Source organism: Hylobates moloch, unplaced genomic scaffold (assembly GCF_009828535.3).
Source record: "Hylobates moloch isolate HMO894 unplaced genomic scaffold, HMol_V3 SCAFFOLD_12, whole genome shotgun sequence".
Taxonomy (NCBI): domain Eukaryota; kingdom Metazoa; phylum Chordata; class Mammalia; order Primates; family Hylobatidae; genus Hylobates; species Hylobates moloch.
Window position 1 is genome coordinate 7704933 of NW_026652287.1, and position 219303 is coordinate 7924235.

General features: G+C 51.0%; 1 protein-coding gene across 6 annotated transcripts; it reads left to right on the top strand.

Moving 5' to 3' along the window:
• Positions 1-1787: 1787 nt before the first annotated feature.
• On the top strand, positions 1788-123539 carry SCARB1 (scavenger receptor class B member 1). Of its 6 annotated transcripts, none has more exons than XM_058424925.1 (15): positions 1788-1900; positions 23343-23529; positions 31263-31411; positions 82555-82712; positions 85125-85266; positions 85835-86038; positions 88264-88359; positions 89940-90055; positions 92291-92457; positions 100893-101011; positions 105826-105899; positions 113197-113248; positions 114159-114305; positions 117855-117983; positions 121785-121925. In XM_058424925.1, the coding sequence occupies exons 4-14, from the start codon at positions 82591-82593 to the stop codon at positions 117981-117983; spliced, it is 1368 nt and encodes a 455-aa protein (XP_058280908.1). In that variant the 5' UTR covers positions 1788-1900; positions 23343-23529; positions 31263-31411; positions 82555-82590; the 3' UTR covers positions 121785-121925. The 6 variants fall into 6 exon arrangements, with proteins under 6 accessions (XP_058280908.1, XP_032024199.1, XP_032024192.1 ...); XM_032168308.2 differs by lacking the exon at positions 1788-1900 and adding an exon at positions 21890-22122; XM_032168304.2 differs by lacking the exons at positions 1788-1900; positions 23343-23529; positions 31263-31411 and adding an exon at positions 34621-34890.
• The last annotated feature ends 95764 nt before the right edge of the window (positions 123540-219303 follow it).

Consider the following 219303-nt stretch of genomic DNA (forward strand, 5'->3'; position numbering starts at 1 on the left):
GTGGCTGATGTACTGATTTTCTCCTGGAATCTAAGATTCATGCAGCCACAGAGGGACAACCCTGGTGACTTAGCTGAAGCGTGTAACATTGAAAATAATTATAGCTGGGTGCGGTGGCTCACACCTGTAATCCCAGCACTTTGGGAGGCCGAGGTGGGTGGATCACGAGGTCAGGAGTTTGAGACCAGTCTGCCCAACGTGGTGAAACCCCGTCGCTACTAAAAATACAAAAATTAGCTGGGCATGGTGGTGTGCATGGTGGTGGGCAAGAGAATCGCTTGAACCCGGGAGGCGGAGGTTGCAGTGAGCTGAGATCGCACCACTGCACTCCAGTCTGAGCGACAGAGCATGACTCTGTCACCAAAACGAAAAAAGAAAAAAAAGAAAAAAAAAAGAATTATGGTGTGCCCATGCTCACAGCCGAAATCAGAAAACAACCCTAAAAAACAACCCTAAAAGTCCACCAGTGTAGGCCAGGCACAGTGGCTCACGCCTGTAATCCCAGCTCTTTGCTCTGTCACCCAGGCTGGAGTTCAGTGGCATGATCTCGGCTCACTGCAACTTCCACCTCCCGGTTCAAGCGATTCTCCTGCCTTAGCCTCCCGAGTAGCTGGGATTACAGGCGCCTGCCACCACACCTGGCTAATTTTTGTATTTTTAGTAGAGACAGGGTTTCACCATGTTGGTCAGGCTGGTCTTGAACTCCTGACCTCAAGCAATCCACCAGCCTCAGGCTCCCAAAGTGCTGGGATTACAAGTATGAGCCACTGCGCCCAGCCAAGAACAGTTTTTATATTTTATTTTCACGTTGAAAATCAGTCACATTTGCTTCAGCCTCAAAGAGCGTGTTTATGTAAAATTAAATGAGTGCTGGCAGCAAACTGCACTTTTTTTTTTCTAAACAAGAAATGGGTTAATGGGTATGGAGTTGTAGTTTTGCAGGATGAAAATGGGGACCGGGTTTCAGTGTGGGAAGATGAAATCGTTCTGAAAGATGAATGGTGGCAATGGCTGCACAGCAATGTGAATGCCCTTAGTGTCACACATACAAATGGATAAAATGGTTAAAAACTATGTGCATGGTGGTAAGACATGGAAAAATGTTTAGAAAGCAGGCAGAAACAGGAAACAATTGTTGAGTCTTCCATTTGGGGGGCTTCTAAAATGTTCCCAGAAGGTGGAGCAGTGCCCCCTCCCAGCGTGGAGAGGTTTCTGTGCGTGCTCACGGGCACCACACTGAGTTAGGGGCTGGCAAGGGCCCTGGTGAAATGTTACTGAACGTAAATTGAGAGTCCATGGCCCAAAAGCCAGAGCATCTCTCAAGCGTATGCAGGCTGTCTTGGCACCCCAGTTCTCTCTAAGGCCGCCACAAAAAACACAAGGCAGCCACAAGGGGGAGTGGGGAGGTGACTCACTCCTAGCCGGGTGCTGGCGTCACCTAAGGGAAGTGGGCACGAAGCGTGGTACCCACAGGCGGCGCCACTGTTCCCCACTCCCTCCCTGCACCGCTCCATCTCCTCCGTCCTTTAAAAATTGTGGTAAAATACCCATAACATAGAACTCGCCATTAAAAAAAAATTCACCATTTTAACCATTTTGAAGTGTACACTTCAGTGACATTTAGGACATTCACAATGTTATGCAACCACCTCCTCCATCTAGTTCCAGAACATTCCTTCACCCCCAAAGGAAACCCCTGTACCCATTAGTAGTCACCTCCTATTTCCCCCTCTCCCCAGTCCCTGGTGAATACCAACCTCTTTTTCTTTTTTTTTCAGACAGGGTCTTGATCTGCCATCTGGGCTGGAGCGTAGTGGTGCAATCATAGCTCACTGCAGCCTCAAATTCCTGGCCTCAAATGATCCTCCTGCGTCAGCCTCCCAAAGCGCTGAGATAACAGGTGTGAGCCCCTCTGTGTTCTGTCTATGGATGTGCTTACTCTGGAGATTTCCTATAAATGGAATCTTGCACTGTGTGGCCTTTTATATCTGGCTTCTCTCACTTTTTTTTTTTTTTGAGACAGAGTCTTGCTCTGTCGTCCAGGCTGGAGTGCAGTGGTGTGATCTCAGCTCACTGCAGCCTCCGCCTCTTGGGTTCAAGTGATTCTCCTGCCTCAGCCTCCCGGGTAGCTGGGACTACAGGCGCCTGCCACCATGCCCAGTTAATTTTTTTGTATTTTTAGTAGAGACGGGGTTTCACCATGTTGGCCAGGATGGTCTCGAACTCCTGACCCCAGGTGATCTGCCCACCTCAGCCTCCCAAAGTGCTGGGATTACAGGCGTGAGCCATTGTGCCTGGCCCTGACTTCTCTCACTTAGGATCATGTTTTCAAGGTTCATCCATGGTGTAGTATGCATCAGTGTTTAAAAAAATTTTTTTTTGAGATGGGGGGGTCTCTCTATGTTGGCCAGGCTGGTCTTGAACTCTTGACCTCAAGTGATCCTCCTGCCTCAGACTCCCAAAGTGCTGAGATTAGAGGTGTAAGCCACCATGGCCAGCCAATATTTCATTTCTTTTTATGGCTGAATCATATTCCATGGTATGGACAGGCCACATTTTGTCATCCATTGATGGGTATTTGAGTTGTCTCCCAAATAGTTTTTTAAATGGTTAAAAATGAATGAGTATTATGTGATGTGTATTTTTGCTTTTTGCTGTTGTGAATACTGCTGCTTGAACATGCATAGACAGGTGTTTGTTTGAGGGCCTGTCTTCAGTTCTCTTGGATGTATGCCTAGGAGTGGAATTGCTGGGTCATATAGTGATGCTATGTATAACTTGATTCTTTTTCTTTTCGTTTTTTTGTTTCAATCAAGCAGACCCTGAACCAGAATAGGTTCAGAGAGACTCCCTGTATGTTTAACTTGTTGATGAACTGTCAAACTGTTTTCTTCCCCTTCCTTTCTGATTATGATGAGCAAAACTTCTCAATATGAGACTTTCAGCTCATCCTTGAATCTCTCTGCAAAGCAGCCAGGGATTCCCTTAAAACTTGCACACGACTCCTGCCCCATCCCTGCTTAAACCCCATCAACTGCTTCTTCCCAACGCACGCACGAAAAATGCAACTTCCTCTGCGAAGGCTACAAGGCCCTACAGGACCAGGGCCTCCCGATCCTTGCCCCCCTGACCACTCAGGTCTGAGGTCAAAGTCAGTTCTTTGGAGAGACTCCAAGATTGTCCTATCTGTTTTTCCTCCCACACCGTCTCTGTCTTCTACATGACCCTGGTTTTGTTTTTCATCACACTCATCACAGCCTGAGCAGAAGGAAGGATGATACCTCACTACAGACCACAAGGTCTAGCTGCCCTGGGCCCATCCCTGGTGCCACTCTCTGTCTCACGGTCTGTGCTCCAACTGCCAAACCAGCTCCTGCCACAGGCCCTTTGCACTTGCTGCCCACTCCTACCCAGAATGCTCTGCTCTCATGGGTGGTTTTTTCTCAATCATTTGGTTTTGATTCGGATTTTACCCATCAAAGAGGCCCTCTGTGGTAGGCTGAACAATGGCTCCTCCAAAGATGTCTGCACCCTAATTTTCTGGGACCTGTGACTGTGTTACTTTGGGATTAAATTAAAAGTGCCAAGATGGGGAGATGATCTGGGGCTTATCTGGTGGGTTGATGTAACCACAAGGGTCCTTATGAGAGGGACACAGGAGTCAGTCTTGGGGAAGAAGGTGACGTGGACACAGAGGCAGCAGCTGGAGTGATGCGCTTTGCGGGTGGAGGAGGGGCCATGAGCCAAGGAGTGCAGGCGACCTCTAGAAGCTGAAAAAGGTGAGGAAACGGATTGTCCCCTAGAGCTTCCAGAAGGGATGCAGCCCTGCAGACTCCTTGACTTTAGCCAGGTAAAACCGTTTTGGACTTCTGGCCTCCAGAAACGAAAGATAATGAGAAGATAATCAATTTGTGTTGTTTTAAGTCACTATGTTCATGATTTGTTACAGTGGCTAACAGAAAGCTCCTTGACCAACCCAGGCCCCACCCCAGGCAGAGTCTAAGCCACTCTTTTCTTTTTTTTTTTTTTTTTTTTTTTGAGACGGAGTCTTGCTCTGGTGCCCAGGCTGCAGGGCAGTGGCGCCATCTCAGCTTACTACAAGCTCTGCCTCCCGGGTTCATGCCATTCTCCTGCCTCAGCCTCCCAAGTAGCTGGGACTACAGGCATCCGCCACCACGCCCGGCTAATTTTTTGTATTTTTAGTAGAGACGGGGTTTCACCGTGTTAGCCAGGATGGTCTTGATCTCCTGACCTTGTGATCCGCCCGCCTTGGCCTCCCAAAGTGCTGGGATTGCAGGCGTGAGCAACCGCGCCCGGCCCTTAAGCGGCTTCTTTCTAAGCCGTTCCCTTATTGTCCTAATTTTATTGTCGCTTGAGTATCCTACAAATGGAAGCTCTAGTTCAGAGCATGTACATTTTTTTTTTTTTTTGAGATGGGGTCCCACTCTGTCACCCAGGCTGGAGTGCAGTGGTGCGATCACAGCTCACTGCAGCCTCGACCTCCCTGGGCTAAAGTGACTCTCCAGCCTCAGCCTCCCCAGTGGCTGGGACCACAAGCATGCACCATCACACCTGGCTAATTTTTAAATATTTTGTAGAAATGAGGGTCTCACCATGTTGCCCAGGCTGGTCTCAAACTCGTGGGCTCAAGCAATTCACCCACACATTAGCCTCCCAAAGTGTTGGGATTACAGGCGTGAGCCACTACACCCAGCAGTTTGCAAATTTTAAAGCTTTCTGACTCTGTTGCCAATCTGTCCTCCAGAAACATGTTGCCAATTCCCAGCCTTACCCACAGCAAGGGAGAGGTTGCTTCCCTCTGCTGTTGGCGTTGTGGCTACAGAAAACTGCTGCCTTCCCTGAGGGCACCGTTCCCTCCCTCCCCTTCCCTTGACCACCAGTTAAAGGATGTGCAGCCTCAGTCTCCAGGCTGGAGTGCTGGAGTGCAGTGGTGCGATCTCAGCTCACTGCAAGCTCCACCTCCCGGGTTCACGCCCATTCTCCTGCCTCAGCCTCTCCGAGTAGCTGGGATTACAGGCGCCCGCCACCACGCCTGGCTAATTTTTTATATTTTTAGTAGAGATGGCGTTTCACCGTGGTCTCGATCTCCTGACCTCGTGATCTGCCCGCCTCAGCCTCCCAAAGTGCTGGGATTACAAGCGTGAGCCACCACGCCCAGCCAACGTTTTCACGTACCGTTCCCTCTGCCTGCAAATCTTTTCCCAGCTTTGAGTGGCAGGCCTATTTTGTCATTTCCAGGTTAGTTTAACTCAGAGAGGCCTTCCCTGACCTCCCAACCTAAGGTTGCCATGCCTGATCCCATCTGTTTTACTTCTTTACTTAGCACTTTTGGCTCCCTGGTATTTACTTAAGTCTCCAGCATTCTCCACGAGCAGGGGCCTCGTCTGTCTCACTGCTGTATCCCGGTGCCCAGAACAGGGCTTGACAATAGTAGATGCTCAATAAATACGTGTAGACTAAATAATGAATAGATAATAATTTTTTTCTATCTTGGTGAGCTGTTTCTGTTACAGTTTTGAGTCTTGTTATCTTCCCAAAGCATCCTTCCTAACTTCAAACAATTCTTAATTAGTTCTCAAGATGGAGTAATAGGAATGGCATTTGGGTAGGAACATAAACAAGTTTTCAAATGTTAACAATAGCTGATTTTTTAAATACAAGAAGAGACAAAAAGGCCACATATTGTATGACTCCTTTTATGGGAAATATCCAGAACAGGCGGATGCACAGAGACAGAAAGCAGATGAGTGGCTGCCAGAGGCTGGAGGAGGGGGAATGAGGTGGGAGTGTTTCATGGGTACAGGGTTTTATTTTGGGGTGATAAAAATGTCTGGAACTAGGTAGAGGTGGTGGTTATACAACACTGTGAATGTAGTAAATGCCACTTTTTAATTAATTTTTTTGTTTTTGAGATGGAGTCTTGCTCTGTTGCCCAGGCTGGAGTGCAGTGACATGATCTGGGCTCACTGCAGCCTCTGCCTCCCAGGTGCAAGTGATTCTCCTGCCTCAGCCCTCCGAGTAGCTGGGACTACAGGCACCCGCCACCACGCCCAGCTAACTTTTGTATTTTTAGTACAGGTGGGTTTCACCATGTTGGCCAGGCTGGTGTCGAACTCCTGGGCTCAAGTGATCCTCCCACCTTGGCTTCCCAAAGTGCTAGGTGTGAGCCATTGTGCTCGGCTACTTTTTAATGTAATTTAATATATATATATATTTTTTTATTTTCTTGAGACAGGGTCTTGCTCTGTTGCACAGGCTGGAGTGCAGTGATGCCATCTCGGTTCACCGCAGTTTCAACCTGCTGGGCTCAAGTGAACCTCCTGCCTCAGCCTCACGAGTAGCTGGGACTACAGGTGCATACCACCATGCCTGGCTAATTTTTATATTTTTTTGGTACAGAGGGCATCTTGCTATGCTGCCCAGGCTGGTCTCAAACTCTTGGCCTCAAGTGATCCTCCCACCTTAGCCTCCCAAAGTGCTGGGATTACAGGCATGAACCACTGCACTCGGCCTACTTTTTTTTTTTTTGGAAGCAGCCCTCTGGATGGGTGAGGTGATATCTCACTGTGGTTTCAATTTGCATTTTTCTGGTTATGAGTGATGTTCATCTTTTCATTCGCTTATTGGCCATTTGTATATCATCTTTGGAGAAACGACTGTTCAAGTCTTTTGCCCCCTCCTGCTTTTTCTTTTTCTTTCTTTTTTTTTTTTTTTAATGAGTCAGGGTCTTGCTCTGTTGCCCAGGCTAGAGTGCAGTGGTGTGATCTTGGCTCACTGCAACTTCCATCTCAGCCTCCTGGGTAGCTGGGACCACAGGCACATGCCACCACACCCAGCTAATTTTCTTTGTATTTTTATAGCGATGGGGCTTTCACTATGTTGGCCAGGCTGGTCTCGAACTCCTGAGCTCAAGCGCTTCTCCCACCTCAGCCTCCCAAAGTGCTGGGATTAGAGGCGTGAGCCACCAGCCTGCCCCCAACACTTTGCTTTTTTTTTTTTTTTTTTTTGAGACAGGGCCTTGCTTTGTCATCTAGGCTGGGGTGCAGTGGTGTGATCACGGCTCATTGCAACTTCAGTCTCCCGGGCTCAAGCGATCCTCCTGCCTCAGCCTGTAGCTGGGACTATAGCACTCATCACCACATCTGGCTAATTTTTCCATTTTTTGGAAAGATGGATTCTTGCTATGATGCCCAGGCTGGTCTTGAACTCATATCAAGTGCTATGTCTACCTTGGCCTCCCAAAGTGCTGGGACTGTAGGCATGAACCATCACAATAAACTTTTTGCCCATTTTAAAAATTGGGTTATTTGTTGATGAGTTTTAGCATATTCATCCTTTGTTAGATACATGATTTGCAAATAATTTCTCCCATTGTGTGGAAGGAACTCTGTTGATTATGTTCTTTGATGCATAGTGGGGCTCTGCCTTTTTATGGAGAAATGTTAAAGAATTCACAACTTTTTTTTTTTTTTTGAAACAGAGTCTTGCTCTGTTGCCCAGGCTGGAGGGCAGTGGTGTGATCTTGGCTCACTGCAGCCTCTGCCTCCCAGGTTCGAGCAATTCTCCTGCCTCAGCCTCCCAAGTAGCTGAGACTACAGGTGTGTGCCACCACCCCCGGCTGATTTTTTGTAGTTTTGGTAGAGACAGGGTTTCGCCACGTTGGCCAGGCTGGTCTAGAACTCCTGACCTCGGTGATCCACCCACCTCAGTTTCCCAAAGTGCTGGGATTACAGAATTCATAAATGCTTTAAAACCATCCCTGACCAGGCGCGGTGGCTAATGCCTGTAATCCCAATACTTTGGGAGGCTGAAGCAGGAGGATCACTTGAGTCCAGGAGTTTGAATCTAGCCTGGGCAACATGGCAAGACTCTGTCTCTATAAAAAATTAAAAAAAAATAAGCCGGGTGTGCTAGCAAACACCTGTGGTCCCAGCTACCTGGGAGGCTGAGGTGGGAGGATCTCTTGAACCCAGGAGGCAGAGGTTGCATTGACACCCAAGATCACACCACTGCACTCCAGCCTGTGCAACAGAGCCAGACCCTATCTCAAGAGAGGGAGAGAGGGCTGGGCACGGTGGCTCATGCCTGTAATCTCAGCATTTTGGGAGGCTGAGGCGGGTGGATCACGAGGTCAGGAGTTCGAGACCAGCCTCGCCAACATAGTGAAACCCCGTCTCTACTAAAAATACAAAAAATTGGCCGGGCGTGGTGGCATATGCCTGTAGTCTCAGCTACTCAGGAGGCTGAGGCAGGAGAATTGCTTGAACCCGGGAGGCAGAGGTTGCAGTGAGCTGAGATCATGCCACTGCACTCCAGCCCAGGAGACAGAGCAAGACTCCACTTCAAAAAAATAAAAATAAAATAAAAATAAAAATAAAAAAAGAGGGAGAGAGTGGATCATGAGGTCAGGAGATTGAGACCATTCTGGCTAACACGGTGAAACTCTGTCTCTACTAAAAATACAAAAACTTAGCCAGGCGTGGTGGCGGGCGCCTGTAGTCCCAGCTACTTGGGAGGCTGAGGCAGGAGAATTGCTTGAACCCAGGAGGCGGAGCTTGCAGTGAGCCGAGATCGCGCCACTGCACTCCAGCCTGGGTGACAGAGCAAAACTCCTTCTCAAAAAAAAAATAGGGAGAGAGAGAGAGAGAGAGACAGAGAGAGAAAAGAAAGCCATCACTGTATATAAAAGGGGTTTTGGCAAAAAGTAAGTCTTGCTCTGCCTTGACGGCCCTCCCCAGAGGCAACCTCTATTATCAGTTTCTTGTATAGCTTTCCGGAGATTTTCTTTGAGTTTTCTAATGTAACATTTCCATAGACAATTGTGCAGTTTGTTTTTATGCAAAATGAACCTTGGCTATGAGTGGTCTCTCGGAGCCTCAGTATCCCCATGGTTAGACAAGGAAGTTGGAGTGGATAATTCCTAAAGACTGCCGGGAGGAACACAGCCCACATGCCAGGAAGAGCTCAGCCACACTTCCTGGCCCTCCTTTCATGAAGGTTTATGAAGGCTCTGTCTTGAATTTTTTTTTTTTTTGAGATGGAGTTTTGCTCTTTGTTGCCCAGGCTGGAGTGCGATGGCGTGATCTTGGCTCACCGCAACCTCTGCCTACCGGCTTCAAGTGATTCTCCTGCCTCAGCCTCCCAGGTAGCTGGGATTACAGGCATGCACCACCACGCCTGGCTAATTTTGTATTTTTAGTGGCGGTGCGGTTTCTCCATATTGGCCAGGCTGGTCTTGAACTCCTGACCTCAGGTGATCTGCCCACCTCAGCCTCCCAAAGTGCTGGGATTACAGGTGTGAGCCACTGCGGCCAGCTCCATCTTGATTCGAGAGGTTATTTCTTTTTGTTATTGTTATTCTTTTGATAGAGGGTCTTGCTCTGTCGCCCAGGCTGGATTGCAGTGATGTGATCATAGCTCACTGCAACCTCTACCTCCCGGGCTCAAGTGATCCTCCCACCTCAGCCTCCTGAGTAGCTGGGACTACAGGCATGCACCACCACACCCAGCTTATTTTTGTATTTTGTATTTTTTGTAGAGAAGGGGTCTCACTGTGTTGCCTAGGCTGGTCTCAAACTCCTGGGTTCAAGTGATCCTCCCGCCTCGACCTCCCAAAGTGCTGGGATTACAGGCATGCGCCACCATAACTGGCCGCAAAGAGGTTATTTTTTAAGGGAGAAAGCCATTTTCTCTGAACAGCATCAACGTCTGTTCTGTGGGAATACAAGAGTTCTTGTTTTGTTCCACTTAATAAGAACTCAGTTCCTCTTGTCAGCTTGATGCTGGGAAAAACTCTAATTTCAGTTCTTCATTTTTCAGAAATTCCAAAGAACATGGAAATGAGACCACAGGAAGAATCCAGAACTGCTGCCCATCATAAAAATTTTCTTTCTGCAATTTGTATCTACAGTGTGCCAGTTATTGATGAGGGTGAGGCTGAAGGTGGGACAGTGTGGGGGAGATTTTTTAATTGCTCCCCAATTACCATATTCCCCTTTTCTTTTCTTTTTTCTTTTTGAGACAGAGTCTCGCTCTGTCACCCAGGCTGGAGTGCAGTGGCATGATCTCTGCTCACTGCAACCTCCGCCTCCTGGGTTCAAGCAATTCTCTGCCTCAGCCCCCTGAGTAGCTGGGATTACGGGCACCCGCCACCACGCCCAGCTAATTTTTGTATTTTTTTTTTTTTGAGACAGAGTCTCGCTCTGTTGCCCAGGCTGGAGTGCAGTGGCGCCATCTCCGCTCACTGCAAACTCTGCCTCCCGAGTTCACGCCATTCTCCTGCCTCAGCCTCCTGAGTAGCTGGGACTACAGGCGCCCGCCACCTCACCTGGCTAATTTTTTTGTATTTTTAGTAGAGACAGGGTTTCACCGTGTTAGCCAGGATGGTCTCGATCTCCTGACCTCGTGATCCACCCACCTCGGCCTCCCAAAGTGCTGGGATTACAGGCGTCAGCCACCGCGCTTGGCTAATTTTTGTATTTTTAGTAGAGATGGGGTTTCACCATCTTGGCCAGGCTGGTCTCGAACTCCTGACCTTGTGATTCACCCGCCTTGGCCTCCCAAAGTGCTGGGATTACAGGAGTGATGCCCGGCCCACATTCCTCTTTTCTTTTTAGTTTTAGAGTCCCTAAAATTCCAGATGGGCATACATCACCCAGCTAGAGGTGATGTTTTCCAGCTTCCACTGAAGCTAGGTGTGACCTCGAGATTATGTTCTGGCCTATAAGATACAGGTGGATGATGTGATGGGAACACTTCCAGGCCACATGGTTAGAAGGGAAGCTGGTTGTCCACCTCTATTTCCCACTCCCTTTGAGCTGGAACGTGGACAGGGTTCGAGAAGCCAGCTCTGTCCCTGGGGATGGTGGAAAAGCAGGAGGCTGGGTCCCTGGGTCCCTGGGTGACCACATGGAGCCGAATCTCCTGCCTTCTTGGACTAGCAGCTACTCAGCAATGTTAAGGGAGACAGGAATACGTTTCTAATGTGTTAGAGCCACTGTATTTTGGGGTCTCTTAGCAGCTTAATGTATAACCTAACACAGGTGGCTTTCACCTTTTTATACAACTTTGTTTTTTTTTTTGAGACAGAGTCTTGCTCTGTCACCCAGGCTGGAATGTAGTAGTGTGATCTCGGCTTGCTGCAACCTCCACCTCCCAGGTTCAAGTGATTCTCCTGTCTCAGCCTCCCAAGTAGCTGGGACTACAGGTGCCCACCACCATGCCCAGCTAATTTTTGTATTTTTAGTAGAGATGGGGTTTCACCATGTTGGCCAGGCTGGTCTCGAACTCTTGACCTCAGGTGATTTGCCCGCCTTGGCCTCTTGAAGTGCTGGGATTACAGGTGTGAGCCACCATGCCTGGCCGATTTTTACTTTTTTAAACAGTGGTTTGCACTGAAATAGAAGTTCTTTGAGAATAGGAACTGTGCCTTTTTGTCTCCCATGATATTCCAGCCCCTGTCAGACAGTAGTAGGTAGTGAGAATGGTTCTTGGACATTAGTGTGCCTTAGGATTAGCTGGGGCATGGATTAGTTGAAAATGCAGCTTTCTCAGGGGCTCATCCCAAATCTGTGGAATCAATCTTTGGACTCGACTTTACAAATCTAACTTTATTATTTATTTGAGACAGAGTCTTGCTCTGTCGCCAGGCTGGAGTGCAGTGGTGCTTGGAGTGGAGTGCGATGTCGGCTCACTACAACCTTGATCTCTTGACCTCGTGATCCGCTTGCCTTTGCCTCCCAAAGTGCTGGGATTATAGGCGTGAGCCACCGCGCCTGGCCCTTTTTATACAACTTTGATTTTTACTTTTTTTTTTTTTTTTTTTTTTGAGACTGAGTCTTGTTCTGTTGCCCAGGCTGCAGGGCAGAGGCACGATCTCAGCTCACCGCAACCTCTGCCTCCCGAGTTCAAGTGATTCTCCTGTCTCAGCCTCCAAGTAGTTGGGATAACAGGTGTGCACCACCGCACCCAGCTAATTTTTGTATTTTTAGTAGAGATGGGGTTTCGCCATGTTGGCCAGGATGGTCTCGATCTCTTGACCTCGTGATCTGCTCACCTTGGCCTCCCAAAGTGCTAGGATTACAGGCATGAGCCAGCACACCTAGCCACTTTACTTCTAATGAAAGAAAAGGTCTCGTTTACAATCGCAACTGTAATGATGAAATATTTAACAGAAAACTTCCCAAGAAATGTGGAGGATACAAACATAAAAAGCTTTAAAAAAATTCTACTATTGTTGTAATATAAAAAGAGACTTGCATTCATGGGAAGACAATCTTTGTTCTTTGAGAGGAAGAATCAGCTTTGGAAAGATGCCATGAGCTTGCTAAATTTAACTAGAAATCCATACAGTCCCAATTAAAATACTAACACAAAATTTTGGGAGATTTGAGAAAATGGTGCCAAAGTTCATCAAAGGATGTGAATGAAGGAAAATTGCCAGGAAAATTCTAGAAATAAAAAATAACAAGGGGGCCAGGCACTGTGGCTCACACCAGTAATCCCAGCACTTTGGCAGGCTGAGGTGGGAGGATTGCTTGAGGCCAGGAATTCAAGAACAGCCTGGTAAACACAGCAAGATCCCATCTCAACAAAAATTTTTTAAAAATCAGAGCAGGCATGATAGCTCACACCTGTAATCTCAGCGCTTTGGGAGGCCAAGGTAGGTAGATCACTTGAGGCCAGGCGTTTGAGATCAGCCTGGCCAACATGGCGAAACCCTGTCTCTAAGAATACAAAGAAATATTAGCCGATGTGGTAGCAGGCACCTGTAATCCCAGCTATGTGGGAGATTGAGGCACGAGGATTGCTTGAACCCAGGAGGCGGAGGTTGCAGTGAACACAGATCGCTCCACTTCACTCCAGCCTGGGTGACAGAGCAAGACTCTGTCTTAAAAAAAAAAAAAATCAGTCAGGCATTTGGCATGCACCTGTAGTCCTGTCCTAGCTACTCTGAAGGCCGAAGTGAGAGGATCGCTTGAGCCCAGGATGTAGAGTCTGCAGTGAGCTATGATCGCACCATTGCACTCCAGCCTGGGTGGCAGAGCGAGGCCCCATCTCTAAAAAAAAATTATATATATATATATACACACACACACATACTATATATATATATATATATTTCAATTTTTTACTTGGTTTTATTTATTTTGAGACAGAGTCTCACTCTGTTGCCCAGGCTGGAGTGCAGTGGCATGATCTCAGTTCACTGTAATTTCTGCCTCCTGGGTTCAAGCTATTCATGTGTCACTAAGCCCAGCTAATTTTTGTATTTTTAGTAGAGACAGGGTTTTGCTATGTTGGCCAGGCTGGTCTTGAACTCCTGGCCTCAAGTGATCTGCCTGCCTTGGCCTCCAAAAGTGTTGGGATTACAGGCGTGGAGGGGGAAGGGAAGAGGCGAGAGAGTTCCGGCCAATTAGGGGATTGGAGCTGTCATCCAGGCAGGAGATGGTGTGATCTGGATCAGCAGTTCTCAAAGTGTGGTCCCCAGACCAGCAGCACCAGCGTGTTCGGGAAACTTGCTGAAAATGCAGTTATCAGGCCCACCCAGACCTACTGAATCAGGCACTCCAGGGGCGGGGCCCGCCATCTGGGTTTCACTAAACCTCCTGGTGGTTCTGCTGTTTGCTCAAGCGCAAGAACGCTCGCTGGGCTAAAGGAAGAGGGTGGAGAGTCAGTACCTTGGCGCTGTGGGACAACGTGCCACCAACTGGGTGGCTTAGAACAACAGAAACGTATTTCTTACCTTTCTGGAGGGTAGAAATCAGAAATGAAGGCAACCTCCGCCTCCCAGGTTCTAATGATTCTCCTGCCTCAGTCTCCTGATCAGCTGGGACTACAGGCGCCCGCCACCACGCCCAGCTAATTTGTTGTATTTTTAGTAGAGACGGGGTTTCACCACGTTGGGCAGGCTGGTCTCGAACTCCTGACCTCAGGTGATCCGCCCACCTCGGTCTCTCAAAGTGCTGGGATTATAGACATAAGCCACTGTGCCCGGCCCGATGTCCCTCTTCTTATAAGGACTCCTGTCCTATTGGATTAGGGCCCACCCGAATCCCGCAGGCCCTCCTCTTGATTTAATTGCATCTGCAAAGACCCTGTTTCCAAATAAGGCTGCAATCACAGGGACCAGAGGCCTAGGACTTGGACATATCTTTTTTTGGAGGGACATAATTCTACCCACCTCAGATGGGGAGAATGAAAGGATGCAACAGACATCAAAACAAGAGAAATGTTAGTGATTAGATGTGGGGAGTGGAAGTAGGATGAAAAGAGAAAGAACTCAAATGCCCTGCTATTGTTACATAAATAACAAAGCTGGGGTAACCGCGGTGTCCTTTTTCCCTTTTTCTCGAAGAGGGACATCCTCAGGCTAGTATTTCAGAAATTTTATCCTAAGTTCTTGGGACTCATAAACACATTGCTGAAACAAACTCCGTCTCACCTGATGACCTCTCTCTGTTCCCCATGGGGCAGGGCTGGGAAAGAAGGAGCGAGCAAGGCCTCTGTCCACCCACTCATGGAGCCAGGGTCCAATTGCGCTGACTCTCACTGAGGGCGACACTTTAGAGCCAAGTTCAAGTTGAAGTTCAAGGTCCCAGGATCTGGAGGCATCTGAAGCTGCTCCAGCTCTCAGCTGCCTCAAGGGAAAAGATAGTCTCAGAGATAGTCTAGCACCTGTCTTGGTGAGGAGCCAGGCAGCCCATAAGTGTGGGACCTCCTGCCTCTGACACCAGACATGGCTGAAAGCATTTGTCCTTCTGGAAGATTCTGCTCTGCCCATCACTCCAGAGTGAGACAGAAGCCCCTGGAGGGTTTGTGAAAATGCAGATTCCTGGGCCTTACTCCCCAGCGTCTGAGTCACAGGTTTGGGGTGAGAACTCAGAATCTGCTTTCCTTCTTTCCTTCCTGCCTTCCTTTCTTTCTCTCTCTCTGAATCTCTCTTTCTTTCTTCTTTCTTTCTTTCTTCTTTCTTTCTTTCCTTCTTTCTTTCTCTCTTTCCTTCCTTCCTTCCTTCTTTCCTTCCTTCCTTTCTTTCTTTCTTTCTTTCTCTTTCTTTCTTTCTTCTTTCTTTCTCCTTCCTTCCTTCCTTCCTTCCTTTCCTTCTTTTTTTGAGATAGGCTCTTGCTCTGTTGCTCAGGCTGGAGTGCAGTGGTGTGAACATGGCTCACTGCAGCCTTGACCTCCCAGGTTCAAGAGATCCTCCCACCGGCCCGATGTCCCTCTTCTTATAAGGACCCCTGTCCTATTGGATTAGGGCCCGCCCGAATCCCGCAGGCCCTCCTCTTGATTTAGTTGCATCTTCTAAGACCCTATTTCCAAATAAGGCTGCAATCACAGGGACCAGGGGCCTAGGACTTGGACATACTTTTTTGGAAGGACATAGTTCTACCCAGCTACCTGAGTAGCTGGGGCTAGAGGCACTTGCCACCATGCCTGGCTAATTAAAAAAATTTTTTTTGCAGAGATGGGATCTCACTATGTTGCCCAGGCTGGTCTCAAACTCCTGGGCTCAAGTTATCTTCCAGCTTTGGCCTCCCAAAGTGCTGGGATTACAGGCGTGAGCCACCACACCCGGCCTGAGAACCTGCATTTCTATCACATTTCCAGGTGGCCTGGTGCTGCTGCTCTGGAGAACACCTGGAGGAGAACCAAGGCCTACGATGAACGGCTCTCAGCCTAGTGTGCATATGAGAATCACACAGGGAGTTTAAACACACACCAACCCCTGTGCCCGACCCAGACCCTGGGAGACCGCTGAGGGCGGGGTACAAGCACTGGCCCCCAGGGAGTTCTAATCATTGGCCAAAGTCAGGGTGCACAGCCCAACTCCTTCTCACCCGTCAATGCCACTTCAGATACCACTTCTTCAGCAAGCCTTTCCTGACCTTCCTCCAGTGGGGTTAGGTCCCTCATTCATTCATTCATTCCACGAACCATCATGCCCCTTGTATGCACCGGGCCCTGTGCTGGTGCTGGGGATTCAGCTGTGAGGCCAGGTAAGTTTTTTGCCCTCGTGGTGTTTCTTTACAGAAACATGGAGGAAACAAGTGGTGAAAAGTCAGGACAGACGATGTCAGGGTGTGATGAAAATAAAACAGGACGATGACATAAAGACCATTAATTAATTAGAGACAGGGTATCACTCTGTTGGCCAGACTGGAGTACAGTGGTACAATCATGGTTCACTGCAGCCTTGAACTCCCAGGCTCAAGCAATCCTCCCGCCTCAGCCTCCAGAGCAGCTGGAACTACAGAAACACCTATCATGCCCAGTTAATTTTTTCTTTCTTTCTTTTTTTTTTTGAGACAGAGTCCCACTCTGTCGTCCAGGCTGGAGTGCAATGGTGCAACCTCGGCTCACTGCAACCTCTGCCTCCCGTGTTCAGGTGATTCTCTTGCCTCAGCCTCCCAAGTAGCTGGGATTACAGGTGCACACCGCACCTGGCTAATTTTTGTATTTTTAGTAGAGATGGGGTTTCACCATGTTGGCCAGGAGGGTCTCGAACTCCTGAACTTAAGTGATCAGCCCGCCTCAGCCTCGTAAAGTGCTGGGATTACAGGTGTGAGCCACTGTGCCAGAGAAGAAGGTTATTTTAGATGGGCTGGTTGAGGAAGGCCTCTTTGAGGAGGTGACACTGGAGCTGCCCCTCGAAAAAGCCTCCGTGGAGCCCTTTTAAACAAGAGGAGCATTTGAAGCGGGGCTCAGAGCCTGTGCTGAGGTCCTGCAGTGGGCACGGGCTGACCGCATAGGAAGAACCTGAAGGAAGCCAGGGTGGCTGCATCCCAGAAAGCGGAGAGGGAGGCAGAGGAGGGCCGCCCGGGGAGGACCCGGAGTTTATGCAACAGGAAACCAACAGAGTTCAAGAAGGAAGTAACACAATCCCACTCGCTTTGAAAAAGGTCCACTCTGTGCCCCTGGAATGCGCCCTCACCGAGGCGGATTCCTCTCCCTGAGAGCGTTTTTCTCAGGTGTCACGGCAGACTCATTGGTGTGAGAGGAATCTCTTTGTCCCACTGGTGTGTGATCTTTATGAGAAGGTGATTAATGTGCCCCCTTGCCCATAGGAAGTGCTCAGTCGGCACAGTCTGACAGAGCTGGGTGTGGTGGCTGGTGCCTGTTGTCTCCGCTACTAGGGAGGATCACCTGAGCCCAGGAGTTTGAGGCTGCAGTGAGCTGTGATCACCCTACTGCGCTCCAGCCTGGGTGACAGAGCAAAACCTTGTCTCTGAAAAGAAGTTTGACAAATGACCCTGTGAGTGTGTATCCAGTGGTCCTCCTTGGCACTGCCCATCCCTGCCCAAACAGGAGCCTCAGCTACCACCAGGTGTGCCCAGAAAGGTATTTCTGCCCATTGTTTTCCAAAGGATATTTTTGTTTTTGTTTTTGTTTTTTCTTTTTTTTTTGAGGCTGAGTTTTGCTCTGTTACCCAGGCTGGACTGCAGTGGCATGATCATGACTCATTACAGCCTTAACCTCCTGGGCTCAAGCAATCCTCCCGCATCAGCCTCTGGAGTAGCTGGGACTACAGGTGCGTTTGCCACCACACCTAGCTAATTTTTGTTTTTTGTAGAGATGGGGTTTCGCCAAGTGGCCCAACCTGGTCTTGAACTCCTGAGCTCAAGCAATCCTCCCGCCTCGGCCTCCCAAAGTGTTGGGATTACAGGCGTGAGCTACTGCGCCCAGCCCAAAGAATATTTTTGGAACCAGCTTCTCCGTGGGCTCCAGCCATCCCTGGCAGATGCCTCGGCCTGCAGCCTAAGAACAGTTCCCCCTCAGGAAAGAAACTGACAGCTTTGCGGTTCTACGTTGAAGGGTAAGGGCATCTTCTAAGCTCCAGTGTTCTTGGTGCCCACGCTGGTTTCAGGGAGGCACCTCCTGCCTGGCTCCATGGCAGCTGGCCTCTCTGATGCTGTGGACGGTATCCCTGGGCCCTGGGCAGAGCGGGTGGGTGTTGGAGACAAGGGGCCGGTGGCGAGAGCTGCAGTTTTCTGGGCAGGAAGGAAAATGTTGGTCCAGTAGGAAAACAGGGAAAACACATGGGGACTTGCTGCACATGGAGCTGTTTGGTTAGGCTGAAACGTGAAACTTCGGCTTTCATTTTAAAAGCCTGTGTTCGGCCGGGCATGGTGGCTCACGCCTGTAATCCCAGCACTTCGGGTGGCCGAGATGGGCGGATCATGAGGTCAGGAGTTTGAGACCAGCCTGGCCAACATGGTGAAACCCTGTCTCTACTAATAATACAAAAGTTAGCCAGATATGGTGGCAGGCGCCTGTAATCCCAGCTACTTGGGAGGCTGAGGCAGGAGAATCGCTTGAACCTGGGGGGTGGAGGTTGCAGTGAGCAAGATTGTGCCACTGCACTCCAGCCTGGTGACAGAGCAAGACTCTGTCTCAAAAGAAAAAAAAAAAAGAGTCTGTGTGCTTCAGGCCCATGCATGGTGAGAGGTAAGGTGGTTCTCTTGAGTTAGAAAGTGAACCTCAAAAACTCGTCTCCGATTCCAACATAGCAGAGCCCTTAAACGCTGGGCCTGGGAGCAAAAGCCCAAAGAAAAGGGGAGAAGGCTGGGCGCAGTGGCTCATGCCTGTAATCCCAGCACTTTGGGAGGACGAAGCAGGCGGATCCCTTGAGCCAAGGAATCTGAAACCAGCCTGGGCAACACAGTGAGACCCTCATCTCTACAAAAAAAATACAAAAACTAGCCAGGCATGGTGGCAGGTGCCTGTAGTCCCAGCTACTCTGGAGGCTGGTGTGGGAAGATTGCCTGAGCCCAGGAGTTTGAGGCTGCAGTGAGCCAAGTTTGCACTACTGCACTCCAGTCTGGGCAACAGAGAAAAAAAAAATTAAAAAAAAGGGAGGCGAGAAATTCGGACTGTGAATTTTGTTCTTTATACTACTTGAAACTGCCCACGATTGTGATTCTCTCTGGGTCTTCCCACAGTTGGCTCTTCATCCAGTTCTCCGTTAGATGTCACCTTTCCAGAGAGCCCACACCCTCCCTCACTCTCTCAAACTGCTGGGTTTTGTTTCTTGCCAGCATTGAACATTATCTGAAGCTGTTTTGGTGCCTTATTCCTGGACTTGCTTTGGTGTCTGTCTGCAGCCTCTGGAGTGCGCCTCTAGGAAAGAAACCCATTTTCATGAGCTGCAGTGCCCAGTCCTGGTGCATTGAGGGCACTCGTGAATACTCACTGAAGGACAAAGTCAATAAAGCTGTTGATTGTGGCTGCTGGCTACTTGCCAGCCGGGTTTATATCTGTAGCCATTGAGACTGCTTTTGGCTGAAAGTCCTAGAAAGCACCCAAGAAGTTTAACAATAAAGATATTTATTATTTCCATATAAGGGGAAGTCCTGAGACAGGGCAGCTTTGGGGTTCTTTTTTTTTGAGACAGAGTCTCGCTCTGTCGCCCAGGCTGGAGTTCAGTGGCGCAATCTGGGCTCACTGCAAGCTCCGCCTCCCGGGTTCACGCCATTCTCCTGCCTCAGCTGCTCCGAGTAGCTGGGACTACAGGCGCCCGCCACCTTGATTTCATTTTTTTTTTTGAGATGGGGTCTCACTCTGTCGCCCAGGCTGCAGTGCAATGGTGTGATCTTGGCTCACTGCAACCTCCACCTCCCTGGTTCAAGCGATTCTCCTGTCTCAGCCTCCCGAGTAGCTGGGATTACAGATATGTGCCACCATGCCTGGCTAATGTTTGTATTTTTAGTAGAGATGGGGTTTAGCTATGTTGGCTAGACTGGTCTTGAACTCCTGACCTCGGGTGATCCACCTGCCTTGGCCTCCCAAAGTGCTAAGATTACAGGCGTGAGACACTGTGCCCAGGCTTTTTATTTTTAAAATAGAGACAGGGTCTCACTATATTGGCCAGACCGGACTTGAACTACTGGCCTCAAGCAATATTTCCACCTTGGCCTCCCAAAGTGCTGGGATTACATGCATGAGCCACGGGGCCTGGCGTTCTCAATTTCTTTTTAAATTTTATTTATTTATATTTTTATTTTAGAAATACAGACAGGGTCTTACTATGTTGGCCAGGTTGGTCTTGAGCTACTGGCCTCAAGCAATCCTTCCGCCTTGGCCTCCCAAAGTGCTGGGGTTACATGCATGAGCCACTGCGCCCAGCCGGCTCTCAGTTTCAATGTCAAGGGGAGCCCTGAAGAGCCAGGTTCTCTGCATCTCTCTGCTCTGGCATTTTCTGCAGGGCACAGTGGCTGCCTCTGTCTGGGTATCTCATCCAACAGGACACATGCAGGAAGCATCTCTTCCTTGGTCCATTTTTATCAGCAATGAAACCTTTCCAAGAATTCCCCCAGCTCACCCCTTCTTGTGTTTTTGACCAGCATTTGCTCGCATGTCCACCCCTAAGCCAATCGTAGTGAGAGGAACTGTATTACCAAGATGGCTGAGAATAATCAGGATTTCTTCCAGATGGGGGAATGAGGTCCCCCTCTTTGAGCATCTGTGGCTGCCGGGAAGCAGATAGACCCTCTGCCATCAAGAAAGAAGGGGTGAGAAAGAATGAATTTCGGAAAGGCAACCAATGGTATCTATCATCACACTTGTTTAATTTCATCCTCACAAAAGCCTCCGAGGTATTACTTGTCCCCATCGGCATGTATCTCGTATTTGACCTCTGAGTGGATCATCTTTTTAATTTTTAAAATTTTTGTGGGTACACGGTAGGTGTATCTATTTATGGGATACATGTTTTGATATGGGCAAGCAAATGGTAATAATCATGTGATGGAGAATGGGGTGTTCATCCCCTCAAGCATTCATCCTTTGTGTTACAAACAATCCAATTCTACTCCTTTTTTTTTTTGAGATGGAGTTTTGCTCTTGTTGCCCAGGCTGGAGTGCAATGGTGCGATCTCGGCTCACCGCAACCTCCGCCACTCAGACTCAAGTGATTCTCCTGCCTCAGCCTCCTGCTAGCTGGGAATACAGGCGCCCGCCACCATGCCTAGCTAATTTTTGTATTTTTAGTAGAGACAGGATTTCACCATGTTGGCCAGGCTGGTCTCAAATTCCTGACCTTGTGATCTGCCCGCCTCGGCCTCCCAAAGTGCTGGGATTACAGGCGTGAGCCACCGCACCTGGCCTCCAAGTCTACTCTTTTAGTTATTTTACTATGTACAATTAAGTTATTATTGACTCTAGTCACCCCGTTGTGCAAACAGTAGGTCTTAGTCATTCTTTTAAATGATTTTTTTGTACCCATGAACCACCCCCCACTTCTCCTTTCTTTTAAGTTAGAAAAAGTTATTTTTGAAATAGGGTCTCACTGTGTCGCCAGGGTTGGTCTTGAACTCCTGAGCTCAAGTTATCCTCCTGCTTCAGCCTCCCAAAGTGCTGAGATTACAGGCGTGAGCCACCGTGACCAGCCTGATATTTATTCTTATATCCCTGTTGGGTAGAAATAAAGAAAAAAAGAGATATTTATTCAAATTCAGTAAAATGTTGTGTGTGTGGCTGTGTGTGTTGTGTGCATCTCTACATGTGTTTGTGTGTCTGTGTGTGTCAATGTGTGTGTCTGTGTGTGTGTGTCTGTGTGTGTGTCATTGTGTGTCTGTGTTGTGTCTCTGCATGTGTTTGTGTCTGAGTGTGTTAATGTGTGTGTCTGTGTGTCAGTGTCTGTGTGTGTTTGTGTGTCTCTGCATGTGTTTGTGTGTCTGTGTGTGTCAATGTGTGTGTCTGTGTGTGTCAATGTGTGTGTTTGTGTGTGTCTGCATGAGTTTGTGTGTGTGTGTCAATGTGTGTGTCTGTGTGTGTGTTTGTGTGTGTCTCTGCATGTGTTTGTGTGTCTGTGTGTGTCAGTGTGTGTGTCTGTGTGTGTAGGGGCATGTGGAGTTCTCTGAACTAAACTCCATGAGGAATACAATATTTATTAAAAGGAAAGTAATATGATTGTACTAATCTGAAACTCACGTATGTGTTATTAAAACTGAACCACAGCAATTGTTTAGTCCAAGGATTGGCAAACTCTTTCTGTAAAGCAACAGATAATAACTATTTTAACTTTTTGCACTACAGGGCCTCTGCTAAAATTACTCAACTCTGCCACTGTAGCCTGGACACAGCCATAAACTATATGAATAGGTATGTCTGGGTTCCAATAAAACTTTATTTACAAAAAACAGGCTGGGGGTCAGGTTTGGCCTTTGGGCTATAGTTTGCCAACTCCCAGTTCAGACTTAGACCAATAAAAGATTGTTTCAGGAGGAATGTTTTATCGCTGACATTTTTTAGAGTTACTGGCGCACAGTGATAAGAAATAGCAACCTGAGTTTGAATAGGCTGGGGGCTGTATCCACTGTTCCACCCTTGGTACACCTCTCATTCCCACTGCACAGAGGGGGCCCAGGGCTCAGAGGGGCACCCAAGGCTCAGAGGGGATACCGTGGCCTGAGAAGGGCAGCTGGGGCTCAGAGGGAATACCTGGGGCTCAGAGGAGCAGCCAGGGCCTGAAGGAGGTGAGCCACTTGCCTAGAAATCCAGTCTGTGTCGCCCAGAGTGTGAATATCCTGAATACCCTCTTGGGCGGCTCGGATCCCTCCTCCCTGTGTGGTGGGGACTCCTTTCTGGGACAGACCCTGGGTCTGAGTCCGTGTTGCTCAGGGAAGCTGACACGGGCTCCTGTCACACTCGCCAGCACTTTTCTCTCTGGCTCAGGACAGGGTGGAAAAGTTAGGAAGTCTGCAGGAGTGGGCTTGGGGACAGTTTGGGGGCCCTGAGTCCCCTCATTTCCCTGTCTGGAGGCGCAGAGAACACTCCGGAGGGCCCGGTGGACCTGCTGTCCTCCCTGAGCCCGCCCCACTCACGTCTTCTCTCTGCCTCCCTCGTTCTCAATCAAAGACAGATCGAAGCTGCTCCTCATTGCTGAGGTCCCCTCAAGTCTCCTAACCGACTTCTTGACCCCAAACTTGCACTTTGTGGGAGGCTCCTATCCTCTCTCTGGCTCAGCCTTTGGATTGTGTAGTTTGTTTGTTTTTACCATCTTAACCATTTCTAAGTGTACACTTCAGTGGCATTAAGGACATCCACATTGTTGTGTAACCATCACCACCATCCCTCCTGGCACTTTCTCATCTTGCAAAATAGAAACTGCATATGCATTGATCAATAATTCCCCTTTCCCTCTCCCGCCAGCCCCTGGCACCCACCATTCTCCTTTCTGTCTCTGTGGATCTGGCTACTCTAGGGAGCTCATGCAAAGGGAATCGTACGGTATTTGTCCTGTTGTGGCTTATTTCACTCGCATAACTTCCTCAAGGCCTGTGCATGTCGCAGCATGCGTCAGAACGTCCTTTCTTTTCCAGGCTGAATCCTATTCCAACGTGTGGATGGGCCCCAGCTTATTACCCACCACCCGTCAGCGGACACTCGGGTTGCTCCCACCATTGGGCCATCGTGAACAGCGCTGCAATGAACGTGGTGGCCAGATTCCTGTTCAAGTCCCCAGTTTCATTTCTTTTATATCCAGAAGTGAGACTGATGCATCACATGGTAATTCTATGTTAATTTCTTTTTGTTGTTTTTTGTTGAGACAGAGTCTTGCTGTCACCCAGGCTGGAGTGCAGTGCCATGATCTCAGCTCACTGCAACCTCCACCTCCCAGGTTCAAGCGATTCACTTATTCCACACCTCTGAGGTGGGTCTTATTAGCCCCACTTTACAGATGGGGCAATCAAGGCCCAGACAGTTAAGTAACGTGTCCATAGGAGAGCAGGGCTTTGAACCTGGACTGTCTGGCTCCAGACTTGCTGTTTTAAACTATTAGTCAGTTAAAACTAGTAGCCTTCTTCTTCTTCTTTTTTTTTCTTTCTAAAGACAGTCTACTTTATTTTTTTCTTCATTTTTGAGTCAGGGTTTCACTCTTGGTGCCCAGGCTGGAGTGCAGCGGCACGATCATGTCTCACTGCAGCCTCCACTTCCTGGGCTCAAGCAATGCTCCCGCCTCAGCTCCCGAGTAGCTGGGACTACAGGCATGCGCCACCATGCCCAGCTAATTCTGTGTATTTTTAGTAGAGATGGGGTTTCACCATGTTGCTCAGGCTGGTCTTGAACTTGCTGGCCTCAAGCCATCCTCCCGCCTCGGCCTCCCAAAGTGCTGGGATTACAGGTGTGAGCCACTGTGCCGGCCGTTACCTCCAGGCTTCTACCGCAGCTGTTGGACACTGCCTCTGAGCCTCTCTTTCTCTCCTCTAATTCCTTTCCCACCACAGAATCAGTTCCTGTAGTAGTCTGAGCAGGAAGTGGAGAGAACACTCAAAATTGGAGACTTCGAGGATATATACAAAGGCGCAGGGAAAACAAAAGGGAGAGTGAAGCTGCTCCCCACCCTGGGGCTGAGGGGAGGAGGGCAGGGAGTGTCACCTGGAACCCAGGAGGAGAGAGGAGTCAACAGAAGGCTGCCTTCCAGGGACCGTGACCTCTGCTCAAGAGCTGCAGCCAGCCTGTGTGTTTCAGCTCAGTGCAGTTGGGGTATCACAGACCACCCCACATGCAGTGACTTGGAGGTGCTATTAATGATACTATTGGGGCAAGAGGTATAAACTGGGGTGACTGCACCGTCTAAGGCACAGTGGTCCCTGATTATCTGTTCCTTGGGCACACTGAGCACCTCCCTGACACAGGGCCTTTGCACTTGCTGGTTCATTTGCCAGAATGGCCCTCCCCAGCTCTCACCCTTCCGGTCTCCCCCCTCCAGCCCCCATCTCCCTGTGGCATTACCTTTTTATTTCTCTCATTAGCACTTAGCACCATCTATAATCCTTATCTATTTATTTGCTTATAAATATATTTATAGATAAATAAAAAAATATATTTTAGTATCTCTCTCTCTTTCCCTTACTAAAAAGGCCAGGGCAGACCAGACATGGTGGTTCAAACCTATAATCCCAGCACTTTGGGAGATCGAGGTGGGAGGATCGCCTGACTCCAGGAGTTCGAGACCAGCCTGGGCAACATAGTGGGATGCCCATCTCTATTAAAAAAAATAAAAATTAAAAAAATATTAGGTTGGCTGGGTGCAGGGTCTCACACCTGTAATCCTAGCACTTTGGGAAGCCGAGGTGGGTGGATCATTTGAGGTAAGGAGTTTGAGATCAGCCTGGCCAACATGGTGAAACCCCATTTCTACTAAAAAATACAAAAATTAGCTGGGAGTGGTGGCAGGCGCCTGTAGTCCCAGCTACTTGGGAGGGAGGCTGAGGCAGGAGAATCGCTGGAACCCGGGAGGCAGAGGCTGCAGTGAGCTGACATCACACCACTGCACTCCAGCCTGGGCAACAGAGCAAGACTCGTATCTCAAAAAAAAAAAAAATTAGTTGGTGTGGTGGCACATGTCTATAGGAGGCTCAGGTGGGAGGATTGCTTGAGCCCAGGGGGTGGAGGCTGCAGTGAGTTTTGCACTCCAGCTTGGGTGACAGAACCAGACCCTGTCTCAAAAAAAGTAAGGCCAGGGCAGAGAGGACCTGCCTGCTTTCTTCCCCATCTCCCCCCAGGCCCTAGCACACAGTAGGCCTGATACATAGTGAGTGCTCAGCAAATATTTGCCACATAAATGAATGAATGAGCATGTCCATCCCTTCTCTGGTAGGTAGGACAGGACCAGGTGGTCTCAGAGGAATCTTCTGGGTCCTGGGATAGGAATCATCCTCCTTTCTCCAGCTGCTGTTGAGAGTGGCAGCTGGCAGAAACTTCTGTCTTCTGGTGACCTGGCCCACGGAGCAGCGTATTAGCTCGCGGCTGCCAGCTGGGTCCTCCCCACGTGCTTGCACCTTTGTCCTGGGAAGCACGTCTGTGTTGGAGGGTTAGCCCTTGCCAGAGAGGACATATCAGAGTCCCCAAAGGCCAGGGACAAAAGTGAGGACTGATCGCCAGCCCTGAGTCAGAGAGGAAAGACTCCCGGAGGGAAGTCAGTGATCAGGGACTCAGAAAGGCATGATTCTGAAGGAAGACAGGATTTACAGGGCATCTCAGTCTGTTCAGGCTTCTAAAACAGAGTACCATAGACTGGGAGAACTTACAGACAACGGACATCTATTTCTCACATTTCTGGAGGTTGGGAAGTCCAAGATCAAGGCGCCAGCAGATTTGGTGGCGGTGAGGCCCTGCGTCCTGGTTCACAGACGGCAGCTTCTCTCTGTGTCCTTGCCTGGTGGAAGGGGAGATGCAGCTCTCTAGAGCCTCGTGTGTCAGGACCCTCATCCCATCGGTGAGGCCTCTGCCCCCATGACCTCGTCACTTCCCAAAAGCCCTACCTCCTAATACCATCACATGGTAATTAGGTTTCAACGTACAAATTTCAGGGGACACATTCAGATTCTAGCACAGGGGCTAAAAAGTCCAGGGGCAGAGGCTAAGTTTCTGGAGGGGCTGTTTGGGAGCTCTGGAGACCTTCTCTGATATTCACAATATTGCAGGGGGCATTTTGACCTACTGAAGAGAAACAGCTCCTAAAAAGTCACTCGCAGCAACATGAGAGATTCGCATTCTGATTAAAATCTATGCAGGCACCTCCTGCTTCAGAATCGTTGCCCTGGCTGTTCCCTCTGCCTGGAATGTTCTTCCCTGGATCTCAACACGTTCCTGCACTTCCTGCAGGTCTTTGCCCAAATGTCACCTTCTCACTGAGGCTGTCTCCAAACACCCCATTTAAATGGCAACCCCTCTCCCCCAGTAGCATTTACACTGTTCTCTTTTTCCCCTAAAGCATGCATCGTCCTCTAACTGCCTGTCCCGTGGAAATGCAGCATGCACAAACCACACACACAATTTTAAAAATTTTATGACAGAGGAACCTGTTCTGAAAAAAGAAAAAAAGATAAAAGAATTTTAGGGGTCATATTTTAAAAAGTAAAAAGAAACAGGTGAAATTAATTTAACTTGTAATATTATTCAGCCCTGGGTCAGTGTGTGTGGATGAACCACATCTACCAGAGTCCAAGGTAAAAGCTTGCCTCTGCCGCTGGGCCACGCAGCTGCCTGGCATGGTGGCCTGGGGCAAGTTGCTCAGCCTCTCTGTGCCCCGGCTCCCTTATCGGTGATGTTCAAATAGTGTCATTTCAGGCCGGGCGCGGTGGCTCACGCTTGTAATCCCAGCACTTTGGGAGGCCGAGGTGGGTGGATCACGAGGTCAGGAGATCGAGACCATGATGAAACCCCGTCTCTACTAAAAATACAAAAAATTAGCCGGGCGTGGTGGTGGGCACCTGTAGTCCCAGCTACTCGGAGAGGCTGAGACAGGAGAATGGCGTGAACCCGGGAGGCGGAGCTTGCAGTGAGCCGAGATTGCGCCACTGCACTCCAGCCTGGGCGACAGAGCGAGACTCCGTCTCAAAAAAAAAAAAAAAAAGTGTCATTTCAATGTGTAATCAATATAATATTGAGATATTTTATGCTCTTTTCATATGAAGGCTTTGAAATCCGGGATGTATATGACATAACATATCTCACCTCAGACTAGCCCCGTGTCAAGTGTCCCATAGCCACATAGGGCCAGTGGCTACTGTATTGGATAGCACAGCTCTAGTATCTTTTTGTTTTGTTTTTTGAGATGGGGTCTTGCTCTGTCATCCAGGCTGGAGTGCAGTGATGTCATCTTGGATCACTGCAACCTCTGCCTCCTGAGCTTAAGTGATCCTCCCACCTCAGCCTCCTGAGTGTCTGGGACCACAGGTACGTGCCACCATGCCCAGCGAATTTTTTTTTTTAACTTATTGTAGCAACAGGGTTTTGCTATGTTGACCAGGCTGGTCTCAAACTCCTGAGCTCAAGCAAAGTGCCTGCCTCGGCCTCCTAAAGTGCTGGGATTACAGGTGTGAGCCACTGTGCCCACAGCTCTAACATTTTATAAAATCCACCAATGATGATGTTTATCACTAATTGTTATTGCTTGTCTATTAACATACAGGACCCGCAAGGCTGGGGGCTTGCTTATGGTCCCTGCTGGGTCCCCAAACGCCCAACACAGTGCCCAGCACAGAGTAGGAGCTCAATGTGAACTGAATGAATCCAGCAGGCACACGTGAGCTCTCTTTCCTCCCTCACCAGCAGCGATCCAGGCGGCAGATGTGGCTACAATGCTTTCCTGGCTGTGCGTGGTGGCTCATGCCTGTAATCCCAGCACTTTGGAAGGCCGCGGCGAGTGGATCACTTGAGCCCAGGAGTTGGAGACCAGCCTGGCCACATAGTAAAACCGCATCTCCATTAAAAATACAAAAATTGGCCGGGTACAGTGGCTCACACCTGTAATCCCAGAACTTTGGGAGGCCGAGGTGGGCGGACCACCTGAGGTCAGGAGTTCAAGACAAGCCTGGCCAACATGGTGAAATCCCATCTCTACAAAAATATAAAAATTAGCCAGGCATGATGGCAGGTGCCTGTAATCCCAGCTACTCAGGAGGCTGAGGCAGGAGAACCGCTTGAACCCGGGAGGAGAAGGTTGCAGTGAGGCGAGATCACACCATTGCACTCTAGCCTGGGCAACAGAGTAAGACTCCTTCAAAAAAAAAAAAAAAAAAAAAAAAATAGCAGGGTGTGTGGCATGCACCTGTAATCCCAGCTGCTCAGGAGGCTGAGACAGGGAGAATTGCTTAAATCTGGGAGGCGGAGGTTGCAGTGAGCTGAGATCACACCATTGCACTCCAGCCTGGGCCACAGAGTGAGTCTCCATCTCAAAAGAAAAAAAAATAAGGTTTCCTCTTCCTTTGCTTTTTATTTCGTCCTTTCTTGCGCCCGTCTCTTCACTTTCCTTCACTTTCTTCCTCTTTTTCCTTTCCCTCAGCAAACAGCGTAGTGGTCATGTTTGTGGCAAGTGACTGGTTCACATCTCTGCTCGCTGCTCGCCAGGAGCCAGCTGTGCCTCCTTTAAGGAAGCCCTTTAGCTTCCATGCACTGTGTTCTGTTGCCGCTGGGGATGAGTGTGATTCTTCCCACGCTGGGGTGGGGCACAGGGCATGCGGCTGCCTGCAGGAGGTGTTGGCTTCGCCTCACACAGGCACCTTGCTAAGCATATGACCAAGATGAGCCCATGTAATCCTCATGACCACCCCAGGGTGCAGGCATGACTCAGACCGATCCCAAGGCACCGATAAGGGAGCCGGGGCATAGAGAGGCTGAGCAACTTGCCCCAGGCCACCATGCCAGGCAGCTGCGTGGCCCGGCAGCAGAGGCAAGCTTTTACCTTGGACTCTGGTAGACGTGGTTCATCCACACACACACTGACCAAGGGCCTACTGTGGGCCACGTGCTGTTCAGGAGCTGGGGGCACAGCAATGGACGAAACAGGCAGATTCCTGCCCCGTGGAGCTTTTTTTATCCTAGAAGAGGAAGGAAGCCAGTCAAACAAGCGAACACCTCCCTGGAGGGCGGTCGGTGCACAGAGAGAAATGAAGCAGCCAAGGGGGATAGGGAGGGTCCTGTGGGTAGTTTGTAACTTTCAAAGGGTGGGCAGGAAGGAAGTCATTGCTGAGAAGATGACACTGGAGTAAGGACCTAAGGAAGGGAGGGTGCGCCTCCTGGGTGTTAGGGAGAGGAGCATTCCAGGAGGGGACCAGGGAGTGCAAAGGTTCTGGGGCACGAGCCGGGCAGCAGGTGGAGGAGCTCCGGGGAGGAGGGTGTGGCTGGAGCAGAGTGGGCAAGGGGAGGGAGGGGGATGAGGTTAGGGAGATGTGACGATCTGGGTGTGTTTTGACTTTCTCTCTCGTATGAGATGTGGTGATCTTGTGGGCCATGGTGAGGGCTTTGGCTTTTACGCTGAATGAGGTGGGAGCCACGGAAAGGTTTCTTTCTTTTTGTTTTCTTGAGAGACAGGGTCTCACTATGTTGCCCAGGCTGGAGTGCAGTGACACAATCATAGCTCACTCACTGCAGCCTCGACTTCTGGGCTCACATGATTCTCCCACCTCAGCCTTCTCAGTAGCTGAAACTAGAGGTGTGTGCCACCTTACCTGGCTAACTTTTTATTTTTTGTAGAGATGGTGTCTGGCTGTGTTGCCCAGGCTGATCTCGAACTCCTGGCCTCAAGGGATCCTCCTGCCTCGGCCTCCAAAAGCACTGGGATTATAGGCATGAGCCACCACGCCTGGCCATTTCTTTAAAATAACAGTTTTTATTGAGATATAATTTGCATATCATGCATTCACCCATTTAAAGTATATAATTTGGCCAGGCATGATGGCTCACACTTGTAATCCCAGCACTTTGGGAGGCCAGGGTGGGAGGATGACCAGAATTTTGAGAGCAGCCTGGGCAACAAAGTGAGACCCTGTCTCAATAAAAATGAAAACATGAGGTGTGCATGGTGGCATATACTTGTCGTCCAAGCTAGTCAGGAGGCTGAGGCGGGAGGATGGTTTGAACCCAAGACTTCAAGGCTGTAGGGAGATGATACCACTGCACTCCAGCCTGGGTGACAGAGTGAGACCCTGTCTCTTGAAAAAAAAAAAAAAGTAAATAAAGTGTGCAATTTGATGGCTTTTTGTATATTCACAGAGTTGTGCAACCATCATTACCATCACTGGTACTGTCACTTTTTGAACATTTTCACCACTCCAAAATGAAACCCCAAACCTGTAACAGTCACTCCTCATTCTCCCCAGCCCCTGGCAACCACTGGTCTACTTTTTGTCTCCATAGATCTGCCTACTATGGACATTTTATGTAGGCAGAATCATACATGTGGCCTTTGTGTCTGGCTTCTTTCACTTATCAATGTTTTCAAGGTTCATCCATGGTGTAGCATGCGTCAGCCCTTCATTCCTTTTTATGATGAGTCATATTCCAGTGTGTGGTTATGCCACATTTTATTTACCTATTCACCAGCTGATGGGGGCATGGGTTATTTTCACTGCTTGGCTGCTGTGAACATTTGTGTCCAGGCGTCTGTGTGGACATGCTCTTTCCTTTCTCCTGGGCATACACCCAGGAGTGGAACTGCTGGGTCTTAGGGGACCCCTATGTTTACCTTTTGAGGCTGCACCATTTTCCAATCCCACAAGCGCCTCACAAGGCTTCCAACTCCTCCAGGTCTTTGCCTGCAGTGGTTCTCCGTCTTTGATCACTAAAGGACTCTGAGGAGAGGAGGAAAAGCATCTGACTTGATTTTCCAGGAGCCCCGTGACACCATGTTGATCGTATTTTGTTATCAGCACTCTTTCTTTTCTTCTGTATCTTTGACTTTCCCCAGGGCAAGACCTCTCAAACATGACGAAGTCTTTTTTTCCCTTCTTAAGCTGCTCTCCCTGCCACCGGAAGTGACTCCTCTCAGCAAGGCCAAGGTGGCTCACGTGTCCCAGCACCCTTTCATCTCTGCCCTTCTCTCTCAAGTGACAGCATGGTGTGACATGAGGGCTCTCCAGCCATGGCCTTGTAGCCCTCTTGGGTAAGCATCACGTACATTTGGACCTTGAAAACTTGGTCATGAATCAGAGTTAGATTGGGTGAGATGGTCAAGGCAGGTCAGTATCAAGGAAGTGGAGGAGGGTGTCAGGGCCAGGCAGACCGCGGATTTTAGTTAACCGGCTAATTTCAGAGAACTACAAAAGTCATTAAAAAAAAGGCAACTGCATAGCTGAAGGCTATTGAAGGCCTTAAGGAATTCAATGAAATGATATTAATTAATTAATCAATTGATCAGTTACTTGATTGATTAATGAGTTAATTAGCTGATTGAGTAAAGTATTTATTGAGTACCTGCTATGTGCCAGGCATTTTTCCAGGTGCTGGAGATACATCGATAAGCAAAACAGGGTCAGCTTCTGTCTTTCGGGAGCTGGAGGAGATGAACAAGGAAACAGATGAGACTATTTCACACAAAGCAAGGTGGCCTGACAGAGTGGGCTGGGACTCCTGTTTTCGACAGATGCAACAGCAAAGGCTTCTCTGAGGAGTGGGTTTCAGCTGAGCCCAGAAGAGTGGGGAGCCCCAGGAGCCTGAAGTGGGTTTCAGCTGAGCCCAGGAGAGTGGGGAGCCATGGAAGGATCTAGGGGAAGCGTATCCTAGACAGAGGAACAGGAAGTGCAAAGGTCCTGACACAAGAAAAAGCTGGGGACGCTCAATGAACAGAAACAATGGGGGAGAGGGCAGAAGATGGAGGCAGAGAGATGGGCAGGCACCAGGTCACGTGGGTCCGGAAAATAACGACGACAGTCCCCAGCTCAGTTGCACTGACACATTCCAGGGACTGTTCTAAGCACTGGCACGTTTTTTGACTTGTTTAATCCTCACAGTAGCCCTTGGAAAGGGGCTGTTCTAATCCCTGTTTCATAGATGAGGAGACTGAGGCACAGAAAGGCCCAAACCACTTGCCCCAGGACTCCAATGTGGGAAACCCCGGAGCCTGCATTTCTCTGAACCTGTCTCCCTGGGCTACCACAGTCTCACCCCAGCCACTCTGACCTCCCTCAGGAGTTGGGCCCTGCCCCTTGGGGCACTGGACCATATTCGGCCTCCTTAGAGGAAGGCAGTGCCAGGCAAAGCTGTCTAACCAGAACATAGCAGGTGCTCTGTAAATATTGGTTCAGGCGAAGACATATTGCTTAAGGATGGCCCTGGGAGAAGGCTGCTTTCTTCTGGAGTTAAATAAGAGGTTTAGAAAGCCCCCTCAGAGCACTCAAGGACTGAGCCTGCCTTACCCAGGTGCTGGGGACACCACCCTCCTGTCCCTGTGTAACCCAGGAGTCTCTTGTCCTCTCAGTAACTTCATTCAGAAAATGAGGGGACTGGCCAACATGAGGGGCCCAAAACTCAAGGTGGGGCCAGCGGTTCAGGGACCAGAAGGCAGGCCAGGTGGGGTGTGGTGGAGAACTTCAGGGGGGCGTGGAGGGCTTCAGGGACACACTCACCCATCTAAGGGCAACTGCCACTTAGTGCCAGCCCACTGCTGTGCACCCTATTCTGTTTTCTTTTCCTCTCTCTCTCTCCTTTTTTTTCTTTTTTTTTCCCCCCCAGGGTCTTGCTATCACCCAGGCTGGAGTGCGGTGGTAAGATCAGGGCTCACTGCAGCCTTGAACTCTGGGACTCAAGGGATCCTTCTGCCTCAGCCTCCTGAGTAGCTGGGACCACAAGCGCATGCCACTGTGGCTGGCTAATCTTTTCATTTTCTGTAGAGACTGGTCTCACTATGTTGCCCAGGCTGGTCTCCAACTAGTGGCCTCAAGTGATCCCTCACCTGGACCTTCCAAAGTGCTGGGATTACAGTTGTGGGCCACCATGCACCGGGCCTGCTCTGTTTTCTTGGAGCACTTGCCTGCAATTATCCTTCATTCATTTGCTCAAGTGCTCATCATTGGTTTCCCTCTTCATTAGAAAGTGGGGACTTGGTTTGGGTTAACTAAGCTTCCCTTGCATCAGTTTTCATTTCTTTCTTTCTTTTTCTTTTCTTTTTTTTTTGAGATGGAGTTTCGCTCTTGTTGCCCAGGCTGGAGTGCAATGGCGCTATCTCGGCTCACCACAACGTCCGCCTCCCGGGTTCAAGCGATTCTCCTGCCTCAGTCTCCTGAGTAGCTGAGTTTACAGGCATGCGCCAGCCACTACGCCCGGCTAATTTTGTATTGTTAGTAGAGACGGGGTTTTGCCATGTTGGTCAGGCTGGTCTCCAACTCCCGACCTCAGGTGATCCACCCACCTAGGCCTCCCGAAGTGCTGGGATTACAGGCGTGAGCCACCGCCCAGTTTTCTTATTGTAAAATGGAGCCATTGTGTGCAAAGCACTCAGGACAGGGGCCAGCACCTAGAAGGCTCCTCAGTCATTCATTCTAGAATATTTACTGTGAGCAGGCATTCCCCACCAGGCCACGTTCTAGAGCTGAGAACGCGTGGGGGGGGCCCCGCCTCAAGGGCTGGCATCCCAGTTGGAGCACATGGTCAGAATGCAAGGACGCAAATGAACGTGAACCTGCCAGGGGGTCCTCGGTCATAGGGTGATGGTGGCACCAACGTTACGAAGGGCCAGGCGGATACCTGGGAGAACAGAATTGCCTGTGCAGGGTGTATGAAGGCCCTGGGGCTGGAGCCTGCGGCCCTTCTTCCAGGGACAGTGAGGCTGGAGATGGACTGGGGAGATGAGGGTCTAGAAGGTGGTGGCGGGGCATGTGGACCGTTGTAAGGGCTCTGGGGTTCCTGGGTGGGCTGGAGTCCTACTCACTGTGACCAACCATGATGATGGTCCCGATAGAGGAGGAGGGGGAAGAGGAGGGAAAGGGAAGGGTGAGGGGCTCAGAGGGGAGAGCTGGGAGGAGGGGAGACATAGGTGGGGGAAGGGGTAGGAGAAAGGGAAAGGGAGCAAGAGGGTGAGGGGCACCAGGCCCCATAGGCGTTTTGGCTCAGCGGTCACGAGGCCTCCTCAGCTCCCGCCCCAAAACGGAAGCGAGGCCGTGGGGGCAGCGGCAGCGTGCGGGGCGTGTCTTGGCGGCCACGGCCCCGCCCCCTGCCCGTCCGATCAGCGCCCCTCCCCGTCCCCGCCCCGCTCCCGCCCCCGGCCCGCTCAGGCCCCGCCCCTGCCGCCGGAATCCTGGAGCCCAAGGCTGCCCGGGGGCGGTCCGGCGGCGCCGGCGATGGGGCATAAAACCACTGGCCACCTGCCGGGCTGCTCCTGCGTGCGCTGCCGTCCCGGATCCACCGTGTCTCTGCGGCCTGCCTGCCCGGAGTCGCCACCTGTGTCGTCTCTGTCGCCGTCCCCGTCTCCTGCCAGGCGCGGAGCCCTGCGAGCCGCGGGTGGGCCCCAGGCGCGCAGACATGGGCTGCTCCGCCAAAGCGCGCTGGGCTGCCGGGGCGCTGGGCGTCGCGGGGCTACTGTGCGCGGTGCTGGGCGCTGTCATGATCGTGATGGTGCCGTCGCTCATCAAGCAGCAGGTCCTCAAGGTGGGTGAGGGAGCCCCCAGGGGGTCCGCGCACGGACCCGGGCTGTTGGGCGCTGGGCGCCTGGAGGACCCGCGCGTTGCGGTAGGTGGGCGACCGCCCCGGAATCGGCGCCCGGGCCCGGCGCAGCAGAGCACGAGGGAGGCCAGGCGCTTCGGGAGGAGCTGCTGCCAGCCTCCCCACCACCCTCACCGCTCCAGACTGAGGCTAGGGGGGAACCCAGGGGCTTTGCTGGAGGCGCAGGCCAGGGTTCGGGAGGCCTGGATGGGAGACCACCCGGGCGCCTGACCCTCCCTAAGGGGTCTGGGCGCCCACGACGGATCAGGAGTGTGGACAGGTTGCTTCCGTTGTGCGGCCCGAAGGAGCCCAGGAGTGTGTGAACGTCTGCTTTCACAGCAGCCGGTAGCAGAGTCCGGTAAAATTAGAGCTGCACTTTGCTTGTATCCTGAGAGCCCAGGAGGACAGGAACCTTCTGTGAAGCCCACGTGGGTGCCCAGCTCACATGGTAGGTGCTCAGCTGAGCATCCTCCACTGCCCAGAATCTCCCCATAGGAACCCTTTCCCAGAGGCAGAATGCGCGACTCTGTTCTCCCTGCTCACTGCCTCCATGATTCAGTCTGGAAACTATAAGCCGCTTTTCTTCCCAGATTCCTGCAGAGGCAGGCACCAGCCCAAGGTCCTCTGAGTGCACGCAGCCTGAGGTCTTTCCTCTGATCCTAACCTTGCATACCATTGCCCTTTCAACCAGGGAGGCAGATTAGGCGGTCAGCTGGTCTGCAGACGGACAGACTCTGCCCTGGGTGCCTGGGTGGCCTGTTTGAATGAGCCTGGAGTTAGGAAAGGGCTGGGAGATTGCAGAGTATCACATTTGAACTAAAAGCCATTTAGAGTTTTGAAGCCCTGCAACCCACACATGCAGTGGCGGGGAGGGGAAACTGGGGCTTACTCTTATCAAAGTTCTAGCCAGATGCAGAGCTGGGGTGAAGATGTGGACATTGTCACTCTAATGGACATCTTTCCCCCTTGGCCTGCCTCTTTGGACTGGGTTTCTTAAGAATGGTTCCTTGTCCACATTTCATGTCTGTTCCCTCATTCACAGAGTGAATGAATGAGTGATTGAATGAAGGATCTGCTTAGATCTGGCTGCCACACTTCTTGGGACCCAGCTAGCTGGCTTTAAAGATGGAGCAACATGTGGCCCCTCTCAAGGTCTCAGGGTGAGCAGTTGTCTAGGGCATCTTGGCCATGTTGTGTCTATTTTTGATTTTTCAAATCTTGTCCCGCCAAAGCCTGTAATCTGATTGCAAAGAGGTCCCGGTGGATGGTGACACTGTCTCTGGGGATGGCAGGAAAAGCAACAGAATGGCCTCTTCCCCCCCGTTACAGCTCAGAGGCTTTCTCTGTTACACTGCGGGAGCTTTATTTTTCTGTGGCCTACTCATACTGAAACGTGTGTGTCAGTGACAGCCTTGTGGCTGCCGCAGTGCCAGGACCTCACTGTGTGTATGCAGGGTCCCTAGAGGGGCTGTCACTCAGGCGGTTCAAGCATGTGACCCTGTGCTGTGAGTGAGCACCTAGTCTCTTGCTTTGGGAGTGTGGGGGTGGTGGGACTTATGCCAGGTAAAGAGTCTTGCCAACTCAGTTATTCGGGGGCTTATTTCAAGGTGTTTTCTTTCTCAGGATGTCATCAGGTTAAGTATGTCAGTAGGGTATGTGTGTGTGTGTGTGTGTGTGCACCACACATGCGTGCACCACCAAATTTCCCCACTCCTCTCCCGGGCTTCTAAAGAGGAAAACCACATTGTCCTCAATTGTCCTGGAGCTAGGAGCATCTGGCTTAAAGTTGAACGGGAGCCTCCCAGCATCCCTCTGTGGATATCCCAAAGGCGATTGGTTTGGGGCCGAGTGGCGTGAAGGCAGGAAGACACGCCCAGCCCAAGACGGCCACTTCTGGAACCACCCAGGCTGGAGCAGCGGCCAAGTGCCTTAGCATGGAAAAAGAGAGCCTGTGTTCAGGGGACCAGGCGGGTGAGACACGCGCATAAGCAGGGACTGCCCGCTGGTGTTTTCTTTGGCTACATGAGTCTGTGTGCAACTTGAATGGGAGGCCTTGTGCTTTGATTTTTTTTTTTAATATGCTTTTTGGTTAACGACAAGTCCCTACAGTTGGCGCTCTGTGTCTGCAGGTTCTGCATCTGTGGATTCAATCAACTGTAGATTGAAAGTTTTCAGAAAAAATCCTCCCAAAATAACAATACAACTAAAAAAAAGACATAAAAACAATACTGTATAACAACTATTGACATACCATTTACATCGTATTAGGTATTATAAGTAACCTAGAGATGATTTAAAGAATATGGGAGGATGCGTGTAGGTGATATGCAAATACCGCAGCATTTTATGCAAATACCACAGCATTTTATGTCGGGGACTTGAGCATCTGCAGATCTTGGTATCTATGGGGGTCCTGAAACCAATTCCCCTCTGACATTGAGGGACGACTTTATATAAAATATATGAATACTTGCTCATAAAAAAAAGTTCAAATGGAGGAAAAGAGAGAAAGTTTCCCCCATTTTATTCCCCTCCTGAGCTATTATCACCATCATTGGTGTGGCTCTTTCTAGACCCTTTTCTGTGTACCAAGAGCCTGTATGTATACATATTAATATATATATTTTACATAACTTGAACTAACTGTAAGTGAACTTGAACATGTATAATTATTTTGCAATTTGCTTTTCAATTCAAAGATACCATCTGAAAAATTTTCCATGTCTCAGCAATAAATCTACCCCGCATTTTCCTTCATCACTGCTGGTATTCCTTTGACTGGTTATAGATTTGTTTACCTGTTTCTCCACTGACTGATCATTTTCTCTGTCACAAATGACAGCGATATCCCGACACATCCCTCTTCGTGTGGTTCATGAACATTTCCATAGGGTGGATTTCTAGAAGTGGGGCCTTGGGAGCAGGTGTGCTCAGTTTGAGTTTTGATGATTATGGCCAAATTGCCCTTCTGCACAGCTCTGTTGCTACATCCACCCACAAGGTATGGGACTGTGCCACTTCCCCTATCTCTGCCATCACTGGTGATTACTGATTTATCATTATCATTTTTTGGTAGCCAAGTTCCCGTGTGTCTCTGGTCCTCCAAGGAAGGCCCAGCTGGTGGACATGGGGGAGCGGCCCCTCACTGCAGCTGGGCTGCAAAAAAGGGATGCTCATCTTCCAAGGCTGCCATCTTCAATGATGAGCTGGGGTGAAGATGTGGATATTGTCACACTAGTTGACATCTTTTTCCCCTTGGCCTGCTTCTTTAGACTGAATTTCTTAAGAATGGCTTCTTGTCCACATTTCATGTTTACGTCCTTTTCACAGAACTTGGATGTGTGCCCCCAGGGATCTGAACCATGTCTTCATTATTCACTGGATCACCTGAGGTCAGGAGTTTGAGACCAGCCTGGCCAACATGGCTAAACCCCATCTCTACTACAAAATACAAAAACTAGCTGGACATGGTGGTGCATGCCTGTAATCCCAGCTACTCGGGACGCTGAAGCAGGAGAATAGCTTGAACCTGGGAGGCTGAGGTTGCAGTGAACTGAGATCGCGACACTGCCCTCCAGCCTGGGTGATAGAGTGAGACTCTGTCTCAAAAAAGAAAGAAGGAACTTAGATATATGTCTCAGCATAGGTAGGCCATAAAAACACATTACTAATTGAAAAAAGCTCTGGTGCTATTTATGTTAAAAAAAAACCCACCAAACAATATTTTATATTTTCTTTCCATTTTTATTTTTATTTTCGTAGAGACAAGGTCTCACTATGTTACCCGGGCTGGTCACGAACTCTTGGCCTTAAGTGATCCTTCTGCCTTGGCTTTCCAAAGCACTGGGATTATAGGTGTGAACCACCGTGCCCTGCCATTATTTTCAATGCCTTAATATTAGAATATGTTAAAGTTTGGGAAAAGGTGAGACTAACAGAAGTGGATACTCTAATGAGAGAAGGCAGGACACTGGGGGTGTGGCCAAAGGAAACCTAATACTTTATCTGTAATGCTCCTATTTATTTATTTATTTTTTGAGACGGAGTCTCGCTCTGTCGCCCAGGCTGGAGTGCAGTGGTGCAATCTCGGCTCACTGCAGCCTCCGCCTCCTGGGTTCACGCCATTCTCCTGCCTCAGCCTCCTGAGTAGCTGGGACTACAGGTGCCTGCCACCACACCCAGATAATTTTTTTTTGTATTTTTGTAGAGACGGGGTTTCACTGTGTTAGCCGGATGGTCTCGATCTCCTGACCTTGTGATCTTCCCCTCTCAGCCTCCCAAAGTGCTGGGATTACAAGCGTGAGCCACCGAGCCCGGCCATTATTTTTTGTTTTAACCAAGAAAATGTATCCACATGCTACATGTTTGATTAAAAATTACAAGGCCAAGCATGGTAGCTCAAACTTGCAATTCCAGCACTTTATGGGAGCAGGTGTGCTCAGCAGGTGTGCTGAGCAGGTGTGCTCAGCAGAGATAGGGGAAGTGGCACAGTCCCATACCTTGTGGGTGGATGTAGCAACAGAGCTGTGCAGAAGGGCAATTTGGCCATAATCATCAAAACTCAAACTGAGCACACCTGCTCCCAAGGCCCCACTTCTAGAAATCCACCCTATGGAAATGTTCATGAACCACACGAAGAGGGATGTGTCGGGATATCGCTGTCATTTGTGACAGAGAAAATGATCAGTCAGTGGAGAAACAGGTAAACAAATCTATAACCAGTCAAAGGAATACCAGCCATGAATTCAAGACTAGCCTGGGCAGCATAGTGAGACCCCCATCTCTACAAAAAAAAAAAAAAAAAAAAAAAAAAAAAAAACTAAGCTGGAGCATGGTAGCATGCACCTATAGTCCTAGCTACTCGAGAGGCTGAGGTGGGAGGATCTCTTGAGCCCAGAAGCTTGAGGCTGCAGTGAGCTGTGTTTGTGCCACTGTACTCCAACCTGGACAACAGAGTGAAATCCCATCTCTTTTTTTTTTTTTTTTTGAGACGGAATCTTGCTCTGTCGCCCAGGCTGGAGTGCAGTGGCGCGATCTCGGCTAACTGCAAGCTCCACCTCCTGGGTTCATGCCATTCTCCTGCCTCAGCCTCTCCGAGTAGCTGGGACTACAGGTGCCCGCCACCACACCCACCTTATTTTTTGTATTTTTAGTAGAGATGGGGTTTCACTGTTTTAGCCAGGATGGTGTCGATCTCCTGACCTAGTGATCCGCCCACCTTGGCCTCCCAAAGTGCTGGGATTACAGGCGTGAGCCACCGTGCCCAGCCAAAATCCCATCTCTTAAAAAAAAAAAATTACAAATGAACAGACACATAGCTTTCCTCAAAGACTGGCCAGATGAATGCGCCACACAGACCGAGGAGGCACACTGCAAAGGGGCCCTGTGGTCGAGGTTGCTTGGAGAGGCTTTGGGGAAGCACAACTCATTTCTTTTCCCTTCTGCCAGCGGGTAGGATTGGAGAGAGGTGTTTGGACAGACACACTAAGGGCCGCGATTATGAACTTCATGGCATCCACTCATGGGCAGCTTACTGTGCACCAGGCAGGGTTCAAAGCACCTTTGTGAAAATCGTCTCGTTTAGTCCCTGCAGAGGGCTGTGACATACGACTTATTGTCGTCAGTGTCCGTTAAGGAGACAAGCTGAAGAGAGTAATTTGCCCCAGGTGACCTCGCTAGTGTATGTGTGTGTGTGCATGCGTGTGTGTGTGTGTGTGTGTGTGTGTGTGTGTGAAGGTGTCTGTCTTTCCCAGAGGCAGATGCCATGAGAATGAGGACTCTTGCTCCCATTCCCTGGATCTGAGCCTGGCATGCAGCTGTGCTCAGGTATGTGGGTGAGTAACAAAGGCCTGGTTCAGGTCCTGGGGGCACACATCCAAGTTCCCGTGTGTTTCTGGTCCTCCAAGGAAGGCCCAGCTGGTGGACGTGGGGAGAGGCCCTTCACTACAGCTGGGCTGCAGGGAAGGGGTCATCTTCCAAGACCACCATCTTCAGTGATAGGCCTCATGGCCTTCCATGTCCAGGAGAGAACCTGAGTCCCCTCTGCTGTCTTTAAGTTGGTTTTCTAGATGGACTCAACCTCAGTTGCCTTATCCTGCTGCTGGGCTTCCCCCACCTATGGTCCCTGTCTCAATAAACGGCACCTCCATTTGTTTCCCCAGGGGTAGAGGCGAAAACCTTCAGTCATCTTTGCCTGCATGCTTTTTTCCTGATACCCCTGTATCTGCTGAGGCAGGGGCTTTCCCATCACTGTCACTGCAGCGTCCCCGAGGGCCACAGCAGCACCTGAGCTCCTTGCCAACCCTTCAACACCAGTCGGGTTACAGAATGAATGAGGCGGGCGACCCCCAGCCCTGGCCTCAGGCTCTTTATGTCACCCCTGCCTCCCTCAGCCAGAGCCACACAGTGAGCCTTGGGGAGCCCAGGCACCAGGGCCAGCCGGGGACGTCACCGGCTGTCCCTGAGTTTGTGCCTTTTGGGAAATCTTTGTCAATCAGTTAAAAGGTGGGGATTGATGGGAGATAACAATCAACGGGCACTCGTTGTGGCTGGATACTGTTCCAAGTGTTTACGTGCATTATTCATTTTAGAATCTAAAATAGGTACTATTGTGTCTTGTTTTATTGAGGGAAATGGATGCACAGAGGCGGAAAGTAACTCGCCCCATGTCACATAGCTCCAAGTGGTTGAATCAGGATTTCAAGTCTGGGGGCAGACTCCATAGCCGGTCCCGGCGGCCTCTGTGCACTGTGTCCTCCCGGTTCTCCGCACGTCTGAGCAGGTCGACTGCATGCTTAAGGCGGGTGGTGGAGGGGGGGCCTTATATTCTCTTCCTGGGCTGCCCCTTCCTTTCTGTGCATCACCAGGGAACAGCAGGATCCCTTCGAGTCTTTGTCCTAATAATCACCCCGCCAAACATTGCTGGTGCAGAGTGCACCCTGGCCTCTCCCTTCTGGGGGTGGTCTAAGACCAGGGACATGTTCTTCAATCAAAGGCACCAAGTGAGGCTCCCAGGGAGGCCACCTCTTCCTAGCCCAGGGCTCCCAGTGACCCTGGGGGCTGGACTCCCACCCATCCTGCAGGGGCCGCCCGCTCTGCGCCTTTATCAGCCCCACTCTGTGCCTTTATTAGCCCTGCGCTGCGCCTTTATCAGCCCCCCTGTGGAACCTGGGAGGGAGGCCCAGTGTCTCCAGCTACCAGGCGTTTCCTGTAGGACCCCCATGTTTGGACATGTGGGGCAAAGCCCTAGAACTGATCACTGGTCACAGGTGGGGAGGGGGCTCCTCGAGGACGGCTTGGATCACAGGTGTGTGCCAATTCTGTTTTGTTTTTCTTCCTCTTTCCTGCCATTGAACTTCCTACTCCTTCTGGCATGTGAGAGACAACTTCAACTTACTCCCTGGCGACGGCTGAAAAACATGGGCTATTTTTAGTTTGCCTGAGTCGAGTTTATTTGCTCCTGGTAGATTTGCCTCTCCCTGTCTTCATGAATGTGTGTGTGTTTGCACACACGTGTGTTGGTGTGTGTACACACGTGCTGATGGTGAAAACAGTGACACACACACCTGTGTAGGCATGCACACACCTGCCTTGATGTGTGACGACATGATAATGTGTATGCAGACACCTGTGTTGATGTGTGCCCACATATGTTGACACAGGCACACATGGTGTGTCTGTACACACAAATGGACACACATGAACACACATGTTTATGCATGTCCTTGTGTGTTGATGTGTCTGCACATACATGTTGATGTGTCCCGCTGTTGTTGGCCTTTCTGGGGCCAGGCCCAGCACCTGGGGTTTCCAGGAAACATTCCCTGTCCCTTCCTGGAATGGCTGGTACTTGCTGTGCCTCCACCAGGAGATGCACCCTGATTAACTAGAACGTGGCGAAGCTCAGCCACCTAGAATCGCCTTACCCTGGCCTTTGGTTTCTAGCAAATGCGATGGAAGTGAGTCCCCATGGAGGGATTGCTCCATGAAAGTGTTTTTCCTGGATGAGTCTTGGTCCCAGTGGCGATTTGCTGCAGGCTTGTTGGCATTGTCATACGTGGGTCCTGCATGGAGGTTCCTTAGTGTCCAGAGGGTGATTCCATGTCTGTGGTCAGCAAAAGAGAGGCCCCTGGGGCCATAAGCCACTCCCCTCAAGGCTGAGCCCAGAGAGTTTGTGGTTTAAATCTTGGGCCTGGAGGATTCTGTGGAGGAGTGTTTGGTCCAGGCCTTCTGCTCCGGGAGGCGCTAGCAGCACCGACACCACAGACACATTAATTGTGTAGAGAATTCAACGCTAGGGCTCGGTCAAAAATCAAAAACGCAAAATAAAAAGAGAATCCCTTTTATTTACCTCGTCTGCCTCCCCCTGCTTGGACATGACCTTGGGCTCTGCTGGCCCACGAGTGGCCAGGCTGGAGCTGTCATGCAAAGAGAAACAAAAACAACACAAAAAGCTGCGTTCTTGACTTCGAAGCCTTAAAGGGCCCAGGGGCTGGCTCCCTGCGGGTGTCGGGGGCGATTTTCCTCCCAAAGCCTGGGTGAGATATGGAGACACTCCGCCTGCTCAGAAGCTCCCCAGGTCCCGGGTTCCAGGAAGCCTCGTGGCCCAAGGCATGGCCGTCTTAATTTTCTTGTTTTCTTTCCCTCCACTCCACTGTTTCTTCCTGTTCACTGATTGCCTGTGCTGGGGAGAGGGAAGGAACGGGAGGGGCCTGACCTTGTTCACTTCCTGGCATTTTGGGTGAAGTTCCTTCCACCTTCTCTGGAAGCTTCTAGAAGGACCCTTGAGGAGCTTTAAATCTCCATTCTCTGAGTTTTCCTCCCACCTTCCTGGCTGCTCTCTAGTCTTGCCTGCTGATGCCTGCTCATCTCCCTGGCCTCCCGCCTCCTGCTGGTGGAGCTCCAGGCATCCTTTCTGTGCGTCCTCATCCCTCAACCCTAGGGTGGGCTCCTCCAGCCTCGCACCTGAATGGCATCTCTGTCCTGACCACTCCCAAATTGGTATCCATGGACCCAGACCTTTCCCCTGAACCCCACCCCTGAGCGTGCAACAGCAGAGTCCATATCTCGACTCGGGGTCAAAGGCAGCTCACGATCGCCCCAGCTGGCTCCTCATCACCCCCGGCCACACCTGTGGCTCCCACCAGCTTCCCACTCCATCATAGCTCCCCCATCTTCCAGTTGCCCCGGCCAACATCTTGCACTCAGCCTTGACTCTGTTCTCTCCACTTCCCAGAAAGAACCCGTCAGAAAGTTTTATGGCTTCATCATCTAAATATACCCAGATTCCAACTACTTCTCACCACACCCGAGGTGCCATCACCTCTGGTCCAAGGCGCCATCACCTCTCCCCCGGATTCCTGCATCCGCCTCCTCACTGGCCTCCCTGTGCTCACCTTTGCTCCCCAGTGGGGTTTCTCAATAAGCAGCCATAGGAGCCCATCAAAATTGCACTTAGCACCTCCTCCCCTCAAAGCCCTGACGTGGCCAGACCCATCCCCTAGGAGTCACAGCCAGGTCCTAACCTGGCCCAGGGCCTGTGCCATCCACCCCTGCCACTTTTCTGGCGACATCCCCATTCCCTTTTCTCTTGCACAATGGCCTCCTGGCCATTCCTCGGCCCCACGGGCCCAATTGCCTTAGCTCTCCCGTGACACAAGCCCTCTCATCTCCCGTAGGTCTCTGTTCAGCCCTCACTTGCTCACAGAGACCCTCCCCTGACTCCGTTTGTGCATCATGCAGGTTCCCCCTTGTCCCCCTGTGCTCCCAGCCCTCCTTACCCGCTCTGCTTAGCCCTGTCAGCCACTGTAGATACCCTGGAACTTCCCTGTGTATCATGTTGATTGTTTATTGTCTATTTCTCCCCATGAGAATGTCGGACCGTGAGGGCAGGGACCTTTGTGGTGTTTGTTGCTGTGACCCAAGCCCCTGGAACAATGCCTAGCACATAATCGCAGGTTCTCAAATATTTATTGAAAGGATGTTTAAAAGACAAGGGTTATTTCACAGGATGGTTCGTGACCAGTGGCAGGTTGTGGTCCTGTGCAGGGCGACGGGGCCTACTCCTCCACCTGCCGCGGCCGTCACCCCAGACCGAGCTGCCACCGTCATTTCCCAGTGGGTGCTGGAGTGTCCTCGTGGGGCTGTTTGCTCTGCTGATTCATACCACACTGTTGTCACTTCTCCCCATCAAAGCCAGGATGCTCTTTAAAACATGCAAATTGGGCCGGGCACAGTGGCTCATGCCTGTAATCCCAGCACTTTGGGAGGCCGAAGTGGGTGGATCACCTGAGGTCAGGAGTTCAAGACCAGCCTGGCCAAAATGGTGAAACCTCGTCTCTACTAAAAATACAAAAATTAGCCAGGCGTGGTGGCATGTGCCTGTAATTCCATCTACTCGGGAGGTTGAGGCAGGAGAATTGTTTGAACCCGGGAGGCGGAGGTTGCAGTGAGCCGAGATTGCACCATTGCACTCTAGCCTGGGTGACAGAGCGAGACTCCATCTCCCAAAAAAACAAACAAACAAAAAAAAAACCTATGCACATTGGATCATTTCACGAAGCTGAATAAAATCTTCCTGCATTTGGTATCAAAGCTGTGAGCCTCATTTTCAGGGGCCCCGCCCATCTCAGCTCAGCATTCGCACCCCCCACTGCAACCTCACAGGCCTTACTTCTCCTCCGACAGGTCACACACGCTGTCCGGCCTCAGGGCCTTTGGACGTGCTTTTCTTTCTGCCTGGACTGTCTTTTTGTCTCCCTGGCTCTTATGCTTCGTTCCTCTTTTATGTTTAAATGTAACCTTTTGAAGCTTAAATGTAACTTTTCGAAGAAGACACCCCCTGATTGCCCACCCCACCCAATGGACAGTTGCCCCCCATGTCCACTGTCTGTGCCATCTGTGTGGTTTTTTGGCTGGAGGGCAATGGCCCCATCTCGGCTCACTGCAACCTCCTCCTCCCCGGTTCAAGCGACTCTCCAGCCTTGCCTCTTGAGTAGCTGGGATTATAGGCATGCACCACCATGCCCAGCTAATTTGGTATTTTTAGTAGAGATGGGGTCTCACCATGTTAGCCAGGCTGGTCTCGAACTCCTGACCTCAGGTGATCCACCTGTCTCAGCTTCCCAAAGTGCTTGGATTACAGGCATGAGCAACCGCGCCTGGCTTGCGCCATCTTGTGTTATAACCACACCATGCTATTCCCTTCTGAGCCCTTAACAGTCTCTGAAATTATCTCGTCCACTTGTGTGAGTTCCATGAGGACAGAGACTTTATCTGTCTCATTCATGGCTGCTCCATAGTTGGAGACCCTTGTCCAGGGCAGAGAGAACCGCTTAGGGTAGGACCTTGGGCTAAGGCAGAGAGGCCCCAGTGGGGGTCCTCCACAGCGTGGACTTTGGAACTAGACTCCCTGAGTTCAGCAGTGGCTCTTGCACTTCCTATCTCTGTGGCTGTGGGTGAATTGCATAACCCTGCCGGGCTTGTTTCTCTGGGCCTCCCTCCTCGGGCTGTAGCGAGGGGTAAGTGAGGTCATACGCCCTGGGGAGCACCCCGAAGCCTGGGTCCTTGGGATGCATCCACAGACTGTAGGCCTGAGTCTTAACACACTCCATCTGGATTTCGATCACTTCTGCCTGGTTCCAGTGCTGGGGTGTTTCCCTGTCTGAGCTTTGGTGGCTTCTGATTGACCCCTTTCCTGACCCAGCATGAAGGTGGAGTGGCCAGAAGGAAGGGATACGGGTGTATAAAGATGTCATCAGGGCTGTCTGTGGATGGTAGGTAAAGAGACAGCACCTGTCCTGGTGGAGGGGCCACAGGAAGCGTGGAGGCTGTTTCTGGGGCCACCTCCTGCCTCCAGGAGGAAGCAAGGATCCTCCTGTTGGCATCTTGGTCCCATCAGGTGTCTTGGATGGGGCTGGGGCTGGGAGTGTTTCTCTCCCTGAGCATTTAAGCCGAGGTTCATTATTTAGAATGGAACCATTTATGGGCCGGGCGCCATTATTACATTATTCCTAAAGTGCTAGGATTACAGGTGTCATGCCTGTAATCCTAGCACTTTAGGAGGCTGAGATGGGTGGATCACTTGAGGTCAGGAGTTCGAGACCAGCCTGGCCAACATGGTGAAACCCCATCTCTACTAAAAACACAAAAATTAGCTGGGTATGGTGGCACACACCTGTAGTCCCAGCTACTTGGGAGGCTGAGGTGGAGGACTGCTTGAACTCGGGAGGTGGAGGCTGCAGTGAGCTGAGATCGCGCCACTACACCTCAGCCTGGTTGACGGTGAGACTCCATGTCAAAAAAAGAAAAAAAAAAAAAAGAATGGAATCCTTTATGTTTCACTTTGTTCTCATTAGCAGGACTGTGGGAGGCTGAGTCAGGAGACCGAGGTCCATTCTGCTTGTGATTTTGCTCCGTGCAGGAATGTGGAGGTGTGGCCCATAAGCATGTCATTTATGCAAAATCATCTACATGCACTCAATTAGAAAAAAAAGGAAAACAGCAGTGACCCTCGTAAATAGACTTGGTTAGTGTCAATGTAGGGAGTGAGTTTCTTGTGACCCTGCTGTTCTTCCTGGGTCCCGTGACAGGGCATCTGGACAGGCTGAATGTGATTCTAGAATAAGATTCCTATGTTTTTATATGTACGCCTCAGTCTCACTTGCCAGTGGCTTCCTCTGACTCTTAGAAAATAAATAAATGGTATCTGCACCACGTCAGGGAGAAACTGACTGCTTTGGAATTCCCAGAAGCTCTTGGAAGGGAACCTTCCTGAGGGATATTGAAGGAGAATTAAAAAATTTTCTCAGTGGCTGGGACAACTTATGGAGTCAATGCTCATTGGCTGTGATTGGCTGAGCTGGGATCACATGTGCATCCTTGGACCAATTGCCGGGGCTCGAGTAATGGACTGCTGTGATTGGTCAGCCTTGGGTCGCCTGCCCATTTGGAGCCAGGGAGGGAAGTAGTTCTTGCCCACAGAGACTCAGGTAGGAGTGGGGTGGTTCCCAAAAGGCAAAAAGGAGGGGCTGTTGTCAGGGAGACGAGAAGGCCATAGGCAGCAAAAATGGGGCTGGGCCCCTTTGCCCCCAGGTAGCTTCCCACTTCATCCCCGCATTGTCTTTCACTGTCTCTGGCTGTTACAGTATTAGAGATTATTTTGTTTGGCTGATTATTCTGTTTACCAAGGCCTCTTGAGGAGGTAGTAGCTTATCAGCTGTTTATTATTTATTTATTTACTTATATTTACTTACCTATTTATTTTGAGACGGAGTTTCTCTCTTGTTGCCCAGGCTGGAGTGCAATGGTGTGATCTCGGCTCACCGCAACCTTTGCCTCCCAGGTTCAAGCGATTCTCCTGCCTCAGCCTCCCAAGTAGCTGGGATTGCAGGCTGTGCCACTATGCCCAGCTAATTTTGTATTTTTAGTAGAGACAGGGGTTCTCCATGTTGGCCAGGCTGGTCTCGAACTCCTGACCTCGGGTGATCTGCCCGCCTTGACCTCCCAAAGTGCTGGGATTACAGGTGTGAGCCACCAAGCTCGGCCTATTTATTTATTTTTTTGAGACATGGTCTCAGTCTGTCGCCCGGGCTGGAGTGCAGTGGCATGATCTTGGCTCACTGCAACCTCCGCCTCCCGGGTTCAAGCGATTCTCCTGCCTCAGCCTCCTGAGTAGTTGGGATTACAGGTGCCTGCCACCACACCCGGCTAATTTTTGTATTTTTAGTAGAGGCGAGGTTTCACCAGGTTGGCCAGGCTAGTCTGGAACTCCTGACCTCAAATGATCCACCCACCTCGGCCTCCCAAAGTGCTGGGATTATAAGCATATGCCACAGTGCCCAGCCTTTATTATTTATTTATTTAGATTTTTTGAGACAGGGTCTCACTCTGTCACCCAAGCTGGAGTGCAGTGGCATGATTACGGCTCACTGCAGCTTCAACCACTCAGGCTCAATCGATCCTCTTACCTTGGCCTCCTGAATAACTGGGACTACAGGTGTGCACCACCATGCCCAGCTAATTTTTAGATTTTTTATAAAGACAGGGGTCTTGCTATGTTGCCCAGGCTGGTCTTGAACTCCTGGCCTCAAGCAATCCTCCCACCTCGGTCTTCCAAAGTGCTGGGATTACACTCATGAATCACTGTATCTGGCCTAATTGCTTTAATGGGGAAAGTTTCATAGCTGTCAGATTGTTAGATCTGGACTCACTTGGGTTCCGAAGCTCAGTTCTGTCTTTTATTTTTCCTTTGGAAACCAAATTCTGTAGGTAACAGAGGTGTACTCAAGGCCACAGAGATAGTTAGCAGCGAGTGCTGGGTGGGGCCGACTGTCCCAGGCTAGCTGGATGGAGGCCAGGAGGGCCCGGGCAGCAAGGGTGGAAGGGGCCTGGGTGGGTGCAGGAGGAAGTCATTAATGAATGTCCTTCAGGCAGAAAGTTCCCAGGGTCCCACTGATACCCCTGCCTGTTCACATCCTGGCGGCAGGACTGGAACGAGGCGTTTTTTAAAAGGTGGGGGAGATGTCAGGGCTGGTGTGCCAAAGTTCAGGCTTTTTCCACCCAAGGTGAGAGGCTGCAGGGGTGTGCCGTGGGCAGAGAGAGGATGAGGTAGGGGTGGGAGGGATGAGCTGCCCAGATGCAGCCGTGGAGGAGTTGATCTGGAATCCTAGCCACTGGGTTTATCCTGCAGTGTGTCCCAGCAGCATCCCAGGCTTCTCTCCAGCCTTTGGCAGGGCTTTAGCTTCTCCAGCTCAGGTGGACCCCAGCATATGGACTTTGGAGGCAGGCAGCCCAGGTTCAAATCCTGGCTTGGCCACTTCCCAGTTGGGTGCCTTCAGGCAAGTGACTTACCCTCTCTGTGCCTTTCTTACTTTTCTGTAAAATGAAGTTAATAAAAGTGTCTCCTACATAGGGCTTTTAAGGTGGCAGAATTGGCGCATGTCAGACACTTCGAATAGCAGCTCGGCAAGTGTCAAGTAAGGGCTGGCTGTTTCCAACATCTTAACCTGATAGACACAGACATAGAGAGGGATCCATCTGTCAGCAGTTTGCTGAAATGGGACCATACTATGCACGCTTTGCTGCGCCGTGGGTTTCTCACACTGTCATCGCTTGTCCATGTCTTCCTCAGTCAGCCGGGATTTTCTGGTGATGATCACGCTCTGATTCTCTAGATGCCTGGAAACGCTCCATGGTGCGGATGTACCACGGCTTGTTCTGCCGTTCTCACGAGGGAGGCATCCAGCTTGTAAAATAAAGCAGCCCAGTGTGTTCTTCCACCGCATCACCCAAGGTTCTATTTTCAAAAATTTTATTTTGTAAAAATGGCAAGAAAAGTACAAGTTGCTACATGTGCACTCTCTCTCTCTCTCTCTCTCTCTCTCGTTGCTGAGCCTTTTGGGTGCATCCTAAGGACAAGGACGTCCTTCTCCTTGACCGTGGACCATGGCCCCACTCAGGAAGCCCACAAGGAGCCACACCTTTAATCTGACACTCAGTCTGCGTTGAGATTCCCTTACGGTCCCAATAACACTTTTTGTTGTAGTTGTTCATTAAAAAATGTTGAATTGGCCGGGCGTGGTGGCTTACGCTTATAATCCCAGCACTTTGGGAGGCCGAGGCGGGTGGATCACGAGGTCAAGAGATTGAGCCCATCCTGGCCAGCGTGGTGAAACCCTGTCTCTACTAAAAATAAAAAAATTAGCCAGGTGTGGTGGTGCGCACCTTTACTCCCGGCTACTCGGGAGGCTGAGACAGGAGAATCGCTTGAACCCAGGAGGCGGAGGTTGCAGTGAGCCGAGATCGCGCCACTGCACTCCAGCCTGGGTGACAGAGTGAGTTTTGAAAAAATTAAAAAAATTTTTTTTTGAATCCAAGGTTGCATTCTGTGTCTGGTTGCCTCATGTGTGTTTCCTCTTTAATCCAGACCTGTTCTCCAGCCCTTTTCTTTTTGCTGGGTCTTTCAGGACACTGGCATCTGTAAAGGGGCCAGGCGGGTGCTTTTGGCAGGACGGCCCTTGATTTGGATTTGTCTCATTGCTTTCTCAGGAGTGCACGTGTTCTTCCCACAGACTCCCACACAAAAGCCTCATTGTGTGAATCAGATTGGAGCAGAGTGTTTCTGATGAGCCGGGGTTGGGTACCTGGATCCTCCCCAGCTCCCAGCCTGGCAGTCACAGTGCAAGTTTGAACCTCTTGGGTTGAAGAAGCCTGAGATTCCTCCTGGCCCCTTCCTCCACCTGCTTTCTAAAATTCCTGGCTCTCATTCCTTGCCTTTGAGCAGTGATGCGTCCATCCTTCAGCGGCCCTCAGCCAGCCTCTGCCCATCCCGGTGGCATCACATGGGAAGAGATGGTGGATCTGATCCCTGCCTCATCCCCTGGGCCAGAAAGATTGTGGAAACCCTGAGGTCTCAGGGCTGGTCGGGTGGAATTGGGAGGCTGGATGGAGTGGCAGGTGGGGGCTTTTCCTGTTTTGCCTCTCCCTACCTGGGCCTCCCGGCAGCCACTAGCCCAGATGCCCAGGCCTCAGAGCCTTGTGGAAATTCTTGTGCCAGATCATCTTAGCCCTGTCTGGCCTCCTGGCAGGCAGGTGGAGGTCAGGCTGATCTTACTTGGCTGAGAGCCCATTGCAGCCAGGATCCCTTGGCAGCTCTGGGAACATCCAAGTCTCCCCTGTCCTTGGGATTTCCTTCTACTGTCTGTTCCCAGGCTCCTGGACTCCACCTGCTGCAACCCCTCACTTTGCACTTTCCACCCAGAGTCTTTGATTTCTGATTTTTTGTGAAATTTGCTCACTTTGGGGAAAGGGTAAGACACATGCAATCAAATATGTAACTAAGATGAACATGTGTGCGATCACCCCACGTGAAGAAGAGTGAAAGCTCATCTGCCCCAAAGCCCCTGCAGAAGAAACTGTGCTTGGTCCCAGCTTGCTCTGCTTTTGATAGTAGCACTCCCTCACAGCCATCCCTAAACACCGGGATTAGTCTGGTCCGGTTTTGGACTTAACTTGGATGCAGACATACTCTCTGTATTTTTGTTTGGTTTGGTCTTGCTGGTGTTACTTCATATTATATTTGTGGGATCCATCCACATTGTTGCGATAAGCTGCACTCTATTTTCATGGCCGTGTCATATCACAGTTCATGATGCTAATCAGAAGAAGCTGAGTGTCACAGTTCATCTGTCTTTTTTTTTTTTTTTTTGAGACAGGGTCTTGCTCTGTGGCCAGGCTGGAGTGCAGTGGCGCAATCTCAGCTCACTGCAACTTCTGCCCCCCGGGTTCAAGCAATTCTCCTGCCTCAGCCTCCCAAGTGCACCACCATGCCCAGCTAACTTTTGTGTTTTTAGTAGAGATGGGGCTTCACTATGTTGGCCAGGATGGTCTTGACCTTTTGACCTCATGATCCGCCTGCCTCAGCCTCCCAAAGTGCTGGGATTATAGGCGTGAGCCACCGCACCCGGCCAGTTCATCTGTTTTAACCCTGATGCTGGTGACTGTGTTCACTTCTGGGTTATGACACACTCGTGTCCCTGCCTGCAAGGGACATGTGCCTGAATCCCTCTAGGGCCCAACAGTCAGAGTAGGGGGGCTGGTCATGGTGTGTGTGTCTTCACCTGCATGGAGAAGGGCCAAGCTGTTGTCCAAAGTGGTTGCAGCAGTTTCCAATCCTATCATTTGTTTTTCATTTAATAATTTATTGAGGTGAAATTCACATAACATATAATTAAGCCTGGTAAATCGACCAATTCAGTGATACCACCACTTCTACCTACTTTCAAAACATTTCCATCCCGCCCAAGTAGAATTGCCCATTCTCTGCTCCTTGCAGCTCCCCAGCCACTGGCAACCACTCATTTTCTTTCTGTCTCTACAGATGCACCTGTTATGGACCTTTCTTTCTTTCTTTCTTTCTTTCTTTCTTTCTTTTTTTTTTTTTTGAGACAGAGTCCTGCTCTGTCGCCCAGACTGGAGTGCAGTGGTGCGATCTCGGCTCACTGCAACCTCCGCCTCCCGGGTTCAGACGATTCTCCTGCCTCAGCCTCCTAAGTAGCTGGGACTACAGGTGCCTGCCACCACACCTGGCTAATTTTTTTTTGTATTTTTAGTAGAGACAGGGTTTTCACCATGTTGGCCAGGCTGGTCTCAAACTCCTGACGTCAGGTCATCCACCTGCCTTGGTCCCAATGTGTTGAGATGACAGGCCTGAGCCACCGTGCCCGGCCCTGGACATTTCTTATAAATGAAATCATGTGATGTGTGGCCTTAAGTGCCTGGCTTCTTCCGCTTAGCGTCATGTTTTTGGGGTTCATCCGTGGTGTGGCATGTGGAGTGCTGCGTTCCTTTTTGTGGCTGAGCAGGGCCCCACGGTGCGGATGGACTGCGTGTTGTTTTTCCGCGCCTCTGTGGATGGGCGTCTGGGCTGGTGGCTGCTGGGAGCGGTGCTGCTGGGAGCACGCATGTTCGGGAACTCGCTTGGCCTCTGCTTTCAGTGGTTTCCTTTTATCCCCTCCTTCCCCTCACTCCTCTCGCTCTTCAGCCCTCCCTGCCCCTGCGCCCACCCTCTGTGTGGCTGCGTTTGTAAAGCTGAGTGTATCCTTGGACTTCGTGCAGTCCTGGGCGATTGCACAGATTCCGGAGCCTGCAGGGGTGGGTCCAGATCCCGGCCCTGCCTCCTGATGCTGTGTGACCATGGACAGGCTCCTGGAGTCTCTGGTCTCTGGTGGGTGTCTGAGTCTGCCTGGGAGGCAGAGGTTGCAGTGAGCCAAGATCGTGCCACCGCACTCCAGTCTGGGCAACACAGCAGGACTCTGTCTCAAAAAAAAAAAAAAAAAAAAAAGAAAGAAAAAAATGTCCATAACAGGTGCATGGGAGAAAGACCATGTATTCCCGTACAGTTCTGGAGGCCGGAAGTCTAAGATCAGGATGTCGGCAGGGCTGGCTTCTCCGGAGACCCCTCTCCCGGCCTCATAGACGCCACCTTCTCCCTGTGTGCGCACATGCCCGGTGGCTCTCTGCGTGTCCTAATCTCCTCTTCTAAGGGCGTCAGTCAGATTGGATTAGGGCTCACCCCACTGGCCTCATTTTAACGTAATCACCGATTTAAAGGCCCTGCCTCCCCAGTACAGTCACATTCTGACGCACCGAGGGTTAGGGCTGCAACATGGGAATTTTGGGAGGACACTGTTCACCTTATAATAGTAGGGTACCTATAAAATGGGCTAAAACCATGCCTTCCTATAGGATTCTGTGAGGACTGAGGGAGCTAGAGGTGGACGTGCTTTGAGCTGGGGGTGGCACAGGGAGGCCCCCTTCACGTGGCCGGTCACGTCTGAGGAGAGGGCAGCTTCTCCACGCCACGCACGGTAACTCGCGTCAACATTCCTCATGCTGCCCTGTTTAAAATCTGTCCGTGTTCCTGTGTGTGTATCGGGGTCATTGCTTCCCGCTGCTGCCTGGACCCCCTAATTAATGTTCATCCCGTTGTATTTATTCCCTTAGCGATGGGGGTACCTTGGTTACATCTGACTCCTGCCTCCACAAACAGCAAATATGCTGGACCCTGCTGCCTTGTACTTCTCCAGAATTTCCTGGGGATGTGCAGGAGTGGAACTGCTGTAGGGCAGAGGGGGAGCCAGTTTCACCCAACATGCCTTCCAGAAGGGCCACTGCTGTTCACCCTCCCGGCTCTCACATCCTCTCCAGCACCTGAGACGATTTAGCCTTCGAGAATGTCTGGGGTCCCAGTGAGTGTATGTGGTGCAGCATTGTTCTCATGTGCTTTTCTGAGGTGTGAATTTGAGTCTTCTTCCTTTCATAAGTCCTCAGGCGGGGGTCTGAGGCTCAGCGATTTTGAGGGCCATGTTGGAGGGTCACAGAACAAACTGGGGCTAGACCCCACCAGCTTGGGCTTGGAGGGCCTCCAGCTTGGATGTAGGGCCCTCCATAAATCCAGGATGATCTCATCTTGGGATCCTTAACTTGGTAACATCTGTAGAGACCCTATTTTTAAGTAAGGCCACATTCTGAGGTTCTAGCTGGGCATGAATTTGGCAGGGGACGTGCTTCAGACCAGCACTGTGTGTGCGGGTGCCCAATCCTCAGATCTGCAGAGCTCTGGGTTCAAATCCAGATCCCACTACTTGGGTCCTGTGGAAACTCACTTTTTTCCTAAAAGCCGACTTCCACCTCTGCACATGGGGCCAATTTTCTTCCATCTCACAAACCAGAAGTCAAGGCCAGGCGCAGTGGCTCATGCCTGTAATCCCAGCACTTAGCGAGGCAGAGGTGGGAGGATCGCCTGAGGCCAGGAGTTCAAGACCAGCCTGGGCAACATAGTAAGACCCCCCATCTCCACAGAAAGTAAGAAACAAAAACAAAACAAACTGGAGGCCAAGGAGAGCAGCTGTGGATGGTCACATGCCTCTCCCTGGGTGTGCCCAGCTCTTACCCAGAAAGCCCTGGCTGGCATTAAAAATAAGGAAGGTAAAATAGGGATATGATCAAACGAATTGAAAGTGTACGAAAAAAGAGTCAGGCTTCTGGAAAGATCACAGCATGACACTGCTCGCCTGGCCCCAGCTGGTCTTTGCTCCAGAGGTGACTTGGGTTAATAGTTCCTTGTTTTTCCTTCCTGCAATAAACATGTTTGCGTCCACAGAGGGGGACCCACACCCGTATCCTTCCCGTCCCTGGCACATGTCCCACAAGGGCGCACGGTTCCCATGCTTTTCTGCCTCTTGGCTGGGGCACCTAGATGGATCTTGGCATCTCTCGTTCCCGCACAGAACCCACCCTCATCCCAGCCCTGGGCCTCTGTCTCCCAGCGGGCTTTGCAAATAGGACCCTGCAAAGGACAGGGCTGTGTTTCCCAAAGGCCAGAGCAGTGAAGAGGGGCACGTGGGGTCGTGGGGCACACCTCTAGGACATTTGGGTCCGGGGGTCCTTTCCAGTAAGACCTTGCTGTGCTGGAAACACCCTCGTGTCTTTCAGGGCTTTTTTCGGGGTGGATGAGCTTCCTGGGCTGCTGTAACAGATGACCATTAACTTGGTGGCTTCAACTATCAGGCATGGGTTCTCCCGCAGTCCCGGAGGCCAGCAGTCTGGAATTAAGGCGTCATCCGGGCCACGCTGCCTCCGAAGGGTGTAGGGGAGGCTCTTTCCTTGCCTCCTCCAGCTTCTGTGGCTCCAGCCGTTTCGTGGTTTGTGGCTGTATCACTCCAAATTCTGCCTCCATCATCACCTGGCCTTCTCCTCTGTGTCTTCTCTCTCTCTCTTTTGTTTTATTTTTTTAGAGAGGAGGATCTCGCTCTGTTGCCCAGGCTGGAGTGCAGTGGCGTGATCATAGCTCACTGCAGCCTCGATCCCCTGGGCTCAAGTGATCCTTCCACTTCCGCTTCCTGAGTAGCTGTGTGTCATCTCTTATAAGGACATTTTCGTCATTGGATTTAGGACCTGCACTACTCCAGGACAGCCTGATCTCTAGACCTTTAACTTAGTTATAACATCTGCAGAAAAGCCCCTTTTTTTGGTTACATTCGCAGATTCCAAGCAGTCATATCTTTGGGGACCACCATTCAACCCCTTACAGGAAGGATGGTGTTAACAATAGCTGGTGTTGATCAAGTGCTTGCTGTGTGCCAGACACCACACAGGCTCACAGAGGTTGAGATACCTGCCCAAGGTCACACAGCAGGTGGTGGAGGGAAACTATATCTTCACCAGAGTCTGTGTTCACCGCTACCATCCAGAGACTGTACCCTGGCTGCCCATGGTCCCAGGCCTGGCTGGCAATGTGTTTTGTTTGCTCACGCTGCTACTAAGAAAACCTAAATTGTTTGCCAGCATTAAAGATTGGCAGATTTTGGCAGGGTGGGGTCGCTCACGCCTGTAATCCCAGCTCTTTGGGAGGCCGAGGCGGGTGGATCACGAGGTCAGGAGATCGAGACCATCCTGGCTAACACAGTGAAACCCCATCTCTACTAAAAATACAAAAAAAAAAAAAATTAGCCGGGTGTGGTGGTGGGCGCCTGTAGTCCCAGCTACTCGGGAGGCTGAGGCAGGAGAATGGCGTGAACCCGGGAGGCGGAGCTTGCAGTGAGTGGAGATTGCACCACCGCACTCCAGCCTGGGTGACATGGTGAAACCCCTGTCTCTACTAAAAAATTCAAAAATTAGCCAGGCATGGTGGCGAGCACCTGTAATTGCAGCTACTCGGGAGGCTGAGGCAGGAGAATTGCTTGAACCTGGTAGGCAGAGGTTGCGGTGAGCCAAGGTCACGCCACTACACTGCAGCCTGGGCGACAGAGCCATACTCTGTCTCAAAAAAACAATCAAACAAAACAAAACAAAACAAAACAAAACAAACAAACAAAAAACAACAAAAAAAAACCAGAGGGGCAGGTTTTACATCCAAATCTAGATGTTGAGGCTCTGGTGACAGTTGGGAGAGCTGTGCGGCAGCTGTCGGTGGGGCCGTCCTTGGGCTGAGCTCATCCTCCTCTGCTTGGTGCTCTCCAGCTGTGTGGCTGTGGGCAAGTGAGTGGGCTTCTCTGTGCCTTGGCTCCCTCCTTGTAAAATGGGGCTAGCGGTGGCCCTTGCTTCAAGAGCTGCTGCTGCAGGGGCAGGTGGGTTGGTGGATGGGATGTGCGCCGATGCTGCCTGGGGCAGACTCAGCTGCCGTCATGGGCGGTGAGTTGGCCGTGTTAGGGGCATCAGTGATGTTCATTGCTAGCCTTTGTGTGTGTGTAAATTTGGAGTCAGTTCCTAGAGGCCATCTGAGGTCCTGGGCGATGGAGGAGTTCACACAGGGTATCTGGGTCATCAGGCGTCCCGTGGGGTTCAGAGGCCGCATAAGGCCTTAGGCCTGTTACAAACCTCTTGCCTCAGTTTCCTCACCTGTCACAGCACCTGGGCTTTCTACCTTGTCAAGTGAGGTAATAATGACAAGAATGAAAAATACCACTTATTACTGTGATTATTATCTCAGTGTACACGGCGGTATAGAGTGGGGGCTAAGAAAACAGGCCCAGTCTGGGCGTGGTGGCTCACACCTGTAATCCCAGCACTTTGGGAGGCTGAGGCAGGTGGATCGCTTGAGGTCAGGAGTTTGAGACCAGCCTGGCCAACATGGTGAAACCCCGTCCCTAATAAAAACACAAAAGCCAGTTGGGCAATTACAGGTGGCACACACCTGTAATCCCAGCTACTTGGGAAGCTGAGGCAGGAGAATCACTTGAACCTGAGAGGCAGAGGTTGTAGTGAGCTGAGATCGGGCCACTGTACTCCAGCCTGGGTGACAGAGCGAGACTCTGTCTCAAAAAAAAAGAAAATAGGTCCAGATTCTAGCCATTGTCTCTGGCAGTGCCCTAGCCACATTGAGCCTCAGTTTCTCCATCTGTAAGGTAGGATTAGTGTTCACAGATGTTCATGACCCCAGGCAATAGCTTAACCTATTAAGCCATTGTGATGCTGGCCGGAGTTGATATCAAGGGACCGCTGGTGAGGGGACCACTTTGGATAGGCTGGTCAGGAGGGCATCTTCAAGGGGTTCAGATTTGAAGAAATTGAGGCTCTTCTCTGAGCCTCAATTTCTCCATCTGTAATGTTGATGATGTTAGTGTCGACCTCACAGATTGTCGTGGGTTCGGGCAGTGCCCTAGCCTTCCCAAGCCTCAGTTTCCCCATCTGTAAGGTGGGCTAGCATTAGCATCTACTTCGCTGAGCTGTCATGAGGGTTCAGGGAGTGGTATTGGTAGAGAGAGCCGTGCGGCGTTGGTGGTGGTGATGATGGTGGTGGGTCGTGTGTCCAGGGAGCCTTGAACCAGAGGGGACAATCATGCTGACCTGGGGAGGTGAGAGGCAGGAGGCGGCTGTGCTGGGACAGGCAGACGATGCTGGTGGGAGCTGTGGCTGTGGGGCAGAGTCTGTCCTTGGGGCAGACAACCCTCACCCCCTTCTCCTGCAAGACACCAGAGTCAGGGTTGATGTGACCTCCACGATCCCTCTGGCCCTGGCAGCTGTGATCTGTGGCTTGGGAGTGCAGATAAGTGTGATGAAGCTGCCAGCAGACCTGGGCATCTGTGTCCTTGGTGGGGGCAGGGAGAAGAGGCAGGGACTGGGATGCTGGGGCCAGGGACAGAGCCCCGCTGAAATACGAGGTCCCCTTCCACCCTGGGAGGTGTTTGGGGAGGAGCTTCCTTGAACCCCGTTAGCTGGGACGAAAGGAAGAATGAGCAGCTTTGCATTTCTGGCAGTGTCTCCAGCTTTCCTGGGGCTTTCTCGGCTTGTGTTGTTGATGAACCCCAGTGCGTGAGGCCATTGGAACCTTAGAGGCCTGTTTCCCCTGGACAGGTGACTGCCTGGGCCAGAGGCAGCGCTGGCTTGGTGCCCTCTTGCTCCTGGCTGGGAGTGACACGGGGCATGGGGCACTTTGCATTCATCCTCGGCTGTTTGGGCACATTTACAACCCTCATTTTACAGATGGGACAAACCCCAGTGGAGAATCTGCTCCGGGCAGCTGTTTATGAACCAGCCGAATGGGGCACACAGGACTGTGGGAGGAGGAGGAGGGACCCCCAGGGCTGAAGTGGCAGGGAAGGTTACTCATCCTTTCGGCCCATGTTTACTGCTCACCAATTGTGGGCCAGGCCTCATGCCGTGTTGGAGCTACAGCCGTGGACAAGAGAGACCTGCTCACAGCAGCTACTCTTTAGCAGGAGGGATGGGCCATGGAGAAGCACATGGAAGAGCTAGGGTGGTGAGAAGAGCTAGGAAGGGGACAAGGCAGGTGAGCTGACATGGAGCAACTGCTGGGAAGGGGACTCCTTCTGATGTGGGAGTCAGGAGGGCCTCTCGGAGGAGGGGCCATATGAGCTGGGGAGCAGCCGGCAAAGAGCACAGCAGGTGCAAAGGCCGGAGGTGCGAGGGAACCTGCTGTGTTGGAGGAAGAGGGAGCAGGTCAGTGGGGTTGGGAGAAGTGACTGGAGCGGGTGAGAGGGGACAGGCATGCGGGGGCCTTGCAGGACACCTGAGGAGTTCAGATTTGGTTTTCGATTCCGTGGAGGGTTCTGAGCAGGGAAGAGCCATGATCTGACTCAGTATTTACTTTTTTTTTTTTTTTTTTGAGACAGAGTCTTTCTCTGTTGCCCAGGCTGGAGTGCAGTGGTGTGGTATCAGCTCACTGCAACCTCTGCCTCCTGAGTTCAAGCAGTTCTCTTGCCTCAGCCTCCCAAGTAGCTGGGATTACAGGTGCGTGCCACTACACTCGGCTAATTTTTGTATTTTTAGTAGGGATGGTGTTTCACCATGTTGGGCAGGCTGATCTTAAACCCGTGACCTCAGCTGATCCACCCACCTTGGCCTCCCAAAGGGCTGGGATTACAGGTGTGAGCCACCGCGCCCAGCCTGACTCAGTCTTGAAAAGCTCTCTGGCTGCTGTCAGGAGAAAGGAGTGTTGGGGGCCAGGCTGGAAGTGGGGAGGCAGAGAGGACGGTGATTTGAGCCAGGGTGGGGGTAGTTTTTGAAATGGAAAGAAGGGAACAGATTCGTGTTTTTTTTCAGGGAGAGTCAACAAGATAGGTCAGTGGATTGGGGTGCGAGGGAAGGAGAGGAATCAAGGGTGGTTCCTCATGGTTTGAGGAGTTTGGTAGATGGTGGAGCCGTTTTCCGAGATGAGAAGATTGGGGGAGGGAGGTTGAGAGCACACGGAGTGTGGGTCTTAACTCTGGTCCTAAAATCATGCGAGGACAACTCAACAACAAGAGTCAGACAACCCCATTAAAACACGGGCCAAGCACCTGCAAAGAAGACATGCAGGCAGCCAGGCACGGTGGCTCACGCCTGTAATCCCAGCACTTTGGGAGGCCGAGGCGGGCGGATCACAAGGTCAGGAGTTCGAGGCCAGCCTGGCCAAGATGGTGAAACCCCATCTCTACTAAAAATACAAAAATGAGCTGAGTGTGGTGGCAGGTGCCTGTAGTCCCAGCTACTCAGGAGGCTGAGGCAGGAGAATCGTTTGAATCTGGGAGGTGGAAGTTGCAGTGAGCCAAGACTGCACTCCAGCCTGGGCGACAGAGCAAGACTCTGTCTTTAAAAAAAAAAAAAAAAAAAAAAAAGGCTAAGTTGGTAAATTTTATGTTTACCCCAATTAAAATTAAAAAAGAACTGTGGCAGGGTTTAACCTGAATGGAGAAATGGTACCGGCCCCTCCTGCTTGAATGGATTGAGCTGTTGGTTTGTAGATGGTAGACCAGACGGCCCAGCCTGCTGGCCAGGGTCGAATTCCAACATGGTGAGCCTGTTGCAGAAGACTTAGCCTTTGAAGCAGGCAGCCCTGAGCTTCTGGTTCCTCCAGGCCCAAACCACCATTGCCCTATTTCACAAGACCTTGGCTGGCTTCATGACGTGTTCTTGAACTGGAGCCAGCGGTGAGCTCAGGCAGGCTCCTGTAACAATAGTTCCCCGAGGCATGTTTATACCCGGGTGCCCTCTTCACAACAGACACATGTCCTGGGTCATCTCATTCTCTCTGCACTGCCACAGGGAGGATGGGGAGGCACTCACGTCTCCATGTGGCACTATCAGGGGACCGGGGTGGGAGGGGCTGACTGAGCAGAGGCCAGAACTAGGTCTGCAGCCCTGGCCCTCTCCCTAATGGCCAGATCCGGCCTCACCCGTGAAGCTGGCCTGGCAGGGGACGTCCCTTCCTGAATTTCTGTGTGGTCTAGGCTGGGGTTGGCATGCTTTTCTGTACAGAGACAGATAGTCAATATGCTCAGTTCTGTAGGCGGCACGGGTTGTGTCTCAGCCACTCAGCCCCGCTGCTATAATGCTGAGGCTGCCATTGACGATACAGAAATAAGTCGAGGTGGCCACTGTGGGCCAGTGCCACTGCATTTATGAACACTGAAATGTGAATTTCATATAACTTTCACATGTCATGAAATGGCGTTTTTCTTTCAATTATTTATTTATTTATTTTTAATATATTTTTTGGAGACAGGGTCTCACTGTGTCACCCAGGCTGGGGTGCAGGGGCACCATCATAGCTCACTGCAGCCTACACCTCCTGGGCTCTTTCTCCTCCCACCTTACTCTCCTGAGTAGCTGGGACAACAGGCATGTGCCACCACTCCTGGCTCATTTTTTTTTTTTTTTATAGGTTGGTGGGTGTGTGTGTGTGGGGGTCCTCACTATGTTGCCCAGGCTCGTCTTGAACTCCTGGCCTTAAGTGATCCTCCCATCTTGATCTCCCAAAGTGTTGAGATTACAGGCGTGCAGCACTGCACCCAGCTGGCTGACTTACTTTTTCCTTCCTTCCTTTCTTTTTCTTTCTTTTCTTTCTTCCTTTCTTCCCCTCTTTCCCTTCTTTCCATTTGAAAATGTAAAATGATTGTTAGCTTGTGGGGTGAGTAGAAATAGGCATCAGGCTGGATTTGGTCCACAGGCCGTAGCTTGTTGAAACCTTTCTAAAATAGAGAGGAATAATGTTTTTGCTTGAAAACAGCCAGGTTTATTGAGGTTGGGGTGTTTGAAAGAAGGCATATTCACTGTCTGACTTGTGTGGAAACAAGGGATCAGCCCTGGTGGAAATTGTTCTTGTCCAAAAAAGCAAGTAGAGGTGGGCTGCCTGGAGTTCCCATCATGGAGGTGCAACTGGGGAGCAGGATGAGGCCCTGATTTGGCGGGGAAGGAGAGGTTATGCTTGATTCATCTCTGCGCCCAGGGACCAGGACCGTGTGCACCTTCTAGCGTTCTCTTCGCTGGTCTGAGCTCCTTACTTGCCACGCCTGCGCTGGGCCTTTACCAAGGCAGTGCCCAGACTTTGGTGTCAGACCCAAGGTCAAGATTCTGTGCTACCATTGGGTTTGTGCTCTTGGGCAAGCAAGTGGTTTAATCTCCCTATACTTCACTTTCTTTTTTTTTTCTTTTTTTTTTTTTTTTTGAGACGGAGTCTCGCTCTCACCCAGGCTGGAGTGCAGTGGCGTGATCTCGGCTCACTGCAGGCTCCGCCCCCTGGGGTTCACGCCATTCTCCTGCCTCAGCCTCCCGCGTAGCTGGGACTACAGGCGCCCGCCACCTCACCCGGCTAATTTTTTGTGTGTTAGCCAGGATGGTCTCGATCTCCTGACCTCGTGATCCGCCCGCCTCGGCCTCCCAAAGTGCTGGGATTACAGGCGTGAGCCACCACGCCCGGCCACTTCACTTTCTTCATCAGTAAAATGGAGAGGAATTGTTAGCTTTATTCTATTTTATTTTATTTTATTTTGACACAGGGTCTTGCTCTGTCACCCAGGCTGGAGTACAGTGGCATGATCATGGCTCATTGCAGCCTCGATCTCCTGGGCTCAAGGGATCCTCCTGCCTCAGCCTTCCACGTACCTGGGTCTACAGGCATACACCACCACACTTGGGAAATTTTTAAACATTTTTTGTAGAGATGGGGCTCACTATGTTGCTCAGGCTGGTCTCGAACTCCTGGGCTCAAGTGATCCTCCTGTCCTGGCCTCTCAAAGTGCTGGGATTACAGGTGTGAGCCACCACACCCAGTCTAATTGTTAGGTTTAAGTAAATGAAAGCATTGTTTTAAGTGGGATGCTTTGAGCTGGAAACAACATAATAAAACTTGTCTCCAGTGGCTTCTCTAATGCAAACGTTTACTGTCGTGCTTCCTGAGAGATGGGAGGGTGGTTTCCAGATGCATTCAGCAGTTCAGAACATCGTGCTCTGCCTCAGTAGATTTTGCCCAGTGGCTGAGGTGGTTGTACTGATGAACACTCTGGCCGGTGACGCGTGCGCGAGAACTCTGGTGCTTGCCAGTGCGTGCCAGTGAATACGTGTGATGTCCCTGAGTTCTTCCTACTATGTCCCTGAGTCACTTGTGAATTGCATGTCCTCTTCCCCACTTCCTGCTTAGTCCACGAGGGCAGGAATCCTGTTGGATTAACTTTACCCCTGTAGCACTGATCGCCCGCTTTAGGTGCTCAGGCAGGGTTGAAATGAATGAATGACTGAGTGAATGAGTGAATGAATGAATGCCACGTTCTCATTGTGTGTTACTATAGGACAGGGATTGCAAACCGTGCAGGAACATACATGGGGGAAGGGCCCTGGCATGAGGTGATAGGGAGTGGTGGGGCCTGTTGCAAGCTGGAAGGCACACCCCAACTGTGAAGCGGCTCCTGCTTTGCTCCAGCAGGCTGGGCCACACGGCGTGCAGGCCCAGAGCTGGACATCACCCGGGTTCCCAAAAGAAGCCAGAAGGCTGGAATTTTCCTGCTGGTTTAAGATACTGTCAAAAGATTCAAGTATTTTGAAATATCATGTGATTCAAAACCCATCTACTGGCCAGATCTGGCCCATGGGCCCAGTTTGTGGCATCTGGTTCAGGAAGAGACAAGACCTAGTTTGTGTTTCTTTTAGTAGGGGCGGGGACGATGGGGTGTATAAGACATTTTGAGTGAATTAAAAAAAACTTATGAAAAATTTCAAGGGCTGGGTGCAGTGTCTCACGTTTGTAATCCAGCTCTTTGGGAGGTTGAAGCAGGAGAATTGCTTGAGGCCAGGAGTTTCAGACCAGCCTGGGCAACATAGCGAGACCCTTACAAGAAAATAAAATCTACAAAAAATGAAACAATTAGCTGGGTATGGTGACTGAAGCTGCTGTGGTCCCAGCTACAAGAAGGCTGAGGCAGGAGGATGGTTTGAGCCCAGGAGTTCAAGGCTACAGTGAGCCTAGGACTGCGCCAGTACACTCCAGCCAGGGCGACAGAGCGAGACCCTGTCTCTTAAAAAAAAAATTCAAACATACGTAAAAATAGACCGGTGTGATGGTCATGTGCCCTGTAACTTGCTGAGGTGATATCAAGTCTTGCCTTCTGCACATGCCTCCATACACTTTCCCCTTTTCCACATTGTTCTGGGGCTCATGTCAGACATTGCCTCATCCGTCAGTGTCTCTAATACAGCCACGGCACTTCATGGTGCACTGGAGTCCGCACGCTGGAGGGCTCGCTAAAACACACATCACTAGGCCCCAGCCCCTGAGTGTCTGAGTCGGCAGACCTGGCACGGAGCCTGAGAATCTGCTTTTTTATCGAGTTCCCAAGTGATGCTGATGCTGCTGGTTCGGAGACCGCCATTTTTTTGGGGGGGGGGGTGGAGAGGGTCTTGCTCTGTTGTGCAGCCTGGAGTATAGTGGTGCGATCACAGCTAACTGCAGCCTCGACCTCCTGGGCCCAAGCAATCCTCCTGCCTCAGCCTCCCAAGTAGCTGGGACTGCAAGTACATGCCACCATGCCTGGCTATTGTAAAAAAATTTTGTTGTAGAGACAAGATTTTGCTATGTTGCCCAGGCTGTTGAACTCCTGGGCTCAAGTGATCCTCCCATCTTCGCCTTCCAAAGTGCTGGGATTACAGGTGTGAGCCACCACGCTCAGCCAGGGACCACACTTCAAGAACCACTGCCGGAACAGGTACCTGGTAAACACCACCACTACGATAAAGCAAAAGAAAATCCCCAAACGTGACCATGCTCACACCAAAAGTCGTTGTGTAGGGCAGTAATGAGGTTTGAAAGGTGGGCCTGCTCCAAAGTTCAGAAATTGCTCGAGGCCTCATGCCTGGAGCGGGAGGCTCTGCCTGGACCCTCAGCCCCTTGTTGGTTCGGCCCCTTTTGGGGGCCTCAGGGGGTGTGGCTCAGGGACCAGCACAAGGGACCGGCACCAGTGACGTCTGTTTCTGGTCCCGGCCCAGCCTGGAAGTTTCTGGGAACCTGAGGACCCTGGAGTGGCTCTGACCTCTGGCTGCCTCCCTGTCCCCCCCCCGTGTGCCCGTGGGAGCTCACTGGCTTTGGAGGCCTGCTTTTGACAAGACCCCTGGCTCTGGCCTTGCAGGGCCCCTCAGGCCCCTGCTGGCTGTTGCCTGCATTCTTCCTCTCGTGTGGCTGAGGATGAAGCTGGCTTAGCCCTTTTCAGGGCGGGCGTCGGTTCGTGTTTCTGGACACCCTCGTGTCACTGGCAGGCGGTCTCATGAGTCACGAGGAGGCAGTGCAGGCAGCACGGGCACGTCCGCAGCCCAGAAGGGCTTGCTTTTCAGATCCCAGTTGCAAGAACAAAGTGCCCCTGCTGAGCTGCTTGAAAGCAGCCGCGGGAGAGTGTCCTGCTCTGCAGATCATTCCCCGGCCCGGGTTTCTCTTAGGACAGCTGAGGCCGAAACACAGCAAGGTTCAAAAGCGGGGGGCGTGTGAGCATCCTGGGCGTGGAGCTTCCCATTAAAGAGGCCACTGGGCTTCCTGCCGGGTCCACCTTGTCTCTAGCGAAGCCTGCCTTCTGGCCAAGATAGGGCTGTGAGAGGAAGGGGTGCACGGGGCAAATGTCACACTCCCTGGTGCAGGGGTGTTCCCTGGAGTAGAGGGGGCTGTGTGGGAGGATGCTCTGGGGTCTCTGGGTGAGTGTGGCAGGCTGAACAATGTCCCCAAAAGGTGCTGGCATCCTAATCCCCAGGACCTGTGAATATGTGACCTTCCTCGGCAAAAGTGGCTTTGTAGGTGTGATTAAGTTAAGGATCTTATACCAGGCATGATGGCTCACACCTGTAATCCCAGCACTCTGGGAGGCCAAGGTGGGAGATTTTTGAGCCCAGGAGTTTAAGACCAGCTTGGACAACATAGTGAGACCCCATATCTACAAAAAATTTAAAAATTAGCCAGGCGTGGTGGTGTGTGCCTGTGGTCCCAGTTATGTGGGAGGCTGAGGAAGGAGAATTGCTTGAGCCCGGGAGTTCGAGGCTGCAGTAAGCCGTGATCACACCACTGCATTCCAGCCTGGCAACAGAGTGAGACCCTGTCTCAAAACAAACAAACAAAAGTTAAGGATCTTGAGATGGGAGATGAACTTGGATTGTCCCAGGGCCCACGATGCTTTCACAAGGATCTTTGTCAGAGGGAGGCAGGAGGGTCAGAGTAGGAGATGTGACTGCAGAAGCAGGGGTTGGAGTGATGAGGGAACAGGAGCCAAGGAATGCGGAGGCCTCTTAGAAGCTGGGAAACGGAAGGAAATGGATTCCCCCTGAGCTCCGGAAGGAAGCACCCTGCCTGCACCGTGACTTTCATCCCATCTCAGGGGGAGTCCCAGTTTGGACTTCTCCCCACCAGAACTGTAAGATAATAACTTTGTATTGATCTGAGCCAGTGTCAATTGTTAATTCTTACAGCAGCAGTGGGAAGCTAATACAATGAAAATGCTTCCATTAAAGCCAGGTCATTAACATGATAGTATAGTCTGGTTTGGGTGGGCTTAAGTAAAATATTTAAACTTAAAATAATGTTGTGTCAATATGTGAACTTTTGAAATTGTCAGTGTTTTTACAAAAAGACTTTAATGTTCTGGAGAAAGTATAAATATGGGGTGCACATTTTTTCCTTTTGCTTGAAGCTGTAATATGATGTGGTGAGGCACTGATTTGGCCCTCCCTGTATTGCCGCGACAGAGCCTGCTTGTTTTAAAATAACTTCCTGTTTTAGAACAGTTTTTTTTTTTTTTTTTTTGAGACCAAGTCTCACTCTGTCACCCAGGCTGGAGTGCAGTGGCGCAATCTTGGTTCACTGGGAACTCCGCCTCCCAGATTAAAATGAGTCTCCTTCCTCAGCCTCCCAAGTAGCTGGGACCACAGGTGCCTGACACCACACCTGGCTAATTTTTGTATTTTTAGTAGAGACGGGATTTCACTATGTTGGCCAGGCTAATCTCCAACTCCTGACCTCAAGTGATCCACCTGCCTTGGCCTCCCAAAGTGCTGGGATTCCACAGGTGTGAGCCACCGTGCCCTGGCCTAGAACAGTTTGACTTTCAGAAAAATTGGGAAGATAGTGCTGAGTTCCCACATCTCCCACAGCCAGTGTCCCCTGCTGTTAACATCTTAAAGGAATGGGATACGTTTGTTGCTATGAATGAACCAGTGTTGATACATTAGTAATAACTAACATCCAGACAGGATTCGGGTTTCCTTCGTTTCTCATTCATATCCTTTTCTGTCCCAGGACCCCACCCAGGGCCCCACATTACGTTTGTCCCTCACGTTGCCTTAGGATCCTCTGGTCTCTATGGGTTCTCAGACTTTCCTGGCTTTGGATGACCTGGATTGCGTTCCTGAGCACCGGCTAGGGATTTTGCAGGACGCCCCTCTGCTGGGATTTGTCTGTTGTTGTTCTATTGATTAGGCCCCAGTTCCGAGTTTTGGAAGGAAGATCGCAGTGGCGAAGGGCTGTTCTCAGCACATTATGTCAACATGACCTGTCCCTGCTGCATGGGTCCTATTCTTTATTCCTTGTGACAGGTAAAGAAACAGGTACAGGAAGTTGTATCAGGCGCCTGCTGGTAGGTGGAGGATGGGCAGGGGGTTGAGGGGACAGGGAGTGGACAGAGCCCCTTTGCTGGTAAAGAGGGGACCCCAGACCTCTCACGTCTCTCCAGGGCCCCTGGCAGTCTCCTGGCTGGCCTCGCTGCTCTGCTTCAGAAATCAGATTTGACAGGGCACTGGGACCCTGATTGGGCCTTGGTGGCTGTACGCGCCCACTTGACACCACTTGAGGGTGTATTGAACATCTGAAGAGTACCCACCTCTGGATCAAGAATTTTTTGCTTCAGGCCAGGCGCAGTGGCTCATGTCTGTAATCCCAGCACTTTGGGAGGCCGAGGTGGGCCGATCACCTGAGGTCAGGAGTTGGAGATCTCAGCCTGGCCGACATGGTAAAACCCCATCTCTGTCAAAAATACAAAAATCAAGCCAGGCATGGTGGCTCATGCCTGTAATCCCAGCACTTTGGGAGGCTGAGGCAGGCAGATCACCTGAGGTCAGGAGTTTGAGACCAGCCTGGCCAACTTGGCTAAATCCCGTCTCTACTAAAAAAAATACAAAAATTAGCCAGGTGTGGTGGCATGCACCTGTAATCCTAGCTACTCAGGAGGCTGAGGCAGGAGAATTGCTTGAACCCAGGAGGCAGAGGTTGCAGTGAGCCGAGATCGCGCCACTGCACTCCAGCCTGGGCGACAGAGTGAGACTGTCTGAAAAAAGAAAATTTTTTTTTGCTTTAATTTTTTTCTTTTTAAAAACTGAAGTATCAAATACATAAAGAAAAGTGCACAATTTCGGTTAGAGGTGGATGGATTTTTACCTAGGTATGCACGCTTGTAGTGATCCCCTGTACCAAGTGTAAACAGCTCGTCTGCGCCCCTCCCTGTCAGTATCCACCCCGAGGTCCTGCTGCCCCCACCTCTATCCCCATGGATTGGTTTTGCCATCCCCCAGGACGTCACCTACATGGACTCATGCACGTGGTCCCTGTGTGTGATTTACCCTGTCATTGTGTGTCTCAGTTGGTCATTCCCTTTTGTCGCTGGATAGCATTCCATGGTATGAGTGTGTCCCCATTTGTCATGCATTCACTTGCTTGTAGACATTTGTGTTGTTTGGGGCTGTTATGGGTATGGCTGCTATGAGCATTTGTGGATAATCTTTGTATGGGTGCATGCTTTCATTTCTCTGGGACAAATACTGGGGGTGGGATTGCTATATTGTAGGATGAACGTCTAGCTTTGGTAGAAAAAGTATATTCCACAGTGATTGCACCAATGCACTTCCACCAGCAATGTGTGAGCACTCTGGCTGCTCCACATCCTCACCAGCACTTGTTATTGTCAGTCTTTTTCATTTTAGCCATTCTGGTGTATGGCATGGGATCTCACTGTGAGTCCAGTGGACATTTCTCTGATGACTAAGGCACCCAGGGCTGGTGGGTGGCTCCAGGAAGTCACAGGAATCCTTTCTCCTATCTCCTATTCTGCTCCGCCCTTCTTCATGTGTGGCTTTCATTCTTAAGGGTGCCTCATGATCCAAGATGGCTGCTCTAGCTCCATCCATTGTGACTGAATTCCAGGCAGCAGGAAGGGGGACTTATCAACAAATACATAGGAATTTCAGATATTGATAATGTCAGGGAGATAAAACACGGTGATGAATACAATGTGATGGGGGAAGGGCTGCTTTAGGAAGAATGGTCTTTTTGTCCATTTTGTTCACTATTGAAGTGCCTAGGCCTAGAGCAGAGCCTGCCATACAGTGGGGCTCAATAGAGATGGTTGAGGGATTGAAGAGTGCTCAGGGAAGGTCTCATGGAGAAGGTGACTTTAGACTTGAGAAGCGAGGGGCTCACTTTTGTGGGCATCAGGGGAAAGATTGCCCCTGGAGGAGCAAAGAGTCAGAGCAAAGGCCCTCTGGCAGAAACTTGCCTGCTGGCTCAGGAGCACAGCAAGGCCAGTGTGGCTGGAGCAGAGTGAGCGAGACAGTTAGGAACGGGGGAGGAGACTGGAGCGACTACAGGGAGCTGGGTTGTGCAAGACCTCATAGGTCGCTGTCAGGAATTTAAATTCTATTCTGAGATAAATAGGGAGGCATGGGGGAGGTTTGAACAGAAGAATGACATGCTCTGACTTTAATCTTAAAAGGATAACTCGGATTCTGTGGGGAGAATGGGGCGGGGTTGGGGGGGCAAGAGCAGAGGCAGGACAACAGCAGGGAAACTACGGCACCCATCCACACAGGCCAGGATGGGGGCCAGGATGGTGCCGGAGACAAGTGGATGGATTTGAGGCATGCTTTAAAGTGAGAGCAGCCTAGCCTTGCTGACGGAGGGTGCTAGGTGGGAGGAAAATGGAGGACTCAGGAATGACTCAACCTCTTTGCTTAAGCAACTTACACGCGTGGGTTTCTTGTAAAAACCTTTTATTTTAGTCTTCTTACCTTAGTCCTTTAAAAATCAAAAGAAGTTGGAACATGAGCCAAGGGTGTGGTGTTCCCAAGTCCCAGATTGGATTAGCCTGTGTCCTAGTCGTTCCCGCATTCGAAGGCCCCAGGGGGCTGGGGATGCCTGAAGCCCTGGGATTGAGGGTGTAGTCAGCGACTGACTGCTGGTCCAGAGTGGGCAGGGCCTGGCCTTGTCCCAGAACTAGGCTTCGTCTGGGCAAATTGGCTTCTTGGCTCATTTGGTCAGAGGTGTGTTTCTTGGAAGCCTGTTTTCTCTTCTCATAGTAGGAGGAATTAGACCTTGCAATTAAGTGGCCAGGTCAAGTTAATGATTCATTTGTGAAGCTCCCGTGCAAGGAGCCCAGTGGGGATGGCCTAGGAGAGAAGCGTGAGGGCACAGGCCTAGACATGGATACGGAGCCTGGGGCTTTGTCTCTCCCTGCTCCTGTGACCTCGGTCAGGCATTTGGCTTTGGAGCCTCAGTGTCTGCTTCGGTGAGATGAGCCATTGAGAATTTAAGAGATGAAGTAGGTGGAAGTGCTTTGCTACCTGAACAGTGCCGGACAGATTGTCCATACGGTTCTGCTCCCCTGGTGTCTCAGGGCAGGGGCCCCATTGTGTTCATCCTTGTGTCTTTAAATTCCTAGCATAGCATCTAGCATGGGGCAGGTGACTGTGCAGGGGCTGAACTGCAATCCCAATGAGGTCAGAGCAGCCTCACTGTAGACCAAGGTCGTTCCAGCGTGCTTCATGGAGGAGGCGGCACCTGGGCAAGTGGGGTTTTAGGTTTGGAGGTCAGGGGCCTCTCCAGGTGCAGGGGAGAGTGCTGTGGGTGGTAGGAAGAGAATGCTAAATATTAATGTCTATGAAATCTTCATCTCATCCATCACACATTTACCGAGTTGTTGCCACGGCCTAAACAGGCGGTACTCTCTGTGTATTTAAAAAAAAAATCCCTTCTTAAGTATGAGCTCTTTAAAACACACAAAGAAGGACTAGCATTACCACCCGGTAGACATTTCCACGTCGATTATATGGTTTCAGGTCTCACTTTTGCTCATTCACCCAGAAAATATTTGCAGAGCTCCTGCAAGGTGCCAAGAGCTGTCCCAGGCCCTGAGGACACATCGCCAAACAAAGCAGCTGAGGATCTTGCCCTTGTGGGTTTATGGCCAGGCAGGCGATACAGATAGAGAGCAATAAACCTGATAAGCTAATTATACCGTGTGCTCGAAGGCCACAAGCAGCATGGAAACCACACGGCAGGTCGGGAGGTCAGGAGTTTTAGGGGCAGGTTGGATGGGCCTTCTGAGGAAGGGGCATGTAAGCAGAGATTCGAAGGGGTGAGAGATTTGACCACATGTTTAGGAGGGAGCAGCGGGTGCAAAAGCCCTGGGGCAGGAGCGTGGCTGCTTAGACAGGACAGCAAGGAGGCTGTGAGGCTGGGCTGAGTAACAGACAGTGGTTGTGGAATGAGACCACTGCTTCTCCCCAACCTCCCCTTTTCCCTAGTTTATAAGACAGGAGAAAAGGGAGAAAGCAAAAAGTTGGAAAGAAACAGAAGTAAGATAAATAGCTAGACGACCTTGGCGCCACCACCTGGCCCTGGTGGTGAAAATAATAATAATAATATTATTAACCCCTGACCAAAACTACTGGTGTTATCTGTAAATTCCAGGCATTGTATGAGAAAGCACTGTAAAACTTTTTGTTCTGTTAGCTGATGTATGTAGCCCCCCGTCACGTTCCTCATGCTTATTTGATCTCTTATGACCCTTAGAGTTGTAAGCCCTTAAAAAGGGCTGGGAATTTCTTTTTCGGGGAGCTCGGCTCTTAAGACGCGAGTCTGCCCACGCTCCCGGCCGAATAAAAACCTCTTCCTTCTTTAATCCGGTGTCTGAGGAGTTTTGTCTGCGACTCGTCCTGCTACAGTTGGATGTGGGGCCAGAGAGAACACAGGGGCCAGACTAGGCAGAAGGGCTTGTAGGCCAATGTTCGGACGGTGGCTCGTATGTTATTTTCAAGAAATAACGTGTTCACAATGACAGTTAAAGCTTTCCCCACATCCCCAGCCCCCAGCCCTCTCCTGAGATTGTTTGCAGGTATCATTTCCCTGAATGTTTTTCTACATTTCCACATGGGTTTGTCTTCAGAAAGAATACAGAGTATTAGTTCGTGTGTTTGGAAAATTCGCATCAAGAGGCCCATGGCAATTGTTTGTTTCTTTAGCCTTTTCTTCACTCAAGATTTTTTTTTTTTCTTTAAAAATAAAAATTGGCTGGGCGCGGTGGCTCACGCCTGTAATCCCAGCACTTTAGGAGGCCGAGGCGGGCGGATCACGAGGTCAGGAGGTCGAGACCATCCTTGTTAACATGGTGAAACCCCGTCTCTACTAAAAATACAAAAAAATTAGCCAGGCGTGGTGGCGGGCGCCTGTAGTCCCAGCTACTCGGGAGACTGAGGCAGGAGAATGGCGTGAACCCGAGAGGCGGAGCTTGCAGTGAGCCGAGATTGCTGCCACTGCACTCCAGCCTGGGTGACAGAGCGAGACTCCGTCTCAAAAAAAAAAAAAAAAAAAAAATTGAGGCCAGATGCAGTGGCTGATGCCTATAACCCCAGCACTTTGGGAGGCTGAAGCGAGTGAATCACTTGAGCTCAGGAGTTCAAGACCAGCCTGGGCAACATAGTGAGACCTTGTCTCTACTAAAAGCAAAAAAAATAAAAATAAAAAAAAATAGCCGGGCGTGGTGGTGCGTGCCTTGTAGTCCCAGCTACTCAGGAGGCTGAGGTGAGAGGATTGCTTGGTCCAGGGAGATCGGGAGGTCAAGGCTCTCCAGCCTGGGCAACTGAGCGAGACTCTGTCTCAAAATAAATAAATAATAAAAATTATGTATATTTAAGGCATCCAACATGCTGTTTTGCTATGTACACACACATAGTGAAATGATTGCTACAGTTAAGCAGATTAACATATGTATCTCCTCATATAGTCACCTTTTTTTTTTTTTTTTTTTGAGACAGGGTCTCACTCTGTCACCCAGGCTAGAGTGCAGTGGGTGATCACGGTTCACTGCAGCCTTGAACTCTCAGGCTCAAGTGATCCTCCCACTTAAGCCTCCTGAGTAGCTGGGACCACAGGTGCGCACCACTGTGCCTGGCTAATTTTTGTACTTTTTATAGAGACGGGCTACCTATGTTGCCCAGGTTGTTCTCAAACTCCTGACCTCAAGCAATCCTCCCACCTCGGCCTCCCAAAGTACTGGGATTACAGGCATGAGGCCCAGCCACCTCTTTGTTTTTAGTGGTGAGAGCACCTGAAATCTACTTCCAGTATACAGTACAGTATTAATTACAGTCCTCGTGCTGTGCATCCGACCTCCAGATCACCCATCCCACATGACTGCAGCTTTGCGCCCTGTGACCTGCATCTCCCCACCTCCCCAGCCTCCTCCCCGTAAGCACCATTCAACTCTCTGTGTATTCAATGTCTTCAGATTCCCCACCTCTAAAAGACAAATCTGAAAGTATTTGTCCTGCAGTATTTGTCTTTCTGTCAAGATTCTGCTGTTGAGATATCTCCAAGTCAATGGTGTTTACTCACCGTGCAGCCACTGTGTGTGCAGAAGCCCAACTTATCTTTGACTGAGAACCTGGCTGGGCTCTCTGTTGTTTTTCAAGGCAGGGTCTCGCTCCAGGCTGGAGTGCAATGGTGTGATCTCAGCTCCCTGCAACCTCCACCTCCCGGGCTCAAGCGATTCTCCCACCTCAGCCTCCCGAGTAGCTGGGACTACAGGTGCATGCCACCTTGCTTGGGTAATTTTTGTAGTTTTAGTAGAGACGGGGTTTCACCATGTTGGCCAGGCTGGTCTGGAACTCCTGACCTCAAGTGATCCACCTGCCTCGGCCTCCCAAAGTGTTGAGATCACAGGCGTGAGCCATTGTGCCTGGCCTTCTGTTCTTTTTCTGAGGTCTAACAATTCTTCTGGCGCTCTCTTGCACACTTATGAGAATCTTTCTAGGGCAGAGTTTTCAAACTGTCAGATGTGATCAGATTGTGGGTTGTGAAATAAGTGGGGTGGGTGGGGATCAGCTTTTTTTTTTTTTCTTTTTTTTTTTGAGATGGAGTCTCGCTCTGTCGCCCAGGCTGGAGTGCAGTGGTGCAATTTTGGCTTGCTGTAACCTCCGCCTCCTGGGTTCAAGCGATTCTCCTGCCTCAGCCACCCAAGTAGCTGGGACTACAGGCATGTGCCACCACGCCCGGCTAATTTTTTTGTATTTTTAGTAGAGACAGGGTTTCACTGTGTTAGCCAGGATGGTCTTGATCTCCTGACCTCATGATTCACCCGCCCTGGCCTCCCAAAGTGCTGGGATTACAGGCGTGAGCCACTGCGCCTGGCCTGGGATCAGCATTTTAAAAACAGAATGGAATAGGATAGAATATGAGAGGGGTGAATAATGGAGTCATAACGTAAGTTGCATCGTGCTGGGAAGGTGAGTGTTCCCTCGTGAAGCTTCTGGTGGGTGTGCAGGTCGTGGCCCTAGCGTGGCAGGACCTGGGAAGCTGGTGCTCTGCACCGTGTCCGAACAGGGAACCACAGACCATGGGGCTTTGCTCACACCTGACCTGGTTAGAAACTGTCCCCGACTCCGAGGTGGCCTGACCCCCGCTGTGCACAGCCGTCCTGTTTCCAAACATCTTTGCCGGTAGTTGTTTTCTTCCATGTCCTAATTTTTGCTCATCCACTGGGAAATTATATCTCATTTTAATTTGGAGTTACTCTTTCTTTTTGAAGTTGTGATTAAGATCCAGTTAACATAAAATTCACCAAAACCATTTACAAATGTACAGTTTAGTGGCATTTAGTGCATTTGCAAGGTTGCGTAACCATTACCACGATCTAGTTCCAAAGCATTCTCACTACCTTGTACCCATTAAGCAGTCACCCACCATTCCTTTCTCCCCCAGCCCCTGGCAACCACCAATCTGCTGTCTCTGGATTTGCCTATTCTGGGCATTTCATAGCTGTGGTCAGACACTATGTGTGGCCTTTTGACTGGCTTCTTTCACTCCGTGTCATGTTTTTGAGGTTTGTCCATGTGGTGGCATGTGTCAGTGTTGCATTCCTTTGTTTTTCTTTCTTTCTCTTTTTTTTTTTTTTTTTTTTGAGATAAAATCTCAGTCTGTTACCCAGGCTGGAGTGCAGTGGCATGATCTCGGCTCTCACTGCAACCTCCGCCTCCCAGGTTCAAGCGATTCTCCTGCCTCAGCCTCCCGAGTAGCTGGGATTACAGGTGGCTGCCACCATGCCCAGCTAATTTTTGTATTTTTTTTTTTATTTTTAGTGGAGGTGGGGGTTTCACCATGTTGGCCAGGCTGGTCTTGAACTCCGGACCTCAGGAGATCCACTTGCCTCAGCCTCCCAAAGTGCTGGGATTACAGGCGTGAGCCACCACGCCTGGCTGCATTCCTTTCTTTAAAATTATTATTTTTTGGCTCTTTAAATACATTTCTTTTTTATGCAGTAGTAAACAGCCAACCCATGCATTCCTTTTTCTGAATGAGTCCACACTGTGTTCAGCCATTCATCTGTTGACGGACACTTGGGTCGTTTTTGCCCATTGCGAACGGTGCTGCGGTGCACATTCTTGTACATGTTTTTTTTTACACCCATTTTCAGTTCTTCTTGGGTCTGTTCTGGGGAGTGGAGTTGCAGGGTCATACGGTAACTTTGCGTTTGATCGTTTGAGGAACGGTCAGACTGGTTTCCACGGTGGCTGTTCCACGTTGCACTTCCGCCAGCAATGCACAAAGGTTCCAGTTCCCACACCCTTGCCAACACTTGTTATTTTCCATGAAAAACAAATTCTAGCCATCCTGGTGGGTGAGAAGTGGTGGCCCATTGTGACTTTGATTTGCATTTCCATGATGATGTTAAGCACTTTTTCATGAGCTTGTTGGCTATTTGTGTCTTTTCTTTGGAGAAAGGTCTTTTCAAGTCTTTTGCCCATTTGCAGTTAATCTTTTACTTTTAAAATTTCACATTATAGTTTCAAAAGGGTTTTAGTGAAGTGTAGCACACGTATAGAAAAGCCCACATATGAAGGGAATAACACCATACATTTTTCAGTGATCATAGTCCGGGGTAACCAGCAATCAGATCAGGAAACAGAATTTTCACCCCCTTTATGCCCCATCCTCCCAGGTGACCCCTGTTCTGGCTTCTGTTGACACGTTAGTCTTGCCTGTTCTAGAATGTCACATAAATGGGATTATATGTGTATGCACAGATCTGCCTTATTTTAAAGGTAGTAATAGTATTCATTTTTTATTTTTATTTTTTATTTAAAATATTCAGGAGGTTGTTCCATAGTGGTAAATATAGCATGTCATGGTTGTTGTTGTTGCTGTTGTTTTTTTCAGACAGGGTCTTGCTTTGTAGCCCAGACTGGAGTGCAGGGGCACGATCATGGCTTGAACTCCTGGGCTCCAGTGATCCTCCCGGCTCAGTCTCCTGAGTAGCTGGGACCACAGGTGTGCGCCACCATGCCCGGCTAACATTTTTTGTATTTTTAGTAGAGACACGGTTTCACCATGTTGCCCAGGCTGGTGTTGAACTCCTGGCTTCAAGAAATTCTCCTGGCTTGGCCTCCCAAAGTCCTTGGATTACAGGTGTGAGCCACAATGCCTGGCCTAATTTGATGAGTTGTATCAGATATATACACTTCACCTATATGGCAACCAAAATCAAGATAGCTGGGCCAGTTCACATCAGTCCCCTCCCTCCATCCCGGTCCCTGGCAGCCACTGGTCTGGCTTCTCTCTCTCGAGTTTTCCCTTTCCCCGATGTCGTGGAAATGGTGTTGTATAGTATGATTCTTCTTTTCTTTTTTTTACTTGGGGTAGTGCCTCGGAGGCTCACCCGCATTGTGGCGTTTATCCATGGTTGGTTCTTTTTGATTGACAGGTAGCATTCCATTGTGTGGATATGTGGCAATTCATTTATCTGTTGATAGATATTTGAGTTGTTTCCATCTATCAAATACGGACATATCATTCCATATTTGTTTTTGGTGAACATTCAGGCAAGTCATGCTCTTAAAGGCTTCTCAGCCTTTGCACAGGCTGTGTCCTCTGCCAGGCACTCCTCCACCATCTTCTTTTCCTAGCAAAGCCCAGCTCATTTTAAAATTCCCAGCTCAGATGTCCTCTCCTCCAGGCAGCCTTCCTGGGCTCAAAGGGTCTATTTCGCCGGATGGGAGGGAGTGGCGTCCAACAAGGGCTCACCTTGGCATTCTACCCCAACTTTGTGTTCCAGGGCCATGGTCTTTGACCTTGGGGGTGGTGGGGACAGAATCACAGAATCAGCCATGTTAGGCAAAAGGCCACAGTGTCCCCACCACTGTTATCTAATCAGCTGCCTGGTCTAGTGTGGTGGAAAAAAGTCATCCTGCTGATCAAAAGCAGGGCAAAGTCCATCCCTTAACCCGGGTGGAGGTGGGGCAGAGGAGGAAGGGTCACTTGATGACTGCAGGGCTGACCCTCCAGTGCCCGGGGTCTTCAGACCTTGTTCTAAGCACTTTACCTCCATGGACTCATTCAAACCTCACAGCAGCCCACGAGGCGACACTCTCCTTACACCCATTGTAGGATTGAGGAAACTGAGACTCGGAGAAGGTCAGTGACCCATCCCTGATCACCCAGTTGGACGGGGCTGTGCTGAGTCTCTGAAGATTCCCTTTGGGCAAGTGCTGAATGAATGGGCTGAAACCAGGGCCTGAAAGCCTCTTCTGTTGGGGAGAGAGAGAGAGAGAGACAGAGACCCAGAGAGAGGGAGACAGAGACCCAGAGACAGAGGGAGACAGAGACCCAGAGACAGAGGGAGACAGAGACCCAGAGAGAGGGAGACAGAGACCCAGAGACAGAGGGAGATGGAGACCCAGAGAGAGAGAGAGAGAGACATGGACATGCGGCCGGATCCCATGACTTCTTGGTTTAGCCCTGATTCATCTTCAGAACCAGGCCAAGCAGCCAGGGGAGGAGGAAAGCATGGTGAGATTCCAAAGGAGAAAGGTATCTCCAGCCCAGCAGCCTCTGCTGAGAAACCGGGTGGGAGAGGGAGGCTGCAAAGGGAAATTGAGGCTATGTGTGTGTGTGTGTGTGAGAGAGAGACAGAGAGAGAGAGAGAGAGAGATGGAGTCTCGCTCTGTCGCCCAGGCTGGAGTGCAGTGGTGTGATCACAGATTGCTGCAACCTCTGCTTCCTGGGTTCAAGTCATCCTCCCACCTCAGCCTCCCAAGCAGCTGGGACTATAGGCACCTGCCACCATGGATGGCTAATTTTTGTATTTTTTGTAGAGATGGGGTGGTCCATGCTCAGGCTGGTCCTGAACTCCTGGGCTCAAGTGATCCGCCTGCCTCGGCCCCTCAAAGTGCTGGGATTACAGGTGTGAGCCACTGCACTGGGCCTTGTTTTGCTTTTTTAAAAAAGCAGCTTTATTAAGGTGTGATTGATATAAAACAATGGCACATATTTAATGTATGCAGTTTGATGGGCTGGTGTGTGCACACTGGGAATCCCGCCCCTGAGATCCACGTGCTGAACATAGCTGTCACCTCTACGGTTCCCTCCTGCCCCCCACTGTTTTCTGTGGTGAGAACATGTAGTTCTTGCTCTACTCCCTGAAGACATTTTCCAGGGTTCTGGGTTTTGATGCTGTGTTTTCTATGAGGGGAGCACCAGCAGCTGGATGTGTCCCCCAGGCTGGAGAAGGGGCCTGGCCTGTGGTGAGCAGGGTCCCCAGGGCTGCAGGGTCTGTCCCAGACAGAGGCACCTGCAGTGCACGGGCTTTGAGGCTGGGTGAAGGCCAGGACCGAAGGAAGGGCTGGGCGATCCGGGCCTGAGAGCTGGGAGTGGCTGGAGCTGGTGCCTGTGGGCTGTGGTCGCATGGGGTGGCGGGAGCCGCCATGGGGTGGGGAGGGCGTTACTGAGGGGGCAGGACTGTTCTTTGATCCAGCTCACATACCACCTCCCCCAGGAAGACCTCCTGGACTCCTCGGTGCCCTCCAACTATTGGTTGAATCTCTCTCCAGCCTTAGTTGTGGCTCAGTTTCCTAATCAGTAACATGGGGGTAATAATAGTGGAGGTGGCTGCCTCAAAGAGTCATGGTGCTGTTCAGAGGATGAGAACACAGTGAACAGCATCACCAGGCTCATGGTGCACCCCGGAAATGCTTGCTTCTGTTACCTCATTAATATTGAATTTATGCGCCTTCGTTTGCACCTATGGGCTGCTCAGACCATAAGATGCTCCTTCTGGTGCTGGCAGCTAGGTAGGAAGACACGTTTATCAATAAACAATTATGGCACTTGAAGGCAAGTCTCAGATCTCCTGATTTTTCCAAGAGAACTCTGAAATCCAGATTTTACATTACATCTTCCAGTTTCTTGACAATGAATTCAGCTTCTTCATTTACATACCACGTAGGTCAAACTAGACACAGCTGTAGCTACAGTGTCACCAGCTCCTTCGTACAGATAAGAAACTTGAGGTTCACAGGGGCTGACTTGCCCAAGTGGCCCCGTGGAGTGCGACCCAGAGTCTGGCTGCCTCCAAATCTGCTCCTTCCGGGGGACGTGGGGCTGGCCCTGACTGGCCAACTCAGCTGTCTGCCTCCTGTAGAGCCTCTGCCTATTGGTTCTGGCTGTCTGGGGACAATGGGGGCGGCTGTCCTTGTCTTAGAAGGCCATGTTCAAAAGAGGGTGGAAGGTGACGCAGCCACCTGGCTTTGCAACGTCAGCTCTAATCTGATGGGCTGGGTCACTCCTCCCGGGCTCTGATGTGGTGTGGGCACTGAGGGGCCTGAGATATATCCCGGCTGAGTTGAGGGTGGGGGGTCAGGTGGACTGGAGGGACCTCCCTGTGACACTGGGGCTGCGAATTATAGATCTATAGATCTAGAGGAGGAAAGCTGGTAGAGGAGTCCAAGTGGACCCCAGGCGTGTTTCCTTTAGTCCCTTTAAGAAAATCATGTTTCTGCAAAATTTTTAAATCAGGAGATTTCATATACATTTCTGTATTTCTGGTTTTCATGGAAAACTTCTGTGTTCTCATCTTCCTCTGACTCCTCCCCAAATGGCTCACTCAGCCGCACAGGGAGGCTCTCTCCCAGTGTCTCCCTACCACAGGGCCTTTGCACAGGCTGTGGCTGCTGTGGAATGCCCCCTGCCCCCCACCTTCTAGATTTGTGAGCTCCCTTCCTCACTGCCTTCTATTTTGGTTTTGGGTCTAGGTTGTGTTTGTGTGTGTTCTTTTTCTGTCTTTCTTTTCTTCTTTTTTTTTTTTTTTTTTGAGACAGGGTATTGCTTGGACACCCAGGCTGGAGTACAGTAGCACCATTACAGCTCACTGCAGCCTCGACCTCCTTGGCTCAAGTGACCCTCCCACCTCAGCCTCCCAAGTAGCTGGGACTACAGGTGTGCAGCACCATGCCCAGCTACTTTTTTTAAAATTAATTTTATAGGCCGGGCACAGTGGCTCATGCCTGTAATCCTAGCACTTTGGGAGGCCAAGGCAGACGGATCACTTGAGGTCAGGAGACCAGCCTGGCCAACATGGTGAAACCCTACTTCTACTAAAAAAAAAACAAAAACAAAAATTAGCCAAGTATGGTGGTGGGTGCCTGTAGTCCCAGCTACTCGGGTGGCTGAGGGAGGAGAACTGCTTGAACCTGGGATATAGAGGTTTCACTGAGCCAAGATCACGCCACTGCAGTCCAACCTGGGCCACAGAGCAAGACTCCCTCTCAAAATAAATAAATAAATAAATACATAAATAAATAAATAAATAATAAAATGAAATAAAAATAAATAAAAATACAAAAATTAGCCAGGTGTGGTGGTGGGGGCCTGTAATCCCAGCTACTCAGGAGGCTGAGGCGGGAGAATCGCTTGAACACAGAAGCAGAGGTTGCAGTGAGCCAAGATCGTGCCACTGCACTCCAGCCTGGGCAACAGAGCGAGACTCCATCTCAAAAAAATAAATAAATAAATAAAAGTATTCTTTAGAGACAGGGTCTTGCTCTGTTGCCCAGGCTGGTCTCAAACTCCTGGGCTCCAGTGATCCTCCTACCTCGGCCTCCCAAAGTTCTGGGATTACAGGCATGAGCCACGGCGCCTGACCTATATTTCACTTACGTGATGACTGTGTCTCAAATCCCAGTCTTTCCCCGATCCTTGCTGTGTTTTCTCTGTGCTCTGTCACGTGGCATGCGTTTTACCTGAGTTATTTGGTGCCTGCCTTTCCCCCCGCTGTGGTAAAGCTCCACATAGCTGGGCTTTTGGTCTGTCCTGGTCATTCTCCCATCCCCAGCTCTTAGAACCTGCCTGGCACGTGGTAGTGCTCAGTGCGTGCTTGTGGAATGAATGAATGATCCACCTGGCCACACGGAGCCCACGTTCCTGCATGAGGCTATCCCTGCCCTGAGCCCATCCGCTACCCTGAGCTCCGGCGCTCCCTTTAGATGGTGCATGGGCCCCTGTTTACCACAGTCCCTTGACTGGTGTCACCTGTTGCTGTCAGGATGTATTTTAAGAAGCATTACCACAGCATGGATAGGTTGCCTGTTTAATTCCATAAGCTCCAGGTGCGACAGCCTCATGTGCGAAGGGCTTTCCCACCACCTCCTATCCCAAGCCCCCGCCGAGGAGCCCCTTCCCTGGCCGGGCTCCGGCAGCTGTTCCGGAGCCGGTGGAGGGGTGTGGAGCCCTCATCACTCTCCCCACAAGCGTACTTGTCCCTTCCCCTGCAGAACGTGCGCATCGACCCCAGTAGCCTGTCCTTCAACATGTGGAAGGAGATCCCCATCCCCTTCTATCTCTCCGTCTACTTCTTTGACGTCACGAACCCCGACGAGATCCTGAAGGGCGAGAAGCCGCAGGTGCGGGAGCGCGGGCCCTACGTGTACAGGTGAGGCTGTGTCCAGGTGAGGGCGGAGGGACTGGCTGAGGCTGGGCAGGGGAGGGGTCTCAGAGTGGACGGGATGGGGAGGCTGCTGACGGAGCCCCAGAGATTGTTCCGGAAGCAGGCAAGGCATAGTCGGGGTAAGTGCTAGTCCCAGAGAAGTTTTTGTTTTAGGTTTTTTTTTTTTTTTTTTTTTAGAGATGGGATCTTGCTGTGTTGCCCAGGCTGGTTTTGAAGTCCTGGGCTCAAGCGATCCTCCGCCTCAGGCTCTCAAAGTGCTGGGATTACAGGTGTGAATCACCAGACCTTGCCTAGAGAGGTTCTTTATGGAGCAGGGAAGGACCAATGGTGTGGGTCTGGGTGGAGGGTGCATGTGTGAGTTACACACATACATACACACACATACACATACACACACACATACATACATACACACATACACACACACACACATACACACACACACACACACACATGCATGACCAGGAGCAGGGATCTACCCCCCAAACCCTATCTGGGCCAGAGGACCGGGTGGGTCAGCACGGGAAGGGGTCAGCTGTTTGTGGAACATGCTGGCCCAGGGACCAGAGTGATGCCTTTGCTTTCTGCTTGCCCTGTACCTGGCTGTGGCCTAGGGGAAGTGACTTCATCACTCTGAGCCTCAGTTTGCCTGTCTGCAGACTGGAGAGACACAAGACCCCCTTTATGGGGTCATCGGGACACTCAGGATGCACTCAGAGCTCTGAGACGGCTGGCGGGTGTGCCTGTTACAACGCCCTTACCTCCTGGAGTCTTCACAGCACCTCCCCTCCTCCACACCCCTGCTTCCCAGTTCACAGGCGGAGGAGTAGGGGCTCAGAGAGGAGAGCTGACTTGCCCCAGGCACACAGTGTTCCAGGGATGGGGCAGGCAGAGGGTGTTCCCGCGGTTGGAGACCCACAGTCTGGTTCTGGGAAAGCCAAGATGAAAACCCAGCAAATGTGCCTGAGGTTTGGGAGTGGGAAACACGAGTCAGATGCTGTATTCCGTTCACTCATTCGCTCGTTCATTTAACAAATGTTTATTGAGCACCTACTAGGTGTTGGCTGCCGTTCTATGCACAGGGGACCCAGCAGTGGACAGAATGGGCAAAAATGCCAAAGCTCTCTATACTCCTTCATTCTGTGAGCACTGATTAAGCACCTCCTGTGTGCTGGGGGCACAGGCAGACCAAGGCCCTGCCTCACCAAGCTGATGTTCTGATGGGGAGAGAGTAAAGAAGTGGACAAATAAGGGGAAATCAGGCAGCCAGCCATCAGTGTTGTGCAGACAAAACAGTGTGAAGCCGGAGTGCAGGAGGGAGGGTGGCCTTGGGGCTCGGTCTGACTGGAGGGTCGGGAGCACCTCTGCAAAGGGACACTCACTGGACCCGCATGGTGGGAAGAGGCCCTGGGGAGAGAGAGTCCCGGGCAGAGCATGTGCAAAGGTCTGAAGGCTGGGAACAGAGGCCTGTGCGGCTGGGGTTACGAGGGAGAGAGACAGTGGAGAGACGAGGCCTGAGCCTTGCTGAGGGCCTCAGAGGTCATGTTAGGATCCTGATTTTAACCTGCATGCAAAGTGGGGTTGTGGTCCAGAGCATAGCATGATCTGATTTCCACTTTTTTTTTTTTTTGAGACGGGAGTCTCTCTCTCACCCAGGTTGGAGTGCAGTGGCGCATCTCGGCTCACTGCAACCTCCGCCTCCCAGGTTCAAGCGATTCTCCTGCCTCAGCCTCCCAAGTAGCTGGGATTACAGGCATCTGCCACCATGCCCAGCTAATTTTTGTATTTTTAGTAGAGACGGCATTTTACCACGTTGGGCAGGATGGTCTTGAACTCCTGACATCAGGTGATCTGCCCACCTCGGCCTCCCAAAGTGCTGGGATTACAGGCATGAGCCACCGCTCCCAACCTGATTTCCACTTTTCAAAGATTCTTCTGAATGGTGGAGAATGGCTTGGAGAGATGAGAGACCATAATGACAGCAGCAGCAACAGTCATGGCAGCCGATGTTTACCTCGTGCTTTCTCTGCACCCGGCAGCTGTGTTGATTGCTTTCCGGGTATCTGATTGCTTTACTGTGGGGAATTGTTTAATCCCCACAGCTGCCCCCTGAAGTAGGGCTTGTGATTACTTCCTTTTGTAGGTGGAGAGGCAATGGCTGTGTTGGGCGAGGGAGAGCAGAATGAGGCCGGGTGGGTGGCGACACCGTGTCCTGCAGTGGGGAGGCATGGGGAGGGACAGACTTGGCGGAGGGGCTGAGCTCAGCTTTGGCTGTGGGGCCGGAGGTGTGCACAGACGTCCAGGGCCCCTGGTTCCCAGGCAGGCACTGCAGGCGAGTGGAAGGGAAATGTCCCATGCAGTGGGGTGGGGCGTCTGACCCGCTGGCTTCCCCCACAGGGAGTTCAGGCACAAGACCAACATCACTTTCAACAACAACGACACCGTGTCCTTCCTCGAGTACCGCACCTTCCAGTTCCAGCCCTCCAAGTCCCACGGCTCAGAGAGCGACTACATCGTCATGCCCAACATCCTGGTCTTGGTGAGGCTGCCCTGTGGCCCACGCTGCCTCGCACCCTGGCCTCGTCCCCTGTCTCTCCTCCCGCCTGCCCCTTGTGCAGAGAGCAGTCCCTGAGGTGGTCAGAGCGTGAGGACTCACGCCTGGTGGGTGGCTTTCGGCCCTGTGCTGTCTCTGCTCACCCCTGGTGGGTTCTGAGTTTCCCAGGTGGGTCCACCTGTCTTGGTTTGGAAGTCCTGGCCAAAGTACTTTTTTTTCCCTTTTCAATTTACATTTCTGAGATCTCCAAAAGGGGCTGTCGTGTTGAGGGCTGAGCCACAGGCCCACGTCTGGGACTGGGGCTGGAGTTCACTTAGCCTGAGTCCAGTGGGGTGCAAGGGGGAGAATGGGTTCTCGGGAGCACATGTGGCCTTGGCACTGGAGGAGCAGAGGGTGGTTCTGGTGTCCCAGACGCCCCACATGGCCACTCCAGGGGCCTCCTGCACCCCAGCATTTACCTTCATGGGCTCTTTGCTGTGAGGCCCAGCTGGGGCCGAGGGAGGATGGGCCAGCCACGTCCAGCCTCTGACGCTAGTGTCCCTTCGCCTTGCAGGCTGCGGCAGTGATGATGGAGAATAAGCCCATGACCCTGAAGCTCATCATGACCTTGGCATTCACCACCCTCGGCGAACGTGCCTTCATGAACCGCACTGTGGGCGAGATCATGTGGGGCTACAAGGACCCTCTTGTGAACCTCATCAACAAGTACTTTCCAGGCATGTTCCCCTTCAAGGACGAGTTCGGATTATTTGCTGAGGTACGTGTGGCCTGGTGAGAAGCCAAAGATTCAGGCCTGTGTCCTGTCTTCCCCTCACACAGCCTGGACACTGGTCACCGGCTTGCTTTGTAGCTGGCTGGGGATCTAGTGGCTGTGGGTTGTAAGTGGCTGAGAACCTGACTCAAACCGGCTTAAATGGGGAATGTTGGGGCTTATAGAACTGAAAATGCTAGGGTTGGATTCAGGTACAGCTTGATCCAGGCTCAAATGATGTGACTGGGCCTTAGCAAATGGGAGGCTTTGCTGGTTGAAGGGGGCATGGCTGCTGGGGAGTAAGATCACAAGCTGACTCTTAATCTCGACTCCTGGCAACCTGGTAGGGTCACTGACTGGGCTTTGGAGCCAACATCTCGTCCATGGAGGGTCTGACTCCCTCACCTCAGCTTTCAATGAGTCCTTGGGACTGCTCCAGCCTCAGCCATCTCTTTGGTCTCTGCTGATCAGGGTAGAGTGCTGGGGGGGGATATCGTGGTGCTGCACGTGATAGATACTCAGTGCATTTTTGTCAAGGGTGACGGGCTCCTGTCGTGTGGGTCAATTAGCAAGTTTGGGCTAAGTGGCACGATGCTGTAAAAGCATCTTGTAAATCCTGAAGTGCTTTGCAAATGAAAGTTATTACAAAGTCCCTAGTTTAGTATAATCTACGTTTGACCGCATAGAATGAAAACCTCACAGGAACAGTCTAGCGGTAGGCTGTTCAGTGTTGGTGTGGCAGCTTCACGGTCTTAAGTGATCTGGAAGCCTTCTACTGCTCTGCTCTGCCATCCTTGGCGTGTGGTTTTCATCCTCAAGATAACCTCATTGTCCAAGTTGGCTGCTAGAGTGTCAGCAATCACATCACATTCCAGGCAGCACAGCAGGAAAGAAGAAGTGGTGGGGCTTTAGGGAGCAGATGGAGGAATTGGGGGTAAAACAGCATGTCCCAGTTTCCTCCCTCTTAGGGAGGAAGAAAACCAATGTCCACTTCCTTTCTATTGGCCAGAACTGAGTCATGTGGCCACACCTGGCTCCAGGGGAAGCTGGAAAGGTAGCCTTTTAGCTGTGTGTGCTGATGCCCTGAGTACGGTTTGCGTTTTGTTATGAAGAAGTAAGGAGAGAGTGGGCTTTGGTAGTAACTGGCAGTTTCTGATGCTCTCTGTCCATTAGAATGATCATTTAAGGACCCTGTTGGGTGAGCATTTATTAATAATAACAATAATAATGAAAATAAAGACTAGCATTTTGAGCTCTTACTGTGTCCGGGGCACCGTACCTGGCCCTTTTTGCACATGAGCCCCTTTAATGCTCCCCTTGGTAGTGGCTCCAGTTATTCTTGGCTCCACATGGGCAGGTGACAGACACACATGGGAGGCTGGGCCAGGGCTTTGTGCTGGGTCCTGCTCTGGAGGTCTGTGATGGGTGCAGCCTCTCAGTCGGGCAACCTTGGAGCTCCTCAGTGTGCTCCACCCTGCAAAGCACTTCTAGATATTTCCTTCAGTCACTCATACCACTTTGTGCTTTGCATGTCTTTGGGATTGCAAACCAGCTTCTGGGAAATGCTCTCGGAGCACCAAAGCCTGGGCCCCACTATCAAGAACCCATCAAGAACCTTGATGGGTTAGGACAGGCCAGGTTTTGCTGCTGTGACAAGCAGCCCCGGAATCTCCATGGCTTAGAACAACCAAGACTTTTTCCTTTGCTTGCACTCCACGTCCAGTGTGGGTGACTGGGGCACCTGCGCTTGTGGTAGTCACTCGGGGACCCAGGCCGAGGGAGGCTCTGTCTTGACACACACCTCCTTGGCTGCTATAGCAGTGTCAGAGAGCCTGGTGAAAGGTGTGTGCACAGTCCTTAAAGCATCCCCCAAGTGACATGCCACTTCTCCTTTTTCATTGCTCAGGGAGCTGACCTGGCCATGCTTTATTTTATGCTGGAGTAGGGTGTGGTGGGGGTGATCTGCCATTCACCTGAGAGGAAAGCCAGACTTTCCCGGAGTTAGGAAGGGAGGGTGGAACACTGCAGCCATGGAACCCGGGACCGTTCCTCCTAGAAAGCTCCCAAGCCTCTCGTCGGTCCCCAGACACTGGGCATGTGGCAGTGAACCAGATGCCAGGGGCCCTGTCCTTCTGGTGGAGGGGGAGGAGGGCTCAGCCCAGAATGTTCAGACCAGGCCGGCTCAATGGGAGGTCCGAGCCTTACGATGCTCTTCCCTGCTGTGTCTGTAGCTCAACAACTCCGACTCTGGGCTCTTCACGGTGTTCACGGGGGTCCAGAACATCAGCAGGATCCACCTCGTGGACAAGTGGAACGGGCTGAGCAAGGTGAGGGGCGAGAGGCGGCGAGGGCCCCCATCGCCAGGGAGAGGGGAAGGCGGGCCGGGCCGTGACTGCTCGGGAATGGCAGGGACCACAGGGCTCCTTCCTTTGTCGTGTAGAGGGTGCTGGGAGGATGAACACTCTTGGAGGTGGAGGAGGGATTTTACCTCTGGTTAAAGCTTGACCAGCCAGAGGGGTAGGTGGGGTTAGTGACTGCTTACTGAGCTCACTGAGCACCTGGCGTCTTCTGGGAACTGAGTGCTTCCTTCCTTTTGATTCTTTACTCACAAAAATGTTTTGAAGGCCGGGCATGGTGGCTCATGACTGTAATCCCAGCACTTTGGGAGGCTGAGGTGGGGGGGGGGGGCGGGGGATCACCTGAGGTCAGGAGTTCGAGACCAGCCAGGCCAACATGGCAAAACCCCGTCTCTACTAAAATACAAAAAATTAGCTGGGCGTGGTGGTGCATGCCTGTAATCCCAGCTACTCATGAGCTGAGGCAGGAGAATCGCTTGAACCCGGGAGGTGAAGGTTGCAGTGAGCCAAGATCACACCATTGCACTTCAGCCTGGGTGAGAAGAGTGAAACTCAGTCTCCAAGGAAAAGAGAAGAGATTTGCATTACAAAATAAAACAAGAGAGAAAGATAAGTGCCCTTAGTATCACCTCCCACCCCTACCCCTCGCCCCAGAGGACACCCACATTACCAGTTTGGGATATATTCTTCCTGTCCATTTTTACCCATGTGCACGCCTGTATGTACGCAGAGAAATATGGAATTGTTTCTTCTTTGAATATCATGAAATCATACTACGTGCATTGTTTTGCAACTTGCTTTTTTCACCTTCGTGACCTTTTTTCAATATGCGTGAAAATGACTGTGTGACTTCCCACTCCCCACTCCCCATGGTAGTTACCGCAAAGACCCTGAGGGCTGGGGACAAATCGTACCCCAACCAGTGCCCAGAGTGGCAAAAATCACCATCGGCAACCGGCACTAGCCATTCACGATAGCTGGAGTTCACATTCATCGTGGCTTGTATATTCCAATATACTATACACGTGCACGTGATTTTTAAACATCCTTATCATACAGAAGATTGGAAAGTGAGCAGTTGGTTTTGTCGAGTCTGGGTCTCGCTCCCCAGAGTCAGTTAACCTGATAGGTTCTGTTTTGGGGTTGCCCGGTGGTGGCCACCGTTATGATTTTAAGTAGTTTGCCTGCGTGCCGATTGTTTTCAGGAGGTGCCTGTTGACGTCCGCTCTGAGGGCGTGCCCCACCTCTCACCTCACCTGCTCACCGCACTTCTTTTCCAGATTCAGGCTGGAAATGTGGGTGATAGGCCCATTTTGCAGATGAAAGAACTGAGTCCCTAGTGAAGTTGCACGTTCAGGGGTCTGGGAGTGGGAAGCTGTGGTGGGTATTCTCTCTGTGTGTCTACACAGCCTGCCCTCTTCCCACCATGCCAGTATTGGGAATTGAGTGGCCATGTGTGCACCAGGGCAAGTTAGGTGTGCGGCACCTCAGAGGGCTTATTAAGGGGCCTTGGCCCTACTGAGGGGTCTAGTCTGGATGCTTCCCCCCAGGTTGACTTCTGGCATTCTGATCAATGCAACATGATCAATGGAACTTCTGGGCAAATGTGGCCGCCCTTCATGACTCCTGAGTCCTCGCTGGAGTTCTACAGTCCTGAGGCCTGCCGGTAATCACTGGGACGTGGGGCCTCCTGGGTTTCCTGGGTAGCTCATGGCCAAATTCTGTGGTGTTGGCTGTGCACTTGGAAAGCATTTTGACTCATCGTGGGTTTGACTCAGTAGCCCTTGGCACCAGCTTGAATTCTCTTTGGCCACACCACCAAGAGCCAAACTCCAGCTGCCAATGCCTCTACACGGCCCAAAGAGAGGCTGCTGGTGGTGGTTTGCAGCCAGGTGGTGCTGGGCTGGGAGGAGGGGGCAGGACATGTCAAGGTCACAGGGGGCCATGAAATGGAGGTGAGAGGTGGGCTCCCTCTGGCATCTGGCTGGTGGGCCCCGTGACCATCTGGGTGCTGAGACATCAGCTGGCATTGCTCGGCCCCTTCAGACTCAGCTCTGTGTGTCCCGTGGTCCTAGTTGTGGGGTAAAAGTAGACAGTGGGTGGCTTCTGCAGCCTTTTTCTGGAGGCCTTGGTGTGTCGTGTTCCATTCTGGTCACTCTGGAAAAGTCCTTTACTTGGGAATTCACTCATGTGGACCTTGACTTATCTGCCCTCCCAGCAAACCCTGTGAAGCCCTACTGTGTGCCAGATGCCCAGTAGTGAGAGGGTGGGCCAAGTCTCCATTCCCCAGGAGGTTGTGTCCTATCAGGGCAACTCAGACAAATGCAAAAACACTAGAGTATCAGAGAGTGACAGTGCTTTTGCTCTGTGTGGCCACTTTTTACTGTTTTAAGTTTTTACTTATTTAATTTTTTAGAGATGGGGATCTCGCTATGTTGCCCAGGCTAGACTTGAACTCCTAGCCTCAAGGGATCTTCCTGCTTCAGCCTCCCAAAGTGCTGGGATTGCAGGTGTGAGCTACCGTACCCAGCTGACTTTAAAAGCTGAATTTTAAACTTAAAGAAAAGTTGCGTGAGAAATACAAGTGGCCCCCGTCTCCCCTTCACCCACGTTCACTAGCCATGTTAAGCCCCCCACCCCCTCCTCTTGCTAAGTGTCTTTTTCCTGAACCATCTGAGAGTAGGTTAGAGGCTGTATGCCCCCTTACCTCCAAATACTCAGTGGGTGTTTTTCAGAAACGAGGACATTTTCTTACATAACCATAATGCTGTTATCAAAATGAGGAAATTTGACATTGACATAATACTATTATCTAAGCTGGCACTTTCCTACCAGTCAAAATATGCAAGGCACACATGCAATTTAAAATTTTTTAGTGGCTGCATTAATACAAGTAACACGAAATTGGTGAAATTATTTTTAATAATGTATTTTATTTGACCTCATATATCAAAAATGGGATCATTTCAAGTGTTATTGATGAGTTTGTTTTTTTTTTTCGCTAGCAAGTATTAGAAATCGAATGTATTTTACACTTGCATCCCAATTTGGACTCGCCCCATGTCAAGGGCAGGATGGACAGCCATGCGTGCTGAGTGGCTGCCATGGACAGAGTGGGTAGCACAGTGCATGTTCAAGTTCAGACGTGCTTTTGAGAAAGTACAGGAGCATGAACTGATGGAGGGTGGATGGGGTGGGTGTGGGGGGCGGTGCTGCCACCTGAGGAAGTGACAGCTGAACTGAGATCTGACTGAAGGGTTGAAGTCTGGTGGATGAAGATGCCAGAGGAGACTGTTCTTAGGCAGAGGGAGCAGTGATGCAAAGGGCCTGGGGCAGGAGTGAGCGTGCTTAGGAACTGCAGGGAGGCCCTGGGCACAGGAAGGTGGGGCGGGGCTGAGCAGAGCTTATGCAGGGGCTAGACAAGAACAATGAATCCTAATGGTAGGTTAGACTAGAAAGGGTCACAGATTTTCAGCAGGGGCGTGATATATTCTGTTCTTTTTTTAATTTCATAACTTTCAAAAACAATTTTGTTTTTAGAGACTGGGTCTCACCATGTTCCCCAGGCTGGTCTCAAACTCCTGGGCTCAAGTGATCCTCCCACCTCGGCCTCCCAAAGTGCTGGGATTACAGGTGTGAGCCATAATGCCTGGCCTCTGTTCTTTTGTAAAACTCCATCTGGCCGTAGCTAATACATTGGCATGGGTGGGGAGGCAGAGTTGGAGCAGAGAGGCCTGTTAGGAGGTCGCTGCAGCTACCTGGGTGAGAGATGGGGGCGGTTTGGACCCGGGAGGTGGTAGCACCCATGGGGAGAAGTGGCTGGATCTGGGCAGCCTTCGGCAGGGCCTGGCTCTGGCCGCTGGGTCTGGGTGTCCCCTCTCACCCTGTCTGTCCCCTGCAGATCCATGAAGCTAATGTACAAGGAGTCAGGGGTGTTTGAAGGCATCCCCACCTATCGCTTCGTGGCTCCCAAAACCCTGTTTGCCAACGGGTCCATCTACCCTCCCAACGAAGGCTTCTGCCCGTGCCTGGAGTCTGGAATTCAGAACGTCAGCACCTGCAGGTTCAGTACGTGCCGTCCCCTGTGCTGGGATGGCGGGAGGGTGCGAGGGTGGGGTCAGCTGAGGGTTTATCTGCCCCGTGCTGTCTGCTTAATCTCTGGCCTCTGTACTCTTGATAATTCCATTAGGCTGAAGATAACGAGGCTGCAGGAAGATAATCTGAAAAGGAAGAAATGCCAGGTCTATTAGTTGCTGCCACAATAAATTGACATGAATTTCATGGCTTAGAACAACACACACTGGTTATCTTGCAGTTCTGTAGTTCAGAAATCTGCGTGGGTCTCACCGCACTCAGATCAAGGAGGCTGTGTTCCTTCTGGAGGCTGTAGGAGAATCTGCGTCTGCCTTTTCTGGCTTCTAGAGGCCCCCCTGTGTTTCTTGGCTCCTGGGCCCTTCCTCCACCTTTGAGGCCAGCAACATGGCATCCTTCTGATTCACTCTGTCCTCAAATCTCTTCCTGTGCTCCCTCTTCTGCCCCCTCTCCCAGTTCTAAGGACCCTTAAGACCACATCGTGCTCTCCTAGATGCCCCAGGACAATCTCCCCATCTTGTTTATTATTATTTTTTTTGAGACAGACTCTTACTCTGTTACCCAGGTTGGAGTGCGGTGGCGCCATTTCAACTCACTGCAACCTCCACCTCCCAGGTTCAAGTGGTCCTCCCACCTCAGCCTCCCGAGTAGCTGGGACCACAGGCGTGCGCCACCACACCTGGCTAATTTTTTGTATTTTTGGTAGAGACAGGGTTTCACCATGTTGCCCAGGCTGGTCTTGAACTCCTGATCTCAAGTGATCTGCCTGCTTCGGCCTCCCAAAGTGCTGGGATTACGGGTGTGAGCCACCACGTCCAGCCTATTTTTATTTTTTGAGACAAGGTATCACTCTGTAGCCCGGAGCTGGAGTAGAGTGGTGCGATTATAGCTCACTGCAGCCTCAACCTCATGGGCTCAGGCGATCCTCCTGCCTCAGCCTCCTGAGTAGCTGGGACCGCAGGTGTGGGCCACGATACCTAGCTAATTTTATTTTTGTAAATTTTTTATAGAGATGTTGTCTCACCATGTTGCCCAGACTGGCCTCAAACACCTGGCCTCAAGTTATCCACCTGCCTCTGCCTGTTAAAGCAGTGGGATTACAGGTGTGAGCCACTGTGCCCCACCCAGTTTCTGGACCTTCAAGGCAGCTGCTGAGCAGGCCCAGCACCCGTTTACCCTGTGACCTGACATAGCTATGGGTTCTGGGGCTTAGGGCATGTACGTGTCCTAAATGACATGAAATGAGGCTGGCAAGGGTCTGTGTGTTACATAACATCCTCTTGTTCTGCAGTGTGGGTGGCTAGGCAGATGTGATGATTGCTGTTGGTGTCGTGTCCCCTGACATTGTTGGTGTGTCTCAATTGTGTGCCAGTCCCTGAGACACCCCCGCCTCAAGTTGCTCAATTTGGACCCTCAGGCGTCAGTTTGATTCCCTGTCCTCACTCGGCTCTTCCAGTGCGTCAACAACCCCAGATGGCTTTACCTCCAGGTTGAGTCCCCACTCCTTCCTCTCTCTTGCTCCCCACCCCAACCCCCGCCTCATTGTCCAGGCCACGGACACGTCCTTCCTGGTGATCCAGCCCTTTCAGTAGCCCATCCCTCAATGGAACGTTGCTGCCGTACCATCCACCCCCTAGACCATCCAGTGCGGTCACTGCTGGTCTCTTGCGGCTGTTTAAATTGAAATTGATTTAAACAAAATCAAATTAAAAGGCAGTTCCTTGGTTGCACTGGCCGGAAGTTAAATGTTCATAAGCCATGTGTGTCTAGCAGCTACTGTCTTGGATAGCACAGATAGAGAATATTTCCATCATCATAGGAAGTCTGTAGCACTCCCGACAGCAGCCGAGGGATCTTTTAACAATGCAGGCCGAGTGTGGTGGTTCACGCCTGTAATCACAACCCCGTAGGAGGCCGAGGTGGGAGGATCACTTCAGGCCAAGAGTTCGAGACCAGCCTGGCAATATAGCAAGACCTCTCTCTAGCAAAAAAAAAAAAAAATAGCTAGGCATGGTGGTGCATGCCTGCAGTCCTAGCTACGTGGAAGGCTGGGGTGGAAGGATGGCCTAAGCCCAGCGGTCAAGGCTGCAGTGAGCTGTGATCACCCCACTACATTCCAGCCTGGGCAACAGAGGAAGACCCATCTCGAAAAAAAATGCAGATTGCCACCATACTCTTAAAATGTCTGGCAGCTCTGTCTGCATTCATAGTGAAGTCCAAACTCCCACCATGGCCCTGGGCCCTGCAGGATCCAGCCCCTACCAGCCTCTCCGAAGGATCCAGCCCCACCAGCCTCTCTGACTCCATTTCTCCCTACACATCCCCTGTTCATTATTCTCCAGCCCTGATGCCTTCGCCCTCTTTCTAAAATATACCGAGGTCAGTGCTGCCTCACGGCCTTTGCATGGGCTGCTTCCCCTGCTTGGAGAGCTCTTTGTCTGGACTTCTGAGTGGATCATCCCTCACCTTCTTTTGGTCTGCATGCAAATGCCACCTCCTCCGGGAGGCGTCCTCTGAGTTCCTGTTCTAAAGTTGCCCCGTCTCCCAACTGCTGCTCCCTGTGGCTTCCTCTTCTTGTCTTCTTGGTGCTCACTGCTCCCTGAACTCATGGACTGTGGATTTTATTCATTGCCCCTTCCATTCACTGTCATCCCTGCAGGCAGGACCCCAAGCTCCTCTTCTTGGTTTTATTCTTAGCTTCTAGAACTGTGCCTCGAATGTAATGGGTACTTATACAGTATTTGAATATAGGGATGGTGAGTGCGTTCTGTACTTAGGAAATCGAGGCCCAATGCTGGATGCGACCAAGGTCACAGGGTTGGTAGGACCGGAAGCAGCCCTCTATTTGAATGTGTCTTGCCTTCTGGGAGCCTTTTTGGTTGAAGCCCCGTCCTCCAGCTGGAGACGGCGACTCTAAAGGACTGGTCTGCAACAGGGGTCAGGAGGAGGGACTGTCAATAGATTGGATGCTTTCCCTCATTTCAGGCAGAATGGAGCAACCTATGAGCGAATGGTTTGGAGCTGGGGCCTGGGATACCCGCTGCTGTCTCCTGGTCCTGTCTGGCCCGCCTGGGCATTGGCCTCTGCTTGCTTCATTCTTTGCTGGTATCGGCGGGGATTTCTGCTCGTAAGGTTGAGGATGTTACACACCCAATAGGTGTGCTACAGCAACTGTCGCAAGTGGCAGATGCTGGACTCCACTTGATTTAGGCCAAAAGGGCACTTCTTGGTTTGTGTAATGAAAAATTCCAGGGCAGATCTCTGCATTAGGCACAAATCCAGAACTTAGATGTTGTCTGGAAGCTGCCTCTGCCAAGTCCCATCTCAGTTTTCTGCTGGACTGGCTTTGCTGCCAGGCAGGCTCTCCTTCCTGGCTGCCTGTGGAGGCTCCAGGCTCACCTCCGCCCAGCTCCGAGTCCTGCAGAAAGGGGGCCACCGGTGTTTCCTTCACTCCAGCAGAAGTTCCAGGGTTTGCTCTAATTGGTCTGCCTGGCTCCCATGCCCAGCTGTAAACCAATCACGGTAGCCGAGGTGGACTGTGCTGATTGGCCAGGCTTGTGTCACGTAGTCCGCTGGCTCCTGGGTGGGCCAGCCCCATTCCAAGCACAAGGCTGAAAGTCGGGAAGGCTTAAGTAGGGGTGTAGGTACCAGGAGGAGGAAGGGGGAGACGACATGCCCATCCCCTCCAAGGGCGTGGGATGAGGTGTGCCCTGCCTTCTCTTAGCACATCTGCCAAAATAATTTCAAAAGCGCAAGGGAATTTTAAAATACTTATTTAAATAAAGTTTTTTCTTTATTTATATTTTTGAGACAGGGTTTCTCTGTTGCCCAGGCTCAAGTGCAGTGGTGCAATCACAGCTCACAGCAGCCTTGACCTCCTGGGCACAAATGATTCTCCCACCTCAGCCTCCCAGGTAGCTGGGAGCACAGGTACACACCACCATACCCGGCTAATTTATTTTATCTTATTTAATTTTTTTTGTGTGTGTGTGTGGAGATGGGGTTGTGCTGTCTTGCCCGGGCTTAGTTTTTGCTTCTAAATAAAATATACATAGATACAAAGAAGTTCCCAGATGACTCATGCAGTTTTTGGGGCTTTTTGCTTTGTTTTTTGAGACAGGGTATCACTGTCGCCCGGGCTGGAGTACAATGGTGCCATCATAGTTCACAGCAGTCTGACCTCCATCACTCAACTGATCCTCTCACCCCAGCCTCCTGAGTAGCTGGGACTGCAAGCGGTTGCTACCATGCCCAGCTAATTTTTAAATTTTCTTTAGAGACGGGGTCTCACCATATTGCCCAGGCTAGTCTTGAAGTCCTGGGCTCAAGCGATCCTCCCGCTCAAAGCGCTGGGATTACAGGCATGAACCGCTGCGCCTGGCTGACACGTGCAGTTTGAAACTTCACAAAGTCAGCGCACCCGGTGGCCAGCACCCTGACTGAGAAACAGACACAACAGGCCCTCGATGCCACTCGCGCTCCTCCCACCGCCCTGGCGTCCAGCCCCAGAGCTCAGCTGGTTTGCATCTTCACGTGAATGGACCCATAAAGCTAGACTCCTTTTCCGGCCCGTGCACCCCTTAGCACCCTGGTGCGATTCGTCCGTGACGTTGTGGGTGGTTGCAGCTCCTGCTCTCCATTGCTGTGTGGTGTTCCATCATGGGCGCCACCTCCATCTTCTCCTTCCATTGCTCCTGGGCATCCAAGTTCCTATTTTTTGACCATGACCGTGGTGCGTACGTGTCGTTTGGTGCACCTGTGTCTGTGTTTCTGTGGCATGTTATCTAAAGAGTAAAGGTACCATGCCTTTGCCTTTCTGGGCCTTGAAATCTGTTGGACTCAGACAACTCCCTCTCAAACCTCCCTGTGGCGAGAGGGCATCCGACTTGCCTCACAGAGCCAACTAATTATCATCCGTGGCAATCCTGGGCAATTATATCTGGCTAGATATGCCATAAAGCTATAAATTAATTACCACTTACAGCTGGGAAGATCTCTCTCGGCGTGTTTGGTAATAAAATTGGAAGAAACACATGCGTGGGATCGTGCAGGCTTGGCCTCTGAAGCAAGGGCGGGGGCTGGCAAGTTGTTCCATCCCACCTTGGTCTCCATCTGGGGCTGTGGGTAGGCCAGGGCTTGTTTGAGATTCCTCCAGAGTCTGGCTCCGTGGCTGCCGCCTCCATGGAGGAGGCATGAGAGGCAGCGTTTTCCAAATTGTGGAGGACACTGTCCCTGCGGGTGCTTGGGATGACTCCAGAAGGTCCAAGGAGGTGAGAGTGAGCTTCTGGGTCCATCCTCTTTTCCTCCTTGCCATCACGTGCAGGAGAAGGTCTCTGTTGGTGTTGAGAGGACTTGAAGAGCGTTCCACACTCATCAGCCTTTTTTGTTTTTTTTTTCTTTCGATAGAAAAAGAGCAGGGCTCCCAGTTAAAGCCTCGTGCAGTAACAGGTTCTAGTTAGAACTTAACAACATCATTATTTTCCACGGTATTTTTAAAATATGTCCTTTTTTTTTTTTTTGAGGCAGAGTTTCACTCTTGTTGCCCAGGCTGGAGTGCAATGGCCCAATCTCGGCTCACCACAACCTCTGCCTCCTGGGTTCAAGCGATTCTCCTGCCTCACCCCCCCGAGTAGCTGGGATTACAGGTGTGCACCACCAGGCCCGGCTAATTTTGTATTTTTAGTAGAGACGGGGTTTCTCCATATCGGTCAGGCTGGTCGCGAACTCCCAACCTCAATTGGTCCACCCACCTCAGCTTCCTAAAGTGCTGGGATTACAGGCGTGAGCCACCGCGCCCGGCCTTTTTTTTTTTTTTTTTTTTTTTGAGACACAGTCTTGCTCTGTTGCCGAGGCTGGAGTGCATTGGTGTAGTCTTGGCTTACTGCAACCTTCGGAAACTATCGTCCAGGCTGGAGTGCAGTGATGCGATCTCAGCTCCCTGCAGCCTCCGCAACCTCTGCCTCCCAGGTTCAAGCAATTCTCCTGCCTCAGCCTCCCGCATAGCTGGGATTACAGGCGCATACCATGCTCAGCTAATTTTTGTATTTTTAGTAGAGACGGGGTCTCACCATGTCCAGGCTGGTCTTGAACTTCTGACCTCAGGTGATCCGCCTGCCTCGGCCTCCCAAAGTGCTGGGATTATAGGTGTGAGCCACAGTGCCCGGCCCAAATATGTACTTTCTAATTGCAGCAAGTGTTTGCACAGCTGTAAAGCTTCCCTTTAAAATACAGGGACTTAAGGAAGGCACTGGCAGCTGGTTGAGAGCAGCACATTATATAACAGTGCAGGGGGCATTCAGATGTGATGAAATTGAAACGGTGCTGGGATGAATGACGCTTGAGAAACCTTAAGGGCAGGGATGCACAAGGACTAAGAAAGAGGAAGTCCGACATCGATAATCCCAGCTTTTATTTCAAACCAGTGCCTGGCTTTGCTAAGAAAAGCAGAGATACTTTAGAAGTGTGAGGTTGTGAGATGCATGTGAGCATGATCGCCGGTCACCTGGCCAGCAGTGAGGGATGGCTGATACTTTGTGGGAAGGAGACTGTGTGAGTTTGATGAGGGGTTTTTTTTTTTTTTTTTTTTTTGAGACGGAGTTTTGCTCTTTTGTCCAGGCTGGAGTGCAGTGGCGCGATTTCAGCTCACCGCATCCTCTGCCTTATGGTTTCAAGCGATTCTCCTGCCTCAGCCTCCTGAATAGCTGGGACTACAGGTGCCCGCCACCGTGCCTGTCTAATTTTTGTATTTTTAGTAGAGACGGGGTTTCACCATGTTGGCCAGGCTGCTCTCAAATTCCTGACCTCACGATCTGCCTGCCTTAGCCTCCCAAAGTGTTGAGATTACAGATGTGAGCCACTGCGCCTGGCCATTTTTTTTGGAACGAAGTTTCGCTCTCATTGCCCAGGCTGGTACACAATGGCACAATCTCAATTCACTGCAACCTCTGCCTCCTGGGTTCAAGTGATTCTCCTGCCTCAGCCTCCTGAGTAGCTGGGATTACAGGCGCCCACCACCACCCCCAGCTAATTTTTGTATATTTAGTAGAGACGGGGTTTCACCATGTTGACCAGGCTGGTCTTGAACTTCTGACCTCAGGTGATCCACCTGCCTCGGCCTCCCAAAAAGTTGGGATTACAGGTGTGAGCCACCGCACCTGGCCTCTGATTCGTTTTTTTGTTTTGTTTTGTTTTCCTTTCTTATTGAGGCAAAATTCTTGTAACATAAAATTAACCATTTTAAAGTGAACGATTCGGTGGCATTTAGCAGGGTCACAAGGTTGTGCAGCCATCACCTGTATCTCGTTCCAGAACATTTCTGTCACCCCAAAAGGAGACCCAGACTCATCAGAAGTCACTCCCCGCCCCCTCCCCCAGCCCCTGGTCACCACCCGTCAGCTCTGTCTGTGGATTAGCGCCATCAGGATCCTCGTGAGCTTTTTTTTAAAAAAATTGTTCTTCTTTTGAGACAGGATGTTGCTCTGTTGCCCAGGCTGGAGTGCAGTGGCGCGGTCACGGCTCACTGCAGCCTCAACCTCTGAGCTCAGGCAATTTTCCTGCCTCAGCCTCCTGAGTAGCTGGGACTACATGCACGTGCCACCACGCCCGGCTAATTTTTATAGAGATGGGGTCTTACCATATTGTCCAGGCTGGTCTCCAATTCCTGGGTGCAAGTCATCTGCCTGCTGAGGCCTCCCAAAGTGTTGGGATTACAGGCGTAAGCCATGGCACCTGGCCCTCATGAGCTTTCGAGAGAGGCCCTCTCGCTGTTCCTTGTTAACTTGTCCTTCAGGCCTGGTGTCCATTGTCCCGAGGGTGAGCTGGTGTTTGCCTGGTTTGGTTGGTCAGTGGCGAGGTTGAGCTCACGTTTGTAGCAGGTGTGTCTACAGGGACACACTCCTGTGGACGCAGGGAGATCTGGCCACAGGTGCACACACCTGAGCTCCGATCATTGCTGCGTGGCCTGCAGGGGACAGTGTGGGCTGCTTGGCTTGTGCTCAAGACTCCCCTCCCCACACCCAAGTTCAAATCTGGTGTCTCTTTTCCATTCCTGCCTCTCTAGCACCCTTGTGCACCATGCATTCCCCCTCCCCGCGCTTGCTTCTGCCTTCCCTTCCACCTGGAATGCGCTTCCCAGGCATCCTTCACCTGGCTCCTGTGAAGAGGCTTCTTCCTTCCTTTGGTCTCTCCTGTCAGAATCAGTGGCTCCTGCCTCACCCCTTCTCTGGCGCAGAGCTTGTCCCTCATCGTAGGGCCTGGGGCTTTTTACAGAATGGAGGAAGGGATCCTGTCTGGTTATCTTGTCATTGCCACAGGGGTGCTCTGCAGACCGCAGCTCTGTGCAGACCTCTGGCCTGGCAGGACCTGCCAATACACTGTCCTTGTCTGATGTCCCCTCCCTGCCCCTCTTCTAGGTGCCCCCTTGTTTCTCTCCCATCCTCACTTCCTCAACGCCGACCCGGTTCTGGCAGAAGCGGTGACTGGCCTGCACCCTAACCAGGAGGCACACTCCTTGTTCCTGGACATCCACCCGGTGAGCCCCTGCCATCCTCTGTGGGGGGTGGGCGATTCCTGGTTGGAGCACACCTGGCTGCCTCCTCTCTCCCCAAGCACAGAGCTGCTGTGGGCTGGGGGTGGTGGGAAGCCTGGCTTCTAGAATCTCGAGCCACCAAAATTCCTTACTTCACCCCGACTCCATAGTTCAAGGTAGTTCGAGGGTTTTATGATCCCTGTACTGGGTTCTATAAATGGCCCTAAGACAGTAAATTAATTAGAACTTATCAGCTGGGATGTCTCCTACATGTGAGCTGGAGGCAGCCCTCTGGATGTGTCAAGATACCATAAAGATCTTCAGGTACCAAGAAGAGCCTGGAATATCTTGCAGATAAATCACACAGGGAATTTGTCCCGTGTGAAGTTCTGTCTACAAGCAGGGAGCTGGACATGTGGCCCTCCCAAGGACATGCCTTCAGCCTGTGGCCTCTTCTCTCGGCACCTCTGTTCTCTGTAAAATATGCCCAGTTGGACTTGGTGGCTGCTACCATTGATTCAGAAATCTGTGGTTTTCTGTTTCCTGGGTGGGCACTTGTGGTCTCTCCCATGGGAGAAAACCTTTAACAAAATTATTATTGTTATTATGATTTGTGAGACAGGGGCTCGCTCTGTTGCCCAGACTGGGGTGCAGAGGCATGATCATGGCTCACTGCAGCCTCGACCTCCCTGGGTTCAGGTGATCCTCCCACCTCAGCCTCCCTAGTAGCCGGGACTACAGACATGTGCCACCATGCCTGGCTAATTTTTATATTTTTTGTAGAGACGCGGTTTCGCCATGTTGCCCATGGTCTCGAACTCTTGGGCTCAAGTGATCCTCCTGTCTTGGCCTCCCACAGTACTGGGATTACAGGCATGAACCACTGTGCCCAGCCAAAATTAATTTTCTAAATTGAAAAAGAAAAGCTGTCTATTTTTGAGGTGTACAACATGATGTTATGATGTATGTATATACCTTGTGGAATGCCTAAATCAAGCCAATTAACATATGCATTACCTCACATACTGATGATGTATTGGTGGTGTGAACATTTAAAATCTACTGTCAGCAACTTTCAAGCATACAATACATTGCTATTCACCATATAGTCACTGTGTTGTATTGTAGAGTACAATACAGTGACTATTGCTCTATTTCCAAGTAGATCTCCTAAACTTACTCCTCCTGTCTAACTGAAATTTTGTATCCTTTGACGGACTTCCCTCTCCCTGCCCCTGGTAGCCAGTGTTCCACCCTCTGCTTCCATGAATTCAACTTTTTTGAGATGGAGTTTCACTCTGGTTACCCAGGCTGGAGTGCAGTGGCAGGATCTCGGCTCACTGCAACCTCCGCCTCCCAGGTTCAAGCAATTCTCCCTGCCTCAGCCTCTCAAGTAGCTGGGATTACAGGCACACACCAACATACCCGGCTAATTTTTGTATTTTTAGTAGACACAGGGTTTTACCACATTGGCCACGCTGGTCTCGAACTCGTGATCTCAGGTGATCCACCCGCCTCGGACTCCCAAGTTGCTGGGATTATAGGCGTGAGCCACTGTGCCTGGCCTGAATTCAACTTTTTTAGTTTCCACATACAAGTGAGGTCATGCAGTATTTGCCTTCCTGTGCCTGGCCTATTTTACTTAGCGTAGTGTCCCCAGGTTCATCGTGTTGTCACAAATAACAGGATTTCCCTGTTTTTATTTTTATTTATTTACTTTTTGAGACAGAGTCTTGCTGTGTCACCCAGGCTAGAGTGCAGTGGCATGATCGTGGCTCCCTGCAACTTCCGCCTCCCGGGTTCAAGCGATTCTCCTGCCTCAGCCTCCAGACTAGCTGGGATTAAAGGCACACACCACCACGCCTGGCTAATTTTTGTATTTTTAGTAGAGACAGGATTTCACCATCTTGGCCAAGCTGGTCTGGAACTCCTGGCCTCAAGTGATCCGCCCACCTCGGCCTCCCAGAGTGCTGGGATTCCTGGCGTGAGCCGCTGCGCCCAGCTGGATTTCCCTCTTTTTAAACGCTGAACAGTATCCCACCGTGTGTGCACCTGGTTTGTGGTGCCCATTCATTCACTGATGGACACTTCCCTTGATTCCGTATCTTGGCCGCAGCACACATGGGAGTGCCCCTGTCTCTTTGACAGACTGATTTCATTTCCTCTGGGCAGATGGTTTTCGTTGTCTGAGGAAGCTCCATACGTTTGCCACAATGCTGCGTGCCTCAGGCCCTTCCATGCTGTTCTGCACCATTTTTCTTTGTCCTCCCAAGCCTCCTTAGCCACTGACTAGACCCTCTCGGCTCCAGCCCCAGCCCTGGTCTCTGCCTTCCCTCTTTTAATTAATTCCTCCTCTGGCCTCTCTTGCTCTGCTGGCTTCCGGAGAATTCCACCATGAACACAGTCTCCTGTGTGCTCTCAGTGGTCACTTTCCTTTCAGGGCACGGATTTTCTTTTTTCCCCTCACATCAAGAAAGAAGGGGTTAAGTCTGGGAGCCCAGAGAGAGGCAAACAGCTGTTTTGCCACAGCCACTTTAGCTGCTGCAATTCTACCTCCAGACCAGCTTGAGGCTGACAGGGAGAGGAAGTGGCCTTTATTTCTTTGTTTTTTGAGCTGGGCATGTTGGGGAGGGGGATCATGAGATCAGCTTGCTGCCTGTTGGCCATTAGCCTTGAAAACCGAGCGCGTGTTGGAAGCTGCTTCCGTGTGGCCACTTTTCTGCTCCTGAAACTGGGGGAGGGCATGCGGACGGGGGACTCAACAGGACGCCGCTTATGGTGGTATCACAGCTAAGACTTATTACAATGACAGAATTCAAAGCAAAATTAGCAAAGGGAAAAAGCACCTTGGGTGAAGTCGGGGGAGGCCAGGCTGGAGCTTCCAGAGTCCTCTTCCAGGGGAGTCCTACAGGATGCACTTAATGTCTTCAGCAATGAGTTGTGACAACATGTAGGAGATGTTGTCTAGCAGGGAAGCTCATTAGAAATTCAGTGCCCACAGTGTTTTGCTAGGGGCCGATTACGTGGGCACCTCTGTCTGGCAGGTCCCAAAATTCTAGACTCTGGGAAGGAAGGCAGGTGCTGAGCACGAACCATATTGTTTGTACAAATAATTTCGGCCCAGTGTGAACTACTCTCATCAGTTAGAGGATGGTGGGGACCCTCCTGAAATCTGGGTTCCCAGATGCCAGCAGAATTCCTAAGGAGAGCAGCTTTGGGCCTGCGGTGTGAACTCTATTCTACTTACGGGTGATCTCATGCCCGTCCCACCAGGCTCTTGAGGGCAAGCACTCCCCAGTCGTGGGCGTAAGTGAGGCCTTTGATGAGCTCTTCTTTGCCACAGGGGCCTGGAAGGGCTCAGCATGCTGGGCCATAATGAAGAAAACATCCTTTCCCTACAGTGTACGTGATAATAACCCAGGCATTTATGGCTCCGAGTGTGGCTATCTTGGATACCTTACTTTTGCTCTTGCAAAAATTCTGTCAGGTGGGGAGAGTTCTCCCTGTTTTACAGATGAGGAAGCAACTCTCAGTTAAGAAGAACCAACTGCAGTTCTCTGACCTCAAGTCTAGTTTTATTTCCACTATCATTTCCTGACTTCATTCTGGAACCACCTTCCTGTTGTTTTTCATGACACATGTGTGTCACTTCTGTTACTTACTTAAAAAAAAAAGTATCATTAAAAAAAAGAGTTGGGTGTAGTGGCTCATGGCTGTAATTCCAGTGCTTTGGGAGGCTGAGGCAGGAAGATCACTTGAGGCTAGGAGTTTGACGCCAGCCTGGGCAACATAGTGAAACTCTGTCTCTACAAAAATAATAATGATAAATAGGCTGGGTGTGGTGGCTCACGCCTGTAATCCCACTTTGGGAGGCCAAGGTGGGCAGATCGCTTGCTGCCAGGAGTTTGAGACCAGTCTGGTCAACATGGTGAAACCCTGTCTTTACTAAAAATATAAAAATTAGCCAAGTGTGGTGGTGCACACCTGTAGTCCCAGCTACTGGGGAGGCTGAGGCAGGACAATCGCTTGAACTCAGGAGGCAGAGGTTGCCTGCACTGCAGCCTAGATGACTGAGGGAGACTCTGTCTCAAAAAGAAATAAAAATAAAAATAAATTTCTGCACAAGGGAAGCTTTTTCTTACTACCTCAAATAGGAAATTACAAAATTCTCCAAAAAAAGAAGACAACCATAAAAATGAACAGGGAAAAAAATATTAGGCTCTATGTAAAATATTGTTGTCTGTCAGCAGGGGTGAACCTGGGGCCATCTCTCAGCACCATTGTTAGAAGTGGAGATTTTGTGTAGTTGTATTAGAGGGGCATTAAAGACCATGCAAACATCTGGCTGAGACCTACTCTTCAAAATGATCAGGAGGAGTTGGGAGTGAATTGAGAAGGGACTTCTGTCTGTTTTATTGAATGTGGAGGTTGAGAGGGAGCATGGACAAATTGCCATTCTGCACTTTGGGAAACGCTGTCTTAGGAGTACAGGTGAAAGTGATTAGGTATTTTCCACCCTGAGACAGGCTTGCTTTATAGAAGGAACCTCTTTGAGGCTGTGGACATAACTGTGTGGGAAGCACTTGTTTCCCTATAAGGGGTTAGAACCAGGAGAGGAGATCCCAGTGCACCTGCCCAGCATTTCTAGAACTGTGGACCCCCCCAGCCTGTGGCTTGTTTTAGGTAAGATACAAGCAAGCTCCACTGGGCAGTTAGCTGGGACGCCCACCCTCTTGATTGGGACCAGGGAGAGGAGGGTTGATGGTGTCGCTGGAGCTTGGGGGTGGCCAGTCTCCTCACTGTGTTTGTTGCCGCAGGTCACGGGAATCCCCATGAACTGCTCTGTGAAACTGCAGCTGAGCCTCTACATGAAATCTGTCGCAGGCATTGGGTGAGTGGGGACTGGGAGCTGGGGCTGCAATTGCTCATTGAGAGATTAGGGGCTCAGTGCTCCAGTGGTCCCAGACTCGTGACATACCCCAGGAACCAGGGCATGGGGAGGGGAGAGGGTCCTATTGGGGGTGGAATCCAGTCTCTGCTGATCTTCTCCCTCAGGGGTCTTGGTTTTGAGCCAGGTCCTGACCTGCATCCTGATATTCCTTCCCCAGAATGCCACTTTTCTTTCTCTTTTTTGTTTTGTTTTGTTTGAGATGGAGTCTCGCTCTTGTTGCCCAGGCTGGAGTGCAAGGGTGGGGTATTGGCTCACTGCAACCTCCGCCTCCTAGGTTCAAGCGATTCTCCTGACTCAGCCTCCTGAGTAGCTGGGATTACAGGCATGTGCCACCACGCCTGGCTAATTTTGTATTTTTAGTAGAGATGGGGTTTCACCATGTTGGTCAGGCTGGTCTCAAACTCCTGGCCTCAAGTGATCCACCTGCCTGGGCCTCCCAGCGTGCTGGGATTGCAGGCGTGAGCTACCACGCCCGGCCTCCACTTTTCTTTTTTAACATTCACCCCCTCCCCGCCAGTTAGCCAGAGCTTCAATCCAAGCTGTTTCCTACGCGACAGAGTGGCAGAAATGAAAGCCTGGCAAAACCAAACGTTTGGAAACTTACCAAACAGCATTCTTAAGTTTCACTATTCATTTTACAATAATTTTTCAAGCACTGATTTCCTCTTTTTGATTTTTAAAATAAAACAGCTTTATGGAAATATAATTCACGTACCATAAAACTCACCCCTTTAAAATGCACAGTTCAAAATAACCCCCCCCAATAAAATGCACAATTCAGTGATTTGTAGTATATTCACAGAATTGTGTATCTATCACCACAATCAATTTTGGAACATTTTCATCACCCCCAAAAGAAACCCCACACTCATTAACACTCACTTCCCTGTCCCCTCAGACCCAGGCAACCGCTCATCCACTTCCTGTCTCTGTGGACTTGCCTATTCTGGGCATTTCATATAAATGGAATCATACACTATGTGGTCTTTTGCCACTGGCTTCTTTCATTTAGGATCATGTTTTCAAGGCTCATCCATGTCGTAGCATGGATCAGTATATTTTATGGCTGGATAATATTCCATTGTCTGGATAGACCACATTTATTTTTCGGTTGATGGACGTTTGAGTTGTTTCCACGCCTTGGCCATTATGCATAATGCAGCTGTAAATGTTCCTGTGTCAGTCCCAGTGGGGACATCTGTTCTCATTTTCCTTAGGTATGTACCGAGGGGTGGAATCGCTGGGTCCTATGTTAACTCTTTGTTTAACCGTTTGAGGAACGGTCAGACTTTTGCACAGCCTCTGCCCCATCCCCATTCTTAGCAGCAGTGCAGCAGGGTTCCAGTTCTTCCCCACGCGCACCAGCACTTGCTATAACATTACACGTTGCTAGAACTTGGTGAGGGATTATACTGATTTGTTGCTATGTCAGCGTCTGTACTTCTTAGCATATCTGAAATAGTTTCGTTAAAAAAAAATTCTCTTAGAAAAATCCCTGGGTTGCAGGAATGTGAGCATCTATTCAGCTTTGTCAAATGCCTCTCGGCTGGAAAGAATAACACTTTGTCAGAGCACGGCAGCGAGTAATAACTGTCAGCTCGCTTCCTTCATCCCGCCCTTGCATTTTATTTTTATATTTTGAGGCCACTTAGGGAAGTTGTTCTTGATGGATTTGTGGGTAGGGAAACAGCCCCAGGCACGGAAGAGGCGTCTGCAGCCCAAGTCCTCCCTCTGATTCCACCACATGGCACCTGGGCTGCTAAATGGGATGCAACTGGGGCCAAGTGGGTGACCCAGATAGAAGAGGCGACCTGTGGCCGAGGATACAGCCCCTTCCCAGCACCAGCTGACTGTAGCCCCATGGAAATGCAGACTCAGTGTGGCCACATCCTCTGCATTTTTCAAAAGGACCTCCAAATCTGACTTTTAACAGGAGCTCTGTCAATTTTTACTTATTGGCAGGTAACTCACATTCTTTTTTTTTTTTTTTTTTTGAGACGAAGTCTTGCTGTGTCACCCAGGCCAGAGTGCAGTGGCATGATCTCAGCTCACTGCAACCTCTGCCTCCCGGGTTCCAGCGATTCTCCTGCCTCAGCCTCTCAAGTAGCTGGGATTACAGGCGCTCACCAGTACACCCAGCCAATTTTTGTATTTTTAATGGAGACAGGATTTCACCATGTTGGCCAGGCTGTTCTCGAACTTGTGACCTCAGGTGAACCGCCTCCCAGAGTGCTGGGATTATAGGCATGAGCCCTGTGCTGGGCCTAATTCACATTCTTAACAAACAGTTCACGCGGGCAGCTGGATTGTGCCTGCCAGTGACCTGTGGACCGGTCACCCAACCTCTCTGGGCCGCACAGCTGCTGACCTCCCTGTGGACTGGGAACAAGGCACTCCAGGAAAGTGGTCTCAACAGCAGATATGGAGGGCCACGAGGGATGGCCGTGGGAAAAGTCTAGAGACACAGCTGCCGGGAAGCAGAGCTGTCTCGTGACCTGTTGGGGAAGCTTCTGTGCTCCTTGCTCGCTAGGTAAAGGCAGTGGGGTTGCATGTTACTTGCATACAATTCCCATTGCTTCTTACAAAGTCTTTCAGAGAAAAGCAGCCAAAGTGAATGGTACCGTCTGTTGTTCTCCCATCGTGTTTCGTCCTCTGTAGGGTGACAGTGTGAGCCTATTTCACCGTGCAATACCCTACTTAACAAGTGGCCCAAGAGACCTCCAATAATTGTGATTGGGGGATTTAAGCCTTTTTTTTTTTTTAAGACGGATCTTGCTCTTGTTGCCCAGGCTGGAGTGCAATGGCACGATTTTGGCTCACTACAACTTCTGACTCGGGTTCAAGCGATTCTCCCGCCTCAGCCTCCTGAGTAGCTGGGATTACAGGTGCCCGCCACCACGCCCAGCAAATTTTTGTATTTTTTGTAGAGACGGGGTTTCACTGTGTTGGCCAGGCTGGTCTCAAACTCCTGACCTCAGGTGATCACCTGCCTCAGCCTCCCAAAGTGCTGGGATTACAGGCGTGAGCCACCACTCCTGGCCTGTGATTGGGATATTTGAGCCTTTTGTGCTGACTTTGGTCACTGCCCCTCAGTGACTTCCATCTCCCCTCCCTACTGCTGTGCATGGCAAAGTGACAGAATATTTGTGTGTCCATTTCTTTGCTGGGATTTAACAATTATAACAACAACAATAATAAATGTGCCAAGCACTTTTGTATGCCGGGTAGTTTTCTAAGCACTTTACATGTATTACTGCATTTAATCCTCCCTAGAGTCCTAGGAGGAGTTACATTATAATATCTCCCTTATACAGAAGGGACACAGAGAGGCTCAGTAGCACACCCAAGGTCACAGAGCTCGTAAGTGGCTGTGTCAGGGGTCGCCAAGGCCACTGCAGGCTCGATGATTTGCTGGGAAGCCTCAGGACGAAGCATATGGTTGTACACATGGCTATGATTTATTACGGTAAAAGGATTCAAAGCAAATCAGCAAAGGGAAAAGCCACACGGGGCCAAGTCCAGAGGAAAGCAGGTGCCAGTTTCCAGAGCCCTCTCCCAGGGGAGTCACCCAATTCTTGCTGCAAGGAGTTGTGACAACCCACGTGACATGTCGTCTGCCAGGGAAGCCCGCTAGAGAGACTGAGTGCCCAGGGTTTTTACTAGGGGCTGGTCACATGGCCACCCTCTGCCTGGCAGGTACCAAAATTCCAGACCCTTAGAAGGCAAGCTGGTGGTCAGTATAAATCACATTACTTGTACAGATCGCTCAGGCACAGTGAGCCATCCTTGTCAGTTGGGGAGCAGTGGGAAGCCTCCCGAATCCAGGCTCCCAGACGCCAGCTCCGGGCCAGGCTTGCCAGCAGCCGGTGTGGGGTGGAAGGGCTCAGGCCTGCCATGTGAGTACGTGCCTGCACAGCGGCCCAGGTGGGATTCAAACCCAGGCAGCGAGGCTTGAGTGTGCACGATTAACCACCTCGCCACACCGCCTTTTCTGCTAGACACCTGTTGTGGGGGGGTCTGTGCGGGGCAAATGGTGAGCCAGCCCACCCTGCTGCTCCATACTGGCTGTATTCATTTCCTTTTGCTGCTGTCACAATTTTGCCACAAATGTCGTGGCTCACTTTTAAAAACTATCTTGCAGTGTTGGGGGTCTGAAGTCTGAAAGGGACACAACAAGGCTAAGATCAAGGCATCGGCAGGCCTTGTTCCTTCTGGAGGCTCTAGGGGAGAACGTGTGCCTTGCCGTTTACAGCTTCTAGAAGCTGCCTACCTTCCTTAGCTCATGACCTTAATCCTAGCCCTCCCTGTTTTGTTGTTGTTGTTGAGACACAGTCTCGCTCTGTCATCTAGACTGGAGTACAGTGGCATGATCTATAGTTCACTGCAGCCTCGACCACCTGGGCTTAGGCGATCCTCCCACCTCAGCCTCCTGAGTAGCTGGGACTACAGGCATGTGCCACCACGCCCAGCTAATTTTTTTGTATTTTTAGTAGAGACGGGGTTTCACCATGTTGGCCAGGATGGTATTGAACTCCTGGGCTCAAGTGATCCTCCTACCTCAGCCTCCCAAAGTGCTGGGATTACAGGCATGAACCACTGCACTTGGCCTCTCCCTCTTTAAAGCCAGCAGTGTAGCATTGTCCAATTTCTCTCTGCCTCTAACCTCCTGCTTCCCTCTTTTTTTTTTTGAGACGGAGTCTCACTCTGTCGCCAGGCTGGAGTGCAATGGCGTGATCTCCGCTCACTGCAACCTCTGACTCCCTGGTTCAAGCGATTCTCCTGCCTCAGCCTCCCAAGTAGCTGGGATTATAGGCATGTGCCACCATGTCCAGCCAATTTTTATATTTTTAGTAGAGACGGGGTTTCACCATGTTGGCCAGGATGGTCTCAATCTCCTGACCTTGTGATCCACCTGCCTCGGCCTCCCAAAGTGCTGGGATTACAGGCGTGAGCCACCACACCCCAGGCCCTCTTTTTAAAAATTAATTTTTCTTTTTTTAGGGTTTTAAAATTTGTTTTTGTTTTTTCGTTTTTGTTTCTCTTGCCTGATTGCTCTGGCTAGGACTTCCCGCTTCTCTCTTTAAGGACTTTTGTGATTCTCTGGGGCCTATCTAGATATTCCAGGACACTCTTCCCATCTCGGAACCTTGATGTAACCACATCTGCATGGACCCACCTAGATATTCCAGGACGCTCTCCTCATCTGAGAGCCTTGATGTAGTCACGTCTGCACAGTCCCCTTCGTCGTGGCAGGTCACAGTTTCCCAGGTGTCGCATTGGTCTTCCGGTCTCCTCAGGCACCTTTTGGCTGTGACAGTCTCTCATCTCCTTTGTTTTGATGACAGTGACACTTTTGAGAAGCACTGGTCAGGTATTTTGTAGGATGCCCCTCTACTGGGATGGGTCTGGTGCTTTTCTCATGATTAGACTGGGGTGATGGGTTTTGGGAGGAGGACCACAGAGAGAAAGTTCCAATTTCAGAGCATCTAGGGTACATTCCGTCAACATACTGTATCACTGTTGATGTAGACCTTGATAGCCTGGATGAGGTCATGCCTGTGACGTTTCTCCAGTGTCAAGTTAACTTTTATTCTCCCTTCGGATTTTATTATCTTTTTAACTTGATGTGTAAGTTTTAATTTCACAGATAATAAGAACATATCTTCTTGAGGGGAAGAATATGGTTTCCTGTGACTCCCCGCCATCCCCAGCCATACCCACCATCATCAATTTGCTGTGCTTCCTTCCAGGCCTTTTCCTACTTATTTACATTCATATATATGTCGCCATAGAGAAGATACATATTGTCGTTTGTCTTTGCTAGTCCAAGCAACACTGAACATCTATGTGCCTCTGTGTGCATGTGTGAGCATCTCTAGGGCAGTTTCTGAAGAGCGTAATTGCTGGGTCGTGAGGTATATTGGTGGAATTAGGTTTGGCAGTATAGATCAGAAAACTCAACAGTTGTGGCTCAAATGGGACAAAGGTATACTGTTATTTTCAAAATCTTTTAGAGGATGTCTGGAGGCAGACAGTCCAAGTATGGCAAGAGACATTCATGGTCCAAGTTCCACTCATCTTTCTGTTCCATTTTCCCAACACATGGCTTCCATCCTCAAGATCACCTCTGGTCCCAGTGGCTGCAGAGCTCCAGCCCTTGCATCTGCGTTTCAGGCATCTGAAAGGGAGGAGGGAAAAAAGGTTCACGTCCCAGCTGTGAAAGCTTCTTTTTAAGCAGCCCTCCTGGCCATCCCACATAACGCTTCTGCGAACATCTCATTAACCAGAACTTGGTCACAGAGCCTCACTTGCCACAAGAGAGGCTGAGGTGGAGTCTTTAACTGGGTACATTGCCATCCTGAGTAAAATTTGGGTCCTGTTTCTAAAAGGGACCAATGGATTTTGGCTGGGTCACTGGTGGTCTCTGCCCTGTGGGGGATGTGAGTTTTTAGTTTAAAAAGATTATTATCAAGTTGTCAAGCTCTTTGCCAGGGGAGATTCCTTCTAGCAGCACATCGAAACACTGGTTCCCTAAGCCCACACCAATCAAGTACTGTGGCCCCCTCATCCCCGGGGGTATATTCCCAGACACCCAGTGGATGCCTGAAGCTGGGGATTGTACTGAACCCTGAATAGCATATACTATGCTTCTTCCTATACACACACACATCTATGATAAAGTTAATTTATAAATTAGGCATAGCCGCAATTAACAATAACTAAGAATAGAGTAATTATAACAAATACTATAATAAAAGTTATATGAATGTGGTCTCTCTCTCAAAATATCTTATTGTACTGTACTGAGGGTAAGAAATGGCAGAAATCAAAACCATGGATAAGGTGGGGTGACTGAGATTGCAGAATCAAGTCTCTCCTGGTCTCAGAGCTTATGATCACAGGTTCAAAGCTGTGTGATGTCAAACAGCCCTGTGGGAAAACATCTCACCTTGTCAACTAAAGAAAAAAAAAACACAACAAAGAAACGCCTTTTAAAGAATTAAAGTTAGTCTTATTTACAAGTATTATTGAGGGCTGTAGACTGAGACCTTCAGCCTGGGGACAGTTTTGTCATGTGGCTCCTAAAGTGTTTCAGCTCATTGTTTATATTAGGTAGTGAGGGTTTAGTGTGTGCAAAATTATACTAAAGCTGTTTAGATGTTGTATTCAAGCACAATTATATCAAGGTTTGGGTGTAAGACTTTGTTTCACACAGCTATGTCTTGCTTATTTCCAGACAAACTGGGAAGATTGAGCCGGTGGTCCTGCCGCTGCTCTGGTTTGCAGAGGTAAGGGTGCGTTGGGCACAGTGTCAGGGGCGTTTGTTAAGAGCCAATGTGGGCATTTGAGGCAGGAGGCGGGGAGCAGCTTGTAGAAAGGGAGAGGGCTGGGCCAGGGTAACCGGACTGTGACATGGACCAGCCTATCAGAAACTTCACACTGTCCAAGCACCCTATGTCAGTTATCCCACCAAGGTGAAAGGGATCCCTTGAGATGGGGAAGACAGAAGCTGCATGAAGAGGTAAAGTCCCTGGTCTTGGGTGTAAAATAATTTTGTTGAGGCATATGACCTCTTCTGAAAGTGGGGAAGTTGGTTTCCAAGGTGTCAGCTTTTCATTTAAACTTCTCTCGCAGCTTTTCAGAATTCCGTCTGGCCTAGCTTGTTATTTTATTTTATTTATTTTTTTATTATTTTATTTTATTATTTTATTTACTGTATTTATTGTTTCTTGCCTACCTCGTTTTAAATCAGGGCTAGCTAATGGCCAGGACAAACAAGCCTCCGAATGTCAAGTTTACTTCCTGCTCACAGCCGAATCTGAAGTGGGTTGATGGGGAGGCAGAGCTCTGCTCCCTGCAGTCATTTAGGGTTCCAGGGCCCCGGTGGCCGCGCCCTCCTGGAGATACTCCATTCAGTGGCAGGGAACGCGATGGAGAGTCACGTGAGGCCAGTCCACCTCCCATTGGTCAGGACACGATCATATGGCCCTGCCCAACTGCAAGGGAGTCTGGGAATTGTAGTCTCACCTTGTGTCCTGGAGAGAGGGGGTCCCTGGCAGGCTCCAACACATGCTTTAGCCGGGAAGCTTGAGGTGGGGAAAAGCTGAGGTGGGCACAGAGGAAGGTGTTGGGTAGCATCTGCGCTGTAGCCCGCAGCCTGCGGCCCCAGCTCATGTGTTTGTCATTCTGCCTCCTCAGAGCGGGGCCATGGAGGGGGAGACACTTCACACATTCTACACCCAGCTGGTGTTGATGCCCAAGGTGATGCACTATGCCCAGTACGTCCTCCTGGCGCTGGGCTGCGTCCTGCTGCTGGTCCCTGTCATCTGCCAAATCCGGAGCCAAGTAGGTGCTGGCCAGAGGGTGGCCCGGGCTGACAGCCATTCGCTTGCCTGCTGGGGGAAAGGGGCCTCAGATCGGACCATGTGGCCAACCGCAGCCTGGAGCCCACCTCCAGCAGCAGTCCTGCGTCTCTGCCGGAGTGGGAGTGGTCACTGCTGGGGGCTGTGCCGCACGCTTGCGTCTTTTGCATGCCGCGTTGCCACTACTCTGCCTGTTCTGGAAGGCCTGGGACCCTCCCTTGGACGGGGTGCAGGTGGGCTTTGAGTAATGAGACCTGGTACTTGCATCATTCATTCATCAAGTCAGCACCCGGGGATGCCAGGTTCTGTTAGGGGCGAGGGGACTTACAGCAGTGGAGGAGACAGCTGAGGTCTCTGCTCAGGGGGATTGAGGGGGGGCTGGTATTCCAGCCGGGGAGACAGATGAAAACCAAGTAAATCAGCAGAAAAGATAATTTCACTCATGATAGGAGATGTGAGGGGTTAGAGCCAAATAGAAATACAGTGTGAGCTACGTGTGAGGTTTTCAGTTTAAATTTTCTAATAGCCACTTAACAGTCAAAGGAAACAGGTGGAATTAATTTTAATCTTATTTAACCCAAATATATGTAAAGTATTATCACTTCAACATGTAATCAGTATAAACGGTGTCAATATTTTTGCAGTGTTTTTGCATGAAGTCTTTGAAATCCTGTGTGTACGATACATGTGCATCAGGTCTCATTTTGGACTGGCCCCATTTCGAGAGCTCACCAGCTGAATGCAGCTTCCAGACTGGACAGTGCATGTCTGGGGCAAGTGGGGACAAGGAAAGATGGAGCTTCGGGAAGGCCTCTCTGAAGAGGTAGATAGTGAGCTTTGATGTGGAGGCCAGGGGGGCACTCAGCACACAGCCACATGAGGAATGCTGCCTGGAGCGGCCACTGCAAAGGCCCTCTGGCAGGGACAGGCAAGGTGCATCGGAGGGTCAGGCAGGGCCAGGGTGGCTGGAGGGGAGTGAGGGTAGGGACAGAGGTAGGAGGTGGTGTCTGAGAGTGGACGGGGCAGGCCGCCCAGGGCCTCGTGGTGCAGAGTGAGCAGTTTGGAACTGATTCTGGGAGTGACAGAGCCGTTGGAGGCTTTTAAAGAGGGGAATCACTAGGTCAGCTGCTGGCTGGGGAATGGGCCCTGGGCTGGGAGGGGTGGAAGCCTGGGCCTAGCGGGGAGGCCCCAGTGGGTGAGGAAGTCGGTGGCTCGAACAGGATGGGGCAGCTGCTATCAGGAGGGAATGGAAGCAGGGAAGAGCTCCAGCCCTGGGCTTCAGACCTCCAGAAGCGGCAGGAAGAGGGGTGATAACAATGCCCCTCCTTGCTTCGGGATCATTTATTTATTCATTCATGCATTCACTGCAAGGCCTTTGCACAGGTCAGGGGATGCAGAAATGACCAGAACATGAGATCTGTAGCAAAGATGGGCAAGGCAGGCCTTTAGGCAAGTTACTACAGTCACACGAAGGACAGGAGAGCTGTGATCACAGAGCTCAAGGGGCAGTGGAGATGGGCGAGTGGCTGCCATGGCAGGGGAAGGGATGCTGTCCACTGGCAGGGCATCAGGAAAGGCTGTTTTTGGATGCATGGACCAGAAAGCCACTCTCTGAGGTGGCCCCCACCTGCGTCATCCTAGGGCCACAGGCCGAGGCCTTCTGAGGGGCCTTGGGGCCGCCCCGCTGCTCTGCTGGTCTTGGCTCCTCTGCAGCACCTGCTTCCTTTAGCACTGGTGAATGATTCTTCCTCTTCCCCTCTCTCAGGGAAGCCTTGCCTGCTTCCATGCTTGCATGCTGGATGAGAATAAAGCATTCTTGGTTCTTCACCTTGGCTTTCAGACCTGAAACCCGACTTCCTTTCAAAATTCCTGTCCTTGCGGGGGAAAGGTTTCTACAATGTGAGGTGGTAGTCTGGACACCAGCTGTCATCATGTTGCTGCTCTAGCGTTTGAGCTCCTGATGAACAATGACCATTGGGTCCAACCAGCCCTTTTGGGAGCCCCCTTCTCTGTTACTGCCCTGGGGGAGCCAGGACCCAGCAGGGCTGTGACTCCAGCGAGCAAAAGGGAACTCCCTCCAGTTTCTAGACTGAATTATGTAGGGAGGAGAGAAGGAATCAGAACCCACTCTCCCAGACCATGAATACCTTCCCGTGGCAGAGCATCACCGTGGGTTTCCACAGGCGAGGACGCACAGCCACGTGAGGGGTGTCCCTGGGGACTGACTGAGGGGCTGGGCCAGAGGAGGCCACGACAGCCTCATCCCTCTGTTTCCTTCTGTCTCTTTCCAAATTGTCCATCAGAATGGGGACAGGGAAGGACAGTCAGGAAGCACAGAATGTCTAGGCTGTGGCTAGGGTCCCATTCCCTGCTGCAGCCCCCAAATCAGCATCCCACCCTCAAATCCAGTAAGAATGCTACAATCGGCAGTGTGGCTCCCCTCCCTGCAGGTTTCACTGGAGGCCACATAAGTGAAATTTATCCCATTATGTGTGTTTTGATTTAGCAGGGATTTACCAGTTTTTTTGTTTGTTTGTTTTTGTTTTGTTTTTGTTTTTTTGATTTCTTCGTTGAGATGGAGTCTCGCTGTGTTGCCCAGGCTGGAGTGCAGTGGCACAATCTTGGCTCACTGCAACTTCAGCCTCCCGGGTTTCAAGCGGGAGCCTCAGCCTCAGCCTCAGCCTTTCCAGTAGCTGGGATTACAGGCACCTGCCACCACGCCTGGCTAATTTTTGTATATTTAGTAGAGATGGGGTTTCACCATGTTGGCCAGGCTGGTCTTGAACTCCTGACCTCGTGATCTGCCGCCTTGGCCTCCCAAAGTTCTGGGATTACAGGTGTGAGCCACTGCGCCTGGCCGGCCTTATCAGTTTTTATGAATTTGTCCTGATTTAAAAAAAAAAATCACATGTGGGTAAACTCGACATATTTTAATTTCTCTTTAGGGAAATTTCCTCTTGAACCAGGTATGGTGGCTCTTGCCTGTAATCTGAGCTACTCGGGAGGCTGAGGCGGGAGGATCACTTGAGCCCAGGAGTTGGAGGCTGCAGTGAGCCATGATCACACCATTGCACTCCAGCCTGGACAGCAGAGTGAGATCCTGTCTCAAAAATTTAAAAAAGCAATAATTTTTTCTTCTCAAGTCATTCTTTAAAAAAAATCAAAAGTATTTCAACAGAACAATCTGTTCCTGGTTTATTTTAAACAAGCCCCCCAGCTCAGTCCACCGGTTGTCGGTCTCCATGGCCCATCTCCCCACCTTACTTCCTCACTGGCTTAAATTTTCAAGTGGACGAGCCCTTTTCAGCTTGGCTTGTCCACCTCCCAGGTGTGTTTTCTGAAGATGCTTGTCCTTCTGTCTGAGAGCAGCAGCTCCCCACAACTCAGCCACCTGCAATCGTTGAGGGTTGTTGGACTCTAAACTTCTGTGCCTTTCCTGTTTCCTCTTTGCCTTTTGCAAATCGAAGAACCGTGTAAAACCATTTTTATGTGGCTTCAACGTCAACTATAAATTAGCTTGGTTATCTTCTAGGAGAAATGCTATTTATTTTGGAGTAGTAGTAAAAAGGGCTCAAAGGATAAGGAGGCCATTCAGGCCTATTCTGAATCCCTGATGACATCAGCTCCCAAGGGCTCTGTGCTGCAGGAAGCAAAACTGTAGGTGGGTACCAGGTAATGCCGTGCGCCTCCCCGCCCCCTCCCATATCAAGTAGAATGCTGGCGGCTTAAAACATTTGGGGTCCTGCTCATTCCTTCAGCCTCAACTTCACCTGGAGTGTCTACAGACTGAAGATGCGTATTTGTGTATTTTGCTTTTGGAGAAACTGCCCTTCCTATGTTCTGAGTGAATAGCAGTTTTTTTGATCCCAGAGGGCGACTTGTATTCTGTGGGCTGGTGCCTATTTGCAAGGTCACATTAGAAAGGCAGGAGCAAGGCTTAGGCCTGCTGCTTCTGGGACTGAGGGTAGGATTGCCAGATTGAGCACAAACAAACGAAACACAAGAAACAACAGAAGGGTGCCTGTTAAATATGAATTTCTGGTAAGCAATAAGTAATTTTTATTGTGTCCTGTGCAATGATAGGACGCACGTATCCTGAAAACCTGTCTGTGGTTCACCTGAAATTCACATTTATTTATTTTATTATTATTATTTATTTTATTTTTTTTTTTTTTGAGACGGAGTCTCGCTCTGTCGCCCAGGCTGGAGTGCAGTGGTGCAATCTCGGCTCACTGCAAGCTCCGCTTCCCGGGTTCACGCCATTCTCCTGCCTCAGCCTCTCTGAGTAGCTGGGACTACAGGCGCCCCCCACCACGCCCGGCTAATTTTTTGTATTTTTAGTAGAGACGGGGTTTCACCGTGATCTCGATCTCCTGACCTCGTGATCCGCCTGCCTCGGCCTCCCAAAGTGCTGAGATTACAAGCGTGAGCCACCACACCCGGCCTGAAATTCACATTTAACTAGGCATCCTGATTTTATGTGGCCGCCCTATCTGCTGGGGACATAGGCTGATGCCCCTGGGGGTTCTGCATTTCTTTGGCCAGGTTCCTGTAGGGCTGAGGTCGTGGGGGAGCCGTGGCCAGGCATGGTGTCCTTGCCAGGGGAGGTGACGGGCAGAGCCGCAGGCCCTACAACTTGGGGTTGGGCAGGGGCGAGTCGCTCTACGGTGGTGCCTCTGATAATAGCTGTTATTGTAGTTTCTGAAAAATGTGCTGCCCTCAAGAGCTTCTGAGGCTAGGCCTACTTGGGTGAAAATAGCTTTCCAGGGAGCCACATTGTGGGGACGTGAGGCAGCAGCCCCACTCTTTGGGGCCACTTGGCTGTCTCTAACTCATCTCACTTGCCAGGGCTGGACAAGGAAATGAAAATGCCAAGGGGTGGGCAGGCAGGAGCCTGGTGGCGTTGGCAGGCGCTGCCAGCCCTGTGTCCCAGTCAAGCTCTGGGGCGCCCTTCCTGTCCATCTGGGAGTAGGGGGCGGAGTCTGACTATGTTGGGGCGGAGTGTTAATATTAGGAGGGGATTTTCTCTGGGACTGGGTCCCCAGGCTTGGGGACAAGGCCTTCTCGCTGGACCCCCTTACCTTCCTCTCTCCCAGGATTCCTCCAGGACACCGTTGTGCTGTGCATGGTTTGGCCCCATCGGTGTCCCTGCTCCTTCCAGCACTGCTCCCTTCTGCAGAAACTTGCCTGGGATTCCCAGGGTGCAGGGGTGGGGGCTGGTCAGGGCCTGGTCAGTGTAGAGGAAAAGTCAGGGAGCTTTTCACTTTTAGCACAGAGTGGCCAGGGCCCCATGGCTGCACCTCCCTGGACATAACCAGGATGTCCTGTCATCTGCCCCCCAAACAAAACTGGGGTCTCCCCTTTATTTTGCCAACAGAATCCAATTTTTAGGTGATGAGACAAGTGTTTGACTTAAAAAGACCCTCCTGCCCTGCCTTCTGGAAGGTCTGGAGCCCAGCCCAGCGCCCCGGATCCCCTAGGCATGTGAAACGGGGAATGCAGTGTCCTCCAGTGGCCGGCTTCAGCTTGGGGTGGACACCTGGGTGGTGGCCGGTGGTCCCCCTGCAGGCCACTGCTGCCCCCTCTTGGGTCCTGTTCTGAGTCGCAGGCCTGAGTCCCTGGGGAAGACCCCACACCTTTGCCCTGTACCTGGCTATGGGGATGGCCCTGAGGGGCTGCCTTGCTTGGGAGAAGGGGGGAAAACGGATATTTTTATATAAATAAGAAAAAGACAGCCCCTCTGGGCAGATGAGGCCTGCTGTAGGGCAGGGGGCTTGGTCAACTGTGTGTCCACTGGTCTGTAACCCTTCAGCTGGGTCCTTTTGTGCAGTGAACAGCCTGGACAACTGTCCAGGTGGCCCTTCAGGGATATGTTCCTGGACCTTTCTTAGCTTCTCACCGATCTTTCTCCCACGCCAAGTCTGTGTTCCTCAGTCAAACAAGGGGCGAGGGGGAGGAGGAGGAGGAGGGGGAGGAGGAGGAACCGGCTTCACCCTCTGGCACCTGGGGGTTTTGTTCCACGTGTCTTCCTTGGGAAAGACCAGGGGTTCTTTTATAGCCTGGGGGTGGTTTCCCTTTTCTACTTTTGAGTGAGACTTTCTCAAGTCACAGCTCTTTGGGCCCACATGGCTAAGGTCTAGCCACCTGTGGGTGTCCTGTGCTGCCTCAATGGGTGGCGTAGGGGGCGGGGCTGGCCTCCCCTGTGCCTGGCTCAGTGCAGCAGACCCTGGCCCTTGTGCCCGCTCTCTGCCCTGCGCAGGAGTTTGATTTTCCTACCCTGTGGTGAAGCAAGCACAGGTGGGCAGCGGTGGGCAGCGATTTCCAGCCCCAGCCCCTGGGGCAGGCTTAGTGGGACGAAAGCTCACCCCACACTCTTATCATTAGCATTATCTGTATTTTTAATTTTTAAGTTGAGAAATTTTCTACAACTGTCAAACTAGACAAATGACAGTATCCAGTTCCCCTCAGCCAGACTCAGCCATTGCTGACAGCTGTCAGTGTTGAAGATGGTCAGCATCTCGTGCCCTTGGTTTCACTCGCTCCCTGTGTGGCCCTCGTCCCTCTCCCCACGTCTCGTGCCCCATGCGCCCTGAGCAGCTATCGCCAGGAACTTGGCATGTGGGTTTGTTTTTTCTGAATCTGCATGTGCGCAGCCATAAGCATGAGGTCACTTTTTGAATGTGGCCGAAGCTGCATCCTGCTGCGTGTATTGCTATGTGGCTGGCTTTCCTCCCTGTCTTCTGTTCGTGAGTGCTGTTCAGGCTGAATACCGTCCTGTGACATTGGTTTAAAAACATAGACCAGGCGTGGTGGCTCACGCCTGGAATCCCAGCACTTTGGGAGGCTGAGGTGAGAGGATCGCCTGAGCCCGGGAGTTCGAGACCAGTCTGGGCAGCGTAGTGAGACCTGATCTCTACAAAAAGTAAAAAAGTGAGCCGGGCGTGTTGGTGGCACCTGTTGTTGTCCCGGCCACTTGGGAGGCCGAGGTGGGAGGATCACTTGAGCCCAGGAGTTCAAGGCTGTGGTGAGCCGTGATGACACCACCGTCCTCCAGCCTAGTCGACAGAGAGACCCTGTCTCTAAAAAATAAAAAATAAATCAACACATAAACATATGTTCTCTTCCTGAGGGACAGAGCTTGCCCTGGTTGTTCCGTGTTGACTGTGCTGCACACAGGCCCCCCCTTGCTCTGCCCCTCACTGTATTAAGTCTCTTTGGGCCTCAGTTTCTCCATCTCTGAAGGAGGTCGGGGAGGCCAGGCGGGTATCGAGTGAGATGAAGAGGCCCTTGGAGACATTCCAGGAGTCTATAGGTGACTCCAGTCTCTTCTCACCTCTGACAGCCTGGTGGCGGGGGTGGAGTCTGTGCTGGGGATGTGGGTATAGGGCTGAGGTGGGCGGGGATGAGGGTGGGGTTTGGTGACAGGGCGTGGGTGGTCACCCAGCTTTGCCTTTCTCCACAGGGTCCAGAGGACACCGTGAGCCAGCCAGGCCTGGCCGCTGGGCCCGACCGGCCCCCCAGCCCCTACACCCCGCTTCTCCCGGACTCCCCCAGCGGACAGCCCCCCAGCCCCATAGCCTGAGCCTCCAGCTGCCACGTGCCTGTTGCACACCTGCACGCACGCCCTGGCACACGTACACACACGCGTGCAGGCTTGTGCAGACACTCAGGGATGGAGCTGCTGCTGAAGGGACTTGTAGGGAGAGGCTCGTTGACAAGCACTGTTCTGGAACCTTCTCTCCACATGGCCCACAGGCCTGACCACAGGGGCTGTGGGTCCTGCGTCCCCTTCCTTGGGTGAGCCTGGCCTGTCCCGTTCAGCCGTTGGGCCCAGGCTTCCTCCCCTTCAAGGTGAAACACTGCAGTCCCGGTGTGGTGGCTCCCCATGCAGGACGGGCCAGGCTGGGAGTGCCGGCTTCCTGTGCCAAATTCAGCGAGGACTCAGTGCCCAGGCCCTGGCCACAAGCTTTGGCCTTGGTCTACCTGCCAGGCCAGGCAAAGCGCCTTTACACAGGCCTCGGAAAACAATGGGGTGAGCACAAGATGCCCCGTGCAGCTGCCCGAGGGTCTCCGCCCACCCCGGCTGGACTTTGATCTCCCCGAAGTCTTCACAGGCACTGCATCGGGTTGTCTGGTGCCCTTTTCCTCCAGCCTAAACTGACATCATCCTATGGACTGAGCCGGCCAGTCTCTGGCCAAAGTGGCAGCAGGCTGTGCCCCCGAGCTGCCCCCGTGCCCTCACAGGGTCCCTCAGATTATAGGTGCCCAGGCTGAGGTGAAGAGGCCTGGGGGCCCTGCCTTCCGGGCGCTCCTGGACCCTGGGGCAAGCCTGTGATCCTTTTCTACTGGAATAGAAATGAGTTTTATCATCTTTGAAAAATAACTCACTCTTGAAGTAATAAACCTTTAAAAAAATGTGATGCCCGCCTCTGTGACAGCCTTGTTTGCTGAGGTCGTGGGGGTGGGGGCCTCTGGGAGGTTCAGGGCTCTTCTTCTCTTGGTCAATAGCTCCTTTCTGGTGGCTGCCAAGAGCGTCTCTCCCAGGGCCGGGCTGCTGGCTTACCTTCCTGTTGTTTTTAAATTTCAACCTTGTGCAATGTTGAGTTTAATAGAAATACTGCATGAGTACGCCGTTGTTTAGAAGCAGCAGGGTCTGAGTGCCATCCCCCCGTCCGCCCCCAGCCATGCCCACAGCCCCCAGTGCAGACACTTTTGCCACTTTTGCATGGGGCCCCCTGGATGTGTTTCTGTGCATTTATCTACAAATCCTGGTGCCCGTGGGACATGCCCCGTGTTGTTCTAGGCCTTTGCTTTTTGCTTGTTACATAAATGGTGAAGAAGAGAAGTGGGTAAGAGAACAGATTGGAGCCGTCTAAAAATTCTCATCTTAAGTGTAGATCATTGCAAAGGATGGAATTTTCTCCGATTGTCATCATCGTTGATCTCTGAGTATGAGACCATTTCATCAGTATTTAAGTGTGCCTGCTGGGATCTAACTAGGACAGGAGAGGGTATTCACTGCCAAACATTTCAAATAATACACGAACAAGCTCTTTTATGGTCAGAAATGTTATGCCCTTTTCCCCCTTAAACTTGTATTTCATTTCTTCTTCCCTCCTAAAATTGTATCTAAATGATATTTATATTTGATGCTTTTAAACTTTTTATTAATCACTCTTATACTTGCCTGCAACATAAATATATAAGTTGAAGCAAACTTTTTTTTTTTTTTCTTGTGACCATCAAGGGTAAATTTTTTAGGTCTGGGGCTGCCATAACAAAATACCATCAAGGCTGGGCGTGGTGGCACATGCCTGTAATCCCAGCCCTGTGGGAGGCCAAGACTGGAGGATTGCTTGAGGCCAGGAGCTCAAGACTAGTCTGGGTGATATGGTGAGACCCTCATCTCTACAAAGAAATACAAAAATTAGCCAGGCATGGTGGTGGGTGCCTGTGGTCCTAACTACTCAGGAGGCTGAGGTAGGAGGATTGCTGGAAGCCAAGAGGTTGAGGCTGCAGTGAGCTGTGATCGTGCCACTGCACTGCAGCCTGTGAGACAGAGCGAGACACTGTCTCAAAAAGAAAAAATACCATCATTAGGTGGCTTAAACCATTTATTTCTCACAGCTCTGGAGACTGGAAGTCTGAGACCAGGGTACCAGCAGGGTTGGGTTCTGGTGAGGTGTCTCTTCCTGGCTTGCAGATGGCCGCCTTCTCTGTGTCCTCACACGGCCTTTCCTCGGTGTGAAAGGGGGAAGGGAGAGGGAGAGCGAGAGCTCTGTGGTGTCTCTTATAAGGACACTGATGTTATCAGGGCCTCATTTAATTATTTTCTTAGAGGCCCCATCTCCAGACACAGCCACACTGAAGGTTAGGGCTTCAACATAGGAATTTTGGGTCAACATAAACATTTAGCCTATACCATCTGGATTGCCTGTCAACTCTCAGGACACAACTGGTCAAAACTATATCATTATGTTTTATGTTACATATCAAAGAAGCAAAATTTTATTGGAATGCATGTCCTTTTGGTATGCATTTTATATATCTTTTTCATTTACAGATTAGACTTGAGTGTGTGTACAATTCCATGAATTTTGACATGTGGATAGAATCATTACCCTACAATCAAGACACAGAACAATTTCATCATCCCCCAAGACTTCCTCATGCCTTCTCTTTGTTTTTTGTTTGTTTTACAGTGGGCTCCCATTTTTTTTTTTTTTTTTTTTTTTTTGAGATAGAGTCTTGCTCTGTTGCCCAGGCTGGAGTGCAGTGGTTCGATCTTGACTCACTGCAGCCTTCACCTCCCAGGCTCAAGAGAGCATCCTGACTTAGCCTTCCGAGTAGCTGGGACCACTGATGTGTGCCACCACACCTGGCTAATTTTTTTTGTAGAGATGGGGGTCTGGCTGTGTTGCCCAGGCTGGTCTCAAAGTTTTGACTTCAAGCATTACTCCCACCTCAACCTACCAAAGTGCTGGGATTACAGGCGTGAGCCACTGCACCCAGCCTGTGACCTGTGCTGCCTTCCTCCCACTTTGCAGGGAAGTCCCTCGTCCCCATGCTTAGCCCTTGGCCACTAGCTATTTTTACCTTTTCCAGAATGTTCTAAATGGCATCTACCGCCTGTAACCCTCTGAGCCTGGCTTCTTTCACTCAGCACTGTCTCTAGATGCATGCCTATTGTCGTGTGTAGCAATAGTTCATTTCTTTTCGCTGCTGAGCGGAATTCCATGGGGTGCGCACACCAGTGCTTTTCAGCCGTTCACTTATTGAGGGACACGTAGAGTGGTTCCAGCCTTTGGCAATTGTATTAGTTGGTTTTCACGCCACTGATAAAGACATACCCAAGACTGGGTAACTTTTAAAGAAAAAAGGCTTAATGAACTCACAGTTCACATGGCTGCGGAGGCCTCACAATCATGGTGGAAGGCAAAGGAGAAGCAAAGTCATGTCTTACATGGGACCAGACAAGAGAGAATGAGAGCCAAGTGAAAGGGGAACCCCCCGATCAAACCATCGGATCTTGTGAGACTTACGCACCACCAGGAGAACATTATGGGGGAAACCGCCCATATGATTCAGTCATCTCCCACTGGATCCCTCCCACAATATGGGAATTACAGGAACTGCAATTCGAGATGAGATTTGGGCAGGGACGCAGCCAAACCATATCAGCAACTATGAACAAAGCTGCTGTGAACGTTCATGTACAGATTTGTGTGTGAAGGCGTACGTTCATTTCCCTGGGGTGTATACATCGGAGTGGGGCTGCTGAGTTAAACTGGAGCTCTGCGTTTCACTTTTGGGGGACTGCCGGTTTCACAGTCGCTGCACCAGGCTGCATTCCCATCAGCTCTGCGTCCTCACCAGCATCTTGGTGCTTTCAGATTTAAAAAACTTCAGCCCTTCATAGTGGTTTCTCACTGTGGCTTTTATTTGCTTAGAAATACTTCTTGTCCTGAGATGAGTGGGACTTCCTCTCCACCCCCAATTAATTCATGTATCCGTGAATGACTGCAACGTATTGCTAGAATGAAACCATTTTTTACCATCAATTCTTTGTCGCTGCAAGTGCAGAGAAGCCTTGTTTTCTTAAGGAAGTTGCCGGGAATGGAATTCTTATACTCCTTCTGGGTAGCACGTGAATGTCACACAGCGATCTGTCATGGGACGCGATTTTCACTGATCTCCCAGCTGACAGGTCCGTTTGACCTTTCTTCAAATTTGTAGAAAGCAGCAAAGGGGAAACCACCGGCTTGCAGAAGCATTTCTTACCCAATCTTTAGATGGGTTCTCGAAACCCGTGTCCGGGAAGTTCCCTCTGATTGGGGCTGGAGGTCAGAGAGGCTTTGCCCATTGGCTGTAGAGTGGAGGGGTGGGGGGTCTTGTGACCTGCCCAGGGGACTGGCAGGCGAGTGACAAGCTCAGGAGACAGTCCAGGCCCCGAGGATGCTTCCCTTCAAACTCCCCATGTCTGATCCTCTGGGAAGCTGAGCCCAGCTGAGCCCAGCTTTGGTTGTTTGATAGCCACTGTGAGGATTTTGACTTAATCTGCATATGCGACATATCACAGATGCTTTTAACTCTTGCATTCAGGTCTACCTGCTCATAAAACAGAAAAAAAGACAGTCCCCAGAAGGCATTCGGGTTTTTTTTTTTCTTTTCTTTTTTTTTGGAGACAGGGTCTCTCACTTTGTCACCTAGGCTGGCACAATCACTGCTCACTGCAGCCTCGACCTCCCAGGCTCAGGTGATCCTCTCACCTCAGCCTCCCAAGTAGCTGGGATTATAGGCCTGTGCCACTACACCCGGCTAATTTTTTGTATATTTTTGTAGAGATGGGGTTTCGCCATGTTGCCCAGGCTGATCTCCAACTCCCAGGCTCAAGCGATCCGCCCACCTCTGCCTCCCAAAGTGCTGGGATAATAGGCATGAGCCATTGCCCTGGCCCTTAAGTCAGTCTTGTGTTTGTGTGTGGGGTGTGTGTGTGTGTGTGTGTGTGTGTGTGTGTGTGTGTTCCCGAGGGACTTAGCCTTCCCTGTGTCTCATTGGGTGAACACCTTGCTTCTGAGTGAGGTTTGATTTTTTTTGTAGGGTGTGTGTTTGGACACATCCTTGGTCTTAAGCCTAGCCAACGACCTTAGCCAGGGCTCAGGGAGGGAAGCACCGCCTGCCCCACAGCCGGAGGGCTCGGCTTCAGGACACCCGGTTGAGCTTCAGTGTCTCTGACTCTGAGCATCTTTGACTCTGCCAGACTTTCTTCTCATGCCTTCACTTTAGGCCCCAGCCCCCGCCAACGATGGGACTCCACTACTTACCATGTTGATTTAATTTGGCTTACTTTTTTTCTTAAAGAATTTTATTTTAAAAGGAAGGCAGTTGTATCTGTGAAATTATAGGTCCTTTGGGCAAGTAATGTTTTTCCAGTCTCCATTAAAATAAATACCTAACTATTAAGGATGTTCCCCCCGGTACCTCGAAGCAGCCTGCTACCTGCGATCTCTGCACCATCCCATGATTGTGTCCCATGCGCCCTTCTTCCTGCTCGGACTGTGTCGCCCCTGCGTGGCCTTTTCCCCCCTCTCTGCTTCACTCAGTCTTCGCCATCATCAAAGGTGCAATTCCAGCCATGCCCCCTCCTCCAGGAAGCACCCCTCCCCCATCACTCCTGCTTGCTGTTTTTCCCTGTCTCAGGACTCCTGGGGCATTTTGTATCTCAGTTGATACTAGAATGTTCTAGAATACCAGAAGTCCTAATTCCAGTTGCTGTAACCCCAAACTCCAAGGACCTGCAACATAAACTCTGGTACCTGTCCTTGTGCTGGAAACGAATATTCTTAGCCAGGGTGGTTACGCACATTCCTTAGCTCACGCAGACACCCATTCTTTCAACACATATTCATCCAGTGCCCAGTACGCGCTAGGCGAAGGGGGTGCAATTGTGGACCAGATAGAGGCGGCCCTTCCTCTTAAACAACTTTACAATTCTGCCACTCACTAGCTGTGGGACCCTGGACAAGTCATATAGCCTCTCTGGAGACCTAATATTCTCCCCTTTAAAGCAGGTGACTCAGACCTGCTTTGAAGGGCTGTGCCAGGAGAGATGGGTGAAGTGGATAGTGAATGGAGTGGGCCAGGGCGGTGGTCCTCAGCTGAAAACAATGCCTCTCGGGGTCAGCGTGGGGCTCAAGAGGTGGTGGCCCCGTGGGTGGGTCTAGGGCCAGAGACCCTGCGCCGAGCCACGGCCCTGGAGCCATCCTGTCTCACCTGAAGGCTCTGCCAGTCTGGTCCACTGGCCTCCCGGCTCCCACGCGTGTCCCGAGCCGTCCATTCTCCAGGCAGCGGCCCTGAAATGTCAACCTGTCACAAGGGTCATCTTTGCTTGAATCGTGGGTGACTTTTCCCCACCCTGGGGGTACAGTCCCCCCCACTTGTCTCTCCATCCGCTATCCCCTGCAATCTGGCTGCAGCACGCGAGACTTCAGGACGATTCCGAGCTCGGCCACTGGGGGGCGAGCTGTGCACGCAGGTGGTCCAGAGGCTGCTGTCTAGGAGGGGCTGCGGATCACCGGGTTCCTGGAACGGAGTGGATTGATTTTAAACTGGGGAAGTCTATGGTCCACAGCCTGGCTTCGGAAACCCGTGACCCCTAGAAATTGTATTTTACTGTGTGTCTGGGCGTTTTACTCTGGGAAGCATTTCTTCAATAGTCTTCAGATTTTCAAAGGGGACTTAACCCTTTCTCTCTGGGGCCTTGGGAACAAGAGTGACACCCCTACAACAGGGTGACCAGGGTCACACGATGTCTGCTCTTCCTTAGCGTGCTACTCCCTGCTCCCAGTACCTGCGTGCTACTCCCTGCTCTGCTCAAGTTGCTGGGTGGCCTTGGAGCAATTCATAACCTCTCTGAGCCTCCCATGAGATGGGAGTGAAGATTGCTACTGCACGAATCTCTGAGAAGCCCTGTGAGGGTGGAATCAAAATGGACGTGTGAGGGCTGGGCGCGATGGCTCACGCCTATAATCCCAGCACTGTGGGAGGCCAGGGGTTCGAGACCAGCCTGGGCAGCATGGTGAAACACCGTCTCTACTGAAAATACAAAAATTAGCTGGGTGTAATGGCAGGCACCTGTAATCCCAGCTATTCGGGATTGAACCAGGGGGGGAGGTTGAGACTGAGATCATCCCCGTTCACACCTGGTGACAAGTGAATCAATAAAAAAAAAAAAAAGATGTGTGAGCATTCTGTACAGAGCCTGGGACAATTGTGAAAGCTCTCAAATGCTGAGCCTCCAGCAAGCATTTATCAGACACCTACTGTGTGCAGAGAACTTGCTGGGCTCTGAGAGGGAGTCAAGCTCTGAGAAGTCTGTGTCGATTCGTTCATTCCTTCATTCAGCAAACGCTGTTTGGGTGCTCACTGTGTGTCACACACCCTCATATTTATTGCGAATCAGCTTGAGTTAGGTTCCCCAGAAGCAGACACTGAGACCAAGATTCCTGGCCAGGGAGTGTCCCAGGAGGGCAAAGGGGACTCTAGCAGCCCAGGGTCACGGACAGCTCTCAAAGGCAGACCAACAGGTCTTGGGTTTTGGATACAAAAATGCTCCAAAGTCAGGGGTGTGCAAATACAGTAAAAAGAGAATTCATTTGGATCTGCTTAGAACACCAAGGGTACCTGCTTCAGAAATACAGAGGTGACCGGGTGCAGTGGCTCACCCTCGGGAGGCCGAGGTGGGCGGATTACTTGAGGTCAGGAGTTTGAGACCAGCCTGGGCAACATAGTGAAACCCCGTCTCTACTAAAAATACAAAAATTAGCCAGGTGTGGTGGCACACGCCTATAATCCCAGCTGTGGGAGGCTGAGCCACAAGAATCGCTTGAACCCGGAGGCAGAGGTTGCAGTGAGCCGAGATCTCACCACTGCATTCTAGCCTGGGAGACAGAGCGAGACTCCATCTCAAAAAAAAAAAAAAGAAAAGAAAAACAACAACAACAACAAAGTTGGACAAAGCTGGAAAGCTCCCTGCCCTCACAAACGTGCCTTCTAGTGGGAGACAGCTGGGGAGTAAATGCATGAGTAAGGTCACTCTGGGAAGCAGCGATGCCAGGACAGAAAGAAGATCAGGGGGTGCGCCGGAGAAGAGGTGCTGGGCAGGGGGGTTACTTAGATGAGAGTGCATTTCCGGAAGTTTCCTCTGAGAAGTGCCTATTCCTGAAGGCTTCATGGGAATCTGGAGAAGAGTGCTCCAGGAACCGGGAAGTGCATGTGCAAAGGGCCTGGGGTAGCAACACGCAGAACAGAAACAGCGTGCTGTGGCTGGAGCCCAGAGGGTGGGACTGAGTAGGAGAAACGCAAACTGCTTTTCCTCCTCTGTTCACCCCACAATAATCAACACAGAAGACTTCTGTGACCAAATATGGGGGGCTCCCCCCATGGCAGATCAAATGAACACCTAATTCTGCAGCACATGCCAGCTGGGGGCCCTCTGATTCAACTCAGTTCTGCCACTGTCTACCTGGAGGCAGTGTCAGACCCCACAGGTCGAGGGTTCAGACCCCAGGGCGGCCCCTCACTCCCGATGCCCCTCTCAAGCCCTGGGTTTCGTCACCTGTGCTTCTGACAGACCAGCTGTAAATTGGGGTTCCCACGACCCTGTCTTTGGGTTCAATTAATTTGCTAGAACAGCTCACAGGGCTCAGGGAAGCACTGAGCTTATTTATTATAAAGGGTGTTACAAGGATACAGATGAAGAGATGCTAGGGAGAGGCATGGGGGAGGGGGACAGGGGAGGGGCACGGTGAAGGGGCGTGGAGCTGCCATGCTCTCCAGGGCACCGCCCTCCAGGAGCCTTCCCATGCTCAAAAACTCTGTCCTCTTGAGTTTTTATGGAGGCTTCATTAGGTGAGCATAATTTTTAAAATTATATCATTTTAAATTTTTAAATTTTAAATTTTTGTGGGTTCATAGTAAGTGTATACATTTGTGGGGTGCATGAGATGTGTTGACATAGGCATGCAATGTGACATAATCACATCATGGGAAGGGCGTATCCACCCCTTCAAGCGTTTAGCCTTTGTGTTACAAACAATCCAATTACACTCCTTCAGTTGTTTAAAAATATACAATCAGTTATTCTTGACTATAGTCACCCTGTTGTGTGATCAAATAGTCGTATTTGATCATTCTTTCTCTATATATTCATTCTTTCTCTCTATATGTGTTTTTTGTATACATGGGCGTGATTGATTAAACCACAGGCAATTGGTGATCAGTTTGACCTTCAGCCTCTCTCCCCTCACTGCTGGAGGTTGGGGATGGGGCTGAAAGTCCCAGCCCTGTAGCGCTGACTTGGTTTTTCCTGAGACCAGCCCCCATCCTGACGCTGCCTAGGGACTGCTGGCCACCAGTGAGTCGTTGGCAAACAAAAGGACATCACTTTGCAGATTCCAAGGATTTTAAGGCAGAAGACCAAATAAATATTTTACACTATCACAGTGGGAGGGGGTTGGAGGGAGATGGAGGTGGAGAGCTGGGGGGCCTCGCAGTTAGGATTTTTAGTTCGGTGGGAAACCACTGGAGATTTTTCCATCGGGGAGGGCTGCGTTTGCTGTTTCTGCTGTGGGAGAGGCTGCGGGGGCAGGCGTGGACGCTGGAGGTCCGGATGGAGGCAGTGGCCCGCCTCCTGGTGACAGGTGGTGGTGGTGGTGGCCTGGGCCAGGGCAGAGCAGTGGATGAAGAGCGGACAGATGCGGGTGTATTTTTAGGGGCTGGAGCTCATAGAACATGATGCTAAACTGGACGTGGGAAGCGAGGGGTGAGGAGGCGTCCAGTGAGACTCTCAACTGTCTGAGCCTGATGGCCAGGGGGAGGGAGGGGCCGCTTTTTGTTAGTTTTCATTTGTTTTTGTTTGTTTGTTTGTTGTTTGTTTTCTTTTTTGAGATAGAGTTTCACTCTGTCGCCCAGGCTGGAGTGCAGTGATGCGATCTCGGCTCACTGCAACCTCCGCCCGGGTTCAAGCGATTCTCCTGCCTCAGCCTCACAAGTAGCTGGGATTACAGGCGCCCGCCACCATGCATGGCTAATTTTTGTATTTTTAGTAGAGACGGGATTTCACCATGTTGGCCAGGCTGGTCTCGAACTCCTTGTGATCTGCCCGCCTCGGCCTCTCAAAGTGTTGGGATTACAGGCGTGAGCCACCGCGCCCGGCCATTTTCATTTGTCTTTGAGACAGGGTCTCTGTCACCCAGGCTGGAGTGCAGTGGTGCGAACATAGCTCACTGCAGCCTCAACCTCCTGGGCTCAAGTGATCCTCCTGCCTCAGCCTCCCGAGTAGCTGAGTCTACAGGCACATGCCAGGACACCTGGCTAATTTTTAAATTTTTGTTTGTTTGTTTGTTTTAGAAAGAGGGTCACACTATGTTGCCCAGGGTGGTTTTGAACTCCTGGCCTCAAGCGATCGGCCCACCTCGGCCTCCCAAAGTGCTGAGATTACAAGTGTGAGCCAGAGCCAGGTGTCACTAACTGATGAGGGAGGCAAGAAGGTGGGGCTGGGAGCACATACAGCCCCCATACCCCAGTGCAAACCTGGGCTTACCACAGCATGGATTGAATGGCTGTGAACTCCCTGTGAGGACTACGGAGGGAGGAGTCAAGGACCCTGAGGTTCTTATGTCACTCACACCGGATCCATCCCCTATCCTAATCCACCCACTTCCAGAGTGTCTGGAATGTGAGACCAGAGAGAGAAAGCACCACCAGGAATCCCAACATAGCAACAGCATCAGTAGCAGCAACCCCTTTGAATGCTCAAAACACATGTTTTATGGAGCTATTCAGTGGCCTGTACAGCAGGGAGTCTTGGGGGGACCATTTCACAGATGGGAAGACGGAGGCTGAGGGGTGGGGCTATATTTGCAAGGTGGATCTTTTTTTGTGTGAGCATTTGGTCGCGCTGTCTCCCTCTTTAGACTTTTCGCTGCTGAAGGCAGGCACCGAGTTCTGTGGCGTTCATGGTTCATGGGCATGCATGCAAATCAGTCTTTGCTGAGTTAGTGAATAAATGATCTGGGGTGTAGCGAGGCTGGGTATGTGGTTGCGGGAGGGGAGTTCTGCAGACCTGCCCAGGGCCTGCCAGAGGCCGCACGTGCGGATTGTGGCCGCCAGGGGGCGCTGTGGGTCCAGCCTTGCTGGGCGGCCCCTGATTCAGATGTAGAGGCCCCAGCAGCCCGGGTCTCTCTGGCGGTCCCAGGGGCTGGGAAACGTCTGTTGTTTGAGGCTCTGGACATAGCAAAGATAAAAAACGAAAAACTGATGAACTAGGGCTGCAAGAACTATGTTCTCTTGTATGTTTACATGTAAAAATTTAACAGCTTCCATACATGAAATAGTCATGTAATATATTTTTGTGAAGTTACAGGGCTTGCAAAATTCTTAATGAACCATGTCCAGAGAGGGCAGGATTTAGAAAGGGGAAATTATCACAGTTCTTTTAATCTTGGTGGTGTGGGGCTTTAGGACAGTACATTCAAGATCTTCTCCAAAATCTGATTTGTGGTGTTCTTGTGAACTCAAGAGTCCAGGCCAAATGGCTGGCTGTGGTCTTCCAGGGATGGTCAATCCTGATCCAAACCTCAGATGCCCAGAAGATATAAAATCTCAACACTGGGCCAGGCGCAGTGGCTCACACCCCTAATCCCGGCACTTTGGGAGGCCGGGGTGGGCGGATCACCTGAGGCCAGGGGTTCAAGACCAGCCTGGCCAACATGGTGAAACCTCGTCTCTACTAAAAATATAAAAATTAGCTGGGCATGGTGGTGAGCACCTGTAATCCCAGATACTGGGGAGGCTGAGGCAGGAGAATCACTGGAACCTGGGAGGTGGAGGTTGCAGTGAGCTGAGATTGTGCCACTGCCCTCCAGCCTGGGCGACAGAGTGAGACTCTGTCTCAAAAAAAAGAAAAGAAAAAAAAAAGAACACCTCAATGCCGGCCACTCCCAGCCCAGTCAGGCAAGCTCAGCTCTGGCATCCTGGCTTGCTCTCCTGGGACAGACTGTTGCTAGCATTCATTGAATCTTTCTGAGTGCCATGCACTATTTTAAACCCTTGGCATATGCTCACTTAGTTTTCATCATAACCCAGGTGAGTGCTGTTATCATCATCATCTTCATTTTACAGATGAGGAAACTGAGGCACAGAGAGGTGGAGTCATTGTCCAGGTCTTATGGCTGGAAAGGGTCAGAGTCTGGATATGAATATTGGCCACTGGATGGGGGGCATGCATGCTTATCAGCTACTCTGCATACCTCCTCACTGACTGGGAACCAGAGCTTCCTGTGGATGCTGGCTGAGGCATCCCACTTTATCTTATCCCTTATCGCAAGTGAAATTGAACTTGGGAACCCAGCTTCAAGAAACATCATTTCCAAGCAAAGGCAATGAATGCACACAGGTCCTGGCTCTGGAGCTTCTGAGGAGCCTGGGAGAGAAAAGGAGGTTGCAAGGCTCATTTCCCCCAAATCCAATCCCAGCTCCATCTAGAAAGAGGCCCCGCATTCCAAGCATGTGTCCAATCACTCCAGAAGAGCCCCTGGCAGGGGAGCATCCAGGCTCATTCCAGAGAGGTCGAGAATGGGAGGGGAAGAAGAGGAGTAAGAATAAACATGTCTAAAAATAGTGCTTGGATCTCCGAAACCCACAACAAAACAGGAAAGAGAGGGCAGGAGAACTGGGAGGGAGAAGCCTGGAGGTTTGGCTGAGGGAAGAATAAGGTGCACTGCCCTGGTGGGGGCTGTTTCTCTGACTTTCCTCTCTGAAGTCTTGGGAGCTAGGCTGGATGGAGAGTCTGAGGGTGAAGGCCAGATATCTCTGGAGTCATGAGTGTCTCCAGATTCCACAACACGTTTGCCATGAAGCCTTAGCCCTAGCAAACTTGATAGCATTTAGAAGTCTTCGGCTGAGGCAGAGGGAGGCTTTTAAGAGGGAGCTTTTTTTTTTCTTCCCCTCTTTCAGGAACAGATGTTTGAGCAACATTGGCCATGATGCACATGTTTCCGCAAACCAGACCTCACTTACCTCCTCAGCTTCCATTGCAAAATGGGACTTCCACTCCCCTGGGAAAACATCTCTGCAGATGGATCGGAACAACTTGGCGTGGAAGGTATTAAGCCTGAGGCTTGTGGTCGGGCCTGCAGTGGTTTCTCAGAACTATGCAACACCCTTCTGGTCTCTGGGATTTTCCCTCTGCTTCTATGACCAGCCTCATCTATTCTTTTCTGGGCCACAGGAATTTCTTCCATTTCAGGGAACAGGGACTCTGAGATTAAACACTGGCATCTCTGGTCATACACTGTGGTGTGCTTGGCCCTGTGGTCTCTCTGTCTGTGGCAGTAACAGCTGTTCGAGGGAAGGACATAGTTTCCTTCATGATGTCAGCCTTGGAGATTAGGCAGATGGCAGGGTTTGGAAGCTAGAGCTATGTGCTGAAGAAGATTGGATTCACCGTGTCCCTCAGGCAAGTCACTTTGACCCCTCTGTGCCTGTGTCCACTTATGTCCAACAGGAATTCTAATTCCTGCCCCATCAATTTCAGATTCTCATGAGGGTCATCAAGAAAAACATTTTATGCACTTTCAGTTGAAAATAGTTTGGGAAGATTTTCAAATGTGTCATAAAGTACTCTTGGACCCTAACATCCATGACCCGGTTTAGCTAAGTATTTACAAGGTCTAGTGGAGCTGAGCTGTAATACCACACATCACCAGCAGGTGCCACTGTCAAATACATCATGAGCGTTCTTGCACAGGGGAGTAGCGTGGTTATCGTACGTTGTGTAAAACTAGTTTTTTTAAAATGGAAGGATGCATGTGGATCAGTGGAGGCAAGTTCAAATGCTTACAGAACTGGGAAGGCAGTGTAAATAGGCTCAACAGGCCAGGTGCTTGTTCATGAGTGGTAGGGTAGTTTGTGTGGCTGGCTAGAGGGTAAAGGCATGCCCTGCCCACAAGCATGGCTAGAGATCAAGGGGGTGGGTGTGGGAACAGCTGATGGCTTACCTCCCCAAAGTGGCACCTGTTCATCACTTTTAAGGGTACACTCTTGGCACCATTATTATTATTATTATTTTGAGAAAGAGTCTCATTCTGTCACCCAGGCTGGAGTGTAGTGGTGTGAGCTCGGCTCACTGCAACCTCTGCCTCCCAGGTTCAAGCTATTCTTCTTGTGCCTCAGCCTCCCGAGTAGCTAGGATTACTGGTGTGTACCACCACACCTGGCTAATTTTTTGTATTTTTAGTAGAGATGGGGTTTCACCATTTTGGCCAGGCTGGTCTCGAACTCCTGGCCTCAATTAATCCATCCACCTTGGCCTCCCAAAGTGTTGGGATTACAGGTGTGAGCCACTACGCCCAGCCAACACCATTATTGTTAAGACCATGATGAAAACATGTTAAAGTGTGAAAGTGAGGCTGTTAGACCTGTGGTTAAAGAGACTGGCATTTCGTGTGTTGGGTTCTGGGGTAATGACACCCCCTCCCTCTGCACTCCGGCCCAGGCTGCCTTCCTGTGATTGCAGAACAGATTCCTGCCTCAAGGGAATGCAGACCAATGTTGCCAGATTGTCTTTTTTTTTTACAAGAGAATGTGGTTTTTTTAAAATGTGAAATCTCCTGAGTTTTAATTATTGGCAACAAATTCCAGTTATAATACTATATGGGCCAGCCAAGTGCAGTGGCTCATGCTTGTAATCCCAACGCTTTGGGAGGCTTTGGCAGGTGAATTGCTTGAGCCCAGGGGTTCGAGACCAGCCTGGGCAACATGGCGAAACTCTGTCTCTATAAAAAATACAAAAATTAGCAGGGCGTGGTGGTACACACCTGTGGTCCCAGCTACTTGGGAGGCTGAGGCCGGAGGTTGGCTTGAGTCCAGGAGGTCGAGGCTGCAGTGAGCTGAGATTGCGCCAGTGCGCTCCAGCCTGGGCAACAAAGCAAGACCATGTCTCAAGAAAAAAAAATACCATATGGGCCAAATGAAACATGTCTTGGCCAGGACTCAGTCTGTCAGTTTTGAGGTGGTATTTGCCTCTGCCTTTTAGGTGTGTAACTTGAGTCTAAACGTCTGTGGCTATCCACCTCTTTTTGGAGGTGTGTGGGTGGCTATACCTCATCAGCCTGATTCACTGAATGTGGTGTTTTTTGCATGAGCGGGGCTAAACAGATCCTACTGAGGGCTTTGAATGATAACAGCTAAGACATTAGCTTCTAGAGTCAGAGAGAACTGGGACGGAATCCTGGGTCTATGATTCACTAGCTGTGTGACTTTGAGAAAGTCACTTAACCTCTCTGAGCCTCAACTTCCTCATCAGTAAAGATGAGGATAATAAAAACACCACTGTGGTGGCCATGAGTTCTAACTGTTACCTTCTGGGCACACGGGGGGATAGCATTTCCGGGCCTGCCTGTGGATGAGGGGGTGGGGTGTGTGACTCGTTTTGGCTGATGAGCTGAAAATGAAGAATCACTCAGCTCACTTCTTGGGCTGCAGCATTTAGTTGCTGGTGCAAGAAACTTCAGAGTTCTTTCCTTCCACCGTGGTGACAGGCAAAATGTCTGAGGCATTGGTGGATGTATCGCCTTGAATCCCAGAATGAGGACTACACGGAGCAGAGCCCAAGCTGGCTTCTGCAGCATGAGCAAGAGGCAGACTTTTGTTATTTCAAGCTATGGAGATCCAGGGGATTGTTTGTTACTGCAGCATGACCTAGACCTCCCTGACTGACACACCTTCTGCGTGGGCAGGGAGGAGTCGATGAAATGATGCATTGAATGGGCTTAGCATAGTGCCTGGCTCATAGCAAGTACTCAGTAAATGGCAGCTTCCTCTTCATTCATTCAGCAGATGTTTATGGAACACATGCTCCTGGCCAGACTCGGTTCTAGGCACTGGGGATAGAGGATTGAACAGAACAGACCCAAATCTCTGCTGTCATAGAAATCCCTTCTGGTGACAGAGTAGCTATTCTCTGCCCTCAGCTGCAAGCCCGAGGAAAAAGGAGCCTTTCCCTTTGCTCTGGGGCCACAGTGCCTTGAAAGGCAGATCTGCAGATACCACTGGTGGCAGACAGACGAGGGTGTGGGGAGCCCCTCCCTTTGGAGAAGGCAGCAGACAGACTGTGAGGACTATGGGGTTTCAGACCAGGTCAACCCAGGCTGCCCACAGTGACGTCAGTGATGGCACCGGGCCAGCACAGACTGCTTGGGGAGTGGGTTGAAAAGAGTTGGTACAAGACACACATGCACGAAGCTGGGGGAGGAAGTCGCCACACATCTCTGAACACCTAAAGGTGTAACATTTTCCAGCCAAGCTCTCCACTCTTTGATGCAACAGCCAGGGCTGTGGTTAAAATAGACATTGGGAATTTCTGAAAGGGCGCTCACATTTTCCAAGTGCCTTTTATGTGCTTGGTGCTTGCCTTCTGTTGCATCTTTCCCTCCATACACAAATTCTTCAAGGAGGAGTTCTCTCCATGTTACAGATGAGGACACTGAGGCTCAGAGAGGCTGAATGAGCTGTTGAAAGCTGCACAGTGAGGTCATGAGGCTGCTGGGATCCCAACCCGGGTCTCCCCCAGAGCTTGTGAGTGTCCCCTTGGCTGAGGTCTCATGGCATTCTTGAGAACCAGGGGAAAATATACACAAAATACTGGAGGCGTCCTGAGCCCCCTTCCCTTCCAGAGACCATCCCCCAACCCACTGGGGCCATCTTTTATTCTTCTTTCTGGTTTGAATGACTTTTTTTTAAAAATTTTTTTGAGATGGAGTCTTGCTCTGTCACCCAGGCTGGAGTGTGGTGGTGCGATCTTGGCTCACTGCAACCTCTGCCTCCCAGGTTCAAGTGATTCTCCTGCCTCAGCCTCCCAAGAAGCTGGTATTATAGGCACGTGCCACCATGCCCAGCTAATTTTTGTATTTTTAGTAGAGACGGAGTTTCACCATGTTGGCCAGGCTGGTCTTGAACTCCTGATCTCAAGTGAAGGTTTGGATGATTTTTGCCTGGTTGAAGACCTACTGTGTGCTGGGCCCTGCTATGCATTCTACCTGAGTTCCCTCGCTTCACGCTTGCAGTGGCCCACAGAGGTGATTGCCAGCCTTACCCCATTATATGGATCAGGCAGCTGATGCACAGAGAGGGTCAGCCACTTGCATGGGTCACACAGCCAGGAGGGCTCGATGTGGACTTGAACCTGGGGAGCTGGGCTTCAGTCTGTGCTCCGTGGCTCCTGCTGCTTCTTGCAAGCATACGCTGGTGCCCTTCCCCTTCCTGGCGCCTGTGCGGTGCTTGTCCTGCTGCTGGTTATTCTCCCAGAGGCCCCTGTGGTGCCCGCTCCACACTCTCTATGGGGAAGGGGACCCTGTGGACTCCATACGCCTCTGGCGTCAGGCTGGGTGGGAAGCAGAGAGGCTGGAGCATTCAGCCCCTAGAGCCCTCCCTGCTTCCTGGGGTCTGGCTGTGGCTGGTGCCCAGTGACCATGACCATGGGGCCAGCTCTGTCCTCTTCCCACATCTCAGCCCCTGCTGGGAGGCCCTTCTATGGCTCCCTCTCTCCCCTGCCTGCAGATGAAATTCCTTTCCCCACCTCTTCCTGGCTGTGGGGGCAGCAGCTCCCCACCGTTCTGGCCCCTGAGCCCCAGCACCTCCCTGACCTTCCTGCCTGTGTGGTCGGTAGTTCCCCTCATGATAGCCTCGAACCGTCGGACTTGCGTTCTCTCCCTGCTGGAGGAGCTGTGTGAGTCCAGCCCATCCCTGCAGCAGCCTCCAGGGTGGGCTTATCAGCCTCACTTACAGGTGAGGAAGCAAAGGCCCAGAGAATTCAGGTTGTTCACCCAAGGTGACCAGCCTGTGAGCCCAGGCTGCCGTCTGACTCCAAGGCTGAATCCCTCGGTTGCCCTCACCACCATGGCGCCTGGGCACATGGTCTTCCCGGAGCCTTGGTTTCCTCATCTGTGAAATGAAGAAGAAGAACCTCCTCAAAGCACTGATGGGAAGATGTTTCCCCTTCTTGGCCTTTAACGGAGCCGGGGCCGGCCCCCTCACTTCCTCCCTTCCCCTGCCCATCTGGAAAGCATAGATTGTCTCCCATCCCTCTAGTAGCGATCCTCAGATGTTAAAGCCTCATATTTAATATTTACACATCTTCTTCCAAAGCTGACAGCTATCTGGTATTTCTAGACTTTTCTTAACCACGTCAAGGCACCTAACATTCTCCAAATACCCATCAACCACTTGCCTGTGTGGCTGTTTGGACCAGGGTCACTCAGCCTCTGCTCTGCTGGCGCTGGGGCTGTGGGGCTGCCCTGTGTGCTCTAGGGTGTTTATCAGCATCCTTGGCCCGCAAGGTGCCAGGGCCACCCCAACTCCCAGTTGTGACAACTCAAAGTGTCTACAGACATTGCCAGCTGTGCCCTGGGGGGCAGAATTGCCCAGGGTGGAGAAGCCCTGGCCTGGAGGTTTTGTTTTTACTGGTCTGTGTTTGGAGCCACAATGATTTTTAAAGCACAAATTCACTTGCCCCTTCTTGTCCCCAGAAGTGTCAGGTTCCCATAAATGTTAGTGCTGACTTTTGGTTGTACTGTGGGTCTTTCTCTTGCTTTCTCTCTTTCTCTCTCTCTTTAAGTAGAGATGATAGAGTCTTGCTATGTTGCCCAGGCTGGTCTCGAACTCCTGGTCTCAAGAGATCCTCCCATCTTGGCCTTCCAAAGTGTTGGGATTATAGACGTGAGCCACCGTGCCTGTCCTCTGCTGAGTCCCTAAAAGCCATGTCTGCTGTTCCACACAGGATGTCCTTGTTCCTTTCTTGAGCCATCCCAAAGCCTCTGTTTGCCTCATCCCTCCTAGAAGCCTGTTCTCTCTGAACTTTGGGGACTGTTTCGCCTGCCCTCAAGAACCCAAATGAGTTGCAAAATGAGATTTCCTCCAGGTGGCCCTTCCCTCAACCTCCATGCCTCTTAACGCAATTAATTTCCTGATTTAAAAAAAATCAATGCCTGTCCCTCTGCACTAAATATTCAACTGTTTTTGCAGGACTAGAGTTGGCAGGCTGCTGATTGGTGGTGGGAGTGAAGTGCCCTCTGATTTGGGGGATGGGGAAGGGCACCCTGGGGACTGGTGGAAGCCCAGCAGATGCCCTGAAATCCTCACCTCCCTGCCACCCTGCAAGCTTTGTCATTGAGGAGGCAGGACACACAAGGTCCCCAGATATCCATTTGTCTCCCCTCATTTGCAAGTGCTGAATGAAATCGTTCAGCGTCCCCCGACAGGGCAGAATGCGGCAACTCCAAATGAGCTATTTATGGGCCATTTTTTTCAGCATTACTTGCATATTATAATTAAGAGATAATGTCAGTGGAATAGAACATTGTCACTGGGTAATGGTCTCCTGCTGCTTCTGAAATGTCAAGGCAAAGTCACAGCATTTATCAAAAATAAATGTTGGCGGGAAGACGCGACGTTTGTTTTCACAGCAGGGATATCAATCCTGGTTCAACGATATGGCAATGTCTTTATTTCTCTTCTCCGGAGTGATGGATGCCAAGGGATGATCCTGCTTGACGGGTGAGGGGTCTCGCCGGTGCGGGGAGGCCAGCTGGGGCAGGGGCGCCGGCTGCCTGACCAGGTGGCAACATGCTGATAGGGTTGGCAGGAGTATTCTGGCCGCCCTCGGCCAGGGCTGGGATCAACAAATTTGTTTTCCACTGATGCGTTGAAGGTGGCCCCAGGGGCGTCATGGCTCCGCTTGGGCAGGGCATCTTCTGCAGCTGGCGGCCCCGCTGATTGGGTAGGGAGCGGGCTGACAGTTGGCAGAAGTCCTCCTTCCTGCCACTGCGTGGGTCCCTGGGGAGCCGGGCTAATGATGGAGTGGCGTACCCTTGGTCAACCTCCGTTTCTGCATCGCTGCCCAAGAGGGAGCCAGCCTAGGAAAGGGCAGCGGAGACAGCCAGTCGCCTGCTGGCGACTCCTGGTGATGGGGGCATCTGCACTGCAGCGTGGAGGAGGAACCTCGCCTCTCACCGCCCTGCTTAATTGCATGCTCGGCTGACATCTCTTCTGCACTGCTGCCTCAGTGATCTTTCTCAAGTGCAAATCTGCTCATGTAGCTCCCGGCTAAAATCCCCCAGGCCCTCAGAATAAGGTCCCAGCTCTGAAATGGGGGGCACAGGGCCCTGCATGATGCGGCTCCAGCACAGATTTCCCAAAGGCCTTGCAATTATTCCAAGCAGCCAGGCTGTGACATCCACTGGCTCCCCGCCACCCAGCCACAGCATTTATCCTTGTTTTTTTCCACCCGGGACTTCTTCTGTTCCTGCCTGGATGCAACCACCAATCTGTCTTCTCCCCCTTCTTCTTCGGGCCTCTATTCTGATCACTCCTCCTCCAGGAAGACTTCCTTGATCTCTCAAGCCTTGGCTGTGTGCTCTTGCCATAGGCTATGCCTGGGCTCTTCACTTAATCACGCTGTAGTGAGCACTTGGGTCTTAGTCTTTCTCTCTTTTCTGAGCTGTGGGCTCCACGAAGGCTTTGCCTGAAGCTCTATCCCTGGATACAGAGTGGGTGTTTCACAAGGTTGTGTTGGAACAGCTGAATATGCGAGTAAACAGATGGGGCCTTTTATATGAGTTTGTATCAGTTATCTATTGACAAAATAATGCTGCATAACAAATCACCTCAAATATCAGTGACCTCAAACAATAATCATTTATTAGGCTCATGCATCTGCAGGTCAGTGATTGAGGCTGGGCTTGGCTGGGCGGTTCTTCTGTCTCAGCTGGGTGGTTCTTCCGTCTCAGCTGGGCTCGCTCGCATGTCTGGGGGTGGCTGGCTATTGGTTGCTCCAGGGTGGCCTTAGCTGGGATTGCTGGGAGAGCTCTGCTTTGCTCTGCACATCTCTCCTCCAGCTGGCTAGCCTGGGCAGGATCTGAGATGATGGCAGAGGTGGAAGAGTACAAGCAGTTGCTCCAGGCTTCTCAAGGCCCACCTTAGCCCTAGCACATTGTTACTTTTATCAGCTGACACCAGTCACAAGGCCATTTCAGATTCAAGGGGTGGGGGAGTAACTTTACCTCTTTGGTGAGAGGAATTGCAAAGCCATACAGCAAAGGGCATGCATACAGGGTGAGGTATAAACTTGGGGCCATCAACACAATCTATCAGAGAGGTTAAGTCAAGTCATTACAACAGTGCAGTTGGTGTCCAAAAGGCGCCGTCCAAGCATGGCAACTCTTCTGATGGTGACAACAATGATGGTGTTCCGTTTTTTAAAATTGTGGCAAAATACATCTAACATAACATTTACCGTCTTAACCATTTTTGAGTGTATAGTTCAGGGGCATTGAGTACATTCACATTGTTGTGCAACAGCTCTCCAGAACTTTTTCATCTTGCAGAACTGAAACTCTGTTCCCATTAAACAAGAACTCCCCATTTCTCTCTCCCTAGCCCCTGGCAATTGCCATTCTACTTTCGGTCTCTGTGAATTTAATGACTCTAGCTACCTCCTCTAAGTGGAATCAAACAGTATTTGTCTTTTGGTGACTGGCTTATTTCACTTAGCATCATGTCCTCAAGGTTCATCCATTGGGTTAGCACATGACAGGGTTTTCTTCCTTTTCCTGGCTGAATAATATTCCATCGTATGGATGGACCACAGTTTGTTCATCCATCTATCCGTCCGTCCGTCCGTCTGTCCGTCCATCCGTCCATCTGTCCGTCCGTCCATCCATCCAACCATCCATCCATCCATCCATCCATCCATCCATCCATCCATCCACAAACCCTTAGGTTGCCTCCACCTTTGAGCTCTTGTGAATCAACACATCAGGCTGCTATAAACTTCGGTGTGCATATATTTCTTTGAGATCATCTTTTCTATTCTTTCGGATGTAAACCCAGAAGTGGAAGCTGAGCATGGTGACTCATGCCTGTAACCCCAGCACTTTGGGAGACAGATGTGGAAGGACTGCTTGAGCCCAGCAGTTCGAGACCAGTCTGGGCAACATCTCGAGACCTTGTCTGCAATAAAAAATTAAAAATTAGCTGGGCGTAGTGGCACATGCCTGTGGTCCCAGCTACTTGGGAGGCAGAAGTGGGAGAATCACTTGAGCCCAGGAGGTCGAGGCTGCAGTGAGCCATGATCACGCTGCTGCACTCCAGCCTGGGCGACAGAGTGTGACCCTGTCTCAAATAAATAAATAAATAAATAAATAAATAAATAAATAAATAAATAAAACCCAGAAGTGGGTTTGCTGGATCTTAGATGGTGTGGCTTTTCGGCTTGCAGGAAAGGCCTGTGGAACACAAATGCCGATCCGTGGGTTAACAGAGCAGCTGTTTACGGGGCAGATCTGGGGTCGGGTTGCCTGGTTTGGACCCCAGATCCTCTGCTTCCTGTTATGTTTCCTCCGTGAAGCCACCCACTCTAAGCCTCAGTTTCCTCCTCTGTGCAATGGGCGTGATACTAAGACCTATCCGTAGAGTGTGAGGATTAAACGGGTAAGGTGCTTACATAAGCTGATGCATAGCCAGCTCTCAGCACACAATACCCACGTGTTGTTTTCCAGTGATCAGTGCCTTTGACACTGCCCTAGCCCCCCTGGAATGAAAGCACTGTAGTTGATGGCCGGCTGGCAGCAGTGTTCTTCTTCACTGTGGGAATACACCCAGAGTTTATCTCCTCCAGGCAAACCACAGGGACGGCTGGGTTCGTGTTTGGTGACAGGTGCTGACACCACATCCCCTCTGCTGGGGTGTCCGGCCGGGGCCTTCGAGGGGTTGGGGCTGGTGCTAAGTTGGCATTTAGCAGGGTGGGAGGGATGCTCCTTCCGCCGCTGTTCAGCTCTCTCTTTCCTAGGCCTGCTCTTCCCCCTCCACCCCTCCGCACAGATTGCAATTTCGGCCTCGGCAGGAAGAGAGGAATGAGCTTGCATAATAGAGGAACATTTGGTTCTTTCAGCCTGGGCCTGGAGAGGGGGAAGGCTTTTGTGCTGAAGTGTGCACCACGGGGGCAGACTCGAGAGGTTTCCTGTGTGCTGGGGCTGGGAGGAGCTTTGTGCATGGCAGGGATGGCCGCACTGAGGTCCAGATGGACGTGGGGGTAGGGACCTCTCCCCCAGGGAAGGGCAGATGGGGAGGGTGACTTTGCTGTTTCTCGGAGATGGGAAGCAGGGCAAGAGGAAAACCGCACAGGGCAGGGATGGGAGGCCCTGGCAGGGCTGGGCCTCGGGCGCCCTGGGCCATGCACACGGCCCCAGCAGACTGTTCCTCTCCCCAGGGGCTTTTGGGCCACTTCCTGCACACCCCGGGGAGGTCTGTGGCCTCAGCATGGAGTTAAACCTGTGCCTTCCTGATCCAAGGGGATGGGTTTGAGCTGTGAGGGGGCCTCTCCAGGACCACTGGGCCAGAGGAGAGAGAGAACGGTGTGCAAACACGGCCAGTGCCAGCAGGTCGCTCCCCAGATGTGACAACACCCACCCAAACCGGACCCCTGGCACTGCTGATCATCAGGGTCAGAGATGGGACATTCATTCCCACTGGATATTTAAAAGCCAGAGCAGGGTCTGCACCGGGAGTCTTTGGGGGGCTTCCATAACTTCCAATGCCATGTCTGGGTCTCTGACCTGGCTCAATCCTCACAGCAGAGGGAGGCCAGGGGCAGCTGGCCAGGCTTTCCACAGGGATTTGCTGTGCATCGACTCTGTCCTGGGCCCCATTCTAGATGCTGGGATACAGCCGTGAGCAAAGCAGACAGAGATCCAGGTGCTCGGAGGTTTATTCTAATGGAGAAGGAGGTGGACACGGATCAAGTCAACATCAAGGCACAGACAATGGCATTGTGGGGGTGCACAGCCAGCCTCGATTCCTCACCACCCCCCACATCTGTGCCCTTTACGGGATGGCAAAGAAGTAGAGTGCATTTCCCCACCTCTTGACTTTAGGTCTGGCCATGGGACTTGCTTTGGCCATGAGAAGGCAATGGAAATGAGGCTGTATTAGTACTGGCCCTATCCCTTCAGGGACCTTGTATTATGCTGTGCCTCTGTCACTGGGGGAGACAAACAGGTTAACTCGCTGATCCAAGGAGGAAGAGAGACAGGTGGGGCAGCCCAGCCCAGCCTGGAGCAGGTGACCCCCAGCCAACTAGCAGACGTGGAAATGATAATGAATGATCGCATGTGGGAATCTTTTGTTACGCAGCATATCGGCAGCAATAGCTAACGGACACAATCAGCTACTGCTAAGTGCTGTTATTAATGCCTTTTTATAGGCAAGAAAACTGAGACCTGCAGAGGTGAAGAAGCTGTCTTGAAGTTAGAGATGGCTGTGCCCAGACAAGAAGCCAGCTGTGCTAACTCCAGGTGGTTGCTCATTCATCCAGCCCATTTTTACCAAGCACCTACCATGTGCCTGTAATTGTGCTAGAAACTGAGGTAATTCAATGGAAAAGTCCCTTCTGTGAGCAACCTGTTAGAACTCCTCTTTTCCTAGAGTTTCAGCAGAAGTCTGAGGTTTGGTTCCCATCAACCTGGTGTGGGTCACCTGCCCGCTCTGAGCTAGTCATGGCTGCAAAAGAATGTGAAGCTCTGATTGGCCAGGGTAGGTCACGTGTTCATGCTTCTCCCTGTAACCGGGAGAAGGGATGACCCCATCGGAACCAGACGGACTGAGAGTGGAGGAGAGATGGTTTTCCCAAAGAAAAACGGGTGCTATTAAACCCCAAGAAGGGGAAATAGGTGCTGGGCCGATAAAAAAGAACAATGCATACTCCAGAGCCCCGGGGCCCTAATAAAGACCCCTGCAGCTCTCTGATCCTTAGTGAAGCCCCCCGAGGTCCAGGGCTGCTCCAACCTCCCCTGCCTCCGACACTCCTCGTGGGCGCTCTGCCTGGCTCTCGGAAGATCAGATGTGATTTATTCCTGGCATCTGTGCCGCCACTTGCCGTGAGGTGCTTTGCAGCAGAACAATAAGTTACAGGGCCATTTATCTTGTTGGCGGCTTCTGATAAAATGAGCAGTCTGTGCAGACAGGGCCTTTAACGAACATGATCAGGGCTGTTCATTTAGAAACCAGGAGGCCTTGACATTGGCTTTCATTGAAGTGGTTAGCAGCGAGGGGCTTGGCTGGGTTTGTTCAGAATGGAGGGTTGCAGCAAAGGGCAGACCTGTCTTTGAGTCTTGTCTGTGCCTCTACTCTGTGTTTGACTTTGGGTAACCTACGTGATCTCTTCCAGACTTTGTTTCCTCACCTGTGAAACAGAGATGTATCAGTCAGTATCGGCTCAGTTGTGTTGCAGTAACAAACAACTCCAAAATCTCATGGTTTTGTAACAACCAACGTTTATCTCTCACCCGTGCTATGTGTCTGCTGTGTATTGGCGAGGGGCTCTGTGCCATGTCTTTTCGCTCTGGGATGCAGAGGGGGCCTCTGCAACGTGGAGCATCATCGGGCTTGAGGCAGGTTATGCACTGCTTCTTAGGGCTTCTTCTTAGATGCAACTTACACCACTTCTGCTGACATCTCATTGGCCCAGGCAAGCCACACGGCCATGCCTGACTTCTGGTGGGGGACAGGCATAGAGATGAGAAATCCTGCCTGTGACTGTTATCAGGAAAGCTGGAGAATTATTATCTATTAGAGAGAACAGTTCTGCTGAGCCATCGTAGAGTCAGGGGTTCTTTTTTTTTCTTATCCCTCCTGGGGCTGCTAATCATCTGAGCCGAATCCATTCTGTTTTTCGCTGCCAGATTAATCATTCTCCTCGTGCCTCTGCCACATCACTCCATCTGCTGTGAACTTGAGTGCCTGCTGCAGGGCGTTGAAGCTGGTCAGCCTGGCACTCGGAGAACCCCTGGGCTGGGCACCTCTCAAGATAGTCAAAGCTGAGTCAGAGAGGGCAGGGACTAGGTATTTCTCACTCCCCACTTCGTCTCCAGCTTCCAGAACTGGCATATAGTAGGTGCTCAGTAATTATTTGGTGCCTGGCATACAGTAGGTGCTCAGTAATTATTTGTTGCAACTATGAAATGACTTGCCCAAGCTCACATGCCAGATTGTAAGCCAGACGGGGCTCACGGCAAAGTGCTCACTATTGACAAGGCTCAGTGCAGCCGCCCCGCGGCCACGGTGTTTTCTGGCACTTGGCACTCGCTGTGCCCCAGGCCTCAGGAGCCGGCTGTCTTGTGTGCATCAGTCCCTGGGGGTCCTTCAAACCACTCCCCAAGGAAGGCACTGTGGTGAGCAGGTTCTTTACTGAGATATTTATCTGTGTTTATTCACCCTGTGATTTTCCCTCCCCCAATTCCAAGGCAACATCCAGCCCTTTCCTTGATATTTGTTTTTCTGGACAGAGATGAGAAGCTTCTGGAAGACAGTCCATCTATATTGGTCTTTTGTGAAAACTCGATGTATTAGTCAGGGTATAGATTCAGCTGCTGTAACAAAGAAACTCCAGGCTGGGCACGGTGGCTCATGTCTGTAATCTCAGTGCTTTGGGAGGTTGAGGTAGGAGGATCACGAGAGGCCAGGAGTTTGAAACCAGCCTGGGCAACACAGTGAGACCCTGTTTCTATAAAAAATACAAAAAAAATTAGCTGGACATGGGCATGGTGGCACACACCAGCAGTCCCAGCTACTTGGGAGGCTGAGGCAGGCGGTCAAAGTGGCAGTGAGCTATGATAGAGCCACTGAACTCCAGCCTGGGCGACAGAGCAAGACCTTGTCTCAAAACCAAACCAAACCAGACAAAACAAAACAAAACAAAAAAAGAGAGGAGAGAGAGAGAAGAAAAACTCCAATGCGACATTGGCTAAAGCAAGACAGAAGCTTGCTTCTCTCTAATGTAAGAGGGCTGACGGAGGCAGGCTGCCAGGACAGCCAGGAGCTTTGCCTTACAGTAACTGGGGCCCAGCGCCTTCCATCCTGTTGTCCATCCCCCCTGGATATTGTCCTCATGGCGTGGTTGAAGCAGTGTTAAAACCAGACCCACGCTCCAGCTCTCAGAAAGAGGGAGGAGAAGCCCGTGAAGTAGGTGTGGACACTTCCACTCACATTCCAGCAGGAGCAAGGGAGAAGGGAGCGAGGTCTCCGGGTCTCAGGCTCTGTGGCCGTGTGCCCAGCCAGTTTTATTCCCATAGAACAGGAGGAACCACATGCTGGTCACACCTGAGCTTGCTAGGAAAGCTGTTGCTGGTTCTGGAGGGAGATGGAGAGAGGGAGTGAGATTTTTGTGTGCTGGGAGCAGGTAGCGAGGCAGGCCTGGTGACCTGGTTCTGCCGCAGTGCTCTGGAGGTGAGGGGTCTAGAATTTGTGTCCTGTGCCAAGAAGAGGGCGCCCTAAGCCAAGAGTTCCAGGGCAGACAAGGCCCGCCCCCTTCACCCCAGAAAGGACCACTTCACAGTCCCCATTCCCCATCCCAGGTCTCTCCAGGGTGCCCAGGGGAACCAGTGACTGGAGGGACCTCGTGGACATTTGGTCTTTGATCCGACCCAGCATGGAGGAGCCCCAATCCTGAGACTGAATATTCCTTCATCCTGGGAGGATGGGGTTTGGAATCAGCCCCCAGTCAACTGGAAATAAATAAAAATCAGTTATATCTTGCAGATCGGGGTTAGCGGCCTGACATGTATGCACGTTGCCTTGATATCCCTCTTATATTAAGTGAGGAGACTAGAGCTCAGAGAGGTCAGGTCACTGCCCTGTGGTCACACAGCAAGTTCACAGTAAAACTGGCATTGGGAACCAGGTTGGCGGTTTGCAGACCCACATGCACTGTGGCTGTGCTATTCTCTCTGCTGGGAACTGGGTTGGCAGTTTGCAGACCCACATGCACTGTGCCTGTGCTATTCCTCTCTGCTGGGAACCGGGTTGGCGGCTTGCAGACCCGCATGTGCTGTGGCTGTGCTATTCCTCTCTGCGTGGGTGTGCAGGCACTTTTTGGAGTTTGGACACAGGGCAGGCAGGAGGTATTGGGGTGGTGGACGGTTCTGTGTACCTGAGGGCATAGGTGGCTGGGATTTGTGATGTAGGCTTGCCAGGGGTTCCAGAAAGTTCAGCAGGCCACATTCTGGGAAACCTGTTGGAGGCTCTTGGTTACTTTCTAAACAAGTGTTTACCACTGGGCTGGGCTGGAAGCAGCTGGTGAATTATTCAAAGGCCATTGCGTAGGGGAAGTCCGTGGCTTCTGCCAAGCCCCCTCCCCGCCCCACTGCCTGCAGTGTGCCTGCTCGGGGAACTGTCTCTCAGGCTCCAAGGGGAGTGACGGGAGTGAGCTGTAGGATGAGTGGCCGAGAGCTTAAGGCTGTTCCGCCACTTCTGGGCCAGGCCAGTTAATCCCCCTCTCTGAGTCTCAGTTTCCTCATCTCTTAAATGGACCCAGAATACTAGTGCAGGGACAATTCCATGAGAAAATAGGTAGCTATCTAGCCCAGTGCCTGGTGCAAGTAGCAAGTACTCAACATAATGCCAACATTTTCTGGTAAAGTGGAGCTTTCCTGTTCTTTAAGACTCAGTAATTTTTCTCTTCGGTATGCGCCAAGGCAGAAGTCTTGAACGTGTGTCCCAGGCAACATGACGAAGAATGTGTGCAGCAGCAGCATCTTTAAGCCTCAAAAGGAAACCCAGGCAGGCGCGGTGGCTGACGCCTGTAATCCCAGCATTTCGGGAGGCCTAGGTGGGAGGATCACTTGAGCTTAGGAGTACAAGACCACCCTGGGCAACATGTCGAGACCCCATCCACACAAAAATTACAAAAGTTAGCTGGGCATGGTGGTGTGCGCCTGTGGTCTCAGCTATTCAGGAGGCTGAGGCAGGAGGATCACCTGAGCCCAGGAGGCAGAGGCTGCAGTGAGCTGAGATCACACCCCTGCACTCCAGCCTGGGTGATGGGAGTGAAATCCTGTCCAAAAAACAAAATAAAAAAGAAAGGGCTGGGCGCAGTGGCGCACACCTGTCATCCCAGCACTTTGAAGAGGCCGCTGCGGGTGGATCACCTGAGGTCGGGAGTTTGAGACCAGCCTGACTAACATGGTGAAACCCCCATTTCTACTAAAAAAAAAATTTAGCTGAGCGTGGTGGTGCATGCCTGTAATCCCAGCTACTTGGGGGGCTGAGGCAGGAGAATCGCTTGAATCCAGGAGGCTGAGGTTGCAGTGAGCCGAGATCGTGCCATTGCACCCCAACCTGGGCAACAAGAGCAAAACACCATCTCAAAAAAAAAAAAAAAAAACCCACAAACTCAACCCTGTTCCCTGCGCAGTCACCCCCTGTTCCTTTCTCCCCTCACCCCTGGCAAACACCAATCTACTGTCCAGCTCTATGGGTCTGCCTGGTCTGGGCTTTCCGTAGAAATGGCACCGGACACTGTGTGGCCTTCTGTGTCTGGCGTCTTTCACTCTGCATCATGTTTCGAGGTTTGTCCACTTTGTAGCGTGTGTCAGTGCTGAATCCGTTCTGTGGCTGGTCATATTCTATTGCAATGGACACACCGTGTGTGGTTTATGGAGTCGTCAGCGGGTGGACATTCGGGCTGTTTTCACTTCTTGGCTCCTGTGAATAACGCTGCTATGCACATTTGTGTACAAGTTCTTGCGCGGACGCGCGTCTTCATATCTCTCGGGACTATGGACATTGGAGGCCAGTGTGCTCCTTGTGATGGGGCCCGTCTTGTGCGCTGTGGGACGTTTCGCAGCATATCTGGAGCCACAGCACCCTTTCCACCAGTTGTGGCAGCCAAAAATGTCTCCAGACCCTACCAAAGTGCCTGGAGTCAATCTCACTTCAGGTAAAATCGAGACTCATCTGTGGAGAGTTAAAAAACAAAACCTAGTCACAGAAGACTACATACACGGTGACCCTTGCGTTAGGAAGTTTAAAAACAACTACGACTCGATAATCAATTTTTTTTTTTTTTTGAAAGTCTTGCTCTGTCACCCAGGCTGGAGTGCAGTGGCGTCATCTTGGCTCACTGCAATCTCTGCCTCCCGGGTTCAAGCAATTCTCCTGCCTCAGCCTCCCGAGTAGCTGTGATTACAGGCGTGCATCACCACACCCAGCTAATTTTTGTATTTTTAGTAGAGACGAGATTTCACCATGTTGGTCAGTCTGGTCTCGAACTCCTGACCTCAAGTGATCCTCCCGCCTTGGCCTCCCACAGAGTTGGGATTACAGGTGTGAGCCACCTCGCCCGGCCTGATAATACATTCTTTAGGGTGAGCTTCTCAAAGCGTGTGATCCCAGAGCTGCAGCAGCAACAGCTCCTGGAGACGTGTGGGCAATGCACATTCTCGGACTCTACTCCAGCCTTGCTGAGTTGGACGCTCTGGGCTGGGCCACAGTCTCCCAAGTGACTGAGCACACTGTCGTGTGAGAAGCACCGGTTTAGGCACAAACATGCTCTTGCCCAAAGCCCACAGTGAGGACAAAATATGTGTTTATTAAATCGAGGAGTGGGGGTTACTTCCGGGGAGAGTCTGGGGGCAGATGTGTCCCTGCCTATGCTCTGTTCCTGCATTGGGGGTAGCTTCATGAGTGTCCATTATATTGTGAAACAAATTCAAAACCACAAGAAGAAATGAAGAAATAAACCCATAAAACAAAAACAGGACAGGCTTCACCAGCCATGGGAGTGAGTCACAAGACAATGATTAGTCCGATTTTAGGCACCTGAGGTCATGAACGAACTCATGTGGACCATTACTACCATGTCCAAGTTTATTCACCAAGAGGGGAGTGAGGGCCCCACTGCTGTCCACAAATAAGCTGTGGCCTCTGCTGTCTGTTGCCTCCACTTTTCTCAGACACCTCTGCCTCTGGGAATTAGGGGTAGTTGCTAAGATCTATTGAACAGTTGCTGTGTGCCAAGTCTGTTAGCTTAAGCCCTCACGCTGGTGCCTCTGAAGTCCCCTTTTACAGATGTGGAGACTGAGTCTGGGGATTGCCCAAGGTGTGGAGGGGCTTGGGGTTGGAGCCCCAGGTGCACATCTGTCCACACAGACCCTTTGCGGGGCTGAAGCAGGATTACTCTGAACATCCAAGTCAAGGCCACCACGGGCTTTCATCCAACAACAGAAGCCAAGTTCAAGGTGTCTTGGTTTCTTCTGAAATTGCCTTAACCTTGCCTGTTAAAGGCCTGGCTGACTTGTGCTGTTCTTTTTCTTGAAGAAGTCCCCAAAAAATGAAATCACAAAGCCCAGAGAGGTGAAGACATTGCCCAAGACCCACAGCAGAGGCAGGATTCAAACCTGGCTCACCTCCTCCAGGAGGTCCTCCAAACCTGCTGCATTTCCCCAACTCCCACAGAACTCAGGGGCTTAGGGACACGTCAGCAGAGCCTGTTTGCCTTCTAACCCAACATGATGGGTCGCCAGCCCCTCATAGGCAGAGCTGAGACCTTTGACTTCTTTGTGTGTTCCTCCTCTCACCTCCCTGATCCTCTCCCGTTAGGTCAGTGTGAGCTGGGCGCACATGGGGCATCCAACAGGCCCTTTGCGTGTGAGTGGGCAGCGCAGTGAGGCAGTCTGAGACTCAGGAACAGGGCCCTCTGAGCATTTGCCCTTGTCTCCCCCGCTCCAAATTGTTCGGGAACAGAGACACCCAACTCTGCGAATTATACTGAAACCAGGAAGGTCCCACTCACTCCCTAAAATGATAAATCAAATGACAGCTAACGGCGACCAAACCCTTTCTATGTGCTCCGCACTCTGCCTGGAGGAATATGTTTAACACGCAAGAGGGCCTATCATTACTATCCTCCCCATTTTACAGGGAAGGAAACAGGCACAGAGAGGCTGAGTGACTGGCTCAAGGTCACACAGCTAAAAAGAGAGGGAGCCAGGATGTGAGTCCTCCTTGGGGTGGAAAGACTCCAGCGAGGGCTGTGGTTTTGGCTTCCCATGGGGGAGGCTGGGGAACGAGGCCAGGAGGCCCCTGAGGCTGATTCTAGGTCTCTGTCACGTGGTTTCTCTTGGGTCAGCCAGCAGGGGTGGGCAGCTCTGAATGCAGGCTCAGCCCAGGCCAAGGAATGTCACAGCAGCGGCTGTGGCTCAGCGGGCCAGCCAGAGCGGAGGCTGGGGGAGGGAGTGGCGTCTTGGCAGCCGTGACAAATAGAAAACAGATTGTGTTTCCCTTTGCTTCCACCCCCAGCCGGGGGAGGGGATGCGCCGGAACCCAATTACCCACTTACAATGGATGCTCTATTGTGGAACGGGAGGCAAGGTCGGGGCAGGGGGAGCAGGCCCTGCCCGGGGCGCGGTGTCCCTGGCACGGCCCCGTTGCTCGCCCGCCCTGGCTGACCTCCCTTCCTCCTGACTCTGCTGCCAGCCCCGCCGCCCCCTCTCCTAGCTCACAAAGACCCAGCGCCCTTTCCAAAACTGGGTCTTCCTTCCAGGCAGCCTTGACGCTCACTGTGGAGCCGCAAGGACTGTGGATCCTTGTCTGAGCACTGAAGTCCAGCAAAGGTTTCTGTCCTTCCTTCCTTCCTTCCTTCATTCTTTCACTCATTCATTCCTCCCCCACCAGTCCCCTAATCTCTGTCCTCTATCTTGTTAATGATCTGGAAATATTTGAGCATCCAGGCGCTTGGTTCCCATCGAGATCCACTCATCGATTCACTAAATATTTACTAAGCACCCACTATGTGCGGGCCCTAAGAATCTGTTCATTTACCACTGTTTGTGGAGTACCTACTGTGCGTGAGGCCCTAAACAGACTTGCATTCACTTACCAGGTATTTGTGGAGCATCCACAGAGATACATATGTTTGTCCAGTGTTTGTGGAGCGTGTAATATGCGCCAGGGAGTCATTCATTCGTTTACCAAGCGTTGGTGGGGCACCTACTACGCTCTGGGTGTTGGGGTGCCACAATGAACAGGACAGACATGGTCTCTGCCCTCAGGCATCTTATGGTCCCGTGGGCAGGGGCCGACTCTTAACAACAATTTGATGTGCTGTGCATTTATTGCACACCAACTGTGTGCAGGGTTCTTGGAGGGCAGGATTAGAGACGCACGCTGGTCAGTGTGAACAGCCTGAGCATGAATCAGACCTAGATTGGGACTGGGGTGCTGACTGCATCACCAAAGAAGGAGACTGACTTCACCTCCAAGACCTCAGTTTACTCAGCTGTAAAATGGTTGGTGGCGAGACTTAGCCAAGGGGCCTGGGAAATAGGAGTTTGCTCCTGTTGGGGACAGCTGTTGCTTTTACCAGCTCAGCATCTGTTCCTCCTGGTAATGGAGCCCCGGGATCTTGTTGGGGGAAACAGTTTTCTTCTTGTCTCCCATCATCTGTAGTTCAGGTGGGGCTGACTCGCCTCCCTGGCTCCTGGAGGAGCACATGACCAAGGCTTGGCCAATCAGGTCATCCCATCCTCTGACAGCAGTCATTGGTCCAAAGGAGGGTCACGTGATGCAGTCGGGGCTCAGTGAGATTCTTACCTTAGGAGGGGAGAGCCTGCCTGAGAATAAAACCAACCCAGAGGGGTAGGTGTGGTGTCTCATGCTTGTAATCTCAGCAGTTTGGGAGGCCAAGGTGGGCAGATCACCTGAGGTCAGGAGTTTGAGACCCTGTCTTTACCGAAAAATACAAAAATTAGCTGGGTGTGGTGGCGGGCACCTGTAATCCCAACTACTCGGGAGGCTGAGGCAGGAGAATTGCTTGAACCTGGAAGGCGGAGGTTGCAGTCAGCCAAGACTATGCCAATGCACTCTAGCCTGGGCAACAAAAGGTGAGACTCCATCTTAAAAAAACCAAAACAACAACAACAACAACAAAAAACCCAGAGGAATGGAGAGAATGGGTCCTGGTGGTGCCGTTGTGAGCCCCTGGATCCAGCTGTGCCTGAAACTCATCCAACCCCTGGACTTTTCAGTAATGTGAGCTGATAAACTCTCTGTGTCGCTTCAGCCACTTTGAATTGGGAATTTTGTCACTTGCAGCCAGGAGCCCTGACTGACAAATAGGCCTTTTCTCTCCCCTTATTTCATAAAACACTACACGTGGAACAAGCAAAATTAATGCCCCTGCTTCCTAAACAGCCGATGAGCAATGGCTAATGGTAGAGGCTGGGCAATGACTCCTTTCTCTTTGGTGCATGAGGACATCCATTCTCTGGCCGGCCCCTGACCTCGCCTCACTGAGCTGGAGCAGAAATCACTTAACCTTCCAGGCCTCGGTGTTTAGAGGTTTGTGATGGATGGTGCTTGGCCTCGTGGGCAGAAATGGAAAATTCTCGGCCGTCTGATCTGTCCCTTCTTTCTGCTTTTCACGGCTGGCCCCGGCAGGAGTCAGTGGCGGGATTCGGAGATGGCAAACGTGTTCTGTCAAGGGCCAGATAGTAAATATTTTAGGCTTTGTGGGTCATGAGGTCTCTGTTGTGCATTCTTTGTTATTTTTTGTTTTGTTTGTAAAAACTCTTTAAAAATGTAAAGAGTGACCAGGTGTGGTGGCTCATGCCTGTAATCCCATTGCTTTGGGAGGCCGATGCGGGAGGATCACTTGAGGCCAGGAGTTTGAGACCAGCCTGGGCAACGTAGTGAGGCCCAGTGTTTACAAAAAAAAATTAGCCAGGCATGGTGGCATGCACCTGTAGACCCAGCTACTCGGGAGGCTGAGGTGGGAGGACTGCTTGAGCCCAGGAGTTCAAGGTTGCAGTGAGCTGTGATTGGGCCACTGCACTCCATCCTGGGCAACAGAGCAAGACCCTGTCTTAAATAAATAAATAAAAATTTTTTAAATGTAAAAATTATTCTTAGTGTGCAGGCTGCGAACTCTTCTCCTTTGCTACCGGCTGGATTTGTCTCATGGCTGCGCTGTGCTGGCCCCTGGATGAAGCTATGGTTCTGGGGAATCAGTGGCCCTTTTCTCTTTCCTGAGTTCTCTCCCTCCCTTTCTTCTCACCTCTCTTTCTTTCCATTTCTTTTCCCTTCCTCCTTCCTTTCTTTGTTCTCTGTTTCGTGGGATAAAAACCCTTGTTCTCACAAACCCAGGAAATATTCTGGAACTATTTTGGTGTCAAAACTCAACCTTAAAAGTAAGCCCATCTCCTTTGCTTGCCACTTCTCCCCATGGCACGTAGTACAATTTGTAATTATAGATTTATTTCTTTAATTGTTTTGGGGGTATCTGTTTCCTTGTTCTGAAATAGAAACTCCATGAAGAAGGAAAGCTGGGGAGGGAGTGGGGGGTCTGGGTTTCCAGGCAATTTGGGGCTGCTTTCAGCGAATGGGGCTGGGGGTAGGACATGACTGTGGTGAACTTGACAAGGGGCAAGATGCTGGCCTTGCAGCTGTGTGGGCAGAGCTGGGCGGGGCTGGTGGCTGCTGGAGTCGCCTCTGCCCAGGCAGGCTCTGGCCACGACCCTGAGCCATGAATGGAGGAGGGAGTGGGCTCTCGTCCCTGGCCTCCCAGAGGCCACAGCTTGCTAGGGCCAGCTGGCAGGTGTGATTCTGCTCCTAAAGCTGGATCTTTCCTCTGCCAGTGGAAACCCATCACTCTCCGGCTGCTTGAGAACTGGCTACAATTTGCCAAGATTCGGATCTGGCTTCTTTAGGATTAAGGAGCTGCCGGGAGTCACAAGCAGAGACACTCACATGGGTTCTGAAGGTCGGCTGTCTGGGCACCCCAGGCTCGGAGTATTCTAAAATCCCGAGCCATCCACAGGTTCCCTAACGGGACCCTTCTGGCCACTCCAACAGGACCCACTGCCCGCATGGGGGAGGCCCACGTTTCAGACACTGTAGACCAGCGGGGAGGAAGCGCCTGGTGGGTCTTGAGCTGAGGACGTCTGGCCTGGGTGGGGAGTCCAGGCTGTGCAGCCCCACTGCATTTTCTGTGGGCTCCACTGCCCCTTGGGAGTCTGCAAAGGGTCCCAGCGACTCACCCATCTGGATGCCCTTCCTGCGGCTGCCTGTTCACCTTCGCTCACGCGTGGTGGCAGGTGGCGTCTGCGGGAGCTCCAGAACACTGGGCCTGGTGGAGCTGTGCCCCCAGCGGGTGCCCAGGGGTCAGACACACCGATCCACATCACCACACTGTGCCCGGTGTTTACATCCAGGTTTCATTCCGTTGGATGGGAGCCCAGACCATCCAGTTATTAAATATTTATAACGTCACTCATGCCTGGGCCTCTGTGGGGCAGTGCGACTGAAATCACTGATGTATTTTGAGATCCCCCCATCTCTCATTCAAATTCCTTGTCAGGACTCCCCTTAAGAGGAGTGGCTCAGATATGGCTTTTGTCAGAGTCGATACCATTATTGTCCCTATTCCACAGAGGGGAAACTGAGGCACGGGACTGTTAAGTGCCCAAGGTCACAAGGCTTGGTTGCAATTCATTCATTTATGTATTGATGTGCCATTCAGTGATGGTGCTGCGGGTCAGAGGTGAACGAAGCAGCCCCTGTGCCTGCTCACGGGGTCTGGCAGGCAGCTGGGGGTGGGGGCACAGCAGGGGGACTTGGCTAAAGTCCAGGAGTCCAGGAAATCTGTCGAGTATGGTGTGGCCCAAGGGTTGAGCACCCAGCCTGAGTCCAAATTCTGGGTCTGGGTCCAAAATCTGTCTGGGTCCAAATTCTGGGTCTGTCACTTACTACCCGTGCCTCAATTTCCCCACCTCTCAGCCTTTTGGTGAAGACTAAATAAGTTGTTATGTGTGAAGGGCGACAGGCTAGTCAGAGACGACACCGGTCGCAGCCAAGAGATCTTTATTGGAGAGGTGGAGGTCAGGTCGCGGGGGGGAGAGAGAGAAGAGAAGAGAGAGAGAGAGCTGCTGGTGTGCTGGGTTTTATATCCCTTGGGCCTACGTGGGGCGGGCCCAAGGGAAGGCGGGAGATGCTTCTTTCTGATTGGCCCTCCTTTGGCGGGTTCAGACAGTGCCCGGTCAAGGAGGGGAGAAGAATCTGGAACCGGCGCCATTAAGGTACCCCTGTTGCCTAACAATGTGTATCTGTAATAGATGAAACAGAGTGTGGCACATTCTAAGTGCTGTATCGGTATCACCAATGATCATGATAAATGCTAGTTGAGTACATGAACAAACAGCAATGTTTCAGTTCAGTCTTTGAGCATCCATGGGTGACAGTAGCTAAAGTTTAGACCATGTGGGGAACAGTGTGCCAGCTGGAGGGAACAGCATATGCAAAGGCCTACCCCACTGCTGTACCAGGGCTCAGCGTGGATCTGTCAAGGGATGAGCCCTGCCCTTCGGGGCCCACAGAGGATAAATCAGAAAAGAACAGGCAGGTGTGTCTGGGAAGGGGGGCGCAGAAGAGAGGGAGGGAGCCTGCCTCGGACCACATGTCTCGGACGCACGTGGAACAAGAATGGCAGTGACCTAGTCATGGGGTAAAATGATAGCTCGGTTCTGGGGACCAAGACAGGACACGCGGGTCCTCCTGGGAGGCTTCTCCTCTGACTCCTCTCCTCGCCCCATGAAACCCTCCTTGCAGGGCCGTGGCCGCCGAGCTCTGCTGCGGCTGCGGAAAATGAGGAGGCTGCTGCCTCCTCCAGGTGTGCGGAGGGAGCCGCTGTGACTTTCATCGGACAGCGAGCTGCTTCCTGACCAGAAATGACTCAGAAAGATTTGTCGGCAGAGCGCTGCAGCTGCTGTCCCGGGATCAACTGGGAAGTGCTGGATCTGGGTGGCAGGGCCACTCACTGCCCACGGAACTCAGGCTTTCTCCAGGACTTCTGTCTGGGTCGCCTCTCTCTGAGGAAGCTGCCACCCCCAGAGGGAAATGACTGGCCTGCCATTCACCCCTGGGAAATCCTGCCAAGGCTTCTCTCTGCCCTCTTGTTCTCATGATGGCCACTGAGGGAGGGCAGGTAAGAGGGTGTTTATTCCATCAGCAAATTGTTATTCAATCAGCAAACATTTTCTCAGTGCCTCCTTTGCTAGGTGCTGATGAGACAAAGTTATAGGAGGTGTTGTCTTTCCTCTCAAGACTTCAGCCTCACGTGAGAGACACATGCAAGCTGGTAATTTCTCACAGTGAAATCTTTATGGGTTGGGAGTTAATTCAGCCAGGCTCTCTGTTTGCAAGTGGTAAAACAAAACAAAGCAAAACAAAAGCCTCCAACTAGCTTAGGGGAAAAAAGGAAATTTAATCGTCATGATATAACTGAAAAGTTAAGTATATAGCTTCAGGTACAGCTTGATCCAGGGGCTCAAAACATTCACCAGGATTTACTTCCTCTCCATCTTGGCACCCTGCCTGCTATGGTTCTGATTGCTATGGTAGGCAAAATAACCACCCCCAAAGATGTCCATGTCCTAATCCCAGGGAACATGTGAATATGTTACCTGACATGGTAAAAGGGACCTTGCAGATCTAATGACGTTACAGATGGGGGGATTCTCCTGGATTATCATAAGGGTGATGTAATCACAAGGTTCCTTATCAGTGAAAGAGAAGCATGAGTCAGAGAGAGGAGTTGTGACTGCAGAGGCAGAGGCAGGAGTGATGGCTTTGCTGGAAGAGGGCATGAGCCTAGGAGTGCAGGCAGCCTCTAGAAGCTGGAAAAGGCAGAGGATGGATGCTCCCCTGCAATTTCCAGAAGGAACACAGCCTTGCCAACATCTTGCTTTTAGTCCAGTGAGGCCCACTGTGGCCTTCTGACCTCTAGAAGTGTCAAATAATACATTTGTGTGGTGTTAACTCACATCTCCCTTGGTTCCAGTCTAGGGGGAGATGGAATGTTTTCTCCCTGGTAACTCTGGCACAATTACCTAGCCCTCCCTCTGATGGGGCCAGCTCGGGTCGCATGCCCGTCTCTGAGCCAGTCACCTGGCTAGCAGTGCTCTGATTGGCCAGGCCTGGGGCACAGGCTCTGCCCTTTCAGGTGGTGGAGGCCACCTGACCATCCTGGACTGCGTGGAGGAAATTCAGAGTGATGCCCCTGTTGAAAAGGGGAATGAGGCTGCATGCAGTGGCTCACGCCTGTGATCTCAGCGCTTTAGGAGGCCAGTGTGGGAGGACTGCTTGAGCCCAAGAGTTCCAGGCTGAGGTGAGCTATGATTGCATGACCGTACTCCAGCCTGGGCAACAGAGCGGGACCCTGGCTCTTAAAAAAAGAGAGAAATGAATGCAGTGTACCGCAGAACAGTACCTGCTCTCTACAGCAGGGGAGGGAGAACTCTTACCTGGCTCTGAGGAAGGAGGGAAGAGCACTGGGGGGCATGAGGAGACCTGAATTTTATTCGCCATTTCCGGTCTCATTCATGGGCTGGGTGACCTTGCGTAGGTGGTGCAACCTCTCTGGCCCTCCATTTCCGCGCCCGTAAAATGGGGCTGATAGTCACGGCCTTGCATCTTCCTGGGCTGGGATCATTCTTGAGCGACAGGCTGGCTTGGAACGAGCCCCGTTGCCGTGCAGCTAGCCCGGGGCTCCTGGAGGGTGGGTGTGCTCGTGCCTGGGCAGCCTCTCGTTTGTTTTCTCAGTGGTTTTGCTTTATCAGGGCGTTAAATGGAATCTTCGTCCTGTGACTCAGACTTCAAAAGAGACGCGTGACCTCCTGGGTTAAGCTGCCTGGGGCTGCTGGTGCCGGGTGAGAAAGCAATGCGGCGCCTTCCGTGTGTGGTCCTGGGGCCCCCAACCCAGGCCGCCTGCTTCTCTTGCTGACCCTGGCCACCGCCATCTCCATTTATCGGGGTTTCTGTCGGAGTAGGAGCACTGGAGCTTTGACCCATTTACTGAGAAGGAAGGGGCTTCTCCGGCCAGCTCGCCTTCCAGTTTGGCTCAGAGCAGGTGCCCAGGGTCACATGCCACATTAATCAGGACTGACTGGCTGCAAATGGCAGAAAGTCAAATCAGGTGGGTGCAAAGACCAGCTCCACTGCCTATTAGCTGTGTGACCCTGGGCAAGTTACTTAACCTCTCCAAGCCTTGGTTTCTTAATCTGTAAAATGGCGATAATAGTATTTACTGCACAGGGCTGTTCTGAGGATGAAATGAGTTGATAGGAAGTGCTAGAACACATCTGGCACGTAGCAGTGCTCCAGAAACGTCAGATCTTATTACTCATTGGCCTCTCCTCATAGTGAGGTTGGAGCAGGTACGCGGGCTGTCTGATTACACTTTGGATAGGAAAGGCCTTCCTATCATCTCGCCTGTCTCGTCTTCCCACAGCAGTGGGAAACAGCTGCGGCCTGGCCAGCATGTGGTTCTGAGCAGGGGCCTGGGGACGTCCTCGGACCCTTGGGAGGTACAGGGGAAGGCCACCTTGCTGTCGGGTGGCAGCCAGGGAAGGGTTAGTGACAGCTCATGTCCTGGAACTTTCTGTGGAAGCTGGATCTAGAGTAGAGATTTTGTGAGATGACCCTGGCCGCACACTGGTTACCAGACAACTTCATTCCCACACATCCCGGGAGTGGGGTGTCATCCTCCCAGCCACCCTCATGCTAACTTTGCCCACGGGAAATGGGCCTCCGAGTGGCTAGCTGGCTCCCTTCATTGCCTCCATTTAGCCTTCACCATGATCTTTGAGGTGTTACTGTTCCCATTTTACAGTTGGGGAAACTGAGGCCCAGAGAAGTGAAGTCACTTGCCCAAGGGCACACAGCTAGGAAATGGCAAGGCTGAGGCCTGCTTGGCTTGTTGGCCTTAGCTGGGAATTGTGATGCAGTTTGGCTTCCTGTGCTATCACTACTGACCTTGAGGTTGGCTAGGAATCCATCTAGTCACTGCGCAGATGCAGACCCAGCCTCTCTCCAGCCAAGGGCTCTGACTTAGATGAGGGCCCCAGAAAAATGGGATTTTCCTTCTGCATGGCCCATGTTAGAGGTTAGGGTTAGGGATTTATCCCCAGCTCTCCTGGCAAATTAAACGGCACCTATGCTCAGTGTGCTGCTGGGGACTGCGGTGAGTTCAAGGGCATCTGGATGGGCGCTCGTCAGGGAAAGGGCGTTTGAGCAGAGCTCTGGGAGATGGGTAAGAAGTGGCTTTGAAGAACTGACCGGATTGGTTAGCATGCCTCGGCTGTAGGTAACAGAAAACCCAGCACACTATGGTGTAGATGACAAGGCCATTTAACTTAAGTCCAGAGGCATGAGTTTCCCGGTGTGGCTCCGCCCCTCAGTGATGCTATCAAAGACCAGGCCATTCAGTGCCTATCACGCTGCCATCTCTCTTGCCTCAGGGTTCCAATATGGCTGCAGCTGCTCCAGACATCAATTATTTACACCGCAGCCTCTCAAACTGGAAGAAAGGGACTGGGTGGGGAGAGAGGAGGTCTTCACTGTGTGTTTCTCATACTAGGAAGCAAAATCTTTCCCTGAGTTCCCAGCAGACTTCCTTTGATGTCTCCTTGGTCAGAAGTGAGTCACATGACCACACCGAAGCCAGTCGCTGACAGAGCAGTGCAGAATGATCATCCTGCTGGCTCACCACGGGGCTGGGCCTGGGGCTGCCTCTGTAAAATCGGGGGCATGGACTGTGGTGTCGGGGCTGTGTCTGTTCATGGACAGGCACTCACTGAGTGCTTACTGTGTGCCATTCACCCTTATTACTGCCATATCAAAAGAAAGATCGAAATGAAATGTTTTGGAGGCCTCTTGTTTAACTCTGACATTTTACCAAAGGGAAAACTGAGGCCTGGGGTGGCTTGGTGACTTCATAAGTCACCCAGTGGGTTAGTGGCAGGATGCTTGCCTGTCTGTTCACTGTTGTACCCCAGTCCCTGGAGCAGTGGCCAGCACTCAGGAGGACCTCAGTAAGTGGTGGATGGGTGGGTGGATGTGTGGGTAAGTGGGTGGGTGGGTGTGTGGCTGGATGGGTGTGTGGGTGTGTGGGTGCGTGGGTGCGTGGATGCGTGGGTGGGTGGGTGGATGGATAAATGTTCTCAAGGACCTGCTGGGTGGAGACAGGAGTCAGAAATTGTGGTGGTAACCACAGCACCACGCTTGTCTAACTATCTGACTTCCATCCCTCCTGCTGCGACCTTAGCTCTTTGTGGGTACACCCTCATGGCAGGGCAGAGGGGAGCTGGTCGCCACCCTTTTTGTGGTCTGTTTCTTTAAACAAAGTCCCACTTCCACTTCTGGGGAGCTTGCAAGGCCCTGTCCCAGGTGGCCCTGGCGGGCAAGTTGGGCGGGTGGGCTTCAGCCCCCGGGAGGTATTGAGAGGCCCAGGGAGTAGGAAACCCTGGGCACAGCCCTGGGGAGAGCTGTGCCAGGAGGCAGCAGTGGGGAGGGCTGGGCAGTGGGGTGGGAAGCATTTGGGGTGCTGTTTTCAGTTCCTGTCACTGCCTTAAGCTCCCCTCACATCTGGGGGAGCCTTGAGAGATGATGAGGGGCCCTGGAGCTCCTTGCAGAGCCCTAGGCACTGCGGGTGCTCTGAGGTTCTAACCAGAGCTGGGCTTCTCCAAACTGCACACAGCTCAACCGAGAATTTTGCTAAAATGCAGGTTCTGCTTCAGCAGGCCTAGGGTGGGGCCTGAGACTGTGTTTCCAACATACTCCCGGAGTATCTGGGGCTGCTGATCCATGGAGGACACTTTGAGTAACACGAGTTTAGAGCAATGCTTGCAAATTTTTTTATTTTATTTTATTTTATTTTAATTTTTTGAGATAGAGTCTCATTCTGTCGTCCAGGCTACAGTAGAGTGGCATGATCTTGGCTCACTACAACCTCTGCCTCCCAGGTTCAAGCAATCCTCCCACCTCAGCCACCCAAGTAGCTGGGATTATAGACATGTGCCACCATGCCTGGCTAATTTTTGTATTTTTAGTAGCGACGAGGTTTCACCATGTTGGCCAGGCTGGTCTCGAACTCCTGACCTCAAGTGATCCATCCACCTTGGCCTTCCAAAGTGCCGGGATTGCAGGCGTAAGCCACTGCTCCTGGCCAGTTTGCAAATATTTTAAAACACAACCCCTGGTAAGAAGTACATCTTGTGTTGTAACCCTGCACACATACATGTGCACGCACACGCACACACACACACAAACAAAACTATAATAAAAGCTTCCGGAACTTGCTCCCTGGTTTGCCAAGGGTCAGATGGCATAGTAATCAGGACTTACTGGTTGCAAGTGACAGAAAGTCAAATCAAGGGGGTTCAAATCTCAGCTCTACCACTTCCTAGCTATGTGACCTTGGGCAAGTCACTTAACCTCTCTGAGCATTAGTTTTTTAATCTCTAAAATAGAGGCCACCTTCTGTGGGCAGCTGGATTTCTTTTCTATTTACTGGCAGCAGCCACTGAGAATTCCCCAAGGGCCCTGTGCTGCTGGAGGAATGGATTTTCTATCCCACCCGACGGAGTCTAGGCCTGACTCCTCCGCCCTTGGGCCTTCCATCTTCCTGTTCTGTGAAGTGGCAGCTGCCGGCCACCTCCCAAGCCCTCCTGAGGCTCCTGAGTCTGGCCTTCTCCTGGCTTGTCCCTGCTTTCATTTGAGCCTTTCCTGAATCACCTGATTGCATCTACTTCATGCAGCGTGAGGACTTCGCAATTTGTGCTGTAAATCGCCCAGTGGAGGATTCTGCTCAGACAGTGGACACCACCGCGGGGAATTCTGGGCGATCCCTGGACTGGCCCCCTCTGGGTTTAGCATTTGCACCAGGCCAGGCCTCCCCCAAAGCTTTGTCCTCTGTGGTAGACAGAATCCTGCAATGTCCCCTAAGTTCCTCTCCCCTGGTGTCCACACCTGGGATAATCCCTCCCTTGAGTGAGAACGCGATGGGATAGTTGTTCCCTCGATCAGGTTATGACATGTGACAAAAAGGTGATGGTGTAGTCGCTCCCATGACCGCATGACACCCTGGGGAAGTTGCAGTAGCAGAGGAGCTCCCGGCGGCTTTGAAGAAGTCAGCTCCTGCGCTGCAAGCGGAGGCCTGAGAGCCAAGAGCCAGCCCTGGTGACAACCAGCCAGAAAGTGGGGCTCCCACACCCCCGCAGGCTGCCTCCCTATACCTGACTCTGAAAAGGAACTCTGGCCAGGAGCAGTGGCTCGCGCCTGTAATCTCAGCACTTTGGGAGGCCAAGGCAGGCTAATCACTTGAGCCCAGGAGTTCGAGACCAGCCTGGGCAATGTAGTGAGAGCCTGTCTCTACAAAAAATACAAAAAGTAGCCAGGCATGGCGGCGCACACCTGTGATCCCAGCTATTCGAGAGACTGAGGTAGGAGGATCTCTTGAGCCCAAGAGCTCAAGGCTGCAGTGAGCTGAGGTCACACCACTGCACTCCAGTCTGAGGGACAGAGGGAAATCTTGTCTCAAAAATAAAAAGAAGGCTGGGTGCGGTGGCTCACGCCTGTAATCCCAGCACTGTGGGAGGCCGAGGCGGGTGAATTACCTGAGGTCAGGAGCTCGAGACCAGCCTGGCCGACATGGTGAAACCCCGTCTCTACTAAATATACAAAAATTAGTTGGGTGTGGTGGCACACGCCTGTAATCCCAGCTACTCGGGAAGCTGAGGCAGGAGAATTGTTTGAGCCCAGGAGGCCGAAGTTGCAGTGAGCCGAGATGGTGCCACCGCACTCCAGCCTGGCTGACAGAGCGAGACTCTGTCTCACAATAAATTAAAAAAATAAAATAGGAATGCTTCCAAAGAGCCCTGCCTGACACCTCTGCTTGTCACTCATTGATGACCTGTGTCTGCAGGGGAGGGTGGCAAGAGCACTCTTCAGTGGGGCACATTCACCCCTGAAAACATCAAAGGTTGGAGCCAAACTCCTGAGCCAAAGACAGCTTCTGGCCGGGTACAGTGGCTCATGCCTGTAATCTCAGTGTTTTGGGAGGCCGGGGTGGGAAGATTGCTTGAGGCCAGGAGTTCGAGACCAGCTTGGGCAACATAGCAAGACCCCCATCTCTATTTTTTACAAAACAAAAACCTAAAAACAGCTTCTTAACTGCTCTGTCTGCAAGGTTTCTGGAAAAAAAGTAAAAATTCTCAAGCAAAGCCTAAGATGTGCTCTTGGTACGCTTGGACTTAATACCAAATCCACATGGAGCCCAGCACAGCCAGACCCTCCAGCCACATCTGCCCACACAACCTCAGGTGCCCAGCGCCTCGCCGGCCACGCAGCCCTTCCTTTTCCTGGAGCCCACCTGGTTCCTTCCCACTTCAAGGTTTCTGTACTTGGTGTTCCTCCGTCTGAACCCACTTCCCTGCCGTCTTTGCAGAGCTGGCTCCTTGTCCAGTTTTCAGCTCAAGGTCAGCTGCTCAGAGAAGCCTTCTCTGACCTTCAGGTAGACAAGCCAAACTCTGCATCTCAGCAGGAAGCTTTCTCTGCCGTTGCTGCGTTTGTTTGCTTTCCTGTTGACTGTCTTCCTTCCCCAGGAGGCTGCCAGGCCCAGTGGAGGGAGCTTGTTCCTGACCACCTTCTGGGAACTCAGAGATGGCCCAGGCACATGGTGGGCTGAACGAAGGAAGGTGATCACAGACTGTGCATCGCAGATGGAGCGAGGCCCAGGGGGCTCCCCGGCTGGGGGGAGATGGGGGGGGACGGGCTGTCATTCTATTGTTTCTAAGTCACCCTTCATCTTCAGAGCTGCGTTCAGGAGTTGCTAAGATGTTTCCCCCAGGGAAGTGAAAGAAAGCTTTTTAAAAGAGGGAGAGAGAGAGTGAGAGAGCACACGCAGACTGAATGTCAGTGGCTGCCTGGGCTGGGGCCAGTGGCAAGGTCGATTTGAGTGGCCCCCGGCCCCAGCTCCACACCTGATGTCTCAGTGGAGTGTGGGGAACAGAGGCCTGGGACCCCCGCTCAGAAGCCTCATGGGTGGGGCTCCCGGAGGTCACCCCTTGTTCCCACCTGCAACCCTCATTGGGTCCTCTTGGGGCCCAGAGGACATTTGGGAACTAAGACCTGGTGTTTGGGACGAGGCTGCCTGGCCCATCTCTCAGCTTTTGCCGTGTCACTTTGGGTGAATTCTCAGGCCAGCAAGCCAGACATTCCTGAGATAGCCACCAATTCCGTTAAACAACAATCCGTGAGCCAGGCAGGCCCTGGTGGTCAGCTATTTAGCAACCATTGCCTCCTTTTCCTCTCAAATGGTCTGGATTTTATTTAGGGGGTGAGTCTCCCTGTCCTAGGGAATTGATCATGATAGATCTAAGGGAATCCTGTTTCTTGTTGGGCTAGGGTGGGCCCGAGACCAGGCTCTAGCAAGCAAAATGTTAGGGAAACTCGGCTGGGGGCAGATTTTAATAAGAGAGAAACGAGAAGAAAGTGCCTCTTGCTGCCTCTCTTCCTTCCTGCTTGGCTCATTGGGTGAGGGTGAGGGTGTGTTGTCTGGAGCCACAGCAGCCACTTTATGACTGTGAGGGAAAACATGGCTGACCCACTGAGAATGGTGGAGCAGAAAGCTGGGAAGCTCCTAGGCTCCTGATGATATTGTGGGGTCAAAATCATCCTGAAACTGCCTTTCCCTAGGCCTTCTGTTATATGAGTGTCTTAGTTCAGGCTGCTGTTATACCAGCAGTCCCCAGCCTTTTTGGCCCCAGGGACCAGTTCTGTGGAAGACAATTTTTCCACGGCCTGTCAGTGGGGAGGATGGTTTCAGGATGAAACTTCCACCTCAGACCACCAGGCATTAGATTCTCATAAGGAGCAGTCAACCTAGATCCCTCGTGTGTGCAGTTCACAATAGGGTTTGTGCGTCTATGAGAATCTAGTGCCGCCACTGATCTGACAGGAGGTGGTAATGCTCGCTCGCCCGCTGCTCACCTCCTGCTGTGCGATCCAGCTCCTAACAGGCCACAGACTGGTATTGGTCTACGGCCCAGGGGTTGGTGACCCCTGTGTTATACAATATCATAGACTGGTGGCTTATGAACAACAGAACTTTATTGCTCAGGCTGGGTGTGGCAGCTCATGCCTGTAATCCCAGCACTTTGGGAGGCCAAGGTGGGCAAATCACTTGAGCTCGGGAGTTTGAGACCAGCTTGGGCAACGTGGTGAAACCTTGTCTCTACAAAAAATGCAAAAAATATTAGCTGGGCACGGTGGTGCACACCTGTAGTCCCAGCTACTTGGGAAGCTGAGGTAGGAGGATTGCTTGGGTTTGGGAGGTCAAGGCTGCAGTGAGCTGTGGTCATGCCACTGCATTCCAGCCTGGGCAATAGAGTGAGAGAGACCTTGTCTCAATTTTTTTTTTTTTTTTTTTTGTCACCCAGGCTGCAGGACAGTGGCATGATCTTGGTTCACTGCAACCCCGGCCTCCCCAGTTCAAGCGGTTCTCCTGCCTCAGTCTCCTGAGTAGCTGGGATTACAAGCATGCGCCACCATGCCTGCCTCATTTTTTTGTAGTTTTAGTAGAGATGGGGTTTCACCATGTTGGCCAGGCTCGTCTCAAACTCCCGACCTCAGGTGATCCACCCACCTCGGCCTCCCAAAATGCTGGGATTACAGGCGTGGGCCACCGCACCCAGCCAAAAAAAAATTTTATTGCTCCATTTCCGGAGATTGAGAAGTCCAAGACGAAGTCACTGGCAGATTCGATGTCTGGTGAGGACCCACATCCTGGTTCATAGATAATGCCTCCTTGCTGTGTTTTCACATGGCAGAAGGGGTGAGGGAACTCTCTGCGCTCTCTTTTAGAAGGGCAATATATGAGGCCATTCTTCTGTTGCTATAAAGAAATGCCTAAGACGGAGTAACATGAAGACAAGAGGCTTAATTGGCTCACGGTTTGGAGGCTGTACAGGAATCGTGGCATCGGCATCTGTTCCACTTCTGGGGAGGCCTCAGGAAGCTTCCAATTGTGGCAGAAGACAAAGGGGGAGCCGGCACATCACATGGCCAGTGTGGAAGCAAGGGGGTGGGGTAGGCGCCACACACTTTTAAACAATCAGATTGTGCGAATTCACTCACGATCACAAGGACAGCACCAAGGAGATGGTGCTAAACCATTCATGAGAAATCCACCTCCATGATCCAATCCCCTCCCACCAGCCCCCACCTCTAATACTGGGATTATATTTATTTTTATTTTTTTGAGACCAGGTCTTACTCTGTTGTTCAGGTTGGAGTGCAGTGGTGTGATCTCAGCTCATTTCTACCACCGCCTGTGATCCTCCCACCTCGGCCTCCCATGTAGCTGAAACTACAGGCGTGCACTATCACGCCTGGCTAATTTTTTGTAATTTTTTTTTTTTGTAGGGACAGGGTTTCACCATGTTGCCGAAGCTGGTCTCAAATTCTTGGACTCAAGTGATCCACCCACCTTGACCTCCCAAAGTGTTGGGATTACAGGCATGACCCACCCACCTTGACCTCCTAAAGTGTTGGAACTAGAGGCATGACCCGCCCACCTTGACCTCCCAAAGTGTTGGAATTACAGGCATGAGCCACTGCACCCGGCCTCAGGGAGTACATTTCAACATGAAATTTGGGTGGGGAAAAATATCCAAACTAGATCAGGCACTAATGACCTTCATGGGGACTCCGCCTTCATGACCCAATCATCACCAAATTAGATGGCTCCTAATACCACCCCGCTGGGAGTTAGGATTTTAATATAGGAATCGAGGAGAGATGCAGACATTCAATCACAGCAATGAAAGTATTACATTTCCTCATAGCTGTTACTTGAAGCCTAAAGCATCCCAGCTCATCCACGGCTTCTGTGTGTGGGCATCTCCTCTCCCTGGCCTTCTCTTTCCTGCCTCCTCCCCACTCAACTACCTATTTTTTTTTTTTTTTTTTTTTTTGAGATGAATCCTCACTCTGTCATCCAGGCTAGAGTGCAATGGCATGATCTCAGCTCACTGCAACGTCTGCTACCTCCTGGGTTCAAGCGATTCTCCTGCCTCAGCCTCCCGAGTAGCTGGGACTACAGGCATGTGCCACTACTCCCAGTTAATCTTGTATTTTTAGTAGAGATGGGGGTTTCACCATGTTGGCCAGGCTGATCTCGAACTCCTGACCTCAGGTGATCCACCCTCCTTGGCCTCCCACAGTGCTGGGATTACAGGTGTGAGCCACTGTGCCCAGCCAACCAGCTAGTTCTTAAAAAGTCATTTACTCAGGGGAGCCTGCCCTGATTCCCTCTCCACAAGAACAGGTCACGCTTCTCTGCCTCACGGTTTCCTGGCCTCTCATGCACTGAAAGGCCCTGTAACCCCACAGTTGTTAAATGTCAGTCTCACCCTTGAAACTGGGCATACCACAGGAGCAGCGACTGTGCTTGTTTTTGCTCCTGGCACAGTGCCCAGTGATTCATGGGTCCTCAGCAAATATTTGTTGAAAGCATGAAAGAATATCCGGACCTTAAAGATCTCACAGTCCAAAATCAAAATGCGATACTCCAGCAGCAGCTAGCGTGACTGAAATGAAAAAGAAAGACTGATGCCCTCCAGCACTGGGAGAATTCAGAGGGCCTGGAACTCATACACAGCTGGAGGGAATGTGAAATCACGTAACTACACTGGAAAACAGTTTGGCAGTTTCTTAAGTTAATCATACACTTTCAGTATGACCCAGTGATCCCACTCCAGGTATTCACGCAAGAGAAATGACAGCATCTGTCTACACAGAGACTTGTACACAAATGTTCTTGTGATAGCCAAAAACTGGAAATAAACCAACAGCCCATCAGCAGGCGAGTGGGTCAGCACACGGTGGTATATCCTTACAATGAACTATTGATGTGCACAACAACATAAATAATATGGTTTGGCTGTGTCCCCACCCAAATCTCATCTTGATTGTAGCTCCCATATTTCCCACAGGTTGTGGGAGGGACCTGGTTGGAGAGAATTGAATCGTGGGGCGGTTTTCCCCATACTATTCTTGTGGTAGTGAATAAGTCTCAAGAGATCTGATGGTTTATAAGGGGTTTCCCTTTTTGCTTGGTTCTCTTTCTCTCTTGTCTGCCACCGTGTAAGATGTGCCTTTCACCTTCTGCCATGATTGTGAGGCCTCCCCAGCCACATGGAACTGTGAGTCCATTAAACCTCTTTTTCTTTATAAATTACCCAGTCTCAGGTATGTCTTTATCAGCAGCGTGAAAATGGACTAATACAATAAATGACTCTAAAAATACCTATGCTGAGTGAGAGAAGAGCTGGGCAAGAAAAGAGGACATTTTGGGAATGAACTGGGGGCGGGGACAGAGGATTCAGAGTGGAAGTCCGAGTTATTACAAAGCCCCACAAGGTCATGGGGTCTGGCCCTGGGGCTGTTCTGGTTTCCTTTCCTATCTCTTCTCCCATCCTCTGTCCACTCCAGCCCGCCCGGCCTCTGCTCTGCTTCCTGAATGCACCAGGCATGCTTCTACCTCAGGGCCTTCGCACTGGCTGTTCCCTCTGCCTGGGACACTTTTCCACCAGACCCAAACATGGCTCAGATCTCCACTGCCTTCAAGTCTTTGCCAAACATCACCTCTTCCGAGAGGCCTATCCAAATCTCTTCTCTAGCTAAAAGCCCTCCCAACCTCCCTTTAGTTTCTGTGTTGTTTCTTTGCATTTACTATCAGGTGGATGTATGCACACACACCTACCCCCAATATGGACGTGTCTCAAAATAATTTGCTAAATGAAAGAAGCCAGTCAAGGAAAGAGGACCTACTGTGGGATTCTGCTGACATGAAATGATGCCATTTACACATAGTTTCATTGTCTCCTCCATTTATTTCATTAATTAATTTATTTTTTGGAGATGGAATTTTGCTCTGTTGCCCAGGCTGGAGTGCAGTGGCATGATCTCGGCTCACTGCAACCTCCACCTCCCAGGTTCAAGCAAGTCTCCTGCCTCAGCCTCCGGAGTAATTGGGATTACAGGCGCCCGCCACCACACCTGGCTAATTTTTGTATTTTTAGTAGAGACGGGGTTTCACCATGTTGGCCAGGCTGTTCTTGAATTTCTGGCCTCATGTGATCCGCCAGACTCCGCCTCCCAAAGTGCTGGGATTACAGGCGTGAGCCACCGCGCCTGGCCTGTCTCCTCCATTTAAAACGGCATTGGCCGAAATAATAGCCACTGGTCATGTGTGGCTATCAGGCGCTTGAAATGTGGCTATCAGGACTGAGGAACTGAGTTTTATGTCTTCATATCTTTGTTTTAATTAGCTTAAATTAAAAATTAAAAGCTAAAGCAGTTTTGCCAGTGTGGATGTGAATATTAAAGGAAGATGATTTTTTGATACTCAGTTCTTGGAAGACTTTTAAGTCTCTATGGAACAACTTCAGTAGATTAATATACCTTTTCAACTGTCAGTTTTATGGAATCAAAATGCAGATCAAATATTTCCGATGAGAATTTAGTGTCCACACTGAGATGGGCTCTAAGTGTGGAATACACAGTGGGTTTCAGAATGTTAGGATGAAACAAATGCATGTAAATAGCTCACGGATTAATTTTTTATGTGGTGTGCGTGCTGAAATGATAATATTTTGGATCAATTAGATTAAATTAAAATTAATCTCTTTTTTCATTTTCTATTTATTTATTATTTTCAAGGCAGAGTCTTGCTCTGTTGCCCAGGCTGGAGGGCGGCAGCATGATCAAGGCTCACTGCAGCCTCAACCTCCCAGGCGCAAAGGATCCTCCTGTCTCAGCCTTCCAAGTAGCTGGGACTACAGGTGCAGGTGTCACCATGCCCTGATAATTTTTAAAAATTTGTTGTAGAGATGGGGTCTCACTGTGTTTCCCAGGCTGGGCTTGAACTCCTGGGCTCAAGCAACCCTCCCGCGTCAGCCTCCCAAAATGTCGGGATTACAGGCGTGAGCCAAGGAGCCCAGCCACATTTTTTTCCCTTTTTTTTTTTTTTAACGTGGCTACTAGGAAATGTTAAATTCTACCTGTGGGTGGCATTATGTTTCTACTAGACAGGCTGCCCTGGAGCATCAACTCAATGAGGACAGGGAGTGATCGGCTCAGCTTCCTTCTTTTTATTTATTTATTTGAGACAGTCTCATTCTGTCACCCAGGCTGGAGTACAGTGGCACGATCTAGGCTCACTGCAACCAACCTCCGCCTCCCAGGCTCAAGCGATTCTCCTGCCTCAGCCTCCTGAGTAGCTGGGATTACAAGCGCCTGCCACCACGCCCGGCTAATTTTTGTATTTTTAGTAGAGACAGGGTTTCGCCATGTTGGCCAGGCAGGTCTCGAACTCCTGACCTCATGATCTGCCCACCTCGGCCTCCCAAAGTTCTGGGATGACAGGTGTGAGCCACTGCGCCTGGCCTCAGCTCCCTTTTTTAGTGTCAGCATCTAGAACCCAGCCTACTATGTGCCCTGGGAGTCTTGGTTCTTCCCAGTGGAAAGGACTGTCTTTAATTTGCTGACCGTGGGCATCTGGCCTTGTAACCAGGCCACTCCCAGCCTACGGGCAGAACGTAGCTGCTGGGAGGACACAGGCAGGGTGACTCAGTTCCCGTGCTGGAAAGAGGAACTTGGGCGTCTGCTCCGGACCTTGTCATCTCTGCCCCGGAGTGGCTCCTACCAGGTGGCGTTGGCCGAGCGCCTTTCTCTCCCCTGCCCGCCCCAGGGCTGGTTGCTGAACCTCCTCCCTGTTGGCTGGAGAAATGGTTTGCATCATTTTTGTGCCTGAGGCCTGGGGGCGTGTGAAGTTCAGATCCACTGGAAGGCAATCAGCCTTTGTCCTTGTTCATGAAACACGAATCAATACCGCATTGATCGAAAGGAGACTTGGCTTCCTCTCCAAATGCCTCTGAGCAGGAATTGCTATACCCGAGGTGGAGCAGGGAGAGAGAAAAGCTGGGACACTGGCTGGATGAGGATTTGTGCTTACTGGCTTTTTTTGTTTTTAACATGCTAAAAATTGTGGTTTACCGCAATGTATACATCACAGAAAATTTACCATTTAGCCATTTTTAATGTATAATTTGGCAGCACGAAGCACACTCACATTGTTGTGCAACCATCACCACCATCCATTTCCAGAACTTTTTCATCCTCTCAACTCACTGGCGTTTAAGACTTGGGGGAAGCTGGGGCGGGGTGGGGGTGGGTTCTAGTGGGGGAGGGGCTTACACTAGGGGATCATGGGAGAATCCGGGCGTCCCAGCATGCACTGGGTTTCCTCCTGACATCTATCTGGGTACAAGACTTCAGGAAAAGCAGGGACAGTCACACGTGGATAACTCCAGGTTGGCTTCATACAGGGGCTATTTTCAAAAGTGTGGGCAGGAATAGAGGAACCCTGGGCTGGAAATGGAGGTGATGCCACCACCCCTGGGCTGGAAGGAAGGAGGGAAGGGATAGTTCCAGGAAGCCAGGAGGAGAGGGAATGTAGCAAGAGCTGTCTTGAGAGGAGAGGGGCCCTTGAGTGGCCTGAGGGAGCCCTTGACCTCACTCATGTCCTGCCGGGCTACCCCATGCCAAGTCCAACCAGAGGCAGAGAGCAGTGGGCTGTGGATGTGGTCAAGGTGGGTCAGCTTCAGGGGCAGAGGGCCAGTGGAGAAAGGAAGAGAGAGATCTCTCGGACAAACAGAAGATGCCAGCACACAGGGTCTGATTCGTTTCTTGGTGTAGTGAGCACCTGAGTCTGTCTCCACAGCCTCTGCTCCTCCTCTTTCGGGCAAAAAGTCTTGATTTCCTTGGGGGATCCAGCCTTCCACTCTTGGTCCAGAGATGGTGCACCCAACTCCAGGCCAGTGATTTGGATCTGAGCCAATTGGCTTACTGCTGTCTCCTGATTGGTTTAAGATGGCCAATCAAGGTTGATCTTGACGCATTTGCTTTATGTAGTACCCTGAAGGGACATCTCTTTCCTGCTGGACTCAGGCCTGGGGGATGTGGCATAAAGCTCCTAGCAGCCATCTTGCCACTATGTGGTGTCTATTAATAAAGCCAACATGGAGGAGAGGACAGGCCAGAGAGAGAAGGAGATACCCAAGCCTGATGACATTAGCTAAGCCCCTGGATCCAGCTATGCCTGAAGCTGATACTATTCCTGGAATTTAAATCACTTCAGCCAATAAACCTCCCTATTTGCTTAAACCCATTTGATTTGCACTGACTTGCAGGAAAGATTCCTCACATTATCAGTTTTTCCTTTTTTTTTTTTCTTTCATTTTAAGCAAGCTATAGTCTGGTTCTGGCATTCTCAGGGATTTTTTTAAAGTTCAGCAAGAATGCTGAGTAAGCAGCAGATGTGGATAGCAGCAAGCCGTCTTCTGCTTCTGATCTTTTGGGTCAGCATTATTTTACTATCGAGCCAAGCAATGGGTCTGGAGAGGGTGGGGGGTCCGCCAGGGCCTGTCCTGCTGAGCTGAATGTGGCAAAGTGAAGGTGAGTGCTGTTCACCTCTGCCTGGCATCTGGTGCCCCAGGGAGGTGGTCTGCTTCTCATTTGTCGCAGGGGCCTGAACAACCTGCACCCTTCACTGAGTCTCAGTGTCTGCCTTTGCAAAATAGGCTAATAAGAGGAAGAAAAAAGAAAATGCCCAGCATCCGGGCCCTGGTAAGCCCCGGAGAGGTGGCGGAGTGCAGGGTTAAGAGCACAGCACAGGCTCTGGACTTGAGTCCCAGCTCCCAGCTAAGCTACTTCCTAGCTGTGCAGCCTTGGACACACTACTTCACCTTTCCGTGCCTCAGTTTCCTAGCCTAGAAAATGAGGATGATAACATTTCTTCACTCATCAGATTATCAGGACTTATCAGTGCCTTTAATATATGAATGAGCATTGTGAATTTCTTCACTTACCGGTTTGTCATGGGGACCAAACGACTACAGACAAACAAAGCTCTCAGAGCAGTGCCAGAAACGTGGTAAGCACTCAGTAAACAGCAGCTGCTGTTTTTACCCAAAGACTGGTAGACGAGGTTACTATTGGCAATGTTTATTATCTCTCACACTCTCAACAATTCTCTATAAAATCTCACTGAGGGCCGGGCGCGGTGGCTTACACCTGTAATCCCAGCACTTTGGGAGGCTGAGGCGGGCGGATCACGAGGTCAGGAGATCGATACCATCCTGGCTAATATGGCGAAACCCCGTCTCTACTAAAAATACAAAAAATTAGCTGGATGTGGTGGTGGGCACCTGTAGTCCCAGCTACTTGGGAGGCTGAGGCAGGAGAATGGCATGAACCCGGGTGGCGGAGCTTGCAGTGAGCCGAGATCGTGCCATTGCACTCCAGCCTGGGCGACAGAGTGAGACTCCGTCTCGAAAAAAAAAAAAAAAAAAATCTCACTGACATCCCTCCCAATGTATCTAAGGACCATTTGCCTCTTGCTTCTCACCCAGCACCAAGCAAGTTATTTAACCACCAAGTGCCCCAGAAGCCACCAAGCTGCGCTTACATAGCTCACAACCCATGTTCGTGCAAGGGCTGAGTGCTAGTATTAATAACAGTGTTACATTAATAACATTATAATATAGCATATTATATATATAACATAATATTAATAACATTATATTAATAATGTGCTATTATTAATAAAAGCATTACTACTCCCAGCGATTGCAGGGAAAAAGCTTGGCAGTGCGTGTAATTCCAGTAGGCACTGGAGCCTGGGGGTCAGTTCCTTCACTCCATGCTAGAATTTTAAAGAAAACAATAAATTAAAATATATATGCATTGGTAATTCTTAAAAGAGAAAGGAGAAGTTTGGAATTTCACCCATGAGGCATTTTTAGCAGAAAAGCATCAACTTGACCTTCATGTCTGCCCCTGCCCTGGTTCCCGCAACTTCTTGGCATTAACCAGCCCCTTAAGATCCACCAAAGATTCGTTCAATCCCTTGCTTGGCTTCCAGGAGTCAGATGGGGCAGTGAATGGTCCAGGCTTTGGTGTCCTCCAGCCTGGGTCTGAATCTTAGGCTGATTCTGTCAGCAAGGTGACCTTAGGTAAGGCACTAGAACTCTTGTGCTTCAATATCCTCATCTGGAAAATGGGGATAATTCTACTTACCCTCCAGTGTCATGGAGTGGGTCAGAACAGTGTTCCTTGGCCAGGTGTGGTAGCTCATGCCTATAATCCCAGCATTTTGGGAAGGCTGAGTCAGGTGGATCACTTGAGGCCAAGAGTTTGAGACCAGCCTGGCCAACATGGTGAAACCCCATTTCTACTAAAAATACAAAAATTAGCCAGGCATGGTGGCATGTGCCCGTAGTCCCAGCTACTCAGGAAGCTGAGGCATAAGACTCGCTTGAACGTGGGAAGCGGAGGTTGCAGTGGGCCAAGATCATGCCACTGCACTCCAGCCTGGGCAACAGAGTGAGAGTCCATCTCAAAAAAAAAAAAAAAAAAGAACAGTGTTCCTCAAAAGGGATTGAAGTGGTATCCCTTGCCCCCCACCCCCCCTCAGGTCTTATCAGTGCCTTTAATACATCAATGTGCACAATGTGCATTGTGTATTTACAAGCAGAGGTGTGAACTTGCAGTTTTTCATGGAATATTTTTCATAGAGCATCTGTGTGCATCAGTGAGCATGCTGCTGGGCATCCTGGATTAGGGAAGATGACTACAGGTGCTCAGAGCCTGGAGTCAAATGCACTTGAGGGCATCACCTCTGTAACCCTCACTCTTGCCATTTGCAGTTAGGAGGGAATGGTTATCCTGTGTGGCTGGAAAGAAGATAAAAACTCAACTCTTAAAAGTCGTACTGGGGACATTGTCAGAACCCAACAAGAAATGGATTGATTAGTAAAGTGTATAAAAGTATTTTGACAAAAACAAAGTTATACCACCTGAGGGAAGAGTGAAGAGCCCAGAAGAGTGAGTTATTGGGTGAAACAGAAGAGGAATCTAATCTACAGAGTAACATTGATCCTTCCAGTTCTCACAGAAGACCATCATGTGACTATGGAAACAGAAGCTTCTGTGCCAGGGATCAGCAGAAAGCTATGGGCAAGGTTGGGCAAGTGCACAGATATGACTCAAGGCATCCATTACCCATTGCTATGTAACAAAATGTCACAAAGTTAGCAGCTTAAAATGATACCCACTTTTATTTATTTATTTATTTTTATTTATTGAGATGCAGTCTTGCTCTGTCACCAGGCTGGAGTGCAGTGGCGTGATCTTGGCTCACTGCAACCACCGACTCCCTGGTTCAAGCAATTCTCCTGCTTCAGTCTCCCGAGTACCTGGGATACCCATTTATTATCTAGCAGTTTCTGTGGGTCAGGAGCCTCACATGGCTTAGCTGGTTCCTCTGCAAGGCTGCCATTAAAGTGTTAGCTGGACTGGGTCTCATCTGAAGGCTTGACCAGGGAGGGATCTGCTTCAAGCTCACATGGTTGCTAGTAGAATTCAGGTTCTTGTGGCTGTCAATTAGGGGAACCAGTTCTTATGGGCCGAACTGTGCCCCCTCCAAAATTCCTTTGTTGAAGTCCTGTGCCCCAGTACCTCAGAATGTGACTGTATTTAGAGATAGGACTTTGAAGAAGTAATTAAGTTAAAACAAAGTCATGAGGGTGGGCCCAAATCTGCTATGACTATTTTATCAAATAAGATTAGGACACACACACAGGAAAGACCACGTAAAGACACAGAGAGAAGATGGCCGTTGGCAAGCCGAGGCGAGAGACTTCAGAAGAGAAGAACACTGCCCACACCTTGATCCAGGGCTTCCATCCTCTAGAACTGTGAGCAAATAAACGTCTGTCCGGTAAGCCGCCTAGTCCGTGGCACTTGTCACGGCAGCCCTGGCTATCGGATACACTGACCATCCCAGTTTGCTCAGGACTGAGGGGCTCCAGGGATGCGAACCTTTCAACCCTAAAACCAGGATAAGCCTGGATAGACCAGGAGGGAATTTCCAGGGATGTGGGACTCTCCAGTGCTAAAGCTGAAAAAGCCCAGGCAGGCTGGAATGAGTTGGTTACCCTCACTGTGGGGCTGCAGGGCTCAGATTCTCGCTGGCTTTGGGCCAGAGGCTGCCCTCTATTCTTAGCTGGTCGTTGGCTGGGGGCCACCCCCAGTTCTCTGTTGTGTGGGTCTTCCCACATACCCACTCACTTCATCAGAGCCAGCAAGGGAGAGAGCCTCCTAGCAAGATTGACACTATGATTGTAGGTCCTGCAAGTGACATTCCATCACCTTTGCAAGAAGCAAGCCTCATGTGGGTCCAGCCCACACTCAAGGGGAGGAGATTAATAAGGGCATGAACACCAGGAGGCAGAGGCCACTGGGGCCTCCCTGGAGTCTATCTGCTACTCCATGTCCAGGTTTGCTGATTTTGTCTTTAAGACTGTTTAAACAATAATAAAAGCTAACAGTCTGTGGTGCCTGCCATGTGCCAGACAGTACTCTAAGGATTTTAGATGTATTAACTCATTTAATCTGGCCTCAGTCAGGAAAGATTAAGTCTTGCTGCATTAAAAAATGACCCCCAACTTCCAGCTTAACAAACAATAATCACAGTTTATGTCTTGTCCCTCACGGGTGGCACAGATCGCTTTACTCTTGGCAAACTGCAATAGTTGTAGGAAGGGAAGTGAATGAAGGGAATCATGGTGAATTGCGCACTGGCTCTTAAAACATATCTGTTCCATCCGGGTTTCACGCACTGCACCAAGACACATGACTGCACCTCAATTCAAGGGCTGGAGAACATGTGATTCTTTGTGTGCTGGGAAAGAGAACAGGAAAGTGAGCAAATGTTTTGGGGAAATTGGAGCAAATTGCTATCCTCACCAGCTGTGTTAGGAACAGGTATTATCCACATTTTTCAGATGAGAAAATTGAGGCCCAGAGAGGCTAGGTAACTTGCTCAAGGACACACAGCTTTTAAGCTGCTAAGCAAAGACATCTGATGTCCTCAAGAAAACCTTCCCATTTCTCCTTCATGCTAGGACTGTTTGATGATCTGTTCTGGGACACACACACCGCCCTGACTGCAGAGCAGGGTGATGGCTTTGAGTATGTGGCGCTGTGAGGGCCCCCAGCACCCTCCCCTTGTTCCTTCCACAGCTCAGCTGAGATCACTGTGTGATTTCCTGTTAACCTTGTAGTAATTTATGGCAAATCTAATGTGCCCGCCGCTGGGTGAGCTCATCCAAATCCCCTTCTATTGTCTGAGCCTCATACCGGGAGACGTCCTCAGAGGCCCCTGGGATCATCGCCGGGTGATTTATGGCGCCAGCTTCCCCGAGGATGGAAGCTGACCCAGTTGGAAGCTCGCCGTGCCCAGGAGAGATGGCAGAGAAAGATCTGGTTGGCTGGTTTTATCCCTGGAGGAGAACAAACCTGAGGAGTGAGGATTTTCAGAAGCTCAAGCCAGACAGTGTGTTATATTTCCTACTGCTGTGTCCTTAGAGAAAACCCTGCTTGGGCTGCAGATGGCTCACGGGCATCTCGAACTTACCACCGTGTTTAACATTGACCTCAGGCCTGCTCCTCCACCGCCTGCTTCTCTGGGAATGGTAACCTCATCTCCCTGTTGCTGGACTGAACACCTCAGAGTCATCCGACTGCTTTTTTTCTCTCCTGCCCGTGTCTGACTCATCAGCAAATCCTGCTGTTTTTCTCTTCCAAATACCTCCAGAATTTGCGGACTTCTCACCACCTCCACCTCTCCCCACCCCAACCAGGTTCCAGCCGCCATCATTGCTTGCCTGGGTGGGTGCAGTATTCCAGGTCCCTGGTCTCCCAGCTGCCACCCTAACCCCACTGAGGCTATTCCCCACACGGCAGCCAGAGGGATCCGTTAAATCCCAAGTCAGAGGAGGCTGCTCCTCTGCTCAAACGCCTGCCGTGGCTCCCACTTCCCCCAGAGTAAACACCAAGGTCCTTCTGTGGCCTCAAAGCCGCACGCACTCTGGCCCTCCTGGAGCATCTGTCCTCTGTGTCCTCGTCTCCCACCATTGACCTCTTTGTGCACTTAGCATCAGCCATGCTGGCTTACTTGCTGTTCCTCAAAGTCGCTACAGGCGTGGTCCGGCCTCCAGACCTCTGCGTTGCCTGTTCCCTCTCCCCTAGATGCCCCGTTGCTCGTAACCTTCCCTGTTTCAGGTGCAATGACTCCTTTCTCAGCGAGGCCTTCCCTGCCACTCCACTTAACATTGCATCCCCTTGCATCCCGTCCCCACTGCCCCCGCGTCATTTTCTGACCTTAGCACTTACCAGTGTCTGGCATGGTGTGTGGATATCTATATTTAGTGCATGTTTTCTCCTGCTACTTAAATACCAGCGTCATGGGGGCAGGGATGTTGTCTGTCTTGCTCCCTGCTGTATCCGCAGTGCCTAGAACACCGCCTGGCACACAGTAGGTGCTCACTAAACATCTGCCGGATGTGTGCATTCAGCGATGAGTTCAGCACCTACAGTGTGCTTGGGACTCACAACAGAGGCTGGAATCCGAGAAGCAGGCGCAGGCTGCTGAGAGTATGGGCTCTGAGTGAGACAAACTCGGGTTCACATCCTGACTCTACAACCAATGGCAGACCGTGTGTGACCCTGGGCAAGTCGCCTGGCCTCTCTGAGCCTCAAGTTGCCCCATCTGTAGAACGGGGTGGTCGTGCTATTTTCCTTGTGGGATCACTAAGGGGCTTCACAGAGGGGTCTTTGTGCAGCTCTCGAGGCAGCGTCTCACATGGGAGGAGGGGCGGAACAAGCACCTGCCACGCTTACGGCTTTTAGTTTATGTTGTTGGAGGGAGACGGAGAAGTGCATGAATGCACCTGCTCCACCTTCCAGAAGCAGAAGCCCTGCCATCGCTACGCCGTAAAAGCAGATCCTCCAGGAGTTGCTCTGCGTTGCAGTCAACTTGTCAACAAAATGTCAGGTTCTGTCGCTAAGTTGACACCTGTGAATTTGCTTTTTAATTTCAGGAGCTTTTGGGGTACACGTGGATTTTGATTACATGGATGAATTGTACAGTGGTGAAGTCTGAGCTTTTAGTGCTCCCGTCTCCCTAGTTGTGTACATTGTACTCCGTGTGTAGATTTTAATCCTCATCCTCCTCCCACTCCCACCCCATGTGACTCTCCACAGTCCCTCATATCACATCATATCACACTGTCTCATAGAGGCAATTTATTCCAAGTAATCCATCCCTCTTTAAGACACATTTCAAACTTCATGACCCCTAACAAAAACTTTTAAAGACTCGGGCAAAGAGACTGGTCTGAAAATTTCCTTGCATTCGCTTTCTTGTTCCTGTGCAGAATTGTTCCTATTCCCCAACCTCTCCTTCCTTTCAGTGGAAATGTAGGCTCCTCTCTATTCTTTTTTTTTTTTTTCAACTTTTATTTTAAATTCAGGGGCGCATGCGCAGGTTTGTTACGTACGTAGACTTGTGTCATGGGGGTTTGTTGTACAGATTGCAAGCTGGTGCAAAAGTAATTGCAGTTTTGGACCATGAATTTTAAATCATCATAACTGGGCTCAGACACATCTTTATTAATCAAAATAAGAACGATTACAATCAAGTCATTTTTGCCAAGAAGAAATGCTCATTTATTCCTGTAGTGTAAATATCTGTGCTTTGGGATTTGACGAACTCTTGGAAAGCGCTTTCTGCATTCTGCTGGTCGTGGAAGCGTTTTCCCTGCAAAAAGTTGTCGAGATGCTTGAAGAAGTGGTAGTCGGTTGGGGAGAGGTCAAGTGAATATGGCAGATGAGGCAAAACTTCGTAGCCCAATTAGCTCAACTTTTGAAGCGCCGGTTGTGCGGCGTGCAGTTAGCCGTTGTAGTGGAGAAGAATTGGGTCCTTTCTGTTGGCCAATGCCAGCTGCAGGCGCTGCAGTTTTCAATGTGTCTCATCGATCCTCTGAGCATACTTCTCAGATGTAATTGTAATTACACCACTGTACTGCACGTTCGTTAGCAGTTCCAGGGCTAAACGTGTTGTTGATGTTGCGCGTTGTCTCTGCTGCTTTATGACCCATTTTGAACTCGAGTAAGAAAATCACTCAAATTTGCTTTTTGTCTAATATCATTTCCATAAAAGAAATATAAACAGCAAGTAATAATAAGTCATTACCCCCAAAAAGCTAGAAATGTGCATTAAAATGATATATAAAAACCACATTTATTTAAGAATGTATTCCAATACCAAATGGCAAATTTCAACAATGCAAAAACCACAATTATTTTTGCACCAACCTAGATACTAAGGTACTTAGTACCATAGTACTTAATACCTGGGCACTAAGCCTAGTACCCATTAGTTATTTTTCCTGCTCCTCTCCCTCCTCCTGTCCTCCACCTTCAGGCAGGGCCCAGTGTCTGTTGTTCCCCTCTGTGTGTCCATGTGTTCTCATCATTTAGCTCCCATTTATAAGTGAGAACATGCAGTGTTTGGTTTTCTATTCCTGCATTAGTTTGCAAGGGATAAAGGCCTCCAGCTCCATCCATGTTCCTGCGAAGGATGATTTCATTCTTTTTTTTGGTTGCCTGGTATTCCATGACACCTATCAATTTTGATTTTGCCATTGGCTTTTCTATTTCAGAGCTATGTCTTCTCTGTTTAAGGCCTTGGTCATGGTTGCAGGCCCTTAAAGCTAGAAAGCTCCAATTGCCGTGCACACGGGGACAGTGGCAGCGATGACTGGGGTTGGTGCTCAGGGTCTATTGCCTATGTCACAACTGCCCCCTAAGCCCCCCTACCACCTTTACCTCTGCAAGCAAACCTCTCACCACATGGCCTTTGCACCTGCTGAGCCCTCGGCATAGGATGCTTTTTCCTTCTCTCCATGAGAGTGTTACCACTTGTCCCTCAAATGCCAGCTCCATCATCACCCTCATGTCCTTGGGGAAGCTCCCTCACCCCCCAGACTGGGTGAGGCTCTCTGTTGCAGTCACCCACAGCACAAGCAACTCCTGTTCAGGCCACTGGGCACAGCTGACATTCATGTGCATGACACCGTGTCTCGAGTCCCTCCCCCGACACACCCTGTGGGAGCCAGGAGGGCCAGGACTCGTCTGGTTTTGTAACTTACCAGGTGCCGGTTCTACAGTGCTGGGAGGTGCTCAGTGCACATTAGCAGAATGTGTGAGCGAGTGCCCACACCTGGCGTCTAATAAACAATGGCCTCTTCGGGCAAGTGGCACCCATCGGCACGCAGTGCGTGAGGGCTCCATATTGCAGAATTGACCTCATCCTTCCTCCTGCCCTGTGTGTGCACCCTCTCAGTTCCTCCCATTGTGGACGTGAAGTTTGTTTTTCTACCCCTTGACTTTGGCTTTAACCAAAAGCACGAAGCTGACATGAGTGTGTGCCAGGTCTGAGCGTGGGTGTCTAGGGACCTCCATTGATTGTGTTTGCTTTTTTCTCCTCCTCTTTTGCCATAAGGAGAATGCGCTGAGTGGCCACTGGTCCCACAGAGTGGATGAGAGACGTGTGGGGCTGAGCCACACCTAGATCAGCTGACCTGCAGCAGCTGGGTGAATCCAGGTGAGGTCAGCAGAACCCGGTGGGCGAGCCAGCCTAGATCAGCCAGCGCCAGCCGCCCTGCCGACACACCAGCCAAGCACATAGTGATTGCTGGACACATTGAGGTTCTGTGGTTGGTTGTTAAAGCAGCACATAGTAGGTGCTCAGTAAATAACTATGGAATGTTTGAGCATACAGCTGGAGCTCCATAAAAGACATCCAATAAAGCCCCCAGCACTGTGCTGGGCACACAGGAAGTGCTTAAGACACAGTGCTCCCTTCTCCCCACTTCCTCCTGTCAACAGCAGCAGCAGTAGGTTAGAGAGGCCGATATCTGAGACATTGTGGCAACCTTTACAGTCCACGCTCTACTATTGTACGGGACACCCCGAAGCCTCCAGCCACCCCCTCAGCAGCCCTCGGTAGAACAGGGTCTGTGTCTCTCTCTCGGCCTCTTCTGACCAAGAGTCTTGTTCCCAGTGGTGAAGAAGCCGGGGTCTTCCTGGAGCCGCTGCAGACCCCCTAGTCAAGGGTGCCTGCTTTGTCTCTGCAAGAAAGCAGATTGTTCTCTTTACCGACTCCTGCTGTTTACTGTAAATAATTAAATGGGATCTTCTCTCTTCCTCCCCTCCCACCTCTTCACAGGCGGAAGCCATAATTATTTCAATGCAACATCCCTGTCATCAGCCCTTTGAGCAGGAGGAGACAGTCAGCACTGCTTGGGATCCCACACTGTGTGCACACAGTGATTATTCCGGCATCGAGGGCAGAGAATGAAACCTGGAGTTGTGTGTCTCGAGACACCTCTGCTCACTACTCTCTAGCCACCAAGAAAATTCGACTTCCCTCCATGCCCAGCCGGGCCCTGCAATTGGCTCTCAGCTTCTGTGGGTGCAACACTAGCCTGGTAGCTCCCAGGCAAACGCTGAGCGGCAGGCGAGATCACGGTGGCCGCGGTGGCCACGGTGGCCGCAATCTGTGAGGTCAGAGCTCCTGTTAGGCGTGGGCTATCTATGGATTTAATAAGCCAAGGCCTTCAGGGCAGGGCCCACAGAGCAGGAATGTCCTGAGGCTCAATATTCCAGCCATTTGTTCCTCTCTGTTGCCTCTCAAACCAGATCCTCTGCCGCTTCTGAAGGTCCCTGCAAAACAGGCTTCTGCCTCTAACCCTAAGCAGCCAGCCCAAGCCTACCGTATGGAGAGAAGGGGACAGGGAGGCAGGAGTTGTAGTCTGTGCCCCGCGTGCCCCCTGTGCCATCACCCTGTACAATTGTGGCCCAGGCAAAGCTCCTCTCTGCACCTCGATCGCCTTGTCTCAGGAACACGATTCCTTCTCTTCCTTTCCCTTCCCTTCCCTTCCCTTCCTACTTTCCTTCTTCCCTTCCCTTCCCTTCCCTTCCTACTTTCCTTCTTCTCTTCCCTTCCCTTCCCTTCTTACTTTCCTTCTTCCCTTCCCTTCCCTTCCCTTCCCTCCCTTCTTTCCTTCCTTCCTTCCTTCCTTTGTCTTGGGAACAGGATTTCTTTCTTTCTTTCTTTTTTTATTTTATGTATTTATTTTTTTGAGACGGAGTCTCACTCTTGTTGCCCAGGCTGGAGTGCAGTAGCATAATCTTGGCTCACTGCAAACTCCGCCTCCCGGGTTCAAGCGATTCTCATGCCTCAGCCTCCTGAGTAGCTGGGATTACAGAAACGCGCCACCACACCCAGCTAATTTTTGTATTTTCAGTAGAGACAGGATTTCACCACATCTGCCAGGCTGGTCTCAAACTCCTAATCTCAAGTGATCTGCCTGCCTTGGCCTTTCAAGGTGCTGGGATTACAGGTGTGAGCCAAGGGTTTCATCCATTTCTCATTAAGTTGCTGATGGCTCCCGTTCAGGATTCACCTCCACAGCCAGGCCTCCCCGGCACCTTGTTTTAGATCACAGCCCTCCTGACCTAGATCCAGGGCCCCAGAAGCAGAGCAAGAGAGGGAGGTTTTTACAGGAGACGGATGGAGGGCAGCCTCAGCCTGGACCCACAGCGGGCTCTGATATGTGAACTGCACCAGGGTTTGTCCCATCTGTAGCCAGGTGGGTCAGGGTGTGTGTGTGTGTGTGTGTGTGTGTGTGTGTTCTTTGTTGTTTTTTGCTTTATTTTTGAGACAAGGTTTCACTCTCTTGCCCAGGCTGGAGTGCAATGGCACCATCACGGCTCACTGCAACCTCTACCTCTAAGGATCAAGCGATTCTCCTGCCTCAGCCTCCTGAGTAGTTGGGACTACAGGAGTGTACCACTGTGCTTGGCTAATTTTTTTATTTTTTGTAGAGACCAGGTCTCACTATGTTGCCCAGGCTGGTCTCTAACTCCTGGCCTCAAGCAATCCTCCTGCTTTGGCCTCCCAAACTGCTGGGTTTACAGGCGCGAGCCACTGCATCCAGCCTTGCTTTATTTTCAATTGTGGTAAAATACACATAAGATAAAATGTATCACTTGAGCCATTTTTAAATGCCACAATTCAGTGGCATTAAGGACATTCACAGTGTTGCTTGACCATCACCACTCTCTCATTCCAAAAGGTTTTCATCACCCCAAGCAGACTCTGTCCCCATTAAGCAATAACTCTCATTCCCGTCCCCCAGCCTCTGGTAAGCGCTAACCTACTCTCTTTCTCTGTGAATCCGCCTGCTCTAGGCACTTTATTTAACCGGAATCATGCACCTGGCTACTTTCACTGAGCATCGTGTCTTCAAAGTTCATTTACGTTAGAGCCTGAGTCAGAATTTCCTTCCTTCCCACTGCATTTTCATTTTGAATAGACTTCACTTTTCAGAGCAAGTTGAGTTCACAGCAGCGTCATTCCTCTTCACGGCTCAGCAATATCCCCCGCATGGAGGCGCCCCTCGTGTTATTCGTCATCTGCTGATGGGCACTTGGGCTGTTCCCACCTTTTGGCCATTGTGACTGGTGCTGCTGTGAATGCCTGTGCACCAGAATCTTTCCTAGTCCTTCCTCTCAGGGGGCCAGGCTTCTGCCCTCCCCTCCGTCCTGCTCCCCGTGTCAGTCCGTTTTGGTCACTGGCTGTGGCCTGGGAGACACTCCCACTTGGATGGAGGCAGTTGCCCCCGGCGGTGCTCAGGGTGGAAGGGGGCCAGCAGGGGAATCCGGGTTGTGCAAGGAGTGCCCTGCATCTCCCCGTTCCTCCTGCCTTCCCTGCTTTGCTACCCCCAGTACTTCTCACCTTCTGACACCCCCAGCACTTCTCACCTTCTGACACCCCCAGCATGCACTGACTTCTTGGGTTTCTTGTCTGCTTCCCCCTAGAAAGCACCTAAGGCCTGGGTCTGTGTCTGTTTTGCTCACGGCTGGACGCAGCCTTCCTGACACACAGTCAGACTCAATAAATATGCATGGGATGAATGACCAGCAGGTGCGCACACACGATCTCTTGGAATTCTCGCCGCAACGGTGATGTCACTGCTGATGTCATCCCCATTCTACAGGGAAGGAAATGGAGGCTCTGGAACGTTGAGTGAATTCCCCAAGGTCACAGAGCTTGCGAGCGGCAGAGCAGAGACAGGGGTGCAGAGCTGCCCCATGCCTAGCACTTCCCAGCCTGGAGGCTTGGCCTGTCTGCATGATGAGCTGGACACCTGTCAAACATATGTCACTCACACTAATTCAACTCTGCATCCTTGGAGAGAGAGAAACTTCGGTACCCAGCTAATGGCCAGGCCACTGCGCTCAACTAGTGAGGGTGAGGACCTAAGTGTGCAGTTTCCACAATTGGGTCTGTTGTCTTGTGCCCCCCTTTTTTATAATAAAAAATAATTTTAAATCCCAGCACTTTGGGAGGTTGAGGCAGGCAGATCACTTGAGGTTAGGAGTTTGAGTTCATCCTGGCCAACATGGTGAAACCCCATTTCTACTAAAAATACAAAAATTAGCCGGACGTGGTAGCGAGTGCCTATGATCTCGCTACTCAGGGGGCTGAGGCAGGAGAATCACTTGAACTCAAGAGGCAGACATTGCAGTGAGCTGAGATTGCGCCACTGAGCTCCAGCCTGGGTGACAGAGTGAGATTCTGTTTCAAAAAATAATTTTTTTAAAATTTAATTTTTTAGATACAGGGTTTCACTGTCACTCTGCCTGGAGTGCAGTGGCATGGTAGCTCACAGCAGCCTCGAACTCCTTCCTGCGTTCAAGCTGTCCTCAGCGTCTCAAGTAGCTGGGACCACAGGTTCGTGCCGCTATGCCCAGCTAATTAATTAATTTTTTTTGTAGGGCCAGGGGTCCTGCTGTAGGGCCTGTAGTCCCAGCACTATGGGAGACCAAGGCAGGAAGATTGTTTGGGGCCAGGAGTTCAAGACCAGCCTGGCCAACATAGTGGGACCTTGTCTCTCCAAAACATTAAAAAATTAGCCAGGTGTGGTGGTGTGTGCCTGTAGTCCCATCCATTATACTTGGGAGGCTGAGATGGGAAGATCTCCTGGACCCAGGATTTCAAGGCTGCAGTGAGCTGTGATTGTGCCACTGCAGTCCAGCCTGGGCAACAGAGTGAAAAAAAATTTTTTAATAAAATATTTTAAAAAAAAGTCTTCCTCACAAAATGGACATGTGGCTTTAAAATGCCCCTGCAGGCAGAAGACTGGCCGAGTAAGAAGAAAACAGCTGAGGAATGCAGAGGCCGTGTCCACAATTTACAAGTTAGAAATATTTGTATCATGAGCATCAGGGCTCAAAATGTATTATTACGGTCGCAGGTTACACTCAGAAGTGTCTGGAATGTTCTGGTTTGGCTGACCTGTGGAGGAAGGTAGGGTCATAGAACCTAGCTCTCCCAGGACTGGTTAGAGCTGTGTTCCCAACTGGTAGGTAGTGTTCCCTGGGTGGTGCCCAGGACAGTTTTAACTGGTGCACCGTTTGACTTTTGTCTTTTAACTTCCATCGTCACACATTTATTGTAATATGTACTAGAAAAAGATAAAATAGCACATCTGTCTTTAGGCAATATTGGTGGTAAAAAAAAAAAAACTCCCTAAAGACACAGGGACTTCCAGGGGGTCTGGTCGTCCTAGATAAATTGTGAAGTGATAACGTCAACCAGGTATCAGCAAATATTTGAAAGAACGAGTTTAACCAGTTAGAACGAGAAAGTGTTTTTTTACTGCACGATCTATTGTTGATGGAGACAATTGTGGAAGGATTGAGACACGCACAGGAGTGAGGGAGGGAGGGATGGAGGGGAGGGATGCTGTGTATGCGTGCCAAGAGGCGAATCTTAGCTGGTTCTGTGAACTTTTGTTTCTTTTTCCTTTTTCTTTTTTGAGACAGAGTCTCGCTCCCTCACCCAGGATGGAGTGCAACGGCGCAACCTCGGCTCACTGCAACCTCCACTGCCTAGGTTCAAGTGATTCTCCTGCCTCAGCCTCCCGAGTAGCTGGGATTATAGGTGCACATCACCACGCCCGGCTAATTTTTGTATTTTTAATAGAGACAAGGTTTCTCCATGTTGGCCAGGCTGGTCTCAAACTCCTGGCCTCAAAGTGATCCTCCTGCCTCAGCCTCCCAAAGTGCTGGGATTACAGGCATGAGTCACCATGCCCGGCCCTGTGCCTTTTTGTTTCTTTAGAATGAGAGGCCTCAAGGAAATTTGGCGGAATGTTAATATCCGTTGAATCCAGGTGGTTGGATATGTGCAATCAGTTACGTTATTAACTACACGCTTTGTGTGTTTGAAATAGTTTTTAACTTAAAAGCTATTGAGGAAGTGGGTTTGGAACAGGAGTGATGTAATAACTGAAGGGGTCTAGTTTGTTATTTGGATTATTTCTCCTCAAAGTGGGTAATGCTTGAAAGGTAAGAGGGATTGGAATCACACCGTTTGGACACACACATGTTCGGAATACACAAGCAGAGGGGTCCCTTTGTCAGCCCAGGCACCTCCTCTGTGATCAGTGCTCCGGCCTTGGTATCACCCCTGTAAAAGGCCGCTTTCTCCCAACCAGAACAAGGTAACTTAGAGGCTGCCCCACGTCCCAGGAATCCTTGATTGATTGGAAGCTTTGCGGCCATCATGAGTTTGGAGAACATTTGGCAGTGAATGACACAGAACCCAAAATAATGGCGGTTTAAATAAGTTATGAGTTTCCTTCCCACAGACAGACAAAATCCAGAGGGAGTCATCACTTCCATCTCGGGGCCTAAAATGGCCATTCCAGCAGGGCAGTGGCTCACGCCTGTAATCTCAGAGCTTTGGGAGGCCGAGATGGGAGAGTCGCTTGAGTCCAGGAGTTCCAAACCAGCCTGGGCAAAATAATGAGACACTGTCTTTACAAAAAATGTTTAAAAATTAGTTGGCTGTGGTGGTGCACACTTATAGTCCCAGCTACTCGAGAGGCTGAAGCAGGAGGATTGCTTGAGCCCTGGAGGTAGAGGCTGCAGTGAGCTATGATCCAGCCTGGCCAACAGAGTAAGACTCTGTCTCAAATAAATGAATAAATAAATAAATAAATAAATAAATAAATAAATAAAATGGCTGCTCCAGTTCCAGCCATCACATCTGAATTCTGGCCAGCAGAAAGGAGGAGGGCTGGGAGTGGATGGCTCTCCCTCCCTTTAAGGACACTTCTACTTCCATGCTGGTATGGGCACAGCCATATGGGCATGGCATTGGCCATATCTAGCTGCAAGGGAGGCTGGGAAATGCATTGTTAGTCCTGTCACCAGTGTGCCCAGCTAAAATCCAGGGTTTCTAGTACTAAGGGAGAAGGGGTGATTGGTGATTGGACTAGAGCAATCTCTGCTTACGGTGCTGTGGGGGTGGGGAGCCCTCCTCCTGAGGAAGGGTCCCAGCGTGTTGCCGTTCCGACACCTTCCCACTACCCTGGAGCTCAGTGGAGGATCTGGGGCCTGCGACTGCAAAGTTTCATTAGGGCAAGTCTGCTTTGCCCAGCACATGGCCCTCTGCTAGGACTAGGACAGTCTTTGGAAAGATTGACGAGATGAAAGGAAGGTGGTACTTGGGGGAGACCACTGAGTTGGGGAGCAGGGGTGACAGTCACAGGCTTGGAGCCCAGCAGCTGGGTCCCAGCTGTGCCCCCTGCTAATCACTGTCAGAGCTGTTGCTCAGAGGAAGTCATGATGCCTCTGCTAAAAGTTGCAGCTGCCCCAAAGGGTGGCCAAGAGGTTAGGCCTATGCCTAACTCAGCTCCGTCCTCAATAAACACTGCGGAGAGGCAGCAAAACTCCCACTGAAGACTGAAAAGACTGAAGCTGCCCTCCTCTCTCAAGACAACTACGAAACCACTGTTTCACAGGATCTAGCACTTAGGACATCAGCGAATGAGACCTCCCTCCCTCCCTCCCTTCTTTCCCTCTTTCCTCTCCACCTCCCTCCCTCCCTCCCTCCCTCCCTCCCTCCCTCCCTCCCCCCCCCCCTTCCTCCCTCCTTCTCTGTTTCTTACCCTTTTTTTTTTTTTTTTGAGACTGAGTCTGGCTCTATTGCCCAGGCTGGAGTGCAGTGGCGTGATCTCAGCTCACTGCAACCTCCGCCTCTCAGGTCTAATCTCCTGCTTCAGCCTCCTGAGTAGCTGGGATTACAGGCATGCACCACCACACCCGACTAATTTTTATATTTTTAGTAAAGACAGGGTTTCACCATGTTGGCCAGGCTGTTCTCAAACTCCTGGCCTCAAGTGATCTGCCCACCTCGGCCTCCCAAAGCTCTGGGATTACAGGCGCCTGGCCTATTTCTTAACTTTCTTATTTCTGCTGAAACATCTATCTGTCTCTATCTATCTATCTATCTATCTATCTATCTATCTATCTATCTATCTATCTATTATCTATCTATCATCTATCTATCTATCATCTATTTCTCAGAGTGTAAAGGGAACTGATCTGAAATGTACAGCTTGATGCGTTTTCTGTGTGTGTACCCAGGAAACTGCTACCCAAATCAGGATAAAGCAATCTGCAGCCCCAAGAAGGCTCCCCCAGAAGGCGTGTCCCCCTGCCACATCCCAGTCAGTAGCACCCACCCCTGCTGGGGGGGGTCCCTGCTATTTTGACTTGTCTCCCTATAGAGGGATTTCCTTCTGGAATTTCCTACACATGGAACCATGTGGCGTGTGCCCTTCCGCGGCCGGCGTCTGTGGCTCCCTACGGTGTCCACGAGACTCATTCATGTGCGTTATCTGTGCTGCGTTCTTTACTGTTGCCATATAACCTCCCTCAATGTGAACAGACCACAGCTCACTCAGCCATCTTTGGATGGATTTCCTGTAATGGGCAACTACAAATGGAGTTTCTAGAAACATTCTTATATATATCTTTTGGTAGACATAGAAGGAGTAAATTTCTTCTTATTAATAGTAAATTTATCAAAGTAAAACCAAATGGGCCAGCTTAGAAAAAGTTAAGTAACTCGGGGTAGGAGAGAGGCGTACACATGGCAAAGGTGTTGGGGTGCCCAGATGCCAGAGGTCTGAGGAGCCCTGAGGTGGGGCAGGGGCAGGCGCTCTGTGCTGAGTTTGTAACCTGAATGAGGCACTTTACACATGGGAACCAGAGTGACACTGAGACCCTGGCCCCTTCACGCCCCCGGCAATTGCCTTGCACCTGCAGGAAGGAAACAGCGTGGGCACCCCGGACAGGACACAAGCCGCGCATCCCTGGAAAGGGGAAAGTCACCATCAACAGAGGCCGGCGAGTTGCTGTGAAGCAGGTTTTGCCTTATTTCTAGGATTTTGCTCAGTCACGTCGGGGCCTTATGGAAAGAGTTTCAGGATCTTCCACCTTTTGACGCTATTTCCCCCTCTGGGTAAAAGGAATACTCATCCTACTTAAACAGAAAAGAGAAAATTAAAAGGCAGAGATGTAAAAAATGTTCCCACAGTTTCACCGCCTGTGGACAATCCATGTTAACATCTGGGTATTATTTCATCCAGACTTCCGTCTGTGTATAATTGCTGGTTTTCTTTTTAGCTTGGTTGTATGATCATACTATGTATACATTTTTATTTGATTTCTTCCTTTAACCTTATAGTGCTATATCTAATATAAGCCTCAGCCTCTTCTCACAAACCTGGTTCTGATGGCTGCATAAGTTTCCACCGTGCATCGATATGTTAGTTTGATGCAGTGATTGAGATGTTAATAGCACCCTCTTTTTCCCTCCCCTCTTTATCCCCTCAGCTAGACCACTATTCAAGCATGTAGTTGGTTCTATGCTGTTTGTCTCAGGGAAGAGATGTGTTACAAATCTCTTTCATATCGCTTCCTGGCTTTTGCTTTTCAAACAAAAAACAGAGTAGAGGTCCCCAAAGTGGGGTGTGAGCCCCAGGGGTGCATGAAAGAATCCTCCCACTGGGAGCAGGACGATAAGCCGAAAGGAGTTCTCTCAGGGTGGCACCTGTCAGCTGCGCAGCCCCCATTCCAGCCCCCTCATTTCTTGCCATTGGGTTTGGGAAGATGAAAAGGGTTCTGTGGCTGAGGGTGGTGAGGGCTGCACAGCACTGGGGGTGTCCTGAACACCTCAGGACGGCATGCTCAGACATGGTTATGAAGGTCAGGCACTGCCGCCACCACCACCGTGTCTCACGCAGAAGTGCCCGGAGAGTGTTGCCCGTGAGGTGGGGCGGGGAAGCAGCCCTTAAGCCCCATTTCACAGAACAAGAAACAGAGGAGGGAGCAAGCTGGGGAGGGGACTTCTGAGCAAAGCTCCTGCCCTGCAGGAGCGCAGTGGGGCTGAGCTCATCTCGCCCTCATTCTTTGAGCACAGGGCGCTCATGGCAGCTGGGGTGTACTCTCCAGCACTGGGGCTTCCTGATGGTGCAGAGCAGGCGAGCCCCACAACTGAGAGTGAGCCAGGGAGGGTTCCTGGCTTCAAGGGCAAGAATTCAAGGGCCAGCCAGTGGTGATGGACAGCAACTGTTACCGAAGCGTCCGTGCACAGCGGTAGCAGAGGTGCTACCACCCCACAGGCAGTGTGCCCGAAAATAGCTGCTCCGAGGCACTGCCGCACTCAGTTATACCCACTTGTAAGTACATGCAAATTAAGGGGCGGTTTATGCAGAAATTTATTGGATGAGGGTGTTAATTTCCGGGTCATTGGGTGGTTGCCATGGCAACAGCAAACTGACATGACCAGTGGCAGATGTGGCTTACGGAAACCTGCTTCCACCCAGACCTGTCTCAGCTAGCCCTCAATTTGGTCTGGTGTCTGAACCCCGCCTCCAGAGTTGAGTCCCACCTCCCACTCCACTTCCAGGCACAGCCCATGGGGGTCATTCCACTGCGGGGCTCTGGCCTGCTAAATCCCACCCAACCCAGTTAACACCGGCGCCTCGGTCCCCTGGGTTTACTCCTCCGCACCAGGCTGGGTCATGCAGTCACACAAGGGACCTGGGTCCCGTGGTCCACTGGGCGTTACCCACATTGTAGGGGAATGTGGTTGAATCCTTGTGTCTCAGCAGCCACACCCTGCTGCCCCCACACACGACCCCAAAGAGGTTCGTGGCCATGTCCCTGTGACGTGTTTACTCGTAGCCATCTCCCCGGCAGGAAGCCATCCAGGTGGAGTCAAATGGGCCGGGGGTAAATCCTGGCTCTGCCACTTATAGCTTTGTGATTTCACGCCAGTTACTTACCCGCCCCATGCCTCAGTTTCCCCATCCGTAAAATGGGGCGATGACTCTACCTACCTCGTGGGGCTTCTGAGTCTTAATAATTATCAGCCCTAACAAAGCACCAGAGACTGGGGGACTCTCAACAACAGAGGTGTGCTCCCCCTAGTTCCGGAGGCTGGATGTCGGAAATTGCGGTGGCGATGGGCCAGTTTCCTCTGCAGTTGCTAAGGGAGAATCCATTCCACTCCTCTCTGTGGGCATCTGGAGGTTGTGGCCCATCCTGAGTGTTCCCTGGCTTGTAGGTGGATCACTCCAGTCTCTGCCTCTGTTGTCACACGGCCTTCTCTGCGTGTGTCTGTGGCGAAATTTCCCTCCTCTTATGAGGACACCAGTCATTGGGTCAAGACCTGCCTTAATTCAGTAGGACCTCATCTTAACTTGATGACACCTGCAAAGACCTTATTTCCAATCAGGCCACATTCACAGTACCTGGTGGACATGAATTTTGGGGGGATGCTTTTCACCCCAGCACAGGGGGTTATTATGAGTTGACACACACACCGCTCTTAGAATGGTTCTGGGCATGGGCACATGACAGGCACTTCCACGGCATTTGCTGTCATTATTATTACACAGGAAGAACAGAAATCCCACTCTTTTTTGTTGTTGTTGAGTTTGCTCTGTCGTCCAGACTGGAGTGCAGTGGCGCAATCTCAGCTCACTGCAACCTCTGCCTCCCAGCTTCAAGCAAATCTCCTGTCTCAGCCTCCTGAGTACCTGGGACTACAGGCACACACCACCATGCCCAGGTAATGTTTGTATTTTCAGTAGAGATGGGGTTTCACTATATTGGTCAGGCTGGTCTCGAACTCCTGACCTCAGGTGATCCACCTCCCTCGGCCTCCCAAAGTGCTAGGATTACAGGCGTGAGCCACCGCACCCAGCTAGAAATCCCACTCTTTTTTTTTTTTTTGAGACGGAGTCTTGCCCTGTCACCCAGGCTGGAGTGCAGTGGCGCGATCTCGGCTCACTGCAAGCTCTGCCTCCTGGGTTCATGCCATTCTCCTGCCTCAGCCTCCCAAGTAGCTGGGACTACAGGTGCCCACCACCACGCCCGGCTAATTTTTTTGTATTTTTAGTAGAGATGGGGTTTCATGGTGTTAGCCAGGGTGGTCTTGATTTCTTGACCTCATGATCCGCCCGCCTCGGCCTCCCAAAGTGCTGGGATTACAGGTGTGAGCCACGGTGCCCGGCCCAGAAATCCCACTCTTATTCAAGCACCGTGTGGCCGGGTTCTGTTACATGCAGCCCAGTGGAATCCTGACTAGTGAAGCTACAAAACAGACGTGAGCTCACTGGGCTGGTGCTTATCCAAAATTTTGCCCCTTCCTAAGGATCCTTCTCTAGCCCCTGACCCTCCCTGCTCTGCATTCAGCTGCCTCATTCAGCTGGGGAGGGTGCAGGCAGGAGATGAAACGGAGGAGGCCTCCAATTCTGGCTTCCCAACAAGGAGCCCTTAATGAGGCAATTAAGCAGAACTATTTTCTCTTTATCTCCCTCTCCATCTTCCCACAGCCTGTCAGAGCACAGGAGCCTGGAGGGCCATTGAAGAGGAGAGGAGCCTGTACGCCCTGCTTCAAGAACCTGAGAGCTGGGCTCAGAAACGGGCAGCGGCTGGACCAAGGTCACACAGCAAGTTGGTTGTTCAGCCAGAGTAAGCACAGCGCGGGGTGAACTCCAAAGCCCTAGGGCCCCAGCAGGTGAGGGGATAGCATGAGCCAGGTGGGGACTGGGGCAAGGTAGAAACCTCCAGGGCTAGCCAGAGGGAGTGGCCACGATGCAGCATCACTGGACTGTAGCCATACGGGGGGTGGGCACAGGCCTGAGTAGTGAGGGGGATCTTCCTGGGCTGCCTTATACTCGTGTCCCCACAAAGTCCCCCTACAACCCAGGAGTCACAGGTACCGCCTGAGGGGTCAGCACAGTCCATGCACAGTGTGTGTGTTGTGCACTGTACAAAGGCACTCACTGAAGAGGCAGTGGGGGTGATCCCAGGCCATGCTTGACTACTCATCCTGGAAGAACTGATTTTCATAATGTATCCACCCAAAGGGCTCCTTTTTCTTTTCTCTTCCTTTCTTGCTCTTTCTTTCTATATGGGCTTGCTCTGTCACTCAGGCTGGAGTGCAGTGGTGCAATCATGGCTTGCTGCAGCCTCAACCTCCCAGGCTCGGGTGATTCTCCTGCCTCAGCCTCCCGAGTAGCTGGGATTACAGGTATGTGCCACCACACCCAACTAGTTTTAAAAATTTTTTGTAGAGATGGGGTCTTGTTCTGTTGCCCAGGCTGGTCTTGAAGTCCTGGACTCTTGGTGTTCCCAAATGCTGGGATTACAGGCCTGAGCCACCGCGCCCAGCCTGGGGCCTCTTTTTTCTAATTCCCACACGGTGCTGGGTCAGTTTGCGACCCCAAGAAGCAGATGCCCAGGTGAGATTAGACATGCAGGAGGCTGACTGGGGGAAAGGGCTCGGGGAGGGGGGGAAAGGAACAGGAAGTGGGGAGATCCTTCAAGCCGTGGCGCTGGGCCAACCCCTGTGCAGGAGAGAGGGAGGGAATGAGGTTGGAGAAGGAGGGGCTTCAGGCTGCAGACAGTTTTAAGGTTTTTGCCCCGGCCAATGGGGGAGTCCTGAGGCCAAGATCCCCTCCTGGAGGGTCCCTCACGGTGCTGGGATAGACCTGCCCTTATTCCCCTTCCTGCTTGCTCTGTGGCAGGAAGCACCCATGGGGAGCTTGGCGTAACGCAGGTGCAAGTGATTCAGAGCCCGGCACCTGCCATACGTGCCCCGAGGGGGCCGCTTTCAAGGCCACCACATGTGCCCATGAATATGTTATTTGCTAGTAGACAAAGTAACTACTATGTTAGTTATTTGCTGGAGGCACCCCTGTGCGGGAAGACAGAGTTGGAAACAGTCTTTGTACAAGCCTAAGCGTTCTTTGAGGTAGGGTAACCAACCAAGCAGTTTTGCGTCCTGTATCATAATAAATCTGAAATCGTTGGCTGGGTGCAGTGGCTCACGCCTGAAATCCTAGCACTTCGGGAGGCTAAAGCAGGCGGATCGCTTCAGCTCAGAACTTTGAGACCACCCTGGGCAACGTGGTGAAACCCTATCTCTACAAAAAAATACAAAAATTAGCTGGGCATGGTGGCATGTGTGTGTAGTTCCAGCTGATTGGGGATCTGAGGCGAGAGGATCATGTGAGCCCAGGAGGTTGAGGCTGCAGTGAGCTGTGATTGCGCCACTGCACTCTAGCCTGGGTGACAAAGTGAAACCCCGTCTCAAAAACATAAAAGTAAATAAGTACATCTGAAACTGTTGCAACATAAAAATCTTTTTCTCGCTGTTGTCCCTGAAACTTTCTCTACGCTATGGTATGTCGGCCTCCTGCCCAAGAGGGGTACATGGTCTTGTACAAATGTATTTGTTTCTCATTGCTGCTGTGACAAATTGCCACATACTTAGTGGCTTAAAACAACACCCATTTATTCTCTTACACTTATGGAGGTCAGAAGTCCAAAATGACTCTCATGGGATTAAAATCAAGGGTTGACAGGGCTGGTTCCTTCCAGAAGCTCCAGGGGAGGAGCTGTTCCTTGCTTCTCCCAGCTCCTGAGGCCACCTGCATTCCTTGGGCTGTTACCCCTTTTTCCATCTTAATCATCAACATAGCACGTCTGTCCTCTCTGAACTGCCTCCCTTTTATAGGGCCCTGTGTGATTCCGCTGACCCATCTGGATAATGCAGGGTCATCTCCCCAGCTCAAGATCCTTAACGGAATCGCATCTGCCAAGTCCCTTTTGCTAGGTGAGGTCACGTACTCAGATTCCAGGCGTTAGAACGTGGGTGTCATTGCTCAGCCTTTACGCATTAGGGGATGTCATTATTCAGCTATCACATCAAATAAGAAAACTGGGGAGGTAGAAACAGTCCCTGGCTGGGAGGGAATCTCAGACGAGCCGTGTGACTCCCGCATGCCCCTCTGTCTCTCGGGGCTTGGTGCAGGCCTGGTCCCTCTGGGAGTCCACAGTTCCTGCTCCTGTGTGGGCAGCATCCGTTCTCCTGTTGCTGGTACCAGCTTCCCTCCTGCTCTCAGACCACCTGCCGCAGGCCAAGCTGACCATCCTCCCGTCCTCCCCAGCTCAGGGATGGGTAAGGGGCCCAAGCCTGGCTCATCAGAGTGGTTCATGACCTTGGCCAGGCCACCGAGAGCTTCACCTGAAATTCAGCATGGGACCAGGAGTATCAGAGAAGCTCTCTTTCTGCAGGGGGCTGGGACAGAAGAACGAAGACTTAGAGCTGCTGGTGGTCGTCCTACCTCCAGGTAGGAAGATCCTGCTTGAGAGTAAAGTCTACGCAGGAAAAAATAGACTAATAAATAGAAAAAGGCCAGTGTCTATTGACCTGGAGCACCTGGATCCAGCTGTACCTGAAGCTACCTCTGCCCTGATAGTTTCAGATACTGAGATAATAAATCCTCCCTTTGGCTTAAGGCAGCTTGAGTTGAGTTTGTAATTCTTGCTGCTCAGAGTCTTCTCTGGTACTCCCTCCTCCAATTTTGGACACCCAGGCCCGTGCCTCAGAATTAACAAACTGTTTTTTTGCGTAGGCAACAAGCTCCTGTCAGCCTCCCTTGCTTTCCTTCCTCTCCTCTCTTTCCCCCTGTCAGCTGTGCTATTGGGTGATACATCCTAATGTATATTTAACAGTGGCTCAAAATCGAATTAATTTAGATTGGTTAATAAACTGTAACATCCGTTTCTAAATCAAGCTACATTTTCCTCTTGAGCAACTAAATTCATGCCCGTTGGTTTAATTTGTTGCTATTGTAATCCTTTAACGCTGATGAAATTATGGAAAGGTTTCTAGTGAAATTATCCAGATTTGATTAGGGTTTGAGCATATTAATATTTTTCCTTCTGAGTAGTCTTTGGAGAGAGACTGGCTGAGGGTGTGCAGGTCCCATGGGCTGGGAGGGTGGGGAGTGCCACCTCAGAAAGCAGACTCAGTCTGTCCCTCTTCAGATAATCTTCTTCTTAAAAAACATTTTTAATTTTAATTTTAATTAATTAATTTCTTTTGAAATAGAGTCTCGCTTGTCACCCGGGGTTGGAATACCATGACGCGATCCAAGCTCACCGCAGCCTCCACCTCCTAGGTTCAAGGGATTCTCCTGCCTCAGCCTCCTGAATAGCTGGGATTACAGGTGCCCGCCATCATGCCTGGCTAATTTTTGTATTTTTTAGTAGAGATGGGGCTTTTACCATGTTGCCCAGGCTGGTCTCGAACTCCTGGCCTCAAGCGATCCGCCTGCCTCGGCCTCCCAAAGTGTTGGGATTACAGGCGTGAGCCACTGCGCCCAATTTTTATTTTTTAGAGACAGGGTGTTGCCATGTTGCCCAGGCTGGTCCTGAACTCCTGGCTTCAAGTGATTCTCCTGCCTCGGCCTCCCGGAGCACTGGGATTACAGGTATGAGCTGTGACACCCGGCCCTTTGGGGAAAAACGTGCATTTATTGAGTATTGACTGTATGCACAGTCCTGGATATGAACATTCTCAATGGAGAGTCTGCCAGAGAAGGTTCTGGGCTCCTAAGTGGCAGTCGTTCCAAATGGATATTTGGAACACAGTGGGTCCCCTCCAGCTCTGCCTCCAAACCCACCTCCAGTTGCGATGGAGCCTTTGCTGTCTGTTCATCATAAACTGGTGCCGGGTAGGAAGATACTCACATGGAAGTCGCTTTAACCTTGGCTTTGATCTGGAGGATTTCCTCCTGACTAAGAGCCTCTCTCTGAGACCCCATGGGGATCTGGAACAGTAGAGGCCGGGGAGAGGAAGACTGAGGGCCAAAGCTCCATGCAGACCCCACCAGGGGGAGCAAAACCCAGGCCAGCGGGCTCCCTCTGCTGCCTCTATCCTGCCTCCTCCCTGTGGATCTTACTCCCCCCTCACTGCCTGCTAATTCCATTTGTTCTGGAATGTGCCAGGCCTCGCCCCAAACAGTACATAAGCACCGAGGAATCTGAAGTGCGTTTCCAGGTTCCCTCCTTCAGGAAAGAGTGGGCCAGGCAGGGTCTAGGAGCTAAGACTGGGTGGATAATGGCAGCCACAGAGAGGCCCCCGAGAAGGCTCCGGTTTCAGCCAGTGCACGGGGCCAGGGACTCCACGCCAGCCTGACCTGCCCTCTACTCACTGGCGCTCTGGCTGGCGATTCCTGAGCACGGCACAGAGTTATCAAGAAGGGGCTGCCCTTCTTTTCCACTGAGTGAGGGATGGAGTAACTGTTCCTTGTGTTGCCAAAGGACATGCTGGATGCCCTTCGGATGTGCAGATGGCCGGGGCCAAGTCCCTCTGCCAAGCCTTTGCTGAAGCCATTTCCGCTGCAGGGCCTGACCTTCCCCAGCCTCCTGCCCGCTCCCCTTCACCCCACACTCAGCCGTCAGTGCAGAGCCGAATCCTCATCCCGGAAGAACGCGCTCGCCCAGCCCGCAGTGCTTCCCTGCTGTAGAACCCACCACACGTGGTCACTCCAGAGCTGAGAACTGGCTTCCTCACAGCCAGCTCCCCCGGGGCCTGCAAACTCAGAGCAGGAGCCCCCTCCCCGGCTGCCACCATGTCTAACTCAGAGTTTGTCCACTGGTGGGCCACAAATGTGCTCAGCTGCTCTTGCACAGAGATTCATTATTTTTTAAAACATTAACTGGCATCATTTAAAAGTTAGGATATTTCACATTAAAGATCTGGGCTCTGTTAAAAAAATCAGATCTGGGCTGGGCATGGTGGCTCACGCCTGTAATCCCAGATCTTCGGGAGGCTGAGGCAGGAGGATCACTTGAACCCAGGGGTTTGAGACCAGCCTGGGCAATATAGCGAGACCTCGACTCTACAAAAAACAAAACAAAACAAAAATTAACCAGGTGTGGTGGCATGCGCCTGAGGTCCCAGCTACTCAGGAGGATTTGCTTGAGGCTGGGAGGTTGAGGCTGCAGTGAGCCGTGATCGTGCCACTGGATTCCAGTCTGGGTGACAGAATGAGTAAGATGTTGTCTAAAAAAAAAAACAAATAAGTAATCAGATCTGGTGACCCCGGGCCCTGCATTCTTATGTGACAATTGTTGGAACTGGCCTTTAGATGTGGCAGGCACTCCCTCTGTCACGGTCACTTTGCTCCACTCCCTTCCGGTCCCTATCGCCGTGCCCCAGCAGCTCTGCTTGTTGACACTGCCCGTCTTGCCTCTGGCCTCTGAAAGTGCTGGGATTACAGGCATGAGCCGCCACGCCCGGGCGCAAGTAGGAGTTCTGATGAGGACATAAGTGGAACGCTGAGTGAAAAGGACTTTCTCCATCCTGGTGACTGCAGGCGTGGAGTGGGGAGGAGGGGTGAAGGGAGACCAGGTTTGGAAACCAGTTAGTCTGCGGTCCAAATCCCTGCTCTCCCGCTCATTGGCTGTGTGACCTTGGAAGTGTGCTTAGCGTCTCTGAACCTCAGTTTCCTTATCTTGAGTATGATTTTGAGCCTTCAACCCCCTGTCTAGTCCTTTGTGTCCCTACCCCCTAGCCATGCACACAGGAGACCCTTTACATTCGGCAATCCTTGCAACAACCTTGCAGGACACAGTTCCTCATATTCAAGATGAGGAAACTGAGGTTCAGAGACGCTAAGCACACTTCCAAGGTCACACAGCCAATGAGCGGGAGAGCCGGGATTTGGACCGCTGACTACCTGGTTTCCAAACCTGGTCTCCCTTCACCCCTCCTCCCCCCTCCACACCTGCAGTCACCAGGATGAAGAAAGTCCTTTTCACTCAGCATTCCACTTATGTCCTCATCAGAACTCCTACTTGCGGCTGGGCATGGCGGCTCACGCCTGTAATCCCAGAACTTTCGGAGGCTGAGGCGGGCGGATCACTCGAGGTCAGGAGATCGAGACCAGCCTGGCGAAACCCCGTCTCTACTAAAAATACAAAAATTAGCTGGGCATGGTGGTGGGCGCCTGTGGTCCCAGCTACTCGGTAGGCCGAGGCAGGAGAATCACTCGAATCCGGGAGGCAGAGGTTGCAGTGAGCTGAGATGGCATCACTGCACTCCACCCTGGGTGACAGAGTGAGACCCCATCTCAAAAGAGAAAAAAAAAAAAAAAGAACTCCAACTTGCTCCATTTAAACCAGGGGTTGAAAATGTGGCCACGTTGCACATACACAAGGGGTGGGGGTGGTGGAGAACAGAGGCCACGTCCACTCGGCCCTAGCCCTGCACGGCCAGGCAGGAATGCCACCTGGCGTGGCAGAATTTCTGATGCTTCAGGGGAAGCCAGATACCTGGGCTTGTGTATGGAACATCTCAGTTTGTAAGCATTGTCCACACACTCCGATGTGCACAAAATCCCTCTGGGATTGAATGGAGAATCTGCTCCATGTCGCTAAGCTCTGCCCTCACTATAAAGCCTGGTTTTTGTCACTGATTGCAGAGGTCAGGCTCTACCTGGGGCAGCCTGCCGTCTATGCTCACTGTTCTCAGGGAGGGGTGCTCAGGAATGTCTCAGATGGGCCAAGGGTGCTACATGGGGGCCCCAGTATTACCGGTGCCCAGGAGGTATAGGACAGCAACCTCCAGCACCCAGAATCCCACCTCTCCCCTAAGCACACACTCCAAGCCCTTTCCTCATGGTGTGGGTTATTCACCATTCATTTAAAAAAAGAAAATAATCAACAAGCTATTACGTATCAGGCACCATCAAAAGCCCAATGTCACTTCCAAAACAAAATCAGAAATGATTCCTAGCTTTCGAAAGACGAGTTTTTCCACCTTCCAGAATGTTAGCACCAGGCAGGCAGGTATGCTGCTTGTCTAGTTCCCTGCTGTCTCCCAAGTGCCTAAAACACAATCCAGCACACAGTAGGTGCTCAGCAAATGTTTGTTGAATGACTGCACAACAGTATAGTAGTGGCACCTTCATAGGCTTTCTCTGTTGGGAATTCTGTAGTAGGAGCTCCTATGCACATTCCTCCTTTAGGGATAAGGCAACTGAGATGCTGAGAGGCAAAGGCATGAGCCAGCATTAGCCCAGCTGCTCTGAGTGGGGCCAAGAGTAGAGCTTAGGCTTCTTCTGACGCCAGCCAAGGAATAAAACCCTCTCTGTCTTCTCGATCTCCTTGCCAGCCTGCAGCTTGAGATTTTTCACACAGTGGATTTTCAGAGCCTACGGCCGGCATCTAATGAACAAATACATGGGTGGGGCCTGAATACCTCTTGTAAGAATCTCAGCTAAGCCCTTCAAGGCCACTCTGGGAAGCTTACTTCTTGGAAGAGGACTTATCTCTTCCTTCCCAAAAGAGCTGCATTCTAAAATCCAAGCAGCCATGGAGTAGCTGCTCCGGGAAGGATACTTCAACATCCATGAAATGTAATGATGTCCTCAAGTGAAATATTTCAACAGAGTGACGAGGAACCCAACAAAAGAACATGAGTTTAGGGGAAATACACACACACGCACACACACGCACACACCCCCCAAATTCTTTCCTCAAAACATAAGCTGGAAGGATTGTATCTGCTCTCACAGGGAAAACTCAAGAGGTTTAATTTAAAACTTGGGCGGGCTTGTGGTTTTTCAATGGGGTGATTGTTCCGTAGTCAGGGAATGAGATAATAAGAAAATGTCTTTGAGCCAGTGTTTGGTTTGGCTTCAGAAATTCAAACCAGCCTTCTTCTGAGAGCTGTTGGGCCTCGTGCATAGTTTAGGCTGGTATCTACCCCCGTCAGGAACCCAGATTTGTGATAACATTTACGTGGCCAAAGACTTCCAAGGGAATGCAGGCCGAGGGGTGCCTTGTGCACTTGGGCACAGCAGAGCTTGGTTGAAAAAGGCGGGTCTCTAATCTGGCTGCGCGTCACCCTGTCTCCAGACACTCAGACCCTTAGCAATCATGTAAAATATGGGCTAAGGCAGGCTGGGTGCTGTGGCTCACACCTGTAATCTCAACACTTTGGGAGGCTGAGGTGGACAGAACACTTGAGGCCAGGAGTTTGAGACCAGCCTGGCCAACATGGTGAAATCCTGTCTCTACTAAAAACACAAAAATTGGCCGGGCGCCGTGGCTCACGCCTGTAATCCCAGCACTTTGGGAGGCTGAGGCGGGCGAATCATGAGGTCAGGAGTTCAAGACAAGCCCGGCCAACATGGAGAAACCCCCGTCTCTACTAAAAATACAAAAAATTAGCTGAGCGTAGTGGCGGGCGCCTGTAATCCCAGCTACTCGGGAGGCTGAGGCAGGAGAATTGTTTGAATCTCAGGAGACAGAGGTTGCAGTGAGCCGAGATCAAGCCACTGCACTCCAGCCTGGGCAACAGAGTGAGACTCTGTCTTACAAAATAAATAAATAAACAAACAAACAAACAAAAATTAGCTGGACATATGGGCGCATGCTTGTAATCTCAGCTACTCGAGAGGCTAAAAAGGAGTGGAGGTTGCATCCAAACCACCCATTGCACTCACCTGGTGACAGTGAGACTCTTCCTCTAAAATATATATATTATAAGGGTAATCTGCCATGATCTGGAAGCCCCATAATGAGACAGCATCTTTTGATCTGTCCTCAGCAGAGTTCATCAGCCTCCTGCTATCTGCCTCAACCCACTGGAGGGGAAGCCTGAACTGCTGTTCCTCACAAGGTAGCCCACATCTCCCCAGCATCCCCTGGGGGCTTTTGATATGGATTTTACCTGGTAGAAATGAGCAGAAGGACATTGCAAATGGAGTGGGCTTGGTTTTCCCCCTTTGCTTGCCCTCTTTTGGTCTGCTTTGGGCTCTCTGGGGAAAATAACTGTTGCTGATGGAAACAGGAATTCCCAGAGCCCCAGTTTGGGGTTAAGGTGATGTAGGGCGGGCAAGCCCCAGAATCGGGGCATAGCCTTGGAGGGTTCTTGGCTTCACCAACTTTGATTGCAGCCGCAGTGCAGGGCAGCAGCAGAGGCCCTGGGAGATCAGGCAGTGTGCCCAGAGCAGCAGCTCAGAGGCAGCCCTGCAGTCTCCTTTATACTCACTCCTAATGATATGCAATTAAGGGGTGGGTTATCCAGACACTTCTAGAAAAAGGGTAGTAACATTTGAGTCATCAGGTCATTGCCGTGGAAAGGGGTGATAACTTCCAGGTGTTGCCATGGCAATGGTAAACTGACATGGCACACTGGTGGGTGTGTCTTATAGAAAGTTGCTTCTGCCCTGCCCCTATTTTAGCTAGTCCTCAATTTGGTCCAGTGTCTGAGCTCTGCCTCGAGTTGAGTCCTGCCTCCTATCTCAGAGGGAGATCAGGTAGGAAGTTTAGTGGTATTTGCTCCTGGAGTACCAAGCATTTCAGGGGAAAGCCTCTCACTCATGGGTGGCTGGGCTGGAAGGGGGTTTTGAGTGGAATCACTTGCTGCACAGTCTTCCCCAGGGGGAGTCTCTAATTTCAGGTGACCCATGCCCCTCTTGAGAATAATGTTGATTGACATTCTGGTGTTCTGCCCCAGAAGCCTCCACCTGTGTCTAAAGAGGTCAGCTAATGGCTTCCAGCAGGGGCAGGTGACACGTGTGCTCAGCTCCTCTCAGAAACGACTCACCTCTCCTTCTGCACCTGGCATTTGAGTCTAGAGGTCTGAAGACCTGCAAAGGGTCTTCTCTCGTCATCCCAGCCCTACACCTCAACTTAGCTTAGGACTGGCCCTCATTCGATGCCCACCTCTGACCTTAACCCCAACCCACCAAAGCCGGTCCTTAATCAAGACCTGAGCCCTCTGTGAGGCCTGAGAAGCTGGAGGGAGGTTTGGTCCTGCGATGCCCCTGGGACGCCTCACCCAGCACGTCCTGGCCAGCACAGCATCTGCCATTCACTCTCACACCTTGGACAGCTCCCAGGGATCTGCTCCCAGGTCCATGGGCTCCCATCTACCAGACTGTCACATGCTTCTTCCTCTGTTGGTTTGCCCTCCAACCAGGCCTCAAGCACTCTCCCTCTTACCACCATTCCTCCAAAAAAAATTTTTTTTTTAAATTATGCTTCCAGCCAGGTGCAGTGGCTCCCACATGTAATCCTAGCAATTTGGGAGGTTGAGGTGAGAGGATCACTTGAGCCCAGGAGTTCAAGACCAGCCTGGGCAACAAACACAGTGAGACTCCATCTCTACAAAAAATATACAAAAATTAGCTGAGCATGGTAGCACATGCCTACAGTCCCAGCTACTGGGGAGGCTGAGGCAGGAGGATCGCTTGAGCCCAGGGGGTCAAGGCTGCAGTGAGCTATGAATGCACCACTGCACTCCAGCCTGGATGGCAGAGTGAGACTCCATCTCCAAATAAAAATAAAAATGAAAAAAGAGAGAAGAGAAGGGGTGTGTAATCAAAAGCAACGAGCCTGAGGCTGCAAGGTGTGTGGTTCCCAGACAATGGAAACTGCCGTGGGCCATGACAGCCCCCAGCTGATCCTGTACCTTGAGGGGACGGTTTGGGGGTAGGACAGAGTATGGGATGCACCTTGGGAGCTGGCTATGGAGCTGCCACTTGGAGAGTGGGGGGCCGCCCTGTGAGCCTGCCGGGGCTTTCTCCCCAGCCACTCAGCCTCCTTGGGTCCCCTGCCCCAGCCTGCCTTCCTGGCCGGTCAGGGTGCTGAATAACTCCAGTAACCATGAGAACACCTCCCACTTGTGTAAGCCTCCCTTTATTTGTTGGCTAGGGCTGGCGTAACTAATTAAGCCACAAGCTGGGTGGCTTAAAACAACAGAAATGCATTCTCTCAGTGTTCTGGATGCCACAAGTCAGAAATCAAGGTGTCCACAGGGCGGTGCTTCCTCTGGAGGCTCTAGCGGAGGAGGCTTCCTGCCCCTGCCAGCTCCTAGCAGCTGCCCGCAACCCTGGACCTTCCTTCCTTGACGCAGCTGCGTCACTGGCTGGCTGTCCTTTGTGCGTCATCTGTTTTTATAAGGACACCAGTCATTTCATTTAGGGCTTGCCTACTCCAGTGTGACCTCGTCTTAACTTGGTTCCATCTGCAAAACCGTGTTTCCAGATAAGTTCACATACACAGGTTCAGGGTGGACGTGGATTTGGAGAGCGGGGATGATATTCACCCCAGTAAACTCCCCAAGGGCCTGCCCTGGGTGAAACACATTCCCTGTTTCCCCACACAATCTTCACAGCAGCCTGTGAGGCAGGTGCAGTCAATTCCCACTGCATGGATGAGGAAACCGAGGCTCACAGATGCTAAGCGTCAAGTGCCCAAAGCTGCACAGGCTGGGGGAGGAAAATGGCTTGGAACTAGATAAAGGTGAATGGATTAAATACCACTGAACTGTACATGCTAAAAGGCTTAATTCTCCGTCATGTGACTATTACCTGGTAAAAAGTATTCTATCTTGATAACTTTCCACTATCTAAAATCCACGCTGCTAGAGGGAATCTGTGGTCTTGAGATGTGAATCCCATCATTGAGCCACTTCCTTTGGTGGGAGTCTTTGTGTCCAGGAGGCCTCAGTTACAGCGCAGATGAGCTTCCTGGAAGGTGGGGACTGTGTGCTGAGTGCCTCCCCTTAATATCCAGCAAAGACTGAGTTCCCTCACCGGCCGCCTGTCATTTTAGAAGGCAGAGGATATGGGTAAGTTTTGCTTAATTAATTTTGGGGGAAGGGATACAGGGAAAGTGAGTGCAATTGGGAGCTAGTTTTTTTTTTGTTTGTTTTTGGTTTTTTATTATTTGTTGATTTATTTGAGACAGAGTCACTCTGTTGCCCAGGTTGGAGTGCAGTGGCGCGATGTTGGCTCACTGCAACCTCCGCCTCTTGGTTTCAAGTGATTCCCCTGCCTCAGCCTCCCAAGCAGCTGGGATTACAGGCACCCGCTGCCACACCCAGTTAATTTTTGTATTTTTAGTAGAGATGGGTTTTCACCATGTTGGCCAGGCTGGTCTCAAACTCCTGACCTCAAGTGATCCACCCGCCTTGGCCTCCCAAAATATTAGGATTACAGAGGTGAGCCACTGTGCCCGATCTGTTTTTGTTTTTTAGAGACAGGGTATTGCCGTGTCACATAGGCTAGAGTGTAGTGGCATGATCATAGCTCACTGCAACCTTGACCTCTGGGGCTCAAGGGATCCTCCTGCCTTAGCCTCCCTAGTAGCCAGGACTACAGGTATGGACCACCACACCCAGCTAATGTTTTTAAAGTTTTGTAGAGACAGGGTCTCACTATGTTGCCCAGGCTAGTCTTGAACTTCTGGGCTCAAGCAATCCTCCTGCCTCAGCCTCCCAAAATGCTGACATTACAAGTGTGAGATCCAGTCATAGCCAGGATCTTGAGGTTCGTGTGTTTTTCCTGCATTGGCCCGTCCAGCCCATTCCTGACCTCACTCCATGCACGCCCCCAAGCCCCTCGCCGGCCTGCTGGGAGAGCTGAGGTCACTGTCGAACAGTCAGCCCCAGGAGCCTAGCTCCCTGTGTATCTGCCGAAAGGCCTGATACAGCAATAGCTCAATTTTATTGATCTTGTGAAAAGCAGTAATTCAAGAAAGCTATTTAAATTCACGGGAGGAAGCCAGAGCAATTATCCACGTCTGCATCAGATTCTTCATCATTTTTGTTATTGGCTCTGGAGCCTGGAGACATTCTGTGTGCGGCTGACACGGCAGCGAGGGGACCGCTGAGGGCTGAGGTTTTGTTTGCAGCCCAGGAAAACAAATACCATAATCAACAGTTCGCCGATATAAATCTATATGCATAAAGGTTTACAGGGTATTACCAGGGGGACACACGGGCACCCAGTGGTTTAGATTCATTTTGTCCCTAATCCCAGCCAAATCCCGTCAGCCTGTTCCTGCAGCCCCTGTTTTAGTGCATAATAACATTGTGATTTGTGATGGAGCAGGTGATTTTTTTTGCAGTCTTTCCCCCATAGTTAAACTTTAATGAAAGATTAAATCACAGTGGAATTTGATTGACAAGCAGATGAGATCTGTGGCAGGCACGGTGAGTCTGGCTGGGTGGGCTATGGCAGGGGTTGGGGAAGATGACCCCACCTACCCACCACCAGAGTGCCTCGGACCTCAGCAGATGGCAGCTCTCTGGATTGGGGTCATGATTAATTCATCTCTTAATCCCTGGCACCTAGTAAGTGCTTGGTACACAGCAGGTGCCCCAGTGAATAATTTAATGAATGAATGAATGAATGAACTGGCTGAGTTGCCTGCTTTAAATTGTTGTGTGCCAAACAGTTGCTCCTGGATATCCTGGTGTCATGATATTTTCTGTCTGTGCTGGACATCTTCAGTGTGTCTCTCCAGGACCAATCTTCACTCTGTTCATCTAGGATGGCTTGTTGGCTTCCAGCCCTTGGGTGTCCAGCTAGAGGTTGGAAGCAGGTAGAGAAAGAGGCCAGGGGGTGTTTACAGCCCCAGTTCCTCTCTGCAATGTCCCAGGTTGGCTGCATCCCTCCAACAAAGGATAGGGCTCCTATGGGGTGGTCCTCTCTTACAGCCACCCTCTTCAGGCTCCGGTAACTTACCTTCAGGTGTGGTGATAGCGCCTCACTGTTGCTACTGGAGGGGAGGGGCTTCTCTACCCCCTGCTCATACCTTTGCAGATAATTGATTAGTTAGCGCTTCTCCATTTCCTGTGTCAGCATACCCTCCTCTGTTTTCTATTGGGATCCTAACTGATAATGCATCTAAACTACTGTATTCTTCTTCTTCTAAAATCAACTCACATGGTTTTACTCAAGTACCAATTTGAGCCGTGAGAGCCAGCAGTTCCCAAAGTGTGGTGCCACACCAGCAGCCTCAGCATCACCTTGTTAGAGGTGTAAACTCAGGCCCACCCTGGACTCACTGAATCAGGCATTCTGGGGCTGGGGGGAAGCTACCTGTGTTCTCATAAGCCCCGTAAGAGATTTGGACACATTCTCATGTGTGAGAACCACTGGTCTAAGTAAGAATTCCAGCAAAATCAAAGGTTTGGGTTATGCGTGGTCCTGGATGCCTTCTCAACATCCACTCTGCCCCCACCTTCCTTACTAATAAAACCCTAATTTTGTTCAAGATAGTAGTACACCTGGTTTGAATCCCACCTTTTCTAGCTTCCTCTGCAAGTAGGGGTTGCTCCATGACACAGCTCTGGCCAATAAGATGTAAGTGGATGTCCTTAAGTGGGGCTTCCACAAAAGCTCTTTAAAAGGTGAAGGTGGGTGGGCGGCAGTGCAGGAAGCTGGTGCAGGTCTTTTGCCCTATTCTCTTTTTTCTCTTCCTGCCTGGAATCTAGATGCAATGCTGGAGGTACAGCAGCCACTTTGTGACCATAGTTGACTATGAGGATTAAAGGGATAGAAAAGGGCCTGGGTATTCATGGAATGATGGGGCTGCTTTCCCAGCCTTGAACAGGCCACCTCCAGATGTCTTATTAAGAGGGAAACAGAAACCTCCTATTTGGGTAAGCCACTGTTATTTGGGGTTTCTGATATATGCAGCCAAATGCAATTTCTAGTTAAAATAAATGCACAACTATGACAAGAAGTGGTCATCTCTGTGTCCCACTGCCAACAGCCTCACAGGCCATGAAACCCTGCTTGAACTGAAGCGTCATCATTGAAGGCGAGATTCCACTTGAGACGGGCACACAGAGGCTTGCCTGTCAGAGCTGGCTCTGAGCAGATGCAGGATTTATGACTTTGTTTATACTTGCATCCTTGCAAAAAGGATCTGAAGACAACTTGGAGTCAAGTTAAACTAAAATTAAAGCAGGAGAAAGATCAAGGAGACCCAGGAGATCTCAAATGATATTTTAAAAATTGTCGTTATCATTGTCATCAATCTCAAAATCTCCAGAATACTATTTACAGGGACATGTGCCAGGTCCTGGAGACCCTAAAGGCACTAGCAGCCTGATCTGAACTTCCAAGGAGCTCACCGTGCAGGCAAGAGGCCATGCCAAGAGTTCACTGCAGCTGGGCAATCAGGGAAGACTGCTCAGAGAAGGTGTCATTTGTGCCAGTAGCTAGGGGAAGAGAGAATGTCCATAGATGGAATATCTGCCTGTCTCAGGCACTGCATCAGAGGCTCCTGCCAGCTTCAAAACTGATCTATGAGGAAGGGATTACCACGAGAAAACTGAGGCTCAGAGAGGGAAAGTGACTTACTCAATGTCACACAGCCTATTGGGGGAGATCTTGGACCCACTCTGAATCTTGAGTACTCCAATCTGAGTCTTTCGGCATCATAGACAGGGTTTCCCCAAGGCACTGAGAGATGCCAGGAAGGGGACCCCAGCTCCAGAGAAACCACAGCCTCTCGGTGTTGCTCGGAGTGCACTAGTACCCTCCCAGGTGCTTTTAATTATCCACATTTTCCAGAAGAGAAAGCTGGCTCAGAGAGGTGAAGCCACCTTCTCAGGGTGGAGGAGCAGAGCCAGGGCTCACACCCAGGGCTGTGGGGCTCCAGGGGTCTGGCCAGAGTGCACTGGGAATTCCAGGAAGGCTTCACGGAGGAGGACCGGATGTGGCTGAGAAGGTGGCGGAGGAAAAGGCCTAGGCTGAGAAGCGGCAGTGGGATCACGACAGTCCTGTGTAGCCAGGTTGGCAAAGAATTAGATGTCCATTGTGTGTTTCCTATGCCACCGTCCTGAGCACTTCGTAGCTATCAACCTCTTTCCTCTTCACAGCCCTGTGAGCTCAGTGCTGTTTTTGAACCCATCATACAGAAAAAGGAGCTGAGGCAGGTTACTGTTCAACCTCTCTGTTCTTTACTTGCTAGGCGTCTCTCTTCTTACCCATTCTGCAGACAGCCCACTGCCCCTGGCAGGATTTCTGTGTAGTTACAGGTGAGCGTGGACAGCCAGGGCAGTGCATCTTCGTCCCCCGAGGTGTTGAGCTCTGGCTCAGAACTTCCCAGCCTCACTGGTGGAGTCTGTGCTACGACTATGCTTTCCTCCCTTCTCCTCATCTCATGGCCCCAGACAGGGAACTCAGCCCTGCAGCAGACATCTGTGGCCCTCCCTGTCCAGGCTCTTTCCTTCTGGGAGGAAAGTCCCCTTGCATGTCCCTTTGGGGAAGAATCCTTTCCTTCTCTTTACCCATGTAGTTTGGGTGGGGCAGACTCTGCCCCATTACCATGGCAATGGGTTCAGGGATAGTCATGTGACCAGGCCAGGCCAATGAGAACCTTCCCTGAGACTTTTGCTGGAACCACTTGGGAAAGAAGGTCTCTCTTTGCAGAGTTGCTATGCTGGTGGGATGTGCCCAGACCTGCCTGAGCGACAACCCAGTCGGGAGGAAAGCAGCACCAAGATACAGAAGGACTGATGGTGTTTGTTGAGCCCCTGAATCAAGCCATGCCTAAAGTCCCCCCTAGACTTTTTAGTTACACAAAATGATAAATTTTTTTTTTTTTTTGAGATGGAGTCTTGCTCTGTCGCCCAGGCTGGAGTGCAATGGTGTGATCTCGGCTCACTGCAGCCTCTGCCTCCTCCTGGGTTCAAGCGATCCTCATGCCTCAGGTTCCCAAGTAGCTGGAATTACAGGTGTGTGCCACCATGCCCAGCTAATGTTTGTATTTTTAGTAGAGACGCGGTTTCACCATGTTGGCCAGGCTGGTCTCGAACTCCTGACCTCAGGTGATCCACCTGCCTGGCCTCCCAAAGTGCTGGGATTACAGGCGTGAGCCACCATGCCCGGCCCAAAATGATAAAATTCTAAAAGTTGGGTTTTCATCTCTGGCTACCCACCTCTCTGTGATTCCTCTTTCCCATCCCCTAGCCTGGATCATTTCTGGGTGCATCAAACTTTGTTAAAATTTGGGGAGAATGGAGTGGTTTCACAGCACCACGCCGCTCCGCCTTTTTTGTTTGTTTGTTTGTTTTTGAGATTCTCCAACTTCTCTGTTTTCCAGTCCCTTCCTCTCAGCCTCTCCAGGAAACTCTACTTCCCAGACTTTCCTATCCAGGTCCCTCCAAGTGTGGGCCCCCCTCACAGACTTTCCTATCCAGGCCCCTCCCAAGCGTGGGCTCCCCTCACATTTCCAAAGCCCCATTATGGTGCCCTGCTGAGGAGATGGCCCCTATTCCTTTGGCAGGCCCCGGCCTCACAGAGGAACTAACTGGCTTCGGGCCTTGTCAACTTTTCCCTTCCCCTTTGTGAGCAGGCTCAGGGAGCCAGAAGGTCTGAGTTCCAATGGCAGCCCCTCCCTTCATTGGCTGTGTGACCTCAAGCACGTTACTTACCCTCTCTGTGCCTCTGTAACCTGGTCTATAAAATGGGAATGCAGCTAATGCCTTTTTCTTAGGGTTGCCCTGAGGCTTACTTGAGTGCATTTGTGGAAAACACTCAGCACCATACCTGTCTTGTTTTATTTGTTGTTATTAGAGGGAGATGGTGTAGGAATTCACGTTCCCATTGGAATGAGTTATGTCACTTCCCTTAGGAAGCAGACGCAGTTACCAATGTGTTTGAAGGTAACCGTTCCCCTACCTCCAGCACAGCAGGAGGACTTTGGAAAAAAAATTCTCTTCCTCAAATAGAAAGGAGAGCTCTGGGAGGAAACTGGGGGGTGGGGTCCTGTTGGGGGAACCCATCAGCACATAGGGGGAGGAGGAGGGGGCTCTGGATCGATGCCTGGGGCGGGAATACAGAGCTATTGCTGGCTTTGAGCTGGGAGAGGGGGGGCTTCAAGAGTCTGGCCTCTGGAGGGTGTGCCGTGGGGCCACGTTCTTGCTGTTTCTTAACGACCTCCAAGCCCCACGCCAGCACTGGGCAGTCGAGAAGCAGTTTCCCCTGCATGAGCTGAGCCGCTTAACAGCTGATGTGGAGATGAAAAAGAACCCATTCAAGCTAACAGCCCTTCCTGGCTGCCCTGCAATGACGGTGCTTTGTGCTGAGCCGGGGAAAATATTGGCCGTTTAAGCATTCACACTCTCTGGGGAGCAGCTGCAGAGGAGGGGCGGCTGCCCGGGCAGACTTGAGAGAACTGAAGTCGCTTCCGGGGGATGGGAGGTGGGGGGCTTGTCACAGGCAACCCCGATGTCCCTCTATCCCTAAAGTAAGCCCATGTTCACGTTCAGGGAGGTGATGCGCTCTTTACGTTGAGTGGTCTCACTGTGCCATTGTACAGATGAGGAAACGGGCTCAGAACAGGAGGTGACTTCCCTGAGGTCTTATGACTGGGAAGGCCTCAACACAGGCCAGATCTGCCTGACTCCCAATCCCGTGTCATTTTTCTTCTGCAGGTGACCTCCCAGAGCCGGCAGGCACAGGATAGAGGAGATGGGGTTGGGGCTGGAGAAGCCAGTTTGGAAGCAAAGCAGAGAAGGTTGAATCTGGGGGCTTTGAAAGTGAAACTTAGGGAGGGGACCTGGATGCAGGCAGCTGGAGGAAGAGGGTGTGTGTGCTGCGGCAGGAAGGCTGATGGCAGGGGGTGTTGGGGAGAGACAGAAAGAAACAGGAGAGATAGAGAGATGGGGGGTAGAGAGGAAGAGACAGGAGAGAGAAAGACGTACACACACACGCACACACACACACACGTGTCAGAGAGTTATTAACCTCTTCCTTGGTTCTTCAGGGTTGCCTGCTGTCCTAGACCACTTCTACAGCTGCTGAATATCCACTCATTCAATTATTCATTCATGCATTCATTCAATATAGACGTATCTTTAATTGAGCACCTACTACTTACAGGCACTATGCTAAACTCTGGGAAATCTAGCAGATGACAAGACAGGCAACGGTCTGGACTGTCACGGAATGTACATTTTAGTGAGGGGGTAGGGAGACCAACAGAGACGTAAATTATAAAAGGAGGGAAAAAAAATGGCAAACAGTGGAGAACCTCAGGCTCAGAGGCAGTAAGGCGGGTGGGGACAGAATGCAGATTCACTGGCAGGACAGGGAAGGGCCACTTTTTATAAGATGATCTTGGAAGGCTTCTCGGAGGAGGTGATGTTTGAGCTGGAACTCATGTGTCAGGAAAAAGCCAAGGTCCTGTGCCCAGCAGCCTGGGACTGTGCGAGCCGACCTCGGAAGCCTTTCAGATGGAGGGAGAAAGACTGAACAGGAGCCTTCAGATGACGGCAACCCGAGCTGACCTTTCCACTGCTGGAGGCTTCATGGGATGCCCTGCACCAGAACCTCCCAGTAAGTGCCCCTCTGAGATTCCAGACCCACAGAAGCTGAGAAAATACATCACTGTTCCCAGAGGCTAAGTGTGGGGGCATTTTGTTATGCAGCAATAGCTAACTCACACAAGGGCCTTCTTGGATGGAGAGCTGCTTTTTGAGGGTGAGAAAAAGTATTCTTAGATTCTTGCCAGCAGTTGGTCAAACTGTGTCACATGACCATGACTAGACCAATCTCTGGTTAGGGGCGTGATCATCTTGGACCAATCAGGACCCTGCCCTGGAGCGGGGCCGTGGCTCCCGGGAATCACTGAGGGTGCTGGATGCTGGACTCCAGCCAGGAAGGAGTGGCCAAGATACTGCCTCCTGGCCTCCAATTAATGTCCAAGCTGCCATTTATTGAGCACTGACTATATGTCTGGGTTTTCACCCACACCAAGTTCTGGCTCTACAGTTTTCTCACCAGCAGCCCCTCTCCCTCCTCCCAGCCTCCGCACCCGCCCATCCTGCCACACTGAATGCTGTTTCTGCCCCAGTTGCCAGTTAGAATCCCACGCTTCCTTCAAGGAAAACCTCACCTTGGAGTCTGTCTCCACTTCCTGTAAGAAGCCTTCCAAGATCCCCCACGGGGACTCATCAGACAAGGATAGGGAGTGATGTCATCCTGACTATCACGACTGCAATCATTTCACTGCCATGGGGCTGGGGTGTCCCAGGCGGGCAATTTTCTAGTTGTGTGACCTTGGGCAAGTTACTTAACCTTTCTGCGCCTCGCCTTCCCTGTCTGTCAAATGGAGATCATATTAGTACTTCCCTTGTTGGGTCATTATCCGAGTTAAATGTGAATACACGCAAAGTGCCCGGGATCTCGTCCAGCCCACAGGAAGCACTAGATAAGCGTTAGCTGCTGTCATTCCCCTCCCTGTTCTCTCAGTCCCCATCAGGGCTGAAGACTGACCCGGGTCAATTGTCCTGATTTGCATGTGGCTCACTGTGGATTCACGTATGCACCCAGAGCATACCCAGGAGCGCCATGGAGCCCTGGCGAACTCCACAAGACAAACTGTCACGCTCCAGGATCACCTGGCAAATTTTCTCATGAATAAAACCGGGAGCTAAAAATGTCTCACGTTTTTCTCCACCTACAAACCCGTCAGTCTCCCCCTGCTCTACGGAGGGCACAAGGACGCACAGAATGTTCCTTAAAAGAATGGAAAAGGCATTCCGAAATCCAGGGCTAATACAATTACTCTAAAAGCATTTCTCCCCTGTTCGAAGTTAACTCGCTCCTAATGATGACAAACTCTCAGCTGTGCCTGGCCCTCCAGCGCGAGGTGGGGTGATGATTCTACTGAGGAGCATTTTGCTGCCTCCCACCGGGGTCCTGGTGTTCTCTGCGCTCTGTGGCAGCCAGCATGCCAGCAGCAGAGGTTTGGGGATTGCAGAAGGCGAGCGCTGCGAGGCATTTCAAAGCTGTCCGAATGCTGTCCTCAAGAAGGAAGCGGCTAGGCTGCTGTCTGCTGACCTCCTGGGTGCCTCTTCAGAGCTTTCCAAAACAAGGGCTAAAGGGAGAAGACAATACGCCCTTCACCAGGAACCCCAGGAAGATGCAGGAATGTTTTGGCTCATCTAAGCTGGATAAGACCCAAATCCTGGAGGCTGTTCTGCAGATTTTGACACTGGGAACAATATTCTGGTTTTCACCGGGTGAGTCACTCTTGGGAGACAGAGCCATGTTGTTAGCAGTTTCATTTTGACTTTGTGAAAACTCATGTCCTCCTTACTCCCTTTATGCCAGCCCCCCAAAAGCATCCACTGCCTGAAGTGGAGAGAGGCCTGGCTTCTCTTCCTTTGCTCGGGGGAGACTCTGAGTAGGACTTGCTTCGGAGACTGGGGCAAACTGTGGCGTGCAGAGGGTTGCTTTGTGAATTACCTGGCACAGTGCTTTGAAGGTTTGATACTCCGGAGTCCTTGGAGATGCAGACGGCCAGCAAAAGAAGTGCTTTACCTTCATGGCCTCATTGGAGCTGGGAACATTCTGGACCTCGGTGCTGGAGCCTGCTTTCTCTTCCTCTACCACCACGGCCTCAGACTTGGCCTGACAAGGCGCTTCAGACCTTCTGACCAACCAGCCCAGGTCCGACTGGTTTTCCCAAAAGTGCTCACTGCATCGCATAGAGACTGTGGTGCACATTAAAATGAATTATGTCCGGAGAATACAAGATGATCAGACATGAACCGTTTTGACTCCAGAAATTTTAATGGCTCTGTGCTGTGTGTCAGGGGCTATGAAACAGGCGTTAAAAAGAATGAGGTGACTGGCCGGGCACGGTGGATCACGCCTGTAATCCCAGCACTGTGGAAGGCTAAGGCGGGTGGATCACTTGAGGTCAAAAGTTCGAGACCAGCCTGGCCAACA

Coding starts and splice junctions, on each gene's coding strand:
- SCARB1 (XM_032168301.2), top strand. CDS start 34,765: ATGGGCTGCTCCGCCAAAGCGCGCTGGGCTGCCGGGGCGCTGGGCGTC. Junction 34,891..82,554: donor TCAAGCAGCAGGTCCTCAAG/GTGGGTGAGGGA, acceptor CTTCCCCTGCAG/AACGTGCGCATCGACCCCAG. Junction 86,039..88,263: donor AGTTCGGATTATTTGCTGAG/GTACGTGTGGCC, acceptor CTGTGTCTGTAG/CTCAACAACTCCGACTCTGG.